At 38.2% G+C, this 217,455-nt stretch overlaps 1 protein-coding gene and 1 pseudogene across 1 annotated transcript; both read left to right on the forward strand.

Moving 5' to 3' along the window:
• The first annotated feature begins 17,647 nt into the window (after positions 1-17,647).
• LOC100428360 (ATP synthase F(0) complex subunit C2, mitochondrial pseudogene) lies at positions 17,648-18,071 on the forward strand (annotated as a pseudogene).
• A 50,667-nt stretch (positions 18,072-68,738) lies between these two features.
• Positions 68,739-193,799, forward strand: COL6A5 (collagen type VI alpha 5 chain). The gene is made up of 41 exons (XM_015132208.3): positions 68,739-68,989; positions 90,603-90,697; positions 93,201-93,800; positions 96,391-97,023; positions 101,763-102,323; positions 105,536-106,090; positions 108,136-108,711; positions 111,810-112,385; positions 114,133-114,473; positions 114,580-114,661; positions 117,554-117,696; positions 118,281-118,373; positions 120,145-120,198; positions 123,463-123,534; positions 123,868-123,894; positions 124,006-124,050; positions 124,142-124,195; positions 127,182-127,244; positions 127,864-127,929; positions 128,334-128,387; positions 131,600-131,635; positions 132,123-132,185; positions 133,686-133,748; positions 134,800-134,862; positions 136,910-136,972; positions 139,731-139,781; positions 139,903-139,938; positions 141,292-141,354; positions 142,411-142,473; positions 144,782-144,817; positions 144,935-144,971; positions 148,139-148,150; positions 150,049-150,533; positions 157,732-157,825; positions 158,376-159,035; positions 161,713-161,800; positions 164,437-164,648; positions 177,785-178,471; positions 179,863-179,959; positions 180,666-180,910; positions 192,997-193,799. Exons 2-41 carry the CDS (start codon positions 90,631-90,633, stop codon positions 193,020-193,022), a joined length of 7,842 nt encoding a protein of 2,613 aa, XP_014987694.3. The 5' UTR covers positions 68,739-68,989; positions 90,603-90,630; the 3' UTR covers positions 193,023-193,799.
• Positions 193,800-217,455: the final 23,656 nt, after the last annotated feature.

Raw genomic sequence — 217,455 nt, forward strand, 5'->3', positions numbered from 1 at the left:
TAAGTGCAGGAGTGTGTGACTTAACCCTTGCCTGGCATGGTCTTAGGTCCTGTTTATAATTTGGTATCTTATTGCCATGAAAAGTCTCCTCTGTCAGTCTTATCCCTATTTTAACATTAATGCTGGTCAGTTGTGTCTAAACTCTAAAAGGGAGGGGGTATAACGAGGCATGTCTGACTTTCCATCCCGTCGTGGCTGGGAATTCAGTTTTAAGGTATTTCTGGGGTTCCCTTTGCCAAGAGGGAGTCAATTCAGCTGATACGGGCTTAGGATTTTAAAGTTTACACATGTGCAAGTTTACACATGCACAAGATCCAACTGCAGCTCTCCCTGTGTTTACTAGGTGGCGGTATAACCCTTCACGGAGCTCCTCTGACTCAGCATAAACCTTACACCATAAATTCCATGGTAGCAACAATATAGCCAAGGGCAGAAACAATTGTCTATTGTTTTAATATTCATACCCACTCTGGTATACACAGTTTATATAGCACTTTCCCATGTTATGTCATGTATTTGCCCAGCCCCACCACTAAATCTGGAATGTTGGCATTGTTCTTCCCCTTTTTGGGATAAAGAAATTATCTTACAGAAGTGATGTGACTTGACTCAAAGTCAAAGGAGTTCAAGGCCGTTACAGAAACTGGCCTTGAACTCCTTTTTATCCTGAGACTAGGGCTCCTTGAGCTATACTGCATTTGTTCCAAACCATTAGCTGCCACCAAAGAATTCTGAAAGTCAGAGCCACAGGGGTAGGAGGATGGGCTTGATCTCTGCCTCAGATTCCCTGCTCTTCCACTGCTGCCCCCACCCCACCCCATCCCACCCTACCCCACCCCTGTGGTTCTGGCCTGGGTGGAAGTAGGAATGGACTGAAAGAGAAGTTGAACTGCAGTGCAGATCAGTTGTGATGGCAGCTTCAGTCAACCCCACAGGGATCTCTGGACCTAAGGGGGCTTGTGTGAGTTGCCCCAGTGTGGACTGACTTGACTAGGTCTGTATCCCCTGCTTCCATCACCCAGAAGGGCATACCTGTGGACAAGGCAGCTCTGAAACTGCGGCAGGCTCTAAACGGGACCAGCTGAAGGCTTTCTGCTCACAGCACTCCTAGTAGGTGGGGCAACAAGTTCTTCCTTGAAGCAGGAACTGCAGAGCACAAAGCACACTCATCATAGTCCCTTTACCTGGAATGTCCTTTTGCATTGTTTTCAAATTTCCCTAGCTTCCAAAATCCAACAGGACACAGTGAAAATCATTTTTGTGCCATCCAAGTTCTCAGAGATCTAGCCTTTGCATTCATCTCTAGCCTTACCTATGGTGGTGGTTGTTCTGACCCTTCAACTTTTCATTTGAGCAATACCATTTCCTGGAACTGCCATATTCCATCCACCTATGCTGTTGTCCTTCTGTGATACTTCTGTGGGAAATGCCTTTATTTATTTAAAAATATTTAATAGGCATCTATTACGTACCATATCCATTATCTGTGTCAAAACCCAGCTCAGCTCTCATTGCCTCTCAGGAAAACATCTCCCATTGCCCCGTTTCAAGAAAGAATTAATCAGTAGCTCCTATAGGCTGCCTTGTATACCCTTATCTTTTTGCCCTTTTCCCTCCATTTCACACCATTTGACAATTAGTCTCCTTATTAGGCCATGAGCCTCTTCACCTTGGAATCCCCGGCCCAGGACAGGGCCTGACACATCTCCCTTTAGTTCTGATATTTAAACTCCCTGCCAGTTTTCAGACTGTTAGAAATGTCCCACAGCCATCCTAACAGTTGGTTTCCTTCTATATCTCTTGCTCTAGAACAACTCTTTGCTTTGTAATTCTGCATTTATTTTTGTTCTGCATTTGTTTCAGACACCAGGGCATCTGCCTCCATCAGTCAATTGTAAAAAGGTTCACGTGTTTTTAAATTCCTCCTTGGATCTGTTATTTCATTAATTATAACCTTGCGCTGCTTTGGGGATATTAATTTATCTGATGAAAGAATTGAGACCCAGAAAGGTCAAGCGGCATCAAATCTTACACAATGATTCAACTGGTAGCCTAAAATTAGAATTAAAATGTGTTTTGAACTGATTTGGCATCTGCTTGGTTCGCTTTGCAAAGTTTAAGGGTTTTAATCATATGAATTGACTGCTTTGCACTTTTAAACATGTAGTGGATTTCACTGATTCTAGAAAAGTGGAGGGTTTGTGATTGCTAGGCTCAGAACTTGGTTCCCAGCCATGTATCAGAATGTATAAATACATATGGGGATTTTCCCTGAGCTCTCCTGAGTGGAGATCATGCTGACTGTGTACTATTTATGGTTCTTCCTTTAATTTCTTTCCTCTTGTGATCTTATGGTAGATTCTTCCTTTAACTTTTGAATAATCTCAAAGGTATATTTCTAATACAGCTGAAGGGTCCATAATCCCCAGATTATGGTGTTAAGGGAAATACCAAGACTGGGACATGTGAATTCAGCATCTGGTTCCCTCCCCGGCTTTCTGGTGACTTCATAGAAGATACTCTATTTTTTTGGGGGGCTTTGGCCTTTTCTGTCTGAGGAGACTGGAGAGGAGAGAAACATTACTTGCTCCTTTATGCTTTCTCTAAATTCTGCAAACAAAACCATTCCTTCTTTAGCTAATCTCTTAGGAAGCTAAAAGATGCAAGCCCAGCCAAGGACAGGAGAACCACCCAGCTGAACCCAACCCAAATTTATGGCCCACAGAATAATGAACTAAATAGATGGCTGTTGTTTTAAAACACTAAGTTTTGGGGTAATTATTACTTGAAAAAGTTGTGGCTGAGTTTGCTCATGTGTCTAGTCAGCCACCAGTCTGTTGGTCAGTTGGCTGGCCTAGGGTCAATTCCTAATGATAAAAAAAATTGTATATTTGTATTCATGTAACAATATAGCCTCAAAATACTTAAAACACCAATGCAATTAGAATAGAGAAAGCATTTAGAAGCAGAATAATTGGAAAGGAAGACGTAATATAGTTTCTATTCATACACAATATGAATATATATCTAGAAAAGTAAAACATCCTAAGAGAACAGCAATGTTACAGAAAGAGTCTTCTCCATCAGCCTGGAGCCTGTGATGATCATTCAACAGCTGACTATGATGGACATAAAACATGATTGAGAAAGAAACCTTTGTTTTTGTAATCCACCAAAATTAAGGGGTTGTTACTGAAGCACTTCCAGGCCTTTCCCCAGAGATACAGATATAGAGAAATGGGGACTCTCAAACATGGCTTTTGGAAGCAAATATTAGAAAATGTTTTGGCATTTTCTAGTAAAATTAAAAATTTAAATGCTATGAACCAGCCATTTTACTTGTAAGTATATTCCCTGAAAACTCATTTGCTTGATGACCAAGATACAACCACATTCATGAATGATGTTCACAGCAGTATTTTTTTTAAACCCCCAAGTTGTAAACAACTCGTATGTTCATTAAGAGTGAAATGTGTAGGCCAGGTGTGGTGGTTCATGCCTGTAATCCCAGCACTTTGGGAGGCCAAGGTGGGCGGATCACTTGTGGTCAGGAGTTTGGACCAGCCTGGCCACTATGGTGAAACCCCATCTCTACTAAAAATACAAAAATTAGCTGGGCATATAGGCTGGTGCATGTAATCCCAGCTACTTGAGAGACTGAGGCAGGAGAATCACTTGAACCTGGGAGGTGGAGGTTGCAGTGAGCCAAGACTGTGCACTGCATTCCAGCCTTAGTGACAGAGTGAGACCTTGTCTCAAAAAACAGAAAAAAAAGAGAGTCAAATGTGTGAATATGCTGTAGTACATTAAAATAAGGTGTACGACAATGAAAATGAATGAATGAAATAGAATTAAGATTAAGCCACATTGACTAAATCTTAAAAGCATATATTTGAGAAAGACACAGAAGTATGCATACATTAGGATTTCATTTATCTAAGCTCCAAAATAAGGCAAAATTAAAATTATATTGTTATCCTTTATGTGGTAAAACTAGAAAAAAATATATGGTGACCATTGAAGTCAGGACAGCAACACGGTAGATGCTGTGATGTGTTGCCTACATCCCCCTTCAGGAATGAAGAAATTTGTTCTTCAGCTGCTGTGAGTGCTGCTGGAAGGTGACTCTCAGAGGTCAGCCCTCACTGGGGATTTCCTCAGAGGAAGAGAAATTCACCTTTCATGGGCAGATGCATCCAGTGACTGGTCAACACTGAGTTATAAAATCCCAGCCCAACAACTTGGGATAACTCTGCAGGCCATCCCAGAGCTTCTTATGGGGTTCACAGGCCTTCCACTGGACTGCACCACAGCCCAACTTCTCTCGTTGCCTAATTTTGCTCTCTTCTTCATTCCACCAGTGTTGATTTTAAAGACACTCCCATATAAATGTCTTATGTACTAATCTCTGTTTCAGAGATTGTTTTCTGGGGACTCCAGTCTGTAATCCTCTTGTGGAGGGAGGTGGCTAGGACCAGGAAGGAAAACACGAATGCTAAGAATGTTCTGTTCTTCTCTCGAAGTTGTATTTTCACAGGGGTTCACTCTGTATGTATTCATTAATGTGTATACTTATATTTTATGCTGTTGATTTATGTTTCATGCATCATAGTAATCCAGAAATTCCTCAGAAACACAAATCCAGGACAAGTGAGCTGATGTCATCCTCATATGACTCCTGATTCAGGAAAATAAAACATATTCTTTTAAGATATGTGTCAGCCTGAGTGAATCTGCTTTTTTTGGAAGGGGCAGGGGACTCTTCATTATGCATCTATGAGTGGACACATTTTAAAAGCATATTTTTTTCATTAATCAGAATGTAGGACCTGTGTCAGAATTCCTTCTGTCAGGAAAAGAAAATTCCAGACTGGTTCCTGGTCTTGTCTTCTTAATCACTTTCCTCAGGGAAAACTGAAAAGTGATCTCAGAATGTTGGTCTCATTTTAATCCCGTGGTCCTTTGGACATAATTTTGTTTTGACTCAGAACTGTACAGGGGCTTAGAGAGAAACTTACAAGTGTAGATGTAAGAGCTGATATATAGCTATTTTGTCAACACGTATTTACTAAGCACCTACTGTGTGCTAAGAACTCTTCTAGTAGCTCAGGAAATGGCAGTGAAGAATAATAGCAATAAATAAAAAACCCTGCCCTCATGGAGTTTACATATTAAAAGCATGGCTGGGGATCTTAGAGATAGTACCACAGTAAATAAGTAAATTATCCAGTGTGTTATAAGGTGAAAGCGCTATGAAATAAAAATGAAAGTATAACAAGGTAAGGGTACCTGGAGTGCCAGCGGGAAGGGTTGGGCAAGTATTAAAAAGATGGCCAGGGTTTGTCAATGAGGGGCTGACACTTGAGCAAAGATTTGAAGGAGGCAAAGGAAAAGCTTGTCCTTGAAATTCTATGTAGATATCAGAGACAAGGTCATTCCAGGCAGAGACAACAGCTAACACAAAGAAAGGCTGTGGCCGGGCACGGTGGCTCATGCCTGTAAACCCAGCACTTTAGTAGGCCTAGGTGGGCAGATCACAAGGTCAGGAGTTTGAGACCAGCCTGGCCAACATGATGAAACCATGCCTTTACTAAAAGTACAAAAATTAGCCGGGCATGGTGGCGGATGCCTGTAATCCCAGCTACTCAGGAGGTTGAGGCAGGAGAATTGCTTGAACCTGGGAGGCAGACGTTGCAGTGAGCCACTGCACTCCAGCCTAGGCAGCAAGAGTGAGACTCCATCTCAAAAAAAAAGAAAAAAAAAAAAGAAAGGCTGCAAGGTGGAAATGTACCTGGTTTGTTTGAGGAACAGCAATGATGATGCCAGTATGCATGAAGTGGTATGAAAAAGTAAGTCAAAGAAATGAAGTTAAAGAGGAATTGAGGAGGAGAATCACATTGCATATGGCCTTATAAAGGATTATGTTTAAGTTATCTTTGCTATGTAACAAATTATTCCAAACTTTATGGCTTAACTTAATGAAAACACTTACTTTGTTCACTAATCTGTGATTTGGGCAGGGCTCAGTGGGAAAGTACATCTCTACTTTACTCGGCATCCGTGAGTATGGCTTGAAGGCTGGGGCTAGTATCATCCCTAAGGCTTCCTCACATGTCTGGTGGTTGATGTTGGTTGGGACTTCAGCTGGGGCTGCTGCCAGACCACCTATATGTAAACCCTCCATGTGGTCTGGGTTTCCTTACAATATGGTAATTGAGTTCCATGAGCCTCTAGAGAGAGACAGAGCCAGCTTTTGAAGTCATGCCCCATCACCTCCATCCCATTCTAGTCATTAGAAATGAGTCACTGGTCACTGATGCTTTTCCCTAACCAAGGTGAGGGAGATTCAGCTCCACCCTGAAGTGTGAGGTGTATCCCAAAGTTTGCAGATATGTTTTAAAACTACCTTTTAAAAAGTTCTCCAGATTTTATTTTGAGTAAAGTCTATTGCAGGGTTTTGATAGAGGAGTGAGATGATTTGATTTATGATTTAAAAGTATTACTCTGCTGTAGTGTTGTCAATAGAATATAGGCCTGCAAAGGTAGCAGTGGGGAGATGAATTAAGATTCAAAGGATAATGATAGCTTGGATATGATGGGTAAGAAATGGTGATATTTTAGATATATTTTGAACTTACAGCCAATATTGACAGATTGAATGTGGGATATGAAAGGAAAACAAGAGTCAAAGATGCCAGAAAGGTTTTTAGCATAGTCAGCTTAAAGGATGAAGATGTAGTCAACTGAAATGCAGGACAGTCGTGAGTAGAGCAGGTTTGATGAGTTATTAAAGACCAAGAGTTCAGCTTTGGAAAAGTTGAGCTTCAGACAGCAATTGGACACGCAGCTGGGGATGTTGAGTAAGCAGCTGGATATGTGAGTCTGGAATTTAGAAAAAGGCTGGGGCTAGAAATATGTGTTTTAAAGTTGTTAAACTATAGATACTATTTAAAGTTCTGAGATTGGATAAGATTCCCAAGTGAATGAGTGCAGAGAGAAAAGAGAAGAGGACAGAGGACTGATTCCTGGAGCACTCCAGCATTTAGAGCAGAAGCCAGGGAAAAGAGGAGAAACCAGGGAAAGAGACCAAACAAAGGGACCAGAGAACTAGGAGGAAAATCAAGATATTGTGATGTCCTTCCTGGAAGCGCCAAGAGAAGAAAGTGCACTGAGGAGGAAGAAGCCTTGGCAAGCCCGTTTTTATTATAGTTCTTTTATTATGAGTACTGTCGTCATCTTTTAAGCTTTGGGGAGTGTTATTTTGGGTTCTTTTTCTATACACTTTCTATTTATATCTTTTAAGTCAAATTTTCTACTGAGTTGGTTATCTTTTTCTTACTGATTTCAGGATTTCTTTGCAAATAAAGAAAATTATCTGTCATATGTGCTACTGATATTTTGTACAGTTTGTCATTAGTATTTAGACATGGTTTAACATATGTGTATATTATATAAAATATATACTGTAGCACTCTCTATATACATATAGTACTCTCTATATATACATATATACACATATATATATCTTTAAAGTAATAACATTTCATGAATTATATTTGTAACTATCACTTGCCTTAACAGCAAGAGCTCCCCCTGATCCACATTCTGTCCCAGGAATCTTCAAAATTGGTTGTGGGAGGAGGATTTTTCAGTTTATAGGATGGCTGACAAAAGAACAAACTCTGTTTCTTGGGCTTTGTCTTCCTTTCTTACTGCCTCCTTTACTCACTGGCACCAGCTTGTCTCCTTGGGTTTTAACCATTCCAACCCTACTCCACTATGAACTTTAGAAAGCTGAAAGCTGAATTTTCCAGACTCTCTTGTACCTAAGGGGGCCTTGTGAATGAGTTACAACTAATGAAAAGCAGGTGGGAGACTGCTGGAGCTGTATTTCCACTTTCTTGTCTGTTTTTTAACCTACAATATAGACATGAGCTTGGAGATCCAGGAAGCTTCACTTAGGATGGCAGAAAGATGGAAAGAGTCTAGAGTCTTGAGGGCATAGACTTTCAGTCTACCTGCCTTGGTCTGCCTGTCCCAGACTTCTTGTCATGTAAAACAAATTACTTGTTTGGGCCATTGTTTATCAAGTTTTCTGGAAACAGCAACCCAACAGTACCCTAACTGATACATAAGCATTCCAGGCTCCTCCTTTAAATCCCTAGCTCAAGTGTAGAAAGGCCCTTCCTCCCCTGTGCTTTAGTCAAGATTCTTTTGGAAGTGACAGAAGTGAAACTCAAAATAGTTAGGTCAATAAAAATTTGTTGGCTCATGCACCCTTCTTACGAAATGTATACAGTTGTGCTTCTGGAACGAGAAACACAAATACTGACAAAACTCTATATTTCTATGTTTAATTCTTTTTCTCTCTGTGGGTTAGTTTCAGTTTTTCAGCCCAGGTGTCTCTAGGAGTCTTGAACCACCATTGTGACAGTTCCTTGGCCACTTCTACCCAGCTAAGCCACCAGAAAATAAGGGTCTGAGGGCTGGGGACTTTCTCACTCTCAGGTCCCCGCACCTGGTGGATGACGTCCAAAATCTGCCACTAAGAAATCTCTTCTTTAACACTTTGAACAATCAAAATTAGTCTCTCTCCTGGATTCTACCTTGGTAATCCCCCCTCAATCCCGATTTTCTGTTAGAAAGACTTCTGCTCTTCAGTTACACCTATAAGAGGGTAGCTTTAATCTTGAAATATTATGAGCACATCTTAAAAATATATAAGCATTCCTACAAATGTAACTATATATTTAGGTATGAGGAAAAGAGAAGAGGAGGTTATTTTCTCATGGGTGTCACCCCCACCGCCCCTGTTCCAAATTATGTGAGAATGTACCTTTAAAAGGAAAACCACAAAACTCAAACCAATTGTCATAAATGAATTAAAGTTCAAGAGGACTCGCAAGAGTTATATAAGTCATAATGTGATCGGATTCAGGTTAGGGAAAGAATGGGTGCAGCACACCAACACGGTGCATGTGTACATATATAACAAACCTACACGTTGTGCACAAGTACCCTAGAACTTAAAGTACAATAAAAAAAAAAAAGAATGGTTGAATTTCAAGAATTTCTCAGATTTCTTCATCTTTCCTACATAGAGAATGATGGCAAAGAAGGAAAACAGAAAGGACTGTTACACTACAAATCACCATAACTTATGAAATAAATACATTTATCCAAAAGGAGGTGGTAGAGGCCTTCCAGTTAAGTATTGCAGAATCAAGATAAGCCAACTTCATTCTCCCTTCTGAAACAACAAAAAGAGCAGAGACCATATGAGAAGAAAATCTCAACCCACAATCAATGAAGAATAGCTGCCAAATGCAGTGAAATTTAGACCATTATCTTCTACATTGCAATTGTTTATCTTCTACCACTCCTGATTCCTCCTTTCTGCACTTCTCCCCAATATATTTATCAATTTTTATAATTTATGACATTACTTTTCATTGTCTCTCCCCCTCTCCCTGCTCCCAACAAGGTAAATTCAGCAAGGACTTAGAACAGTACCTGCAATGTGGTGTCCACTCAATAAATATTTTTTTGAATAAATGAAGTTGCTTCTTCAGACCCAACCAGTACACAGAATTCTCCATGAGCGTACAAACTGTCAACCTCTGATCTTGGAACGGATGGTTTACTGGAATATCCCCAAGCCCCATTTAATATTAAAAAGCAGTAAGAAAGTTCAGAGGTAAAGAGTAGCAGACATGCCATCTCATGAGAGTCAAGCTGTGGTAGGGTAGAGGAGATGCTACGGGGCAAGGTCATTTGAAGAGGAGTAAGCACAAAATCACTACATGAAGAATCTGGGATACTGGCCTCATGGAGACCCATGTCTAAATCCAAAAGATAGAGCTTCAGAGTAGAAAGTTGGTGGGAGAATATTTTGAGGCAATAGATCTAGACCTTATTTACTAGATCGGCTGGCTCACCTAGACTGATGTCTGTTACCATACACTGTTCTTCAGCAAGCAGCTGACCAAGAAAAACTAGCTCCCATTAAAAGATAAACAATAACTTAAAAAACCAGCGGGAAACTATGAGAAAAATATTAAAAGATAAAAATGAAGAAACTCACTAAAACAAGAATATCAAAATAATTATTTTACAAAGCATAAAAAAATTGAACACTTTCCTTGAATTAAAATAAGATACATTAAAATAAATCTCTTTGCATCAAGAGCTCAAAGAATAGGCCGGGCGCGGTGGCTCAAGCCTGTAATCCCAGCACTTTGGGAGGCCGAGACGGGCGGATCACGAGGTCAGGAGATCGAGACCATCCTGGCTAACACAGTGAAACCCCGTCTCTACTAAAAAATACAAAAAACTAGCCGGGCGAGGTGGCGGGCGCCTGTAGTCCCAGCTACTCGGGAGGCTGAGGCAGGAGAATGGCGTAAACCCGGGAGGCGGAGCTTGCAGTGAGCTGAGATCCGGCCACTGTACTCCAGCTCGGGTGACAGAGCGAGACTCCGGCTCAAAAAAAAAAAAAAAAAAAAAAAAGAGCTCAAAGAATAGAGACAAGTGTACAAATAAGATAATAACAAAAAATGCTAGAAAGAGATTTTAAAAATGAGTTGGAAGAGCCAGGAGAAAAAAATTAGAGGAGAGACTGAAGCCATTATATAAAAGACAGCCATGTTAGAAATAGTAATAAAAGGAGAAACGGTAGTACCAAAAATACAGTTAGAAATATTGATAGGTTTCAGAAAACTGAGCAAAATAAAATGGAAAGGCAAAAGAGGATTTAAAAGGATTACAGAGAAAATAATAGAAAAATAAAAAGGATTTTATTTATACCTGATTAGTATCCTTGAATAAGAGTAAAGAACAGAGAAAGTCAAATTATCCTTCTTTGCAGATGACATAATCTTATACACAGAAAACTTAAAGATGCCACAAAAAGCCCTTAGGACTGATAAGTGAATTCAGTAAAGTTGCAGGATACAAAATCACTAGCATTTCTATACACCAATAATGAACTAGCTGAAAAAGAAGTCAAGAAAGCAATCCCATTTACATACCTACAAAGAACCCAAAGTACCCAAGAATAAATTTAATCAATTTATTGATTAAAATAAATCAATTTTACAGGCTCATGTCTGTAATCCCAGCACTTTGAGAGGCCAAGTGTGGTGCATCACTGAGGTCAGGAGTTTGAGACCAGCCTGGCCAACATCATGAAATCCTATCTCTACTAAAACTACAAAATTAGCTGGGCATGGTGGCGGCACTACTCAGGAGGCTGAGGCAGGAGAATTGCTTGACCCCGGGAGGCGGAGGTTGCAGTGAGCCAAGATCGTGCCACTGAACTCAAGCCTAAGCAACAGAGTGAGACTCGTTCCCCTGCCACCCCCCAAAAAGGTGAAAGACCTCTACAGTGAAAACTACAAAACACTAATAAATTATGCTAGTTTCTTCTGGTTTTTAGTTTCTTTTTGGTTTTGTTTTGTGGATTCCCCTCACTTCCTTTAAACTCAGGTATAGAATTAAAAGACTGTTAGTGAGTTTCACCCAATATTACTAGATGCTTTTTAGTGACAGGTTTTTCCCTTCAGTGTATCTAGCACATAATATTGATAGAAATGGAAATCTGCCACATAGTATTTCTTTTCTCTGTTTAAAATTTAACTTTAATTTTTAATAAGGCTTTCCATGTATGTAGATTAAAAAGTCAATTGATTCTACTAAGGTTACTACAGAAGATAAAATTGTCTTGCCTCTTGCCTCTCCAGTTCATGCGCTCTAAAGACAACCATGCTCAACTCTTTCATTTTTGTATAATATTCTCATGCATCTCTTTCTTGTTTTCTAGTTTTAGATATTCTCTATAGAATTTCTTTACAGGCTGTCTTAACCACATCTGCATTTCCCTTATCATCCTCCAAATAATTTTGTCTATTTAAATAAGATCAATGTTTAGTGTCTATATTACTATGACTATGCAAATATTGTTCCTAACAGAGCCATGTTTTATATATTGTGTGCAATTTATTGTTTTCTTGGGAGTAATAGTCACTTCTATTTTTTGTTTTGTTTGACTGTCATTTATACATGCATCGCCATTTCATTGCCAAATTTTGTATTAAGTGTAACTCTCCTCTCACTTTATTAGGTACATGAGTTATTTTATCAGGTTTGTCTCTCCTCCATCTCTCCTGAAGACTTTCTGCTCTACTTGGAGCTGCTCTTGCTGTATAGCTCTCTCCCTTCACCATCGTACTGGGAATACTTTGGCTCTGTCTTATGTTGATGATCTGTTTTCTGGATTCCATGGCTTTCTATTTGTTAGTTTCTTCATGTGTTTTAATGGAATCCATGCTTCAGCAGATTTTTGGGGACTATATTAACATCTAATGGCTTTATTTATGTGTTAGCTATTAAAATAGCATTTCTATTTCCAGGAAGTGGTGTTATCTTATTAGTAATGGCTTTACTGAGACATAACTAACATGCCATATAATTCAGCTGTTTAAAGTATACAACTCAACAGTTTTCAGTACCTTCACAGAATTATGCAACCATCGCCACACTCGATTTTTGAATATTTAAATCACAATCACCCAACCAAAAATATCTGTACCCATTAGCACCCACTCACCATTTCATCCCAACTTCCCCACCCTCCTACCTTGGGTAACCATAAATCTACTCTTTGACTCGATAGTATATATGGTGCTTTGTGAATGGTTTCTTCGCTTAATGTTTTCAAGATTCATCTGATTAAAATATGTATCAGTATTTTATTACTTTTTACTGCTGAAGAATATTCCATTGAATGAGTATAATATTTTGTTTATCAGTTTCCCGGTTGATGGATATATGGATTATTTCCATTTCTTGGATATTATGAATAATGTTGCTATGAACATTCATGAAAAGGTTTTTGTGTGGAACACATGTTTATTTTTCTTGGGTGGATACCTAATGCTATGGTCTGAATGTTTGTGTCCCTCCCAAATTCATATGTTGAAACCTAATCACCAATGTGATGGTATGAGGAGGTGTGGCCTTTGGGAGGTAATTGTCATGAGGGTAGAACCCTCATGAATGGGATTAGTGCCCTAATAAAAGAGGCACCAGACAGCTGCCTTGCCTCCTCCACCATTTGAGAATGTAGTAAGAAGGCTTCACCTATGAACTAGAAAGTGGTTCCTCACCAGACATAAAATCTGCTGGCACTTTGACCTTGGACTTCCCAGCCTTCCAAACTGTGGAAAATAAATTTCTGTTGTTTATAAGCCACCAAGTTTATGGTATTTTTTTAAATAGCAGATCAAACAAATTGAGATGCTTAGGAATGAAATTGCTGGGTCATACAGAAACTCTGTCATGTACTAAGTTGTGTCCTCTCCAAATTTATATATTGGAGTCCTACTGCCTTGCACCTTAGAATGTGACTGTATTTGGAGATTGGATCTTTAAAGAGGTAATTAAAATAAATGAAGCAATTAGGATAGGTTCTAATCCAATGTAACTGGTGCCCTTATAAGAAAGAAGATTAGAACACAGATAGATACAGAGAGAAGGTTATGTGTAGACATAGGGAGAAGACAGCCATCTGCAAGCCCAAGAGAGAGGTCTCAGAAGAAACCAACCCTGCTGACACCTTGATCTCAGACTTCTAGCCTCCGGAATTTGAGTGTTGTTTATACCACTCAATGTGTGGTGCTTGGTTATGGAAGACCTAGAAATTAATACTCTCCATCGAGGTTTAGCCTTTTGAGGAACTGCCAGACTATTTTCCAAAGCAGCTCTGTCCCAGGCAATCCCACCAGTAGTTTACAAGGGTTCAATAGCTTGTCATTAACATTTTGGCATCCTAGTGAGTGTAAAGTAGTATCTCATTGTGGTTTTAATGTGCATTTAGTTGATGGCTAATGACATTGATCATTTTTTCATGTACTTACTGACCATTTGTATATCTTCTTTGGAGAAATATTTATTCAAATCCTTTGCCCATTTTTAATTGGGCTTTCTTTTCATGGTTGACTTGTAAGAGTAAGAGGTGTTGTGTATTTTAGATACAAGTTCCTTATCATAAATACGATTTGCAAATATTTCCCCCTCTTCTGTGGGTGTCTTTTCACTCTTCTGATGATGTCTTTTGTGGCACAAAAGTCTGAAATTTTTATAAAGTCCAATTTGTCTAGTTTTTTCTTTTGCTGCTTGTACTTTTAGTGTTATGCCTAAGAAATCAGCCTATTCTAAGTTAATAAAAATATAGACCTATATTAACTTCTAAGAATTTTATAACTTTTGCTCTTATGTCTATGGCTTTGATCAATTTGAGTATATTTTTGCATGTATTTAGTAGTATGAGGTAGGGGTCCAATTTTACTATTTTGCATGTGGACATCCAGTTGTTTTAGCACTATTTTCTGAAAAGACTATCCTTTAGCCACTGAATTGTCCTGGCACTTTTGTTAAAAATAAATTTACCATAAATGAGAGGGTTTATTTATGGACTCTCAATTCTATTCCATTAATATATGTCTGTGCTGATGCCGGTACCATACAGTCTTGATTACTACAAGGTTAGAAATCAGAATGTATAAGCCCTCCAACTTTGTTCTTTTTCAAAATTGTTTTTTGCTATTCTAGGTCTCTTGAATTGTCATACATATTTTAGGATCAGCTCATCAATTATTACAGAGAGGCCAGCTAGAGTTTTGATGAGGATTGTGCTGAAACTATAGATTAATTTGGGGAGTATTTCCATTTTAATAAAATTAGATCATCCAGTTGATGAACATGTGACCTCTTCCTATTATGTATTGGTAACACTCAGACATACAATTTATCTTTTTTGTTTTTTTGAGACAGTGTCTGGCTCTGTCACCCAGACTGGAGTACAATGGTGTGATCTCGGCTCATTGCCACCTCTGCCTCCCAGGCTCAAACCGTCTTCCCCGCTCAGCCTCCTAAGTAGCTGGTACTACAGATGCATACCACCATGCCTAGCTAATTTGTGTGTGTGTATTTTTGGTAGATATGGGGTCTCGCCATATTGCCCAGGCTGGTCTCGAACCCCTGAGCTCAAGTGATCCTCCTACCTTGGCCTCCCAAAGTACTGGGATTACAGGCATGAGCCACCACTCCTGGCCTGATTTTTTATGTTAATCTGTTGAAACAATGAATCTATCTTTTATCCTGCAATGTTGCTGAACTAATTTATTATCTGATTATCTTTTAGTGGATTCCTTAGGATTTTCTATACATAATATCATCTGCAAATATATATGGTTTTCCTTCTTCTTTTCCAAATGAATACTTTAAAAAAAAAAACTTTCTTAATTGCCCTGACTTGAACCTCCAGTACAAAGTTGAATAGAAGTTGAAGAGAGAGCGGACATTCATGTCTCATTCCTGAACTTAGGAGAAAAGTTCTCAGTCTTTCACCATGAAGTATGTTAGTTATGAGACTTTTGAAGATGCCCTTTATCAAGTTAAGGAAATCCCATCTTCTACTTATTATTTGTTGCATATTTTCTTCATGAGGTACTGTCAAATTTTGTCAAATTTTTTTCTGTATTTATTGAGATGCTCATGTCGTTTTTGTCCTTTATTCTATTGATATGCTGTATTACATTGATTCTTGGATGTTAAACCAACCTTAAATTGCTGGTATAGATCTCACTCAGTAATGGTGTATAATCTTTTTCATATGTTGCTGAATTGGTATGATAGTACTTTGCTGAGGATTTTTGCCATTGCACTATTAGGGGTTATTGATGTAAATTTTTATTTTCTTGTAATATGTTTGCCTGGTTTTGGTATTAGGGTAATACTGGGCTCATAGAATGAGTCAGAAAGTGTTCCCTCCTTTGGAAGAATTTGTGGAAAATTGGTGTTAATTTAGCTTTAGGCATTTGGTATAATTTAAATGAAGCCATATGGGCCTGTTTTTATTTGTGGGAAGTTTTAAATGTCTAATTCAATCTATTGTTAAATCTATTCAGGATTTTTACTTCCTCTTGAGTCAGTTTGCAGTTTGTGTCTTCTAGGAATTTGCCCATTTCATCTAAGTTATCAAATTTGTTAGCATATAGTTACTGCTTATCATATCCCTTATAACCCTTTTTATTTCTGCAAGTTCAGTATTATCCTCTGTCTTTTATATCTTATTTTAGGAATCTGTCATGCCTCTTTTTTTTTGGTCGGTCTAGCTTAAAGTTTGTTAATCTCTTTAAAGAACAATGTTCAACTTCATTAGTTTTCTATATTTTTTCTGTATTCTACTTCATTAATTTTCATTATAATCTTTACTATTTCCTTCATTTTATCAGTTTGAGTTTAGTTTATTCTTTTTTCCAGTGATTTGTATAAGCTTAGGTTATAAATTTGAGATATTTCTTCTTTCTAAAGATAGGTTTTTACGCTATAAATTTCCTTCTAAGCATGATGTTAGCTTCATTCCATAGTTTTGAAATGTGTTTTTATTTTAATACATCTCTAAGTATTTTAAATTTTGTATTTCACCCATTGAATATTTAGACGTCTGATGTTTAATTTTCATATATTTGTGAATAAAATTTTTTTTCTTTATGTTTTTGATTTTTAATTTGATTCTTTTTTGGCTAGAGAATGCACTTTGTATGATTTTAACCCTCTTTAATTTATTGAGGCTTGCTTTATGGCCTAACAACATGGCCTATTCTGGAGAAAGTTCCTTATGGACTTGAGAAGAATGTGTACTCTGCAGTTATTTCGTGGATTATTGTACAACTGCATGTCAGGTATAGTTGGTTTACATTGTTGTTCAAGTCTTCTATTTTCTCATTCACCTTCTGTGTGGTTATTCTATTCATTATAGAAAGTGGAGTATTGAAATCTCCAACTATTATTGTTGAATTATCTATTTATTGAATCTGTCAGTTTTTGCTTCATGAATTTGGGGGTTCTGTTATTAGGTGCATATATGTTTATAATTATTATACTCTATAAATAATGACTCATCATTATCAAATGTATCTCTTTAGTAACAGTTTTTGTTTTAAAGTTGATCTTATGTTAGGATTGACACTTCAACTTTCTAATGGTTGCTTTTGCATGATGTATCCTCTCTTATTGTTTTACTTTCCATATATTTGTATGTTGGAATCTAAAATTAATCTCCTGTAGACAGGATAAAGTTAAATAATGATTTTTAAAAGTCCATGTTACCAATCTCTGCCTCTTAATTGGAAGATTAATATCTTTGTTTAATGTAATTACTATATAGTTGTTCTTTTTAAATGTAATTTTCACTCATTATGGTCATTTTGCTAGAGAGTGACTCCGCAGAGCTCTTCAGGCAGCTTTAACATTCCTTTTTATTCTTATAATTTTGTCCTTTAAAAAATTTATTTACTGGGTCATTTGTAAACGCACATAGAAAAGTTACCTTTTTCCACTACCTCACCTCATAAACAAAAATCAAGATCAGAGTTACAATTATAAAAAGTAAACAATGAGATTTTATAATAAAATGAAAAATATCCTCATGACCTTGGGGTAGGTAAAAAACTCTTAAACAAGATACAAAATGCATTAGTCGTAAAGAAAAAAACTAATAAATTAGCTACATTAAAATTATGAATTTTGCTCTCGGCCTTCTCTGCACTGAAAGCAACTGTATTCCCATAGCCCCTTACCCCTAAAAATGTATGCCTGCTCCAAGTATGTCTCCATCCACTCTTGGTCAAGAGCACCTCCCAGTTGCTGAGCTGTCTACTATCTGCAGTGGTGCTGAAATGAACAGAGACACTGATAGATGAGAGCCTCAGCAGCTTGGCAGTCTCACATCCCCTTATCTCACTTGTCCCTAGCTGCAGCTCCAAACCAGTGCAATTTCAAGAGACATTGACACAGCAGCCAAGTTTATTGGGGTTGGGGCTGCTACAGTCGGGGGGCTGGCTCTGGGGCTGGGATTGGTTGGGATTGTGTTTGGGAGCCTCATCATTGGTTATGCCAGGAACCCTTCTCTGAAGCAACAACTATTCTATCCCATTCTGGGTTTTGCCCTCTGGGAGGTAATGGGGCTGTTTTGCCTGATGGTAGCCTCTCTCATTCTTTTTGCCATGTAAAGGAGCCATCTCCACCTCCCATAGTTCTTTCTCCCATGTCTCATTGGCCCTGTATGTTCTTTTTTCCTATACATTCCCAGGTAGCCCAGGGAACGTGGTTAGCTCAGGGTTTGACAGAGGGAAGACAAATAAATACTGTATTAATAAGGTGAAAACAATTATGAATTTTAAGAAAGTAAAAGGTAAGCCACATTGTAAGAGATGACAGTTGAAATACATACATCTGATAAAGGACTCAAATCCTGAGTGTACAAATAACTTATAAAAAATAAAAAGAAAAAGGCAAGCAACACAATAGAAAAAAGCGGAGGAAAGATTTTAATAAATACTTGATCAAAATCAGGGCATCCAAATGGCAAATGAGGACATGAAAACGCATATAATTTTGTTAATCATCAAATAAATGCAGATAAAGCCATAAGCAATGTCACAGTCACTAGAATAGTTAAAATGAAAAAGGCAACAGTACTAAGAGTTGGCAAAGATGTGTAAAGATTGAAACATTCACATACTATATGAAAGTATAAATTGGTACAATCACCTAAGAAAACTTTTTGGCAGTACCTACTAAATAGAGAAATAAATTATATTCTTCGATGAGAGGAACTAAGTGGCAAAGATGCCAATTATCACTACACTAATTTATTTATTTATTTATTTATTTATTTATTTATTTTTTTATTTTTTTTTTTGAGACGGAGTCTCGCTCTGTCACCCAGGCTGGAGTGCAGTGGCCAGATCTCAGCTCACTGCAAGCTCCGCCTCCCGGGTTCCCGCCATTCTCCTGCCTCAGCCTCCCAAGTAGCTGGGACCACAGGTGCCGCCACCTCGCCCGGCTAATTTTTTGTGTTTTTAGTAGAGACGGGGTTTCGCCGTGTTAGCCAGGATGGTCTCAATCTCCTGACCTAGTGATCCGCCCGTCTCGGCCTCCCAAAGTGCTGGGATTACAGGCTTGAGCCACCGCGCCCGGCCCACTACACTAATTTATAAATTCAAAAAAATAGCAAATAAAATATCAATGAGTTTTTTTAAATTTTGAGTTTGGCAAAGTAATTTTATCTTTTGTCTGGAAGAATAAGTAATTCATGAAGGAAAACAAAATACTGAAAGGAAGAACCACCAGTGGAGCACAGAAATGCTAGGTATTAAAATATACCACAAATATGTGTTAAATAAAATAATAGATTATTCAGTCATTGTAAAACATTTTCAAGAAAGACCAAAGAGTTTATAGGAGTTAAATTTGTGGTTTCAAGTCAATGAGGAAGATTAAATTCTTTAATAAATAATGCTGAGTGAACTGTTTAAATATATGGAAAATTTTAAGCCACAGTCTAAACACTTTGCATGCACCACAGTATTCCAGATGAATTAGTATTTAAATGTTCTTACAACATTAACAAAATAAAAATATAAAACAAAATAAATATATTTAAATATAGATGAATATTTAAAAGCATTACACCAAAGAGAAAATTAAACAGAAAAATATTGATACATTTAACAACATAAAAAACATACATTTCAGAAAACAGCACAAAGAACATTGCAAGGCAAATTCAACCAAATGTTAAGTTGTTAGGAAAAGATGGATGTCTCATATTATATTTTTGTGCTCCTGTAAGGTTTTATAAATGTCTTATAATAAAGAAATTATTCAGAAAGAAACAATTGAAAATTAAATTTCAGTAAAAGTCCTCTAAGAAATTGATATTCAAATAACCAACATATTAATAGAAAAATGGATGAAGGATGCAATAAACTTTTCAAAAAGGGAAAGTACGACACTAATAAAACATTAGAAAATCAACTTCATAATTATTCAAAGAAATAAATAAGAATAAGAAATGACCTTAGTTCATGGTATGCTGGCTAAAGTGTTTAGGGGGAAGTGTACTCATATATGCAACTCTGCAATGCATCAGAAGATAAGATGTATAGATGGATGGATGAATAAACAGATGGACAAATATGTGATATAACAAGTAGAGTAAAATGTTACTGGCAGAATCTAGGTGGAGAGTACTCTGTAAAATTCTTTCAACCCTACTATAAAGTTCAGCATTTTTATAATAAATATTGGAAAAAAAGGAGTGGAGACAGTAAAATGAGTTAGTAAGTTTGTTTAATAGTCTGCAAACAAGAGTTCTAGATTAAGATATCAACTGAAGCAGTGTTGGTGAGGGGCTAACTAAATGAAAATAGTGTGTTAAAATGTAAGCTCAGGCCCATCTTTAGGGTGTAATTTTTCAATGTTCTCTCTGAAAAATGACCCCCATCCAAAGAACTAATAAATTTGTCTGCCTGTCTTTCCAGGGAGTCAACAGATCTATCAGGGGAGAAGAAAGTAGAAATCCTGGAGACAGGAGCTCTTCACAAATGACAAATAGTTCACAGGAAACACTTCTACCCCAGGGTATCAGTTCCTCCAGAGAATCAGAGCTTTTATCCAGCCTCAGGGCAGAAGATTCTTTGAGTTAGAAAAATTGTCACACTGACAGCTTTATTTTTACCAATGACATAGACAGTCATCAACATAATCATACCCCATAAGCAGTGTGTTCAAAAGACAATTAGAGAGGGCTCTGGGTTGCTATGGTGACAGAACAGCCCGCCAGACCTGATATTTCTCCTCCTGACTTCTCATTAAAATAGCTTTAAAAAACAGAAAAAGATAAAAACTGGAAAGCATACTGTAAAATAAAAGTAAGAGATGTCAGAGTTGGAGTGGAATTTTTCCTGAGCATATCATTTTAGAGTAGATCAAGGAGCATCATCCTAGATCTTTCATCTCCTTGTCACCCTCTGAAATACACAGTTTGGAGCCCCTCAAAGAGTTGAGAAAGGCTTTGAGTGACCTCTCTCCTAAATCTGGGATACAGGGCTTCATGGATAGAAAAACATCGAACCTCACACCAACAATCAGACTCCGGTCTTACGCCTGCCTACTAACACCTTTTTTTTTTTTTTTTTGATATTCACTCAGAGATTAATACTCCTAGCACCAAACATGGCAAAGGTAGAAGATGAGCAGAGATTCATTGTGTTCCAGAATTCTTTGTCATTGAAGAAACTAACTAGTTGCAGAGCCAGGAAGAGTTCTGGCAGCAGCAATCACTTGGGGTTTAATGTTCCATGCAATATAGTTCACCAGAACAAAAGCTATAAAAATCTAACTTAATTTGGAAATCTCCAATTCTCAGATCAAGACAACATCCAATTGTATTGTTTTTGTACTCATTGACCAAATTGACCCAACAATTCTATACTTCCCTAAATGTTATAGGTGTTCAAAAGTAAAAAAGAGACATCCTGAGATATGCAAGAACTCAGAAAAGTAATAATTATTCTTCCTTTCTTTTTTTTGAGATGAAGTTTCACTCTTGTTGCCCAGGTTGGACTGCAATGGTGCAATCTCGGCTCACTGCAATCTCTGCCTCCTGGGTTCAAGCAATTCTCCTGCCTCAGCCTCCTGAGTAGCTGAGATTATAGGTACCTGCCACCACACCCTGCTAATTTTTGTATATTTAGTAGAGATGGGGTTTCACCATATTAGCCAGGCTGGTCTTGAACTTCTGACCTCATGTTATCCACCCGGCTCAGCCTCCCAAAGTGCTGGGATTACAGGTTTGAGTCACTACGCCCGGCCCTTCTTTTCTTAAAGAAAATTCTCATTTGGGTTTTCCAATCCATTGGAAAAAATCAAGAAAGAATTCCAGTTCTGAAGTAGGAGACCAGCAGGACTTGTTTCCTGGTCACAACCCTGCTCACCAAAACAGAATCTGGTCCAGACAGGATAAAGTGGAAAAACCAGCAAGAACTAGCAGATGGTGACAAAAGCAATCCCTAGCTGCCCTCATTGTTCACTGGCATAAGACATTCCCATCAGTGCCAGGACAGTTTATAAATGCCGTGGCAATGATCCAGAAGCTACCACTTCTTTCAATGGCAACACCTCAGAAGTTATCACCCCTTTCCTAGAAAGTTCTAAATAACTCACCCCTCAATTTGCATTGACCCACTCATTAATTTGTACTGACCCATCCCTTAATTTGCATATAATTAAAAGTAGATTTATGTGAGTATAAATATAGTTGCCAAGAGCCCATATGTTACTGATTCTGGGTGCACTGCCTATGAGTTAGCCCTGCTCTGCAAGGAGTAGTCATTCAATAAAAGATTGTTGTCTAATGCTATGAGCTCACCCTGGAATTCTTTCCTGGGCAATGCCAAGAAGCCTCCTGGGCTAATCCCCAGTTTAGGGGCTTGCTTGTCCTGCATCATCTGGCAACCATGAAGGGACAAAGATGGTGAATGAGAGGCAGGGACTGACATGGCAGTGAGACAGTGGTGATCAGTGGCAAGATGGTGAGCCAGTGGCAATCACGGGAGAGGTGGTGAGACAATAGAGACGATGGAAATTGGAAGTCAGCAAAGAGTTCAGACAAGAGACAGTGAGAAATGGCAAGATAGAGACTGGCGAGGTGGCAAAAGGTGGCAATCAGTGATCAGCAATCTGTGGGATGGCAAGACAGCAAAAATGGTGATTGGAGAGATGAGAGATGGCAATCAGCGAGAGATGACGAGATGAGATGGCAATTAGCATTACAGAGCTGTAACACTAGTCAAAGGCTCTTTTAAGATCATCTTTCCTGCCAGTGGAGCTCAATGGACAGGCAAGTAGCCATAGTGCCGCTGCCTTGTGTGGGACCCACTACTCTGACTGGCAGGCCGGCAGGTCACTGGTCCCCATGCCACCACCTCCCCTGCCACATGGCAGCCAAGCTCACCCAGGCTGAGGGAACCTGGAGAGACTTTCACCCGAGTCCCACATTGAAGACCAGTCAGTGCCATTTTGCCTCCTGTGGATGGATGAGTGTCCCTCTGCCCTCCCAGCCCCCACTCCTCTTGAATCAAGTGAGCCAGGGAGTAAAGCCTCTAGCCAGAGGGTCAGTTTAAAGCCCTGCATCATCTGGGTACCCCAAAGCACGTCCTTGTCATCCTTTCCCCTGGTGCTGTTCCTCTGACTCCATTTTATTGCTCTGCCAGCCATTTTATTTTCACTTCTCAATTGTATGTTTTGTTTGAGGTTTTTTAAACTTTGATTTTCTGTTAACTGTATTTGGGCAATTGTTTAAGGCAAGACACTTGGTTGTGAGAGGTCCCCGTTTTGCTGACTCTGGGATGCCAGAGTCACATTGTTCTGTGGCCCTGACCAGCCCTTTGGGGTTCACTGTGGCTGCCCCTCAGGTGCTCTGGGGTTTTCAGCATTTGGTGTGGGTCCCCCCATTGGCCAACACTTAGGTACTCTGGGTTTTCAGCGTTCAGTATTGTTGGCTGCCTCCCAGATGCTCTAGGGTTTTTGGCATTGCCATTAGCTCTAGGATTATGAGTTACAGGTCCATCCTAGGGAATTCTTGGTCTTCCTTTTTCTTGTTTTCTAATCTAAAGTTATCATTTTCTGTAATAGCATTTTCTTTTCTTTGTCACTTTATTTACACTTTTCCTTCTACATTTTGCTTAATAAAAATACTTCTTTTCATATTTAATTCACTGGCAAATGCTTATAATCTACTTTTGTAATGCCTTGCTACCTACAGTTACATCTTCTCTGCAGGCAGTGGAAATCTGAAAGGAAAATAGTGAGGACCCATTTGTTTTCCCTCTTGCTAGACTTAGAAAAACTTTTGTGTCCAATAGAAATCCTTGTTTGACATGGAGACAATGATAAGCATCCCAGAGAACTCACTGCTAGGATGTCTTTTAGGCTATTGGAGCAAATTCAAATTCAGCTGAAAGAAAAATAAATTCATTTTCTATTGCAACACCATTTGGGTTTAATATAAATTGGAAAACCAAGATATTTGGCCTAAACATGGTTCTATACATTATACTGCTGTTTTACAATTGGACTTATCCTATTAAAAAAGAAGGAAAATGGGAGGAGGTCTCTTATGTATAGGCTTGTATGGCCCTTTACTGGCTCATGTTACTTCCAGATACCAGGTAGCTACACTTAAGGGATTCCATCTGAGCCGTTCTTCCTAAAAGGCCTACACCCTCTCCAGAGTCTCTTCAGTCCCCTAGTTCTGAGGTGGGGTTCAGGTCCCACTAGTTCTCTAATGAAAGATTCTACCCCAAGGTCATCAGGCAACCCTCCCCCTTACCCAACTTGCCCCAGCACATACACCCTGCTGCCCAACCAGTACCACCAGGAGTGGGGTCCCCTATCAGCCCCTGAAGTCAAACCTGTGTCCATTGTGGGAGGTAGCTGATGGAAATGGGGGAACACTTAGAGTACGTGTGCATTTTCTAGATCTGATTTGACTTTATACAAGTACAAATTTGACCAGTTTTCAGAACATCCAGAAAAGTTTATAGAGGAGTTTGTTAAGTTGGCCACATTCTTTAATTTAACTTGTCATGACTTACGAGTATTGTCCACTTGCTGTGCTGTACAGAAAAAGCAGAGGAAAGAATGTGTTGTTAAGCCAGTCAATTATGACAAGATTAGAGAAATAATTCAGGGAAAGGATGAAAATCCTACTCTGTTTCAGGGCTGTTTGGTTGGGGCACTCAGGAAATATACTAATGGAGACCCAGACTCCCCATACGGGCAAGCTCTCCTGGGTATATATTTTTTGCTCCATCTGCCCCTGACATTATAAGGAAACAACAAAAATCAGCAATGGGACTTCAAACCCCTCTGAGACAACTCTTAAATGTGGCCTTTAAGTTTACAACAATAGGGACAGGCAAGTCTTTTACTGGGTCATCTGCTAAGCCTGAAATGCCTACTTCTTTCTTCCTTCAGTCAACATTCTACTCCATCTTCAAGGCCTTCCCTTCAGGAGACCTTCTCTTATCTGATATTTACCTCATTAAAAAGGTTATTTTCCTACCCTGAACTTCAGGAGAAATACAATAAAAAATCCTCCCCACTAAATATAGGAAAGAAAAAAAGTAGTTTCATTATTGAATAAAGTTTAAACCAGACTCTGATATGGATCACAGGCAATCTGCTAAGGAGATCACAAAGACAGAAAGAAAGCTCACCCTTTATAAAACCAAACAGATACAATCCATTACACACATGTTCTCAAGATAAGAATAACTAGATCTCAAGTAAGGGGACTTTGACGTGCCCTTTGTCACACATAATTTATCCTAAATTCACCTAGTAATTGAGGTGGTTATTCATGTTTGCTAACAGACTTTATCCAAAGTAAAAATAAACTTTTCGTATCTCTCTTTTTTTTTTTTTTTTTTTATAACTTCTGATATCTTTACAGCCGGGTGTCCTGCCAAAGAGAGAGTCCTATCCTTCCATGGGAACTGGGAGATGGGGGTACTGTCTTCCTTGATGATTATGTTTCAAAGATATGGGTGCCACATCCCTGAGAAAAAGATTCCTGGGTTGTAAAACTGGCAAGAGGCTTATTTATCTTTTAAAAATATTCACATCCATCTCAAAGAGTCAGAGAAAGAATTTATAAATTTTCTAAGTAAATAAGAAAAGGGATGGGGAAATTCTCTCTCCTTTTTGTACTAAGGAGATTTTTCCCCCCTTTACTCTTAATTTGTATTTGCCTTGCGAACTCACATAGCCTCTTTGGTCTGTGTCATTAAAATGTTATTTCATTGACAGGGGTATTTGTATACTCCTCATCTCTTTTTCCTACTCGATCATAGTAGAAACTGTGTCATGTGTATTTGTGCTGTGGCACCTGATGTGTCCCCTGCATACAACTGAGTCCTTTCAGTTTATTTGTTTTTCTTGGCCAGCCTCTTGCTTCCAATCTTTCTATTCAGCCCGTCTCTGGCTTTGGTCATCAATTCACAAGTATCACCAATTACTTTGGCTCTTGTTCCTTGAGACTGATGGGGTCCTCTGTGGCTTGGCCTCAAATTACTCCCTTAGGAACTACCTCCTTGAGAAGCACAGGTGTGTAAAACCCATACATTTTATGGAACCTGACTGTCTTCTTGGTGCTGATTATAGGAGTATACGTAGCAAGAAAATAGTAGCTGTGGTTGCCAAGTTGAAGTGATGCCATATGTACTTAATTATAGCTAAGCCATGAAAAACTTAGAAACTTCAATAGTGAACCAAATTGTGAGGAAATAATAGGATAAAATCTTCCACTTTTTGAGGGCTCTTTATTTGTTGACAACTCTGGTAGGTTGTGATTTACACTTCCAAGAGAAAAGCCCAATAACATGGTGAAGAATTGAGGTTTTGGAGGGGCATCCTGCCAGAGAGAGGCCAAATTCCCAGAGAGAACAGCAAGAGAAGAGGAGACTTAGGATAACTTGTCAAATGAGAATTTTTGAGCATTTTGCTTTGTGGTGTGTGATGTAAAGTCTATTCTGTTGCAAAATTTTCAACAAAATCTATGTTGCTCATTAATGCTTCGAGTGTGAGTGAATTCCCTTTGGGGAATGCAACTAGTATTGAATTTTGGGTGGTTCAAGTACAGTAAAGAGCAAAAACAGAGATTCTGTATGGGGACATCTGACCTCTGTGTTCCATTAGTGCTTGAGTGTTCATTCAAAATTATCTCCTCAAAGGCGATGACTCCTGGACATTTTCTAGCTTTCTTAAGAGGAGAATAGAGACAATGTTTAAGTAAAGTAATTCAGAGATTAAGTTGAATAATTTCCCAATAGTAGGGCTGCTGAATAGTGATATGATTTCAAAAAAGTATTCAAGCATCAAATGGGAATGGAGCTGCAATTGGATGATTTTTAAATGCACCATGGAACCCTTAAAGCAACACTTCCAGGGAAGGTTTTCTCATTTCCTTCTCTTAATTAAGAATCTTTTAAAAGATCTATTTCTATTTGACCAAGAGGATAGGAATTAGGACTCCTTACCCCAGTCCTGGACTACTTCATACAGTATAAGGACTGCGTTTTGCTCTCCTCTCTTCACCCCAGCTTGGCAGGATCCAGTTAGAGTAGCTCACACTCCACTAGCCAGAGGGGTTATGAGGTAGTTTGAGGCTACTGCTTATACAAAGGCCAAGGGTCTCTCAATCTCCTCCCAGTGCAGTCCTCATCTCCCTCCGAGTCTCACATTTTTCACATTTATATGTAGAGCCATTCAGCTTGGACTCAGCTACCTTGATCTTGCATGTTCACATCTGTCAATTCATATTATTTTCCAAGTATGTGAAAACTTTTATACTGACAATGATGACTTTGTTTGGTTTGAGAAAACAGAAACATCCTCAAATTATAAACATCCACTTTCTTTAAAAACTACTAGGATTGGGACGAATAAACAATCTTTTTTCTCATTCCACCCATTTTGTTAAGAGCGTCTGTCCTTTGTCCTTGCTAAAATTGTCCCCCCAGGCACTCAAGTTGGAAACCTAAGGGTCAGCTCTAATACCTTTCTTCCCTTCTATCCTACATCAGAGCTATCACAAAATCAAAGTAATTTTATTTTCAAATTACAGTAAGGCTCTGGCTACTCTCCTCTGTTTTCACAATCAGTACCCCAGTCCAAGTCACCATCACCTCTTATGGTGACTGCTACAATAACCTCCAGTCTGGTTTCTCTGCTTCCATTTAATTATCACAAAGCAGCCATAGCATTCTTCTTAAAATGCAAATAGAATCATGTCAGTTTCCCGCCCAAATCCAGCCCTTCAATAATTTCTCAATGTGTTCCATAAAACCCAAACTCTGAAACATAGTCTGTAGTATGCCTACATGATATTGGCCCTGGCTTACCTCTCCAAGCACATTTTGGAGAGGTAAGTATGAGTTCTGGCAACTCATTCTGGCAACTCATACTTAGCTCTACACTATTGGCATTTCTAATTTTCCTCACTAAAACATTTAATCATAGATAAACATGCACCATGAGCTTAGCTGCTGCAGAGATATGTCTTCCCTAACTAAACTTGAGACTGTTTCCTACCTCTTTCAAGGTGCCAACAGTCTTAATTTTTTCAAAGAATCATGCATGTATTTATTTCAAACTTTTGTATTATAACAGTATAAAATGTATCACACAGACAAAGCATATGTCATATGTAAGTACATAATAAAAAGTCTTATTTCTGTTTTGATTACCATGGAAGAGTATCCAAAAATTTTTTTAAAAGTTTAATCTCCTTCAATTTTAATCTTAAAAATTTCTGAGTCATTGCCCAATGTTATGTTTTTAGGGGTAAATGGGCTGGGAAAAGCCATCAATCATAGCTAAGCCAAAAAACGTGATGTGTGTCCTTTTAACCACCAGAGACACCAGAGGATGGATGGTCAGGGTGAGACTTGTGTGAAAGACATGGTAAAAAGTCACATCTTGTTGGGCACATCAATAACCCCCAAGTTGATAATTTTTACTTTGCTTAGTCTTTGATGACACATTCAAATCAGATAATTTGAAGATAATTTAATACAAAGTCTCTATGAGGAACTCAAACAAATCAACAAGAAAAAATACCCAAACGATCCCATCAAAAAGTGGACAAAGGAGAGGAATAGACAATTCTCAAAAGATATACAAACACCCCAAAAACATATAGAAATGTTTAACATCACTAATTATCAGAGAAATGCATATTAAAACCACAATGAGATACCACCTTACTCTTGCAAGAATGGCCATAATTAAAAAATCAAAAAATAATAGATGTTGGTATGGATGTGGTGAATAGGGAAATCTTTTACACAGTTGGTGGGAATGTAAACTAGTACAACCACTATGGAAAACATTATGGAGATTCCTTAAAGAACTACAAGTAGAACTATGATTCCATCTAGTAATCCCACTACTGGGTATCTACCCAAAGGAAAAGAAATTATTATATGAAAAAGACACATGCATGTGCATGCTTATAGCAACACAATTCACAATTGCAAAAATGTGGAGCAAACCTAAATGCCCATCGATCAATGAGTGGATAAAGAAAATGTGGTATATATACACAATGGGATCTACTCAGCCATAAAACAGAATGAAATAATGGCTTTTGCAGCAACTTGAATGGAGTTGGAGACCATTATTCTAAGTGAAGTAACTCAGGAATGGAAAACCAAATATTGTACATTCTCACTTATAAGTGGGAGCTAAGCTATGAGGATGCAAAGCCATAAGAATGATGTAATGGACTTTGGGGACCAGGGAGAATAATGGGAGGAGGGTGAGGAATAAAAGACTACATATGGGGTACAGTGTACACTGATTAAGTGACAGGTGCATTAAAATCTTAGAAATCACTACTAAAAAACTTATCCGTTTAACCAAAAACCACTTGTTCTCCAAAAACTATTGAAATAAAATAAAAGGAAAGATCTTTAAAAGTTTAAGTAGGGTTGAGGAAAAGCAAGAGGGAATGCTCTAGTACCTGGAAATGCCTGAGCCAGTTATACATTTCTATTGAGTTTGGGTCCAGTTGTTACAACACTGAGCCTACTTTAATATACAAGAGAGCTCTTTAAAAATTAGAATCTATTTAAATATATTTAGTAAATTTCTAACTTAACTTTTAAATAGATAAATTTACATGGATCCAAAGGAATAAAGGAATTTCAGTGTTAGGTCTCTCTCCCCCTGCTCACAACCACTCATTAGTTAATTGTTAATCTTCTAGAGATATATCATATATAAGCAAACATATAAAAATTGTTATACCTTTTTCCATTTTTTACAAAAATCTTGGCAATATTGTGAGCACTTACTCTATACCAGTTTCTGTTCTAAGAATTTGCATTTAACTCATTAACTGTGAAACACCCCTATAAGATATATACTGTTATAATCTCTAGTTTATAAATGAGAAGGCTGAGAAACAGAAAACATAAATGTGCCCAAGAACACACAGCTAATGAGTACTGAGGGTAAGATTTGAACCCAGGCTGTCTGATTCCAGTTCCTGTCTTCTTAACCACCTTGTTGTGTGGCTTCAGAGATAACACTGTTAACATAATAAATGTATTTTATTCTATATATGTTATGAAACAGTATTTTACTATTTCTATGATATAATAATGTAGTTTTAAAAATTTCATTTATTCCCTCTACTTGTTTGGAAATTATGCACTCTATTTTTTTATTGTTATTCTTTAAAATAGAATATGTATACTTAATGTAAAGTCTATAATTAATTATTTCTATTTTCTTCAGAAACACAACATAACAGCCTAATCACATTCTCCCTGGTTTATATGCTATCGTTTTCTATTACATCCAATTTGGGATTTATTATACTATTTTTTAAATTCACAAGTTAAGACATTATTATTGCTGTATGCAGTCTATATTTGTTTAGATTTGCCTATGTATTTATCATTCTTTTTGTTGACTTTTCCACCCCAACTTCAAATCTCATGTGCACAAAATTGGATTAATCATAATTTGGACTCATGATATGCTGTCATCATTAACCTATCATGATCTTCATTTTAAAATTCTCTGTTTTGCTTAAGGAACAACTATAAATGTATTGCTGAACCCACAAACACTAACTATAACATATCTATATACTCTTTTTTCTTGCATCTCAAAACAATTTATCTTTTTCCCAAAGTACATCCTTCAGAGAAGTTCCTCTGGTCTGCTGGTGATAAATGCTCTTAGTTTTTGTTAGATGATAAAAATCTTTATGTCACCCTTTGTCTTGAATGACAATTTTGCTGGATAGAGAATCCTAGGTTCATAGTTTTTCTCAGCATTTTGAAAATATTATTTCATTGTCTTTGGATTCCATTTTTTGGTTGATGAGAAAGCTGTTTTCAGCAAATTATTGTTCTGTTTAGTGGCTCTTTCTTTCTCACTGCCTTTAAGAGTTTCTTTGTCTTTGGTACCCTGCAGTTACATTACAACATGTCCAGGTGTGAATTTGTTTTCTTTTTTCCTGCTTGGTTTATGTCATGATTCCCATATCTATGGATGTATATCTTTCATCATTTCTGGAAAACTCTCAGCCATTATCCCTTCTTCTTCTACTTCATCCTTTGAAAATATATACTAGATGTTTTTACATTTTATCCTCCATTTCTCTTAACATTTATATATATATATATATATATGTATATGTATGTATGTATATTTCACCACTCCTTAGTTCTCTGCACTACCTTCTGGGTAATTCCTTAATTTCTCTTTTCCAATTCACTGTTTGTTCTATTGTGTCCAAACTGCTTTTTAATTCCTTGATTGAGGTGATTATCATTTTTCTTCCCAGAAGTTCTATTTGGTTCTTTTTAAAATCTGCCTAATAAACTATAATTTCTTTAAATATTTTATACAAGTTATTTCATATTCTCTAACTGGTAATCCTAATATCCAAAGTCTGAATTTTTTAAAAAATTATTTATGATGACCACTCCTTATGGCACCTTTTAACTCATTTATTTGGTATATTTTGTTCATTAATTCACATTTAAATGACTTGAGTCTGTGACTACTTGATGGTTCTGGACTGAGAATATTTATCTCTAGAAAGAATTTGCATTTGCTTCTGCAGGGTATCCGATAGTACTATCAAATCAAAACCATTTTGGTTTAACTTGTAGCTCTGGGGATTACCTAGGCAGAGGTAGTATAAATTTGAATCTCAGATTTGTATCACAGCAAGCCTATAATATCATTTCTCAGGAAGTCTATTGTTTTATATATAGATATAACCCAGAAAAGGAGCAGATAGCTTCCAATGTTGGCTCTCTTTGCAAGCAGATGGGTGTTTTCCTCAACAACCTCTTCAAGAGATTCCTGAGTAGTCTAAGAGCTACCCTCCCATTCTCTGAATCAGCCAACTATTAATCACTCAACTCTGGATCCCAAAAATGGATTTTTGCTCCCAGAAGCACTACATTCTGTCCATCTTTGTTTATCTCTGTAATTTTTGCTTACTCTTCATTTTTGGTAGCCCTTATGGATTTTTTGTACTTCTTTGTGTGCCCAGCAATGCAATTAGCATTGTTTGGCTCTGTATCCCCACACAAATCTCATCTCGAATTGTAATCCCCATAATCTCCACATATTGAGGAGGGGACCTGGTGGGAGGTGATTGGATCATGGGAGTGGTTTCTCCCATGCTGTTCTCACAATAGTGAGTTCTCATGAGATCTGATGGTTTTATTGCATGTTTGACAGTTCCTCCTATTATCTCTCTCACAATCTCACCTGCCACCATATAAGATGTGCCTGCTTCCCCTTCTGTCATGATCATCAAGATTGTAAGTTTCCTGAGGCCTCCCCAGCCATGCAGAACTGTGAGTCAATTAAATGTCTTTTCTTTATAAGTTGCCCACTCTCGGGCAGTTCTTTATAGCAGTGTGAAAACAAACTAATATACTAATATATACATATTTATATATGTTTTGTGTATATATATTATTTTAATATATAAAATAGGTGTTATATATAAAACATACACACACATACACTGCCCAAGGCAGAACTCCTAGTGTGATCTTTTAAAAGATAAACTTTTTACCCCTAATTAGAATATTTTAATGAATTCTCAATGTTCTTAGAATAAAGACTAAAATGTATCTTCACAAAGTCTGTGAAGACTTATTTAATGTAACTATAATTTTACATTTATTTGTGTTATCATTTTTTAAATGTCTGGTAGCCTCCAAGATAACTGTCCCCCACCCAGCCCAAGATTCTTACCTTCTGGTATTTGTGCTCAGTGTAGCTCTCTCCCATATTGAATGAGGCTGACATATATGAAACTTAGGATATTGTGGAAAAGATAATGTGTGACTTCTGCAGTAAGATCGTAAAAGATATCTCACTTCTGCCTTGCTCTCTTGGGTCACTCACTCTGGAGAAAGTCAGCTGCCATGCCATGAGGCACTGAAGCAGCCATATGAAGAGTTCACATGGTAAATAACTGAAGCCTCCTGCCAGCAGGCATGTGAGTGAGCCATTTTAGAGGCACATCTTTCCTCTGCAGTCAAACCTTCATCTGGCCAACATTGTGACTGTTAGCTTATGAAAATCTTTGAGCTAGAACCACCCAATGAAACCACTCCTAAATTCCTGACTTACAGACTTTGTGAGATAATAAATGATAACTTGTTTTAAGCTACCAGGTTTTGGGATAATTTGCTCTACAGCAAAAGATAATAATAGATAACTAATATAATGTCCATGTCTTCCCCTACACTGAATACTTCATGAAGCAGAGACTGTGTCTGTTTTTGCTTACTCTTGCATGCCCTGTGCCTGGCGAATAGTAGAGACTTAAGAAATATTTGTTGAATCAACAAATAAAGCAATGAATGTAAAGATTGTATATCCTTAGTCTCTAGCAAAGATTTCATGACAAAAATGCCAAAAACAATTGTGACAAAAACAAAAATCGACAAGCTCATTAAACTAAAGAGCTTCTGGACAGCAAAAGCAAAAACAAAAACTATCAACAGAGTAAAGAGACAGTCTACAGAATGGGAGAAAATGTCTGCAAACTACGCATCTGACAAAGGTCTAATATCCAGAGTCTAAAGGAACTTAAATTAATAAGCAAAAAACAAATAACTCCATTAAAAAGTGGGCAAAGAATATGAACAGACACTTCTCAAAAGAAGACATATATGCGGCCAACAAACATATCAAGAAAACTCAACTTCACTGATTGTTAGACAAATGCAAATTAAAACCAAAATGAGAAACAATTTCACATCAGTCAGAATGGTTATTATTAAAAAGTTAAAAGATTACAGATGCTGGCAAGGTTGCAGAGGAAAAGAAACACTTAAACACTGCTGGTGGGATTGTAAATTAGTTCAACCATTGTGGGAGGCAGTTTGGCGATTTCTCGAAGAACAGAAAACGAAATACTTCATGTTCTCATTTACAAGTGGGAGCTAAACATTGATCATACATGGACACAAAGAAGGGAACACCAGACACCAGGGCCTACTGGAAGGTGGAGGGGAGAAGGAGGGTAGGAGGAGGGTGAGGATTGATCACCATTCAACCCAGCTTCCCATTTTTAGGTATGTACCCAAAGGAATAGAAATCATTCTATCATAAAGACACATGCATGTGTATGTTCATTGCAGCACTATTCACAATAGCAAAGACATAGAATCAAACTAGATGCCCATCAACAGTAAACTGGATTAAAAAAATGTGATACATATACACCATGGAATACTATGCAGCCATAAAAAATAAGATTTTGTCCTTTGCAGCAACATGGATGCAGCTGGAGGGTATTATCCTAAGCAAGCTAACATAGGAACAGAAAACCAAATACCTCATTTTCTCATTTACAAGTGGGAGCTAAACATTGATCATACATGGACACAAAGAAGGGAGTAACAGACACCAGGGCCTACTGGAAGGTGGAGGGTGGGAGGAGGGCGAGGATACAAAAACCACTTATCAGGTACTATGCTTATCATCTGGGTGATTAAATAATCTGTACACCAAACCCCTGTGACTTGCAATTCACCTAAATAACAAACCTGTACATGAAATCCTGAACCTAAAATAAAAGTTAAAAAAAGAGAGAGATGGCATGTCCTGTGCAATAGAAATGACCAGAAGAACCCTATGCTAAGAAGCTGCTAGAAAAATTATCTTGACATTATATAATGACCAGTATTTTCCTTAGAGACTGAGAAATTTTAAATTTGGAAGACGTTTATGCAGAATCTGCTGAAGTTAAGGGGTTTTCAAAATATTTGGGCAGTAAAAGGTGACAACAGGGATCAGGCTAAGTTGTTCTCATCATTGAAGCTCCTTAAAAGGAAACAAAACATCACAAATGTTTAAAAATGGCTTTGGTTCTATTTCAAAGTAAGAATTAAAAGGGGAAAGACAAACCAGAATTTGAGTATGTGGATGTTCCTGGGTATGGGTGTATGTGTTTGTTGCAGTAGTGGTGGTGGCAGCATTTGTGGTAATAATGGCTCTGGGAATGAGGGTAGAGATGCCTCACCCCATCCTTCTGCTTATCTAGTCTTGGCCCTTCCAACAAAGAAGGGTTAGAGATTATTCCAAGTGCCTATTTTCCAACAAATAACAGTTCAAGTCTTTCTTCTTCTAGAAAGCTTTCTCTGACTCTCAGGGGCCACTCCCTCCTTTCTATTGCATTTATTGTTTTTAAGAACTTCATGAAGGTCTTAGTTCATTACTTTATATTATGGTTTATCGCCCCCCCCCCTTTTTTTTTCTGAAATAGTGCCTCTCTGTCTCTTACTCTCAGGCTGGAGTGAAGTGGTGTAATCATAGCTTATTGTAATCTCAACCTCCTGGTCTCAAGCAATCCTTCCACCTTGGCCTCCCAAAAAACTGGGTTTAGAGGTGTGAGCCACTGAGCCTGGCCTGGTTTATGCATATTTATAAGTATGCTATGTACTTGATTTCCCTCCGTGGAACAGAAAGCATTATCAGCAGAAAGAAGATTCCCTCAGTTAGAGTTGCTATTCAGAGCAGTGGGAAATACACACAGTAGGACTGGTGGAGGAGGTAGTGGAGGTCATTCCCAGAGTCCTAGAGGATTGATTTCAGTTTCAGCCTCAAGCGATAAGTGCATAGCCAGAGAGAAATACTATGATGAGGCAGAGTCAGAAATCAGCCAGGAAGTGGACTGGAAGGCAAGAAGAGACAAAAAGATCCTAGATGCAGGTGCAAAAATGCAGGATCAAGAGTTCAGTCTTATTGGGTATTGGCTGTATGGTCACCAGAGCATATCACCCAACTGAAAGTTGCAGACCTAGACTGACGTCCTTTTCCAAACTAGACTATATATTCCTCAAGGATTGGTATTTGTACTCATCTCTATCCTCAGGGTATTGCATAGGGCTCTACATATAATAGCTGCCCAGCACATTTATATACACACACACACACACACACACACATATATATACGTATATACACATATATATACACACACATATATATATAACTTTGAATTGAATTTTACTGTATTTATATTTGATTTTCATATAGCTAGCTGTGTGAGATTAATCTTTACTAGGTAGATAAAAGGGTTGAAGCTTATTAGTTGTGAGTAATATATATACTACAAAAATAGGCCATTGTTGGTGAATCTCTAAAATACAATTGAAATAAAACCTTCACCTACAACATCATCTGAGCTAACTACATACTGTCATATAGATTACTTGAACCAACCTTAATAGAGGAGTCATTTGTAACCAGGAAATAAATTGAATACAAATAAGATTTGCTAAAGAATGTGGTTTTCTTTTGCAATATTTCCTTATTTGTGACATGTGTCTAAATTATTGCTACTCTGAATTAATGAGGTTGAAAGGAATAAGGTTCAATTGCTGTGTGATGAGTTAAAATATTAATTGTGTTTATTTTTCTATATTTGTTCCTTCTGCCATTTCAAGCAGGTAGCCAGGACCTAGATAATTCCTGTGATTTTAATTCATTTTAAAATTTTAATTTTAATTTTTGGCAAGGCTGAAACCTGAAGCTACTCGAAATAAAAGGATCTTCACATATTTGTTGGAACCTAAATTCACTGAAGAGATAATTCCAAGTGAAGAGATTATACCAAGTGCCTTTGAGGAACAATTAGGGAAGAGAAGAGTGGATATAGAACTCTGGCAAGAAATGTGTTTGGAGTGCACAATAGCTTTAAAATGCTTTAATTTAAATGTCTATAGATGGGGTGAACTTTACTCAGATTGACACAGTCCCTTCCTGTTTCTGACATTTGACTTGAGAACTTCTGCTAACAAGCAATAGTAGGAAAAAGGGGGAGGCTTTTCCAGACTGAAAAAGGCAACCTGAGGCCATGAGGTAGGAGAAAGCAGCACCGCAGCACAAGGTGTACCTAAGAAGAGATGAATGTAGTTTTGATTTGCATTTCTCTGATGGCGAGAGATGATGAGCACTTTTTCATGTGTCTGTTGGCTGCATAAATGTCTTCTTTTGAGAGGTGTCTGTTCATGTCCTTCGCCCACTTTTGGATGGTGTTGTTTGATTTTTTCTTGTAAATTTAAGTTCTTTGTAGATTCTGGATATTAGCCGTTTGTCAGATGGGTAGATTGCAAAAATTTTCTCCCATTGTGTAGGTTGCCTGTTCACTCTGATGGTAGTTTCTTTTGCTGCCATCTCACACCAGTTAGAATGGCAATCATTAAAAAGCCAGGAAGCAACAGGTGCTAGAGAGAATGTGGAGAAATAGGAACACTTTTACACTGTTGGTGGGACTGTAAACTAGTTCAACCATTGTGAAAGACAATGTGGTGATTCCTCAAGGATCTAGAACTAGAAATACCATTTGACCCAGCCATCCCATTACTGGGTATATACCCAAAGGATTATAAATTATGCTGCTATAAAGACACATGCACACGTATGTTTATTGCGGCAATATTCACAATAGTAAAGACTTGGAGCCAACCCAAATGTCCATCAATGACAGATTGGATTAAGAAAAAGTGGCACATATACACCATGGAATACTATGCAGCCATAAAAAAGGATAAGTTCATGTCCTTTGTAGGGACATGGACGAAGCTGGAAACCATCATTCTGAGCAAACTATTGCAAGGACAGAAAACCAAACACCACATGTTCTCACTCATAGGTGGGAATTGAACAATGAGAACACTTGGACACAGGAAGGGGAACATCACACACCAGGGCCTGTCATGGGGTGGGGGGAGGGGGGAGGGATAGCATTAGGAGAAATACCTAATGTAAATGATGAGTTAATGGGTGCAGCACACCAACATGGCACATGTACATGTATGTAACAAACCTGCACATTGTACACAGTACCCCGGAACTTAAAGTATAATAATAAAAAAAAAGAGAAAAAAGAAAAAAAAAGAAGAGACGAATGTAGAGACTACCTTTCAGTATCTGAGACCTAGAAGCTGAATTTACTGCTGGTTTCATAAGAGAGAGCTCTGCTGCACAGGCAGGGCTTCACTGAAAAATGCAACCTGCTATCTGACAATGGGTTGTTGGTGTCTCTGGGTTGTGTTGTTTCTAGAGGCAGGAGTCGATTGACCTCAGCCTTAGAAGCAGTTTCAGTGGAGTGAGTTCACCACTTACTGGTTGATTTCCAAAGTGGGAGGCTGTCATTGATTTGCTGGCTTTCAGAGGACAGTACATTGCCACTGAATAGAGTAGCAGTTCTCGTATTTACTTGTAACTGTGCCTATAGAACTACCAGTTTTTTCGTAGAAGAATGGGATTTTTAGTTTTGATTTTGCTTAATTCTCAGAAAGATGGGACCTTGTTCTCATCTAGGCAAAGATTTACAAGTGCACATCATATTTCTAAAACAGGGAGTTTCCAGACCATGGACGACCACTGGGTTTTGGACATGAGGATGTGAGGGGCAAACACAAGGGCATGGAGGTGAAAGGCCTTCCCTGTTCTCCAGGTGTCATGGAGATCTCATGGCTTCTGCTGTCGTATAGAAAAGAAGGTGCCCACAGCAATTAATAGTGAATTGCCTCCCAACCCAGAGATATGGATGTTAAAAGCAAGATTTGAATTGATTTAAAGAATATAAATAAATGCAGTACTTCTTGCAACCCTGTGTTTGTAGACTGATACCATTTTCCTCATTTTATGAAAGGGGATGTTTATGATACATACTTGTCATTAAAAGATGGAAGAACGTGAAAGGAACAGTAAAAATGGGACTGGGGATTTTGTTTAAATGGGTAAGGGCCAGGCGTTTGTAGCACAAACATTTCTTCCTTGGCCTCTCAAAAGAAATTCACCTTTTCTGAAATGAAGGAGCTGGGCTAAATCATCTCTAGGGTCACTCACAGATCTAACCCACCAATTCCATTGATTTTTATTATTACTATTTTTAAATGTAATATTGTTTTTAACAGGACAATCACAGCAGATTCCAAGTTTCAGAATGTAACTGCATCTTGTTAAGAAGCAAAATCTATTCATTCATTAACACCAGGGAAAAGTAAATAAGCTTAGTTATTTTACATATAACTGTAATGTTCTACATTTGTAAAATGACTTCATGCCACTCTTCTCACTTTATACTCAATAAAACTGTCAAACTCTTATAGGGTAGGAAATATTAGAAGTGCCCAAGAATTCTGGAGCCCTTCCGTGGCTCTAGTACTAACACTGGGAGGCGTGAGGAGATGGACACAGAGCTCCTAGACCATCATCCCCAGTACTCAGGGATTCACCATCCTATCTGCTCTGGAGTCTTACAGTGTATCCTATCATGCCCTCTATCCCTTTTCATATCAGTCACCACAGAAAGCCACCACCTTCGCGTCTTCCAACATCACCTGGACTCCCACCCTCAGGAGGCTCTGAACATTCCCTAATTCTTCTACTCCTCCTTCCTCCTGCTCCCAAAGACCCCAAACCTCTCACTGCATCTCTATCGGTCACCAGCTAAGTCCTCTGTGCCCTCAGCCTTCTCTGTGAGGGTTCTCTTCAATTGCTTGTTCTCACCGGACTCCTAAAGAACCATGTTCCCATAAGGCCTCTCAGGTGAGAACCATTTTCTCTCTCACATCACTCATACCACCGTGTAGAGAGGCAAGGATCCTTATCGTTACATCTAGGATGTTTCTCACTTCTCCCTAATGGCCTAACTTTTACTCTTATGCTATTGTAATTCTGCTACACCATCCCCACTGTGAGCCTCAGATACCTTCAGATTCCTCAGTCACTTCATAAAGATTTTAGCTCGTGGCTCACAGTCACTCTCTCCATCACTACCCCTTCCCTCTTTCCCTCATTCTTGATGATATCAGTATCCACGTGGCTCACCCTTCCAATATCCTGGCTTCTCAACTCCTTGGCTTTTAACAAAGATCCTACCTGCTTCAGTTAAATACTCCCAGAACCCACAACGGCCCATGTCATCACCTATACTGCACACTCCATTATCTTGAATCCAAGCATCTGGGTGTGTGACTGTTTCACCTCACTGCTACTGGTATCCAGAGACCACACTGAGATCTATGATCCATTGATCCTGTCGCCTTTTGACAGTCTGCCTCTTTTTCCCATCATGCCTCCACTTCTTAGATTCTAGAAATCATCGTAATAATTTCCTTATATGCACCTTCAACTTCCTTGTCCCTCTTTTCTGTCTCCATATTCATCTGGAAAACTTGACCTTGGTAAAATACAGCTCTCCACATCCTTGCCACCTGCATCAGGCAGTGAGTGTGGCTGGGAGAAAATGAACAACTATGTTGACCAGTGGTGCTGGTCAGCAAATCGAAATTACATTTTTCTTCCCTCTTGCTACTCAACATGTAGTTTATAGTTCCAAAGCATCAACATTTGAGAGATGATTAGAAATGCAAGATCTCTATCCCCAGCCCACTTAATCACAGTCTGCATTTTAACAAGGTCCCCAGGTATTTTCTGTGCACATTAAAGTATGAAAATAATGACCTAGAGGATGATTTAAAACTTCACTGGCTAGGCACAGTGACTTACCTGTAATCCCAGCACTTAGGGAGGCTGAGGCGGGAGAATCACTGGAGCCCAGCAGTTCAAGACCAATCTGGGCAACTTAGCAAGACCTCATCTCTACAAGAGGTAAAAAAATAAATAAAATAAAATAAATAAAAATTACCCTGGCATGGTGGTGTGCGCCTGTAGTCCCAGCTATTTGGGTGACTGAGGTGGGAGGATTGCTTGAGCCCAGGAGGTGGAGGTTACAGTGAGCTGAGATCGCACCACTTCACTCCAGCCTGGGTGACAAAGTGAAACCTGTCTCAGAATAAATAAAATAAACAAATAGAACCTTCTTTCTTCTTAAACTTCCAATACTTCCAGGCCATCCTTATTCTCAGCTGATGAGTTCACTTCCTGTTTCAATGAGAAAAAAAAAAAGGCAATCTGAAGAAAACAAGCACATTTCCATTCCTACCTACCAACTGTACAGAATGTGTACCTGTATGCTCTGTCCTTTCCTCTCTAACTGTGGGTGCACTGCCAATTCTCTTTTTTTAAATTAATTAATTTTTTATTATACTTTAAGTTCTAGGGTACATGTGCACAACGTGCAGTTTTGTTACATATGTATACATGTGCCATGTTGGTGTGCTGCACCTATTAACTCATCATTTATATTAGGTATATCTCCTAATGCTATCCCTCCCCTCTCCCCCCACCCCACAACAGGCCCTGGTGTGTGATGTTCCCCTTCCTGTGTCCAAGTGTTCTCATTGTTCAATTCCCACCTAGGAGAGAGAACATGCTGTGTTTGGTTTTCTGTTCTTGTGATACTTTGCTGAGAATGATGGTTTTCAGCTGCATCCATGTCCCTACAAAGGATATAAACTCATCCTTTTTTATGGCTGCATAGTATTCCATGGTGTATATGTGCCACATTTTCTTAATCCAGTCTGTCATTGATGGACATTTGGGTTGGTTCCGAGTCTTTGCTGTTGTGAATAGTGCCGCAATAAACATACGTGTGCATGTGTCTTTATAGCAGCATGATTTATAATCCTTTGGGTATATACCCAGTAATGGGATGGCTGGGTCAAATGGTATTTCTAGTTCTAGATTCCTGAGGAATCACCACATTGTCTTCCACAATGGTTGAACTAGTTTACAGTCCCACCAACAGTGTAAAAGTGTTCCTATTTCTCCATATCCTCTCCAGCACCTGTTGTTTCCTGACTCTCAATGATCGCCATTCTAACTGCTGTGAGATGGTATCTCATTGTGGTTTTGACTTGCATTTCTCTGATGGTGAGTGATGATGAGCATTTTTTCATGTGTCTGTTGGCTGCATAAATGTCTTCTTTTGAGAAGTGTCTGTTCATATCCTTCACCCACTTTTAGATGCGGTTGTTTGTTTTTTTCTTGTAAATTTGTTTGAGTTCTTTGTAGGTTCTGGATATTAGCCCATTGTTAGATGGGTAGATTGCAAAAATTTTCTCCCATTCTGTAGGTTGCCTGTTCAGTCTGATGGTAGTTTCTTTTGCTGTGCAGAAGCTCTTTATTTTAACTAGATCCCATTTGTCAATTTTGGCTTTTGTTGCCACGGCTTTTGCTGTTTTAGACACCAAGTCCTTGCCCATGCCTATGTCCTGAATGGTATTGCCTAGGTTTTATTCTAGGGTTTTTATGGTTTTAGGTCTAACATTTAAGTCTCTAATCCATCTTGAATTAATTTTTGTATAAGATGTAAGGACGGGATCCAGTTTCAGCTTTCTACATATGGCTAGCCAGTTTTCCCAGCACCATTTATTAAATAAGGAATCCTTTCCCCATTTCTTGTTTTTCTCAGGTTTGTCAAAGATCAGATGGTTGTAGATGTGTGGTATTATTTTTGAGGGCTCTATTCTGTTCCATTGGTGTATATCTCTGTTTTGGTACCAGTACCATGCTGTTTTGGTTACTGTAGCCTTGTAGTATAGTTTGAAGTCAGATAGCGTGATGCCTGCAGCTTTGATCTTTTGGCTTAGGATTGTCTTGGCAATGCGGGATCTTTTTTGGTTCCATATGAACTTTAAAGTAGTTTTTTCCAATTCTGTGAAGAAAGTCATTGGTAGCTTAATGGGGATGGCATTGACTCTATAAATTACTTTGAGCAGTATGGCCATTTTCACAATATTGATTCTTCCTATCCATGAGCATGGAATGTTCTTCCATTTGTTTGTGTCCTCTTTTATTTCATTGAGCAGTGGTTTGTAGTTCTCCTCGAAGAGGTCCTTCACGTCCCTTGTAAGTCAGATTCCTGGGTATTTTATTCTATTTGAAGCAATTGTGAAGGGGAGTTCACTCATGATTTGGCTCTCTGTTAGTCTGTTATTGGTGTTAAGAATACTTGTGATTTTTGCACATTGATTTTGTATCCTGAGACTTTGCTGAAGTTGCTTATGAGCTTAAGGAGATTTTGTGCTGAGACAATGGAGTTTTCCAAATATACAATCATGCCATCTGCAAACAGGGACAATTTGACTTCCTCTTTTCCAATTTGACTTCCTCTTTTCCCTTTATTTCTTTCTCCTGCCTGATTGCCCTGGCCAGCACTTCCAACACTATGCTGAATAGGAGTGCTGAGAGAGGGTCTCTTGTGCCAGTTTTCAAAGGGAATGCTTACAGTTTTTGCCCATTCAGTATGATATTGGCTGTGGGTTTGTCATAAATATCTCTTATTATTTTGAGACATGTTCCATCCATACCGAATTTATTGAGAGTTTTTAGCATGAAGGGCTGTTGAATTTTGTCAAAGGCTTTTTCTGCATCTATTGAGATAATCATGTGATTTTTGTTTTTGGTTCTGTTTATATGCTGGATTATGTTTATTGATTTGTGTATGTTCAACCAGCCTTGCATCCCTGGGATGAAGCCCACTTGATCATGGTGGATAAGCTTTTTGATGTGCTGCTGGATTCAGTTTGCCAGTATTTTATTGAGGATTTTTGCATCAATGTTCATCAGGGATATTGGTCTAAAATTCTCTTTTTTTTGTGTGTCTCTGCCAGGCTTTGGTATCAGAATGATGTTGGCCTCATAAAATGAGTTAGGGAGGATTCCCTCTTTTTCTATTGATTGGAATAGTTTCAGAAGGAATGGTACCAGGTCTTCTTTGTAACTCTGGTAGAATTCGGCTGTGAATCCATCTGGTCCTGGACTTTTTTTGGTTGGTAGGCTATTAATTATTGCCTCAATTTCTGAGCCTGTTATTGGTCTATTCAGGGATTCAACTTCTTCCTGGTTTAGTCTTGGGAGATTGTGTGTGTCCAGGAATTTATCCATTTCTTCTAGGTTTTGTAGTTTATTTGCGTAGAGGTGTTTATAGTATTCTCTGATGGTAGTTTGTATTTCTGTGGGGTCGGTGATGATGTCCCCTTTACCATTTTTTATTGCATCTATTTGATTCTTCTCTCTTTTCTTCTTTATTAGTCTTGCTAGTGGCCTATCAATTTTGTTGATCTTTTCAAAAAACCAGCTCCTGGATTCACTGATTTTTTGGAGGGTTTTTTGTGTCTCTATCTCCTTCAGTTCTGCTCTGATCTTAGTTATTTCTTGCCTTCTGCTAGCTTTTGAATGTGTTTGCTCTTGCTTCTCTTGTTCTTTTAATTGTGATGTTAGGGTGTCAATTTTAGATCTTTCCTGCTTTCTCTTGTGGGCATTTAGTGCTATAAATTTCCCTCTACACACTGCTTTAAATGTGTCCCAGAGATTCTGGTATGTTGTGTCTTTGTTCTCAGTGGTTTCAAAGAACATCTTTATTTCTGCCTTCATTTTGTTATGTACCCAGTAGTCATTCAGGAGCAAGTTGTTCAGTTTCCACGTAGTTGAGCGGTTTTGAGTGAGTTTCTTAATCCTGAGTTCTAGTTTGATTGCACTGTGGTCTGAGAGACAGTTTGTTATAATTTTTCTTCTTTTACATTTGCTGAGGAGTGCTTCACTTTCAACTATGTGGTCAATTTTGGAATAAGTGCGATGTGGTGCTGAGAAGAATGTATATTCTGTTGATTTGGGGTGGAGAGTTCTGTAGATGTCTATTAGGTCTGCTTGCTGCAGAGATGAGTTCAATTCCTGGATATCCTTGTTAACTTTCTGTCTCATTGATCTGTCTAATGTTGACAGTGGCGTGCTAAAGTCTCCCGTTATTATTGTGTGGGAGTCTAAGTCTCTTTGTAATAAAGTCTCTAAGGATTTGCTTTATGAATCTGGGTGCTCCTGTACTGGGTGCATATATATTTAGGATAGTTAGCTCTTCTTGTTGAATTGATCCCTTTACCATTACGTAATGGCCTTCTTTGTCTCTTTTGATCTTTATTGGTTTAAAGTCTGTTTTATCAGAGACTAGGATTGCAACCTCTGCCTTTTTTTGTTTTCTATTTGCTTGGTAGATGTTCCTCCACCCCTTTATTTTGAGCCTATGTGTGTTTCTCCCCATGAGATGGGTCTCCTGAATACAGCACACTGATGAGTCTTGACTCTTTATCCAATTTGTCAGTCTGTTTCTTTTAGTTGGAGCATTTAGTCCATTTACATTTAAGGTTAATACTGTCATGTGTGAATTTGATCCTGTCATTATGATGTTAGCTGGTTATTTTGCTCATTAGTTGATGCAGTTTCTTCCTACCATCAATGGTCTTTATATTTTGGCATGTTTTTGCAGTGGCTGGTACCAGTTGTTCCTTTCCATGTTTAGTGCTTCCTTCAGGAGCATTTGTAAGGCAGGTCTGGTGGTGACAAAATCTCGGAGCATTTGTTTGTCTGTAAAGGATTTTATTTCTCCTTCACTTATGAAACTTAGTTTGTCTGGATATGAAATTCTGGGTTGAAAATTCTTTTCTTTAAGAATGTTGAATATTGGCCCCCACTCTCTTCTGGCTTGTAGAGTTTCTGCCAAGAGATATGCTGTTAGTCTGATGGGCTTCCCTTTGTAGGTAACCCGACCTTTCTCTCTGTCTGCCCTTAACATTTTTTCCTTCATTTCAACTTTGGTGAATCTGACAATTATGTGTCTTGGAGTTGCTCTTCTCATGGAGTATCTTTGTGGCGTTCTCTGTATTTCCTGAATTTGAATGTTGGCCTGCCTTGCTAGGTTGGGGAATTCTTGTGGATAATATCCTGCAGAGTGTTTTCCAACTTGGTTCCCTTCTCCTGGTCACTTTCAGGTACACCAATCAGACATAGATTTGGTCTTTTCACATAGTCTCATATGTCTTGGAGGCTTTGTTCATTTCTTTTTACTCTTTTTTCTCTAAACTTCTCTTCTCGCTTCATTTCATTCATTTGATCTTCAATCACTGATACCCTTTCTTCCAGTTGATTGAATCAGTTACTGAAGCTTGTGCATTTGTCCCGTAGTTCTCGTGCCATGGTTTTCAGCTCCATCAGGTCATTTAAGGACTTCTCTATGTTGGTTATTCTAGTTAGCCATTCATCTAATCTTTTTCAAGGTTTTTAGCTTCTTTGTGATGGGTTCAAACTTCCTCCTTTAGCTCGGAGAGGTTTGATTGTCTGAAGTCTTCTCTCAACTCATCAAAGTCATTCTCCGTCCAGCTTTGTTCCATTGTTGGTGAGGAGCTGCGTTCCTTTGGAGGTAGACAAGCAATCTGATTTTTAGAATTTTCAACTTTTCTGCTCTGCTTTTTCCCCATCTTTGTGGTTTTATCTACCTTTGGTCTTTGTTGATGGTGACATGCAGATGGGGTTTTGGTATGGATGTCCTTTCTGTTTGTTAGTTTTCCTTCTAACAGTCAGGACCCTCAGTTGCAGGTCTGTTGGATTTTGCTGGAGGTCCACTCCAGACCCTGTTTGCCTGGGTATCAGCAGCGGAGGCTGCAGAAGAGTGAATATTGCTGAACAGCAATTGTTAACTGCCTGATCGTTCCTCTGGAAGCTTCGTCTCAGAGGGGTACCCAGCCATGAGGTGTCAGTTTGCCCCTACTGGGGGGTGCCTCCCAGTTAGGCTACTCGGGGGTCAGGGACCCACTTGGGGAGGCAGTCTGTCTGTTCTCAGATCTCAAACTCAGTGCTGGGAGAACCACTACTCTCTTCAAAGCTGTCAGACAGGGACATTTAAATCTGCAGAGGTTTCTGCTGCCTTTTGTTTGGCTATGCCCTGTCCCCAGAGGTGGAGTCTACAGAGGCAGGCAGACCTCCTTGAGCTGCAGTGGGCTCCACCCAGTTCGAGCTTCCTGGCTACTTTGTTTACCTACTCAAGCCTCAGCAATGGCGGGCGCCCCTCCCCCAGCCTTGCTGCCACCTTGCAGTTAGATCTCAGACTGCTGTGCTAGCAATGAGGGAGGCTCCGTGGGTGTGGGACCCTCTGAGCCAGGTGCGGGATATAATTTTCTGGTGTGGCGTTTGCTAAGACCCTTGGAAAAGTGCAGTATTAGGGTGGGAGTGATCCAATTTTCCAGGTGCTGTGTGTCATGGTGTCCCTTGGATAGGAAAGGGAATTCCCTTTCCCCTTGTGCTTCCCAAGTGAGGTGATGCCTCGCCCTGCTTTGGCTTTTGCTCCGTGGGCTGCACCCACTGTCCTGCACCCACTGTCTGACACGCCCCAGTGAAATGAACCCACTACCTCAGTTGGAAATGCAGAAATCACCCGTCTTCTGCCTCCCTCACGCTGGGAGCTATAGCCTGGAGCTGTTCCTATTCAGCCATCTTGGATGTAGGCACCAATTCTCTTTTCTAAGGCTATTCATTGTACTTGTGCTCTAGCTCTCCTCCCCTCTGCCCTCCCCAGGGAGACTACTTCAACTGTCTCTCGTGTCCTCAATTTTTCTCTCTTCTAAGTCTTTCGTATCAGCAACCTACCATTCTATAATTTTTCTCATCTTAAAAACTAAGCACACAGATTAAAAAAAAAAAAGCACTCATCCTTTGCTACATTCTCATGAAGCTGCCCATTTCTCTGCTCGCTTTTATAAAACTCTCCTGAAAGTGTTCTCATTCTCCTCTTTTTTCCCTCCAATCAAGCTTTCATCTCAATATTCCACCAAAACTACTCCAATTGTGGGCATCAGTGACTTCTACGTTGCTGAATCCTATGCTCAATAAATCCCCTTTTCACTTGACCTTCAACAGTAATTACTCAGTTGATCAAGCCTTTCTTGAAAAAACAAAAAACGAAAACAAAAAAACCCCACTTTCTTTGCTTGAAACAATAAAAGCCCCAAAATGTGTTTACTTTCTACTTGCAATCAATTCTTAGTTTAAGTTTACAATTCTAGATTAAATATACATCTCCTTTAGCATTGCTAAAGCATTTTTCCTTGTCTTTTTTTAGACTAAAGTATTGTTGGAAAGAATGGTGATACTATAATTCCTGGTCCATTGTATTTGACCTGCTTTTACTTTCTTGAAGACTTTAGGATTTACAATTCGTCACTTGGGTTCAGAAATTTCACGTTGATATGCTTTTTTGCGTGTGGTTTTTTATTTATTATACTGGATTCACAGAGGACTTCTTCATCTAAGTGGTCACGTCCATCAGTTCAGAAAATTTTTCTTAATTACTTTTAAAATAATTTTTTCCTATATTTTCTATGTTCTCTCTTTCTGAAATTCCTACTGCTTGGATATTGGATTGCCTACATTGATTCTTTAATTTTCTTTTTTCTTCAAAAATTGTCCTCTATCTCCTTTGCACTTTGTTTTTTTTTTTTTTTTTTTTAATTGTCATTCTACTTTCTGGGATTTCCTTTATCTAATTCCAACTATTATTTTTTATTGTTGATATCATATTTGTAACTTATAGGGGCCCTTTTTGTTTGTAAAACTACTTTTTAATAATTTTCTCTTCTTGTGTAAAGGATATGATTGCTTCTTTTATCTCTCTGAGGATATTAGTTCTGGTCCCACATCTTCCTTCAGTTGTCTCCTTGCATTGCTTCTTGCATCACTTCTATTTCTTCCTAATTTATTTTTTTCTGTTTATTATTTTGCTCTATTGTTTAGTCTTTTTTTTCCCCCAAATGTCCTGTGATTGGTAGTCTTGGATTGAATTTAAGAGGAGGTCACTAAAAAACTTTTCGGACACCTTGAGTGTAAATGAGAGAGAGAGTGAGGGTATAGTCTTCAGGTAGGCTATATTATGGGTTGATTTGACTGGGATGTTTCCTTAAGAAAACTCACAATAATCATATTCTAAAGTTTTTTGGTTTTTTTTTGTTTATTCTTATTATTTTAACTTTTATTTTAGGTTTGAGGATACATGTGAAGGTTTGTTACACAGGGAAACACATGTCTTGGAGGTTTGTTATACATATTATTTCATCACCTAGGTATTAAGCCCAGTACCCAACAGTTATCTTTTCTGCTCTGTTTTAATCTTGGCCCAGTCTATTTTCAAAGCATGAGATCCTCCAATCACATGCCCAAGAGAAGTATAGCATGCTGCTAATGTTTTCATGGAAGCAAAACATGCAGCATAGATAAAAGTATTATTGTTCAATATGCAAAGTTTCACGTAATCTTCTCTTGTGAGTATCTACCCCTCATCTATTCCTATTGTCCCACTTGAAGTTTTTCTGGTGAGTTTTCTCCATGTACTAGTCTCTACCTTGATGAGGTAGGAGAGGGGAGAAGTAGAGAATAACGTGGCTACATAGGGCAATGAAAGGTGCCTGGTGGCATCTAGTTACCTCTTACACAAAATGTCAACCATTTCTCCTATTTTCAAATATACATATGTAACATCTCCTGGAGGTTCCTGGAGCCCCTACATTCTGAACCTTTTAGGAGTGTTTTATAGCACAAATTACCCAAAGGTAAAAGATCCTGGGCAATTGAAGTTGCTCAATAATGTGTTTTCAATAACAGGAAGAAATGGGCAGAATTCTGCATCCCTTGATGAGTGGAAGGACCCTTAGGAGTCATACTGAGTAACATGCCTGGAACAGAAAGTGATATTTGAACCAACCTTCCTTCCTTCCTTCCTTCCTTCCTTCCTTCCTTCCTTCCTTCCTTCCTTCCTTCCTTCCTTCCTTCCTTCCTTCCTTCCTTCCCTCCTTCCTTCCTTCGTTTCTTCCTTCCTTCCTTCTGGACTGAGTCTCCCTCTGTCACCCAGGCTGGAGTGCAGTGGCGCAATCTTGGCTCACTGCAACCTCCATCTCCCAGGTTCAAGCGGTCCTTCCATCTCAGCCTCCTGAATAGCTGGGACAATAGGCATGCGCCACCACACCCAGCTAGTTTTTGTAGTTTTGGTACAGATGGTGTTTCGCCATATAGCCCAGTCTGGTCTTGAACTTCTGAGCTCAAGCTGTTCCCCACCTCAGCCTCCCAAAGTGCTAGGATTTCAAATCTTCCATATCCTTCTCATCCATCACAGAAAGTGGGACTGTGTTTGTTCCCATGTCAGAAAGTACACAGGTTGTGGGAAAGGAAATTCAATCATTTTTGAGCAGGCATTTCATGAACACGTTCTCTCTCCAAACACTGGAGAAATATTTTCTCTAACAGAAGAATCATCAAGTCACATAATCAGAGAGGGACACACACTACCTATAATCTCCCATCATTTCTGCAAACTGTTTAGGGACACCACATCATTGACAATTACCTTGATGATGCCAGATTTCATAAAACACAGCAATTCTCCATAAGGAGACTCTAGCAGTGCTTCACCTGAGGGGAAAAAAACATTGTTTTCAGCCTTCACCCCAACCCATGGTCAAGCAGGCTTAGACTCCTTTTTAGAACCATGTCTTTGTTCAAAAGACTAAGAACATAGTATGGAGTAATTTTTCCTGTTACAGTACTGTGTAACAAGCAATCCCCTGCACTACAATCTCAGTAGTTTAAAACAATAAACACTTAGCTCTTTTTCATGACTTTTAAACTATGGCCCAACTGATTATGGGCTAGACTCAGCTGGGCTGAGATGGATATCAGCTTCTGTTTGGGTTCAGGTCTGCTCCATGAATTTTCATCTGGCAACCTGAATTACAGTCTTCACCTGGCAAACATGTGAAGCGCCAAGAGGATTGGTGGAAACTCCATACTTCTTAAAACTTTAACCAGAAAAAAAGGTACTGTTGTGTTTGCTTATATTCCATTGGCCAAACCCAAAATAAATGGAGGTAGAGAAATATACTTATTTCACAGCAAATCATGACAAAGTTGTGGAAGAAGAAAAAGATTGTGAATAAATATTGCACTCTACCCATCCAAAGTTCACAAAAGAGAGATGATTTTTTGACAAACAAAAGTTTGTCAAAAAAAAAGAAAGAAAAAAAGAGAGACAATCTGAATTCTGCATTAAAGAAATGATGTTTATAAATAAGCAGAATAGGAAAAAAATGTAAGTAAAGTGAAAGATATAAAATTTTGCATGACATGCTAAAAAATTAGAAGACAAAATTAGCTGAAACAGAAGATTCACATTTGTAAAAATGTGGAAGAACTTTGAAAAGTATATGAACCACCTCGTCAAAGACTTTGCATAGCTGGTTATACAAAGTACAAGTAAACATTAAATTGTATTATATTATATAGGCAATAGAGATCCATGAAAGATTTTTCAGAAAGAGAATAGCATATGCAAAGCAATATTTAAGAAGGTTAACCTTGAATTGGACCACATGACATATCGGGCAGCAAAGATATTGGAGGTAGGGAATGTAGTTAAGAGTCAATTGGGGATGATAACTTAAAGCAGGAGAGAATGGAAAGAAAATAATCAATATTTCAAAGAAAATATCAGCAGGATCTTACACAAAATATGTGTTTTTTAATGCAGATAACAAAAACCGAGTTTGAACTAAGGGATTTCATTGTAAGGACTCGGGGATATCTTGTAGACTTCAAGGTGAGGGCTAAAGCTAGATTACAGAAACAACTGGGACCAAGTTTAGAACTCCATCAGATGTTTTCTCCATTTAAAATTTCTGCTCCTCTCTCTCTCTATGTTGGCCAATTCTTACTTTTTCTCTCCCTTCAGTCAGGCTTTTTCAACTTATCCCACCCATATGGTAGAAAACCTGGTCACTAACAGCTCCCAAATTTAAGTCTAGGCCACCAGAAAGGGAGTGATCTAAGTTGCCATTCCTCAGAGATGAACCATCATTGGGACCATAGCTTGGGTCAGGTTTCTACCTCTAAGCTAATGAATAGTGGCCAGGGGGCCATTTGGATAAATATGGCAGATTCTGTAGCAACAATGTAGGTAGAGGCAGAAGGGCAAGTCAAAAGGGATGATAGATAGCCTAAGTGGGTTCTTCATGCATGATGACTATCTTTACAGACAGTAGAGAACAGCACGACAAAAAATCACTTTGAAGTTTGATTCTGGGAGAATATCTGTGGCACTGAGAGAAATAGTCTTGCAGAGTTACTGGGCTTCTGGAGAAAGATTGTAATCTTGCTTGTGGATATGTCAATATTGAGATGTCATGGAATGTCCAGACGGAACTGTTAATCAGACAGTGGGAGATGTGGGACTAAAACTGAAACAGAGTCTTGTGGGCATGATGGTTGTACACACATGCTCAGAATTGCAAGATTAAACTGAAAATTGGTTCAGCATGCAGGGGAAGCAGAGCCAAAGATCAGGTATTGAACTTTGATGTGGCCACAGGTAGGAGGTTGAAGGAGGACATGGAGTCAAGGAAGAAATGTCACAAAAAAGCCTAGAATATATGATCTCTCCAAAAACAAAGAAGAAAACATTCAGTGGTGAGGCCAAGAAAATCTAACACTGTGTAAAAATTCAGGACAATGAAGGCTGAGATTTAGCAGTTTAAGTAACCTTAGCAGTTTAGGTAAAGCAACATCAAAGTATTGTTTCAGTTAGGATGCTCTCAAGCAGCAAGTCATGGAAAACCCTGACCTAGCTGACTGTTTTAATAAGGATATTTATTGTCTCAGATAACAAGAAGTCCAAGGGAAGGGGAGCCACAGGCTACAAGCTGCATCTGCTCAATGACATCATCCAAGTTCCAGGTTTTCTCCATTAATCATCTAGCTAATCACAAGAGCCCTGCTGTAGCAACAAGCATCTCACTTGACTGTGATAATGCCAGGAGAAGAAAATAGAATATATCTTTGTAAAAGAGAGAAAATGGAAAGTGATGTCAAAAGGTGCCATAATAGAAAGTCCTAGTCCTTGTCCCCCAACAGAAACATAAGTTTGTTAATGATATAAGTAACAAAATACAGAAGTCCAGAATCCAGTTAAGCAGCTGCAGTACCCCAGATGAATACAAAATTGGAATCAGCTTCACTAAAACAAGTATTTTGTTTTGGTGAAGAAGAGCAATTTTACTTTACCTATGTCAGCCTTTTCCCCAAGCCAATGCAGCTAAGCATTTAGAGAGATTGCAACTCCTCTCTGGAAAGAAGGGAAAGAGAGAGGGCAAGTGTCAATTTCTCTTGATTTTCAGTGCACTCCCTAAGGAGCTAGCTTCTGTTTCACCTCAACGGAGTGTTGAAAGTACTGGGATAACCTGGATGCCTGGGGAAGCTACCAGACAGGCTCTTCCCTGCAGCCAGCATTGTTCTGGGGATAATGGAGAAGGTGTAGAACTGAGGTCTCTCCTCCAGGACAGAGGGAGAAATGAAGTATGGCTCTAATGTATCTGGTCTTGTAGTATGCTCCTTAAGAGGCTGGTTTTGGCCCCTAGAGCACTGAAGAAACTGGCATAGTCTAGATGCCCAAGGCACCTGTGGCTGGCATGACTCTGCAAGACTAGAAAAGAGAGTATGACTGAGGGTTTATGCTAAGGGAAAAAGGGAAGAGTGGAACATGCTCCCAGTGTACCCAGCCTTTCAGTGCATTGCCCAAGGGGCTAGCTTCCATCTCACCTCCCACAAAGCATTGATGGAATTAACATAGTCCGTTAGATACCAGAAGGAGCAAGAGATTATGGGCTTCTGGGAAAAAAAAGGTTGGATGCCTAAGGCAAGTAGGAACAAAGGCCTAGAATCTCTCTAGCCAAGTTAAATGGTGAAGGTCTTTCCTAGTCAAAGCCAGTCTCTAAAAAGTGGGAGAGAGAACCTGTTTCTCCAAATACACAGACACAAGTTCAAAGCTACAAGAAACAGGAAGAATCAGAAAAACACCACACAATCAAAAGGACAAACTAAATTTCTATTAATTGAACCTAAAAAAAAAAGTGATCAGTGAGTTGCCTGACAAAGAGTTCAAATAATTGTGTTAAAAAAGTTCAGTGAGTTAGAAAAGAACATACATATATAACTAAATGAAAAAGGAACACATTACATAAACAAAATGAGAATATTAACAAAGATAAAAATAATAAAGAAGAACCAAACAGAAATTCTGGAACTGAAGAATATAATAACTGAACTAAAAAAAAATCAGTAGAGAGGTTCAACAGTAGATTTAATTAGGCAGAAAAAAAATCAACAAACTTGAAGGCAAGTAATTTGAAATTCTTCAATCAGAGGAGCAAAAATTAAAAAAAAATAAAAAACTGTAGAAATCATAAGGGAATTATGGGATACCATCACAGGAGCTAATATATGCATTTCAAGAGTTCCAGAAGGAGAAGAGTGAGAAAAAGGGACAGAAATCTTATTTAAAGAAATAATGCATGAAAACCACCCAAATCTGGGGCAGGAAAATGGACATCTAATTTCATTTCACAAATACTAATGTATCCCAAATAATATGAACCTAAAGAATTCTACAAAGAGATAAAAATATGGAATCAATCTGAATGACCATCAATAGATGAATAGATAAAGAGAATGTGGTATATATACACTGCTATCAGCAATATAAAAGAACAAAATCATGTCATTTGCAGAAACATGAATGGAACTGGAGGTCATTATGTTAAGTGAAATAAGCCAGGCACAGAAAGACAGATGCCACATATTTCTTGCTCATGTGTGGGAACTAAAAAAAAATTGATCTCATAAAGATGGAGAACAGAATGACAGACATCAGTGCCTGGGAAGAGTGTGTGGATAGGAGGAAGGAATAAAAAAGAAGTCGTTTAGTGAGATAAACATACAGTTAGATAGAAAAAATAAGCCTCAATATTTGAGAGCTGAATAGGGCAATTATAGTTAGCAACAAGGTTTTATATATTTCAAAGCAGCTAAAAGAAAGGACTTTACATGTTATCAACACATGGAAATGATAAATACCCAAGGTGATGGATACCCAAATTGACCTGATCATTGTAGTCTATGCATGTAACGAATACTCACATGTACCTCATCAATATGTAAAATATTTTGTATCAATAATAAGTAAATAAATAAAAAAGAAGTAAAATTATCTGTATATGACATTCTCTCTTATGTAGAAAATCTCAATGACCCCACAAAAACCTGTTAGAACTAATAAACAAAGACAGTACAGTTATACAATCAATGTACAAAAATATTTGCATTTTTGTACATTAACAACAAACTATCTGAAAAGGAAATTAAGAAAAAATTTCATTTATAATATGATTAAAATGATACAATACTTAAAAATAAACTTAACCAAAGAGGTAAAAGACTTGTACACTAAAAATATAAATTGTTGATAAAAAAAAGTTAAAGAAGACACAAATAAATGCAAAGATGCTCCATGTTGATGGATTGAACAAGTTAATATTGTTAAAATGTCTATACTGCTGATAATAACCTACAGATTCAATATAATCCCTATTAAGATTCCAATTAATTTTTTTACAGAAATAGAGAAAAGAATCCTAAAATTCATATGAAACCACAAGACACTGAATAGCCAAAGCAAACTTGAAAAAGAAGAACAAAGCTGGGGGCATTATACCTCCTGATTTCTATAAAGCTATTGTAATCAAAATAGTATGGCATTGACATAAAAACAGACATATAAGCCAACAGAATAGAAAAGATAGCCCAGAAGTAAACCCATTTATTTACAGTTAGTTGATCTTGGACAAGGGTGCCAAGAATACATAATGGGGAAAAGATAGTCTCTTCAATAAATGGTGCTGGAAAAGCTGAATATCCACATGAAAAGAATGAAATTGAACCTTTATCTTACACCATACACAAATATCAAAGATGTAAATGTAAAACCTAGAACTGTAAAACTACTAGAAGAAAACATAGATGTATACTTCATGACATTGGGCTTAGCAATTATTCTTGGATATGACCAAGAGTACAGAAAACAAAAACAAAATTAGGTAAGTGAGACTACATCAAACTAAAAAGCATCTGTACAGCAAGGAAAACAATCAACAGATTGAAAAAGCAACCTACAGAATGGAAGGAAGTATTTGCAAACCATATATTTCACAAGAGATTAATATCTTTAAAAAAATCCAAAACAAAACAAGGAACTCCTACAATTCAACAGCAAAAATGAAAATTAAAAAACAAAAAACAAAAAAATGAAAATCAAAACTAAAGTAAACCAAACTAATAATAACATGATTGGGCAAGGGACCTGAATAGACATTTCTTCAGAAAAGAAATATGAATGGCAACAAGGACATGAAATTATGCTCAGCATCACTAATCATCCAGGGAAATGCAAATTAAAACCACAGTGAGATGTCATTGCATACTTGTTAGCATAGCTGTTATCAAATAAACAAAAGATAAGTTTTGGTGAGGATGTGGTGAAATTGAAACTGTTGTACACAGTTGGTGGGAATGTAAAATGGCACAGCCACCATGGAAAACAGTATGGCAGTTTCTCAAAAAATTAAAAGCAAACACCATATGATCTGGCAATTCTATTTCTGGTTATACATCCAAGAGAATGAACATCAGGATCTCAAAGATATATATGCACTCCCATTGAGGCATTATTCACAATAGTCAAGATCTGGAAACATCCTACATGTCTATCAATGATGAACGGATAAAGAAAATGAGGTGTATACATACAATGAAATATTATTCAGCTCTAAAAGAAAAGGAAACCCTGCAATATGTGATGACATAGATGAACCTAAAGGACATTATTCTAAATGAAATATGTCAATCACAGAGGGACAAATACTGTATGATTCTATTTTATGAAGTATCTAAAATAGTAAAACACATAGAAATAGAGAATAGAATGGTAGTTGCCAGGGAATTGTGAGGAGGAGGAAATAGGGAGTTGCTGTTCAATGGGTATAAAGTTTCAGTGATGCAAGATGAATAAGTTCCAGAGATCTGCCATACAACATTATGCCTATAGTTACTGATACTGTATTGTGCACTTAAAAATTTGAGAAGGTAGAGCTCATGTCAAGTGTTCTTATCACAGTGTGTATAAATAAAAAGAAAAAATGTTTGGACTTTCCTTTGTGTATAATTGGCTAGAAGAATTTCACATGCAGACTGGCAAGAATAGGACTAACATAAACTACTTGGTTTAAACTGAGTTGGCAATAGGGTCAATTTCCCTAAGTACACTCTCACACAGAGGGTAGATACTTGAACAAAACTCAAACACTGCTAGTGCAGAAGAATGGCATAGTGAATTTTGAGTAGGAAGCCAATATTGTTTGCTACTATTTCTTATTAGGAAATTGACAAAGATGATGTGGAGTTTAAGAGATTGATTGGTACAGAAAGTTTGAAATAGATGTGATAAATTCAGTAAAATCAGAATAGAACAAATAAGAAGCTTGTGAAATGGCAGTGAAGGCCTATTTTAAGTTAGATAGCATTGCTCAGAAGACATAAGCAGCAAAGTCTTGAGATATTGAATAATATTCAAGACATTTGGTTATAGGAGTCATGGTCATTGACATTTCTAATACTAGTAAGGAGAAAATTTAGATGCAAGAGAGCTTTTCTTTTCTTTCTTCTTTTTTTTGAGATGGAGTCTTCCTTTACTAAGTGTCCATAAAACCATATCTTGTTTGTTCAGTTAGGAGGGCTTAGATGAAACCCTCATTTGTCTTGATTCATGAAAATAACTTATTATCTTCTTGATTAGAAAATTTCTGAAAACCCTAACCACAATGTGGCAATGATATTTTTTATGTATGTATGTATTTATTTATTTATTTATACACACTATGGTAAGAATGCTTGACATGAGCTCTATCATCTTACATTTTTAAAAGTCAAATAAATTGTCTTATTATGGAACCTCATGTGGACATGATGAATAAATGTTTTCTAATGTGTGGTTTTCCTCTGAAGAGATTTTATCAGGACAACCCTTGGATTCCTCACTGTGTGGTCTCTGTATAAGCAAAATCAGGTGTCACTCTCTTCACACAAACACCATTGATTTGGTGAAGTGGGTGGTGGTCAAGAGTATCCGCCCAGTAGAGGATTCTGCTCTTCAGTCAGGAGTAAACAGTGTTTCAGATAAGAAGGAAACAGAAAAATTTCTTGAAACAAATGATAATGGAAACACAACATACCAAAACCTACGAGATACAGCAAAAGCAGTACCGAAAGGGAAGTTAATAGCTAGTTTACAGATATAAGCTATAAGCATCTACATCAAAAAAGAAAAACTTCAAATAAATAACTTTATGATGCATCTCAAAAACTAGAAAAGCAAGAGCGAACCAAACCCCAAATTAGTAGAAGAAATAATAAAGGTCAGAGTGGAAATAAATAAAATTGAAATGAAGAAACAATACAAAAGATTAATGAAATGAAAAGTTGGTTTCTTGAAAAGATAAATGAAATTGACAAAGCTTTAGCCAGGGGAAGAAAAAAAGAGAGAAGACGAAAATAAACAAAATCAGAATGAATAAAGAAGACATTACAACTGATACTACAGAAATTCAAAGGATCATTAGTGACTACTCTGAGCAACAATATGCCAATAAATTGGAAAATCTAGAAGAAATGAATAAATTCCTAGACACATACAGTCTACCAAGATTGAACCATGAAGAAATCCAGTACCTGAACAGACCAATAACAAGTAATGAGATCAAAGCTGTAATAAAAGATATCTCAGTGAAGAAAAGCCCAGGACCTGATGGTTTCACGGCTGAATTCTACCAAACATTTAAAGAAGAACTAATACCAGTCCTACTCAAACTATTTAGAAAAAATAGAGGAAAAGGAAGTATTTCCAAACTCATTCAACAAGGCCAGTATTATCCTGATACCAAAACCAGAAAAAGACACACAAAAAAAGGAAACTACAGGCCAATATCCTTAATAAATATTGATGCAAAAATCCTCAAAAAAATACTACAAACTGATTCAACAACACATTAAAAAGATCATTCATCATGAACAAGTAGGACTTACCACAGGAATGCATAAAAAGGAACATATCTCAACATAATAAAAGCTGTATATGACAGGCCCACAGCTAGTACCATACTGAATGAGAAAAAACTGAAAGCCTTCCCTTTACGATCTGGAATATGACAAGGATGTCCACTTTCACTACTGTTATACAACATAGTACTAAGAGCCCTAGCTAGAGCAATCAGACATAAAGGACATCCAGATTGGATAGGACAAAGTCAAATTATCTTTGTTTGCAGAGGATATGATGTTATATTTGGAAAAACCTAAAGACTCCACTAAAAAAACTATTAGAAGTGATCAACAAATTAAGTAAAGTTGCAGAATACAAAATCAACAACAACAAAAAATTGGTAGCATTGCTATATGCCAACAGCAAACAATTTGAAAAAGAAATCAAGAAAATAATCCCTTTTACAATAGCTACTTATAAACACCTAGGAATTAACTTAATCAAAGTAATGAAAGATCTATGCAAAGAAAACTGTTAAACATTAATGAAAGAAATTGAAGAGGACACCAAAAAAATGGAAAAATACTCCATGCTCATGGATTGGAAGGATTAATATTGTTAAATGTCGATACTACCCAGAGCAATCTATAGATTCAATGCAATACCTATCGAAATACAAATGACATTCTTCACAGTAATAGAGGAAAACAATCCAGACACTCATATGGAACCACAAAAGACCCAAAATAGTCAAAGCTATCCTGAACAAAAACTACAAAACGGGAGGAATAACATTGCCTTACTTCAAATTATACTATAGAGTTATAGTTAAAAAAAAAAAAAAAAAAAAGCATAGTACTGGCATTGTAAACAGACACATAGACCAATGGAACAGAACAGAATTGAAAACACAGAAACAAATCCATCTATTTGTAGTAAACTCATTTTTGACAAAGGTGCCAAGAACATACATTGGGGAAAAGACAATCTCTTTAACCAATTGTGCTGGGAAAACTGGATATTCATATGCAAAAGAATGAAACTAGACCCCTATCTCTCATCATATACAAAAATCAAATCAAAATGGATTAAAGACTTAAATCTAAGACTTCAAACTATAAGAATACTAAAAGAAAACATTGGGGACACTCTCCAGGACATTGGACTAGGCAAAGATTTCTTGAGTAATACCCCACAAGCACAGGCAACCAAAGCAAAAATGGACAAATGGGATCACATCAAGTGAAAAAGCTTCGGCACAGCAAAGGAAACAATCAACGAAGTGAAGAAACAACCTACAGAATTGCAGGAAACCTACAGGAGGTTGTCTCAAAAACCTAAAAATAGAGCCACTATACAATCCAGCAACCCCACTGTTTGGTATAAACCCAAAGGAAAGGAAATCAGTATATTGAAACAATATCTGCACTCCCACGTTTTTGTGCAGCACTATTCACAATAGTCAAGATTTGGAAGCAAACTAAATGTCCATCAACAGACAAATGGATAAAGAAAATGTAGTACATACACACAATGGAGTACTAATCAGCCATGAAAAAGAATGAGATCCTGACATTTGCCACAACATGGATGGAACTGAAAATAAACCAGGCACAGAAAAACAAACCTTTGTGTGAGCTAAAAATTAAAACAATTGAACCATGGAGATAGAGAGTAGAAAGATGATTACCTGATTATCAGAGGCTGGGAAGGGTAGTGGGGGTGGAGTGGGGTGGAGGAAGTGGGGATGGTTAATTGGTGCAAAAAATAGAAACAATGAAAAAGAACTAGTATTGATAGCACAACAGGTGATTATAGTCACTAGTAATTATTTCTGCCTGTTTTAATTTAATTTAATTTAATTTAATTTAATTGTTTTGAGATGGAGTCTAGTTCTGTCGCCCAGCCTGGAGTGCAGTGGTGCGATCTTGGTGCACTGCAACCTCCGCCTCCCAGGTTCAAGCAATTCTTCTGCCTCAGCCTCCCAAGTAGCTGGGATTACAGTCATGCGCCACCACACCTGGCTAATTTTTGTATTTTTAGTAGCAACTACAAATGTAGTAGCAAATCACCATGTTGGCCAGGCTGGTCTCAAATTCCTGACCTCAGATGACCCACCCCTCTTTGGCCTCCCAAAGTGCTGGGATTATTTTATATATATAAAGATATATATATATATATTTTTTTTTTTTTCTTCAGCTTTTATTTTAAGTTCCCAGGTACATGTGCAGAATATGCAGGTTTGTTACATAGGTAAATGCGTGCCATGGTGGTTTGCTGCACAGATCAACCCATCACCTAGGTATTAATCCTAGTACCCATTAGCTATTCTTCCTGATGCTCTCCCTCCCACTCCCCTCATCACCCCCAATAGGCCCCAGTGTGTGTTATTCCCCTCCATGTGTCCATCTGTTCTTATCATTCAGGTCTCACTTATAAGTGAGAACATGTGGTGTTTGGTTTTCTGTTCCTGTGTTAGTTTGCTGAGGATAACAGCTTCCAGCTCCATCCATGTCCCCACAAAGGACATGATCTCATTCTTTTTTGTGACTGTATAGTATTCCATGATGTATATGTACCACATTTTCTTGATCCGGTCTATCATTGATGGGCATTTGGGTTGATTCCATGTCTTTACTATTGTAAATAGTACTTCAGTGAATATATGCACACATGTATCTTTATAATACAATGATTTATATTCCTTTGGGTATATAGCCAGTAATGGGATTGCTGGGTCAAATGGTATTTCTGCTTCCTGATCTTTGAGGAATTGCCACACTGCCTTCCACAGTGGTTGAAATAATTTACATTCCCACCAATAGTGTAAAAGTGTTCCTATTTCTCTGCAGCCTCACCAGCATCTGTTGCTTCTTGACTTTTTAATAATCACTATTCTGACTGGCATGAGATGGTATCTCATTGTGGTTTTGATGTTCATTTCTCTAATGATCAATAATGTTGAGCTTCTTTTCATATGTTTGCTGGCCACATGAATGTCTTCTTTTGAGAAGTGTCTGTTCATGTCCTTTGCCCACTTTTTAATGGAGCTTTTTTTTTGTTTTGTTTTTGTTTTTTGTAAATTTGTTTAAATTCCTTGTAGACTCCGGATATTAGACCTTTGTCAGATGGATAAATGGCACAAATTTTCTCACATTCTGTAAGTTGTCTGTTCATTCTGACAATAGTTTTTGTTTTGTTTTTTGCTGTGCAGAAGCTCTTTAGTTTAATTGGATCCCAACTGTCAATGTTTGCTTTTGTTGCAATTGCTTTTGGTGTCTTCATAAAAACTTTGCCTCACTTATATCCTGAATGATATTGCCTAGATTTTCTTCCAGGGTTTTTTATAGTTTTGTGTGTTACATTTAAGTCTCTAATCCATCTTGAGTTAAGTTTTGTATAAGGTGTAAGGAAGGGGTCCAGTTTCAATTTTCTGCATATGGCTAGCCAGTTCTCTCAGCACCATTTATTAAATAGGGAGTCCTTTCCTCATTGCTTGTTTTTGTCAGGTTTGTTGAAGATCAGATAGTTGTAAGTGTGTGGTCTTATTTCTGGGTTCTCTATTCTGTTCCAGTCTATGTGTCTGTTCTTGTACAAGTACCATGCTGTTTTGGTTACTGTAGCCTTGTAGTGTAGTTTGAAATTGGGTAGCATGATGCCTCCAGCTTTGTTCTTTCTGCTTAGAATTGTCTTGGCTATTCAGGCATTTTTTGGATTTGTTTTGTTTCATATGAAGTTTTAAATAGTTTCTTCTAATTCTGTAACAAATGTCAACAGTAGTTTAATGGGAATAGCATTGAATCAATAAATTGCTTTGGGCAGTATGGCCATTTCATGATATTGATTCTTCCTATCCATGAGCATGGAATGTTTTTCCATTTGTCTGTGTCATCTCTGATTTCTTTGAGCAGTAGTTTGTAGTTCTCCTTGAAGAGGTCCTTCACTTCCCTTATTAGCTTTATTTCTGGTATTTTATTCTCTTTGTAGCAATTGTGAATGGGAGTTCATTCACAATTTTGCTCTCTGCTTGCCTGTTGTTGTTGTATAGGAATGGTGGCGATTTTTGTACACTGAGTTTGTATCCTGAGACTTTGTTGAAATTGCTCATCAGCTTAAGAAGATTTGGGGCTGAGATGATGAAGTTTTCTTGATAAAGGATCATGTCATCTAAAAACCAAGATAATTTGATGTCCTCTCTTTCTATTCGAATACCCCTTTTTTCTTTCTCTTGCCTGACTATTCTGGCCAGAACTTCCAATACTATGTTGAATCGGAGTGGTGGGAGAGGGCATCCTTGTCTTGTGCCGGTTTTCAAGGGGAATGCTTCCAGCTTTTGCCCATTCGGTATGATATTGACTGTGGGTTTGTCATATATAGCCCTCATTATTTTGAGATATGTTCCTTCAATATGTAGTTTATTGAGAGTTTTTAACATGAAGGGATGTTGAATTTTATCAAAGGCCTTTTCTGTATCTATTGAGATAATCATGTGTTTTTTGTCTTTAGTTCTGTTTATGTAGTCATTAATAATTTAGTTGAACATTTAAAAACACCTAAGAGAGTAATTGGATTGCTTGTAACACAAAAGAAAGATGCTTGAGGTGATGGCTACCACATTTACCCTGATGCAATTATTACACATTGCATGCCTATACCAAAATATCTGATGTTCCCCATAAATATATACACCTACTATCTACCCAAAAATTAAAAAAAAATTTTTTAAGAGTTTTAGAATTGTCCCTCTGGGCTGTTGAAAATATAATTGAATTAAAAGGACTTCAACTGCTCCTTGGAAGTGTAAAATCTGAACCATGACCTTGATTGCTAAAACTAACTTTATTTTTATAAATTCTCACCCAAGTTTCTGGGTGATAGTAATAGAAATTTCATTTGTTTTATATTTTCTACACATTTGAATTTGAGAATCTTTTTATAAAATTTGGAATCTTTTAATAAAATCTTTTCTAACAAGGACAACAACAACAAAAACTCTTAATCATCCACTAAAGACATCTTGCAGATTTATGTGATGGCCAAAACACCAACACTCATTGACTTATCCACATTTCCTTTTCTAATTGTTTCTTGTCTTGTTTTTCCTTTTAGGGAATGAAGGCAGCACAGCACCGAAATTTCAGGTGTATACAGCTGGAATAATTACAGCGAGCACTAAGTCATAACATCTTGCCAATGTATCACTTAGTAATTGGATATATACAGTAGACTTAACATTGAGGACTTGAAATTTCTTGTTATTTAATATCCTTCAGGGACATGTTTACAGAATTTCATGCTTATGCTCGACAGATGTTTGGTGGTTCAGGAAGGAATAATGAAAAATTCAGATATGTAAACAAAGATCTTAGTTACTCAATAAATCAGAAAGGAAATAAGTTTCCCAAGAATACCAAGTAAAATCAGCAGAAAAGGACCCAGAGCATTTGGCATTTCTATTTTCTTTTTCTTTTTTTTTCGTTTGGCTCTGTCACCCACTCTAGAGTCAGTGGTGCAATCTCGACTCACTGCAAGCTCTGCCTCCCAGGTTCAAGCGATTCTCCTGCTTCAGCTTCCAGAGTAGCTGGGACTACAGGCGCCTGGCTAATTTTTTGTATTTTTAGTAGAGATGGGGTTTCACTGTGTTAGCCAGGATGGTCTTGATCTCCTGACCTCATGATCCGCCCACCTCAGCCTCCCAAAGTGCTGGGATTACAGGCGTGAGCCACCGCACCCAGCTTGGCATTTCTTTTACATCTTTTATTTGCTTGTATATAAATCCCCAGGTCTACATTAGTTTCTCTGGATTCTTGACATCCAAGCCAGTGTTTATTTGTTAGGCAGCAATAATAAACACTCAGGTAGAGTGTTTCAAAGGTAGAAGTAGCAGTTATAGGATTCACATAATGGAAGTGATTTCAGTGGAAAGACCTACTCATAACAAGGACAAAATGAATGGGCATTGTGGTTTGTTAATGAGGGTTTTGCACATTTGAGTATGTGAACCATTTCTTTGAATTAGGGTTGCTCAACTCTTCCTGCTCAAATGAATCAATGCTGAAGCCTAAAAATATCCAAATTTCTGGCACCATTCCCCAGAGATTCTGAATTAATTGGCCTTAAGTTGGGCCTATACATATGCATTTTTTAAAAAAACTATTGGCTTTGAGACACAATCCATTTGGGAAAATATAATCTCAAGCCTGACTTCACCAAAACCTAATAAAACAAAAGCCAGAAAACAGGTTCAGAACCCATCAGGTTATGGCGGCTCCTTTAAGATTTAACTTGTACCACTGAATTAGCCTTAACCATTTCTTTCATTATTAATTTTAATATCCCAACAGCATTGGTTTGAGGCATTGCATGTTCTTTGAAATTTGAGCTACTTCTACAAGCCCTCCTTGGTGACTTGATGTACTGAGAACTTGTCCATTTGCTTAGCAGTGGTTGTTGAACCTTGTATGTGGAACGTACTTAAGTATGTGGCTTCATTCATTGAGCGGGACATGAGATATTCTGAAGTTTCCTGTGGTTAGCTCTTTATTTCAAATGGAAACGGATAATATTACTATTTACTTTTCCTACTGTGGTGCTCTTTTATTTTTAAGTTACTTCAGGATGGTTCTGAGATACCAAAATGAGTAAGATATGGTTTCACTAATGCAACCAAGATTAACTAGGTGAATAGCAATTATATTTTATTGAATGAAACACAGCTTAATTAGGTTAGGCCAAGGAGGGCTATTTCCTCACCAATGTGCACACCTTGAGGGAAGGACAAAATATTAAAGATAACTAGAATTTGCGATTCTAACACCCCCTGAAGCTCTCCATCTCTCTTCTCTGCATGTCAACTCTAATCCTTAGATAGACTTTTTTCACAAAGACTGGAATGTTGTTTCCATCAACCTTCAGGGTCACATTTATCTTCTGAGGAATGGAAACTCATTTTTTTTGAACCTGGGATCCTAAGGCTAACTGGCCAAACTTGGGTCAAGGGCCATCCCCAAAGAACTGTGGCTAGGGAGGTGGAATCCTGACAAAACAGCATTTGTCTTTGGATTGTAGAGACAGAATAAATGTTTCCTAGGAAGGGGAAGGGAATGTAATTTCAGGAATTAAAAAAAAAAATCAGATGGATATCCAGTACAGACATTGCTTTCTGGTTCCAATTGCTGTTGGAGGTGGAGGGTTTCTCCTCATGAGACACGGCTCCCCAGTCTTGCAGAGTTGAACTTAGGACTTTTTCAGACCCACCTCTCATGTCACCCTCTCATTAAGACTTTATTGACTATACTACCCCCAACCACCCACACAGTGTTGGCTTCACCTTCCACTGTGATGCTGTAACATGAAGTAATAAGCCATGATTACAGTGTGCTGCCAACTGTTGTGTTTTCCAGAAGACCATAAGAAAAACGTTGATCCAACTTACTGCAGTAAAGGTAAATACAACATTGACAGTCTTAGTAGTGTCTCAGAAAGGAACTCAGGGGGGATATTTATAGGGTTTAGGTCTTAGACTGAGTGAATTTCAGGTAGGTTTTGCAAGACAGCAAACTGTTTGGGTTTGGCAGAGCTCATGACATAATATCTTTGAATTGTTGGGACACAGGGAGATGAAGGAGTTGAAACAAGTCTTCTAGAGCACGCTGGTTGATATAGATAAGTAAGCCTCTTTGGTTAGTCACAGCCTTGTCTATTAGGAGCAAATATTTCTTAAAGCAAGTAGTTAAGTCATTTTTGCTTATTTTCAGCATGGCTTAAACATAGAGAAAGTAAAGTATACTATACTCCAATATTATTTAGTACACAGAGAGGAAAGTATTTGGCTTCAGTTATCGATAATGCATTTTAATCGTTAACTTTTTATCTGTTGGTATATAGGAATGACCAAGGGTCATTGAGTCACATGTAAGAAAAATGTTATTTTATCTTTTAATAATTCTGATTACATCAGTGAGAAAGTTAATCATATTTCCATTTAAATCCTCTCACATCCAAAATCACCTTGCATATTTCTGATAGTATGGTTTTCACATTTTCAAACATAGCATCAATATTTCCCAGTGGGAATCAACGAGTTCAGGGTAGAGCAGAATTTGCTGCCTCTTACTCTGATGTTAGCTCCTTATTTAAAACAGCTGCAGAAAATACAGATTATGAAGGTTCAGTTAATAAAAGGCAAATGTGACTAATGAAGCCTGAAAAAAAATTTAATGTCTTTTCCACACTTTTGAAATTCTGGATTCCTTTTCTTTTATTCAATACCTTTTTATTTTCTAGAGAAAATGGAAAGTGAAACCCAAGTCAGTTAAAGTAATGTAAGTCCAATTGTGTTCCGTGTTAGAAAATGGAAAAGTTGGCACTTTTAGTGCCTGAATTCCTTCAAACGTTAAGCTCCAAACTTCTGCTTTCTGAAGAAAATTAAGTTAATGTATCCTTAATGGAATAAATGCAATTCTCAATAGTGAACAAATTTCACATTATGATTTCTTTAGGGAAATCCTTGTTTCAATTTTATAAGCAGAAGAAAGGAAAGGAAATGTTAAAATCTGTGGAAAAGTTGCAGATTCCTGGAGCCACTTTTATTTCATGATTGTGAAAGTTAAATCATAATTGTATTGCAAATAAAAACATTTCTACAATAATACTTTCTAGAGAAGTCTCTAAACAACAAAAGAACCCCCAAAACACAAACCCACCACTTCCTTTTGGCTTCATTACTATTTGGATATTACCCTAATTGTGAAGAAAAAACCCCGCTCTTCTCCTGAAGTATAAAGTAGGCCTCCTTTCTCCCTTGGGGCATTACTCTTGGTTGGGGAAGGATATCTCAATTCATAAATCTTTACACACTGAGGGTATGTGGACATCACAGTAGCAAAGTTTTGGTCTGGGCCAGGCATGAATGTGAAATAGATGTATATTTTGTCCCCCCAGACTCTAGCTTCCTGATATTCCAGCCCATAGACTCTCTCTGGGCTTCACTCTGGTGACCAATGGCACATTTTCCATTAAAACCTCGACAAATCTGAGACTCATTGATACTGAAGGGTGAGTCTAGGCATTCAAATCCAGGATTTCAGGATGTTCTGTGCAGAACACCCCATAACCCTGACTATTCCAAGGGGATTCAAAATAGATAAAATACACTTTTTTTTTTTTTTTTAGAAAAACCATTTTCAACTTACACCATTTTTTTCTTATTAATGAAAAACAACGACAACAAAAACACAGTTTTTGGTTTAAACATATTTGTGTTCTCTTTGTAAAAAAAAAATTAAATAACAAAAGGATAAAATCCTGACCGTCCTCATTACACTTCCCTCTCTTCATTCTTCCAACCCATTCTTTCTAAGACATACTTTGAAACTTCCTAGTTAACTTCAGAAGCAATCTCAGAATCGTGTTCTTGCTGAGCAAGGGTGACCTCCCATCTCTCATGTTTCCTCTTAACCTTTTAATAAACTTTCATCAGTGTAAGTAATTGTAACATATCTCTTCACAGACAGCCTGAAGAAGCTAGCAGGCTGAAGCAATGGATTGATTGAACTTAACCACTCAAGCTAGGAGTACCTTTACTGGCAGGTGATATACGTATATGTAATAGAAAATCTCAACCTGAGTACATGTCCATACAAACCAAACAAAAAATAAGCCATGCATGTATGAATAGTCTATGCTTTCCAAGTTCTTCACTATGATCTATGTACTAAAAATCACATCTTCATTTTTGTTGCCTGCTCCATTTCCCCATCATGCCCTTTCTAGAAGTTGCTGGATAAAACTCCTGCTGCCTTTAGCATCAGGGGTGCCTTACTTTCTCTCTTATCGGGTTTCCCCCACGACTTTGCTCCTCCTTGGGCATTTTCGCTGGTTCTCTGCAGGCTGCCTCTGAGAAATTGGGAAACTTGGAGCCAAATGGCGAGTCCTCTGCCCAAGTAGTAGAAGTGATCGCAGCTCGGCCTCCAGCAAAGATTGCCCTTGGTTTCTGAGAAATTCTGACTTCCTAAGTTCATTTGGCAGACAGCGGCTTCTCTGAAACAAAACAAAGCCAGCAAACAGCTGGAGCGTCTCTGGACACTCACATTAAAACTTGTGAACAGTTAAAAGCCCCAGGGAAGAAGCCGGCCAAGGGCACGGGTAAGCGCCGGCTTAAAAGTCTCTCAGCGCACGCGGCGTTTGCTCGGGGCACCCACCTGAAGCTGCGCAGCGCGGGCCTGGGCTTCCGGCGCGCGCTCCATCTAACTGCGCCGCGGGCGCCTGAGAGGCGCGCGGTTACTGCGCTCAGGCGCTCGGTGCGGCCTCTTCTGGAGAGTTGGGGTGGTTTCCAGGGTCCGGAGTGTCCCCTGACCCCGGGAAAGCTGAGTAAGTATGGGGTACGGGAACTTGGGGCCTCAGGCAGGCGAGGGAGAAAACCTCGGGTAGACAGGTGGATGTAAGGATTCTCCTTTCTGGTGATTTGCACCTGTTGACGCCCTCAAATCTGGGCTCCAAGGAATTTTATAGATGGTTGAGACAGGTTCTGAAAGGTAGACTCAGAATTCAAATGAACCTTAGAACAGTGTATCCTAAGTGTGGTGGAAGGACTAATACATCGCCTTCCCCTGGAAGCTTGTTAGAAATGCAAATTCCGGGACCCCACCAAACCCTGTAGAACCCAATCCCTTCTTACTCAAAGTATTTTCTGAGAACCAGCATTCTCTAGGGGCTTATTAAAAATGCAGAACTCAGGGCTCACTCCAAAGCTGCTGAATCAGAGTCTACATTTTAATAAGATGCCCAGGTAATTCATATGCACGTTAAAGCTTGAGAAACACTTTCTTAATTAACCACTTCCTAAAAGAGCCACTTCCTAGAAGTACTACTTGAAGAGTCACGTAGACCAGAGCTTCCCAGCTGGTGTGCTTCGTGAGAACTATGATAGGCTGAGACATTGAGCTCTTTAGCCTGGGACTCTGGGATGGAAGGCCATGGGCTAAGAACCTGAATAATATTGTCATTTCCTGTGTATTCCACCATCTATACCTGTGCTATCCAAGAGGGTAGCCACTCGCCATATTGGCTACTGACCATTTGAAATGTAACTAGACTGAGTTGAGATGTGCTATAGAAGTAAAATACACAGCAGATTTTGAGGACTTAGTATTAAAAAAAAGTAAAATATTTCATTAATTTTTATATTGGTTATACATTGAAATTGTAATACTTTAGATATATTGGGTTAAGTAAAATATTTAATTTCATCTTTTTTTTTTTTTACTTTTGTTAATGTGCTACCAAAAAAGTTAAAATTATATACACAGTTTGCATTGTGTTTCTACCCAATGGTGCTGATGTGGATTGCTTTAGATGGCAAAAAGAAGAATCAAAATTAAAAACCTAGAATAGATACAAACTGGGAGTGCACATTAATTCTATTTAAATTCAAAAATAAACGAAATAACTGTGCTATTATAATCACAAAGCAAGAATTACACTTCTTGAAAGAAAAGCTACAATATAAAAATCCCTAAAGTTTAAAAGATAATTTCATGATAATAGATTGAGAGATTCCTCTTGCCCCTATAAAATGCAAACAAAAATTTAAAGAAGAGAAAGAAAATGTAAGCAGACTAATTTTATATTTCATAGATGGAAGTTATCAATATTATTTTATTTCTAAAGTAGATAAATTTGGAAATATAAGTTAAAACATTTTATTTATAAATTATTTTACTAGTTTACCCTAAGTAAAAATTAAAGAGAGATATATACACCTCTCAAATACTTAGGGTAAACTAGCAAAATTATATATATATATATACACACACACACACACACAGACACTTAGGGTAAACTAGTGAAATAATATATGTGTGTGTGTGTGTATATATATGTATATATAATATATATACACACACCCACACACATAAAGTTAATGATTAACGAAAGGGAAATAGAAAATGAAAGGAAACATAAGGCAAAGTAAGTTAAACAAATCATGTAGTAGTGGAAAGTAAAGAATAATTTATTTAAAAGAGATGAAAGTAAGCCCAAACATATATTTTATAATATAAAATAAAAAGAGTTTAAGTCCTTATCTTAAAAAAAATCACAGATTTGATCAAAAAGCTGAATCCAGCCACACACTGTCTACAATAGATACAACTAAAACAAAATAGATTTGATAATTGACATTAAGTTGCTTGTAAAAGACACACCACCCAAGAAGAAGCAGGGTTTATGATATTATATCAGAAAATGTTGAGGTCAATAAAAACTATATTAAATGAGGTGTAGTGCATACTTTTTTCTACCCTCTCTTCCTTTTTTCGCATCTTCTTTTTTCAACCGAGATTTATGAAGTGTTAACTATTGACCGGGTACCCATAGAGATTGAGGATACAACAGTGGGCCAAAGCAGACGGTGATGGTGCAAGTGATAATCAAAAGTCAGATAATAATGGTAAACAAGTTATGAATATGTTCCACATTGAAGAGATAACTGTCATAAACCTTATGAAATAACTAGCATAGTGTAGAAATGCATGAAGCAGAAACTGCAGGAAATAAGAGAATTGATGAAAATATAGTTGTAGGGGAAATGTTGAGACACTCATATTAGTCCTTGAGAGTTAAGATATGCAAAAATAAATAAAGATTAGTCTATTAGTATAGACTAGTAATGAACTCTATCATCAGGAGCAAATGTGATTTCTTTTCTAGCATTAAGCATTTCAAAAACTGAGCATTATATTAGGTCAGTAGAAAAGTAATTGTGGTTTTGCCAGTAAAAGTAATAGCAAAAACCTCAATTACTTTTGCACTGATCTAATATATACTAGGTTATATATAGGGGAAACTTTGACATATTCCAGGAAAGAGTACAGAGTACATTCTCTAACCACAATGCATTAAAACCAAAAGTAACTAATAAAAGAGCTACATTCATACTGAAAAATAAAACAACCCCAATAAAACAACCAAATCAAAATAGAAAATCTCTTGATTTTCAATTGAAGAAATAAAAAATGCAGTCACTTGAAAAATTTCAAACCATAATTGAGGAATATCTGGCCTGTAGTAATGATGAGCATGCTTCATATCAAAGCTGATGCTGTACTCAGGAAAATGCATTACCTCAAAAAGCTCTCATTACTAAATAAGAAAGAATAGAAGTGGATTAATCATTCAATTCAACAAGTTAGGGGGAAGGCAAAACAAACCTATGTAAAATAGAATGAAGTAAAAATAAAGACAGAAAATTGAGAATTAAGACAAAGAATAACAATAGAATTGAGTAATAAATGAAAAACATCTTTTGGGAAAAACACACAGTAAACAGGATAAAATACTAGTTACCATAATCCAGACCAAAAAGGAAGAATGAAAACAAATGTATAGCACTAGGAATGAGAAATTTGACATAACCCTAGAGAGTAGAAAAAAGGGGTAATAATTTATTTGACTTTATCATAAACAATTGGAAACCAGGATGAAATGGAAAATGATAGGAGGGCACATGAATGATAATTGCAACATCTAGCTAAAGAAGCAATAGAAAATCTAAGTGGCTGGTAACCTGGAAGGAACTGAGAATTGCTGCAAGCTAACACTTTTGGCCTTGTCAGTACATGGGTAATTCCTTTCAAAACTCCCAATAACTGGCAATTGCTCTGTCACTTAAAATGTTTAGAACAAAGATAAAGAAGAAAAGCTTCCAGATCATTCTTATGAATCCAGCATGATTGATACCTGACAAAGATAGCTCACACACACACAAAAATAGGCATTCTCACCTTTGAACAATAATGCAAAATTCCCGAATCAAATATTAGCAAGTAAAATTCAACAGCACGTAAAAGGAAATGTAGGATAATGAAGTGGAATTTATTTTAGAAAAGCAAAAATCATTCAATATTAATAAATCTAATAAATTATTCACCAATATTTTGTAAATAAAGTTCAACATATGGTTATATTTGAAAAGAAAAAGCATATGTGATCATTGTAGTAGATGCTGAAAAGGTATTGGGTAAGGTAAAATTTAGCAGCCATTCTAGATTTTCTTAAATCTTAGGTTAAAATAAGAAATATTTTAACATAATCAGAAACATATATTATAAACCAGCTGCCATGATGACATGTGTAATGAAGAAAACACTTAAAATATTACCATTAACTGGCCGGGCATGGTGGCTTATGCCTGTAATCCCAGCACTTTGGGAGGCCGAGGCGGGCGGATCATGAGGTCAGGAGATTGAGACCATCTTGGCTAACACAGCGAAACTCCATCTCTACTAAACAAAATACAAAAAAATTAGCCGGGCATGGTGGCGGGCACCTGTAGTCCCAGCTATTCGGGAAGCTGAGGCAGGAGAATGGCATGAACCCGGGAGGTGGAGCTTGCAGTGAGCCCAGATCGTGCCACTGCACTCCAGCCTGGGCGACAGAGTGAGACTCCATCTCAAAACAACAACAACAAAAATTACGATTAAATTAGGAACATTATCAACACCACTCTTTAACATTGTTGAAGTTCTGGTCAATGTAATAATATAAGATATATACATTGAGAGAGGAGAAATCAAAATTATTTTTATTTAAAATGAGAATATACTGGAAAAGTCTAAGCAAGCCAACAAGAAAGTTCAGCAAAGTGGTCAATAGAAATAATTTAATAACATGAGTAAGAGAAAAGGTTCAACTTACAATAGCAACAGATATAAAACATCTAGGACTGTGTATATTAATAATAAGAGCACGTAAAAATAAATAAATACAAAGACAAGCACTCACAAGCAAAATGGTCAAAAATCTTAAGTGTACAGTTAATAGAAAAATACCTTTCCCAATCTCACTAGTAATTATAGAAATGCAAATTCAAAGAGCCATATGGTAATGTGGAATTTCTTCCCCTCAATCAGGATTCCAAAACTTCAAAAGTATGTTGTGAGAGTGTGGGGAAATAAGGACTTCCATATGTTCCTGAGGGAAAATATGATTTGGCACACCTTTTTGCTGCAGTTGCCTAATATTGACCATAATTTTAGATATACATTCCTTTTGACCCCGAATTTCCATTCCCAATAAGTGATCCTTTAGAAATATAATACTTCTGGCCAGGCGCGGTGGCTCAAGCCTGTAATCCCAGCACTTTGGGAGGCCGAGGCGGGCGGATCACAAGGTCAGGAGATCGAGACCACAGTGAAACCCCGTCTCTACTAAAAATACAAAAAAAATTAGCCGGGCGCGGTGGCGGGCGCCTGTAGTCCCAGCTACTCAGGAGGCTGAGGCAGGAGAATGGCGTGAACCCAGGAGGCGGAGCTTGCAGTGAGCCGAGATCGCGCCACTGCACTCCAGCCTGGGCCACTGCACTCCAGCCTGGGCAACAGCGTGAGACTCCGTCTCAAAAAAAAAAAAAAAAAAAAAAAGAAATATAATACTTCTTCCACTGTGCAATGCTGTTTATTGCAACATTGTTTGGAATTGTGAAAAAATTGGAAACAACCTAAATATTTATAAATAATTAGTTAAATAAACATTGATATAAAGGAATACTATGCAACTGTTAAGATGAATGAAGTAGATCAAGAGTGATATTAAAAATAGTTAACAATGACTACGCATTGACCAATCAGAATGGATGTTGATTTCAACTAGTATGGTCAATCCAGTCTGACAATTTTTAAGGACTTTCAAATGGTTAAATAAGTATGGAAATAGATTGACTGTTAATATGATTATTAATACAGTATAAATGAGGTAGGTACATTTAGGAAGAATATTTGAGCCACCAATTGTTTTTAAAATTTAAGAAACAATACCAGGCAGAATAATAGAGATTATATAATAATAGTAAACTTGTATAATTGTTTTGTGCAGGTTTAACAACTTGCCACCAAATAAAGTTTTGTTGGAGCACAGCCATGCAGGACCAATTTGTCCATTAGGCACAGTGTTTTAGAAGCCTATGACATGTTTAATTTTAAAAAATTAGAAGAAAAATGAATATTTAGGTCAAAAATTGTTTAATTTTTTCTCACACAGGGAAAAAAATGTAATTGTTAGGACTCATAAGTCTATTAAATTTTGCCTAAAACAGAAATAAATTAAATTATAAAGTACTTAAAGTTATATTAATAATTTTTAATTTGTTATATTCTGGTGAGAGAATCCTATAAAGCAAAAGTGTATGGGACCCACAGCAAAAATAATTTTTAATTCATTTTATTATGAGAGGATTCCATAAGGCAAAAATGTGTAGGATCCGCAGAAGTCATAGGTGGTTCCGCAGTCACGCTTGTTTGTTTACATATTTTCTGTGGCTGCTTTTGCAAGGGCAAAATCGAGTAGTATATTTGTCCTGGAGACCGTCTGGCCTACAAAGCCTGAAATACTTACTTACTTTTTCTTCACAAAAAAGTTTAGCTTAGTGTATTAGCACTCATGATATTATAGAAAGTTATCTTGATGAACTGGATTTTATTTTTAGTTATTTAGTTCCACCTAGACCGTTAATTTTCAAGAAAAGGTTCTGCTTTTAAAGTGTTCACAATTCATGACCATTTGTTATGGGGAAATGTCAACTACATCAGCTCAAAATTTTGAGACAAGGAAAATTACCAAATAACCAATATTTATATTAAATCATTTTCATACCAAACACCAGAAAGAGTATGAAGAGAATGAAGAAAAACATGAAGTTTTACAGGAAAAATCCCCAATAGATCTCCAAATAACGTGCTTTTCCTAGACATCAGCTGCAAATGAGCATCTGCTTAGTGTGGCATTAATGTAATGCAATGGCTTCAAGAACAATCCAGCAGGTACCAGTGCTGAGAATATTGTTCCTGTACTCTAATGCCAATTTTTAATAATTTCATTATTAAAGTTTTAATAAAATGATAATAATTTACACATTTGGGGTAAAACTTCTGATTTATTCTTGAATTCTTCAAATTCATATTATGAGGGAGATATTTAAGCTTAGGCCTGTTTTGATCATATATTGATTTAAGATGCAGACAGCATTCAATTAATGTAGATTATGATTCATTTATGCATAGGGAAACCTTCTGGAAGAATACATCCAACCAGTAGGAGTTTTATTATGTCTCTAGGGAATGGGAATATGTATCATTTGTGGTGAAAGTAGTCCATGCAGCCATGAAGGTGAAGATTGTTACTGACATTGATTAACATTGCTTGCTCCCTGGGGATAATAAAGCAGGCCAAGTTTGTTTTGTTATTATTTTTAAAGGCTCTATGCACCACTTTATTGCTAGTGCAGACTACTACCACAGCCCTTCCTTCGTTATACCATTCTTATGATAAAATAATTCATCATCCAAACTGTGCACTTAACGAAGTTAACCCTTTTGAGATATAATTTATATATAATATAATGCATCCATTTTAAATGTACTATTAGAACTGTTTGGCAAATGTATATGTCCACGTAACCACAATCAGTATAGAGAGCATTTCCATAATCCCAAAAAGTCTCTCATGCTCAGACTGAAGTTCTGTTTAAGTTCACAGCAAAATTGAGCAACAAGTACAAAGTTCCTATATGCTCCCCTACCCCAAACACACGAGGCCTCCCCTGCTATCAATATCCTGCACCAACGTGGTACATTTATTACAATCGATGAACCTACATTGACACATCATTGTCATCGAAAGTCCAAAGTTTATCTTAGGCTTCACTCTTGGAAATGTATATTTGATGAATTTTGACAAATGTATAATGACATGTATCCATTATGATAGAATCAGACAGAATAGTTTTTTAAAATCCTCTGTGCTCCACCTGTTCATCCCTCCATACCTCCTAACCACTGACAGCCACAGATCTTTTTACTGTCTTTATAGTTTTACCCTTTCCAGAATGTCATATAGTGAAAATATAATATATAGCCTTTTCGGATTGGCTCCTTTCATTTATTAATGTGCATTTAAGGTTCGTGTCTTTTAGTGGCTTGATAGTGTATTTCATTTTAGTCCGAAATAATCTATTGGCCTGAATTACTACAGTGTATCCGTTCATCAACTAAAAGGCGTATTGTTTGCTTCCAAGTTTTGGCAATTATAAATAAGGCTGAACATCCACGTGTAGTTTTTTCTATGGACATAAGTTTTCAACTCATTTGGGTAAATACCAAGAAGCATGATTGCTGGATTTTATGGGATGAATAAGTTTAGTTTTGTAAGAAACTATCAAATTGTCTTCCAAAGCGGCTGTGCCATTTTGCATTCATCCCTGTCAGCAGTGAATGAGATTTCCTGTTGTTTCACATTCTTGCCAGCATTTGGTGTTGTCAGTGTTTTGGATTTTCACCATACTAATGGGTGTGTAGTAGCATCTTACTCTTTTAATTTGCAATTCCGTAATGCATATGATGCTAACCATCTTTTCATATGCTTATTAGCCATCTGTATGTCTTCTTTGATGAGAAGTCTGTTCAGATATTTTACCCAATTTAAAATTGGTTTGTTTTCTTATTGTTGAGTTTTCAGAGTTCTTTGTATATTTTGGATAATAGTCCTTTATCGGATACGTCTTTTGCAAACCTTTCCTCCCCCCACCAATCTGTGGCTTGTTTTCTCATTTTGTTGACAGTGCCCTTTATAAAACATGGCATTTTAATGTTAACGAAGTGCAGTTCATTAATTATTTTTTTCATGGATCTTGTCTTTGGGGTTGTATTTCATAAGTCATTGCCAAACCCGATGTCATCTAGATTTTCTCCTATGTTATATTTTAGGAGCTTATGGCTTTGCATTTTGCATTTAGGTCTGTGACCAATTTTGAGATAATTTTTGGGAAGGGCGTAAGTTTTCCCTCTCTCTCTCTCTCTCTCTCCATATATATATATATATATATATATATATATATTTTTTTTTTTTTTTCATGTGGATGTCTGGTTGTTTCAGCACTGTTTGTTGAAAAAACTGTCTTTGCTCCATTGTATTGCGTTTGCTCCTTTGTCAAAGATCAGTTGACTATTTGTGCAGGTGTATTTCTGGGCTCTCCAGTCTATTCCATTGATTTGTCTGTTCTTTCACCAGTATTACACTGTCTTGATTACTGTAGCTTTACAGAAGGTCTTGAAGTGAGGAAGTGTCAGTCCTCCAACTTTGTTCTTCTCCTTCAAAATTGTATTGGTTATTCTGAGTCTTTTGCCTCATCATATAAACTTTAGAATCAGTTTGTCAGTATCAAAATAACTTGCTGACTTTGATTGGGATTGTGTTAAATCTATAGATCAATTTGGGAAGAACTCACATCTTGACAGTACTGAGTCTTTCTATCCATGAACATGGAATATCTCTCCTTTTATTTAATTCTTCTTTGATTTCTTTTAGAGTTTTATAGTTTTCCTCATATAGATTTCAGACATTTTATTATATTTTTAACTAAGTATTTCATTTTGGGGGGTGCTAATGTAAATAGTATTGTGTTTTAAATTTCAACTTCCAATTGTTTATTGCTAGTATACAGGAAAGCAACTGGATTTTGTATCCTGCATCCTTGTTCTAATCACTTATCATCCCAAGAATTTTTTGTTTATTCTCTGGAATTTTCTACAACCATGTCATCTTCAAGCAAAGATAGTTTTATTTTTTCCTTCCAAATCTATATACATTTTACTTTCTTTCTTTGTCTTATTGCATTAGTTTGGACTTCCAGTACAAAGTTAAAAAGGAGTAATAAAAGAGGATGTATTTACATTGTTCCTGATCTTGGCAGGAAAGCTTCTAGCTTCTCATCATTATAGTGTTAGCTGTAGCTTTTTTGTAGATTTTCTTTATCAAGTTAAAAAGGTTTCCCTTTATTTCTGGATGACTGAGGGTTTTTAATAATGAATAGGTTTTGGATTTTGTCAAATCCTCTTTTTCCCTCTATTGATATGATTATGTAATTTTTCTTCTTTAGCCTGTTGATATAATGGATTTGTAAATTGATTTTTGATTGACAAGCCAACTTTACATACCTGGAATAAATCCCACTTGGTCATGATATATAATTTTTAATACATTGTTGGATTTGATTTGCTAATATTTTGTTGATGATTTTTGCGTCTGTGTTCATGAAATATATTGGTCTGTAGTTTTCTTGTGATGTCTTTGGTTTTTTGTGTTAGGGTAATGCTGGCCTCACTCAATCAATCAGAAATATTCTTTCTGCTTCTACCTTCTGAAAGAAATTGTTTAGAATTGGTATAATTTCCTCTTTAAATGTTTGGTAATGCTTATCATTGAACCCATCTGGGCCTATTGTTTTCTGTTTTGGAAGGTTATTAATTACTGATTTGATTTCTTGTGTGAGTTCTGTCAGATTGTGTCTTCATGGAATTGTTCCATTTCATCTAGGTTATTAATTTTATGGGCATAGAGTTGTTCATAGTATTTTTTATTATCATTTTAATGTCCATGGGACTTACAGTGATGCTTCGTCTTTCATTTCTGATGTTAATAATTTATGTTCTCTGTTTTTTTAAATTAGCTTGGCTAGAGGCTTATCAACTTTATCATGTTTTCAAAGAACTAGTTTTTGGTTTCATCGATTTTTCTCCATTAATTTTCTGTTTTCAATTTTATTGATTGCTCCTCTAAATTTTATCATTTCTTTTGTTCTGCTTATTTTAATTTAATTTGTTCTTTTTCTTATTCCTAAGGTGGAAGCTTGGATTATTCATTTTATATCTTTCTTCTATTCTAACAAATGCATTAAATGGTATAAATTTTTCTCTAACCACTTCTTTTGCTGCATCTCACAAATTTTGATAAGTTGTCATTTCATTTTCATTTAGTTCAAAATATTTTTAAATTTCTCATGAGATTTCTTAGACCCAGGTGTTATTTAAAACTGTGTGATTTAATCTCTTAAGTATTTTGGGATTTTCCAGCTATCTTTCTGTTTTTTGTTTTTAGCTTAATTCCATGTGATCTGAGAGCAGACATTGTATGATTTCTCTTCCTTTAAGTTTGTTATCTTGTGTTTTATGGTCTATTTTGGTAAATTGAGAAGAATGTGTTATTCTGCTGTTGTTGGAAGAAATGGTCTATAGATGTTCATTGCATTCAGTCAATTGATGGTGTTGCTGAGTTCAACTATATCCTTACTGATTTTCTCCCTGTTAGAACTGTCTGTTTCTGATGGAGGATGTTGAAGCCTTCAACTATCATAGTGGATTCATCTATTTCTCCTTGAAATTCTATCAATGTTTGCCTCATATATTTTGGTGCATTGTTGCTAGGTGGAAACATGTTAAGGATTGCTATATCTTCTTGGAGAATTGACTTCATCATTTTCTAATGCCCTTCTTTATCTCTGATAACTTTCCTTGCTCTGAAGTTTTCTCTGTCTGAAATTAATATGGTTACGTCTGCTTTCTTTTAATTAGTATTAGCATGGTATATCTTTCTCTATCCAATTTCTTTTAATCTACATTTATCTATATTTAAACAGGGTTCCTTGCAGAGAACATATATTCAATTTGTTTCAGTTTCTGACAATCTCTTTTAGTTGTGCATTTAAACCATTAAAGTGATTATTGATACAGATGCATTAATATCTACCATATTTGTTACTAGATTCTATTTGTTGCCTTTGTTTTTTGTTCCAATTTTGTCTTCTACTCTTTTCTGTTTTTTGTGGTTTTTGTTGAGCATTTTAGGATTCAATTCTCTCTCCTTACTTAGCATATCAGTTATACTTCATTCTTTAGTGGTTGCTCTAGAGTTTGCATTTATAACTAATCCAAGTATACTTTCAAATATCACTATACTGCTTCACAGGTAGTGCAAATAACTTATAATAACAAAATAATTAAAATTCCTCCTTCCTTATCGTGTAAATAGGACTTTAATCATGTAGTGGTAGATGTAGTGGTAAGGTATGGAGTGAGAAGAAGCATTCTATAGTTCTCTGATTAGGTTTCATTCCTTTAGTGGACCTGTGTTGCCGAGCTATGAACTTTACAAATGCCTCTCATTCTGTCTTCCGTCACTCTTGGGAGGGACAAGATGGTGTAATGGGGACTAGAGTTGGGTATTTCCTTTCGTTTAGGCCAGTTAGATTCTGATAAAACCCCAGCAGATTGAGTTCTGGTAAAATAGTTTCTCTTGAGAACATGCCTTGTTAAGAAGAACAGCGTGCTGTGGTGTATTTAAAAATGGTTCCTATTCCCCTCACTCTGCTGAATAATGAGGAATTTTTTCTTTTATCTTTACTTCAAGAGTTTGATAGAGCTCCTTGAGGCAAAACTTAACGAAAGTGTGGGTGCCTCTTTAGCAATTGCTTTTCTGGAATTTTTAACTATTAGATGTGTCCACATTGAACCTCCAGCCATTTGTCAATTACACTTCAAGTTTTCCTACCCAAGCACTGGTTCCTGGAAAGGTTTCAGCTCATGAGTTTCTGCTCCAATAAATTGTACTTGTGATTTTCCATATCCTCCTGACTGTCTCTTTAATTTTGGGGCAGCGGTTTTCCCTGTGGCAAAGAAAAATTATTAATTTTCAGTTTGCCTAGTTTTTTACTTGTTTTTAGGATGGAGTGACAACTTAGGTCCAAGCTACCTCATAGCAAACTAGAAACCATAGTCCCAGGTCAATTTTAATAGATAACTAAAGTGCTATTAATCGTTGCACTGGGACCACAGTCATAAATTGACACTGTCCTGGGAAGCCACATATTCTATTTGTGTTTTTTTCTCAAATTTTTGTTTGTTTTACTCCAGAAAAATAATTTCTAATTTAAGAATGAACCAAAAATATCCTCAACCCCACATCTTAGAAATAAATGCACATGACGTTTTTAAAAATTGGGATCATACTCTGCATAACCATTTCTGCATTTCCCCCTAACCTACAATATCTTTTAAGTTTAGCAAGCATTTACTTGCTTTGCATTGTGTTAGGACAACCCCAAAGTAGAAGACGAGATAGCACTACCAAACATATATACACGAATAAACAGTACAGCTAAATACAGTATATATCTTAGCTATTAAAAACTCGTGATATAGACTGAGTGTTTGGGGCAGATGGGAACACGGAGGATTAGATACAGACTGCAGTAGTCAGGGAGCAGGCAGGTCTAGTTCTGAAGTATAATTAGGATTTGAATTTACACTTAAGAAAAGCGCAGGCCGGGCGCGGTGGCTCAAGCCTGTAATCCCAGCACTTTGGGAGGCCGAGACGGGCGGATCACGAGGTCAGGAGTTCGAGACCATCCTGGCTAACACGGTGAAACCCCGTCTCTACTAAAAAATACAAAAAACTAGCCGGGCGAGGTGGCGGGCGCCTGTAGTCCCGGCTACTCGGGAGGCTGAGGCAGGAGAATGGCATAAAAACCCGGGAGGCAGAGCTTGCAGTGAGCTGAGATCCGGCCACTGCACTCCAGCCTGGGCGACACAGCGAGACTCTGTCTCAAAAAAAAAAAAAAAAAAAAAAAAAGAAAAGCGCAAATTCCTTCAGCCTTGAAGCAGAGGGAAAAACGATGTGAATACTATGGTGCTTGGTCAGGTGCAAAAGGAATAGGAATCTGAGATCTCTCCAGTGAGTCTAGTTCTGCAAAGTTGCAGCAGGAAAGAACCATCATAGAGGCCCTAATCTTGGATATCCCAGTAGGTCTGGTATCCAGGCATTTTCAAAGGTTGTCAATTGAATTCTGGTCAGGATTCTTTTTGCTCCTGTATTAGTAAAACCCTACTGAAACCAGCTCAAACACAAAATAGAATTTATTGACTGAGACACCTGAAAAGTCCAGGGATTGATCAGGCTGATCAAGCTGCTCAGTTGACATCATCAAAGATACATCTCTCTTGATCTTGGGATTCTTCTTCATGGTGGCAAAACCTGTATATTGGCTGAGGCTCTCTGACTTTGATGGTGTAGGTAAAGTGCTCATTGTTGGAACAATCACAGTGACTGTAGCAATGCTGGTCTAAGCCAGGTATACTTTCCTGGAGTAGGAGTGAGGTCAAGATTTCAGCAACTACATGGTTTGAAAGTGGGGAAAGAGAATCCTCAGAAGAAGTAATGAAAGTTGGGCAGACAAAATCAACAAATGTTTCCTTTAAGATGTTTCCTTTAAGAGGTTTTATATACATGGTCTCATATAAACTTCTCAACAACACAATGTTATAGCTATTATTTACCACAACTTGCAGAAAAAGACATTGAGGCCCAGATTTTCTCTCTGGGACTATACCTCTGTGTTTTCTATAGAGAGCTTGCTTAGACCATTCAAGATGGCCTAACTTAGTGGTCCTCAACCTTGGCTGCACATTGGAATCACCAGGAGTGTTTTAAAAAAATCCATGTTCAGACCATGCCCCTGACCAACTGAGTCAGAAACTCTGGGAGTGGAACCTGGCATCAGTATTTTTAATAGCTCTCTAGTGTGCAGCCAAAATTGAGAATCACCAGCCCACAGCCTGTTCTTTCTTAAGAAAGTAATAATGAGAAGAGCAAGCCAAGCCATGTTTTGTTTTCTCAGCCACAACCCTAATAATGAGGCACACAACCAGACAGCCAAAGGATCCTAGAGCAGGAAAGCAGGCTACCGAAACTATGGATAGCAATGCTGCTCATGTGGGGTCTTCATGATTTGGAGGGCAGCTGTGGTCCAATGTCATTTATTTCCATGTGGATATAATTGCCCTTATAACGTTTTGGCAAATAGAAGGATTAGTAACATAAGCAAGACATTCTTCTCTCTAGGGATGTTTATTTTTTGAAATCTGGTGTATAAGAAGCTTATGGGTTGGATACTTAAACAATAATTAAGAATACTTGAAACAAAATTCTGATGCCTGGGCTCTGATAGAGGGGGATTCTGTATATATCAGTGTGATTTTTGCCAATGCTCTTGCAAGAAGGATGATGTCTCGCCCTTCTGAGAGGCCCGGACCTTGTAGGGCTGGACCTGTTCACTCATTTTATGCCTTTGGTTGAACCCATGTTCCCAGATGGCCTGTACTCTAATTTACAAAATGAGGTCATTTTATAGCTCAAGTCCAACCCTCTTGTTTTATAGATCATGGAAACAAGTCTCAGAGAGGAGCTCATGGTTTGAATTATGAGTTCTGATTCCTTGATATTCTTTCCACAATGCCTGATCAAAGTTGTAGAAGTCTTTAGAGTATATCAAAGGCTTTTGTAAATTTCCTTTTGATGCCTTTTTATAAATTGTACTCTGAAGTGCTGTATTTTATTCTTTAAACTGCATTCTAACTGTTCTTTACAATTTATTCTGAAACATCATGTTCATTTATTCTTTTAACAAATATTCACTACTCACCTACTATGGGGTAGGCATTGATGTAAATGCCATAGACAGTTATTGTATGATGGAGCCTGCAGTGACATTTTAGTCAAAACCAATAGGTTTATGACCTTTACTGACCTTACAAAATAACCTCCATAGTTATTAGAGGGCTAATGTTTGTGAATTTCTATATTTTATCTTTTCATGTCACTGTCCTGGCGCCCCAAATAGATTGTGTGCTCTTGGAGGAAGTATTTTATGTGTTTTACTCTGTGTCCAAAGCCTATGGCAGTTCCATAAATTATCTATAAACGGCAGTGTTGGATGACTGGGAAAGTGACGGTTGTTAGATGTGTTAATGAAACTGTAGCCCGTGTTTCTGATATGTCTTATTTGCTTTGATTTTAGGAGCTGGTGGCATAAGCATTCCTGCCTTCTGTCCTAATCCAATTTCCTCTGATAAAGATGTTACTAGAATGTGATATCAGACATTTCCCAATAAGAAGAACTTGAGAAATGGTTTCCTTCTGCTGATGTGCTGTGTAATACAGTTGTAGGCACCTCTCTACCTGAGATCCTTGATCTCTCCTCTTCCCCTTTGTGCATGATATTTTTGTCGATTCCTTCATTTGAAATAATACCTCATCCTCCCATATTTTACCAGCATTTGCACAATAACTTGCCTTCCGACCTGCCCTCATTTCCTCTTCTCCTTTCTTGCGAATACTCACTCTGCCAAGCCCTGGAAATATAAAGATGTATCAAACATACTTGGTCCCTTAGCAGTATTAGGACCATCATGTCCTAATACTGCTGCCAAACCTCCTCGCCACACCTGCTTCTTCCCTGGGCTGACCCAGGAAGATTTGTAAGGCCTCTGCCTTTTGAAAAGATGGAACCAGAATGGTTTACACAGCCCCTCCTGCTAGAGCAGGTTCCCTGGGACTTGTCTGGAATGCTCCAATATGGTGTTCAGCTTTTCCCCAGAGTTGCTCAAATTAGTGGAGTTTGCTTCCCATGCATAGATCCTTACTTTATCAATCACAGGATATTCCAAACATGGTCTTTTGCTTCTAGAAGTTTCTGGAATTCCTGCTGTGTGAGGTTTAATAGGCACAATAGTTGGATAAATGAGGCTTTTAATCACTTCCTAAGTAATTAACTCAATTCAGCAAATATTTCTTGAGAGCCTGTTCTAAAGCAGGCACTCACCTAAGCAAGTGGGACGTTCAATGACAAGGAATGAAGAGTCCAGTCCTGCCTTCAAGGAGTTTATAGGTGTTAGTGGTCTGTGTGTATGTGTGAGTGTGTGTGTGTGTGTGTGTGTGTGTGTGTGTGTGTGTGTGTGTTACTGGGTAAAGAGGAGAAGTGGGGGATTAAGAAAGTCTTTCAGTAACTTCAGTACAAGGCAAAATATGATAGGTACCAAAGAAGAGGAGGGACGTGGCAGTCCAGGTGGCTAGAATGAATGTCTAGGTGTGGACAGATTTGAGAGTGTGGAGTAGTGGTGCCATGGAGGAAACAAAAGTAATGAAAACCAAAGGAAGTAGAGTCATATGGCACCCACAGGATGGACAGCCAGCACAGGAAGATAAGGCTAAATAATTATCTAGCCTCACAGTTTGTTTTGACAGGAAAACTCAATGTGCCCTCCAGATGCTCCAGAAATGCGATAAGGCACCAGGGAGGCTAAGCCGAGAATTTAAGCTTTAGCTCAGCCATGGACTCGTTCTGTGACCTCAGATCCTCAGCTGGGTGTGCATGAATGGTGCATTTGCAGCCTAAGGCCCTTATCAACTGGGGACTATGGTTCCTAAAGCTGTGCCTTCTCCCTCTACTGGAGCTCCATATTCTGGCCACCTTTTGTTGCATAGATCCTGAGTGAGGGATGCTTAACCAGGGAAACTGGAAGGTAGGCATTAGGGAGAAGGGAAACAGTGTAGAGGACAGAGGGGAGATGACCTGACCTTTATTTCTTACCATATTTCAGGACATTTTGCTCCTTTGACTGCAAAAGGAGAGAAAGAGAAATTAAACTTGGTGGTTTCAGAATGCTATAGTTTACCATTACTTTTTTTTTTTTTTTTTTTTTTTTTTGAGACGGAGTCTCGCTCTGTCGCCCAGCCCAGGCTGGAGTGCAGTGGCGCCATCTCGGCTCACTGCAAGCTCCGCCTCCCGGGTTCACGCCATTCTCCTGCCTCAGCCTCCTGAGTAGCTGGGACTACAGGCACCCACAACCGCGCCCGGCTAATTTTTTGTATTTTTAGTAGAGACGGGGTTTCACCGTGGTCTCGATCTCCTGACCTTGTGATCCGCCCGCCTCGGCCTCCCAAAGTGCTGGGATTACAGGCGTGAGCCACCGCGCCCGGCTTTACCATTACTTTTAATGGTAAAAACTGCAATTACTTTTGCAACATTTGTGACATGCTTGATTTAGGATTTAGCAGTCTAAGCCTCCAATAAACTGTTTACATACTTCTAATCTCATGGATTCAAGAATTACACCAAGGCCTTTGCTGTGTGGTTATAACTCGCTAAATAATTTCTTTTCCTTTTAGTGTCTGAACTTCTTAGAGGGTTGCAGGCTTTATCATGTGCCTTTATGTTTTGCTAAATTAAGCTTTTTCTCCCTACTTCACCAAGTCACTTTAACACCTCATGCCATAGGTTATAAAATAGATTGCCCCATAAAACAATACAGTTTCTCATTCAGAATGGTGAGATTTGTCTTCACAGATATTTTTAACCAAAGGAATGCAATCAAAAGAAGGGATGTGATTATTCATTAGTCTATTATTACCCTCTTATTTTGTCTCCTGGCAGTGGCTAGGGAGCTTTAGCCCCCATCTCTATGTGGCTGATCTACATGTGCTGAACATCCCCACAGGAAATAGCAAGGCTAGCTGATTGTTGCCTAGCCCTCGGCATGTGTGCCTTCTCTTCAGATGTGCAGTTTGGCTGTTGGTCCACCCTGAAGTGGGCTTGGGGTGCCCTTCCCTCAGATGTGATACTAACTTTGAATTCCCAATCAGCCTCTGAGAGTTTGAGCATTTGAAAGTGTGAGAAAGGATGAGTTGGTTCACTTGGTAGCTATTCAAACTTGGAGTTTCTTTGGGCCCCAAGTCTAGTTTGGGGTATGTCTCCTCCAGAATGGCCAATTAATTCCTTAAAGTATCACTCATACATGCCACTCTGTGCCTCAGGTCCTTCCATCATAGAATCACAGGATCAGATAATTTTAGAGTTAGGAGGAGCCTTAGAGATATGATTCAACTCTCTCCAAAGGGATCCCTACTATTATATCTTAGAGTCTGTATATTCTAAATATTTTTTCATTTTTTCTTTGGTATGGGAAACTTTGAATTTTGGAAAAGTTGGAAATTTAGCACTGCCTGCTGACTTCCTGCACGAAATCCAAACTTCAAGATGTTACAAAAGAGACAGGGAGGCTGAGCCATCAAAGGACCAAGAGTCATAGAAAATTAACAATTAATAAGCAGTGGCTTCCCCTGAATAACTACAGGACTGGAAGAGGGGATTGGGAGTGGTAAAGCCTAGATTATAACACTGGACATTTTCTTTTCTGAGAGGCTGCCCTCTTCTATCTCCATCTTATCTGCAGGAATACAAACTTCCACTTTGTTCCTGGGCATATATTACTTGCCAAGGGAATTAAAAATAAGCTCATGAAAAAAATGAAAAAAATATGAAAAAAATTTATTTCAGAAGCATGAACAATAAAAAAGACAGACTAATCAGAATAACTTATACCAAAACAGTGTAAATAATGGAAAAGACAAATAGGAATGTGAAGTGAAAATAGTGAGACATACTATGTTGGGGCAGGTAAGGGAATATTATTTGGTACCCAAAGGATGGCAATTTGGCAGTATCCAAAGAAACTTAAAGTAAATATACTTTTGACTCAGCAATTCCACATCTACAAAATTAAGCTATTGACACTATTTTGGAGCTAAGACATGCAAAGTGGGAATTTGAGCTGAAGAAAGAACGAGAGCAGAGCTAAGCCAAGGGATGTGTGCACGAATGGTCACCTGGGATATGTCCTATGGGCTCCAGTGTTCATAAGTAAAACTCTGCTGAGCTTTACTGGGTTGAGACCAGCTTAATCTTACTCTCTAAACATACCACCAACCTAAAGAAGGATGTATACACAGCTCTGAACATTTATTGGCTTTGGAATTCACGTGGCTGTACAGAAAGGTCTCCTCTTTATCTTTGAATTCTTATGATCTATATTTAAAGAACATCAGAGAAAATATGAAATAAGATCTCAAAATTCTATTCTCCATAGAAAACCCATATTAATGGATTGTAAGACAATATTAAGATGCTAAAACTCCATAAATTTATCTACCTGTTCAATGAAAACCCTATCAAAATCCAGATGCCTTTTTTTTTTTTTCTTTTTTCAGAAACTGACAAGGTGATTCTAAAACACATATAGAAATGCACAGGGCTCAGAATAGCCAAAACAACCTTGAGAAAGAACAAAGTGGAAGGACTCACACTTTCCAACTTCAAATCTTTCTTAAAAGTAGCATAATCAAGACTATGTGGTACTGGCATAAGGATAGAAATATAGATAAATAGAATACAATTGAGAGTCTAAAAATAAACTCATCCACTCATAGTAAATTTGATTTTGATGAGGGTGTGAAGACAATTCAATGGTGAAAGAAAAGTATTTTCAACAAATGGTACTAGGACAACTGTAATTGTATATCCACATACAAAAGAGTGAAATTGTATCCCTACCTCACACCACACACGGAAACAACTTGAAATGGGTTAAAGAACTAAATGCAAGGCTAAACTATGAAATGTTTAGAAGAAAATATACAAGTAACCCTTAGTGACTGTAGGCATTGGTGTTTTAGATACAACACTAAAAGCATTAGGAACAAAATAAAACAAAAACCCCCAGATAAATTGGACTTTATCAAATTTAAAATCACTTGTGCCTCAAAGGACACATTTAAAAAGTGAAAATACAACCCACAGAATGGCAGGAGTATATTAGCAAGTCATATATCTGTGAAGCATCTAGTATTCTAGCATCTAGAATATATAAAGAATTTTTATATTACAACAATAAAAGACAAATAACCCAAGTAAAAATGGGTAAAGCATTTAAATAGATGTTTCACCCAGTAAGAGATACTAGTGGCCATTAAGTACCTGAAAAGATAGCATCATTCTTCATTAGGGCAATGCAAATGAAAACCATTTATACCCACTAGAATGGCTATAATAACAAAATGGAAAATAAGTGTTGATGGCGATGTGGAGAAGTTGGAACCTTTATACATTGCTGCTGAAAGTGTAAAATAGTACAACCACTTTGGAAAACAATTTTACAGTTTCTCAAAATGTTAAACATAGTGTTATGATAAGACCAAATATTTCACTCCTAGGTACCTACTCCAGATAAATGAAAACGTATATTCACATGAACATGTACATAAGTGTTCATAGCAGTATTATTTATAATAGACCAAAGTAGAAACAACCCAAATGTTCATCAACTGACAATTAATGTTTTAAATGTTATACATCCATACAATGGAATATTACTCAGCCATAAAAAAGAATTAAGAATTAAGTACTGATACATACTCATACTAAATGAAAGAAGTCAAACATAAAGGCCACATATTATGTGATTCTGTTTATATGAAATGTCCAGAATAGGCAAATCCATAGAGAAAGAAAGATCAGTGCCAGCACCTATAGAAGGGTGGCACGGGGGAGGGAGTGGGGAATGACTGCTATGGGTTTGGGGTTTCTTTTTGGGGTGATAAAAATGTTGTTTCCTCTGAACTGGGGGCTTAATCTAAATTATTTATAGGGTCTTGTCCACATCCAGCTTCCAATGATTCTATCAATCTTCCTTAATGAGTAACAATTTCAAAAGAGCTCTAAAAATTAGCCCTTATACCTTTGGTATCTGTTTTAAGGCAGATCTATTTTTTGAGTATTGGCCATTTTAATATATTTCTATTCTTATAAAGAACAAACTCTGATTTGGTTAAATTCCTGAGATTTTAATTTCCCAGGAAGCGTTCTGATTGATTGTGAACTATGTGGAAAAACCAAACCTAAGGTACTTTGTGAAATTGGGCATAACTGTAAGTGAGGAAGCAGTATTCACAAGGACTCAGTGAAGGAAGAGACATGTGTAGCTGTTGGCTTTTTAAGCCAAATTATGAACATATATGATAGTGGCATAACAGTAAAGGGTAGAGAATAGTGACTATGTAAATTTTGTGAGGACACTAATTTTGTATAAAGCTTATGACATAGTGGTTAAGAGGTTGGGTGATGCAATTGCTTTGTCTGGGTTAGTACTGTGGATTGATCTACCTCTTACCAAGACATTTGGTGCTTCCGTTTCCTTATCTGTCACTTAAGTGTAGTAATTGTACCTCCCTATAAGATTGTTGTGAGAATTAAATTAGATGACACTTGTCAAGCAAGAGAAAGGTGTTTGAGCCTTAGCCAGGGCTCACCAAACATTAGCATTAATATTTTCAACAGATACTCCAAATGCTTGATGAATTTTATAAACACACTTGGCACTGCTTGACAAATACTTGTTTACAGTGTACCATGCTCTAATACAACTATCTTCACAGTTATTTAATGGTAAAAAATAAAAATTTTCATATTGTAAATAATTCTTTTTTGCAGAACAAAAGTAAAAATCTTCACTAACAAAATGAAGATCCTACTAATTATATTTGTCCTAATCATTTGGACTGAAACATTGGCAGACCAGAGCCCAGGTACCAGTATATTTTATGTTTATTATTATTTAGGAAATATTTTTATATCTCAGTAAACTTTAATAAACAGAGGGAAATAATTCATTTACTAAAAATCAAAGTATGCAGCATTTAGTAATTGTTATACAATATCAAACAAACTTAACTTGTCAAAGACAGCACAAAGCCATGAGAAAAAATCATGAGTTATGTTGCACCTGGCTAGAAAAATTCAGTTATCCATTGATTTGCTTCAGTCTCAATATTACATGTCTCCATGGATTGAGTCAGTCCATTTGTTTATAGATCCATTTGAATCTTGATCTTATAAATGAAAGAAAAGGAACCCCACACAGAAACAAATTCTAAGTATTTCATGACTAAACCATTGCCTTCCTTTCCTTTTACAAGCATGAAATATATATTTACACACAAACACACACACATAGTCATACATCACTTAACAGTGGGTGTACTTTCTGAGAAATGCATCATTAGGCCATTTTGTCATTGTGTAAACATCATAGAGTATACTTATACCTAGATGGTGTAGCCTACTACACACCTAGGGTATATGATACAGCCTATTGCTCCTAGGCTGCAAACCTATACTGCATGTTATTATGCTGAATATTGTAGGCAAGTATAATACAATGGTAAGAATTTATATATCTAAACACATCTAAACACAGGAAAGGCAATACCTTGCACTGCCACATTATGACAGCTATGATGTTATTAGGTGATAAGAATTTTTCAGTTCTATTATAATCGTTATTTTTTTTTTTTTTGAAACAGAGTCTCACTCTGTCACTCAAGCTAGAGTGGAGTGGTGCAGTCTCGGCTCACTGCAACCTCTGCTCCCTCGGCTCAAGCAATCCTTCTGCCTCAGCCTCCCAAATAGCTGGGACTACATATGCATGCCACCACACCTGGCTAATTTTTATATTTTTTGTAGAGACAGGGTTTCATCATCTTGCCCAGGCTGGTCTCAATTTCCTGGGCTCAAGTGATCCTACCACCTTGGTCTTACAGTGTGAGCCCAGCCAGTTTAATTATAACCTTGTGAGGACACTATAATATATGCAGTCTGTTGTTGACTGAAATGTCATTATGTCATTGTGAAGCACACGACTGTGGTGTGTGTGTGTGCACGTGTGTCTGTATAGGAAAAGAGAGAATGCATGAAAGGCAGGTTTTTCTACTCTATTGTAATTACTAAAAACATCATTCAAAGAAGTATTTTTTACTGTGCATTGTCACGGTGTTACTCTAAGATTTCCTGATGAATTTCTGAGTTACCTTGAAAGAGAGAGCCAGTTGTTAGACATTTACTAGCACATTACTAATTTCAAGAGCAGCATGGCTGACCATGACTGCTAAGGTAGGTACTATTGGCACTCCCTTGCCAGACTTTTCTTGTCTGGCTGGTGCACCCACCTCCCAGCTACTGTGAATACTGCTGGCAACAGCTCATGACTGTACCCCATTTTCTCAGGGGAACTGTTCTCAGCTTTCCCACTTAACCAAAAGGTTCTGCCTGCAACCCTCTGCTCCTCTCCAACTTCTGGGGATGGTCTGCAGCCAATGACTGACTAATAGGGTAGCACAAAAAACTGGCCCTCTTGCCTCAAAGAGGGACAGCTCTGCTGTAATTTAGGCTCCAGAGCCCCTTGCAGAGCAGGCCAAAGCTAGACCTTACCTGATGACATGCCCTTCTCTGCTTGTTCCCTGTCTTGTCCTGTTTCTCTTACATTGCATGCCCTCAATCAAGCACTTTCATCTGAAATCCTGGTCTTAGACTCTGTTCTGCCACCTGAGACAATTGCTTACTCTATAATGTTTCCAAAAATTGCTGTAGTCCTCAGACCGCTTTGGCCCATTCTTACACTGCTATGAAGAAATACCCAAGACTGGGTAATTTACAAAGGAAAGAGATTTAATTGACTCATAGTTCCTCATGGCTGGGGAGGCCCCAGGAAAATTATAATCATGGCAGAAGTGGAAGCAAACATGTCCTTCTTCACATGGTAGCAGGAGAGAGAAGTGCCAAGCAAAAGGGGAAAAGCCCCTTATAAAACCATCAGATCTCATGAGAACTCACTCACCATCACGAGAACAGCATGGGGGTAAGCACCACCATGATTCAATTACTTCCTACTGGGTCCCTCCCATGACATGTGGGGATTATGGGAGCTATAATTCAAGATGAGATTTGGGTAGGGACACAGCCAAACCAGTCCAGTCAGGGACTTTCTGGGTTGGTACAATATCAGAGTTTGGGGTTCCAGAACTAAAAAAGGAAAGAAGTTTATTGTCTCTTGTATATCTGTTGGCTAACTTTACTAAAGCCCTTTTGTTTGACATTTTAGCAAAGGCAATTATAGTTTCTTCTGTTTGACCTCCAAAAGATACTTTTCTTGGGATTCTGCACTAGGGTGTAGTCTTAAATAAGTATTGTGATGTAAAATATAAAGGCTGAATGATAACTTTGTTTTTGCTTGTTGTTATTTTGTTTTGATAGGGCCAGGCCCTGAGTATGCAGATGTTGTGTTTCTGGTGGACAGCTCCGATCACCTGGGACCTAAGTCGTTCCCATTTGTCAAAACGTTCATCAGCAAAATGATCAACAGTCTCCCCATAGAGACCAACAAATACCGTGTAGCCCTGGCCCAGTACAGCGATGAGTTTCACAGTGAATTCCATCTGAACACCTTTAAAGGCAGGAGCCCCATGCTGAACCACCTCAAGATGAACTTTCAGTTCATTGGCGGGTCCCTGCAGATAGGAAAGGCTCTTCAGGAGGCTCACAGGACCTATTTCTCTGTACCCACAAATGGGAGAGACAGGAAACAATTTCCCCCAATTTTGGTGGTCCTGGCTTCGGCTGAGTCTGAGGATGAAGTGGAAGAGGCTTCAAAAGCCCTGCAGAAAGACGGGGTGAAAATTATCTCCGTGGGGGTGCAGAAAGCTTCTGAGGAAAATCTGAAGGCCATGGCCACGTCTCATTTCCATTTCAACCTTCGGACAATCAGAGACCTCAGCACATTTTCCCAAAGCATGACACAGATCATCAAGGATGTAACCAAGTACAAGGAGGGAGCCATCGATGCTGATACGCAAGGTAAGGAAGCCCTTGGTTGAAGAGGTGCCTGATCCCCAGGTGGGTCTACATTTGTCCACCCTCACCTCTTGCAACTCATGTTAGGTTTTCATAATTAGCCGTGTTGAAGTATTGGAAACTTCTACACATCATACCTGCTCACTTCTGCCTTTGCTTGTGAATTTTTTTCTGACAAGAGCTCAATCTTATTGCATTCCTTTGTTTTCTTATCGCTTGAATAACTCCTGTAATCATGTAAATCTCATCCCTATATCCTTTTCCTCTTGGACTCTTTCCTTTCTAATTTCTTTTTGAGTTTCAGTTCCTTGCACACAGCTTATGACAGCAGCACTTTCCGTTTAACTATCCATTTCTGTGTTTGTCCTCCTTTCCTTCCCCACCACCACCGAGCAAGAAACAGGTAGCACATGAGGGCAGGACTGACAACTTATCTCTCTATTCTTTGTGCCAAGCACAGTGCCTGACAATGAGCTGGTGTCCTATTTCTTAATGAATTAATACATGAGGATCTTATAGATAAAGAAATAGGATCATTGTCTATTATCTTTCCTTCACAGTCTTGTTACAGTATGAGGCTCACAATAAATATTTAATAAATGCTTGTGAACTGATATATAGTGATACTCAGTGAGAAGAATGATAACCTTAGAATAAGACACTATTAGTACATATTCATATTTTGTGTTCAACCAGGAAGAAGAGGGGATGCCCTCAATGGTGCAGTAATGCAGTGCAGTGGACTGCATTCTGCTGTGTTGAGCCCTGTGTCTGCTGTGTTGTCTCATCCTGGACTTTTAGAGTTTAGGACCAAAGACTTTGGAGTCAGGAAGGTCTGAGTTCAAACCCTGGCTTGGCCACTTAGGACATTGAGTCCCTTACTTAACCCTGAGCATCAGTTTCCTTACCTGTAAAGTGAGGATAATAGTGTCTACCACATAATATGAGTGAGGTGGCTTGTATGGCATTTGGCACACTCTTTACTGTTATTAATAGTAACAACTATTTGCAAATCAATACTGACCTGAGAAGGTCATTCTTGGAATTTGTTTAGCTAACTGTGGGGGATTCAGAGTAGATTGGTAGATTTATGAGAATTATTTTTAATTCCATAAATATTTTTGAGCTCTCACCAGGCACCAGGTACTGGAGGGACAGTGATAAGTAAGACACGCTATCTGCCTTCTCAGAACTCACAGATGGGTAGTTCTTGGCAAGGTTGAGCTTATCTCTTGGCTAGCTTTCCACACCTGCAGTTCATCCACCTGTGCTTGGAGTCTATGTTTTATGTGAATTTGGCATACTTTCCCCTAGATTCCAAATTTGTATAACCAACTGCTTACCTGGCATCTCCTCTTCAATACTCAGTAGTTTCTCGAACTTACCATGTCTGAAACAGAACACAAATCCCCCCTGTAACTTGTTTTTCTCACTATCTTCCCTGTCTTGAAAAAAGACACCACCACCATTCACTCAGTCGTTCAGGCCAAAAACCCAGGAGTTTTCACCACTTCCTCTTTTGTTGTCAATACTCACATCCAATTTATCCAGCTTTCTGTTCTACCTCTAAGTCACGTATCAAAACTATCCTTGTCATTCCATCTTAGCAGCTGTAATACTTGCCCAGGAATCCTTATCTCTTTCCTGGACTAGGACCATTGTTTCTTAATTATTATCCCTGAATTCATTATTTCCTCTCAGCAACTGGAGTGATATTTAAAATATTTAAATAAGATCATGTGACTCCCAGAATATCTGGGCCCTGCTTCCCTCTGGCCTTATCCGTCAGTGTTTCCCCTCACTCATGGACTCCAGCTACTCTGGACTTCTTGCTTGTTCCCACCTCTTGCCGCTCTATCTGCCAGAATTCCTCTTCCTTCAGAACTCCACGTGGCTGAATTCCTCTCTCCAGTCATTTCTCAACCCATATGTGATCCTCTCAGAGAGGCCTTCCCTGATTTCTTCATGTCTCAGGTAAGTTAACACTCCCTTAGCGACAGTGTAGTCAGTCAAGTCACCTGTTTTATTTCCTTGCTAGCACTTATTACTATGTGAAATAATACAATCTAGTTATCTGCCCTCCCCAGAGAATGTGAACTTCCCGTGGTCAGAGATATTTCTGCTAACTCATCGCTGCATCCCAGTTCTTGAGAGTGGTGGTGGCAGTGGGAAAGGTAGCAGTGATGGTGGACATGGTGATTCCTTCACTTCACTAGTAGTGAAGGTAGTGGCGGCAATGGTGGTGGTGGTGGTGGTGGAGGTGGAAGTGATGGCAGTGGTGGTGGTGATCATACCAGTGGTGATGGTGGTCATGGAGATAATAGTGGTGGTGGTCATGGGATGTGGTAGGGAAATTGGTCAGAAGCATTCTTCAGACAGAGGGAACAGCACATGGAAAGCTTTTGAAGTCAACGACCTTGTAAGTCTTATTTAGAATTTTGATCTTTTGTTCACTAAAAGAAAACAATGCTGTCTACATCCATCATGACTACCTCTATCCTAACTAATGTGCTTAACAATGTAAAAAGTACCTTTCTCTCTCTGGGCCAGTGGTGTATACAACATAATCCTCACACTTTTTCTCTCTCTATAGTTCCCTTCCCCATATCCTGTCAGAAAGACTCACTTGCTGACCTCGTGTTCCTGGTGGATGAGTCACTTGGGACCAGAGGAAATTTAAGGCATCTTCAGACCTTCCTGGAGAACATTACCAGCTCCATGGATGTGAAGGAAAATTGCATGCGACTTGGACTGATAAGTTACAGCAGTAGTGCCAAGACTATTTCTTTTCTTAAATCAAGCACAACCCAATCTGAATTTAAGCAGCAAATCAAGAATCTTTCCATCCAAGTTGGGAAATCCAATACAGGGGCTGCCATTGAGCACATGAGAAGAGATGGCTTCTCAGAGTCATATGGCAGCAGAAGAGCACAGGGAGTGCCTCAGATTGCAGTCCTGGTCACCCACAGACCATCAGATGATAAGGTGCATGATGCTGCACTGAACCTTCGGCTGGAAGATGTTACAATGTTTGCCTTGAGCATCCAAGGGGCTAACAATACCCAGTTAGAAGAAATAGTGTCTTACCCTCCAGAACAGACAATTTCCATGCTGAAGTCCTATGCAGACTTAGAAACTTATAGTACAAAGTTCCTGAAAAAACTCCAGAATGAAATATGGTCCCAAATTTCTACTTATGCTGAACAAAGGAATCTTGATAAAACTGGTATGTTTTTAAAAATACTTTTCTAATTATAAAAGTAATATAAGTGGTTACCTAGGACTGAGCGGGCGGGGGGAGGGCAGTAAGGATCAACTGTAATTGGATAAAGGAACTTTCAGGAGTTGTGGGAATGTTCTAAAGCTGGATTATGGTGATGCCCATACAACTTCAAACATTTATCAAAATCATCGAACAATACACTTACAAGAGATCAATTTTATAACATGTAAATCATACCTCAATAAAATGTAAAATATATATGTTAATTATAAAATACCATAATAGTATGGCTTGACATACAGAAGAAAATAGAATCACCTGTAATTCTATCTTCAGATAAAACCGTTAATACTTTTCATGTTGTCTTTAGTCTCTTCCATCCCTCTCTCTTTCTCTCCCTCCCTTCTCCCATCCCTCCACCCCTCTCTACCTCTCTGTCTTCCTTTCATTCATGCACACACAGACAAACACAGAGTTTTTAAAAATGATATCACATTGTATATATCAGTGCTGTCCAACAGACCTTTCTGTGATGCTGGAAATGTTCTTTATCTGCGCTGTCCACTAGGTCAGCCACCAGCCACATGTGGCTACTGAGCACTTGAAATGTGACTAGTGTGATGGAGGAACTGAATTTTAAATGTCATGTAGTTTTAATTCATTTTAACTTTTAATAGCCAGGTGTGTCTAGTGGCTGTCATATTGAACAGTATAGGCATAGAGAGTTGGGTAACTTTTATTAGTTACAACTATATTTGGGTGTAACCACAGAAGAAACCAAAATTACAGTGATTGAAACAGGGTAAGATTATTTTTTCTGTTTCACAAGTAAGTCCAGAGGTAGGCAGACTGAGCTAGTCTGGTATACCACAGTGTCAGAGACCCTGTCTTTTTCCACATTATTTTTTGCTGTTCGTGGGCTTAATTCCTAGGATCGTTGTCCAAAATAATGGCTCCAGGCATCACCCTCACATCCAGAAAGCAAGAAAGACAAAAGGAAAGAAAAAAGGGGCAGGCCTTTTCACCTTTTCTTCAAGGATGCTCCTGAAAGTTATGTGTACCATTTCTGCTTACATCCCATTGGCCAGCACTTGGTCATATGTCACACCTAAGTTATGAAAATGGGAGCTGGGAAATGTGACCTTTATTTGGGGAAGCCAAGCACCTAGGTTAAAACTGGCAGTTCAATTGGTGTAAAGAAGGAGAAAATGGATATTGGAGATAACTAGTAATATCTGCCTTACCCACTTTTCCATCATCTTGATATTATGATCGTTTGTCTGTTTCCTTAAATATTCTTTTGAAACAATTCCTTTAGGTTGAGAAAAATATTCCATATAATAGATATACCATATTTAAAAAAACATATCTTAAATTGTTGGATATATAGGCCAATGTTTTGTTTTTGTAAAAGTCTTGCAGGGACATCCTTTTACCTGTATTTTTATGCACAATCATGGTTATTATCTGACATTTTGATCTTATTTTTTTCTTCTATCATTCCAGTGAAGGATCTTCTAGTTAAGATTCTTTGTGAATCTGCTATAGTTTTACTGAGCTCTTTTCAAAAGTACATGCCAAGAGATACTTAATGTGACTTTGAGCTTATCTAATTCTGAGATATCTGCTGTCTTCACACATTTTCTCCATAGAGAAAATGCTTCCTGGCAATTGAAACTGGAATTTGGCAGCACGTAACATGGAAAGGAATTTTAATGTTCCAATGATATTAAAGGCTAATTTTAAACCAGACCAGCTTCAATGTAATACTGGTATTAGGGCATAGAAGGGATGTGTGGCATAGTCTCTCTCAGGAGTTTGCAGTGATGCCACAAAAAACTATTATTGTCATTACAGAAATTGTAAATGGGAAGATGTGGGACCAAAGCTAGGGTACAAGGCCTCACTATGTAACTCCTTAGTAATCCAGTTGTTTTAAAATGTTGGTACCTGACTTAGGTTGGGCTCCTCAGAAGCAGATGCCAGGAAACAATTCACATGAAATTGATATATTAGGAAGCGTAACCAGGAAAAAAAAAGGAAATTGGTAGGAAAATGAGGAAATGGGAATAGGAAGGAAAGGACAACAAGAAAAGTCCCATGGATAGTAATGTTAGCTCAATTCCATGGTGTCATTCTAGAGATAGTGTATATCAAACATCAGAGTTGTCCCAGGCAAGGAAAAAAAAATATGTAACTAGAGAATTTACATTTAAGCACGTGCAGGGAATGTAAATTTCTGGACACTTTTGGTTCAAGTGCCAGGCAAAGAAGTTTCCAGAAACTCAGGGGCAGCTCACCCCAGATATAGCATTTGCTATTGGGAGTGAAAGCAAAGCACCAGCAGCCAGTTTGCATAAAAATGGTAAGAGATTTGAGAAAATATAGGCAAAAACACCAACAGTGTCTGTTGTAAACTTAGAGTCTTTTGAGGAGCTTGTTAATAATTCAGTTGCCCAAGCATCACTCTAAAACTACTGGATTGGTCTCTGAGGGTAGGGCCTGGGCCCATGCATTTTAGTGAGCTCCCTAATGAATTCAGGCTAGCAACATTTAAGACCTACCACCTTAGTGATGTTCCTGTGGTCTAGAGTGTGGTGGCCAGCTTTGCAATTTCAGAATGATCAACGCTCAGAGAAAAATCTATATCTGGCTTAGTCACTGCTATATCCACTACATCTGACACATAGTAAGTATTCAATTTTTATTCCATAAAACTTCATTAAATCAAGGCTAAATTCACATTAATCAAACTCAAGAGACTGATGTATGGAAAAAGAATGACAATTCTCTACGTAAAAATGAGAGCTATCAATGCCCAGGGGCTTGGACATTCACATCTTCCAAGTGGTACATTCTCTCCCTATAGACATGCCAAATTAGAAGCTAAATTGTAATCAAAAGTCTGCGTGGGGTTGTGGAATCAGAACAAGAGAGTTATTGTAGTTTTATAATTGAAATGTTTAGTAGCATTCAATTGGGCAGATGTTTCTACTTTAAAATTAAATACATACATCTATTTTTTTATATATATCTGTATATATGAATGCACAGGTGAGGCCTTGAGCCAAGGGACACATTCTTTGGCACTGTTTAATTGAAATTTTGTAGTGATAGAAATATTCTCTATCTATGCTGTCTAATAAGGTAGCTGCTAGTTATATGGAGCTGTTAAGCACTTGAAATGTAGGTAGTGTACTCAAGGAGATGACTTTTAATTTTATTTGATGTTGGATAGTTTAGATTTACATTTCAATGGCAACGTGTGACTAGTGGCTAGTGTATTAGATAGCACAGCCCTAGGCAGGGATGGATGGGCATTGCTGCAGTTACCTACTTACATTTTTCTCTCCCTCATTGCTGATCACCACTACCTTTCTTTTGCTCAAGACTTAATTCTTCTTTATTAGATGTATAAATTAATGCATTCTGGTTACTTTCAAGTTTTGTTGGCCTGGAATCAATCCTGTCTTCTGCAGATAACCACTTATCTTTGCCCTAATGCTTTATGTATTGATTTTATAGTTCATTTCTCAGGGTCAGGTTTCTTTTCAGTATATCCGATTTCCTAAGGAGCAACTGCTGTGGGCTGAAGTAGTGTCAATAGCTATAAATTACCTAAGAGCTGTCAAGAAAACCAGATAATGACACACACAGCCAAAAATTTTGAAAATATGTTATTTCTCTTACCCAGTTTCTACGAATGACTACATAAAGTAGTAAACAGACTGCTAAGAAAGCAAAAGTAGTTTTTCATAGATTCAGCTTAACAAAGGAAGGAACATTGAGAAGTCTTTTATTAAAAAAAACAAACCGAACTCCTATGATATGCCAGGCCTATTGGGCAGAAGCAGAGAAATAAACAAAGTCTTTGTCCTCATGGATTACATTCTGCGGTAAGAAACAGGCCATGCTCATGAACAAATGAAGAAGGTGACTTCAGAAAGTAACATAAAGAAAATAAACACTGTAAGAAGATAGACAATGACAGGTGTGCTTTAGATAGGGGGAATTGAAGACCTTTTTTAAGAGATGACTTGATAACATCCATGATGAGAAGGAAGCAGCCATGTGAATATTTGGGGGAAAGAATATTTCAAGAAGAGAGGAGGGTACGTGCAAAGACCCAGGGACACGTTCTGAAAACAGAATGAAGCCCAATGTGGTTGGAGCACAGTGAGTGAGATGAAGAATTGCTGGAAATAGGGTCAGAAAAGCAGGAGACAAGATAAGGCCAAGTTTTAGTTTTTAAGTTCCAAATGCAATGATAGATCATTTAAGAGGAAGAACAATGTGATCTAAGTTTAGCTTTAAATATCTTGTTCTAGTTGCTCTGGGAAAAAAAGATTATTGGTGAAGTAAGAGTAGAAGGTCGTCAATCCCATGCCTTTTTTCAAGAAATGATAGGACATAAACTGTCTAAGAAGGCAGGTGTCAATGCTAGAAAAACTATTTAACTTGGAGCCTTGAGTCTCGGGAATTTGGTCTTTACTCTTTAATTTACTGGTTATGTGACCTTAGACAAACCACTACGTTTTTCCCTGTTTCAATTTTCTCACAAGGTTGTTGTACATTTCAAAGGAGAAAATGGGCATGAGTGTGCTTAATGAAGTGTGCAGGCTGTATGCAAAAATGAAGTCTTCGTTCTTTAGAAATGCCTCAACCTCATGTTACTTCACAAACCCTCTTGCAAAGTTCTCTCTACGTTCTCTAATTTACAGAGAATGCACTTTGTTTTCCAGGCTGTGTGGATACCAAAGAGGCTGATATCCATTTCCTCATTGATGGCTCAAGCAGCATCCAGGAGAAAGAGTTTGAGCAAATCAAGAGATTTATGTTGGAAGTGACAGAAATGTTTAGCATTGGCCCAGACAAAGTCCGAGTTGGAGTTGTGCAGTATTCAGATAATGCAGAAGTAGAATTTTATATCAGTGACTATTCTAATGACATTGGCTTAAGAAAGGCTATTTTTAACATTAAGCAACTAACTGGTAGAACTTATACTGGGAAAGCTCTGGATTACATACTACAAATAATAAAAAATGGAAGTAAGGATAGAATGAGCAAGGTTCCCTGTTACCTCATTGTGTTGACTGATGGGATGTCCATGGACAGAGTCGTGGAACCTGGTAAGAGACTAAGGGCTGAGCAAATCACCATTCACGCAGTTGGCATTGGGGCAGCTAATAAAATAGAACTGCAAGAAATTGCTGGGAAAGAAGAAAGGGTTCACTTTGGGCAGAACTTTGATGCTTTGAAAAGCATAAAAAATGAAGTTGTTCGTGAAATCTGCACTGAAAAAGGTAAGCAAAACAAAAAAGCTTTATTCTCCACATTTCATCAATTGCTTTAGGCAGATTAATGGCTAAATTAAGGCTGAGACAAGGCCTGATGTGACTAGCTGTCTGGATAACATTTTGCTAGCTTCCTTTATCACCATGGAGTGATTCAGCCCCTCACTTTTAAACTAAATGCCAAGACTGGAGAATCCCTCTATAAACAGTTGCCCCAAGGCCATCTTGGAAGTCATAAGTGGGAAAATTGCTAAGAATGTTGGGGCCTTGACAAAGCCCACTACTGTGAAGTGAAAAAGATTCTATTCTGCATGTGAGGTGTGTGTGTGTTTATGTATGTGCATACACAGATGAGTACAGGGGAAGTACAGTGTTTGTGTGTGCACAGTTGGGTACAGTGGAAGGAAAATGGACTTTGGCTCTAGATAGCTTAGGGTTTGTCTCACATACTTCCACTTGAGCCTGGAACATTGTCATTTATAAAATGAGGATAATGCCTACATCAGAGAATCCTTATAGGTTGAGCACCATAAATGCCAACCATTATTTTTATATTAAATGCATATCAAGTATATATGTAATAATTGTTCATTTTTATTTATAACAAAAACACATATTTGCATTTTTGTTCTAATTAGAGATTAAGTACCAAAATTAGGAGAAACAATTTGCAAATTTCCATATCTCGTTGTTTGTTATTTCTATTATTAATAATGGCCACTTACACCGCTTATTAGTTAAGATGGTATGTGTTGATTGCTGGTATTAGCACATGAAAATATTGCCTGCTGAGAAGCACATTAATTTACTGGTAAAGAGGAAAGATGCTAGAGTCAGAGTCAAGGTTCATACTCTAGCTTTATCACTGATTAGCCATGACCTTGAATAAATTACTGTCTACTTGCCTTGGTTTCTTTGTTTGTAGGCTTATTGTGAAGCCTAATGGTGATAACACACATGGAGCAGTTAGAGGAGTGCCTGGAACATAGTAAGCGCTACACAACAGTTAGCTGTTGCAGAAAGTAGTTAAGGTGTTCATCGATGAGGAAAGGAAGAGAATTCTCACTTATTTGAACTTACTAAAGTGAAAACGTGTTTGAATTTTCTCTGAGCCACTAAAAAACAAAAATAAAAAATAAGTAAGCAAATAAATAGCATTAATAACAAAATCCTAAGTAACTAACAACTTTGTTCATTTTTCTCCCTGTTATGGACAGTAACAGAGTTGGATCTTTAGGATGTCTTAGAAAGAGTGCAAGAATAAAGGATTCCCCAATGTTTCCTGGAGTTGATGCTAAGAAAAGTAAAAGGATTTGAGGAAGCATAAAGTAGGTTGTATCTCAGATCCTTTCAAGGGAGAAGGTCCTGGACGAATCTAGGGAGGTACAATATATCCCTTGCACTTCAGGTAGTTGCAGTTGAAGTAGTCAAACTGAGCACTATCATGCCTGGAGGAGAAGATAAGTTGTGGACAAGGAAATGAGTCATAAAATGGTTATCAGAGAAGCAGGAAAACAAAGGAACCAAAGCTTCCAGAGCTAGAAAAACACTAACGAGTCTCAGAGCAGATGCAGATGGAGTGAGGCACAGTGTATTAATAGGGTGCAGGTTAAGCTGCAATAGCGAAAAGACCCCAGATTACACAGCACAGAATATTATTTTTCTCTTACATCATAGTTTAGGGTGAATAGTCCAGGTCTAGTAGAGAGGCTATTCCATCCTCAACACATAGCTTCCATCTTTAGTCAAAACTGAAGATCCAGTTCTTATCACCTCCTGTCCATGGAAAGGGAGAAAGGACCAAGGGAGCCTACCACGCTCAACTGTTTTAACGTAAGACCCAGAAGTGGCCAGATCACTTTTGCTCATACCTTTTGGTTAAAACTTAGACACAATGCCACAGCTAGCTTCAAAGCAGGCTGGGAAATACAATCTTTAGATGGACAATCATCTGCCTATCTAAAATTTTATTAACATAGAAGAATGGAAAGATAGATATTCAGGGACATGAAGTAGTTTCTGTCACAAATAGATACCAGGAGGTAGATCCTTTGAATACTAAACTGTATGTAAAAGCCTATTTCTTTTATATGTGTTACATGGAAGGGAATCTTCCACACTTCACCACAGTGGTCAAGGCCACTCTATCAAGGCCACAAACATCTTCAGCAATTTCTCCTCTCATGACTTTCAAGATGGTTCTGAGGCAGCTTGAATCTTAAAACGGTGGTGTAGTCCTCCTGGTGGATCAGAATGTGACCTTACACTTTATTAAGTAATAGTTAACATCTTTTCATTTTTTAAATATATGGCTGATGCTGTGTTTATTTTCAGGAAGTATGGGATAGACTTCAGAGTGTTGAGGGAGAAACTGTAAGAGGAAGGCAGAGATTACAGATAGAAAAAGAGATTAAGACTAAAAAGATATATGCTAAAGATAATATATTTACATATACATATGCAAAACATGTATCATGAATTAATACTGTTTTTAATAGATTATAGAAATTGGTTTTATATATGTACATATGTCTGTATTATATATAGAACAATGAATGTACATACATTTGTGTGTATGTATCTGTGTGTATATATATACATATGTATATGTTCATTTCCAATCAGGCTGTCTAAAGTTTATGTATAAAGGAACAGTCCATGTTGAATGAGTATGTGCTTACTGAAGCACTTATCTCTAGTAAAAACTTTTTCTTCAATTTCTAATATTGATTTATAGTGTTTATGAAATCACTTAGAATTATCCCAGAAAATAATGCTGTTTAAAAATTATTTGAAATTGTGTTTCTCCAGAGTATACATAAAACCCTGGAGTGTTCGTACTATGAGTGCAAGGAATTGATTGCTTTGGCTCTGGTTCCTTTTTTGTATCACTACTGCATCCTTAACACATGGCTGGATGCTTGGCATTTTATACACCTCAAAATTATGAATGAATGAATTAAATATGAATAAATGAGTTATGCATGCATGCATGAATGAATGAATACACATTTTGGAAGTTGCATTTCTGCTTCAGGGTTCTAGTCAACCAGCTTCTACTAAAGAAGCAAATACAATTTTCAAACGTAACAACAGTTTCTTCAGTTAACTTTCAGTGTTTCCTCATTAATGCATTTGTTTCTGCCTTAATGCCACTTTGTGAGAACCATTCCAACCTGGTTATTTCTGATCCTTTTTTTTTTTTTTTTTGTAACATGCAGGATGTGAAGACATGAAGGCTGACATCATGTTTCTGGTGGACAGTTCTTGGAGTATAGGAAATGAAAATTTTAGGAAAATGAAAATCTTCATGAAAAACCTGTTAACTAAGATTCAAATTGGTGCAGACAAAACCCAGATTGGCGTTGTTCAGTTCAGTGATACAACTAAGGAAGAGTTCCAGCTCAATAGATACTTTACACGGCAAGAAATTTCTGATGCAATAGATAGAATGTCTCTCATCAATAAAGGCACTTTAACTGGAAAGGCACTAAATTTTGTAGGTCAATACTTCACCCACTCCAAGGGGGCCCGTTTGGGGGCCAAAAAGTTTCTCATCCTCATCACAGATGGAGTAGCTCGGGATTATGTGAGAGATCCTGCTAGAATTCTTCGGGGCAAAAATGTGACCATCTTCTCTGTAGGAGTATACAATGCCAATAGATCTCAGCTAGAAGAGATCAGTGGGGATGGCAGCCTAGTTTTTCACGTTGAGAACTTCGATCATCTGAAGGCACTAGAAAGGAAACTTGTCTTTCGTGTGTGTGCTCTCCATGGTAAGTGCCCCTGTTATCTGTCAGGACTCAAGGATGTGAGCTGTTGACTTTATAATGAGAAATAGTATATGGCACTCTGGCCCTGGCCTCCACCTGGACTTAAATGTTAAGTTTTAGTCTTCTTTATGTTATATTAAAATGGCTGTGACCTCCAGGGATGTTTCAGACTGACAATTTTGGCATCTAGTTTGGCACAAGTTAGTATGGCATTGGTGACTTCAAGTATATTCCAAAAAGATCCCAGAATTTTACTTTAAACTTCCAAATGTTTAATACCCACACACCTGGATTTTCCAGAGCCAGTTTTGAATCCCAAATTATTCTCTAGAATTGTTTCTTGGCTATCTATAGCCATTGTTAAGCAGAAAATAACTAGAAATACAATTTTGTCTTTCTTTTAGTTAAATTTTATCTAGTATCCTAAGCACCACCCACCAAGAAAACCCTGGGTATTTTAAAGATAGTTTATTTTCATTACTTCACATTATTATTCTTAACCTCTATCAACTGGATATTTTATATTTGTCTGTTCATGTATCCATCCCTTTGGAAAATTGTAATTTGTCACTTTTCTGATTACTTGGGGTCATCATTGTATTCTTACAAATTGTAGTGCTTTTAAAATTGTACTGCACAACCTTCAGTTTGAGCCTATCAATTTTAATGTCTTTTGAATGAGAGCTTTCTCTCAATCCACACATAGACTAAAACACCTATGTTTTAAAATCTATCATGTGCTATTTTCTGTGTTTTGGATACAACTAAGAAAACAAACCAGAGTAAGTTTGTTTTGTGTTGTTCCTCTGGCAACATAGAGATTTTCATTGGACTTTATTCGTCAAAATTGTGCATGTGGAATTTCCAGAAACTTAACAAAATGTCTTATAAACACGTAAGTGTTAGGTGATAGTTCTAAAGTTTCCTTGGTAACTGCTTAATTGGAATTTTTTTCTTCCCCCAAAGGTGGCAGTGCTTCCAAAACTCTTGATAATGTTGGGAGGTGTACCTAAAGGCTATAGCTTCAACTTTGAAACCTGCAAGGCTCTTCTTGGCATTTCTTCATTTTGATTAATGTAAATGTGGAGGCCTTGTCTACAGCATAACCTGAAATTCATCTGACTCATGCATTAGATTGTCTCCTAAGTATCAGGTCATGGCTAGTCACCAGTTCTGAGTGGGTCATTGACCAAGGGTTTTACAGATACAACCTGGGGATATTCACAGTATCAGAAACTTAAAAAATTTGAGACTTTATTATTAGAAATAAGAGTTGACAATTAGCTAGGCAGGTGGAAAGTGGAGAAAGCAAATCTTTGGAATACATGCGCGTAAGTTATTGAGGGAAGGAAAAGAGTGGGGAAAGAGTTCACACGTTGGAAAGCTAGCCAAAACAGTCACTTGTCTTATAATGTGGAGGACGGTTTGGGGTCAGGGAAGAAGTGATAGGAGTTTTTGCTCTCCTTCTACTTGGGGCCAATCCTTTCTGAGTTCTAATTCAAAACGTCAGGGAGAAAAGCATAAATAACTGCAGAGAGACATGATACACAGGGATGGTTTGCATACCCGAGGGTCCAAAGATACCTGGAGCCAGAGGGAGTAGGGTAAAACCACCAAGTTATACAGTGAGCTCCTGAGCTTTCCACAATAGCAGGTCAGTTTGGCAAACATCAGTATGTCTTACCATTACATTGACATTGAACTAGCTTCTAACATTGCCTTTCAGTTGAAAGCCTGCTTAGTAAAAGACGTTACATGTCCTAATGAGATATAGCAAAATAGGGTGGTGTGGCATAAGGACCACTGATCCTGGAGTGATATAGATAGGGTACAAATGTCCTTGGAGTCATGACGTAGGCAAGTTGCACTTCTCTGAGCCTTGGCCTTTTTTTTCTATAAAATGGCAGCAGCCATCTCTAAGAACTAAGTAAGATGTAGTGTCTGACACATAGTAGACTCACGGCAAATGCTAGTTCGCTTCCCTTCTCAGCACCCTGCGTAGAATGCACTGCGGAAAGTTTGTGACTTCTGTTTTCGTCTTCTTTCAGATTGTAAAAGGATTACAGGACTAGACGTTGTGTTTGTGCTGGATCATTCAGGTAGTATAAAAAAACAATATCAAGATCACATGATTAACCTAACTATCCATCTGGTGAAGAAAGCAGATGTTGGCAGAAACGGAGTTCAGTTTGGAGCCCTCAAATACTCTGACCAGCCTAACATCCTTTTCTACCTTAATACGTACTCGAACAGATCAGCAATAATTGAAAATCTGAGGATGCGCAGGGACACTGGAGGGAGCACCTACACTGCCAAGGCTCTCAAGCATGCAAATGCCCTGTTTACAGAGGAGCATGGCAGCCGCATCAAGGAAAATGTGAAGCAGATGCTGATTGTCATCACTGATGGGAAATCTCATGACCATGATCAGCTCAATGACACAGCATCAGAACTGAGAGACAAGGGCATCACCATCCTTGCAGTGGGTGTAGGAAAGGCCAACCAAAAGGAACTTGAGGGTATGGCAGGGAATAAAAACAATACTATCTATGTAGATAATTTTGATAAACTGAAAGATGTTTTCACACTTGTTCAAGAAAGTATGTGTACTGAAGCACCAGAAGGTAAGTTGTTACTTTTAAAGTTTCTATGGGGGTAGCAATAAAAATTTAAACAAAAAATAAATCATAAGTCTCAGGTCTCCGATTGCCTGGATGTTATGGACTGAATATTTCTCTGCTCAGGCTATCAGTTTTCTCATCTCTAAAAGAAATGGGTTGATTGAACAAGATCCCAAAGATTCCTTCCCACCACAGCATGCACTGAAGAGATTATACAGGAAAGTTCCAGATGCATTCCCTGGCATTTTGCTATTCTGTTGCCTTTTTCTGGCAGAAAGAAATTCTTCTTAGGGTCGTATTCACCTTACCCCATGTAATGGCTGCTTATCGTGCTCCATTTGGTTAATGGTCTCAGTGCAGCCACTGGACATCAGTTTCAGGCCAAACTCAAGTGGAAAGTTTCATGGTTTAAATGGATAGACTTTTGTCTTCAAAGATCCAGGCCCTCTAAATGGGATCATAGGCATTCTAGAGAGACATCAAAATTCAAGTGGTCTGGTGTGCTTTTCTGTGTAGGTGCCACCAGTATAGAGGGCAGGATATGAGAGTTGAATGTGGGGTAATGGAAGCTGGCTGAGAAACAGGAAGGGAAGGGAACTGAGATGATTACCAGCTACCACCGAAGTTGGTAGGCTGGTGACATCACATTTGAGTGAGGACAGGGTGAGATTTGCCACTTGTGGTCTCAAAAGCAGTAGAGACTGATAAGTAACCCAGGAAGGGCTGCTGTGCCTAATTGGAGGGTCCGAATTCTTGTGATTTGTGTATTGACCCAGTCCTCCCAATGTGGCAAATGAAATAACCAACTTTTGAATTTCCTTTCTTCTTTGCTTCCTTCCTCCCTCCTTTCTCTCATTTCTTTCCTCCTTTATTCCTTCCTTTCTACCGACAAGAAGCTCACTTTTGTAACTAATATAAATCATGTTTTTAAAACTGACATTAACCCACTTCCATATTTGTAACTAGTCCAACTCCAGACAAAACCTTCCCTCAAATCCTGTGTCAGATCAGCATTTGCTTGGCTAAATAAAACTATGCCTGACCACCATCGCTTTACCTTACTTAAGTAAGCAATTAATTCATCTTCTTGGTTTCAGATATTTAATGATGGTATCATCTTTACCCAAGGAAAATTATGATTTTTCCCAAGGCAGCAGGACCACCCCAGTTCTTCTGCCCATTCCATCCTCTCCCTGGACTCTCACCCTGAAGTGTAGGCTCCCCTCCCTCATTCCTGACACCTGCCAGTCCACTTAACACTGAGTGTTCTTTCTCCTACACACTGGATACGGTCACTCTTCTGCTCACAGTTTTTTTTTTTTTTGGAGGCCTCCCTGTGCCCTTGGAACAATTTCCAAACTCCTGAGCTCTATCTAGCCCCTGCCCACCTCTGCACGCTCATTGATCACCCCTCCCCTCTTCAAATCTACCCTGTCCTTCTGAAATTCCTCCACGTCTTTGTGCACACTATCCTGCCCACCATGACCACTCCAGCCCACCACCGTGCCTGCCTACATCTCACTTTTCTGTCAAGTTTCAGTCTTTGTGTGCTAGTTTCCTGGCCCAAACCTGACCTCATGTCCCCACTGTATCCCCCAACTCTCACACCTTCTATTTTCGAAGTGGTAGCAATTGACACATATTTGCTGTTTTCCTACCTGTATCTGTCACAAGACTACAAGCTCTGCAGGCAGGCTTAATCTCATTTGTTTGGGGTGTCCTCCAAATCTAGTACATTACTAAGACTTCAGTCTTTTCCTAGGAATGTGAAGGCTGTTTTATTCTCATTTTCCATGCCTACATTTTTGAGGTGCTGAGATGGAGTTTGGGATGCAAGATGTTTATTAGGAATCCACACCTGTAAAATAAATGGGGAAAGCAAGATGGACCAAATAACTCAAAATAGTGACATAGGCTAAACAAAGCTCCAAACCTAGCAGAGAGCTCTGAAGCAAATATCGCCCATGAGAGCTGTCCAGCATCAGCCTGAAACGGCTGGGACTAAGGGAGAACTCCCTTCCCACTTAGTGCCTGGACGTGATGGCCCTAAGAAGGGCATGACCTTTGGCAAGGCATCTCTCTATAGTGAGACAGACCCTGAAAGTGCTGACAGTTGGAAGCTGTCTACTGCCTGCCCATACTCCCATAGCTGGGAAGTAAGTTCTTCCTTGCAGGTCTATCCGGGCAGCCCGTCTTTGTGTCTGCCACACCGCACTTACAAGGAATTGTGTGACCGTGAGTAACCTACTGTCTCAATTACCTTTAGTAATCACCATAGTGCTGCTCCTACCACAGCCATTGAGTTTGGTTGGAAATGAGTATAGAAATGTCCCTTCGATTTTGGGACATTTCAGATTGGACTTCAGGGAGCTGACTGTATGCTCTATTTACTAGCCATTCACACTTCCTCTGAGAAATTCTAATATTTGAGTCATGGTATTTTTAAAAAGCATTGCACTAGAAAAAAGTGCTAAATTTAAGGATAAAAAGGATCTAGAGGTCCAGATACCAGCTCCACTCCATAGTAACTGTATGCTCTTATATGAATCACTTAACCTCTAAGTTCTATTTCTATATTTATAAAATTAGAATAATTAGTCATAAGGTGGTTGTGAATATTAATGTTGTTATTATGTGCCAAAAGCATTTTTAAAATGCTACTCCTCAATATGGATGTAAAGTGATAACATGAATAGTAATAGGAGTACTAATAATAGTACAGTAAGTAAGTACTATTATCTTGATGGGGTAAATGTCCCAATCTTGGTGTTTTGAAGGGATGTCTAGCCTTTGTAATAACCTTTTAATGAGTACATGAAATTTTTTCAAACTTCTTACTTTCTTTCTCTGATTAGCTTTCAGTGTCTTTTCAAATGGATTGTATAAATAATTAAACTTTGAAAAAACTCTCTAATCTTTCCTCCTCTTGCTATTTTTTCTTCTTTTTGAGGATCAATCAGTGATTCTTTCTCTTGTTAACTTATCTCAATTTGCTAATGTAAAGCAATTGAAGTATTTAGCAAAGCAATTTAAGTATATGAGGAAAGGAAAAATTTAGAATGATTCATGAGGAAAATAATTTATTCTTTTTTCTATTGCAGTCTGTAGTCTTCAGGAAGCTGATGTGATTTTCCTTTGCGATGGCTCTGACAGGGTATCTAATTCAGATTTTGTTACCATGACAACTTTCTTGTCAGACTTAATTGATAATTTTGACATTCAATCTCAAAGAATGAAAATTGGTATGGCTCAATTTGGAAGCAACTACCAGAGTATTATTGAGTTGAAAAACTCTCTGACTAAAACCCAGTGGAAGAATCAAATTCAGAATGTCTCCAAGAGCAGTGGGTTTCCGAGAATTGACTTTGCCCTTAAAAAAGTGAGCAACATGTTTAATCTATATGCTGGTGGGAGAAGAAATGCTGGTGTCCCCCAAACTTTGGTTGTTATCACATCTGGAGATCCTCACTATAATGTGGCAGATGCAGTAAAAACCCTGAAGGACCTTGGAATTTGTGTCCTGGTTTTGGGCATAGGAGATGTTTCTAAGGAACAGCTTCTGCTAATAACAGGCAATTCTGAAAAAATAATCACTTTTCAAGACTTTGATAAGTTAAAGAATGTGGATGTGAGAAAAAGGATCGTCCGTGAAATTTGCCAGAGCTGCGGGAAAACCAGTAAGTGCTCCTTGTTTGGTTTTCTTCCATGGAAAACTCATTTCTCCATTTCCCAAGTGTGTCTAATGGGCTAGCTCTAGCAGAGCATATATTTAGAACATATATTTAGTGAGAATATCACACTTATGGTGCGGTGATAAGAGACTTCTCTGCTTCCAGGAAGTTTGGATAACTCAGCCTCCCTCAAAGACAAGGAAAGGGTGCAGAGGCTAGAGGGGACCCCTGGGCTGTGTCCTCTGGTCAGCCCTGTTCCCTCACGGCAATCCAGTGTTTATTCTCCTTTTAGCACCTGGATCTCGGTCTCCTATTTCTGTCCTCCTAGTAAATGCCCTGCATCAGCAGGAAGTAAGTAAAATAAACATTTGCTGATTGGAAGTTTTACTATTGTACCTTTGTTAAACCATCTTGTAAGGGACTCATGTGTGTGTGTGCATACAGTGTATTTTTCTTCTTTTAATGATTACATTCATATAATCATAGCCTACTAATGATCTGAATTGTCCTCAGAGGTTATTTAAGCCAGAGGTCACAAAGGCACATGGCTGCAAAGACCAGGTGGGTAATGGAGATGAGTCAAGTGAGTAGAGTATGAGGACAGTGAACTGGAAAACAATGATGCATCTCACAGGAATGCCACCATTCAGCTCCAGCTGAGATTGGCCATGGGGGACTCAGATTCTCTAAATTTGAGGCTAGGAGTTGGGAGGACAGCATGTAAGGAAGCAGTAGCGAATGATTCCGGTTTGTGGAATTTGCACAACATGCAGAAATTCCTTAGAGTTCTTATGTTTCTAGAGTTGTTATGATTGAAGTCACTTCTTTAACAAAATGTGTTAGTCTTTCCAAACTCTCCATATCTTATATGTCCCATTTGTGGTGCTCAAGGAGGGGCAGATTACAGTGGTGGAAAGAGCCCTGGGCCTGGAATCAGAAAGCCAGAGTTCTAACTCTGGTTCAGCGGCAACAACCTCCACACATCACTGTTTCCTCATCTGTAAAATGAGCACCTGGGCAGGATCAGAGTAACCAAATGGCAGCTTGCAGTTGCAGTTTGTTTGTCGCATCCAGTGTTGATGAGTTGCTAAATTAGTTGACAGCATTCACACTGAAGGTTCTACATTAAAAATGTAGACATCAGGCTCCTCTTTGAAAAATCAGAATATCTGACAACACTAGGCCCCATTTCCCACATAGTTACTCTCAGCTGGAACTGAACAGTGAACAGACCCAGAAATGGGTCATTGTTCTCTAGTTTATTTTCCTCACACTCTGCCCACTTGAATCATCTATCTTATCTACCTGCATTTGCAGCCATCTGTGTTTGTGATCTCTAAAACTTAAATAATCTGAAAAGACAACTCAAAACTTTAATGTATTCTGATTATATGAATTAAAATATGTCACTATTAAAATGCATGCCCACATGCCTGGTGCACACACACACAACAGAATCACTGAGGATGAGACTAAACTATGATTTGAACTTCAAATAGCTATTGGAAGTTTTAATGTTTTAAAGGAGACAGAGAAAACCCCTGTGATATATGTTGGTATCATATATATATGATATATACATACACACATGTATGTATATGATAAAGCAGCCAGTATCTTCCTTCTTGAACACTTTTTGGAGACTAGAGACCCTCTAGCTGTGGGGTATGACAGTGCCCCTTTCTTCTGCCCTGTCTCTCCTTCCTTACTCCTGTCTACTCATTAATCTTGACTCTGTTCCCTTGGTTTCCAGATTGCTTTATGGACATAGTGGTTGGGTTCGACATCTCCACTCATATGCAGGGGCAGCCTTTGTTCCAGGGCCACCCCCAGCTGGAATCCTACCTCCCAGGCATCTTAGAAGACATCAGCTCTATCAGGGGTGTGAGCTGTGGGGCTGGCACAGAGGTGCAGGTGAGTTTGGCGTTTAAGGTGAACAATGATCAAGAATTCCCTGCCAAGTTCCAGATCTATCAGAAAGCAGTGTTTGACAGCTTGCTGCAAGTCAACGTCGCTGGGCCAACTCATCTGAACGCACAGTTCTTGCAGTCTCTTTGGGACACATTTAAGAATAAATCTGCATCCCGGGGCCAGGTATCCATATGACATTCTATTTCCCATCTCCACATTCTTCCATTTTTTCTTCATTCCCCAATTATATATTTAGCTTTTACACCATACCATTTTCTTATTTCTCTAGGTGCTGCTTATTTTTTCAGATGGTCTCCAGAGTGAAAGCAACATAATGCTTGAAAATCAATCAGACAGGCTCAGAGAAGCAGGTATTGAGTAGAATTTTTTTTTTTTTTTTTTTTTTTTTTTTTTTTTGAGATGGAGTCTTGGTCTGTCGCCCAGGCTGGAGTGCAGTGGCGCAATCTCAGCTCACTGCAAGCTCCACCTCCCAGGTTCACGCAATTCTCCTGCCTCAACCTCCCGAGTACCTGGGACTACAGATGCCTGGCTAATTTTTTGTATTTTTAGTAGAGATGGGGTTTCACTGTGTTAGCCAGGGTGGTCTTGATCTCCTGACCTTGTGATCTGCCCAACTCGGCCTCCCAAAGTGCTGGGATTACAGGCATGAGCCACCGCACCTGGCCGAGTTGAAAATTTAAACAGTGAAGCATGGAATATGCTTAACAAGTCTCTACCTTTACTCAGATGCTGTAGATGTTGAGATCTGCCTGGCTACTTGTAGCAGAGGCTGTTGATACCTCGTCTCATCCCCTCATGACCAGCCCTTGCACTCCTCCCCAAAATGCTGCAAATGCTATGGCCAAGTGCTTAGACTTATGACCTTCTATATAAACATATGCCCTTGATTGACCTGAACCATATACCTGGGCATGCTTGGAATGGGTGTGGGGTTACCATGCCCCACGTTGGTGGTGGTGGGGGGCAACTATGATATAGGGATACAAAAACCTGGCACTCTTGCTCAAATGGATCAACTCTAGTACAATTTGCACTCCAGAGTCCCTCATGAATCAGGCAAAGGCTAAGACTTTATTGAGATGTACTCCTAGTTACAACATCTCCTTCCCTTTCCTGGTCTCTTTCTCAATACAGATACCACATACATACAAAATCCTCTCTCAGATTCCAGTTCTAGAGAACCTGACCCGAGACAGCTCCTACTGTTTCTTATTTTCCATATGAAAGATAGCAACATGGATTTGGAAAAGCGCTTCTCACTATATATTTTCTGTCCATGTCATAGCTTCAGACTGAGCCAGAAGCTCATTGCAGAAGTTGAGAGTAAGATGCAGCAATGGAAGACTCCACTAATTGTCAAATGAGATGCATTGTTTAAGAATTTCTTGGTGTAGCCCAGACTGGCTTCTAGGGTTCAGCTTCCAGAGGAAACCTCCCTAAAGGCCACAATACATCCTGTTTTATTGCTCGGTTGTGTCTCTTTCTCTGCACAGATCCCTTCAATACCTTCTCATTGTTCTTGGGATATAGATCAAATTCCTTAACATGGCCTGGGAGCATTGCAGAACCTGGCCTCTGCTTCCAATTTCAACCTTTATTTATTTATTTATTTATTTATTTTTGAGATGGAGTCTCACTTTGTCACCCAGGTTGGAGTGCAGTGGCCCAATCTTGACTCACTGCAAGCTCTGCCTCCTGGGTTCATGCCATTCTCCTGCCTCAGCCTCCCGAGTAGCTGGCACTACAGGTGCCTACCACCACGCTCAGCTATTTTTTTGTATTTTTAGTAGAGATGGTGTTTCACCGTGTTAGCCAGGATGGTCTCGATTTACTGACCTTGTGATCCGCCCACCTCAGTGTCCCAAAGTGCTGGGATTACAGGAGTGAGCCACCGTGCCCAGCCAAATTATTTTTTATATTCAGCATTCCAGGCATATGAAATTATTTTTAGCATTCTTCCTCCAAGATTATACATATATGTAATTTTTTAGATGGATTTTTGTTCTTGTTGCCCAGGCTGGAGTGCAGTAACACAATCTCGGCTTGCTGCAACCTCTGCCTACTGGGTTGAAGCGATTCTCCCTCCTCAGCCTCCTGAGTAACTGGGATTACAGGTGCCCATCATCATGCCTGGCTATTTTTTTTTTGTATTTTTAGTAGAGATGGGGTTTCACCATGTTGTTGACCAGTTCGCTGGTTTCAAATACCTGACCTCAGGTGATCCACCCACCTCAGCCTCCAAGAGTGCTGGGATTACAGGTGTGAGCCACTGTGCCTGGCCTCCAATGTACTTTACAGCCTCGCTTCTTTCTGTCCTTGCCTAGAGCTTCCTCTATTTCCTTTCCTCCCCAGGTACTCTCTCCATCTTCTTTCTCTGGTTCTTTCCATTGGCCAACTTACATTTATCCTTTAGAATCAGCTTCGACATCAATTTTTCTGAGAAACCTTCCATGACTCTCCAAGAATGGGTTAGGAGCTTCTCCTCTAGGCTTTCATAGAACCCTGATGTTTCTCAGAGCAACTATCCGATTCTTGACCCTCTGTTCCATTAGACCAATAACTCTGGGAAGGAAAGAAGCCTGACTTACTCATTTGTATCTCTGTATTATACAATGATTAATGCATAATAGGCTCCTATTAATAATTTAAAAATTTGCTTAGTGAAAAGATGAATAAAGTAAATGAACTAGTAAATGAATTAATGAGTGAATAGATGAATTAATGAATGAACTGGATGTGGTCAGGAGTTCAGCTGAGACAATTGCCCTAGGTTTTCCTCATGTTCTCAGGGCCTGGCCTCCCAGGGGTGTTTGGAATTGGGAATAACTTGAGAATTATCATTAATTTACATTCAGGAAAATTCAGAAAAACTCTCTGAAGATGAATAATGCCCTTTCTTAAAAATCACTTTCCAGTGTCCAAGAATTGCACCAACATTGGTGGTAAGATGTGGAACACAGTTTTCTATTAGTGTTTTTCTGTAGATTTGTAAATTGTTTCTCTTGAATACCTTTATCGGGGGATTTCATGCAAAAGTCAGGGACCAGAGCTGGTGCATATTCGTAAAATGCAGGCAAATTTACTGTTAGTTTCTTCATATGTCAGGAGTACTCCTTCCTCTTACGTTTGTTTTTCCCCTTTTCAATTCTTTAAATCATGTTCACTGAGCAGAATTATTATGCCTTCTTCTTTTTCATGTACAACCCCTTTGCTTTATTTATATTGTGGTTCTTACCGCATAGGACTTGATGCTCTGCTGGTAGTGTCGCTTAACACAACTGCTCATCATGAGTTTTCTAGCTTTGAATTTGGAAAAGGATTCAATTACCGGACTCATCTGACTATTGGAATGAGAGAGCTGGGCAAAAAACTATCACAGTACCTGGTGAGTTATTGAACAAAATCCCCAGTTGCTCAAAATGCCATGGGAACTAAATTGGAATCTTGATGAGAACTTTCAAAGACTGCCTTTGTTTACCCCTACTAAATTAAGGGCATGGTCCTTAGTATATAAAAATGTGTGGAAGACCACAGCATAGTATTTTGTTTTTACGTATTCTTTCATTCTTTGTCATCTCACTAAATGAATGCATAAGGAACTAAAAAACCAACCAACTCATAACTGAATTTAAAAACCCCCAACTGTGTTGCAGAAATTCCAGGAAACAGAAGACTGTCAACCAGAAACCAACAAGTCTTAGGCGAAGTTGGGTCATGGCCATCCACATACTGGATGCCCTGTCTATAAACAGAGGTCATTTCCTTTGGAGAGGCGATGTTGCCAGTGCAGTGCCTGGCACCCTCTCTGCAGTGTTAAATTCAGAAAGCACCTCTTATTCTCTGCAGCCCCTCATCCAAAGGGAGAAGATGGGCTTGTAGGTGGTGGATTATGATTTGTATGAGTACAATTCTTATGAAATAAAGTTTCTGACAATTGTTATTCACTTAGCTTTACTTTTTTTTCCCCAGGGAAACATTGCAGAAAGGACTTGCTGCTATACATTCTGCAAATGTCCAGGAATTCCAGGACCTCATGGGACCCGAGGACCACAAGCCATGAAGGTGCCACTCACCTGTGATACTATTTTATCTAATGTGCTTTGATTTGGCACGGGTAGGACTGAGACTGACTGATTGATTTTACAACCTTCACTCCATGCTAATGGAATTCCTTTGGACATTTCATATGACTTTTTTGGTATAAAATCCAGGTCAAGAGAGCTCACTTTTGATACTGCTAGCAAGAATAACTCCCTTTTCTCTTACATACCCTTGGCAATGTTGCTTCTTGGTTTCGCAATTTATACTTTTGTACTTGCTTTAGAAAGTTTGAAAGGTGATAAGAAGTAAAAAATTGTGGAGATGAAACTGGGTGTAGTAGCTTGCACTGGTAATCCCAGCTACTTGGGAGGCTGAGGTGGGAAGATCACTTGATTGTTCAAGACCGGCCAGGGCAACATAATGAGACCCTATTGCCTTAAAAATAAGTAAATAAGTAAATAAATAAATAAATAAGAGTTGTGCTTCATCAGCAACAGAATGAGATTGAACCACAAAACGATCATAGCATTGCAGATTCATAGCCCTTTAAAACACAAATTATAAAATATTATACAATAATAGGATGAATAAATATGTCATGATATTTTCAATAATATATGCCAATGAAAATTAATGAACTACAGCTACACACAACAACATGAATAATTTTTACTAACAAGGTAATGACCAAAAGAAAAGCAAAACACAGAAGAATACGTGTGGTAAAATTCCATTTATTAAAAGACATTATATCTAGGGAGGAATACTTAACTGGTGAAGTATTCTTAAAAGGCGAGAAACTATTATCAGAAGTCAGGAGTGCCCTTGTGGAGAGGGGCCAGGGGTGAATTGTGACTTGGGACAGGCGCTGTGCTTGGGACCAATAAAGCTCTATTTCTTGACCTGCGTGGTGGCTACATATACCTTATATATAAAAATTATAAGATTATTCTATAAAGTTACTTTATAATAATTAAACTATACACTCATATTTTATACACTTTTATGTACGTTTCAAGTGGATTTTAGGTATCACAATAAAAATGAAGTTTTTCTTTAAAAAAAGAGATCAACAATGCTCGCTCATGAGTTCTGCACTATCCATCCTTATGGAAGGACAATTTATATTGAACTTTTTACTGCACTGTGATGTTTTGTTTAGCACAGTTTTTTCCATTACTTTGCTCAGGTCAATATTAGAATTATGTTCCAGAAGCACAAACCCCCTGGTATATGATCAGCCAGCTGGGCCTGTGTTAGAGGGTGGGGAAAGCAAACTCAAATGAAATGTTTGCCGCAGGTAAGCCATGACACAGTTAAACCACACATGGCTAAGGGAGAGATGACTGCAATTAAAATATATGCAGTCTTGTTGTTGGAAGTGCTTATTCTTCCTTGAGCTCTCAAAATAGCAGAACAAAATAAAATAATCCCTTTGGAAATGTTATAGGTTTGTCTGCTAAAAGGGTTGTGGCTGGTACGACTGTCCTCCCTGCAAATCACTCAGGCACAGATGTGGCTCTGTGGGCCTCATCTGCTGGTAGGTTCCAAAGGTCAGCCTCCCGCAAGGATTAGGAGTGTCGCCTTCTGCAGAGGGGCTTCAGAGCTGAGTGCAAGGACAAAAGCCAGCTCCAGATGTTGCCAGATTCTCTCCAAACTCACAGCCACATCTGCAAAAACTGCAACCAAGTTGGAGGAAGGGACTCGCTTAGAATGCCTAATGATTTCACAAGTTTGACTTGATAGCGGGTGGGGGGGTGACTACAATTTATTGTTCTCTCTTTCTTCCCAGGGTTCTCAAGGTCTGAAAGGCAGCAAAGGACACAGGGGAGAGGACGGAGACCCCGTAAGTTTTTATGACTCCCCCTCACCCCCCTGCCACTATACACACACTGTACACACACACTCACACACACACACTTACTTTCTTTTTCATTAAAGGTTATTTTCATACAAAAGGGGTAGATGGAGTTTTGTTTATATGTTTATTTTTATATGTTTATGTTTATTTTGTTTATATGTTGATTTTTGTGCTTTTTTGTGGGAAGAAGGTTGCCTTTCTTTTCATTTTTCCGTGTCTGAATTATGAGGCAATTACTAAGTCTAAGTTTGGGGTAAGGAGGGAACAGGCTTGCACATGTAGCCTGGCATGTTTTTATCAGTGGGAGAGACCTGGGCACCCTCCTTTCTACCCCCAAGCAAGGCACAGCAGGTTATCTGCCAAGGAGCTCTCTTTAGACCTAAAACCCAGTGCTTAGTACATGGCTTTGGGCCAAGGCTGGAGTATACTCCCTTCCATGGAAAGGGAAGAGGGCAAGGCATCCCTCAAGATGGGAGGCATGGCTTCATGGTCAAACGCTGCACAGAGGTTTGCAGATCTCCGTGTTTAAAACCAGAACTCTCACTTTCTCGTGAATCAAATTATGAGAAAGAATTTGAAGAAACGGAAACCACTTAGGTGGCTCTGTTTGGGATGGAAAAAGTTCAGAAAACATCCAAACTGAATTTCTATCACCTTAGATCAAGGCCAGTTCCTCATCTGGGCAGCAAGTTATAAGGATTGAAAGCAAAGACTCTAGAGTCAGACTGCTAAGAGTTGGCCTAGATGTGGGTCCTTGAACATGATACCTAACTTCTTGACCCTCTGTTTTCTCATCTGCAAGCAATTATAAATTCCTCTACAATCTAATGGCTGACCTAGTTTACAAAATGACCACTAAGGGGGTGCTGTAAATCACCTACTCTGTACCCTCCAAGGGTTCTTGGAGACTACCAAACTAGCATGAGAGTGCTTTCAGTGTGGGGAATAGTGTCACCCACCTGCCTGGCCGAGCCCACCACTGGCAGAAAGTCCAGGCAATGGGAAGCCATAGGGCTAAGGTACCTCTCAGCAACCTGTGGCCATGGGCAAGGCCTCCTCCTTTTGCAGGGAAGGATCCTCAGAATAGAGTCCTCAGAAATAATACCACACATCTACAGCCATCTGATCTTTGACAAACCTGAGAGAAACAAGAAATGGGGAAAGGATTCCCTATTTAATAAATGGTGCTGGGAAAATTGGCTAGCCATAAGTAGAAAGCTGAAACTGGATCCTTTCCTTACTCCTTATACGAAAATTAATTCAAGATGGATTAGAGACTTAAATGTTAGACCTAATACCATAAAAATCCTAGAGGAAAACCTAGGTAGTACCATTCAGGACATAGGCATGGGCAAAGACTTCATGTCTAAAACACCAAAAGCAACAGCAGCAAAAGCCAAAATTGACAAATGGGATCTCATTAAACTAAAGAGCTTCTGCACAGCAAAAGAAACTACCATCAGAGTGAACAGGCAACCTACAGAATGGGAGAAAATTTTTGCAATCTACTCATCTGACAAAGGGCTAATATCCAGAACCTACAAAGAACTCAAACAAATTTACAAGAAAAAAACAAACAACCCCATCAAAAAGTGGGCAAAGGATATGAACAGACATTTCTCAAAAGAAGACATTCATACAGCCAACAGACACATGAAAAAATGCTCATCATCACTGGCCATCAGAGAAATGCAAATCAAAACCACAATGAGATACCATCTCACACCAGTTAGAATGGCGATCATTAAAAAGTCAGGAAACAACAGGTGCTGGAGAGGATGTGGAGAAATAGGAACACTTTTACACTGTTGGTGGGATTGTAAACTAGTTCAACCATTATGGAAAACAGTATGGCGATTCCTCAAGGATCTAGAACTAGATGTACCATATGACCCAGCCATCCCATTACTGGGTATATACCCAAAGGATTATAAATTATGCTGCTATAAAGACACATGCACACGTATGTTTATTGCGGCACTATTCACAATAGCAAAGACTTGGAATCAACCCAAATGTCCATCAGTGACAGATTGGATTAAGAAAATGTGGCACATATACACCATGGAATACTATGCAGCCATAAAAAAGGATGAGTTTGTGTCCTTTGTAGGGACATGGATGCAGCTGGAAACCATCATTCTTAGCAAACTATCACAAGAACAGAAAACCAAACACCGCATGTTCTCACTCATAGGTGGGAACTGAACAATGAGATCACTCGGACTCAGGAAGGGGAACATCACACACCGGGGCCTATCATGGGGAGGGGGGAGGGGGGAGGGATTGCATTGGGAGTTATACCTGATGTAAATGACGAGTTGATGGGTGCAGCACAGCAACATGGCACAAGTATACATATGTAACAAACCTGCACATTATGCACATGTACCCTACAACTTAAAGTATAATAATAAATAAATTAAAAAAAAAAAAGAAAGCAAAGCAGGATGAAGGCAAATCCTTTCTCCCTCTCTTACTGGCAAAGCAAGAATTAAGCTCATTACTAATTAATTATTCATGCAGCAAAATGGGAACACCTGTTATGCACCTAGACATGAGCCAGTCACAAGGGACATGATGGTGAAAGACACGGTTGAGGTTCCTGCCCTCAAAAAGCACAAAACTGTTCCTTTCTTAAGATCCATTTTACTTTAGCATTTATCTGTATTTAAATATTTCCTTGGAGAAGCAGGGTTGTTGGGAGACACAGAAATCATTGACCTTCAGTGCTCATCCTTGCACGGATAGTCTGACTTTGGGGGTCTTTAACCTGGTGATTCCTCCTGTGAGGACTGGCTTTTCTCACCTTTGCTTTCTCATTCTCCTAGTAGTGTCACTTTCCAGCAACTGTTTCTACTCCGCAGCAGTACCCTAGCACTGACTTGTGAGTCTACTGTCAGCAATGCTGACTCTCCCAGTATAGCATTAGGGCCCTAGATGAAATTACCCGAGTCTTGGAATGTGGCTACAAAGTGCAGCCACTGTGCTGTTTGATCAGGTAGGGAAGTGGCTGAGCTCTTCTTGCACCTTTTTGTGATCTTGGGTCCATAAAAAGCCCTGAAGATTAACAGGAAACATGTTTGAATATAGAGGGGAAAAACAGATGTAAATGAGTGAGGTTGAAGAGAATTCACTTTTTCTAAAGCTCATAGTGCCCATGTGCTTTGTCTTAACTCTGAAAATAAACCACTGGCAGCTTCTGGCAAAAACATCACGTTGGGTACCTGTCTGTGCTCCTTTTCTTAGGGAGCACAAGGAGACGCAGGACCCCAAGGAGATAGAGGGATTGCAGGATGTCCAGGGGAGCAGGGTGAGAAGGTAAGACTCTTCTGTAAATGTTATTTCCAATTCTCTATAACATTCTCTCCCTCTCTTTCCCCATTCCTTTCCTCCCTTGTTTTCTGTCTTCCATCACTCCTCTCTCTTTTCCTTTATCCAGTTATATTGATGAGTTTTCCTGTCTGCAGATTAATTCTGCTTTTTAATAATGTCAAGGAGTCTTTAGCATTAATAAATTCCATCTCTAACCTCTTTGTAGGTGTATAGCTCATAACAACTAAAGAAATACATGCTCACTCACTTTAGAGAGGCAGTCTTTGAATCCACACTCTGTCTTTGATATGTCAGTGAGAGATATTTCATCTTTTGCAGGGACCCAGAGGATTTTCTGGACCTAAGGTACTGGAGTTTTTTCTTAGTTTAATTTGATTTCCAAATGGGATTAGTTTCCCAATAAGCATGTGGCAGAGACCTGCTTTTACCTGACAGCTGTCTATTGTCGTCTCTCAGGGAGGACATGGAGACGATGGGATTGATGGACTTGACGGGGAAGAGGTAAGCCATATTTCTTTAAGTATTATAAAACTGTCATGAGGCCGCTAAAATTTTTTTAAGTGGGAATTTTGTTTTTCTTGTCTTCTTTTAGGGCTCTCATGGATTTCCTGGAATAAAAGGAGAAAAAGGTGATCCAGGATCTCAGGTAACACTTTTCCTTTCAATACATCGAAGAAGGAGAATTTGGTGACAGAGACAGTCTTAACGGCTGTGTGTCAGTGGTTATAGGGGATAAAATTTACAACTGACTTAACCACATAATGAAGGCCTATTAATACTGAATATGTGCTGCATATCTGATTGGAGCAAGGGGGTAACTATGTAATTTTCAAGAATTTCCACCTAGAAAAATTTAGCACACACGAGGTTATTCTATGGGCATCTTTCTCATGTATGAAAATGAATGCTTTTACCTGTCAGTGGTTTCTTTTGTTCATTTGTTTTTTAACACAACATTTCCGTCAATGTCAGTAATTTCTGTGTTGTCTTTATTATGTCAGAAAAAAAAAGCAAGAGAAAGAGACAAAATTATTTTGGTGGCTGTGGTGGCAAATCACTGTGAAACATTTTTTAACTTTACATTTATTTCAACACTCATTAATGTGTGCCTACTTGATTTCAAGCAGCTCTACTTTTATGTTCTGATCCATTTATTTATGAAATATTTTTGAGCACCTGTCATTTGTCAGGCTTGTCATGTGCCAGACACCTGTCATTGGCCAGGCATATATTCTTATTTAATAAGAATCAGAGGTGAACCACACAGCTCTTGTCTTCAAAGATCCCACAGTATAGTTGGGGAGACAGATACATCAATAGAATTACATAAAATGTGATTGAGGTAATGTTTTAGATATTTACATGGGAGTCCAGAGAAGAGCATGTAACTCAGCCTAGGGGCAGGGGTTGTCCAGAAAATCTTCTTGGAGGAAATGACCTCTGAGCTGAAGAGAACAGGAATTCAGCAAGGCAAAGATGTGGAGGAAGGGCATTCCAGACAGAGGGAGTAGCATAAGCAAAAACATGAGGGTTCAGGGCACTGCCAAGTTTTTCTTCCTGGAGGGAGCATTAGAATACAGGCACTGGGAGGTGAGGTTCAAGACATGGTGGGAAGAGATCAAGAGATTGGGAGGGCACTAGCGAGCGATGTGGAAGAGCTTGGTTTTTAACCATAAGGCAATGGGGAGCCTTTGAAAGATTTTAAGCAGAAGAATCACAATCAGATTTACATTTTAGAAATATTACTTGCAGTAATGTGGACAATATTTTGGAGATGACATAGATGCAAGGCAAAGATGAGAGGTAGATCTGTAGAAATCAGGTGAGAAGTGATGAAGCCTTCAAGTAAAGCAATGATAGTGAGAACAGACACAAAATATGCTAAAGTTGTAGCAGGGCTCAGACTGAAGCGAGGCTAACAGGACACCTAAGGTGCAAAAGGGGCAGAATTATGTGGAGTAAATACCTACCTCAATTCTGCATCCTAGGTGCCTCTCTCATCTCACACTAGTCCTGATTCTAGGACCTGAAATCTCCAGATATAGGTGACTAGAGGAATAGGAAATAGAGAGTCAGTCAATATGCCTGCAAGGATCCTGGCTTGGGCAAGTTTAATTGGAAATAATTAGGTTTGAGATGACAATGGAACATGTTATGGGAAGTCAGGGAAGCCGAATGGAGGGGCTGGCTGAAGCCACGGCAGAAGAACATAAATTGTGAAGATTTCATGGACATTTATCACTTCCCCAATCAATACTCTTATAATTACTCATGACTATCTTTACTTTAATCTCTTAATCCCATCATCTTTGTAAGCTGAGGATGTATGTTGCCTCAGGACCCTGTGATGATTGCATTATCTGCACAAATTGTTTGTAAATCATGTGTGTTTGAACAATATGAAATGAGCACCTTGAAATGAACAGGATAACAGCTATTTTCAGGGAACAAGGGAAATAACCATGAAGTCTGACTGCCTGTGGGGCTGGACAGAAGAGAGTCATGTTTCTCTTCTTTCAGAAAGCGAATAGGAGAAATATCGCTGAATTATTTTCTCAGCAAGGAATAACCCTGGGAAAACGAATGCATTCCCAGGGGGAGGTCTCTAAAATGGCCGCTCTGGGAGTGTCTGTCGTATGGAGTTGTAGATAAGGGATGAAATATGCCCTCGTCTCCTGTAGCGTCCCCAGGCTTCCTAGGATTAGGAAATTCCAGCCTGGCGTATTCTAGTCAGATCGGTTGTCTGCTTGCAAACCCCGTTTCCTGTTAAGATGTTTATCAATGACATTGTGTGCCCAGCAGGACATGGATCTTCATCAGTAATTCTAGTTTCACCCTGGCCTTGTGATCTCACTCTGCCTCTTTGCCCTCGTGATATTTTATTGCCTTTGAAGCATGTGGTCTCTGTGACCCACTCCCTATTCGTACACCCCTCCCCTTTTGAAACCCCTAATAAAAACTTGCTGGTTTTGCTGCTCAGGGGGCATCATGGAACCTGCCAACATGTGATGTCACCCCGGACACCCAGCTTTAAAATTTCTCTCTTTTGTATTCTTTCCCCTTCTTTATCAGACCAGCCAACACTTAGGGAAAATAGAAAAGAACGTACGTTGAAATATTGGGGGCTGGTTCCCCCAATAGAACATCCTTATGGAAGTTTCCAGTGGGCAATTTAATTACAAATGTTAGAAGTTGTTAGACTGGCTAGGATGTCCAATATCATAGCCACTAACCACATGTGATTATTTAAAGTTAAATTTTAATTAATTAAGAAATTAAGCTTTTTAGTGGCATTGATTACATTTTAAGTGCTTAATAGCCACATATGGCTAATGGCTACCATATCGATGAATGCAGATATAGAACATTTTCATCACTGCAGAAACTCCTATTGGACAGTGCTATGTTAGACCATGAGAAGTTTACCAGTTTCTGAGCCTCAGTACAAATAATCCTGACCATAGGCTTAAAACTGGACTTAGTCCTGCTTGAGAAATCTAAGGGAATCTGACTGTGATGAAGGACAAAGAGCATTTTATCTGATTAACCCCCCTACACACAAAACTTCACATTTAACACCATTATACAAACCTCTTACAAGCTAACTCAGAAATTTGTTTCATTTTTTTCAGGGCAGCCCAGGTTCCAGAGGTGCTCCTGGGCAGTATGGAGAGAAGGGCTTCCCAGGAGATCCAGTAAGTTTTCAGGGCCCAACTGGCCCTGAATTTTATACTTGCTCCACAGTTCCTATCTCCTTTCCCTTTGTGTTTCCTGCTACCCTGTAGGCACATGCTTGTCTTAGGAGTAGAGGTGATAGGTGTTGGCTGAGGCTTTGGGAAAAGTCTGTTTGCGTCTTATCTGGGTTAGGGCCATCTTCTGAGTCCTTATGGTACGTTGAGACTTTCTGCTTCCTTTGGGAGAACATTTCCATAGCTTTATTTATTGGACTTCTAATCTTGCAGACCTACAGATTCACTATTTGCAGACTCAGTTACAGGGGAATCTTTTTACACCCTTGAGGGAATAGCCTAAGAATGTTTGAACCAGTGCACCAGTGAAGCTGCCATCATAGAAAAGGGAAAATCTCAATGTAGCAAGAACTCTTTTAATTATTTATTATTGCCAAATCTTCAAACTTGAGGAAGTACTGCTTTTATTTTTTTTTTTCAAAATCCTGCAAGTTTCAAATGTGAAAAATTTTCTCACACCTCTTATACCTTGATCCAAATTAGCTTAGTACTTGAACACCATACCATTTTGGAGAAAAAGCTGGTATTTCTGGATTCTAAACTACTTTTAAAAATCTTTCTCTAGGGTAATCCAGGACAAAACAGTAACATCAAAGGACAAAAGGGCTCCAAAGGAGAACAAGGAAGACAAGTAATTTGATCTATTTTATCTATGAGTTGATTAATTCTGTTATTGATCCAAGTAAATTTAGTAAGATATGTAACCTTTCTGTAATTGAACAAATGCTCTTAAGACCACATTTAAAAGACCTTTATTTTTTGGTATGCATATTTGTAGTAGGGTACACTTTTATGAGCAAAATTATGAAGTTTCTGGCAAGTGATATTATTTGGGAAAATGTAGTAGCAGTGCATGTTGCTATGCTTTTTTCTTCTTTAAAGGACGTGTATAACTGACTGTTAATATGCAGAATGATCACAGTATGACATGTTTATTCTGCCATTTTAATAGTGCTTGAGGTTTTGATGCTGATGCCTTTATGATTTATTCAGAATTTTTGCCTTTTGATCTTGAGGGAATTATTATATTTTTAGGGTAGAACTGGACAGAAAGGGGTGCAAGGCAGTCCTAGTTCCACAGGAAGCAGGGTAAGTATTTCTGTGGACATTTATTTCCCCTCCTTACCACTTGAAGATGACAGAGGCATTCAGAATATTTGTTGCACAGAGTTGACTGATTCAGGGCTGAAATATTTTTCAGGGCTTCTCCCTCTTGACACTATTGAAATTTGGGGCCAGATAATTATTTCTTGTGAATGGCTATGCTATGCATTGCCAGATGTTTTGCAGCATCCCTGGTCTCTACCCACTAGTATCAGCAGCACCACCCCTCCCCACTGCCCACTGGTGACATTCAAAAATGTCTGTAAATATTGTCAGATATCTGTGGTGGGTATAGTAGTGGTGGACTTGAGAGGCAAAATCACCCCTGGTTGAGAAACACTGAAATATAGTCGGCCTTTCCCTTTCCACCTTCCAGGTGTTTTGGGATGTCTTTGAAGAGAGCCAATGATTTTAACACAAAAGCTCTCCTTTGGTAGCTTACATAAGAATATTATGAACTAGGTAAATATACTTTCTCTTTACATGTTGCCAATGAGAAAGAGGACTCATGAATAAATTCTTCCTGAATGGACCAAAGCACTGGCAATTAGGGTCAAGTGGCAACCTTGAGGTGCTGGCATAACTTTACAGCATCCCATGTTATATCAAGCCTGTCACAGCAAAAAATGGAGACATTGGACTTCTCTATCTTTTTAAAAGGAACAACCAAGAAATAGCCTTTCTTTCTGTGGACTACTGAAGCTAGAAGTGATATTTATAATGTATTAAAAACTCCTCTCTCATGCGCTTAGCATGGACATCATTAAAAGAGAATAATGGACAAAGTCCTAGATTTGGCTCTGAGTTTTGTTCAAGAAGGAATTGAAAATGCTTGGATTTCTTTTCTAGTACAAATTTGGAATCTTCTCATTATTTTGAAGGCTGTGGCTGATTGCCCTTCTCTCTGGGATAGATGGTGAAGAAATGTGTTTTTATACCACTTGCCTTTGTTTATCTTGAACCACAGTTCTTGAAGGAGAAGAGCTGGAGTTGGAAGGGGTTAGGCTTCCCAAAGCTTCTGGTAAAATCTTTGGGACTTTGCCATTTTCTTCACATGAGAGAATTAAAATGTAATAAGAGGAAACAGTAGAGCAGCAAGATGAGCTAAATGCTATAAATTTTAAAGATAAGTGTGTATTTTTGTTGGTTTAAGAGGAAATACTTTTAGTTTAAAATAGCTTTATAACTGACACATCAATCAGGTACTTTAAAAAAAGAGATGCCAGGAATGGTGTAGGCAATAAATCATGGACAAACCAACCAATTACTTTTAAGTCATTCTTCTTTTCTTCTGAATTAAACAAGGTAACATTGATATAAAACAACATCAGGTTTTCTCCCCTCTCCCCCAACTTTCCGACGCAGAATAGAATTCTCTGTGAGGGTGGGAGCATCTTAAGTGGATGATAAATTTTAAACAACATAAGCCAATCCAAGACATTGCCTTCTATGTGACAGAATTTCAACTTATGTAAATTAATTGTTTTACCCGTTGTTGCCAAAACAGTGGATCCACACACTGAAAACCACACTGGAATCCACATTCCAGGCCCTATACTTTTTGCCTGCCATCCACAAAGAATACTTCTATAGCATCTATTTTGCGCCAGGTCTTGCTCAGATCACATTCAAATATTAATTCATTTAATCCTCATAACATACCTGTGAGGTAGATACTATTATTATATCCATTTTTTACAAATGAAAAAAATCAAGAAAGAGCTAGTAAGTGGCACAGCTGGGATTTGAATTCAATCTGTCTCCCTCCAGAGTCTGGGCTGTTAACCACACTGGGTGAGGTTTATTGGGCAATTTCCCTTTGCCACACAGGCTTTAAAGAACAAAACTGAGCTCAAGTCTGCCTGACTTTTAAGGACATATCTATAACCATTGTGCATACAGTCTGTTACACAGAATACACATTATTTTATCCTTGCTTTTTAATGAAGACAGAATTGTGATGTCATGGGAACCGTAGCCTCAATCTTTGTTTACTGTCTCTTCTCTGCTTTTTTATGTCAAGAGCTTTGGAGATTGATTCTGGGTACAAACAGCTGAAAAGTTTCAATGGGTAACTTCTTTCAAAGAGGATTTGCATCTTAAAAGCAAAAAGTCCCTTGAATCAAGGGGCAGAACCTCAATGGAATCACTGTAAGCACTAGCCAACCTGGTGGAGCTGACACTTGATCTGGTAGTTTATTCTAAGGACCTTCAGAAGGTGGGCAGTTGAAAGAAAACAGCAGTTCTGAAATAATTTCCATGGCTACCTTTCTGAATAAATGAAGGAAGAAATAGAATTTAAAAAAAAAATACTTGCTTTGTACCTAAAGTAATCATAGTTGTTTATCACAACACTAAGTGAATTGGTGGTCAAGATGTTCCACGGCTCTCTCAAAGAAGCAAGGACAGGGGTTGAGGGGGTGATATGAGGGTGCAAATCTTATTCTTGCTGTTTAGGGATAAGGAAGTTAGGATCTGGGGCCTGAATCCTTTTCCCATTTGGCTACCCTCTGGAAAGGAGACTGTGTGACAACCACTAGGTAAAGGGCCTGAGCTGGCAACGTGAACTTGCTTCTGGATAGGCACAGACAGAGATTTGGGCTTCAGGGATCAGCCAGGCTTTTTTGTCCTCTCTTGAATCCAGTGGTAGCCATTTGGACATTTGGATCACCATAGTTGAGCAGACCCCATCAGCCATTTATTTCTTGTAGAATTCTATAGAGACTAGCCCCAGCAGGCCCATATGAGACACTAAATCTAGAAATTTTTTACCTTCTCCCAAGATACAATCATGGGCCCATGACAGAGAGAAAGGGATGTACCACAGCTCTTCTCCCATGGGAAAGCTCTGATTAGCAGACAGTGCCTTTTGGAATTTGCTGGAGATGGAAATACAGAAGACAGGATCTTCAGGATGATTTGATTCTCTAAACAGCCTCCTGGATAATTGTTAGAGGCTGTCAGACTGGAACTGGGTCTGTAATGACTTTTAGATTGGTTTGCAATCAATCCTCTGAATGTTAGTCTGTAATTAAGTGCCCAGTGTGAAAGCTTGTCTATGGAAAACACCTCAGGGAAACTGTTTCTATGAGCTGCTCATTACTTATGTCAATCAGAGAATGAAAGAGGCTGATTTGCCTCAAGGAACCCCTCCATTCAGAAATCCACATACTAACATTTTGCCTTTTCTGTCCCAGGGAAGAGAAGGTCGAAGGGGACTCCAAGGTGTCTCAGTATGTAACCTTTACTTCCTGTTCTCTGTAGTTGATGGGACCAAGGACGTTTCTCCCATGTAGGTGGTGCTGGGAATCAAATCAGTAAGCATTTGACAAGGGTAGAGGAAGTGCCCAGTACTGGACGTTATCCCCACTGACCCAATGATCACTGCAGCTCCCAGGAACAGAACAGTCCTAAGGAAAAGCCTGCCTGATAGATACCTGGTAGACAGGCAGAACCTGTACAATTCCGAATATTGTGTGTTTGACTGCTCTTCATGTGCTTTGGGAATCAGCTTCAAGAGGGAAAAATTCCTTATTGGAATAAGAAACAAGTTTATTTTCATTCCTTAGACAGTCTAGAACAGTAAAATCCTAGGCCAAGTAGAGGGTGAGCCATGAGTCGACAAAATAATACCAATTTCTGATGTACATACTATAAAGAGAAAATCTATATGGAAACAATGTGTAGAAAATCTTGACACTGGAAATTCTTGTTCATCAGGGAGAACCAGGAAATCCTGGACCTACAGGCACATTGGGAGCTGAAGGATTACAAGGCCCACAGGTGTGTTGGAATATTTTGTAAATATTGACAAATGCTGTAAAGTTATTCTGATGGGAAGAAGGCAGGTATTTCTGTATAAAAATAAATAACTGAGAATCTGCCCCCTGCCCTATTTTGCATTCCCCATCATGGGGTGGGGGATGATTTTGTTCCATCAAACTTGATTCATTATTTGCAGGTCACTAATAAGCCTTTGTAGAGGAAAGATGTGCTCTTGTGCTCACCTGGTATTGTGTCTTCATATTAGTAATAATGAATGATTAATACCTTCATATTACATTAGTAATGAACACCAGGATCAACAAATTGATTTTCCATAGCTGGAGTCCTGCATGCACAGGCTCCTACAAAGGAAAATTAGTTGGAAGTTGGAAACTGCTACTTGACTTGCCTAAAGCTAACTCTACAGGGGTATCAGTATTTCTGAAATATGACTGATAGGGCTTTCTGTGAGCCATTTGCATCTTTCATGGTCATATCATTAGTAATATGAGCATCGGAAGTCAGAGCATCGTAGTCTTGCTTCCCTCCATGCCAGAAGGGGAAGCTGTGGTCATTCTGCAGAGTAGCTTTGTAACACATTGTTGTTTAGTCATCTTATGAAGCCCACTTTACATGAAGCCCAACTTAAGCCTGGACTTGTATGGAAGGGCCTGTGTAGCTGTGCCTATTCTAAGGTCTTCCCAGGAATTCATTTTTTTTTTCTAGAAAGTTCAGATATTAGGACCAAACTGGAATTTGGGATTCTCTTGAGTGGTTCTGGGGTCCCTGAACCAAACCATGAGCTAGCAGTTTCTCTAGATTGGGTAGGGATGGGACCAGTCTAGATCCATTCCCAGGCTTTGGAGTGGATGTGGGGGTGGGAATGACAGGTACTTCAGATACCTCAGACATCCAAGCGTCCCTTTGACATTGAGACAGTGAATCAAGGCTCACCTGGTGGCTCCTGGGCAGCCCAGGGCCGTTTCACAGCTGATACTTCAATAGGAAGAAACGTTTTTGCTTCTATATGAGAGAACCACATGAGAACAATGTGTTTGATGGCAAATATGGCAGAAAAATAGACTTTGATTCTTCTGATCAGGGTCTGCTGCTAAGATACCCTTTTGTGCTAACTTGAAACAACTTTACTCTCTATTTTACACATTGATAAGGGCTTTGGCTCAGGTAACCCGTCCCTTTAAAGGAATTCATCTGACTGTTGTTTGCATCTTACTTCCTTTTCTTATAGGTTTCATTTCCTGCTTTGGCCTATTTTTATTTCCTCTGTAGGAGAGGGATGAAGGTCTTATATCCAGGCAGGGAATTCCTTAAAAAGATCTGGACCACTGAGTCCACTGGGCCTGTCCTCAATTACTCTTAGCACATGCTTAATCTCAGGGTTAAAAGGCTGTGGGAAGGGTTGGATCATTGCTTTTCTGCAGGATGTTTCAAAAGAAACACTGAGAAGTAAGCTTTCATTGACATCATTGCATTATATTTCCTTTATTACCACTAAAGGGGTCACAGGGAAATCCTGGCAGGAAAGGAGAAAAAGGAAGCCAGGGGCACAAAGGACCTCAGGTAAGTGACAGAGACATTAGGCTCAATGACTCTCAACAATTATTTTCCTCTTACTGCAAAACAATCTTCACATATAATTTTTTTGTATTATTTACATATACATTATTTCATTTCTGGATTATCTGGGGCAAAATTTTAGCACAGTTCAGATTCCTCATACATAGCTAAAGCACTCCTCTTTCTCCTTCACTGGGGTTTTACTCTGAAAGCACAGATCCATTTCATCAGCCTAAAGAAAGCATTTGGAAGAATACAAATATTGCCCAATCATAACATTTCCTCCAAAAACTGATACATTATTCTGCTTTTTCTAACTTTTAAAATTTATACGTGCCATGCACATATATCTCCCTTCACTACAGATATTTAAAATTGACTGTACGAAGATCCCTCGCTACTCAAAACTACTTGATTCCTACATTCACCTCTTGAATTCATTATCTGAATCTGTTTTTTTCCTGAGAAATAATAGTTGGGATGGCGAAGGATTCATAGGAAAAATGTTCTAAATCTATTCAGTTCTGCTCAGACAGCGAGAGTTCACAAGGCAAGGGATACCCATATTTCTATATTCCTAGCATGTGTGGTCAGTTATCTTTCGGATAATATGTGTGCGAAAGACACTTCTGCCCATTTTTTTATTGGAAAGCTGAAACATATCCCACATGCCGTTATGTATATGCATGTGGTACGGTGCACAAAGGTGGCAGCAAAGTGTCTTGTTCTAAAATAATCAGTGCATTATGACAATTTCCCCACATTTGAAAATAGCATGTGTTGACTCAAGGGTGCCTTTTCTTTTTCTCACTAAGCCCCATATGGACTAGTGATGTCCCTGCAGATTAAAACATGTGGTCCTCTAACTAGGACTGGGACCTGAGTCATCTGGTTCAGCCCTGCCATCTGCCTCTCTCCTCCTGAGTGGCTGGATCTTTTGTTAAGGCTGCATCAAGGAGGAGTTGTTCCTGCATGAAGGAAAGTGAAGTGTTTCTAATGGGCTTTCTAGGAATTACTATGGTGCCAACTTTTTAGTCTCTAATATTTTTTTCAGGGTTCTCCTGGGCTAATGGGAGCCAAAGGGAGCACTGGAAGACCTGGACTTTTGGGGAAAAAAGTAAATATTATTTCCGTTTTTTAATTCTTTTAAAAAACATATTTTAGATTTAATGGATAATTAATAATTGCATGTATGTATGAGGTACAGTGTGATATTTTCTTTTTTTAAATTATACTTTAAGTTCTGGGATACATGTGCAGAACAGGCAGGTTTGTTACGTAGGTATACACATGCCATGGTGGTTTGCTGCCCCCATTAACCCGTCATCTAGGTTTTAAGCCCCATATGCATTAGGTATTTGTCCTAATGCTCTCCCTCCCCTTGCCCCCCACACCCTGACAGACCCTAGTGTGTGATGTTTCCCTCCCTGTGTCTATGTGTTCCCATTGTTGAACTCCCACTTATGAGTGAGAACATGCAGTGTTTGTTCTGTTCCTGTGTGTGTGTGCTGAGAACGATGGCTTCCAGCTTCATCAATGTCCCTGCAGAGGACATGAATTCCTTCTTGAAAAAAGTAAATGTTATTTGTTATGGATTTCAAGTACAAAAGTACCTCAATTTTCTTCCAGATTTTCATGTTAATTCCTCACATGATTGAATCCAAGCACCATCAGCAAGTCACCAGCATTCCGCTAATGTGTTCTCTTCCTTCCATTGAGCAAAGAGTTTCTAACTGCTGACCTCTCCATCAAGCTGCTGTTTCCCTAGGAGAGAGTGATCTCACCCATCAGAAACAACTCTAAAAGATCTCTTTCACTCCCTGATTTCCTGAATTCAAGAATGCATGTGGTTGCTGAGTTGAGTGGAGGATGGGTGGTGTCAGAACTCAAATCCGTTAGTGCATGCAGTTCTCAAACCACAACTGTCTCTGAGGTGGCTCTGTTGGGGACTGTCAGAGAGCAAACTATTGACCTCATCAGAATCTGACTCCCCTGTTTAAAACCTTTCAATGGCCCCCTCTCCAGGGTCCTGTGACCTGTGCAGCCACACAGGTGGCCTTGCTGAGAAGAACCCCCTGCTGAGTTTAATGCTCTGCTGTCATGGTCTTGAATCTCATTTTTTAAGCAAAGGACCTGAGTTTTCCTTTTACACTGAGCCCAGCAAATTGTATCATGGGTCTTGGCTTTCCCATGGCCTCCACGAAAATATCCAAACTTTAAGGTAGTTACAACATAAGTAAATTCTGGGGAGCTAATGTATAACATGGTGACTATGGTTAACAATACAGTATCGTATACTCGAAATTTTGCTAAGAGAGTAGATCTTAAATGCTCTCAACATAAAGCAAAAATAAAAAAGGAAAAGGGGTAACAAGATAAGACAATAGACACATTACCTAACTTAACTGTGGCAATCATTTTACAACATGTATGTATATGAAATCATGTTTACACCTTAAACATATGCAGTTTTTTGTCAATAAGGTAGGGAGTCATTTACACAGTCCTTGCTATTTGCCCCATTTCATTCTAAGGTTTCACTGCTTACCTCCCTCCTGTGTGCCTGCCTCAGGCCTCTCACTAATGCCTTCCCTCTTCCTGGATCACTCTCACCCCTTCCTTGCCCAGTCCCCTGACATACAACTCATCCTTCAGTCCTCAGCTTCTCTGCTCCTTGCCTTTCGGCAGCCTCCTCAGGCCCACCAAATCTGACTTAGACTACTCTTCTGTTTGCTCCCATAGCACCTTGAACCTTATCTCACAATATGATAATTGCCTGTCTAATTATTTCTCTTTCCAGCCAGGTGAGGGCAGGACCACCCCTAATGTGTTTATTTTGCAGTTCAATAAGTAATTGTTGGATAGGCAAGTGCGTCAGCAAATGAGTCAACTTTCCCTGGAGTCAATTTTCTACTCTTTGCCTTTTCCTTCAGTCCTTTTATAACATTGGAAAAGCAGCACATCAGTCCAGCTCTGGGCTGTGCTAGGCATCTTCTGCTAGCTATGGAAAAACTATAATTTGTGCCCTACTCTCATCCCCTTAGTGAGCACTGACCCCTCACTGAGAACTTTGAGTCTTCTCATCGAGTGGACAGAACCAGGTTTGATGGTAGGAACCAGGTTTGATTTTACTGATCTGAAGCTCTTCTTGTCCCACTTACTAGGGAGAGCCTGGACTTCTTGGAGATCCAGGGCCAGTGGGGCAAACTGGGCAGCGAGGAAGACAGGTATGAAGTTTTGAAGTCCCTCCCCTCCCCAGATCTGAGTATTCAGTTCCAAGGTAAAGAGAAGGGGTTGACACCATCAGCTCAAGTGTGGAGGGCATGGAAGGTATCTCAGCATCTAGGAAGGTGTGTGAACATTCCTCCCACCTGCTAAAGCTCTCATTCCATAGACAGTCTGTCAATGTGAAGGAGAACAGCAAGCAGGAGAAGGGGGGTAGGCAGAGAGGATAATGGATGAGTTAGAACAGGGCATTTCAATACCTTAACAACCAGCGTGGCCACATAGATGCATATCCTTTGAAAAACAACACCGCCCATTTCTGCTCCCTTCTTGCAAAAGTCTAGGGTGACAATGAGAGATAGAGGAACAGGGCTACGAAATGGGGCATTGCATTTTTAGGCCTGCACTCTGTCCTAATGGCTTTGGCTGTAACAAGATCTCAGCTCATGGAGCAGCCAGTATAGGAACAGTTATTTCATTTTTAAAAAATTAATGTTTATTACAAATGCTATACATAGATATCATAGAAAATTTACCAAGCACAAACATTATTCACAATAGCCAAGAAAATATGGACTCAACCTAAGTATCCATCAATGAATGAATGGATAAAGAAAATGTGGTATGTATGCATAATGGAATATTATTCAGCCTTTAAAAAGAAGAAAATCTGCAAAGGACTCAAACTCATCCTTGTTTATGGCTGCATAGTATTCCATGGTGTATATGTGCCACATTTTCTTAATCCAATCTGTCACTGATGGACATTTGGGTTGATTCCAAGTCTTTGCTATTGTGAATAGTGCTGCAATAAACATACGTGTGCATGTGTCTTTATAGCAGCATAATTTATAATCCTTTGGGTATATACCCAGTAATGGGATGGCTGGGTCATATGGATGCAGCTGGAATCCATCATTCTTAGCAAACTATCACAAGAACAGAAAACCAAACACCGCATGTTCTCACTCATAGGTGGGAACTGAACAATGAGATCACTCGGACTCAGGAAGGGGAACATCACACACCGGGGCCTATCATGGGGAGGGGGGAGGGGGGAGGGATTGCATTGGGAGTTATACCTGATGTAAATGACGAGTTGATGGGTGCAGCACAGCAACATGGCACAAGTATACATATGTAACAAACCTGCACGTTATGCACATGTACCCTACAACTTAAAGTATAATAATAATAAATAAATTAAAAAAAAAAAAAAAAAAAAAGAAGAAAATCTGGTCATTTGTGACAACATGGGTGAATCCAGAGGACATTATGTGAAATGAAATAAACCAGGCATGGAACGTTAAATACGACAAGATCTCACTTATAGGTGAAACGTAAAAGAAGTCAAAATCATAGAAACAGAGAATTAAAATGGTAGTTACCAGAGGTGGTAACTGGGGAGATGTTGGTCAAAGTATATAAAATTTCAATTAGAAAGAAGGAATAAGTTCAAGAGATCTAGTGTATATCATGGTGACCACAGTTAATAACAATATATCGCATATTTGAAAATTGCAAAAAAAAAAAGAAGAAAAAATATGGCAAATAAATATAAGGAGCCAGAGAACAAGTGATTAGGGCACAGCAAGTTTTTGACTTATGGCTACACCCACAATCCTTTGCCTCCATAAAGGCTTTCAATCTTCCTTCATTGCATTTTCTATCCATAAAATTAAATGCTTGTAGAATGGTCCAGCAAGTCTTAAAAATTGTCTTTTTATGTGATCTAATTTGAAAACATGAATCTAAAAGTAAAGGAAGAAAGAAGGAAGGAAGGAAGAGAGGAAGGAACGAGGGGAAGGGAAGAGAGAGAAGGAAAGAAAATTTACCCAGAATAAAAGATAGGAAAGAAAGAAAAATTACTTATAATCCATCATTTTGAGCTATTTATCATTATCCTGGAAATTTTTAAAAATCACTCTAAACAACGTATTGTGAGCATATTTTCATGTCATTACATTTTTCCCTCAACATCACTTTTAGTAGCTTCAAAATATTCTACTAAATGCATGTACATTCATTTATTTGACCAATATCTTGTTAATGGTTATTTAGCTTGCTTTCAGTTTTTCACTGTGATAAACAACACAGCAATGAACATTCATGTACCTAACTAAAATTTTGGACAAAGCCATAATGAATTTCTACGTAGAGATTTCTAAAGTAGCATAGCTGGATCAAAGAATATGTACATGTTTCATAAAGGCTTTGCACTCCATTATAAAGTGCCCTTAGGAAAATTCAAACAGTATGTGGATCCACGTGTTATTTTAGAAGAGTGTTTGTTTTAGGGCATCCACAACAACAGGTATTGTCACTTTTTTCCATCTTTACCATTGACAAAAATACGATCTCATTGCAGGGTCAAATTTGCATTGTTTTGTTACCAGTGAGGACGAACATTTTTTCTGTATGTCTATTGACTATTTATAATCCTTCTTCAGAGAGTTCCTCAGCTATACTGTTTGGATCAGCTCCTAATTTTCTAGGCAAGAAACTGCCACTGACTCCACAAGTCCCGAATGACCACTCCTTTGCTTCCTGCAATGTTTACAGAATGGAACTGGTCAAAGAAGTACAGGGAACATATCAGGGAGTGAGGAAAACACCAACACAAGGTTCAATGTTCACCAGTTAGGCCCCTTCTGCATGGAAGTCCCCAGTGCTTCTCTTTTGACACTGTAATCTCCCCAGTATAGATTAAAATTAATTTCCACTTTTGAGAAATTGAAATAAATTGGTGTGTTTACACAGGGAGATTCTGGCATCCCAGGCTATGGTCAGATGGGACGAAAAGGAATAAAGGTAAATATGGAAAGCAATTATTTTTATTAATTGATGAATCAAACTAAATAATACAAGAAGAAATGATCATACTGCAGAAGTGATATGTTGATGTATTTTTGTTCTGTGCTGAAAATTATAGGGCCCAAGAGGATTCCCTGGAGATGTGGGGCAGAAGGTATTGTATGCATGACGTTTTGAAATTACCGTGATCTTAACCTTCTACTTGAGAACTGAGATAAACCTGTAGGTCTGAATGAAATGGGAGCAATAAGGAGAAACCCAGGACAGTTGTTTTCCTTGGGCTTCCTGAGGAAAGAACCATATTTAACCCCTATGAATCTTTACATTGGAAAAGATTGTTCTGTCCATCATTGCCTGATGCCTCTGCCTTGAAAGCCTACCTCCGGGTATCCTTTCAAGTTCAGTACTCTCTTCTCTTCTTGATTTTCTGCCTTGGTGATTTCATTCAATATTCTTGGCTTTGGTTGTTGCTATTTGTTCTTCATTATTGTGCTCTTTATTTTCTCTCACGAGAAAGATTACAATATCCTTCTAATTGGGTTCCTACTTCCATCTTCTCCCTGATTCAGTTAATTCCAAACACTACTGTCCCTTGATTTTTTCCAAAGCATAGCCAAATTATGCAACTTTCCTACTCAAACATCTTCAAGAATTCCTCATTGCCTGCCAGATTGAAATCCATCTTCATGCTGTAGAAACAGACATACCTTTCATCTCAACCCGAATAGCTCAAGTTAGGTCTGTTTTATACACTGGAATTCTGTAAAAAGATCTCCCTTTTGAAAAAAAAAAAATGTCCAGAACAATGTCTTCTATATAAGTGATGCTTATATTAAAATATAAAATATGAGTTAAAAATAGAATATCTAATTAATCAAATAAAGTATAGGAAAACTGTCAACTGTTGAATCCTCTTAAAACTGTTTTTAGTGAATTGATTACCAAAAGAGATTCTTAAGTACAAAAGGGACAATATAAATAACCATTAGGAAGAAAGCCCTCATTGTAGAGGATCAATTTTCCAATTTACTGATAAAGGGAGAAAATTAGCATAATTCAACTTACTGATAAATGTGAAATAAGCATATTGATAAATAACTGTCAAAATTTTTAAAAATCAGAATATATTATTTTCACCTTCAACTTTTTCATAAATGTTTTATGAATTTATAAAGTAATTCATTATTTATTATTTCACATAGCCAATACTCCAAATGTTTTTCTGGGTTTTCAAGCATTTTCTTTGGATATTTTTAGTAACTGGATGACCACTGAATTGATATGTAGATGTAAATATTTATATTATTAGAAAATTAAAAATAGTTTGAAGAATAAGTGTACCAATGACTTAGTTCCAAATGACAGGAAAAGATGACATTAAATATTGCATTGGCCTTCATCAATATATAATTGTCATAATATCAATTAATTTTGAGTTCAGAGAGTTTTTAAAATTCTTTCATAGCAAATACTTCAACATCTTAACTTTTTATATCTGAATCTTCAGGGTGATATTGGTGATCCTGGAATTCCTGGGGGACCTGGACCCAAAGGATTTAGGGGACTAGCAGTAAGTAGCCTATAATTCCAGAAATGATAAATATTCCTTTGGCAGACTTTGGCTTTTATGTTGTAATAATAAATGTGGGATTATTGATTCAACTCGAGGGCATCTGAAATGCCACTTGCTAGCTGTGACCTTCAACACATCTTTTCAGGGTCTCTATTTCTGTAACATAAGAATTGAACTTAGTGATATGTAAGGTCACATTCAGCTCTAAAAGTTTATGGTTCAATAAATCAGAACTATTTTAAAGATTTACAAACTGATAACTTGCTGTTCCAAGAAATGTCAATGCCTTCCAGTCTTTTCTAAGGTGCATATTAAATCCTGGCATATTAATGCTGTGAGTGGAAATGAAGGTGACGGTGGGAAGATGTCCTTCCCACTGTGTCCCTGAGGGTTTCTGACGATTCCACTATACATCACAAGGTCATATGGGCTGTTTTGAGGAAGGCTATTGAGATCTTCTAATTAGCAAAGTGAAGAGTAGAATATTATGCTTACTTACTTAGAAGCAAAATGCTGAGACAAGCAGTCTTTCATTTGAAAGTTTGAGTGCCATATCAGTGGTCACCATCAGTGTGAATAAAGATGCAACTCAATGGATACTTTCCATCTGGCTGGATAAATTTCATTAGTATTCATATCCATCACTTTGAGGTATGAGAATGACATAACCCACTCATGTCCTCTTATGTGTGTAGGGAATCATTTTTCTTATTTGATCTTTTACAGATGTGAGTTTTCTTATTAGATCTCTGTGTGCCCTCATATATTGCTTTTCCTATTAGCACCAATCCCAATTTATGGCTAATTAAGATTGAAATGCACAGCCAGTGCCGGAACAAAGTATATCACTATTAAAGAGGCTAGGAGGGAAATGGATGTTTACTAGTCATTAAAAATACATTGTTTATATCACAAGCAATTTACCTGACTTCAATTAATAGCTGCTGTCTTTTTAAAATATTTTTTTTTAATTAGAAAGTCTTATAGAAACTGAAGTAGTCCCCGTAGATAGACAATGTTGAAACTAATGTATTGATATATTCCTATCTGCAGCTCACTGTAGGCTTGAGAGGTGAAGAGGGATCTCAAGGACTCCCAGGCCCTCCTGGACAGAGAGTAAGTGTACCCATAAGAACTAAGTAGGATATAGTAGTTTCCAGTATGTTCCATGGAAAGGGCATAACATTTAAAGTCAAATGCACTGGATTTAAGTCCAGATTCTGCTTTTTACTAGCTGTATGACCCAGTCACTGGGTCCTTCAGTTTATTTGTAAAATGAGGGGATGACATATTCCATCCTAACTACTTCAAAAGGTAGCTGTGAGGATCAGATAATCAAATGTGAATACTCTTTGTAAACTGTAAGGTTTACAAATAGTAATATTACATTGCAAAATAATTAATAGTAAATAAAATATATAAAGTACAATGTAAATAGTTAATATTGGTTAACTCCAGTATTAACTCCAGGTTGATGGAGTTTACCAAAACCACGATTGTTGCCTTCCTATCCTCAAAATTTAGACTTTAGAGAGATTTGGAAATATAGGCGCAACTTCCCCCTATGATTCCATTAAAGAAAAATGGCACCTCTGGAAGCGTTCCCAGGCAGAGTCAGGCATCTCTCCCACTGACGAAATAGCCATCTCTCTATTTTAGTGCCTCCCAGGTTGTTGTAATGGTTTAATTACACGTCTGTCTCTCCTAACAAGCACAGTCAGGTGAGAATTAAATATTGCGAGCACCTGTGTTTTGTGGCGGAGGCCCAGGCAGCATTGTGTAAGGAATAGATAAGCTGCTTATCTTGTTTTGTGCATTGTGAGTTTTTTCTGATTACTTGAAGAGGTTCTTGAACTTGGGACTTTATTATAAAAACAAAAAATATGAATGGTTTTGTGGACAACTGAATCCATGTTAGAATGACAATCAGCTAACTTTAAGGATACTCTGATACAATATTTACTTTTTTGACATTAGGCAATGCGTGAATATTCCTAGTCACATGAGTGAGAATGTAGTCTCTGGGCCGATCTGGTCTGTTCTGGATTTATCTCCTCAGATTCTGGGGCTCTCATCTGGGGACACCCACATCTTCCTGGTCTTGTGCTTGGCCCAGCTAGTCTGGACTGGAATTTGGCTTGTCTCAGGCTCTTGATCCTCAGCCTCTGCTTAAGAACTTGCTCAAAGTTATTCAAGGGCTCGCTCTTTCAGGACATCCTCTCCATGGTTCTGATTCTCTGGAAAATGTGGACTGCCTACTCTGTGTATTAGCCAGAAACTGTTTATCTCTCTGTTTAAATGGTCATGCATTATTTTCTGTTGTCTGCCGCAACTTATAAAAGTAAGAATGACACTACGTGTTTTTGTGGATGAATAATTTCCTGATTTGAGTTAGAAAGTTAGTATGTCCCAATGGGTACAATTAGGGATGCCACAACAGTTCTGGTTAACTCCAGCAATCCACAATAGGCCACGTAGACATTCAGCAGACCTTTAACTGTTTATTGGATGGATGGGCCAATGGAGAAGTGACCCAGTTGTCATTTAGGACAGAGGTTCTTACGCCGACATCCCTGGTTGAACCTCTGAGGGACTCGATGAAATTGTACAAGTGTAAGCATGAATCACGTTTTTTTTTTTTTAAGTGAGCATGCAGGCATTCATTAGTTGCCCAAGGGAACCTATATATGCAAGTATATTAAGAATCACAGCCAAGGAGAAGCCTGATCCTAATTAATGGAAGTAAGAAGGAGCAAAGAGAAAAGCTCAAGCTGCCAAGACTGACTGACTGCTTTCAGGAAGTCTTCCTTGATTCATCTCACCAAATTATTTGTTTTGCTTTGGTCCATAATCTCTTGGCATTTATGAGCTTATTGTAATGATTTAGTTACACTTCTGTAACTCTTCTTTTATGTAATGTTTATTTTGCTGTGTATTCTGCTGTGTAATTGTCTTTGGGTCTTTCTCATATGTAGAGGCTGTTTCTTATTTCCTGTGTTTTACACTCTTGATGTGTAATATAACTGTTCCTCTGAATTCCAATAAATTACTCTCCTTGGCACTGCCCTTTGGAAAGTATGCTGTTTATAATTTTAAGTATTCTTATGAGAAATGCCTTCCTCTAAGTATTACATCTTTAGTACAGATATCTTTAAGAAATACCTTTATTTCTTCTTATCACTGAAGAAAAATAATTTCATTAACTTTGGTAGACATTAGCTTACCTGATCTAACACTGAAACAAAAAATTTACACCCTCGATGTGAGTAGAGAAAATACATGGCAATTAATCCACTGGGTTCAGGAATATTTTAACTACTCTCTACCAGCTGTGCTTTTAAGAAAGATTTTTGTTTTCTCTTGTTTTATTACTAAAGACTTCAGTTGGCATACCACTAACTTGCTCTGTTTTTGTTTTTCCTAGGGCATTAAAGGCATGGCAGGGCAGCCTGTATATTCTGTATGTATCTCCTTATTCACGAAAGAAAACTCAACAAGTTCACTGGGAAATAAACACAGCTACTCAAAGGTCACTGTACTCATGTTTCTTTTCTCTCTCTTTTTTCAACATTTACAGCAATGTGATCTGATCCGGTTTTTACGGGAACGTAGTCGTGAGTATCTGTTATGGAATGAGAGCATCCATCAGTGGTTGGTGAGGCACTTAGGATTGTATGCAGTGTGAGTATGTGAGATCAGCAGACTGAGTTCACTGGTGGGAAGCCTCTGTAACAAGTTTGCCTGGAGTGCTTACTGTAGAACATCACACATTAAAGGAGAGAGGAAAGGGGGTATAAGTAAAAGTGCCTTCGCTCATGGGGGCAATGCAGACATCAAAATAAAACATGCATATGGGCAAATTAGAGAAAAACCCAAAAGGTGTGTGAATTAACTCACATTCGTGTAACAGTTATGAGCAAAAGGACTGGGAGGGCATGGCGTTACAGGGATGATCATGGGGGTTTGGGACTAGTCGGTCAGTTACTCAGTTAATAAAGGATGTTTGCATAGGGGTAACTGAATCCAGCTATGGGAAAGTGATGAGAGTGGCAGAAAATGGTTTCAGAAAAGGAATAAAGCAGGAGTTGACATAAAGAGGTTGTCTTTGGTTATAAAGAAGGAAAAATAAGGTAGAAAAGCCTAGTGATATCATTTCTGAAAATTTGTCCCAAGGAAATACAGCAAAAGCAAGAAAAAAAAAAGGTAAATATGATTGGTGGAATATTATTTACTAAAGCAAAGTGATTATACATTTAGACTGTTTACACTTATAGAAAAATTAGGTTACAATATATCATCTTCTGAGAAAATATTAACCAAATATAGTTTTTATGAAGACAATCAAACTTTGAAAAATACAGGCATTAAATATTATAAAATGAAATTGAATCCTCATTATTTTTGCATGTAGGTAAATACATACATAGAAACAAGTACTAGAAGCAATAGTAGAAAAGCAATGATTTACTGTGTTCAAGGAGATAGAATTTTAGGAGATCTGTCTTTCTTCATTATGTTTCCATTGTGGTTTTTAAATAATCATAATCAGAAGAATGTAAAAGGGGAAAATCAGAGACTTTACTGAAGGAGACTAGATAAAAATGTTGTCATTGCAAGTATATGGCAAGGAAAGAACAGCAAAAAAGCAGGTTTAGAATAACTGTCAGGCTAGCAGAGGAGAGGCTGAGTGTCACCAAGGATGAGTAAGCAGAGGAGGAATTGTGAAGGGAAATCAATTGGTTGGAGAAGATGGTGAGTTTACATATTTTGGAGGTAGAGGAATGTTGTGTAGGCCCTACATGAAATGATTGACCCCAGTGAAATGGGGCTTTTGTAAAGGTGAGGGAAGGAGACTCAGATGTTGAAATCATTCACTGCTAGTGGTCCTTAAAAACACATGGATGGATGAGGTTTCTCAAAATGTAAAACTAGAGAGTCAGAAACAGAATCTCAAGAGGTTTCTGTTTCTTGGCAAAAAGAGTGGGGCCAAGGTACAGAAAAATGGCATTCCAGAGATGTGAGAGTCCTGCCAAATGTGGGCAGCTTGAAAGGAGGCAAGAGGAAGGAGGCAATGGAGAGGAGATTCAAAGGGAGGAGATAGCGGGAAAGGCTGTTCAGTACACAGGAGATGAGAACTAGGGACTGGGACTACAGGGAGAGAAAAAGGGAAGAACCATTGTAGGAGAAACGAATGTGGGATCAACCTTCCTCAAGAAGTTGCCAGTCTTCTCAGTAAAATCAAATGATATCTTCCCAAAGAAGACCAAAGTTAGGTGGAAGGGGCCGGGGAGGTGAGGACCAGCCTTGGAGGGTTTGGAATTTGAAGAGAGAAGTTTTCCAACATAGAATAAAAGGAGTTAGCCCATAAAACAGGAGGTCAGAGAAGAGTAGGCAAGTTCTATAACCACACAGGGCACTGATTGGATAACACAGAACTCCAGGATGCAGACTGGAGATAAAGATGCAGGCAACAGGCCGTTAGAGCTGATCTAAATGGCCTCACTTAATAGCTGACATTTCCAAGGTTTCTCATCTAACATCATTTGCTCCTCAGTCCAGTAGCAGCTCTGTGACACACAGGGGTGAGGGCCAGGCTGAGACCTTCTTTGGAGAATAAAAGAAGGTGTCTAGGAGGCTGGGGAAAATTAAGAGAGAAAGGGGGTGGTTGAGAATAAAACAGAAGAGCCCAAGTGATTAGCATTTTGGAGGGAGATACATAAATAAAGAATTTTAGGAAAAATCAACTTAAAGGAAATTGCTCAAAAGAATTTAAGTAATTTTCCCCTAAGTCACCCAGCTCTACCAGACTCAAACCCAGCAGGTGTTTCTGCTTCTAGAGCCTGTGCTTGTAGCCTTGGAGCTGTGTTTGAAGTGAACAAGTGGAAGTACAGGAAAAAGGGGTCTGTGTTGAGCCTCCAGATGCAAAGGAGGCTGTGGGTTATGTGTGCTGTCTGATGGCAGTTAGCGTCCCAGTGGCCGTGGGGTTAAGACAAACAAGAGGTGTTCACAGGGTGGATGGCAGGGGACCACTACTGCATGACAGCAAGACAGAAGGCTGGTGTGTTGCCAGTGTTAATAATATCTTTTATTATATTAGAGTGACTCATTTGCTTCCTAGGAATAGAGTGAAATGAACATGGAAATTGTTAGACCTGTGGTTTCTTAAAGATGTATCAATACTTGCCCTGATTCCTCTCAGTTTTACAGAGTAAATCAGAGAAACCAGATGGTGTTTTGCTCAGGAGAAACCCTTGGGGTTTTCTCTTTCTCCCTCTGGATGTGGAGATCACTCAAACAGAGGAGCTGTGCTTTTTATCAAAGACAAAATTCACTTGGAAATCCCCCCATGGTTGTACGGGAAAATAAAGGCTCCCAAGATATTCATCAGGGAAGAAAATAAGAACCCATATTTTAGCCTTGCGTTGCTGAATGACTCTCAGAAGGCTATAAGATGAGAGACAAAACAAATTGAATTTCAGCTATCTTGCCGTTTAATCAGAGGCTCATCTATTTTTGCTTCTAAGACGAGTGATCAGTGTTTCAGTTTCAACCAAAATTCTGCTAAAGTCTGCTGGCTGTGGTTTAAAAATGGAAAAGGTTAGGAAGGCTCACAAATTAATAAAATTCCTCAATACTTTAACCTTGGCTTCCTGTCAAGAATTAGCCTCATTTGCAGTTAGACTCAAATCACATTTTCAGCTTTGTTAAAATGATGTATTTTGAACTATTTGTAGTCTTGTTCCAAAAACATAACAAACTTTTCCCTCTCTCCTTTTCACAGCTTGCTGGAAAGGTGAGTATTCTTACCATACTCTTCCCTGCTGAGATCATTACTGCATTCCAACAAGACCAGTCTGAAAGAAGCCCTCACCCCCGTGGGAAACAGGACTTCTTCCTTCTATGCAGACAGTTCTTTCTTTTGATTATGACTATAGTTGTCAGTGTCATGACTGACCTGATTATGAAATGGTGACTGAATCCCAGCCCCAAGCCTGGGACCTACCACAGTTTACAACTCACTTTCTCCCCAGAGCCGGCCGTGTGCTGCTGGGGTATTCAGTAAACGTGGCTCTCTGACTAATCCACATTCTGCTGCTCTGTCTGCCGCTGATGCCCTTGACACTGGCTTTTTGGGTGTAAGATGTGTCCTTTCCTCCCTCTGGCCCACGCTCATACCTGTCATCTCACTGAGTGCCCACTACTTGTAAACCTTTCCTGCCCACGGCTGTGGATGATCTTCCACAGATTCGGGGCTGCACCGCGCCTTAGAGCCCCTGGATGGCAAGGCCACTGGAGCCAGTGGCTATGTCAATTTCAAAACCTCCTGGTCTCCTAGAGGCCTGCTGATGTAGACCCTCAGGGTCTTTAAGTGTGGTGCAGGTTTGGAACTATTCACCTTAATTCTGCAAAAATATACCTTGCACACAGTAAGTGCTCAATACAACTTTATGGATTTGAATTAAATATATCTTTCATTTTTCTTATTCTATTGTTCATTATCAGCTTTCATATTTTAAAATTACTGAAATTTCTTCACCGTAAAATTCTTTGATTCAAAACATTTCTCTAAATCAATACTTCCCTATTTTTATTACCAAGAACAGTGGTTGGGATATGGGATATTTTGAGTGTAATATGCTTTGGGAGTTACCCAGATTGGGGATAGTAGAACAGCCTGAGCAGATGGAAGTGCTTATTAAAAGAAAAATCATTTTTCTTTTCCTGTGTTCAGACTTTAACAAGGACATTGAAAAGCGAGGTTTGATACATAGGATACATAGGATAGATTTTCTGTGAAATTCTAAAGTTCAGTCATCATAAGACATGAGTATCGAGCTGGGAATGGCAGATAGCCCCATTTTTGTAAGAGCTTATTGCAAAATTCTCCTCTGGTTGTGGAGAACCTTCATTGGTTCATGTTGCTTCCTTCCTCTTGCCACCCTGGTCTTCATTGAAAGCCAGCTTTCCTGAAGCCCCTGAGATAGCCCCTTTTTGGAAACAGCCTCTTTATCCTCTGAATCCTCATTAAGAATAATCTTTACTCTATACCTTATAGTATAATGATACTTGCCAATACAAGTTCCTCCAGGGTAATGCTGCACTTGGTTCACCTTTGCATGTATTTCACAGTGAATGTTATACTGCATTTCATGTGGTAGGTACTCAAATATTTGTTGCAAAAGTGGATGGAAATCTTACAACTATCTTTATAATTAATAGATTATTTTGGAAGATTTTGGGGGAGAACAGATTTTCAGCATCCCCAATCAGCTATAATTTCATTTTATTCATTTTAAAATTTTACACACAGTAAAATTCATTTCTCTGTGTATGTGTTCAGTTTTACCACATGCATAGATTCATGTAACCACTACCGTGGTCAGGACACAGAACAGTTCCATCAGCCCAAGAACTCCCAGCAATTTCATTTTACACAGCTGACTGATATGATAGCGGGCTGTGAAGTCTGAGCATTATATAGCCAAATATTCATGCTCTGCATTTATGTGACAGCTTCAAGTTTGCAGACCAGATTTCTTTCCTTTCTTTGTCTGTGGGTACCTCTTGTTCTAGAGCTGGATGAAGCACTTGCTTTGCCTCTGTATGAACCCACTTCATTGGAGTAAAGGGTAAGGGAAAGGATTTTGATCCAGTGAAATAACTTAATACTTCTGCTTTTCTTTTTTCTAGAAAAATGTCCGGTATATCCAACAGAGTTAGTATTTGCTCTGGACAATTCCTATGATGTCACAGAAGAGAGCTTTAATAAAACACGGGACATCATCACTTCCATTGTCAATGACCTTAACATCAGGGAAAATAATTGTCTTGTGGGAGCAAGAGTTGCCGTGGTTTCCTACAACTCAGACACCAGCTATCTCATCCGTTGGTCTGACTACAATAGGAAGAAGCAACTCCTCCAGCAGCTTTCCCAAATAAAATATCAAGACACCACAGAGCCCCGAGATGTTGGTAATGCAATGAGGTTTGTGGCCCGCAACGTGTTCAAACGGACATATGCAGAAGCCAACATGAGGAGAGTTGCTGTGTTTTTTAGCAATGGTCAAATGGCCGGTAGGTCGTCCATCATCACGGCCACCATGGAGTTCAGTGCCCTGGATATCAGTCCAACAGTCTTTGCTTTTGATGAGAGAGTTTTCCTTGAAGCTTTTGGGGTAAGAATTTCTCTTGGCAGCTTCTTTATTTTTAAGATAGTGGTATTGTGCTAGGGCAGGATGGGAGTGGTAGAGAGTCAAGGAATATATGTGGCCTCTTGAAAACTCCCTTACAGTTTTCACAGCTAAATTGTTTTCAGTGTCTGTGAAATTCAATCCTGAATAATAACAACAGTCAATGATAACAGCAACCACATTTGCTCAGTTCCTGCTGTACGCCAGGCACTGTCCCTAGAGCTTTCCGTACGTATTCACACATTCTCACAGCCCTCAGAGGTCAATGCAGCTGTCATCTCCATGTTAAAAATAAGGAAACCAGGGCCGGGAGCGGTGGCTCATGCCTGTAATCCCAGAACTTTGGGAGGCCAAGGTGGGCAAATCATGAGGTCAGGAGATCGAGACCATCCTGGCCAACATGGTGAAACTTCATCTCTACTAAAAATACAAAAATTAACTGGGCATGGTGGTGCGTGCCTGTAATCCCAGCTACTCAGGAGACTGAGGCAGGAGACTCACTTGAACCAGGGAGTTGGAGGTTGTGGTGAGCCAAGATGGCGCCACTATACTCCAGCCTGGCAACAGAGAGAGACTCTGTCAAAAATAAAATAAAATAAAATAAAAAGGCAACTGAGGCCCAGAGGATTACTAGTGACTTAACTATATACCACTACTAAGTGACTAAATTGAGATTCCAACTTAAGTCTACGTGATATAAAGGGCCATGAACGTGGTGCTCTACCAGCCCTCTACTGCTCTGGTGTTTCTCAGATTTGTTATCTGCTTGCTGTAGCTCACAGAACAGCTGGCCTTAACCAGTGATGGAAGAAGTTCAGGGGATCTTTGGACCCCTATGGTCGTGCAAAACATTTGATGTATATGAACATTTTTCCCAAAAGAGGTCCTGTCACTTTTGGATCCACAGATTCTCAAGGGATCAATGCTCCCCTTCCCTTCCTCCTAAGAAACTTAAAAACCTCTTCATCTGTTCTACAACTTTTCAATATATTCAGATTATCCGTAAAATACATTCTTCTGGAGCTGTGTAAAGCCATCATGTCCTTCAAGAGATTGTAAAGATCTATTTTTATAAAAAATGTACAATTTCTACCATATAAAGAGAAAGAATCTCTCTATAACATGGAGAGAATCAATCTGTTCCTAACACATCCAAGCATTTTTTGGAAATAGGAGCCACAGAGAGTTACAACAGATTCTGACAAAAAGGATTGCAGGAAGTCAAAGTCCTGTGGTTTTCAGTTTTTCTTTTTGAAATTTTTCTGCCTCCTTAATTTTTCTCTCTGGGGAAAATAAGTGACATTTCACTTTGAGAGTTGCATAAAATTCCAGAATACAAGAAATCTGAATAAGACATCAAATTTAATCCTTCAGATAGGACTGTGCCAAAGCCCTCAGAATCCCCAGTGAGAAAGAGCCTCCAGTCACTCTAGCTAACAAATCATTTTAAATTTGCATCATGTCTACAGAGAAGGTGACCCAGGAAGCTATCTGGTTCTCATCACTCTGCTCTTACCAGATAATAACCCCACACAGTCATTCTGACTGCATATCACGCCTTGAGCAGTGCTCCCTTTAGTCATTCTTTATTCTTCCCTGCCTTGCACTCTTCTTCACTCAGGACATCCTCCTCTCTGTTCCCCTCTCTCAATTCCCTCCTTCCAAACCTCTTCATCAAGTCCTCACTGCTTCAACTCTGAAGGCATAGAGCTGCTACCCTTGATGTCTGAGAGTGTCTGTTTCCCCACATACCCATACTGGATTTTACCTATTGAGCTTTTTAAATGTTTGCCAATTGGGTAGGTAAATAAGAGTATCTTGTTGTTTTGATTATATTCCTGTGTGAGGTTAAGCATTTTTTCATATGTTTATTGCCCATTTTTATTTTTCTGTGAAATTCACCTCATATCCCTTGTATCTCTTGTTTTTGGCATTATTATTTCTTTTGGCAAGTCTGCTCTGAAATAGTTTGCCTTACCTTTTTTTTTCTTTATTTCTTCTAAAAAAACAAAAACAAAAACAGGATACATGTGCAGAACATGCAGATTTGTTACATAGGTGTACATGTGCCATGGTAGTTTGCTGCACATATTGACCCATCCTCTAGGTTTCCTCGCCTCAACCCCTACCCCTCAACAACTCTGGTATGTGTTGTTCCCCTCTCACGGTCCATGTGATCTCAAGGTTCAACTCCCAATTATGAGTGAGAACATGCGGTGTTTGGTTTTCTCTTCCTGTGTTAGTTTGCTGGGGATGATGGCTTCCAGCTTCATCCATGTCCCTGCAAAGGACATTATCTCATTCCTTTTTATGCCTGCATAGTATTCCATGTGTATATGTACCACATTTTCTTTATCCAGTCTATCATTGAGGGCATTTGGGTTGGTTCCATGTCTTTGCTATTGTAAATAGTGCTGCAATAACATATGTGTGCATGACTCTTTCTTGTTAAATGATTTATATTCCTTTGGATATACACGCAGTAATGGGGTTGCTGGCTCAAATGTATTTCTGATTCTAGATCCCTGAGGAATTGCCATGCTGTCTTTCACAATGGTTGAATTAATTTACATTCCTACCAAGAGTGTAAAAGCATTCTTATTTCTCCACAGCCTTGCCAGCATCTATTGTTCCCTGACTTTTTAATAATCGCCATTCTGACTGGCATGAAATGGTATCTCATTGTGGTTTTGATTTGCATTTGTCTAATGATCAAGGATGTTCAGCTTCTTTTCATATGTTTCTTAGCCGCATAAATGTCTTCTTTTGAGAAGTGTCTCTTCATATCCTTTCCTCATTTTTTGATGGGGGTTTTTGTTTTTTTCTTGTAAATATATTTAAGTTCCTTGTAAATTCTGGATATTAGACCTTTGTCAGATGGGTAGATTGCAAAAATTTTCTCCCATTCTCTAGGTTGCCTGTTCACTCTAATGATAGTTTCTTTTGCTGTGCAGATGCTCTTTAGTTTAATTAGATTCCATTTGTCAATTTTGGTTCTCATTGCAATTGCTTTTGGTGTTTTAGTTATAAAGTCTTTACCTATGCCTGTGTCCTGAATGTTATTGCCTGGGTTTTCTTCTAGGGTTTTTTATGGTTTTGGGTTTTACGTTTAAGTCTTTAATTCATCTTGAGTTAATTTTTGTATAAGGTATAATGAAGGGGTCCAGTTTCAGTTTTCTGCATATAGCTAGCCAGTTTTCCTGCATCATTTACTGAATAGGAGATCCTTTCCCCATTGCTTGTTTTTGTCAGGTTTGTCGAAGATCAGATTGTTCTAGATGTGTGGTGTCACTTCTAAGGTCTCTGTTCTGCTCCATTGATCTATATGTCTGTTTTGGTACCAGTACCATGCTGTTTTGGTTACTGTATCCTTGTAGTATAGTTTGAAGTCAGGTATCATGATGCCTCCAGCTTTGTTCTTTTTCCTTAGGATTGTCTTAGCTATATGGGGTGTTCTTTGATTCCATATGAAATTCAAAATAGTTTTTTTCTAATTCTGTGAAGAATGTCAATGGTAGTTTAATGGGAATAGCATTGAATCTATAAATAACTTTGGGCAGTATGACCATTTTCATAATGTTTATTCTTGCTATCCATGAGGATGGAATATTTCCCATTTGTGTCCTCTCTTAATTCCTTGAGCAGTGGTTTGTAGTTCTCCTTGAAGACGTCCTTCACATCCCTTGTTAACTGTATTCCTAGGTATTATATTCTCTTTGTGGTGATTGTGAATGGGAGTTCACTCATGATTTGGCTCTCTGCTTGCCTATTGTTGGTGTAAAGGGATGCTTGTGATTTTTGCACATCGATTTTGTATCCTGAGATTTTCCCAAAGTTGCTTATCAATTCAATAAGTTTATGGGCTAAGATGATGGGGTTTTCTAAATATACAATGACGTTGTCTGCAAACAGAGACAACTTGACTTCCTCTCTTCCTATTTGAATACGCTTTATTTCTTTCTCTTGCCTGATTGCCCTGGCCAGAACTTCCAATACTATGTTGAATAGGAGTGGTGAGAGAGTTAGCCTTACCTTTTTATCCTGGATCCAGTCTCAAGTGGAATTTAAACTTGCAAAGCCCTACTGATGTTCTAGAAATTTCTAAAAATTTTTAAAAGTATTAGCAGGTTAAATCTCTATAAGTCTGATTTTTCTCTATAGAGTATATCTTTTTAAAAATTACCCATGATCTTTCTTCTTGTGAAGTTGGATAAAATGGACAGAGTTATTAGTTATTCACATTCCCCTATTTTATTGTTTTTATTAGTTTTATATATTATCATTTATTATATTATTTAGTATTAGTATTATTTATTAGTTTTATTGCTGGAAGAGACCCTCTGTCTACCATAGACTGATTTTTTTCCCTCTCTGCCACATTATTCCAATCAGGAGAGAGAAATAAAACAACTTTATGACCTAGATTTTCAGTTACTGCTTCATTTCTTGGTTCCCATATAGCAATATCCTAGGGGAAAAAAGAAATTGTCTATATTTGCTGCCTCCAGTGCCTCTCCTAGCATTCTTTCTTGAGATAATCCCAGTCACATTTTGATTCCTGCTACTCTCCTGATATTGCTCATGTCAAGGTCAACTGTGATCTTCATGTTTCTATACCCAGTGGTTGATTCTGTTGATTCTGTCTGCAACTCACTGAATTTATTTACAGTATACAACATTGTTGATTCTGCCCTTCTTTGGGAAACGTTTTCTTTTTTGGGCTGACTTTTAGTATATCTCATCTTCCTGGTTTTTCTCTTACCTCATTAGTTGTCCCTTCTCAGTCTAGTTTTCCGATTCAGCTTCATCACCTTGGCCTCAGAATGTCGGTATTGCCCAAAGCGCATGCCTTCGCCCTCTTCTCTATCCTTATGCAATCTCTTGACACTCTCATCCAGACTCAGGGTTTTAAATATCCTCAATGATATGTCTATCTCTCATCCAGACTGCATCCTTGAACTCTAGATTCATACACACAGCAGTCTATTCAATACTTCCACTTGCATGTTAATGGATATTTCAAACTTACCATATCTAAAATGAAGCTTCTAATTTTTTCCCAAAACTGGTACAACGTACAGCCCTCTCCATCACAGCTAATAAAAATCCTATTCTTCTACTTGCAGTTATCTAAGATTCCTCATCTCTTCTTATATCCAACATTCTTAACTTTAATGTGTGTATATATGTATGTGTGTCCATGTATACAAAAGTGCATATATGTACATATATACACTAAAATGTGCATATGTGCAATAAAGTATATTAGTACTTATTAGTAAATATAGCATTCATTTAAGTACTAGTATTAAGTATTGGTATAAGTACTAATCTTGGTATTATTTGTAAAAAATATATATCCAGAATTTGACCACTTCATAGTGTCTCTGTCTTTGACACCTTGATCCAAACCACCATTATCTTCTGCCTAGACTGTGCAATCACCTTTTCCTTAGTGGCCTTGTATTCGTTCTGGCCCTGCTACAGTCTGTCTGAACACAGCAGCTAGAGTAATCTTATGGAAGCCCTAAGCCACCAGGTTATTCTTCTGCCTGAAACTCTGCAATTTATCATTTCTCTCAGAGTTAAAACTAAGTCTTTACAATGGCTTGCAAGGCTCTGAATGATCTACCACTCAATCCCTCTTAGTAACTCTCTGATCTCACCTTCTCCTTGTCTTGTTCTCTCTCACCCCATCCCAGGCACGCTGTCTTCCCTGCTGATCCTCACACAAGCTAGGCATGCCCCTGCTTCCCCAGAGCTTTCACCTGGCTATTTCCTACGCCAGAAATTCTTTTCTCCATCTTCCTTCTCCTTTGAATTTTTGCTTAAATGTCATGTTATCGGTGGGCTCTACTTAAATGTTATCCCAGATTTTCCCATCCCTATTATCCTGCTTGGTTTTTTTTTTCCATAAAAAATATTACTTCCCAACATACTAAATAATTTACTTTTTTATTATGTTGATGATCTAGCTCTCCCACTAGAATGTAAGATAGTGGGTTTTTTTTTTTTTTTTTTTTTTTGGTGAGACAAAGTCTCGCTCTGTCACCCAGGCTGGAGTGCAGTGGCACGGTCTTGTCTCACTGTAACCTCGGCTTCCTGGTTCAAGCTATTCTTCTGCCTCAGCCTCCTGAGTAGCTGGTATTACAGGCATGTGCCACCACGCCCAGCTAATTTTTGTATGTTTGGTAGAGACGGGGTTTCACTCTGTTGGTCAGGCAGGTCTTGAACTCCTGACCTCATGATCCACCCGCCTTGGACTCCCAAGTGCTGGGATTACAGGCGTGAGTCACCGTGCCTGGCCAAGATAGAGGTTTTATCTGTTTCATTTATTTTCATATCCCCAGAACATAAAACTACACCTATAACAGAATTTGTTTGTCTTCTCTCTTATTTCCTTGAGCAGTGGTTTGTAGTTACATACACTTGTAAAAGCATCTGTTTTGCATGGTGCCTCACATAGAGTAAATGCCCAATAAAGAGTTATTGACTGAATGAATGAGTGAGTGCTGTATATTGCCCATTACAGTGAGTATTAAAGTATTTTAAAAAGTAATCAGGAAATAAGAAATCAGACAGTGTACCACCAGGAATTTTGAATAAAATTCTGTCCATTGGTTTTTGAAATAGACTTTTAAGTGGAATTTGTGATTGAGAAGGTCCCCTTGACAACTGAGAGATGTGCCTTCTTCTAGATAGAGTGGATTGGAAATAGTTGGGATCACTAGTGGATCCCAAAGGAAGCTTGGGAATGTACAGTTTATGCAGGGCCCAACTTCAGAAGCTGGCATGTGGTGTATAATTAGCTGGTGCATAATTGGAAGTGTGTACAAATTTAGTCCAGAATTGCAGGCTTGGAAATAAGAGATTTTAATACTTGCCCCAGTGAGTGAATCTGGTCAGGTTATCTCATGGCAGTTTTCTCATCATAATCTAGGGATGATGATACTTTTTCTATAGATACTTTTTGTGTTTTGTTTAGGATAAGCAGGGGATTGTGTGTGTGTGTGTGTGTGTGTGTGTGTGTGAACATGCACTGAATGGAACAAGGAGCTATAATGCAAGGTAATAGTGATTAGTTGGGTGTATTTTAAACTAATCCTTAAAGTGACTGCACAGTGGTTTCCTAATAGTGACTAACACAATGAGCAAACATGCATTCACTTCTTTTCCAATGCAGTTTGACAACACTGGAACATTTCAGGTGATTCCGGTCCCTCCAAATGGGGAAAATCAAACATTAGAAAGACTTCGGCGCTGTACACTTTGCTATGGTAAGACCAATGAAGAGAATTGACTGTGCTGAAGAGCTTAAATGCCTTCTAGATGAGTTACTGAATGTGGCTTTATCCAGAGATTTCTATTTTTAATCATAGGTTCTATTTTCAGTTTTCTAGTTTTTCAATACCATATGTCATGGTTTCAATCTCTGGAATGTTTGGAGTTTCCATACAATGTGAAAATTGGTTTAGAAAATTATCCCAACCAATGTAGCATTTCTTGGGGATGATTGGGTAGTTTATATCAGAAGTCTCTAAAATATCAAAAATATTTTCTAAATGAGTTTGGACATGACTTGTACACTGCAGGTATATGTGCTACTTACATCTGCTTTCAACAAAGCCCTTCCCTTATTGTCTGCTAGTGCCTGGAAAAGTACTGGGACATTGAAAATTTCTCATTAATTTAAATTATGTGAGATCAAAGACGTATTGATCAAATTATAATTCTTTATAATTAGTCACTGAATCACTTGAAGATCTCAAACAAGTGTCCTGTTGGGTCAGTGTTGAACCAATGATGTGTCTCTCTGTGTGTTTTCAGATAAATGTTTTCCAAATGCTTGCATTCAAGAGGCTTTCTTACCTGAAGATTCATACATGGATGTAGCCTTCCTCATAGACAATTCTCAGAATATAGCAAAGGATGAGTTTAAGGCTGTGAAAGCCTTGGTGAGCTCAGTGATTGACAACTTCAACATTGCTTCAGACCCTTTAATCTCAGACTTTGGTGATAGGATTGCCTTATTGAGCTATTCTCCTTGGGAAAGTTCCAGGACAAAGATGGGTACAGTAAAAACAGAGTTTGATTTTACCACTTATAACAACCAACTCCTAATGAAGAATCACATCCAGACTTCCTTCCAACAGCTAAATGGAGAAGCCACAATTGGTGATGCCCTAATGTGGACCACTGAAAATCTCTTTCCAGGAACACCCTATCTAAGAAAACACAAGGTCATCTTTGTGGTCTCAGCTGGAGAAAATTATGAGAGAAAAGAATTTGTAAAAATGATGGCTTTGAGGGCTAAGTGTCAAGGCTACGTCATATTTGTGATTTCTCTGGGCCCTACATGTAAGGATGACGTGGAGGAGTTAGCCAGCTACCCACTTGATCAGCACCTGATACAGCTTGGGAGAATACATAAACCAGATCTGAATTATATTCTGAAGTTCTTAAAGCCATTTTTATACTCAGTCAGGTGTAAGTTATTATTTCATTGTTTTTCTTTGTTTTAATAAGCTAGTGTTTGTTACTATTATAGTATTGATAACCTATTTTTGTGTCTATAGCTAATCTAAACATAATTTATGAATTAGATGGTGTGGTGAGATGGGGCCAGGAATGAATCATTTGCTGGTTATACCCTGTTTATATCCTGGTCACAAAATGGCGAGGCCTGAGGCCTGTTTTTATCATAGTATGTCTGTTAGCCAAACTCTCAGCACTAGAAAGTCACAGAGTGACTAGAGGGCTTATGAGTCACATTTGCTCAAGAAGTTCTGGCAGCAGTTAGGTGATTTCCAGAAGAATATTCAAGTAAAAATTTCACTTGCTATACCTGTTTTATTTCCAACTTTGGTACACCTTGGAGACCTGTGTGAGAATGTGAAGATAGCAGAGTCCTGGGCAAACACATCACCTAATAACCTTGTTAAAATGCAGGATGTTCTTCCTGAGGATGTCTAGGGTGAAGCCTGAGATTCTACATTTCTAACAGGTACCGCAGTAATGTCAATGCTGCTGGTTCATGGATCACACTTTGAATAGCATGGCTCTAGGCCAGTGCACTACGAAGGGTTACTCATTGGATGAGTGCCAGGTTACAAGTTGATGTGTGAAGAAATAAATACACAGATTGAGAGTAAACATCTAGAAACTTTTAAGGCAATTTGACATTGATTGCTGTGGCATACAGTTGCATGACCAGTGGACTCTGTCTCATTGAACAGGATTTAGACCGAAAGCATCAGTCTGCAAAGAACTAGAAATGAGAATACCTTGTCCTCTACCACAGACGGTTTGGGAAAACACTCTTCTAGAGCAATTGTTTCAATACGGCACAATTTGCCCCAGGGGACATTTGGAAATATCTGGAGGCATTATTTGGCGGTCACAACTTGGGGATGCTACTAGTATCAAGTAAATAGAGGTCAGGGATATTGCTAAACATCCCACAATTCACAGGACAGACTCCCCACCACAACAAAGAATAATACATCCCCAAATGTCAATAGCAATAGCACTGAGGTTGAGAAACCCTTCTCCATAAGATCCCACAGAATCAGAGCTGAACCTTTCCTTTCTGGAAATCTGACAGTTTTAGAAGTAAACTTGGCTGGAATCAATTCTACCACTGTACAATCCCAGTTTCCTTGCTATTCAAAGGATTTCCCAACAACACCACAGTGATAATGTCTTGAGCGTTCACTTTTCATTGCAAGGAGAGCTCCACCTTTCTCCTGTGATTCATATTCAATTAAAGAATCCAATAGTTGCCCTCTTGGGAACACTGTTATTTCTTTAAATCTAAGATGCCCTCAATTGTATAATGTAAAGGAAAAAAAGTTTCCAATTAAATTTTGATACCAACTTTCCTATTAGAGCATTTTATTTTACAGCAATTGAAAGAGTTCTTTTGGATGTATAGTAAATATATCACTCCTGTGCATGCATAAAAAGAAAATCTATGTGGAATAGGCAGGTTAAGGCATTCCTAAAGCAACTTCTTATTCAGAATTTGACTCTTGTGAGCTACTTCTTGGCTCAGAGTCATTGGTATCCATTTTTTTTCTATGCAGTATTGTTCTTTGTGCCATTAAGATAGATGATAATGCAACATTTTAAAAGACTATAAAACAACTCAAAGCTGGTCATGTTGGACTGTTAAGTGGCTTTGCAATTATGTAGAGGTAGCCTACTTTTGACTTTCACCTGGGAAGTGTTAAACACACCCAGTTCACTGCCTTCCCACAACCACTTGGTTTGTAGGAGTGAAAAGACTCCTCTGCTGGTATTTATGGGAATGTTTTCAAACTGCTGTCCCCAGTTCTACAAGTTTTGGTGCTGGCATGTTTGCTCTTCCCACTTACACAGGCAATGACCACTGCATCACAATTCCTGCCCACCCAACAGTAAGTGTCAGATGCAATTAATCAGAGATGCATTTTCATTTTAAAGAAGTAGAAAAAAGGAAAAAAATGCTCATCTTAGAATTTGAAAATGTGATTATTATAAAACTACAGACATTATCTGAGATATTTTCATAGAACCTTGGATCATTCAGTGGCTGAAGGCCTTCCTTAAAATCTTTTATTTTCCTGAATGGGGCAGGGTAACATACTTCTCAATATTCCAAAATGTATAGAACAACATCAGGAAGGGGATAAATAGGCATGTTATTTAAGTAAGGTAAAATCTTGTCTGTGATTCTTTTCCTCATAGGAATCAGTGTTAATGGGTGCAGAAGCACAGAAATGATATCAGTATCATGTAATGAAACATTACCTTGTCTCTGTTTGATCTGTTAGCATAAGTCTGGGTGAAAAACCTTTGATGAACCAGAATAGAGTATCTCTTAGATTATGTTAGCCTGAGCATGTGAAAATCATGTGTCCCTGCATCACAACTAGCCCTTAGATGAACAATTTGAGGAAGTCTGTTTCCATGATTCTGGTAATCCTTTGGCTGCTAAAACACTCTGAAATCAAATTTTGAGTGCTATTGCTAACTGCTATTTTCTGTTTTCACCCCAGCCAAATTTTGCTGAAATATGTTAGTGACATTAATTGCTTCAGGAGGATTCCTGTTGGGATTATCTTTACCTAGGAAACATCATTTGCAGTTTTAAAATCTAACTATAACTTTGTTCTCTCAATAGGGGGATTCAATCAGTACCCACCACCGATGCTTGAGGATGCCTGTAGTCTCATCAATTTAGGAGAGAATGATCGAAATGATGGTTTCCAGTGAGTAACTTTGTTCTCTGAATAGGGGGATTCAATCAGTACCCACCACCGATGCTTGAGGATGCCTGTAGTCTCATCAATTTAGGAGAGAATGATCGAAATGATGGTTTCCAGTGAGTTAGAAAGCTCTTATATTTACAAGTGACTGTTAATTGACTGATGGGAGTATAACTGGTTAATAACACTTTATTAGGTTGAGTATGCTAACAAGGTCACCGAAGTAGACTTTTTATGCATTCTATTTTCCGTAGCTGAAATTACATATCAGGTATGATTTCCAATTTGATGTTTTTATAACATCATAAGCTTTATTACAATTTTGCCTTTAAATTCATGGTTTCTTCAGAAATTCCTATATTGAAACTTACCCCAGAATAGAACCCACAATTTATCCTCAATCCACCTCAACCTCACTTCTTATTTCTCCCAACCATGAGTTCTGGTCACACTGAACTCTTACCTGCCTTGTGTGGAATTATCCCATTTCACACTGCCTGGGACTCTTGCTCCTTTCGGTGAAACCCTAGCCATCTTTCATGACCCAGATTGAAGCTGTCTTGTGTTTGAAACCAATGTTTACTCCCCATCAAAACCCATAGTCTTTTTTTTTTTTTTTTGCACTGCTGAGGCACTTATTACGGTCTACCCAGGGTCTTGTCTTGCTGAAGTCGGAGGCTACATATGATTCATGTTTCATCCCCAAAAGTTAGCATAAAAGACTCTACAATATAATCGTGTATATAATGTTCCTTGATATTGTATCCTAAATAAAAATATAACTAATTAATCTGAAGGAATCTTTGCTCTGAAACTGAGTGAAAGTGGCCCATCTTAGTTGCTCTCTTCTTTTCTATGTGCTTCATCGAGCTTAGATCCCTGAGACCCTGTTTAGACCCAGGTTTAGACCCCTGTTTAGGCCCAGGTTTGGACCCACAATCACCCCATGGTCTCAAATTGCAGTTAAGTAAAAGAGCTTCTCAGAACAGATAAGGTCTCTTTGATACACCCAGGAGCAAAATGGAAAGGTGAGTTCTCCAGAATTCATGCAAGCACATGTTCCTCCAATGTCATATTTCATTTACTTGGTAATTATGCAGGGAAGCGTCTAGCAGCCAACACCTTCTGAAGGACAATGTGGCACTGATCTTATGTGAAGCGGTGTTTCCCAACCTTGAATAAATCATAAAGTCATTTACAAGCAAAACCAATTCTATGGGACAGCAGACAAAATATTATAATGTTATTTATACATTTACAAACACAAATCTAGCTGCAAATGTTATACACTTATAGTTCTTATGCAGCTGTTAAACCAAAACAAGTTAATACATCAAATCCAGACAAACTCAGTGAGACAAAAATTTTCAAGACTAACTTAATGCAATGAATAATTCTTCTTTGTCAAACTGGAATTTTTAAAAACCAAAAAAATGGTAGATGTTGGTAAAATATATAAAATATGGTGCATGCTGCAGAAGAACATCAACATGCAGCTTGCCTACTCTGTTACGTGATGACATGATTCCCCACCACGTATCTTCACCTGCACTACTGCAAGATTATTCACACAGTGTGCCATCACACGTGATATCATTTGATTTTCTCTTGGTGTGAACGTATTATTTACATATTACATCTGACTTTGCTTCCTCTCCTCATTAACTCTCAACAGTTAAAGTCGTATTACTGGGTGCCAAACAGTATCAAATGCAAATGCAAACACAGACATTGAAATTACATAAAATTGCATAATCAAGAATAAACTTCTATTGAATATGTTTTATATCATCAACCAAATAAAAACACAAAATTCTCAAATTATCACAGAGAACTCTTAAACTGCTATGATTATAAATGTAGACACTATTTTAAGAGGCACTGATATGTGTTATGTTTTATATAATCTTACTTTCTCACAGCAGTGCTTGGTAGATCAAGTTTTTTCTGCATTTTCCATGGTGATTGGTATCAATCTGAGATATAATATGATTGTTCCAAATGCTTGTGAGTTTCTTTTCACTTATCTAAAACTCTGTACATGCTGGACATGGTGGCTCACACCTGTAATCTCAGCAGTTTGGGAGGCTGAGGAGGGAGGATCACTTGAGCCCAGGAGTTCGAGACTAGCCTGGGCAACACAGCACGACCCAATCTCTACAAAAATTAAAAATTAGCCCGTCATGGTGGCATGCATCTATGGTCCCAGCTACTCAGGAGGCTGAGGTGGGAAGATTGCTAGAGCCCAGGAGGTTGAGGCTGCGGTGAGCTGTGATTGCACCGCTACACTCCAGCCTGGGTGACCCTGTCTCAAAAGAGTGAGTCCCTGTCTCAAAAGAAAACAAACAATAAAACTCCGCACAAATCAAACTTGGTTATTCCAAAGTAGTATTTAATAGCCTCTAAACAGATGTAAGAAAAGATAGAATAAGTAGAAAATTTTATCAGAGTTTTAAAAAATAGTATGTGTAATGAATCTCAGTGAATTATTTGATTGAAATGGATTTATATTTTCACCATCCAACTGGTTTTTTAAGGAGATAATTAAATAACTATGTTAAATGTTAGGATTTTTTATTTGCCTCCTTCTCTAAAGTTATCTAGACTCAACTAAAGTTGTTTTTTTTCTTTTTCTCTAGATTTACTACTGAGCTACAAGAGGATTTTTCAGGAGAGAATGACTTCATTGGCCAAGAATTAAATTTTGGGAGAGAATCATCTTTTGTAAAGATAGAGGACAATGGAAGTGACTATTTGGTTTACCTTCAAAGCCAAATGTTTGAGCCACAAAAATTAATGATCAATTATGAAAAAGATAAAAAATCTGCAGAAATTGCAAGTCTCACTTCTGGTAAGAAAATGAAAAGTCATGATGGAAATGTTTAAATAGCCAGGATCCTCATCTTTTAACACTGGTAGAAAATCAAATAAATTAAGGCTGGTATCTAAAGCAACTTTTTTTAAAGTTCATTATGGTAGATACAACTTCTACTTTTATTGAAATTGAATGGTGACAGGCACTGCTAGGGAGATCACTGATAGAACCTCTCAGAAATGTCGCTGATATTCTCACCAAGCTTAATATTTCTCTAGAATCCACAGTTTAGAAGGTTAGTATGATATAGAAGGAAGCAGTATAGTGAACATCAGAACAAAGGAGGGATTAAAATGACCTTTTTTTTTGGTGGGGGAGATGGAGTTTCATTCTTGTTGCTCAGGCTGGAGTGCAATGGCACAATCTTGGCTTACCGCAACCTCCGCGTCCCGGGTTCAAGCAATTCTCTTTAAAATGACTTTTAAAAGTTGACCTGGCCAGTGTTCCAGAATTTGTGATAATATGAGAAAGTATGTTTTATTTTTGTGATACCCAGAAATGATACAGCATAAACTCCCTTGATGCCTACTCTATACATTTTAATGGCAAAGCAATAACTTTTGTAAAAATGTAATAATTTCAAACAAATCAGATACAAAGGAATATGTCTGTACTTTCATTAAAAAGTGTGACCGGAGGTAGGAATGGTTAATGGGTAGAGAAAAAGGAAAGAAAAAGGAAGAACTACTATTTGATAGCACAACAGGGTAACTATAGTCAATAATTTTTAAAAAATTTAAAAATAACCAAAGAGTGTAATTCAGTTGTGTAATGCAAAAGATAAATGATGATTCTCATCATTCCATGATGAGAATGAGGTACCCCATTCTCCATGATGTGATTATTATGCATTGCATGCCTGTATCAAAACATGTACCCCATAAATACACACACCCACTCTATACCCACATAAATTAAAAATACATTTATTTTTAATTCCAAAGAGACTATTTAGCCATTCCACCTATGCATCTGGAATCTTCTAAAATGCTTATTTGGCAGAATGTCAGTATTTTAAGCATTGTTCCAAAAGTATCATATGGTAGTTAGAATAGGTAGGTACAAGAGAAAAAGGGGCCAATTTTGTACTATAATATTCTTAGTAGCTTCCCCAGATAAAATTTTTTTCTTGGGTTTAACACTTACATCCCCACAATTATTTCTAAAATATAGATATTTGAACCTTATCTTTAAAACAGCTAAACTTACCTTTGTACAAGCTACAATTAAGGATAAAAAAGACAATCATTAGTTGAAAAATAGGCACCTTAGCTCAAAAAAAAAGTGATGCAGTAAAACTAGATATATGTAGTACCATGGCATTAAGACATTCAAATGTGTATTTTTTTTAGTTAAAACTTTTTTTATTTTCTTGTAGACACAGACTAAAGAAGAAAATTAAAGATTTGTACCTTTTAATGGATATTAATTGTGCATGTTCATTTTAATGAATAGCAAATTACAGTAGCCTTCAAGGCACAAGAATTTGTTATGGTTTGGTTTAAAAAGGGGGAAAAAAGAGAAGAAGAGGTGTTTTGGCAGAGGGTTAGAGTATCAAATTGTCATTTGTGATAGCTTTGTTAGAGCTAAGCATTCCAGAGTCTAGGAATTTAGAAGCATGAACATTTTCAGGAAAGACACATATGACTGGATATGAAAGGAAGGAAGGAAAGAAGGGCATCTCTGCAGCCATTGTTAATGACTGATGTTCAGTATAAAAGAAAGACTTTTCATTGGTTTTTTTCAGCTCTCTGAGAATCAAGATATGTATAGTTAGTGTAAGGTCCCATTTGGCTGAAGAAATAATTGTTCATAGCTCTAGCAAGGAAAAAAATGTAAATCCTACTGCACCCAGTTTCTCCTGCAGTGAGTTGAAGTATGCTGAGAGTTCTGGGGATGATTACGTCAGGTTGGGATAGCCTGGCAACACTGAGTGTTTCAGACAGAAGGATAATGTGTATTTTTTAATCCTTTAAAATAAATGTGAGTCTAAGATCATAAGTGTTTTCTAGGAACTTTGTGCTATTCTTTTCTTTCTTTCTTTCAATCATCTTTAGCCAGTTGCCAAAAACTGCCGAGATCTTCCTGTATAGTGTGCTGTCCTGTAGAGTGAGTTGTAGTTCAGATATTTTATTCAGTCACTCAGAAATGAGTTTTGATAAGTTCCAGATGTATGGCACAAATAAAAGGTTGGTAAGTTTCACAAGCACCTCCATATGCTGTGTTTGTTACCCATTCATAATCTAATTCTTTTGGCTGATGGCTGATCTGTCTGCCCTTGAACTGAAAGGCTGGGAAAAGTCAGGAATCTTAACCATTTAAGAAATTTGTAGTACCCAGAGTCCTGTGAGCTGGCAATGAGTTGTGCATCGCCCTCTTTCAAAAGAAGCACAATCACTGACTATCTTCTTACCTATGCCTCTTTCTCTGTTTCTCCCCATCTGCTCTGGTTTGAATTGAAATCATCTTCAATTCTATCACCTTTCTTGGCCCTCCTTTTACTTACAGCAGCCCAAGGACAACCCATATCAGAATTACCTGGAAGTTCATTGTAAGCACAGATTCCTAAGCCCTCCTGATAACTACTGTTTCATATTTAGGAGTGTGAACGAGGAGGAGAACGCTACAAACTTTATAACCACTATGGGTAATATTTGTATGCCCTCAAGCTTGAGATCAACTATGTCAGTGGTTCTCAAAGAGTTGTTCCTACACAAGCAGCATCAGCATCACCTGGGAACTCATTAGAAACACAGATTCTCAGCACTTGTCCTGGACTACTGAATCAGACATTCTGGGAGCAGGACTCACAATCTGGGGTTTAACAAGAAGCTCAGGTGATTCTGATGTTGGCAGAAGTTTATGGGTCACTGCACGTTTGAACATTTTGGTGTGCCAGATTTAATCTGTGCTCTCAATGGAGCTGAAAACAATTGGGTATCTAGAATCACAGAGTAGAAATGAGAATTTGTGTTGCTAAAGAGTTCCACGTGAAGTAGATTATAATTTTATCTTATTCAAGAACATCCATCCATCTATCCATCCAACATCTATCTGACAAAACACATTACATCCATCTATCCATCCAACATCTATCTGACAAAACACATTTAAGATCTAAATATGTAGAGATTATCTAGAGATACTAACAGGCTTTTTGAACATAACATCTGCAATGTAAAAATCCCTTGCAACATGCAGTCCCTTCTAATTTCTTGCCACAAAATGCACTTTGTTCTTTGACGTTATGTAACTTTAAAATGGGTTGTTTAATTCTAATTAAATTGCAACTATTGACCCACTGGTAAACTAGCACTTTCGTCAGAGATGCTGTATTATGCTTGCAGATGTTTTCTTGTGAAATGTTTTTTAAATGCTGTATTAACCAGTACTTAAGATACAGCTAATCTACTTTCATAATTAAAAAACAGGATAATTTGTAATGCATTTTAAATACCAACCCAAACTCAGCCTAGGGCCTGCTCCTAGCTTTAAGCAGCCCCAGGCCTTAGGATAACTTCAACTGATGTTCTTTTCAATGAGCTCATTAAGAAATGAGAAGCAACACTTGCTGCTTCAGACTAGGCTGGAGTTATGCTTAAGGGAATTTACACAGGTTTTGTTTTTCTGTTTAATTTTTCTAACTATACTCTTATTCTGATTTATAAATTGTTTTGTGTTTAGAGCCAATATATATATATTTTTTGCTTTGAATTACTCCTAGGATAATAGAACTGGAAGGGTATTAGTGATGACCTGGCAAAAACTCACCTGGGAGTAGCTCTACCCTACCCCACACAAGGGGACATATTGCAACGTCTGGAGACATTTTTTGTTGTCATAATTGGAGGACCCCACTGGCATCTAGTGAATAGAGGTCATTGCTAAACATTCTCCAATGCACAGGACAGCCCCTCAGAACAATGAACTATCAAGTCACTCTTAAGGGAAGTGTTTTAGAAGAAACCTCATGCCCCCAAGTTTGTGGAACTGACAGACTCACTAGACAGGCTCTCTACTGCTACACCCTGTCCACTGTTCCCTCATTACATGTCCAAGATTCTACTATATATTTTTTACAAATGATAAAAGTACTATTATACCATATAAAATTCAAATACCAAGTTTCAAATCAAACAATTTAGCAAATTGAGTTATTTTTAATGCATAATACGTTCTTTTGTTTTTCCACAGGCATATAGGTTTACAGTTTTATTTAATTGCATATCCTGCTTTTCACATGATATTATGTCACAACATTTTCTATATTGCTGTAAGCTTCATACTGATTTTTTAAATGTTCTCAAAATGTTCCTTTTGAGGAATGAATGCATGTATTTGACCATTTACTTTTTTTGAACACTTGGATTGCTTCTAATTTTTGCTGTCATGTATCAAACTTGAATGTATATTTTTACTTGGGCTAAATTTAAATCTGCACTGGAATAAAATGCAGCAGTATTGGCTTCTGAGTCATCCAAAGAACATCAGCTGAATGTTCTGCTTTCCTATCGGTACACTTTTCAAATAAGAAATCAGCAGCAGAATTGTAGTAATGTCTGGATTTTAATAACATGTTTTATGAAATAATTAAGAAATCTTAACCATCATATTGCTCTTTGTAGAATAAACTGAGTCTCCCATTACTTCCTTTTAAGCTGTAAACTGAGATGGCTAAACTTCCTTTTGCTTGGCAATTTGTCATTAATATTGTCATTATAGTTTTGGTTGTCTTCCATGAAAGTTTCACATGTGAACAAGACGCATGTAAACTGAGGGTTCAGAATAAGCGGACTATCTGAATTCAGACATACACTGACATTGCTTCTGTATGTTTTGTGCAATCATTTGTTGCAACTAATGAATGTTCTAGAGTGTTGGTGGCATTTTATGTTATGTGACCCTTTCTAATGGAATAAAAACTGGGTACTTGAAGTATTAAGTAGGTGATGATGGTGGTGATGGTGATGGAGGCGGTGGTGATGATAGCATTGGTGCTGGTCATGGTAGTAGCAAAGATGATGGTAGTGAAGATGTTTGCTGTTGCTGATGGTTGTGGTTGAGGTGGGTGGTAGGGATGGTGGTGGTGATAATATTGATGGTGATGGAGATAAAAGTATGAAGGTGGGGTGGTGGTGATGGTGGTAGTGATGATGGTGATAGTGAGGAGGTAATAGTAATGGTAATGATGGCAGTGGTGTGGTGGTGGTGGTACTGGTGATGGAAGGAAGATATGATGGTGGAGTGGTAGAGTGGTGGTGATGGTGATGGCTGTGGTGGTAGTGGTGATGGCAAGTTAGTTGGATGATGGCAGCCCTCATAGAGGGCTTACTATATGAAAAGACTCTTAAATTTTTGCATGGATTTTTCCTTAACTATTCAGACATTCTTTCATATAACAAATATGTCTTTGGCTCCTGTTCTGAACTAAGCCCTGAAGTGGACTTTTTGGGGAAATTAGGGAGATTTTAAAAAAGACTCAGACATAAGCTTTGTCTTCAAGAAGCTTGTCATCTGTCAGGTATATTCTGTGTGTGCAAAAAATGACTACTTCAATTCAGAATGTATTGAGTTTAATTTTTTAAAAAGTGGCATGCTTTGGGGGATCAACATTCATTCCTTTCAATACCTTTCAAAGTATTGCATACATAGTATCACTTGACTGATGAACAACGAATGAGGAATAATAGTAGTCACAGAAGCTACTGCTTATTGAGGGCAACCATGGGCCAGCCACCATATAAGCACTTTATAGACATGATTTTATTTAATCTTTATTAAATTAAATCTATCATTATTTCCTTTTACAAATGAAGACACTGATGTAAAGGTTAAGAACTTCACACAAATTCATGTAGACTGTGAGTGGCAGAGCCAGGATTCAAAAACATGACCATCAACACACAAACACGGACTTTTAGCAACGTATGCCATGTTGCCTGGTGATGGTCATTTCTGCATTTACAAATGAGATATATCCGATGGCCAAATTTGAGTATAAACTAAATCACTAAATCATGTAATCATAGTTTTTGTGGCACAATTCTATTTTTAAATTTAAATTTTTTTAAAAAACCTTCTTATAAACTCATCTGGAGGCATGGAGCACAGAATAAATAACTCCATTAAAACCAACCTGCCATATCCCAGGTCATTTGGGTGTAAATGACTCCTAAGACACGCATCGCCTTTTCTCAGTGTGCTGGTCCCTTTCTGCAGACTACTGTTTCAGAGTAGGAAATGACCCACAAGACTCACTCTTATCATCTAAATGCCACCTAGAAAAGTCTAGGCCAAAAAGACATGAATTATAAGTCTTTGGAGAAAAGGATGAAATCTATTTTAAGACAGTCATCCCTACTTATTCAGGTAAATGAGGGACAAGGACTTCAAACAGCAAAACAAGAGAATTTTTAATATGTCTACATTTCCCTTAGGCATAAAATCAATGACATCCATCAGACACATACGTATTTGTGCCTGCCTCCTTTGTTGCCCCAACTCGTGCCTTTAGAACTTGACCAGTGACTTTACCAGACAGGAGGGGTGATGGGCCTAGGCTGGCAGTGATAAGTGGAGAGGTGTATGAATGATTGCCTACTCCTTGAAGTTAAGCATGTGTCAACACAACGGAATGAGAGTTCTCACTTCTGAAAGCATCTGTACACTTGTGCATGTGTGTGTAAATTAGACCAGCTGACTTTGCTTTTTTCAGTAGAAGTCCTGGTTTGGATAATATACTGTCATGGGAAGGATTTTCAGATGCCTGAGACTTTTCTTTGTTTCTTTCTAAAAATTATATTTGTGGAGTAATTAGGATATGCAAAGCATGGTGCAAACTTTAATTTTCTCAAAAATCTTTTAAGGTTGTGGTATATTATTCCATATTTTTAAGGTAATGAAACTGAGGCATGGAGAAAACTCAGGGTCACAAAGTTAACAAATGATAGAGGCAGGACTCAAACTCTGAATATTCTGCTGATAATCACTGTTCTACAATGCCTAAGAAGAGAAAAATTACAAATTGCATTTAATTCATATGTAGTTGCTTACTTTTGGAAGAAAACATTCTCTGGTGGCTTCAGCCAGAAGGAACAGCCATTGACTGAGAAGCACATTTTTCACACCAGGTCCCAGGGCCTTAAGTGAGCTGGTTGATGAGTCACTTCATGTTTCTGCTAGACTCTCATCTCTAATGACCAGTTCTTCTGAAGGAGCTAGACCAAGCTGGGTTCAAATCCTGCCTCTACCACTTATCAGCCATCCTTTCTTAGCCAACTCATTCACCCTTTCCAAGGCTTGGTTTGCTCATCTGTAAAATGGAAATGATGATTATTCTACCCTCATAGTGCTTCAAGGAAGATTAAATGAAAGAAGACAAGCATAGAGCTGAGCACAAGACCCAAAGCAAACTAAATGCTTGATTAAATACTAAGAAAGTAGAAAAGCCAAAAGAAAGTACTGCTAATCTCATGGGAAATCATTAAAAAAAAATCAACTTGGAAAATACTAGCTACAGTTCATCTGGACAGAACCTCACACATCAAGTAGCCTCAATTGTACATGTAGCTTGCCTATGAAGAACACATGGTTAATTTTGTCCCCTGAACAAATTTCAAAGCAGGCCACTGGATAACTCATGCATATCTTGAGATTTCCCACAAATGCCATGAAAGGCAGCATAGCATCCTCACAGCATATCTCATCCCAGTCCAGATGGCCCAAGTCCTTCAGAGCCTCCCTTCTCTAAGTTTCCTTTCCAGCCCCGCTTCTCCCTAACATTACTGGAGCACATCTGGTGTTGTGGCTTGAGTCACTGGCCAAAGTCAGGCTACTCTCTGGGGGTGCTTCCCTGGAAATTCTGCTGAATCCCTAATTCCTTCCAAATCTTGCCCATAGGAAAGTGAGTCAGTTCCCCTTCCTCTGCCATTCTAAGGAAATTCTTTCACAGAGTTGAAGATGAGAATTTGGCTGGGTTGACATTTCCAGAAAATACACAGCACCATTGTGAGCTGTGGGTATATTTTATCCACACTTCTGCCAGATTATCTTGAAAGAAAATATTTTTGAAGACCTTGTCTCCCTAAGTAAGATGAATTATTCTCCAAGTAGAATAATCACACCTTGGGTTTGACTAAATTTTAGAGTTTTCAAGGTACATCATCCACATTTAGCCTCAGAGATTCTCATTCTAGTCCTGTAAGTTGGGAAGGGACCTATTTTTAGACATTTTGTAGATGAAATATACCTCTTTAGAAAATAGTTCTGAGGGGTATTTTAGAAAATGATTGAGATTTTGCTTATTTATAAAGAAAAAACTGGAAAAACAGTAATATTTCTGGTATGGGCTTGCAGAAAAAAATATTTCACTAACATGGTAAGTTAACCCTTTTGCTTCTACTAGAATATTTATGAATCTACTAGAATATTATGAATATCTTTTTCTTTTTCTTTCTTTTTAGAGATAGCATTTTGTTCTATTGCCCAGGCTGGAATGCAGTGGTGTGATCACAGCTCAGTGCAGCCTCAAACTCCTGGGTTCAAGCGATCCTCCTGCCTAAGCCTCTCAAGAGTAGCTGAGACTACAGGCACACACCACCATGCCGGGCTAATTTTTTAAATTTTCTGTAGAGATAGGTCCACTATGTTGCCTAGGCTGATTTTGAACCCCTGGCCTCAAGTGATCCTCCCACCTCAGCCTCCTAAAGTGTTGAGACTACAGGCATGAGCCACCACACCCAGCCATGCTTTTCTTTATGTTTAACAAACTGTGTTGGTTGGCCTTTTTAAAGAAACTGAAATGCTGTAGTTGAAAAACAGAGATCACGGTAACATCACAGGTAATGGTTAGTCAACTCCAAAACTCCAAAAAGGATCACAGACTCCAAAAAGTTTGAAATGTTCATTTAATTAATCTTCACAATTCCTAACACGCTATGGCTGAGAACTCTAGAAGTGTTTTTGGTGGTGATGTGCAAAGAATACAAAATATATGCTGTGGTCTGCACTTCTAGTTTCATGTTTGGTTGTTTAATCAGGGACCTCAATCTTGACCAGAAATTCTAAGAAGAGTTTGCCCCTGGGTTCCTGGTGGAGAATAGGAGGCCCATAAATTTCAAACATGTTTCTGCAATGCAAAATCCTGTTCAATTACTATAAATGTATTTAGTGATAAAGGAAGAATGGGGTGTATATATGACCAGTTCTTAGTCCTTTGTAAGAAGGAAAAGAAGCATCTCAAACAAGATGGTCAGTTCTCATCTTTTAGAACTGCCCAAGATGGAGTAAAGTAGTTAGACTTACCTCACAACTGTAACAAACAAAAGAGAAAATGCAAACAAAATATATGAAATAACAACTTTTAAGACACTGGACATTAGGAAATTTACAGTAATCTTTAGAGAAGGGAAACAGATGAACGCTACAAGTGCTCTGGCTTATAGCCTTGAGTGATCTCAGGCCATGGTACAAGAAGAGGGCATTGAGGAGGAGCCCATTGAGCTCCTGGAGCTGAGGAGTCAGAGCTGAGAGAACAGGAGGACCAAGACAGTGAGAGCTGACAGAGTGGGATACCAGAGGGGGATAACTGCACAGAGAGTAAACCCCAGAGGTCTGCAGAGGGTCTGCCTGGGTTATTCAGAAGAGTATTGACAGCACATGCATGTTAAGGAATTACCTGAGACCAGGGAAAGAACCCTCTTAAAATAGTGCCATTTACTCAACAGGATTAGGAATCATGTTTTTTTTCCCACCAGCAAGACTGGAAAAGAATATAAGTCACATAGTAATGGGGAGAAAACTTAGGAAGGTCTTGGCTCAGCAATAGGAAATAATTAGCCCTGAATTAACCACTGCTTTAGGCTCACCTAGCAAATCATAACAGCAAGATCCAAAAGGATCAAACTCTTTCCATGTATCTTAACTGCCTTCCAGAACTAAGCACATGGATATTTACAAGAATACAAAAGTATTTCACACCTAACAAGGAAAATTTCACAATGTCTCTCATAAGAAAAACACAAAACATAATGAAGAGTATAATCACTCAAAAACAAACCACAACAGACATAGATGTTAGAATTAGCAAAGATATCAAAACAGTCATTGTAACAGTATTCAATATGTTAAAAAGTTAAGTGGAAACATGAAAGGTATAAAAAGATTCCAGTAGAATTTGCAGGGTCAAAAACCATTGTGTCTGAGATGAACCATACACTGAATGGGATAATGGAAGATTAGATTTGGCAAAACAAAAAGATTGGCAAACTTGAAAACATAGCAATAGAAATTCTCCAAAATGAAACATGAAGGAAAAAATATTAAAAAAATGAAAAGAGTATTAGTTAGTTTCAGGATCTTCTCCCAATAATTGATTAAAAAAAAAAAAAAGAAAGAAAAAATCAGCAGGAATATAGTAGGCTTGAGCAACACTGTCAACTAATTTGGCCGAACTGACATTTGTAGAACACTCCACCAACAGTAGAATATATAATCTTTTCAAGTGCACATGAAACATTTACCAAGATAGACTATGTTGTGGACCATAAAACAATGCTCAACATTTTAAAGGATTCAAGTGATAGCAAATGTGTTCTCTGACCGAAACAGAATTAAATTATAAATCAATAGCAGAAAGATCTTTGAAAACTCCCGAAGTGTTTGGAAACTAAATAAAGCACTTTTAAATAGTCTGTGGTCAAAGAATAAATAAAAGGGACATTAGAAAGTATAATATTTGGAAATAAAATAAAATCAATATGCCAGAATTTGAGGTTCCATTTAAGCAGTACTTAGGAGGAAATAAATAGCATTAAATGCCTATATTGACAAAAAAGAAATGTTTCAAATCAATGATCACAACTTCTACCTTAAGAAATCAGAGAAAGAAGAACCAGATAAACCCAAGGCAAGTGGAAGAAAGAAAATAATAAAAATGAAGTGGAATTCAGTGAAATTGAAAAAAGAGAAACAATAAAGTCAATAAACCCAAAAGTTGTTTCTTTGAGAAGATCAATAAAATTGATAAATCTATAATCAAACTCACCAGGAAGAAAGAGAAGACACAACTTCCCAATATCAGAAATGAGAAGGGAGATGTATTCCAAGGATATTAAAAGGATAATCAGGGAATATTATGAACAATCTTTTGTGTATAAGACAGCTTAGGTAAAATACACAAATTTCTCGCAATGTATAAACTACCAAAGCTTACTCAAGAAGTAACCTAAGTAGCCTTATACCTATTAATGAGATTGAATTTGTAGTTCAAATCTTCCCATAAAGAAAACTCCAGGTATAGATGATTTCACTGGTAAATTCAACTAAAAATTTAAGGAAGAGCTAATACCAATTCTATGAAAACTCTTCCAGAACATTAAAGAAAAGGGAATATTTCACAACTCACTTAATTCATTTTATTATTTTTAATTTTTATGAATACATAATAGTTGTACATATTTTTGGGGTACATGTTATATTTTGATAGAAGCATTCAATGTGTAATGATCAAATCTGGATACCTGGGATATCTGTGAATAAAATGGTGGTTAACAGAAGCTAGGAAGGCTAATAGGGAGGCGGAAATAAAGAAGTGCTGGTTAGTGGGCACAAAATACTTATTAGAAGGCATAAGATCTAGTGTTCTCATGGTTAACAATAATTTATTATATACTTTAAAGTTAACACCAGTTAACAATAATTTATTGCATATTTCAGAATAACTAGAAGAGTAGATTTGGAATGTTCCCAACTCATTTTTTGAGGCCAGATTACCCTGATACCAAACCCACACAAAGACATTACATGAAAGGGAACCTACCGACCAACTACAGAACATCGTTCATACAGATGTGAACATAGATGCAAAATTCTAAAGAAAATTTTAGCAAGTTAAATCCAACAATAGATTTTAAAAGAGATAATATGGAATTTATACTGGAAGGCAGGGCCCATTTAACCATCAAACATTATCTAATAAAGCATTTTCACAGTTAATAACTTCACCCATGGTGGTGGGGTATTTTTTTGACATTTTATTTCTATATTAGGTTTATAGTATTAATAAAGGTTGACTCATTTGTTGTTGTGAGAATTAAAATAATGTAAAAGTATCTAATAAAGGGTTGAGTAGAAATGGAGATCAATGCATTTCTGCCAGTTAAAAATCTACTTTTTCTTGATTAGGTTCACAAATTCCCTTCTTTCATAAAACCAAAGAACATTGGCCATCTACTTCCTGTCTTTCTGAGCTGGCATTTCCTGTTGCCGCCTCACCAATCAGCCATCGTTCATATGATTGTAGACAGGCTTCATGATCCCTAAGGCTTAGAGCAGAGCTACTTGAAGTGCTGGTCTGCAGCAAGATAAGAAGCTTGTCTCAGAATATAAATCAAGACAATGTTTTCTTCAAAGAGAAAGTCTTGCTATGAAAATAAATAAATAAATAAATGTCAGCTGAACTAATCAGTGTGCTTAGTAATATAGTTGACTTACATCATGGTGCAAACTCCTTACCTTAAAGTGGGCTGATGAACTGTTTGCAGGCACTTTGAGTACCAGCTTCTTAGAGTATGTCATATCTCACACAGCATTTAGATTCCAAAGTCAGCACTTGTTTATACTTGCTCTCACGACATTGCTGTATGATATATATTTTTAATACATATATAAAGGTTTTTGTGCTTGTGCCACCAATAAATGTAACTTTAGTATCTATACTTTCTCTTGAGGTCATTATATATAATTAAATTTCATGCAAATGTGTACTCCAAATTTTTTAGCCATGTGGAGTACATTAAAAATGAATGTTTCTCATCTTGCATATTAAAATCGCTGGAGGATAAATCAGTCCTTTCACAAAGATCTGAGATAGGATAGCAAATGGGTTTTTTCTTATGTGACAATATGTGTCAAATGGTAATGGCTCTGCATGTGCTATGTGGGTACAGATTTGGAGGGTGCATCTGGGAACAAGCAATGTGATTATTGATGTCTGCCATGAGTATGGAAATGAAGCATGGTAATACCCTTATGCTGTGTATTTGCCATCTATGACTAGGGAGCTCCAAACTTATCTTTCATTAAAAAGAATGACTTGAGTTATTCTGTTGCAGGACATGAAAATTATGGCAGAAAAGAAGAACCAGATCATACTAATGAACCTGGAGATGTCTCTCTTCAAGAATATTACATGGATGTGGCTTTCCTTATAGATGCTTCCCAAAGAGTAGGAAGTGATGAGTTTAAGGAAGTAAAAGCTTTTATAACCTCAGTGCTTGATTACTTTCACATCGCCCCTGATCCACTGACCTCCACCTTAGGAGACAGGGTTGCTGTCCTGAGCTACTCTCCCCCAGGCTATATGCCTAACACTGAAGATTGCCCTGTCTACCTGGAATTTGATTTGGTTACTTATAACAGTATACACCAAATGAAACATCATCTCCAAGACTCTCAACAGCTCAATGGAGATGTTTTTATTGGCCATGCCTTGCAGTGGACAATTGACAATGTCTTTGTAGGAACCCCCAATCTAAGGAAAAACAAAGTTATCTTTGTAGTATCTGCTGGCGAAACCAACCAGTTAGACAAAGATGTCTTAAGGAATGTGTCTCTGAGAGTTAAGTGTCAAGGCTACTCCATATTTGTGTTTTCCTTTGGCCCTAAACACAATGACAAAGAATTGGAAGAATTAGCCAGCCACCCTCTGGATCATCACTTGGTCCAACTTGGCCGAACCCACAAGCCAGATTGGAACTATATCATCAAGTTTGTCAAGCCATTTGTCCATTTAATCAGACGTAAGTCATTAATTCTCTGATTGTTTTTGCGATAGATTTAATGTTTCTGTGTACAGTCCATCAGCAGACTTAGTAAAATGATCCTCACTTCAGTTAAGGGTGGTAGAGTATAAGTGAGTAGGAGGCAGTAAAAAATCTCAGAGAAAATTCCCAGATTTTTTGACCATGAGCCTTGCTGCTGCACTGCCAAAGTTTTAGCCAGGAAATCCTCAAATGGATGAAAAGTGCCCTTTAGCCCTAACCTGTGAGTGTTTACTATGTGTCAGGTTCTGTAAATTGATTGTGTCATTTAATCTTCAGTGCAGTCCTCAGAGGAAGGTATTTATAACCCCATTTTGTAAGTGAAAAAACTGAGATTCAGAAATGTTAAATAAACTGCTTAAAATCTCACAAGTAATAATTAGTAAATTCTAGACTCAACCCCTCACATTCTGACCCCAGGGCTATGCTCTTGTCTCGTAAATCATACTTTAATTACTAAACCCTTAGCAAGGTGTACTGCTGTAATAAATAATATCGCAGTGACACTGCCCTCCACCTACTCCAAGGACTTCTATTTTGTCTTGTCATTATAAATTAACCTTAGTTCTGACTTGAATTCTTATGAACCATAGGGACAAATCTCCTCTGAAGCCTCTATTCCAGACAGCTGGCAGGGATTTTTAAGGGTGTCTTTACACAGTGGGGCTTTGAGGGTGGCTGCCCCAGCCTCTGCCCATGTGTTGTGGCTTTAGACAAGCATATAGCAGCACATCCAAAACCTTGTAACATCAAACAAATCGTAGCCTGTGCTGGGAATTAGGAATGTGGCAGAGGTTACATTGAATGGTCTCTGCAGCTGCTGCAAGTTTACTAGAGAATCACAAGGATGCGGGTTTTCTGGAATGCATAAAGCCCCAGGGCTTACATAGTTCTCAGGAATCTTGGAATTTAGCGGTTATATTTAGTAGCAAGTAAAAATGTGGCTTCTCCCAACCCCAAGATAAATAGGGCAGACAATTTCAATAGCTAATAGAGTCTTCTCCCAGAACTTAAAGTGTATTTTCAAAAAATAAAAAATAAATAATTTTTTTAAAAAAATAAGAGTCTTCTAGAAAGATCTTCCTTTTATAGGGAGAGAAACAAATGATAGGAAGAATTTAGAGATGTCCTTAAATTATATCACAAGTTTGTGGTAGAGCATTGGAATTCTTTATTCAATGACTGGCTGTATCCTCTTGACTCTGCCAAGAACAAACAATTTCCATGTTAGAGTGTGCCTATTTTGCCAAGTCTGTTATAAAAGTTGTTCTTGAAAACACTGCCAACCACATGAAAAGATGAACTGACTTTGGGTGAGATAATAATGTAGATGGGTAAAATGTAGACTAACCAGCCCACTCTCTCTCCAGGTGCCATCAACAAATATCCCACCGAAGATATGAAAGCCACATGTGTTAACATCACCTCTCCCAACCCAGAGAACGGTGGCACAGAAAACACTGTATTGTGAGTTGAGAAATTCCAAGTTTGCATCATACCACAACTGGAAACAGTCCTTAAGAAAACTGTGAAATGAACAGCATTTTAGTTTTCAAGATCCAAGTGTGTGTGTGTGTGTGTGTGTGTGTGTGTGTGTTTTAAATGCTACTTGTTTGTGATGATAGCACAGGTCTGAAATTAATCACAGATAGAACAGGACTTATATTTGAAAGAACTATGTTTCCATTTCTGTTTGTTTTACCAAAAATGCCTCCTATTAGTACCTTATCAGTAACTAGATAACGTAACTCTAATATTGGTTACTGCCAAAACAGAAAACTTATATCAAAGATTCCATGTAACAATTTTAGAGCAGAATAAAAACATAAAAAACAAAACACGACATTTGGCGATTTAGAAAACAAAACACATATGAGGATTGGCAGGAAAGATTCTTTCAAGTTTGATTTTACAAAGTACAACCCTAAGTACTCAATAAAAATTTAATGATAGAAATTATATTGGTTTGGAATTCTAAACTGCAGAGACAAATATCTAATTTCCCTTCAGAATATTAGAAAATTGCACAAGTCAAATTTCATTCGTGAACTGCACTTGGACTATTCCAATCACATACATAAAATGGGTTCCTCTTATATTATCTGGTATTCACATTTAATCTTTCAGGAGACTTGGCTAACTAATTTTTTATCTCTCTTCTCTATTACTTCAGACTTATTCCTGGGATATATGAAATAAAGACAGAAAATGGTGAGCTGTTTGATGAATTTGATTCCCAGGTGCAACATTTCCTTGTATTAGGGAACAATCATAGTAATGGTTCTGGGACAGCTACTGATTTGATGCAGAAATTATACCTGCTCTTTTCAACTGAGAAATTGGCAACGAAAGACAAGGAAAAAGCACATTTAGAAGAAATTTCAGCTCTAGTGGTTGATAAACAGCAAGAAAAAGAAGGTAATCTTGAGTACCATAGAGTTGAAGACCCTCAAGTACCTTTGTTTGGATTTTCCCCTGGTGGAAGATGAGCAGTTAGAATTCACTAGGAGAGGCAGAGATGACAGGATGAGGATAAAAGAGGGGCTTATCATCTAAGGATCCAAGGGAGATAAAACTTCAGAAAGGCAAAAAATAGTCTTTGTTGACATATTCAGAATTACAAGCAGGTATAAATGCTTGGTGTGGAGTCAGGAAATTGGGAAGTGGGAGGGACAAGAACAAGGACAGCAGATCCCAAGTAAGCAGGAGCAGCCCTGCATCTTTGTCCAAGATTGGGGTGAAGGGGAACTGTGCAAGGAGCCTCCAGAGTTTTAATACTCGATATCTGCTCTCTCTTTTAGCAACTAGAGCTTTTGTGGTTTGAGATGGAGGCCCCTAGCTGAGCCTCAGCCTCAGTGGGACATGGAGAGGACAAGGCCACCATGGTTCTGAGATCTGTGTGGAGACTGTGGGCAGCTTTATAGGCTGGGTGGGGAAATGGACCTACAGCTAAAAGCAAAATAGGAGATGGACAGCAGGAAGCTATTGGCTCTACGGCAGTGATTCACAGTCCTTTCTGTGTCCCAGAGTCATGTGGGAAATGACTTTAAAATAAATATTCCTGGGTATCTACTAAAGCTGAAAATATGTATATCCAATGACCCAGCAATTTTACTTCATTGTATATACCCAATAGAAATATACATATTAACCAAAAATCATGTAGTAAAATGTTTATAAAAGCAGAATAAAAAAATAAATTTTGGATATTTATATAATAAAATCCCATACAGGGGCATGTATGTATACTTCAAAATATATATATACACACACACACACACACATTTATAAATATAGATATAGTTAAAGCTCTAGATATATATATACACACACACACACATAAACATATGTATAGTTTTAGATATGGGTATAATTGTAAGTATATCTATATGTAGAGAGAACAAAATCAGCAAAATGATGGAAAATAAGAGAAGTGAACATAGAGAAAATAGGAAAAATACAGACACACAGAGAGAGAAGATAGATATAATAAAAATTAAATATAAGTATATTGAAATATCTGGTTCTCATCAAAATGGAATAAGTTCATTTTTGTTTCAAAATGGAATAAGCCCATATCACTTGTCTTTTCCACTGATTACAACTGAAAATTCTGGATGAAATACAAAAAGCAACTACCTGAGGACTCTGAAAAGTAAGCAAAAGCACGTATATTGTGAAGGGGCATGAGTTTCTCATTTTCTTTTCTCTTTTCTTTTGAGGCTTTATGCTGAGGGCAAGTCCAAGTACAGGAACTGTGTGGCAGTGAAGTAGATGGCTGAACCTCCTTAGAAACCCCATCTTTTTGGCCAGAAGAACTAGGAAAAAAGAGGCCCTCTGCATTAAAAACGTCCTACTTTTTTTCCCCTTTTCTCTCATGGGTTTGCCTTGAAGGCAGGCATCAGTTGGCAGCTAAGTGGAAAGCTAGACACTTAAAATTAAAGAGAAACCCTTTCTTTCTTGCTGAAGGCTGAAAGAGTGAGGGTTGTGATCAACTCAGTATACCACTGGAGGCTATTTGAGTAAACAGCAAACTGTTCTCATAAATGCAGAATGTTGGCAAACTGACCCACTGCATATGCCACCCAGAAGGAATGCTGAGGGCAGTCATGCCCCAAAAGCAAGTGTTTCTGTAATTAGGTACATCTGAAGCCTGTTAGTAATGATATGAACCTGCGATCAATTAAGCAGCTGTCCCATCATTACCTCTTCCTCTCTGCTCTTGCTACTCAATAAATACAAAGGGCAGTGGAAGCTCAGGGACTGACTTTGCTCACTAGAAGCAGGGAGCTCTCTTCTTCTCTTGTTCCCCTTCCTTTAAAAGTTTCTTTTGTCTTAAGTTTTCATTTCTACATTTGTCCCTTTGTTCAGTCTCATAATTATGGTCTCAAGCAGTAACAGTAGGAACTTGTAATGACGGTCTCAAGTAGTAACAGCAGTAACTGTCGTAGTGATGGTCTCAAGTAGTTCTGGCCAGAGAAACTGGAAAAGAAGACCTCGTGGGCCAGCATGTGTGGGTAACCTTAGAGAGAAGAGAGCTGAACAAAGGAACACTCTACTTGTAGTTAGGGGACCTATATAAGTCTCAGGCTCTTCCCTAAACTGTACATGGATAAGAAAGACCCAGAAAGGATAGCAAAGGCCCTAGAAACTAAACTGTGACTGTTACTCACAGATAATCAGACAGCACTTGCATGCTGAACCTGAGATGATTGCCTGCTAAAACAAAAATATTCTACAGAGAATCATAACAGTACTTAGAGTCTAAACAACATAATATTCAAAATGTTCAGGATACAATCCAAAATTATGCAACATACAGAGAACCAGGAGATGTGAACAATTCTTAAAAAAAAAAAAAAAAAGACAACCAACAAATGCCAACCTCAAGGTGACTCTAATGTTGCAATGATCAAAGACATTAAAGTAGCTATTATAAGTATGCTCTATGAGGTAAAGGTAAATAACTTTAAATGAATGGAAAGATAGACATTTTCAAGCAGAGAAATAGAGATCACAAAAAAGAACCCAAAGGAAATTTTAGAAGTAAAAAATACAATATCTAAAATTTTAAAACATTCACTGGATGAGCTTAATAGCAGAGTGATGATGAGAAAAGAAAGAGTCAGGGAAGGCTGAGTGCAGTGGCTCACACCTGTAATTCTGGCACTTTGGGAAGCTGAGGTGGGCAGATCACTTGAGCCCAGGAGTTTAAGACCAGCCTGGGCAACATGGTGAGACCCCATCTCAACAACAACAGCAAATTAGTCAGATGTGGTGTCTTGCACTTGTACATAGTCCCAGCTACTCAGGTGGCTGAGGTGGAATAATTGCTTGAGCCCCAAAGGTCAAGGCTGTAGTGAGCTGTGATCATGCTGCTGCACCCCAGTCTAGGCAACAGAGTAAGACCATGTCTCAAAAAAAAAAAAAAAAAAAGAAAGAAAAGAAAAGAAAAAGAAAAGTCAATGAACTTGAAGAAAGATTAATTATAGAGTTATACAAACTGAAGAGAGAAAAGATTGAGAAAAAGGCAAACTGAACCTTGGAGACTTGTTGAGTATCAGAATGTCTAACATTTGTTTCACTAGAATTCCATAAGGGAAGTAGAAATATTCATGCCAAAAAAAATATTTTAGGAAACAATGACCAAAAATTCCCCCAAATTGGTGAATTACCCCTAAATTGTTAAAAGATATAAATTTACAGATTTTAACAGCTAAAAAAAAAAAACAACAACAATTCAGACACATCATAATCAAACTGCTGAAAACCAAGGATAAAGAAAAAAATATTGAAGCAGCTAAGGAAAAACTATGATACAAAATAAGGGAACAACTCAAATGACTGTCGATTTCTCATCAGAAACCACGGAGGCTAGAAGACAGTGGAACAACTTCTTTTTTTTTTTTCTTTAATGTACTGAAAGAAAAGAACTATGGACACAGAATTTTATATCCAGTAAATATATCCCTCTCCCTCTGGAATAAAGACAAAATAAAGGTATTCTCAGATGAAGGAAAATTAAGAGAACTTGTCACCAGCAGACCTGTTCTAAAGGAGAAATATGTGACAGCCAGGGAGTTGGAGTGAGGTCAAATGACCGGTGACCCAGTGGGCAGGAGACATACTGGGCAGGTGAAATTAAGGAAGGGACACAAATGAGAAATCAAGTGGGTGGTTGAAAGGGAGGAAAGCTGAGTAAGAGAAAGTGGTGAGAACCAGACACAGATTGCCCATGTGAATAGCTGTACTGTCTGTGAGATAATTTCATACCCATGGTTTCATTGGATTCCCTTAAAAACCCTTTGTGGGAGACAGGAATTAATATCCCTAGTATGCAGATGGAGAAACTGAGACTCAAAGAGGTTTAGTGCCTTGCTAGTGACTCTGTTTTGGTAACTTCTGATTCAGGATGCTTTACAAACATCTGGAGGAAGGAATAAGGGGTAGATCAGAAACAGAAACAGTGGGTTGAAGAGAAGGTGTATTAGTTTGCCTGGACTGCCGTAACAAAGACCATAGACTGGGTGGCTTAAATAACATTGATTTATTTTCTCATGGTTGTGGAGGCTGGAAGACCAAGATCAGGGTGCCAGCCTATAAGGTTCCTGATGAGGGCTCTCTTCCTGGCTTGCAAATAGCTGCCTCCTCTCCTTGGCCTCACATGATAGGAAGAGGATCTTGGTGTCACTTTCTCTTTTTATAAGGGTAACGATTCTGTAAAATCAGGGCTTCACCCTTACGACCTCATTTAACCTTAAATGCCTCCTTAAGGGCCCTGTCTTCAATACAGTCACATGGGGTTACGGCTTCACTATATAAATTTGTGGGCAAGAGACACATTTCAGTTTATAGCAGGGGATATAATTAAAAATTACTCACAGGAAAGAACCCTGTAAAATGGTGGTTCCCAAACTTGTCTGTACATTAGAATCACCTAGTTATTTTTTTAAAAGTCCAAAGTCTTGCCCACACCCCATATCAATTAAGTTACATTAGAGGTAAGACACAGGCATCAGTTATTTTTTTTGTTTTGTTTTGTTTTTTGAAGCTCTCAGGTGATTTCAATGTGCATTCAAGTTTGCAAAACACTGCTATAAATCCTGGTTGAATCATTCCTGTTAGACAGCTTTACATATCTCAAGGTGATTTGCTGCTGAAAATAGTAAGGTTGGTAGAATCAAAAGGATTATCATCAAGTGTGCATCTTTGTTGTTTGTTATTATTCTTCATTATTTTCTCCAAAAGTTTTCTGCATTTTTCTATTGTAATGATATGTTATACATCTAGAAATAGATGATGTCTTTAATTCTTTTTCTTTCAGATCTCTAGCCAACAGCTTGGGTTAGTTATACTTGGCCAGTCCTGCTCCGTGAAGTCAATCTGAGCCTCTTCAGAAAATATCAGCTTGACTTTTTCTTGCACTCCTGAAAGCTTAGTGACTGGAAATCACTGAGTTGTACTTTATCTTTTTGCAGATAAGGAAATGGAAGCTACAGACATCTGAAGCATCTTACCTAAGAATTCACAGTAATTAATCCAATACTTTCGTCATAGTGATTCATACTCTATGTTTATAGAAAATAAGTTTACCTTAAAGTTAGGCCATGAAACAGAAATAATAAAATCTATCTCTGAGTTGTTGAAAAGTTGAAGATGATGCATATAAAGCTCAAAGTACACACTATCCCTGGAATATAATCAACTAGTATTATCCTTATTTGAATTATCTAAGTTTGATCATCTATTTGACAATTAAAAATATAAATCCATTGTATAGAATTATCACTTTATGTTATTTTATTCATCTTTTGTTTTCCTAAAGAGATTGAACTTTCCTTTTCACCTGTCCATTTGTTTGATATTTTCATTATATATTTCTACTTAAAGGACAGATTTTCTGTTTGCTCATTATAAAGTACATTTTCAACAATTTGATGTAGATATTTTTAAGTGGAACTGTATCTTTTTTTCTTTATGCCAAACCCAAGGCTTGTTTCTTAGTCTTTATTTTTCCAGTATCAACTGTAGTGTTTCTCAAAGTTTATTCCCTGGACTAGCCACATCACCATCATCTGGGAACTCATTAGAAATGCAGATTCTTGAATTGTATCCCAGACCTACCGAATCAGAAATTCTGGAGGTAGAGCCTCCAGAGTTTGAGAACCACTGACCTAGTGTTATAAATATCAAGTCTAAATCAGACTTCTTTAATAGGGGTCCTTTCATTGGATATTAATAGGTATTTGGGAAAAAAATAATTTCTCTAGAAATCACTGATAAGTAGATATGGGTTTTTCTGCAGGACTTTTTATTGTCTTTAATGGAATATTAAATTATATTAATATTCTGAGAAAACAGCTATAATCAAACCAATTTGGACACAGAATCTTTTAACGCATTTTATAGGGCTAGTATTTTGTAGTAAACACTTCAGGAAACAGGAGTTGAAAGAGTGAATCCTGGAGCCAGCTGTAAATTTGAATCCTATTTCTGCAATTACTGGTCATGTGATCTTGGGCATGTCACATTGCCTCTCTCAGCTTCCGTTTCCTCATCTGCAAAATGGGGATAATAATATAACCTATGTCATTGGCTAATGTAAGCAGTAAATGAATATGAAGTACTTCAAACAGCTCTTAGCATAGAGTAAAAGCTTAATAAATGTTAGCTACTATTTAAAATTGTGATCATGTTGATGATGACAGTGATGATAACAAATGATATCAGAGCTAGTGGTTATGGTGAAAAGAACACCAGATTGGGAATGAGGAGACTCCAGTGCTAGTTTTAGTTCTGTCACTAACTGGTTTTATGATCTTGAGAAGTTACCTGATTGCTCTGGTCCTAAACTTTCTTCTCAGTGTAATGAAAAGCTTAGACAAGGCCAGTGTTTTTTATACTGGGGTATACATACTGGGTGACACACAAAGATTTTCCAGTGCGTGGATTTCAAAGGCTAGTCTTAAAGGGCTCCATCTACCTGAGAATGTACTTGTGTCTGAGGAATCACAGAAGGGCATCTTTTTCTGCATCCCCTTTTAAAAACATCCCCCACTTCACACACACTAAACAGCACATCTCTTGGCCATTCTGAATCTAACTGTGGTGCTTTGCTCTAGATGTAAAACCCCTCTAGGGAGGTATTTGGGGTGGGGTGGAGTGGGGATTGTCAAACTAGGAGTCATTTAAAAATATTCTGTCTGTAGTCTTTCTTTAATCAAAGCACCATAAACCCAGGTAAGGCTTCAAATCTTTTCCATCCTGTACATACTTCTGTTAAGGAAGAAGTGTGTTGCTAGAAATGGAGTATTTGAACTCATGTTAGAACGTTTTGAATTCCGGTGTATCATGGAGTGAGGGTGATAGCAATGATGATAAATTTCATTTTGTAATCCAACTATTGTCAAAGGGTGTATCTCTCCTGACTGGGATTTCCATGAGAACAAACAGTGAGTGTATTGGAGATAGACTGATGAAGAATGCTATGGCCTGAATGTTTGTGTCCCCCCAAAGTTCATATGTTGATATCCTAACCCCTAAGATCATGGTATTAGGAGTTAGGACATTTGTGATTAAGTCGTGGGGGTGGATCCCTTATGGAGGGATCAGTGTCCTTATAATAAAGGAGACAAAGGGACTCCTCTTCCCTTCTACCATGTGAAAATTTAGTGAGAAGGCACCACGTTTGAACCAGAAAGCAGGTCCTTCACTAGATGCTGAATGGGCCAGTGCATTGATCATAAGCTTCCCAACCTCCAGAACTGAAAGAAATAGATTTGTCTTGTTTATAAGTCACCCAGTTTATGGTAGTTTGTCATAGCATCCTAAATAGACTAAAACAGAGAGCAAGCATTCTTTTGTCAGGCAAAAAACAAAAAAAACAAAAACAAACAACAACAAAAAACAAAAGCCACAAAACAGGAAACAAAACAAAAACCCACTATGGCAAGAGCTATCAACCTATCTTGGGATAGAATCATAGTAAGATATCATCACAGGAACCCCCAATACCATAATTATTTCAACTGAGAGATGAGATTAGACTCTTTCAAAGGCAGAGCGTGTGTGGATTGGCTTTTACAATAAAGACCATTTCTTCCAATTAGGCTACATGGGGAACATTTCTCATAAAGTGAATGAACTAAATTGAAGTTTCAAAATTCTGAAGTAAAAACATACAGAAAAGATGATTAAAATATTTTATCAAAAAATATACTAATAATATAAGTGTCAAGTGTGCTTAATTTAGCAATATTAAACTTTTGCAAACATTTTAGTTTTTCAAGATAAATACAGTGCCTCTCCGTAAAAGAGTAACGGGTATAATTAATAGCCGTTTGATAAATTTGGTAAAGCACTTTTAAAAAAATATTTCTCAGAAATTAGAAAATGTCATCTAAATGACTAGATAACTGATTCTTTTGTAAAACTTTTTGAAAGATTACTGGGTGATTTTTGGGATATGATTCAGAAAGAAGTCAAATAGTTGCTTGACATTGCTCTGATAAAACTCCTTCAAGATCCATTGATATAAATAATATTTATCAATGCTTAAATATATAACAATAGATATTAATAATTCTATCAATTCTGATATTAAATCTTGCCTTACTCTAGCAAAAACAGTAATAAGTAAAAATAACAGGGAAAAACTATCAATTTCATTAATAAATGTATTTTGAGCAAAAATGTTTACTTTTTTTCTTAATAGAATTACCAAAATTTAAATATATATATTGTTTTGATAAATTCTAATGATAATTCATCTTTAAAAAGTGTTAATACATAGAAGCTTATCGTCATAGAAAATAAGAACATACACTTAAATATATATATTTTTACAGAGAATTATGATTAGGCAAACAAAATATTTTAAAGCATATAAACATATTAGAGTTAGAATGAAATTCTATGGGGAAAGTGGAAGGGAAATACAAATTTAAGGAGAGAAATGAACACTATAAACTATCTGACATTTAAACATGAGCATGTTTGCATATATTTTTGGTAAATAATGGTAGACTCTGTTGGATAAGTTAAGAGAGAAATGTTGAGATTTTATTTTTAAATGTCAGTTTTTATAATATGTCACAACGTACATCTTTTTCAACCACTTAAACTCATAATGGAAAAAAATAGACATTTAAAATGTTCAAGGCAAGAAGTAGATGTTTTGTTTTCCTTTGAGGTGTGGCTGTAAGCAAATTTTTTTAAGACAACTAGGCTGGAGCCTCTCTAAGATTCTGTTTTAGACCAGATTCCCCTGAAGCCAACCCAGAGTTGGGAATTTCTGTGCATGTGAGTTATTGAGGGAGTTCTCACAGGAGAACCAGTAAGGAAGGAAGCAAGACAGGGAAGGAGTGGAAGGCAAATAAGGGTGTCATCTCAGGCGAAGTCCCATAGAGGGCAGCTTAAGCCTGATCCTTCAAGGAAACGCAGGCGTCTAAGTTAGGCTGCGGAGAGATGTTCTGAGCTGAGGCAAGAGAGTTAGGCTTCCTTTTTTTTTTTTTTTTTTTTTTTTAATCCTTTAAGTTCTGGGATACATGTGCAGAATGTGCAGGTTTTTTACATAGGTATACATGTGCCATGGTGGTTTGCTGCACCCATCAACCCGTCATCTACATTAGGTATTTCTCCTAATGCTATCACTCCCGTTGCCCCCCATCCCTCGACAGGCCCCAGTGTGTGATGTTCCCCTCTCTGTGTCCATGTGTTCTCATTGTTCAACTCCTACTTATGAGTGGGAACATGTAGTGTTTGGTTTTCTGTTCCCGTGTTAGTTTGCTGAGAATGATGGTTTCCAGCTTCATCCATGTCCCTGCAAAGGACATGAACTCATTGTTTTTTGTGGCTGCATATTATTCCCTGGTGTATATGTACCATATTTTCTTTATCCAGTCTATCACTGATGGGCATTTGGGTTGGTTCCAAGTCTTTGCTATTGTGAATAGTGCTGCAATAAATATACGTGTGCATGCGTCTTTATAGTAAAATGATTTATAAATCTTTGGGTATATACCCAGTAATGGGATTGCTGGGTCAAATGGTATTTCTGGTTCTAGATCCTTGAGGAATCGCCATACTGTCTTCCACAGTGGTTGAAACTAATTTATACTCCCATCAACAATGTAAAAGCATACCTATTTCTCCACATCCTCTCCAGCATTTGTTGTTTACTTTTTAATGATCGTCATTCTAACTGGCGTAAGATGGTATCTCATTGTGGTTTTTATTTGCATTCCTCTAGTGACCAGTGATGATGAGCCTTTTTTCATTTGTTTGTTGGCTACATAAATGTCTTCTTTTGAGAAGTGTCTCTTCATATCCTTTGCCTACTTTTTAATGGGGTTGTTTTCTTTTAATTGTAAATTTGTTTAAGTTCCTCATAGATTCTAGATATTAGCCCTTCGTTAGATGGATAGATTGCAAAATTTTTCTCCCGTTCTGTAGGTTGCCTGTCCACTCTGATGATAGTTTCTTTTGCTGTGCAGAAGCTCTTTAGTTTAATTAGATCCCCCCATTTGTCAGTTTTGGCTTTTGTTGCCATTGCTTTTGGTGTTTTAGTCGTGAAGTCTTTTCCCATGCCTATGTCCTGAATGGTATTGCCTGGGTTTTCTCCTAGAGTTTTTCTGGGTTTAGGTCTTACGTTTAAATCTTTAATCCATTTGGAGTTAATTTTTGTATAAGGTGTAAGGAAAGGGTCCAGTTTCAGTTTTCTGCATATGGCTAGCCAGTTTTCCAACACCATTTAATGAATAGGAGATCCTTTCCCCATTGCTTGTTTTTGTCAGGTTTGTCAAAGATCAGATGATTGTAGATGTGTGGCATTATTTCTGAGGCCTCTGTTCTGTTCCATTGTTCTATATATCTGTTTTGGTACTAATACTATGCTGTTTTGGTTACTGTAGACTTGTAATATAGTTTGAAGTCAGGTATCATGATGCTTCCAGCTTTGTTCTTTTTGCTTAGGTTTGTCTTGGCTATATGGGCTCTTTTTTGTTTCATATGAAATTTAAAGTAGTTTTTTTCTAATTCTGTGAAGAAAGTCAATGGTAGCTTGATGGGGATAGCATTGAATCTATAAATTACTTTGGTCAGTATGGCCATTTTCACAATATTGATTATGAAATACCTGAGCATGCAATGTTTTTCCATTTGTTTGTCTTCTCTCTTATTTCCTTGAGCCGTGGTTTGTAGTTCTCCTTGAAGAGGTCCTTCACATACACTTGTAAGTTGTATTCTTAGGTATCTTTTTCTCTTTGTAGCAATTGTGAATGTGAGTTCACTCGTGATTTGGCTCTCTGCTTGCCTATTGTTGGTGTAAAGGAATGCTTGTGATTTTTTGCACATTGATTTTGTATCAATGTGCAAGAGACTTTGCTGAAGTTGCTTATCAGTTCACTAAGGTTGAAATGAAGGAAAAAATGTTAAGGGCAGCCAGAGAGAAAGGTCGGGTTACCCACAAAGGGAAGCCCATCAGACTAACAGCAGATCTGTCTGCAGAAACCCTACAAGCCGGAAGAGAGTGGGGGCCAATATTCAACATTCTTAAAGAAAAGAATTTTCAACCCAGAATGCCATATCTAGCCAAACTAAGCTTTACAAGTGGAGAAATAAAATTCTTAACAGACAAGAAAATGCTGAGAGATTTTGTCACCACCAGGCCTGCCTTACAAGAGCTCCTGAAAGAAGCACTAAATATGGAAAGAAAAAACCAGTACCAGCCACTGCAAAAAACATAACAAATTGTAAAGACCATCAACGCTATGAAGAAGCTGTGTCAACTAATGGGCAAAATAACCAGCTAACATCATAATACCAGAATCAAATTCACATATAACAATATTAACCTTAAATGTAAGTGGCCTAAATGCCCCAGTTAAAAGACACAGACTGGCAAATTGGATAAAGAGAAAGTTGGACTTTCTTACTTCCTCCCAGGTTATTGATTGGTCAAGAGCTGCTGTCAAGAGGAATGTAAACTCCAGGTACTCATGGTGCATGTGGTTAAAACAGGTCCAGTAGCTAACAGCAGCCCTCGAAGAATAGTAGGTGCTGATGTTGGAAGCAAAAGCTCATATGGCAATGGTTGGGGAGGGAGGCCAAGAAGGGGAAGACAGAAAATGAAGGAATATTGTCCTAGAAATTAATGTTAAAAAAAGAAAGATTAGAAGGATTCTGGACAGAACCTCGATATTGTCTGTTGCATACCCCTTCAAGCACCTACTTAATACCAACCACTATATTTGCTAAGCATGGAATGTCAAATCATTAATGTACCAGCATTCTTCCAGGAAGAATTATGTCTATGATTCTCCTTATATATTGTTCATTTATTTCTATTATCACATCACCCTGAGCTGGACTTCTATTTTGACCATTGAAAATGACAAAAATATTGTGTTTGTTTTATATGTGGCATATAAAGGAGCAGGCCCTGGAGGAACATTTTGAACAAATATAATGACATTAAAAGCAGTGAATATTTTTATATTTTGCAGATGGTGAAGACACAAGGTCATCATAGGAGAAAAGAAGATAGCTCCACTGACATGTATAATCCCATGTGGTTCTAACCACAATGTATTATCATCTATTAGAGGCAGTGGTAAATGACGGACTTTTCACAAAAACAATTGGCTAATAGCATGCTAAATTTGTTCTCCATCCCAAATCTGAGGAGAAGCATTTTCTGAGTGAAGACATCAGTAAGAAGACCTGACAAACCCGGAGTGATTTCATTTCTCCTGAGAACTGGGGAAACCTACCTATAAGAGTTAACTTTTCTTTGAAAGCTCTGCACAGTTCAGGCATCGATTTTGATGATGTATCTGTCTGAAAAAGATTGTCATTATTTTCCTTACATCTATATCTCAGATTGGACTCCCCTAAAAGCATTTAGAATTGGAATTTCCTAGGAATATCTTCTACTCATTCTTAAACTGGAAAGCCACGCCCATGTCGTTGGTTCTGGGATGAACCTAACATTTCATCTAGCAGTGATTGTCCTCTAAAACCCACCTGTCAGGATACTATCACCCATAGTTAATGTTTGCTCTTCACAAGGACATTAACAAAAGAATGGAACTGGTGAAATAGAAAAAAGTGATAAGAGGCTAATTTTATGAACCTCTATTTTGTGCTATAATCTTTTGTTTATATTTTAGAATGCTTTGCTTTGTGTATACTGAATGTTTGCAGCAAAAGAATTATGGAAAAGCACAGATACTCTATGTGACCAGAGATGTTCTTGGGAATTATAATGTAGCAAGAGATAATTGCTAAAATAAAAACAAGTCTGACTTGGAAGTTTGTTCTGATCATTATTATTTAACTACAGTCTAATTCAACCCTAGAACACCAGTAGAAGACTAAATATATTTGGAACATTTACATAAAATGTAAAATTAGCTAACAGTGAATTAGTTTTAAAAATCATTCAATTTGGCTAAGGCAACAAGTAATTACCAAGTCAATGAGCATCTATTATATTAAAAAATGAAATGACCATGTTAATGGGATAATACCATAGGCTATTTTGTACTTTTCCTTGACCTTACTGATGTTATTTGTATAATTGTCCTTGACTTTACTGATATTATTTGTATAATTTAAAAATAATCCAATTAATTCTAAGTTGCTGAGATTTTTATAGTTACCATTTATTGCTCTCTGAGAAGTTCCAGATTCAACTCTACTCATTTAGTAAAGTTTTGTTTTCCCCTAAGAACTCTGATATGTGTAGGGGTGTGTGTGTGTGTGTGTGTGTGTGTGTGTGTGTGTGTGTGTGTAAACATACGCATGAAAAATACATCAGATACCTAAATCTGAAAATGACGTGATTATCAAGAATGTGAAGCCACAGGAACTCACCCTCTGCTGATGGGATTGTAAATTGTTTAAACAGCACTGTAGCAATATTTAGTTAGATGGATGATATGCATATCCTAAAACCCAGCAAACCCACTACTAGATCTCTACAGCTATGTGTAAGAAGCTCTCATATATGCCAGGAACCAAATACAAACATGTTCGCTGCAGCACTGTGTGTTTTAGAGAGGAGCTGAAGCCAACATGAATGTCCTAATGTGGTCTACTCATACAATAGCATATGATACAGCAGCTAAATTGATAAACTGGAGCTGTATCTGCAAACAGACAAATTTCAGAGATAATATTGAACCAGAAAGAGTTGCAGAAGGATACATTATGACATCATTTATACAACATTTTAAAACCTGGGAAGCAATACCACATAATGTTTATGGCTACTGACAACTGGAGTGAAAACGCAAAGGCATATGTGGGGATGACAAACACCAGATTCAAGACAATGGTTATCTTTCAGTGGTAAGAGGTAAAGTGGGGGTCCAATTATCATCATAATGTTTTATTTCTTAAACTGGGTGATGGAAAAGATGTACTTTCCTTATGAAATATGTATATTCTTTATACATATTTCAATGCCTGACATTCCATAATTTAAAATAGTAAATTAAGTAATAAAACTGCAAAATTCAAGTAAATCCTTGTGCTACATCCAGGACTATGTTAGGAATTGAGAGGGATTTTTTTTTTAATTAGATAACTCCACTTGACCTTGAGGAGTTTGCACTAAGTCAAGGTCATTAGAGTTAGGTAACCTTCTGAGATAATGGTTCTTCTTAAACATTGACCATCTGGGAAACTTGTCCCCTTCACTGATATGCCACATAATGTTGATCAATATATGAAATTAATTTTATATCTGGTCATTTGAGGAGGCATAGAGCACAGCACAATTTGATGCACATAAGAGCCAAGATGGGTGATACTAAGTGGCATTGTTTCCTTGGAGGAGCAATTACACTGTAAATACAGGGAGCTTTAAAATAAATTTTGGGCATTCAAGCAAAAAATATAATACCTGAATGTGTGCTGTGGGCACAAAATGTCAACAACCAACATCAGAGAATGACCATAGGTTAATAAAAATACAGTGCATGAATTCAGAGTCAGGCTGCTAAGTACAGCCAGTAATTGCTTTGGAAATCAAAGAAGGAAAAAAAATCACCTGGGATTTAAATAATTGAAGAAGACTTCAAAGAATAAATGGGATTCACACCAGGTCTCCACTTAAAGGCTCACAATGCTTTCCTTCCAGTTTCTTCATAATAACAATGAAAAATCCTTTCCTGCCTTAGAAGGAGTTTCTATAGGTCAGTTTCTAATCTGACCTTTGCTCGCCTTTCCAGCCCAATCTGTTCTCACTGCAAGGAACCTCTTCCACTCTCTACCTCCTATTTATTCTTCCAGGCTGGCTCTCACCTGCTTAGGAACACCTTCCATACAGGGGGGTTGGGATTACCTAGTACCCGGATATTCTCCTAGTACCCGGATCTCTCCCTCTGGGCCCTTATTAGGGAGAGTTATAATGACCCATTCACTTGTCAGTATCCTCAAGAGGCATTGAAGTGAGCTTCTCCATCTTGTTTATCGCTGTGCTCCCAGTACCCGGGATGGTGCCTGGCACTTAAAAGGCATGCAATAAAGATTTGATGAATGAGTGAACGAACTCGCCTTGAAGGATAAATATGGTTTGGTTTGATGGCAATGAGGGGAACTGGTATGAGCAATGATGAGAAAACAAAAGCTAGAAAGAGCTGTGTGTCTGTGCACTAAGGCAAGTGGAGAAATTGGCTTGTATGGAGGCCAGTGTGATTGGAAATTTGAGACCACAGCATGTATGGTGAGGGGCTGAAGTGCCTTTTTAAAAAAGCCTTTAGAAGTAGCAAATTAAAAAAAAAAAATCTTAGAACCATTCCGCAGCATCCAGTTTGAATATAGGATGATCTATAAGCAGAAGAGCATGCCTTCAAAAAGGAGCCATGGTATGTGCATTAAGCACCCATTTTTCCGAGTTCTATGCAGAAATGACCCATGGTCAACCCACTGCAGCCTTACGTGACATGAGAAAATGTGCTGTAGAACAGCTGGTCAGAATTACAGATGACTAAGAATCCTGTGATAGCTCTGGAAAACTGCAGTTGACATTTCAAACCTAATTTCTAGATCTTTTATCTGAGTGTAAGCAGTGGGGGTGAAAATTTGAATAAGCATAGTTGAAAGTTTGTGCAGCTCCAGTCAGCCTCCCTAAATTGGAACCCTTTTCCATCTTTCTAGAGTAACCTGTCTGTACTTCCAGAACACCTCTCCCACTGCAAGATTACCAGAGATCCAGCCCCAGAACCCCGGGATTTTTTTTGACCAAATTTCTTCTCTAGATGTGCATTATCCACCTTGAAACCCCTAGACTCTCTCCACTGCTGAAATGGAGTCAAGGAGTGATAGGAGAGGAGGATAGAGAGCTTAGCCCAAGCCAGCCTCAGAGGGCCTTGTGCACCAGGCTGAAGAGTTTAGATTCTATTTTGGAGGTAATGGGCTGCCCCTGAAGACAGAGAAGAGACATGGTTAGACATTTATTGTGGCTCACACTGGCTGCTGAAAGAAGAGGGAACTGGAAGGAAGAAAAACTAGTCACAGGGTAACCAGTTATCTGGGCAAGAATGGATAATGGTGCTCAGGATGGAAATTAGTTGACATATGAGGGAAATACTTAAAAGATAAAAGTAGTGGGATATGATCGTTGATGGGTTTGGACAGAAGATAAGGGAGTGGAGAAGACTGGGTGTCTAGACCAGTGGTTCTCAAACTTGAGTGTGTATCAGAATCCCCTGAGGGCTAATTAAAATATATATTATTAGGCCTCACCCCAGAGTTTCTGATTTAGTAATTTGCTAGAATCACTTGAGATTTTTAAACTACTAATGCCTGCACCTCACCCCTGGAATCCTGACGGAATTGCTGTGGAATGCAGCCTGGACACAGCATTTGTAAAGCTCCCGGTGGCTCCAATGCTAAACGCAACTTAATTATATTTGGAATACAGGCAAAGGAGCCATTTGGGCATTAAATTTGTTAAAATTATTTTTACATATTCCTACAAATACCTCACTGTGTGGGCCCTGATATGTGCGTAAATATATAGTCAATCTCTCTGGGAGATCATTATAGCATATAATGACTACTATCTAAAAGGACAAATACTAAAAAGATAAAATAGATACTACTTCCACACCTAAGGCAAGAGGAAGGAGGAAAAGAAAAGAGGAAAAAAAATCTGTTGTGTTCTTACTATGTGCCAGATAGTATAATAAGTACTTTATATACACTATCTCATCGAATGCTGACAACAAAAGCAAGAGTAAGATATCCTTATCTCCATTCCTTTAATAAGGGATTCTGAACTCAGAGAGAGATGGTCACACAATCCAAGGTAAAAAGGGATTTAGATCTGGATTTGCCTGGTTCTTCCAAAGACTATTTGCACACATTCTTGTTGGAAGAGAAACTGGCTATATGGTACAGAGAAAAATAGCCAGGATTAGGCATCAGGTGCTTGAATCCTAACCCTAGCTCTACCACTAACTAGCTGTGCCACTTTGAATGAATCTCCATCTCTCTGGGCCTTGACTTCCTCATCATCAAAATGGGGACAAAATTTTTACCAGCCTTATAGGATGAAATGAGATCATACCTAGCCCAATACCTGACATATGGAAGACACTCAAATAACGTTAACTCTTACTATCTACTTCCTCTTCATCCTCATATTCAGTAAAATGAGGGAGCTGGGCTAATCATCCCTAAAATTCCTTCATATTATGAATGCTGTGATTAAAAATTTACTACTTTCTTTGGTGTCTACAGCTACTTTCTGATACTCTTCAACTAGTGACTTCATCTTAAGAACTGGTCTTTGTTTAAAATCAGCCTCTCTTCCTATAACCCCCTATTTTACCACTTCATCCCCTCCCCTGGGTTGTGTGGCTGGCCGTGGCTGTTTCTTGGCTATCCATTGCTGCCACAGAGTTATGTCAGTGTTTTGGTGACTCTCGCAGGAGCTCCATCACGTCTCTTGTGCAGTGTTGCTGTGTTCAGCAACCTCTGCAGTGCCTGCGTGAGCATCCTTATGCCAGGTCAGCAGGAATCCCGTTCCGTGAACACATTTGCAGTGATAAATGGACCACACTCTGCAGCTCTAAGGCTAATGATCTTATCTGTTATCTGATGCCCCGTAGGCTTAAAGATGTGTCCAAGATGCAATTTGGAATTATGGAAAGAGTAAAACTTTTTCTACCACATGCTGGTTATGTGATGCTGGACTTGTGGTTTAACTTTCTGGAACCTCCGTTTTTCTCATCTGTGAAACTGGTTTTGTGCGATTTGGCACATTAAGGTGCTTTACATGGTGTCTGGCTCACAGCAGCTCCTCAGCAGAAGTTGGGAACCATCCCAACTGACTCCATTTGGGAAGCTGGCAATAGCCTTCAGGGTAGGCTAAGGAACAGGGTTGTGTAGAATTTTGGAGAGGGCTGATCATGGCATTTTAAACCTTTTATAGTAGACTTGCAGTCACGGTGACACTTCTGTTGCTGGGTAAGTAGCAGATTTCAGCAATAGTGTTCACTTCAGCATTCCTATTGGAAACATTTCTAAGGTTCTCCACACAGACTGGGATCTGACCTCCGGCACCTTCAAACTCATAGTAATTGCATAGTAACGGGCTGATCGCATGGTGGAGCAGGGTCTATGGCAGTCCTTGTGCATATGCCTTCTTTAAAGCAGCAGGCTGGTTCAGTCCCCTACAAACACAGGAGTGACCGTCCCCATGGTTTCTGCCAATGTTAGCAACCTGCCTGGGCAGAAGACTTAACAGCTGCCTGACAACATGTCCTGAAGTCAGCATTTAGGTTTCTTGTTTCATCACTCACTCTTAAAGTTAGAATAACCTTTGATTAAGCAGGGTTTTAGCATGCAACACTGTTTTACCCCAATACCAATAGGGGATGGATACAACTAACATAGACTCCAACTTGCTTGACCTCTACCAGAAACCAGCTCAAGCTGATGTCCCCACCATGTTGTGGCTGTTTTCTAGACAAGTGTTTCTCAAAGTGGGGTTCAGGGACCACCTCCATCAGAATTTCATCAGCCTTGTTAAAATGCATGGTCCTGGCCAGTCGCAGTGGCTCATGCCCGTAACCCTAGCACTTTGGGAGGCCGAGGCAGGTGGTTCACGAGATCAGGAGATTGAGACCAGCTGGCCAACACGGTGAAACCTTGTCTCTACTAAAAGTACAAAAATTAGCCAGGCGAGGTGGGATGTACCTGTAGTCCCAGTGACTAAGGAGGCTGAGACAGGAGAATCACTTGAACCCAGAAGGCGGAGATTGCAGTGAGCTGAGATCGCACCACTGCACAGGTGCCTCCAGACTGACTAAATTAGAATCTCTAGATATGAACACAGAAGCTGCATTTTAACACACTTTTTAGATAATTCTTACGTGTATTATATTCTATTTCTTTAATCTGTGTTGCTATAAAAAATATTACTTGCTCAAACATGTTTTAAAATCGAATACTAAAAAGTTAATAATGAAAGATAGCCACTACCTTTCTTCTCCTGCCCACCTCTACTTTCCAGAAGTTACCACATGCTAAGTTCTGAATATTCATGTCCCCCAAAATTCATGCCTTGAAATTGTAACCCGCAAGGTGAGGGTATTAGAAAGTGAGACCTTGTGGCGGGGGGTGGGGGTGGTAATTAGATCTGTCTTCATGAATGGGACTAATGCCTTTACAAAAGAGGTCTGAGGGAGTTTGTCTCTTCCACCATACACAGACAGAGAGAGAAGGTACCACCTATGGGAAAGCAGGCTCCCGCCAGATACCCAAGCTGTTGACATGTTGATCTTGGACTTTCCTGCCTCTACAACTGCAAGAAATAAATTTCCCTTGTTCACACGCTGCCCAGTCTATGGTATTTTGTTATGGCAGCCCAAATGGACTAAAACAACATATTATACTTGTATGAGTTTCTTCAATTTTTACCTTCCTATTTCTAAATAACATGCCAATACTGCAATTTCATGTCATATTTTAGACATTATCTGCTGACTTTCTATTATGATTAATATTTAGCAATTTATCTAGCATAATTATTCATTCTCACCTTCTTGATATAGACCCTTAAGTTTTTGTTAAGAGTTAGGATTGCTATTTTAAAACTATATAAATATTGTTCAATATTGATCCAAGAAGGGACTGTGAATATGTTCACTTTCTCGTTGAACTTCTATTTTATCTTGGAGTTTCAGCTCTATCAAACAACTGTCAATTTTAATTTCTAAATATTTTAAGATATCAAATACTTAGCATTTTATTTCTCTTGCCCTTGGATGCTTCACTCCCAGAGTTCTGCTTTGCATGAACTCTTAATTCTGGTTTCCTTATTCTTTATTGGCTGGTCTCATGTTTGCCTCTTTCTTTATTTACTTACTTTAAGTACATTCTCCAGGAACTTCCTTAAAAAAACAGTGCATTGCAGGATAGTTTTTCAGTACTTATCTGCCCAAAAATATCTTTATTCTGCCCTCACACTTGAGTGACAGTTTATAGTGATTGACTAGTGTTCCCCCAAAATTTGCGTTCACCAAGAACCTCAGAATGTGAGTGTATTTGGAAATAGGATCTTCACAGATGTAATTAGTTAAGATAAGGTCATACTGAATTAGAGTGGGCCCTAAATCCTATGACTGGTGTCCTCATAAGAAGACCTTATAAAGACACAGAGACACAGACAGAGGAAAGAGGGCCATGTGAAGGCAGAGGCAGAGATTGAAGTGACACATCTATAGGCCGAGGAACAACACTGAGGATTGCTGACAACAACAGCAGCCTGGAGAGAAACATGGAACAGATTCTCCCTCATAGCCTCTAAAAAAAATTAACTCTGCTGACATCTTGATTTTGGACTTCTGGCCTCCATAACTGTGACAGAATAAATTTCTGTTGTTTTAAGCTACCCAGTTTGTGGTGCTTTGTTATGGAAGCCACAGGAAGCTAATACATGGTTTATCTGGGATAAAATTCTGTGTTGAGGCCAGTCACAGTGGCCTACGCCTGTAATCCCAGCACTTTGGGAGGCCAAGGCAGGCAGATCACTTGAGGCCAGGAGTTTGAGACCAGCTGCCCAACATGGCAAAACCTGTCTCTACTAAAAATATAAAAGTTAGCTGGGTATGGTGGTGCACACCTATAATCCCAGCTGCTTAGGAGGCTGAGGCACAAGAATCGCTTGAAATGGAGAGGCGGAGGTTGCAATGAGCTGAGATTATGTCACTGCACTCTAGCCTGGGTGACAGAGTAAGACTCCGTCTCAAAACAAATAAACAAAAAATTATATGTTGAGCATCAGCTGCCTCCAAATTATGACCACACTGCCCTGTGTCATTATAGTTTCCAATGTTGGTTTAAGAAGTCTAATGCCACTTTAATTTCCATTTCTTTGTATGTGAAGTGTCCCCCACCACAAGCTTTCGGTATCATGTATTTATCTCTGGTGTCCTAAAGTTTATTCACCAAATTTAGTCCAATAAGTGAACTAATATTCATTAGGATCTATCTTAGTGTGGTTCGTTTTTTTTCATTAATTGACATGGGCACATGGAGAGCTTTTTCAATCTGGCAAGTCAAGTCCTTCGGTCCTGAAAATTTTTTTACATTATTTCTTTGACAATTTCCTCTTCTCTATTGGTTGAAAGTTCAATATCCCAGATTGACCTCCCCAAATTTCTTATCCTCTATTTCCTATTCTCTACTTCTCTGGGTTTTTTTTCCCCCACTTTCTTAATGATTTCCTTGGCTCTCTCTGTATTTTCTGTTTATCCAGGTTGCTTATTCTGTTGGTTTGTATCTTTTTCATATTGAAAGCTTTCCTCAAATGTACGTAAACCCAGGCTGTTTGCGTTTAACAGTGTGACCGCAAATAACTGATTAGAAACTCTGTGTACAGGAGGAACTTGTCAACCAACTCTGGAGAGAGAAAGAGAACCTAAAAAACCCAACCATTTTGCATGAAAGATTTCAGTCAATCCCTCTATACTCAGATTCATACCTTACCCACATCTTTTGCTGTATTCACCGTTTTAAATCCTGAGATTTTCCAAGGTTCTAAAGGAAGAATCAGATTGGTTTCTGTATCTCTTCCTGACACAGTTTATAAGTTTCTCCACTCTGCTGAGAAAGAAAGTCACCACTTCAAAAAGATTTCTCTCTTTGAAAAATTTGTGTTAATCCTTGTTTGTGGCTGTATGTTCTCTCATTCTCTTTGTCCTTGTCTTAGTCCATTTGTGTTGCTATAAAGGAATACCTGGCCGGGCGCGGTGGCTCACGCCTGTAATCCCAGCACTTTGGGAGGCCGAGATGGGAGGATCACGAGGTCAGGAGATGGAGACCATCCTGGTTAACACGGTGAAACCCCGTCTCTACTAAAAATATTTAAAAAATTAGCTGGGCGTGGTGGCGGGCGCCTGTAGTCCCAGCTAATGGGGAGGCTGAGGCAAGAGAATGGCGTGAACCTCAGAGATGGAGGTTGCAGTGAGCCAAGATTGCGCCACTGTACTCCAGCCTGGGCAGCAGAGCGAGACTGTGTCTCCAAAAAAAAAAAAAAAAAAAAAAAGGAATACCGAATACCTGAGGCTGGGTCATTTATAAAGGAAAACGTTTATTTGACTCACAGTTCTGATAGCTAGAAAGTTCAAGATTGGACATCTGTGTCAGGTGAGGGCCTCATGCTTTTACCACTCATGGTAGAAGGTCAGGGGAGCCAGTGCGTGCAGAGATTACCAGTGAGAGAGGAAGCAAAAGAGGAAAGGGGCCAGGCGTGGTGGCTCATGCCTGTAACCCCAGCACTTTGGGAGGTAGAGGTGGGAGGATCACTTGAGGTCAGGAGTTCAAGACCAGTCTGGCCAACATGATGAAACCCTGTCTCTACTAAAAATACAAAAATTAGCCAGGCATGGTGGTGGAAGCCTGTAATCCCAGCTACTTGGGAGGCTGAGACAGGAGAATCACTTGAGTCCAGGAGGCAGAGGTTGCAGTGAGCTGATACCATGCACTGCACTCCAGCCTGGATGACAGAGACTCCATTTCAGGAAAAAAAAAAAAAGAAAAAGAAAAAGAAAGAAAGAAAGAAAAGGGAAAGGTGCCGGCTTTTTAAACAACCAGCTCTCACAGGAAGTAATAGAATAAGAACTCCTCCCCACAGCCCCCTTCAGGTAAGGCATTAATCTATTCATGAGGGATCCACCCTTAGGACTCAAACACCTCTCGCTAGCCCCCACCTCCAACATTGGGGATCAAATTTCAATATGAGGTTTGGAGGAGACAAATACCCAAACCTTAGCAGTCCTTGTACATTTAAATTCTTTTTCTTTGTAATATTGAAAGGGATTCCAAGAAAAGATAGATGTGCGTGGTCATCCACCTTGTTGAGCAAAAAGCCTCCTTTGTTTTCTGATGTACAATACACAGGAAATATTTCTATTATAATGTGTTGTTTAGTGAAATACTTGAAGTAAAACAAAAACAGTGGCATTGGAATTCGGAAGATGTGGGTAGACGTCGTTTCTGTCACTACACACTTAATATATCTGAAACTCAGCTTCCTTGTCTTTATATTTTAAATGTGTTCTTATTTTTTAAATTAACAAACAAAATTTTGTACGTTAATGGTATACAACATAATTTTTTGAAATATGTATACGTTGTAGAATGGCTGAATCAAACTAATTAACAGATGCACCTCATATACTTGCTGGTTTTTAATGGTAAAAATGCTTAAAAATCTACTTTCAGCAATTTTCAAGTTTATAATATACTGTCATTAACTATAGTCATCATGATGTGCAACAGGTCTCTTGATCTTATTCCCCTAACTGAAATTTTGAATACTTTGACCAACATCTCCCCAATCCCTCTACTCCCTAGCCTCGAGTAGCCAGCATTTTACTCTGTTTCTATGTTTGACTTCTTTAGATTCCACATATAAGAGAAATAATGTGGTATTTGTCTTTCTGCACCTGACTTATTTTGCCTACATAATGCCCTCCAGGTTCATCGATGTCACAAATGACAGGATTCTTTTTTTTTTTTAAGACTGAATAGTATTCCATTGTGTATATATACATTTTCTTAATTCATTCATCCATTGATGGGCATTTCATGATTGGTTATTGTGAATAAGGCTGCAATGAACATGGGAGTGCAGACATATCTTCAACATACTGGTTTCATATCCTTTGGATAAATACCCAGAAGTGGGATTGCTGGATTTTTAATTTTTTGAAGAACTTTCCAACTATTTCCATAATAGCTGTACCTTTGTCATTAAAAAGAGAGAAATACCCACCCATGCATAGTCCATGCTAGTGCATGGTGGTTCATGTTTTCCGTTTTGGGTGTTACTTAGAGTTAACTGGACCACACATAGGAAGAAAATCACAAATAGCACAGGCTTAATCCCTGCAATCCCTGTAGAACCTCAGTGTTTTGCCCCATAGTATGGAATGAAAGATGGATGATAGGGAGTGATCATTCACCTAACTCAACAGACTAATTCAGTTCCAGAAACTTCCTGGTAGGGAATCTTCCTCAAAGATAACTTACAAATTGTTACATTGCAAACGAAAGGGGAAAAAGTCAATAAAAATTGCAAACTTTCTCTTTCATTAGGCAAAGTGTGACTTTTCCACAAGAACAGGGCTGATTGGAAATGAGTGTTTCAGATAGTTCCCAAAGACAGTTTATCTTTTTGAAATTTAACTGTAAGATCCCCCAGGAATAAGAAAACATTAACTCAGAGCCAAAATTCAGGATAATAACAAATTATTCATGGCTCAAGAAAAGAGTTCTTACAAAATGTGTTGAATAATTGTATTTGAAATATTAACAAATGTCCTCAAGTTCCCACATGTGTATCCAAACTGATTTCCTTTAATTTTAGGTACCGCTCAATGAAATGTCATTTTCCCAATAGTCTAGAAACTCATATTCCTGAAAAGCAGGACATTTGTGAAAGTCACACTTGGAAATATTTTTATTATTTCTTGATGCTGAAGATGAACTTATATTTTCTTTTTGAAATCATATTTTTCTTTATAAAAGTAACATGTATCCATTATAGAAAACTTCAGGGCCGGGCGTGGTGGCTCACACCTGTAATCCCAGCACTTTGAGAAGCTGAGGCGGGAAGATCACAAGGTCAAGAGATTGAAAACATCCTGGCCAACATGGTGAAACCCCATCTCTACTAAAAATACAAAAATTAGCTAGGTGTGGTGGCGCATGCCTATAATCCCAGCTACTCAGGAGGCTGAGGTAGGACAGTCACTTAAACCCAGGAGGCAGAGGTTGCAGGGAGCCGAGATCGCACCATTGCACTCCAGCCTGTGCAACAAGAGCGAAACTCTGTCTAAAAAAAAAAAAAAAAAAAAAAACCACTTCAAAATATACAATTCACATTAAAATCTACCATGTATTTTACAGTTACAAATTTTCTAATCTTGGGCATTCAATTTTCATCAAAAATACTTATCTATATTTCAGTTTCATAAAATTTTAAGTTAAAAAAATCAGATCGAAATACTCAAGTTGTTTCAAATACTTTTAAAGGTTTTCTAATAGCTAAATTGGGCATAAGGTTTTTAAAATTTTATTAAAATTAAGTTAAAACTCCTGTTCCACTTTCTCACTAGCCACATTTTAAGTGCTCAAGAGCCACATGTGGTTAGTAGCTCCTGCATTAGACAGCACAGATATAGATGGATAGCTATATAGAAAAATAGACACATGGATAGGGATGTGGCTATGGATATGTCACATATAGGCATATCCCCATATCAATAACTATTATACCAACACATGATTTTCAGTGATTGTGGACTATATCATCTCTTCATTCCTTTTATGGGTATATATGGCATAATTTATCTATTTATTCTGAATGATTTTGAACATTACTGGTTTTTCCATTTTGTTATACAAATTTATACTATATGATTATTTTCTTAGGATAGATTCTTAGAAATTGTATTACTAAGTATTATTAAGTATATTAGACAGGATCCTCTAGAGAAATAGAACCACTAGGATGATAGATGATAGATGATAGATAGATAGATAGATAGATAGATAGATAGATAGATAGATAGATATGTCATATATATATGTATGTATGTGTCTTGATGGGTGTGTGTATGTGTATGTGCATGTATTTTAAGGAATATAAATAATTGTCTCATGTGATTGTGGAGGCTGGAAATCCAAACTCTGCAGGGTAGGCTAGCAAGTTGGAGACCAAGGGAAGAGTGTATGCCATAGTTTAAACCTAGAGGCAGTCTGTTGGCAGAATTCCCTCTTCTTCAGGGAGGCCAGTTTTTTTTCTTTTCTTTTCTTTTCTTTTCTTTTCTTTTCTCTTTTCTTATCTTTTTCTTTTCTTTCTTTCTTTTTTCATTCTTTCTCTTTCTTTGTTTCTTTCTTTCTTGCTTGCTGTTAAGGCTTTTAACTCATTGAATGAGGTTTAGCCACTTCGTGAAGAGTAATCTGCTTTACTCAAAGTCTATCAATTTAAATGTCAATTGCATCTAAAAAAAGTATTCACAGAAACATCTAGAATGTTTGACCAAATATCTGGTTACCATGGGTTACCAACTTAACACATAAATGAACCATCACACTAAGTTTTGTTCTTGATCAGTGTCATATCATTGTGATTGTTTACATTCTCATTTGCAGTGTATGAGCAAACTCATCATATTACACCCTAGTAAGTAATCAATATTATCTTTTTTCTATCTTTGCCAATTTTACATGCAAATAAATTTCATAATTTTAATGTACATAATTTTGATTCCTATGAGGTTGAACCCTCATGTCTTTATTGATCATTTGTACTCCCTATTCTGTTAGTTGTCTATTCATTATTTTTTGTCTGTCATTTCTACACAAAAGCTACAAAGTCAATCACAAAGGAAAAATGTTTATTGTATTATATTCCACAAAATTTAAGAAAATTTGTATAGATTTTAATCTGTATCTTGATGGGTGTGTGTAATACAGGCTATTTAAGCAAAGATGGTATATTTAGTGTTGATACATTAAAATACGTTAAATTCCATACTGTTCAATAAAATTTTGAGAGGTAGTAAGTTTTCTTGCAGAAAAGGTTTTCAAGCCAAGACTGGGTGACTAATGTCAGGGACTCTACAGCTGGATTTCTAAATTAAGAATGCCCTAAAATACTTACACTAACATGTGGAGCTACTCTTATAATGCCCCTTCTTCCAACACTTCTTCTTGTGGAAAGATCCATGTGTGTAGCTGTGGTTATTTACTAAAATATCCCCTTAACATGATTTTGCATAACCCAAACTTCAAGGATTTGTTTTTCAGCATACTGTTGAATTTGGACCAGCTTCCAAGAAAAACCAACACGGAATTCCCTTTCTCAAGAAAATTATGCAGAAGCAAAGGGAAGAATGTCTGGCAAAAGCAATCTCAGAGGGACAAATATTGGTAGTGAGGGAGAGTTGGAGCCCCTGTGTGTGATAACCTTCCACTCTATGGCCACTGTAAACCAAGTTGTCACAGATGGCAGATCTCAAAGGAAAAGCTTCCAAGCCTTCAATTCAACTTTTTAATGGCTGCTCTGACTTCTTATGATGTGAGCATTGCAAAGAATCATTCCAATTCTGGACAATTAATAAATTAAAACCATAAAAACTTTCTAAAATTCAATAATAAATCACTAATAGATAAATAGATAAAATGTAACAGGAAATGAACAGTATCATGATTAATGATAAAATGCTAGAATTAATTCAATAAGTACTCATTGAGCATTAACCATGTTAGCCCTTTAGTAAGTACTGGATATACCATTGTGAGCAAAATACGATGAGTTCTTAGATTTCATGAAGTTTACAGATGAATGGAGGAGACAGTCATTAGTCACATCACTATCCAAATAAGCCTGAAATTACAAATGTAATGGGTACAATGAAGTAAGGGTACATGGTCCGCTAAGAGACTTTAGTAGGGAGACCTGGACTGGTCCAGGCCATCAGAGTTGGTTGTCCTAGAAGAGGAGGTGAACTGAGATCTGAAGAATAAGTAACAGTTAGTAGGGGAAGTTAAGGAGTTGAATTGAAGAGAAAGAAGTATATGAGAGGACAAGCAATATGGCACATTATCAGAAATAGATTTGATGATGGTTAACACCACTATTATCAAGCTTAATTCAGGAAATACCAACAAGTGTAATGAGACAATAGAACAAAATGGGAAAAAGAGGCAAAATTGTTATTTTTAGATAATGCGATTATCAACTTGGAAAACTGAGGAATATGTAATGAAATTCTAATTATAATTGAAAAGGCTACTCAGCAGAAGGATTGGTTTTATAGATATACAAAAATCTATAACCTTTTATATAGCAATGATGAAGGAACAGTATTTACAATAACAACAATGTAAAATGCCCAGGCATAAACATAACAGAAAATGTAGAGAAACTGTAAAATTCCACTGAGCAATATGAAAGAAACCAAAAATAGATAAATTCCATATTCTTAAAAAGCAGAATATTTAAACATGAATTTCTTCCCAAAGTATTATATAATTTAACATGTTGGGAAAAGTGGGCAAACTATTATACATTTTATCTGAAAGAATTGTTAAAGACTAATATTGGGTGATTTGCTTTATCACACATTAAAACATACCATGAAACCATAATCTTTTTAAAATGAGTACAAAAATATACAAGCAAATCATTGAAATGATACAAAGTTCTAGAAACAGACCCAAATAAATAATTTTATTATACTTATATTCTTAATGGCTTGATTGATTCTGTTGTTTGGATATACGGTACCATTATGAAACCTGCAGAGTTTGGATTTCCAGCCTCCACAATCACATGAACTAATTATTTATATTCCTTAAAATAATGTTACTAACTCCTGATCATATACAAGGTGACCACTGTTATCCCAGTGTGCCTGAAACAGGCTTGGTTTATGTTTCTTGTCTTGGCATAATTATTAATAGAGCCTCCTGGCTGGGCACGGTTGCTCACGCCTGTAATCCCAGCACTTTAGGAGGCCAAGGTAGGCAGATCACAAGGTCAGGAGATCGAGACTATCCTGGCTAACACGGTGAAACACCGTCTCTACTAAAAATACAAAAAATTATCTGGGCATGGTGGTGGGCGTCTGTAGTCCCAGCTACTCAGGAGGTTGAGGCAGGAGAATGGCCAGAACCCAGGAGGCAGAGCTTGCAGTGAGCCAAGATGGTACCAACGCACTCCAGCCTGGGTGACAGAGTGAGACTCCGTGTCAAAAAAAAAAAGAGATAGAGCCTCCTTTTACTCCCAAAAGTATTCCCTTTTGAATGATACATTATGTGGTCACCTAATTTATGTAATTATTTTTATTTTTCCTTAATATAAACAGTACAGCAATAAATATGCTTGCAGTTAAGTCTTTACATAGAATTTTTATATGGCTGGATCAAACTTTGTGTACATTTTAATTTTTTTATATATATTACCTTGCCTTCCAGAGAAATTGTTTACACTCCCACCAGTAATTATGAAGAGAGCCTTTTTTCCAAAACCTGAAAAAACTGGATAGTATTCTTCATTATTAAGAATCCTTTCTAGTTTTATAAGCGAAATTGTGTATTACTGCCTTAATATGTATTTGGTTCATTATTGTTTTAAATGAACATTTGTACAGATCAATGTTCTTTGATTATGAGCAACAGAAAATGATTCTGGGTGGGTTAAATCAAGGGAAATGCAGGGAAAGGACATCAGAGGCTCACAGAATTAATGAGAGGCTGGAGATCCTCCAGGCTGAGGAATGGTCAGGACAGGCATTTCTGGAGGTGATGAAGCAAGCACTTCAGCATTGGACTCAATATAGAACAGCATCCTTGGGCTGGATCTGCTCAGCACATAGTCACAAGAATGGGATGGAGCCCAACAGTTTTGGTTTCTTTATTTAATTCTCAAGATTCAAGTTCCAGTTGACTTAAACTGGGCCACATGCCTGCCCTTAGACTAAGAATACAGTGCTCTGATTACCATCCCTCTGAACCAGAAGCCGGAGAGACAGTGATAATCTCTCCAGGGAAATCAGAGTCTTGTCAGGAAGGGGAAATGGATCTTGAGCCATCAACCCAACAAATGACCATGACAGTTTTTTTCCTCTATTGGCTATTCATTTCTCCTTCTACAAATCATCTCTTTATGTTCTTTGCACATTTTTATCCTGCAGTGTTCATCTTTATTATGCTGACTTACAAGAGATCTACAAGTATATTTTGAAGTTAAGATCATAGGGCTTTGCAGAAGCCACCTAAAGATCTCTTCATTCTGTTAATTGGGAAAAGTTAAAGGCCTCCACATCCCTTGCAAATTTTGTTGTTGTTAGTTGGTTAGTTGGTTTGTGACCTATAGTTAAAATAAGCTATGACAGTTATAGAGCTGGTCCTTTTTCTTTTCTGTCACTGTAGTAGTTGTAACTGTGACATTAGCTACTGTAACATATAAATCTCAAAATCACAGTGGTTTAAATGATTATTTTAAAACATGCCCCCCAAATTCTTTAACATTCTTCCTATTGAAAACTGCCATCTACATCTTAATACCTTGAATCTGGGCTCTCTGCTTGATAAATAACTTATGGCAGTGGTGAAATTGTATCAGTTTCTGGGCCAAAAGTTCGAAAAACTATTAGCTTCTGCTTTCTGTCTCTTGGGACATTTGCTCTTGGAACTCAGACTCTATGCCATTAGGAAGTCAAGCAGCCTATGAAGAGGCCAGAATGGAGTGGAACTGCGGACCTCCAGCCCTCAGGTCAGCTCCCAGCTGACTCCTAGCACTTACTTGCCCGCCATCTGAGAGACCACCTTGAAAGTCAGCCCTCCAGCCCCCAGCAGATCTACCCTAGAGGATGCTGTGTGGAACAGAGGGCAACTACCCCTACAGAGCCCTGTCCAAATTAAAGTTCTGTGAGTAAAATCCATGATTGTTGTTATTTTAAGCCTCTAACTTTTGGGGTGGTTTATTGCATAGTGATAGATAACAGATACAGAGTAAAAAATTAAAGTTTATTTCTCATTCACAGCCCAGTGCTGACATTTTGATGAGTAAGCGAGCTTTTACATGGTAATTTAGAGGCTTCCAGGAGGCATCCTTCTTCCATTTTCTGATGCTGTGCTTCCCTTATGGATGCAGCTAGTCTATGAAGAAGAGCAAGTGAAAAGGTACATGGAAAAGTAAAATTTTCTTCTTAAGCTCTTCGGTCTGGAAATAATGCCTTGGCTTCACTTACATTCCTATTGGCCAAAATAGTCATATGCCCACATTCAGACAGAAAGGAATATGGGAACTGTGGTTCCTAGTTTCCCAGTAAACATTCACATTATGGCAGGTAGAGCACAAATCTTTGGTGGAGCAGCCAGCTATTGGACGCACTCACTTAGCAAAAAAATTTAATGTTATTCTTCTTTGGACAGCAAAAAAAAAATAAGAGAACGAGTTGTTTCGGTTAGAAAAATCTCATTGTTCACCTTGTGTATTAGTCTTCTCCAGTAGTTTATTTCTCAACAAAATATATGAAAACATAGAAGCCCACTTGTGACTCTTTATTTTTAAAATACATAGTAAAATCTATATCTTTCTAGGGTAAGAATTTGCTTATGGGAAATTTTAACTTGTTTCCCAAAAAGGAATCAATCATGGGTAACTTAAAGGAAGATTTCTCAGGAAAGAAAAACTGGTTTGGGTTGTATATTTCCCGCAATGGCTGGGTACAAAGTAAGAGGCCTAGAGGTGTGATCTTAGGAACAGTCGTTTGGCCTTGGCCTTGCCACCATTGGCTGGGTGACCTTGCTTGCCCTCCTTGCACCTCCATTACTCCACAGGGAAAAGAAAGGTGTTAGACTGGATAATCTTGAAGCTTTTAAACTCTGAGAGTAAATATGCTCAGAGCATAATATGACTCTGAGCATAAATACTATTGAAAAAGCTTCAGTCCTGGAAAAATGGAAATGATACCATGATATATACTTGTGATTGCTAATTAATAATCCTCTCCTCAAAGAAGTTAGGGTGGGAACTGTGGATTTTTCCACCTTTGCATAGTGTTCTCTTAGTCACAACAGCAATAGAAACTGCCCTGAGCCTTAGCAATAATAAATGAAGAGATATGTCTCAGAATTCTGTCCCAGGAATAGATTATTATCCGCAGTTTAGAACTTACATGAGTTCCCAATTTCAACAGGAAAAAGAAAAAAAAATGAACCTGTATCTTTTCCTCCCTACCTCCTGAATTTAACTTGGGGGGATCAGCTGAAATGGGTATAGTGTGAGTAGGGTATAGTGTGTGTGCAGGAGGGAAGTTAAACAAGCAAATTCTGCATCTGTTCTCAAAATTGTAATTAAGAGGAGATAGTGCTCTGAGGCTCTGCTCTCAGCAAAGTGCTGACCAGTTAAACCCCAAGCTTAAGTCATAGGAAATAAAGCTCTGTGCCTGGATGCATTTACTTACTATTCCATTTCTTGAGGAAAATTTTGATTTTATACATGGCCGTAACTATTTTTTCCCCATCACTCCTGGAACTACTGTGTAGGAGTTTCTGGTTTCTGTCCCCAGGAACCACAGTTTCAGCAAATTGGAAGAAAGCACATATAAATCTCTGCATGGCATGTACGTGTACATGCACATGTGCCTGTATATGTTTAATTCTGCACCAGGGATCCCAGAGGATGGATGACTAATCACAGTAAGTCTGAACTTCTTCAGAGTTTTTGGGGATAAGAGTGGGAGGAAAATACCATATCTAATGTTTAATAACAATGGTCCAGCACAAGAAACCTTGGGATGGAAATAACATATCAGAAGGGGTGAGTTTTGTGAGATTTGGGGAAAAAATGCAAATTATTCCTTAAATGGGTTTCCCTGAAATAAAAACTGAAATGTGTGCACGTATTAATTCAATAATCTTTCTTACAGTAAAATAACCAGTTGGAGCAATGTCAATTGCTATTGCTCCTGTAATAAAGTTCATTGAGACTTTAAATTTATTAATTGCCCTTCTTAGTCTTATTGCAGTCTACTATCAGAGTATTAAAAACTGCTAGAAACATGTAATTGCCATAAATGTTCTCAAGTGGACGAATCATACCCTTTTGAAAATCAGGACTTATTGTTTCTTTTTTAACAATAGAGATTTGCTTCTTCTCCAGATGCCTAAAATGGTGCTTTCATTCAGACAGTTCAAATAATACAGTCTCTACTGGCTGATCAAAGATTCTGAGTAGGGCTTCTTCAGAGTAGAACTTCCACTTCTTTCAGGAAAATCGAAGATAAAATTGTAATACAGTTTTTCTTTCTTTTTTTTTTTTTTTTTTTTTTGAGACAGGTGTGGTGTTGCTCTGTTGTCCAGGCTGGAGTGCAGTGGTGCAATCTCGGCTCACTGCAGCCTCCGCCTCCTGGGTTCAAGCGATTCTGCTGCCTCAGCCTCCCGAGTAGCTGGGATTACAGGGGCATGCCACCACACTCGGCTAATTTTTGCATTTTTAGTAGAGACAGGGTTTCCCCATGCTGCCCAGGCTGGTCTCGAACTCCTGACCTCAGGTGATCCACCTGCTTCGGCCTCCCAAAGTGCTGGGATTACAAAGTGAGCCACTGCACCTGGCTTTTTTTTTTTTTTCTATGTGCCTACCACAAGTTTCCCTCCAAATTCAACATTCCTCTTTTCAGGCTTCTTGAAAAACTGCAAAGTTAGTGTGAACAGTGAGTGGAGGATCCAGCTTTCCAATACAATCGGTTATGCTTCCTAAAACACATACTACAACCACTGACCTATGTTTCCTTAAATAAGGCTTAAAAGGCAAATAATATGCCTGCAGACTGAGAGATTACACTTCCTAGTTATTTAACATTTAATTTTGAATCCTGAAACTTCATTATTATTAATGTGAAACCGCAGCCTTATAAAACTTAATATTTGTGGTCACTTTATAGAAATCTGCCTTAGCTTAAACTCATAAATAATTGGAAAGTGATAAGGAACCACAAATGAAGTTTGCCTCCAAGGAGTATCATGTATTTTACCAAGGAATTTCCTCACAAACTCTTGAGAACCTCGGAATCATGTCATAAAATTGAAATAGAATAAAATTATTGATGCTTTGCATTATGGTAAGTGAAATAAGCCAGACAGAGACAGACAAATGCTGTATGGTATAATTTATGTGTGGAATCTAATAAAATAAAAAGTCAGACTCATAGAAACAGAGTAGAATGGTGATTGCCAGGGATTGAGGGGAGTGGCAGAGTTGAGAAATATCGGTCAAGGGATACAAGTTTTCAGTTAGAAAATGAATACGTTCTGAGTATCCAATGTACAGCATGGTGTCAGTTAGTAATACTAATACTGCATACTTGAAATTTGTTGAGAGTAGACTTTAAGCATTCTCTCACAAACACAAAAAACTTGATCATATGTGGTGATGGATGTGTTAATTAACTTGATTATGGCAATCATTTCACAACATATATGTATATCAAATCATCATATTGTACACTTCAAATATATATCATTTTATTTGTCAATATACCTCAATAGAACTGGAAAAAAACACAAAAGCATTTAAAAGGCAAAATTTTAAAAGAGGGAAATAAATTAAAATGAGGTCATTAGGGTAAGCCCAATCCAATATGACTGGTGTCCTGTAGACATAGATAGGTATAGAGGGAAGACCACGTGAATACACAGAGAGAAGGTGGCCACCTAGAAGCCAAGGGGAGCAGGCTCAGAAGAAACCAACCCAGCGGACACCTAGATCTTACATTGCCAACCCCCACAACCATGGGAATCAATTCCTTAAAATAAAGTTCTGCTGTTTAAGCCACCCCCAAACCCCAGAACAAACCTTTGGAAAACGCAATATGATAGATCAATTCACATCTTTGTGAAAGGAAAATACGTACAATTAAGGCACTCAGATTATGAATTTAAGCCTTTCTCATAGCTTTTCTCTAGTTTCCAATTTCGAGAGATTTGGTCATCCGGATTAGGCACCCAGTCAGCATACTAAAATATTGTAGATGTATCCAAGATAAATAATTCTTGTCAAATAAAGGAAAATCACATTGTAAGCCAGGTTTTAATATGGTGCTTTTTCAATAATTCCTTATCAGCAGCTAGTGTTAAGGAACCCCAATGAGCCCCGTGCTGCACAAAGCACATGACACAGCCTCTTTGAACGACACAAGGGACTTTTTCCATGGGATGTTCCCCGGATAGAGAAGTCAATGTTTCTAAAGAAACATTCATGCAGCCAGACAGGCATTGCCCCACTTCCACCATGAGCCCCAGAGGACTGGCAGGGATAAGGGAAACTGAGAGGAAGAACAATTTGGGCAGGCAGAGACTCAGAGAAAAGTGACAGAAGCCAGTATGGGAGCTTGCCTGCACACAGCCTCAAGAGGATTTTATATTCCGTTGGATTTGGGTAATGTGAGCCTCATTTGGGTCCTAATATTTTTTGTTGTTGCTGTTCTACACTCCTGGGAGCTCCCACACTGACCCAGCAGGCAGACTTGCAGACTCTCCAGCAGATGTTTTCAGTCCCCCTCCACGCTCCTCCCCTCTTCACACTGGATTCCACATGCTAAAGGCTGCGCTGCCTGAAACCAGGGCAAGACCCATTGCAAGACAGTTTATCCTTCTGAGAGCATCTCTCAGCCATTAGCAAACAGGGATTTTGTTAACAGATAACTGAGCATGTCCTGCACTGCTTCCCAGCATTCCCCAGTGGGACTGAGCTCCAGTTGTCCACAGAGGCAACTTGTTCGATAACACACTCTTCACTGGCTGCCTTCCCTTTCCTGTCTCATTTCCCTACTCCTCTAGAAGTGTTTTCTAGAATCGTCTCCCACATAAACCAAGGGCATGTGAGCCCTTGTCTCAGGGTCTGCTTTTGGATGGAACTGGGCGGGGGGCAAACTAGGACAATCTCCATGACTAGCACAGAGTGGACAGTGAAATGATGTTTAATTGAATTGTGGAGACAAAGATATGGGAGATATTGCTGCAACCATTTTGGAAATACAATTTGCCACCCATACCTTGTATGGCAAATTGCTTCCTTGTTTTTACATTATTCCTATATTCACTTCCTGGTTCATTGTCTGAGTTCAATCTTGGCTTCAACAATTAGTACTTGTTGAACGATTTCAACAATTATGCTTGGGCAGCCTCCTTGACATTTTATGCCTGTTTCCTCATCTGTAAAAGATACTTAATGCATGGGGTTAACTAATTGTTGTTGTTATTATTCTTTCTCTGTTCTGTATGGCTTGGCTTGGCCTTTCTTGGTTGTGATCCAGAAATTAAGGAAAGGTTTGCAAACCTCCTCTTGGGAGAAAGGGTTAAGATGAGGTACTTGGGAGTGATAGCAGCATCTATGAGGAAAAGCTCCCATGAACAAAATAAATTTTGGGGTCAGTGGTCAGATCACAAGGTCCATTGGTCCTTCACTTTCCGTTCTTGGAGGATTACTGTTTGGTTCGATTATAGGAACTAGTGGGTTTTCTTAGAGAAGGTGAGAGAAATGTTACTCTATCTTGGGGTTTGTTTTCTGTTCCTTTAAATATAAAGTATTACTATTCAATCTTGAGAAGACAATTTAGAAATTTTCTGCTGAATCCTAATTTTACCCTAATGGCCTATAAAAGTGAATTGGTCTCTCATATAATTGTGTAAGAATTGTATAAAGTCACACAATGAGAGAATTTGGCTTGATGTCTCTAGTTCCTTGACATTAATTTGACTGAATAGGGGAAAAAAGTCTTCCTCTACTCTGACTGCATAGCTGATTCAAAAATCTCAGGGCTTTAAAAAGGGTATTTATCCTAGAATGATCCAACACATGCCTTAAGTAAGTAATTACACCAGTATACGTGACACAATCTGACAAGTATAGTCTGAAAATCATT

This window comes from Macaca mulatta, chromosome 2, assembly GCF_049350105.2.
Source record: "Macaca mulatta isolate MMU2019108-1 chromosome 2, T2T-MMU8v2.0, whole genome shotgun sequence".
Lineage (NCBI taxonomy): Eukaryota > Metazoa > Chordata > Mammalia > Primates > Cercopithecidae > Macaca > Macaca mulatta.

Coding starts and splice junctions, on each gene's coding strand:
- COL6A5 (XM_015132208.3), top strand. CDS start 90,631: ATGAAGATCCTACTAATTATATTTGTCCTAATCATTTGGACTGAAACA. Junction 120,199..123,462: donor GGGGAGAGGACGGAGACCCC/GTAAGTTTTTAT, acceptor TCCTTTTCTTAG/GGAGCACAAGGAGACGCAGG. Junction 123,535..123,867: donor CAGGGGAGCAGGGTGAGAAG/GTAAGACTCTTC, acceptor CATCTTTTGCAG/GGACCCAGAGGATTTTCTGG.